The sequence below is a fragment of the Pongo abelii genome, chromosome 19 (genome assembly GCF_028885655.2).
Source record: "Pongo abelii isolate AG06213 chromosome 19, NHGRI_mPonAbe1-v2.0_pri, whole genome shotgun sequence".
Classification (NCBI taxonomy): Eukaryota; Metazoa; Chordata; class Mammalia; order Primates; family Hominidae; genus Pongo; species Pongo abelii.
Window position 1 is genome coordinate 1,466,859 of NC_072004.2, and position 267,349 is coordinate 1,734,207.

General features: G+C 49.3%; 7 protein-coding genes and 1 long non-coding RNA gene across 18 annotated transcripts in view; 4 read left to right on the forward strand and 4 right to left on the reverse strand.

Moving 5' to 3' along the window:
* Window positions 1-19,678, reverse strand: part of PRPF8 (pre-mRNA processing factor 8) — a 34,443-nt gene extending 14,765 nt beyond the window's left edge. The window contains exons 1-24 of the mRNA XM_002826810.4: window positions 19,542-19,678; window positions 19,234-19,344; window positions 18,316-18,484; window positions 16,910-17,074; window positions 16,604-16,822; window positions 16,262-16,474; window positions 15,700-15,825; window positions 15,497-15,602; window positions 14,388-14,578; window positions 14,070-14,189; window positions 13,796-13,985; window positions 13,540-13,659; window positions 13,296-13,430; window positions 12,341-12,470; window positions 11,753-11,949; window positions 11,296-11,502; window positions 11,001-11,164; window positions 10,721-10,847; window positions 10,428-10,620; window positions 9,960-10,147; window positions 9,249-9,487; window positions 8,541-8,687; window positions 8,159-8,369; window positions 7,885-8,001 (exon numbers count right to left, since the gene is read on the reverse strand). Of these exons, the coding sequence (XP_002826856.1) occupies window positions 7,885-8,001; window positions 8,159-8,369; window positions 8,541-8,687; window positions 9,249-9,487; window positions 9,960-10,147; window positions 10,428-10,620; window positions 10,721-10,847; window positions 11,001-11,164; window positions 11,296-11,502; window positions 11,753-11,949; window positions 12,341-12,470; window positions 13,296-13,430; window positions 13,540-13,659; window positions 13,796-13,985; window positions 14,070-14,189; window positions 14,388-14,578; window positions 15,497-15,602; window positions 15,700-15,825; window positions 16,262-16,474; window positions 16,604-16,822; window positions 16,910-17,074; window positions 18,316-18,484; window positions 19,234-19,333 (3,774 nt within the window). The 5' untranslated portion in view covers window positions 19,334-19,344; window positions 19,542-19,678. The remainder of the gene's footprint in view (window positions 1-7,884; window positions 8,002-8,158; window positions 8,370-8,540; window positions 8,688-9,248; window positions 9,488-9,959; window positions 10,148-10,427; window positions 10,621-10,720; window positions 10,848-11,000; window positions 11,165-11,295; window positions 11,503-11,752; window positions 11,950-12,340; window positions 12,471-13,295; window positions 13,431-13,539; window positions 13,660-13,795; window positions 13,986-14,069; window positions 14,190-14,387; window positions 14,579-15,496; window positions 15,603-15,699; window positions 15,826-16,261; window positions 16,475-16,603; window positions 16,823-16,909; window positions 17,075-18,315; window positions 18,485-19,233; window positions 19,345-19,541) is intronic.
* A 20,057-nt stretch (window positions 19,679-39,735) lies between these two features.
* TLCD2 (TLC domain containing 2) lies at window positions 39,736-43,451 on the reverse strand. The gene is made up of 4 exons (XM_002826811.6): window positions 43,181-43,451; window positions 42,917-42,999; window positions 42,613-42,695; window positions 39,736-41,332 (listed from the first exon to the last, which is right to left on the reverse strand). The coding sequence occupies exons 1-4, from the start codon at window positions 43,354-43,356 to the stop codon at window positions 40,880-40,882; spliced, it is 795 nt and encodes a 264-aa protein (XP_002826857.3). The 5' UTR covers window positions 43,357-43,451; the 3' UTR covers window positions 39,736-40,879.
* A 1,169-nt stretch (window positions 43,452-44,620) lies between these two features.
* On the reverse strand, window positions 44,621-52,390 carry LOC100454861 (uncharacterized). Of its 4 annotated transcripts, XR_010137891.1 has the most exons (5): window positions 50,132-52,378; window positions 49,200-49,342; window positions 47,495-47,577; window positions 47,270-47,356; window positions 44,621-47,138 (listed from the first exon to the last, which is right to left on the reverse strand). It is a non-coding gene; the product is annotated as an uncharacterized LOC100454861 (long non-coding RNA). The 4 variants fall into 4 exon arrangements; XR_656950.4 differs by lacking the exon at window positions 47,270-47,356 and having other exon boundaries at window positions 50,132-52,357; XR_010137892.1 differs by lacking the exons at window positions 47,270-47,356; window positions 47,495-47,577 and having other exon boundaries at window positions 50,132-52,390.
* Window positions 52,391-58,975: 6,585 nt separating this feature from the next.
* Window positions 58,976-72,208, forward strand: WDR81 (WD repeat domain 81). Of its 5 annotated transcripts, XM_024235152.3 has the most exons (10): window positions 58,985-62,940; window positions 64,681-64,788; window positions 65,058-65,248; window positions 65,371-65,561; window positions 66,604-66,769; window positions 66,946-67,111; window positions 67,822-68,511; window positions 69,218-69,363; window positions 69,685-69,864; window positions 70,987-72,208. In XM_024235152.3, exons 1-10 carry the CDS (start codon window positions 59,274-59,276, stop codon window positions 71,305-71,307), a joined length of 5,826 nt encoding a protein of 1,941 aa, XP_024090920.3. In that variant the 5' UTR covers window positions 58,985-59,273; the 3' UTR covers window positions 71,308-72,208. The 5 variants fall into 5 exon arrangements, 4 of the variants coding, with proteins under 4 accessions (XP_054391967.2, XP_054391966.2, XP_054391965.2 ...); XR_010137894.1 differs by lacking the exon at window positions 70,987-72,208 and having other exon boundaries at window positions 58,979-62,940; window positions 67,822-68,525; window positions 69,685-69,818; XM_054535990.2 differs by lacking the exon at window positions 66,946-67,111 and having other exon boundaries at window positions 58,984-62,940; window positions 68,247-68,511.
* A 3,340-nt stretch (window positions 72,209-75,548) lies between these two features.
* Window positions 75,549-86,438, forward strand: SERPINF2 (serpin family F member 2). Its single transcript, XM_002826816.4, has 9 exons — window positions 75,549-76,128; window positions 76,244-76,282; window positions 76,403-76,465; window positions 76,742-76,943; window positions 78,047-78,190; window positions 78,337-78,540; window positions 79,779-79,921; window positions 83,768-83,972; window positions 85,300-86,438. The coding sequence occupies exons 1-9, from the start codon at window positions 76,066-76,068 to the stop codon at window positions 85,710-85,712; spliced, it is 1,476 nt and encodes a 491-aa protein (XP_002826862.3). The 5' UTR covers window positions 75,549-76,065; the 3' UTR covers window positions 85,713-86,438.
* Window positions 86,439-93,064: 6,626 nt separating this feature from the next.
* On the forward strand, window positions 93,065-107,563 carry SERPINF1 (serpin family F member 1). 2 transcript variants are annotated; one of them, XM_009251113.4, is made up of 8 exons: window positions 93,065-93,196; window positions 97,980-98,071; window positions 99,939-100,137; window positions 101,180-101,335; window positions 102,027-102,230; window positions 105,055-105,197; window positions 106,537-106,747; window positions 107,183-107,563. In XM_009251113.4, exons 2-8 carry the CDS (start codon window positions 97,988-97,990, stop codon window positions 107,440-107,442), a joined length of 1,257 nt encoding a protein of 418 aa, XP_009249388.2. In that variant the 5' UTR covers window positions 93,065-93,196; window positions 97,980-97,987; the 3' UTR covers window positions 107,443-107,563. The 2 variants fall into 2 exon arrangements, with proteins under 2 accessions (XP_009249388.2, XP_054391968.2); XM_054535993.2 differs by lacking the exon at window positions 93,065-93,196 and adding an exon at window positions 93,824-93,968.
* A 4,885-nt stretch (window positions 107,564-112,448) lies between these two features.
* SMYD4 (SET and MYND domain containing 4) lies at window positions 112,449-162,287 on the reverse strand (the record flags this gene model as incomplete). The annotated part of the gene is given in 11 exon segments (NM_001134122.1): window positions 112,449-113,276; window positions 114,889-115,012; window positions 115,213-115,329; window positions 116,182-116,317; window positions 118,657-118,820; window positions 119,270-119,452; window positions 132,421-133,588; window positions 136,819-136,908; window positions 144,012-144,156; window positions 160,302-160,447; window positions 162,179-162,287. Coding segments are annotated over 10 exon segments (2,415 nt in total). The 3' UTR covers window positions 112,449-113,122.
* Window positions 162,288-162,455: 168 nt separating this feature from the next.
* On the forward strand, window positions 162,456-230,633 carry RPA1 (replication protein A1). 3 transcript variants are annotated; one of them, NM_001132818.1, is given in 17 exon segments: window positions 162,456-162,588; window positions 175,227-175,277; window positions 176,329-176,407; window positions 176,982-177,090; window positions 186,663-186,751; window positions 204,827-204,919; window positions 208,008-208,140; window positions 209,536-209,638; window positions 211,301-211,369; window positions 211,523-211,715; window positions 211,868-212,007; window positions 213,210-213,358; window positions 216,423-216,555; window positions 221,170-221,346; window positions 224,391-224,498; window positions 227,559-227,645; window positions 229,643-230,623. In NM_001132818.1, coding segments are annotated over 17 exon segments (1,851 nt in total). In that variant the 5' UTR covers window positions 162,456-162,555; the 3' UTR covers window positions 229,748-230,623.
* Window positions 230,634-267,349: the final 36,716 nt, after the last annotated feature.

Sequence of the window (267,349 nt, forward strand, 5' to 3'; positions counted from 1 at the left end):
AATGCAGCTAAAGCAATGCTGAGAGGAAAATTTACAGAAGTGAATAATTCTATTAGAAAAAGAGAAAGGTTGGCCAGGCACGGTGGCTCACACATGTAATCCCAGCACTTTGGGAGGCCAAGGCGGGTGGATCATGAGGTTAGGAGATCGAGACCATCCCGGCTAACACGGTGAAACCCCATCTCTACTACAAAAAATTAGCTGGGCATGGTGGCGGGCGCCTGTAGTCCCAGCTACTCAAGAGGCTGAGGCAGGAGAATGACATGAACCCAGGAGGCAGAGGTTGCAGTGAGCCGAGATCACACCGCTGCACTCCAGCCTGGGTGACACAGCAAGACTCCGTCTCAAAAAAAAAAAAAAAGAGAAAGGTCAGCTGGGCACGGTGGCTCACGCCTGTAATCCCAGCACTTTGGGAGGCCACGACAGGTGGATCACAAGGTCAAGAATTCAAGACCAGCCTGTCCAAGATGGTGAAACCCTGTCTCTACTAAAAATACAAAAAAAAATTAGCCGGGCACGGTGGCAGGCACCTGTAATCCTAGCTGCTCGGGAGGCTGAGGCAGGAGAATCGCTTGAACTCAGAGGGCGGAGGTTGCAGTGAGCCGAGATCGCGCCACTGCACTCCAGCCTGGGCGAGAGAGTGAGACTCCATCTCAAAAAAAAAAAAAAGAAAAAGAAAAAGAAAAAGGTCCAGGCCGGGCGCGGTGGCTCACACCTGTAATCCCAACACTTTGGGAGGCCGAGGCAAGCGGATCAGGAAGTGGTCAGGAGATCGAGACCATCCTGGCAAACACAGTGAAACCGTGTCTCTAGTAAAAATACAAAAAAAAAAAAAATTAGCCGGGTGTGGTGGCGGGCACCTGTAGTTCCAGTTTGGGAGCTGAGGCAGGAGTATGGTGTGAACCCGGGAGACGGAGCTTGCAGTGAACCGAGATCGCGCCACTGCACTCCAACCTGAGTGACAGGGTGAGACTCCGTCTCAAAAAAAAAAAAAAAAAAAGAGAAAGGTCCAAAATTGATAATCTAATCTTTTACCTTAACAAACTAGCAAAGGGGATGGCTATGATAAGAGAAGAAATCAATGCAAAAAGGCCAGGTGTGGTGGCTCACACCTACAATCCCAGCACTTTGGGAGCCCAGGGGGGTGGATTACCTGAGCTCAGGAATTCAAGACCAGCCTGGGCAACATGGCGAAACTGTCTGTATCCAAAATACAAAGAAAAATCAGCCAGGCATGGTGGCATGTGCCTATGGTCCCAGCTACTTGGGAGGCTAAGGTGGGAGGGTCTCCTGAGCCTGGGAGGCAGAGGTTACAGTAAGCTGAGATTGCGACACTGCACACCAACCTGGGTCACAGAGACCCCATCTCAAAAAGAAAAGAAAAAAAAATCCACGCAATAAAAAAGAGAAAAACCATAAAAATTAATGAAACCAAAGCTGTTTCTTTGAAAAGCTCAATAAAACAAGATAGCAAACCACAAAATACCAAATGATATAGTCAAGACTTTAAGGTAAAAAATGTCTTCTGAACAATTATTGAGGTGAAAGAGTGCATTGGCTGGAGTTACTATAGTAATCTGCCTTGAGCAAATAGTATTCAGACAAGCAAGGAGAAAAGACTACAGGTGAGATAACAGCTCAAACCCTAATACGAAAGCTAGACTGAGCATCTCGCATATCCACAGGATGAGACAACCAGGCAGATCTACAGAAAGGAGGGGGGCCAGGTGCGGTGGCTCATGCCTGTAATTCCAGCACTTTGGGAGGCCGAGGCAGGCGGATCATGAGGTCAGGAGTTCGAGACCAGCCTGACCAACATGGTGAAACCCTGTCTCTACTAAAAATACAAAAATTGCCCAGGCATGGTGGCGGGCACCTGTAATCCCAGCTAATCAGGAGGCTGAGGCAGGAGAATTACTTAAACCCGGGAGGTGGAGGTTGCAGTGAGCTGAAATTATGCCACTGCACTCCAGCCTGGGCAACAGAGCAAGACTTCGTCTCAAAAAAAAAAAAAAAGGAGGGCCAGGGGCCAGGATGGGCTAGATACTGGGGTAAAGGCAAGTGGACAATTCCCATTAGGTTTAGTAAATTCTCTTGACTGCACTTGGAATTGCTGATGTGTGTAATGGAACACAGTATTTCTGTTGTAGTTAACAGTGCTCTATCCCTGAAGGGGAGGAAGCATAAATTCCTGAGGAGCCCAGTGTTCCTTTACTAAATAGCAGAAATTCCTGGGGGATAAGGGGAGGCAGGAAGGAAAACAATATTTACTCAGGTCTACATGTAGTAGGTACCATGGTAAGAAATTTATATATATTATACCTCTTATGTCTTCATAAAAAAACAAGTTATAGAACTTCCCCATGACATAGCTTTTTTTTTTTTTTGAGATGGAGTCTCACTTTGTCACCCAGGCTGGAGTGCAGTGGTGCAATCTCAGCTCACTGCAACCTCCATCTCCGGGGCTCAAGTGATTCTCTTGCTTCAGCCTCCGGAGTAGCTGGGACTACAGACATGTGCCACCACGCCTGGCTAATTTTTGTATATTTAGTAAAGATGGGGTTTCACCATATTGGCCAGGCTGGTCTTGAACTCCTGACCTCGTAATCCACCTACCTCGGCATCCCAAAGTGCTGGGATTACAGGCGTGAGCCACCGCACCCGGCCTATTTACTTATTTTTAAATATAAACGGGATCTTGCTATGTTGCCTAAGCTGGTCTCGAATTCCTGGACTCAAGCAGTCCTCCCACCTCAGCTTCCAAAAGTGCTGGGATTGCAGGCATAAGCCACCGTGCCCAGCTTTATCAAGCAATTTATCAAGTAATATGGCTTACTAAATACCCCATTTCATTTAATTCTCACAAAAGCTGTCTGAGCTAGGCCACATCAGTATCCCTATTTTACAGATGAGGGAACTGAGGCCCAGCACGGGCAATTTTCCCAAGATCCCAACTAGTGATATGACAAAGGTATGATGTGAACCCCCTCTGACTCCAGAGCCTGTGCTTCTAACCACTAGAGTCAACTGCATCCTTACCCTCTCAGACACTCCTCAACTCCTCAGCCTCTAACTTCTTATATCCAGTTCCCTGATGCCTACAATTCTTTCCCAGGCCAATGGCCTCTTCTGCTCTCTCTCCTCTCCCCTCTTCCAGGATCTCAATGGGGTCCAGCATTCTTTTTTTTTTGAGACAGAGTCTCGCTCTGTTACCCAGGCTGGAGTGCAGTGTCGCGATCTCGGCTCACTGCAAGCTCTGCCTCCCAGGTTCCTGCCATTCTCCTGCCTCAGTCTCCCGACTAGCTGGGACCACAGGTGCCCGCCACCATGCCAGGCTAATTTTTTGTATTTTTAGTAGAGACGGGGTTTCACCGCGTTAGCCAGGATGGTCTCGATCTCCTGAACTCGTGATCCACCTGCCTCAGCCTCCCAAAGTGCTGGGATTATAGGTATGAGCCACCACGCCCGACTACGTCCCGCACTCTTGATTCCCTTGCATTCAATCCCTTACCACTCTACAACTGTCTTCTAATGGAGCTCTGTTCCTTAATCACCAGTGTAATCTATCCACCTTCTCCATCCCTGTCACTGAGTAGCTGGGTGATTCTGGGAAAAACAAATGCTCAGAGTTGTCTTCCCAAAACCCACCTGAGCTCTCAACACAGCTTCTAATCCCTCTCAGTTTCTTCAGCAATCATCATCATACCCTAATACCATCAAATTCACTACGCACAACTCTTTCCCCTAACTCCAGCCCAAGCAAAGCTGAAAAACTCAAAATCCGGTTATAGCTTCCCACTAACCTCATCTATATCCACATCTTTCCAGACGTCTTTCCTGTTAGGTTCAGAGGATTTTTCCTCTGCTTGCTCTTTATTCTATCCCTAGTGAGACCCTCTGCACCTCTGCTCATCAATTACCTACTTTTCTTTTCTTCGAGATGGAGTCTTGCTCTGTCGCCGAGGCTGGAGTGCAGTGGCATGATCTTGGCTCACTGCAACCTCCACCTCCTGGGTTCAAGCAATTCTCCTGCCTCAGCCTCCCGAGTAGCTGAGATTACAGGCACCCACCACCATGCCAGGCTAATTTTTTTATTTTTAGTAGAGACGGCGTTTCACCATGTTGGCCAGGCTGGTCTCAAACTCCTGACTTGGTGATTCGCCCACCTTGGCCTCCCAAAGTGTTGGGATTACGGGCGTGAGCCACTGCGTCTGGCCAATTCCACACTTTTCTATTGTGCACTCAACTGCTACTGGGCTCCTTAATTAAAACATACTCAAGTCACTGTCATTCAAAAACACCTGCACTGACTTACAGCTCCCTCTAGGTGGCATCTGATGTCCTTCCTTCTCTTCAACTGGCAAACAGATTGTCCTTGCTGTCTCCACTCACTCACTTCCCATGAAGCCTCACCCACTGCCATCTGGCTTCCATCCCTACTATTTCTGTAACAGCTCCTGCTAAGGTCACCAATGACGTCCTAACTGCCAAATCCAATGGATACTTTTCAGTCCTTATCTAACCAAAATGCTCTTAGGCAACTGACACTGCTAAGCATCACCCCAATTCTGGACACCTGTTCCTGAAAGCCTTGGTTCCAAGACCCAGCCCTCTCCCACAGGTTCTGGCCACACTTAATCTTAGTATTCCCCACAGTTCCAAATTCTTCCCTCTCCTCTTCTCACTCTACATTGTCCCCGGGTGATGTCACTCATTCTTGAGCTTTTGACCTTTTGTGGATAGGCTCCTAAATCTACATCTTTAATCCAGACCTGTTCCCCATGCTTCTTCAGATTGCTACTCACCTAGGAACCTCTAAGCTATCCCTGACTGCTCTTACCTTTCTAGTTTCATTTCTCTCCCTGGAATGTCACACTCATACTTTTTAAATCAAATCTAACAGATCATCAATTAAAGAGGCACCACTAAGGGAGCAGAAGGAATAGGGAATCTATACACGTGTATTTATGTACTTAAATATGTATCTTGGAACTGAAGAAATAAGGTATAAATAAATACCTGGGGAAATCACCATCTGAATGTTCTCAGGAACTTCAAACTTCATATATCCTAAACTAGATTTATCTTCCATCCTAAACCTGCTCTTGTTCATGTAGTCTTCCAGTTGGTGGCACTAACATCCACCTAGTCACCTATGCCAAAATCTGCACATCATTTTTGACTTTTCTTTGAGCATCCCAGGACCACAAAGTTCTGCTGATTTTATCTGCTAACTTCTTATCAAATCTGCTCCCCTCTTCCGACCTCTACTTTCAGTGCTCTCATCATTTTTATTGATTTATGTATTTTTTTGGAGACAGAGTCTCACCCTGTTGCCAGGCTGGAGTGCACTGGTGGGATCTCGGCTCACTGCAACCTCTGCCTCCCGGGTTCAAGCGATTCTCCTGCCTCAGCCTCCTGTGTAGCTGGGATTACAGGTGTGCGCCACCACGCCCAGCTAATTTTCATATTTTAAGTAGAGATAGGGTTTCCCCATGTTGGTCAGGCTGGTCTCAAACTCCTGACCTCAGGTGATGCACCTGCCTGGGCCTCCCAAAGTGCTGGGATTACAGGTGAGAGCCCCCGTGCCCGGCCTGCTCTCATCATTTTTATCTGGACTTCAGTGGTCCCCAAACCTGGTCTCCCATCCTATCCTTTCAGGTCCATCTTTCTCACAGCTGCAAGAGTGAATCATCTAACACAGAAATTTGACAAAGTCTACATCTGTAGTGTGGGAAGTTAAAAAAAAAAAAAAAAAAAAAGAAAGAAAAACAAATCTGACAAAGTCCCTCTGTGCTTAAGACCCTTACATAATTCTTCCTAAGGTGTGCGATGCCCTCCGTGATATGGCTCTCCACTATTTATCCAGCCTCATCTCTTAACATTCCCAATTCCACAATTTACTCCAGCAAACCTTGAACTTTCCATGATCCCATGTACACCAAGCTAGTTACCATCGCCACACTTCTGGCTAAAGGAATGCTCTCCCTCACCTGTCTCATCACATGCTACTTCTTTCAGGAATCCTTTCCTCTTCCACTTCCAGACTGGGCTAGAGCAATCACTAACTCTAGTGCTCTCACAGATTCCCAGATACAGGTTAATCTAAAACCCAGAATGCTCAAAAAGCTGAAACTTTCTGAGTCCCAACATTCTGAGCACCAACATGATGCTCAAAGGAAATGCTCATTGGGGCATTTCAAATTTTGGATTAGGGATGCTGAATCTGTAAGTATAATGAAAATATTTCAAGGCTGGGCACGGTGGCTCACACCTATAATCCAGCACTATGAGAGGCTAAGGCAGGAGGACTGCTTGAACCCAAAGAATCCGAGACCTGCCTGGACAAGAGAGTGAGATCCCAGCTCTACAAAAAATTTAAAAATTAGGCCGGGCGTGGTGGCTCACACCTGTAATCCCAGTACTCTGGGAGGCTGAGGCAGGCGGATCATGAGGTCAGGAGTTCGAGACCATCCTGGCTAACACGGTGAAACCCCTTCTCTACTAAAAACACAAAAAATTAGCCGGGCGTGGTGGCAGGCGCCTGTAGTCCCAGCTACTCAGGAGGCTGAGGCAGGAGAATGGGGTGAACCTGGGAGGCGGAGCTTGCGGTGAGGCGAGACTGCGCCACTGCACTCCAGCCCGGGAGACAGAGCAAGACTACGTCTCAAAAAAAAATAATAATAATAAAAATTAGCCAGGCATGGTGGCGTACGCACCTGTGGTCCCAGATACTCGGGAGGCTGAGGTGTGAGGATCACTCGAGCTGCAGTGAGCTATGATAGCACCACTGCACTTCAGCCTAAGTGACAGTGAGACCCTGTCTCTAATAAAAATAATGAAAATATTAAAAAAGAAAATCTGAAATCCAAAACATTTCTGGTCCCAAGAATTTTGGATAAAGGAAACTCAACCGTAATGCAATAGTTCTAAAACATAATAGAACGTATCCTTAACAGACTTAACTAAAAAAGAGAAAACATTTCTGTGCACGCAAATGCCGCACATTTAGAGATATGAAGGTCGGAATGCAAGAAAAATGTTATAGCTAAGAGTTACTCTAATGGAAACCAGAGTAAGGTAACTTTTTTTTTTTTTTTTTTGAGATAGAGTTTTTGCTCTGTCGCCCAGGCTGGAGTGCAATGGTACAATCTCGACTCACAGCAACCTCCGCCTCCCAGGTTCAAGCAATTCTCCTGCCTCAGCCTCCCAAGTAGCTGGGATTACAGGAGTCTGCCACCAGGCCCGGTTCATTTTTGTATTTTTAGCAGAGACAAGGGTTCAGAACCACATTGGCCAGGCTGGTCTCAAACTCTTGACGTCAGGTGATCCACCAGCCTTGGCCTCCCAAAGTGCTGGGATTACAGGTGTGAGCCACCGCGCCTGGCCGAGGTAACTTTTTAAATTTTGGGAAAACTTAAATATACGTAGTTCAAAATTCCTCAGCTTTTTCTTTCTCAATTCCAGTTGCCTTCACTGGGCCTCCGAAGGTAAGTAAAGGGGAAACGAACCCTGAGATGCCTACGAGAGCTGCTTTTTCACAGGTTCTCTACGCCACTGGTTAACATGACTTAGATAAGCCCCCGAGAAAATGCAAAAATAATGCTTTTCTGTTCAAAATAATAAATCCAACTTTTATTCTTGCCTTAATTTAGAATCATCACAACTCCACAAGAAGGAGACTACAGAATTTCTACAAGGAATGCTCAGAAAATAACTAGGAAGTGACCTGACATACTATAAGCCACTATTGCACAGAGCATGGAAACTGGCACACTAAGCAGAGGAGAAGGAAGAAGCCAGCAGGGGAAGAAGTGAAAGGGATGTGAAATGAGCAGAGGACAGCAGAGGACAAGAGGGAAGCCGGGGATGACGGCCTTGTACCTTGGTGAAGGTGGTGGAGCCAGAGGCCATGAGAATCTGACGCACACGGTTGTGGAAGCGCTGCATTGACTCATCATCCACACGCAGGAAACACTGAGCTGTGCGCTCCTTAGTAACCTAAACCACAAAGTCAAGGTTAACTTGTCTGAGGAACTCCCATAGAAGCAAGAGCCAACTGTGCCCACACTCAGCCTTTCCACCCAACAAGGCTCCGGTGACTGACCCAAGAAGTGCAGGCGCGCTCATGTCACTCCCAGCCCCTCCCAGGCTGTACCTCATTCTGCAGGTTCCAGACCCCGTCCTTGTGGGTGAACTCCTCATAGCTGGTGCGGCACTTAGGCAGGATGCGGCACTCGAAGCCACACATGTTGAATAGCAGGTTGGGGTTGTCCTTACTGTACACAGACACGAAGCTGTTCTCCCACTGAACTGTAGTCACTGACCGTGGCAAGCGGTTCTTGATGTCCCAGAATACTGCCCGGCCTCTGCCCACAGAGAACACACGGTCACATCAGTTTCTTGGAAGGAACTTCCCTTCAAAGGCCAACTGATAATATCCTGACACAGCCACGCCTCTCCCACCCAGGACACAGCCTCAGGTATGCCCTCTCTGGGCTCTTAGCCTTCCAGCTCACACAGCCCCAACCTAGACTCACAAGTTAACATCATGTTTCATGAGGCGCATGCGGGCATCTCGGGGCCAGCACTTCTTGTTATTATAGCCAACGATGTTTTCATTGTTGGGGTCAGGGTGCTCTGTCAGGTAACGCTGAATCAGGTCCCGAGCCTCATCTGCTGTGAACCTACACCAGACCAAGTACATTGCTGAGGCCCCAATACACTGAGATTTGGGACACCCACGAGTCTTCCAGCTCCATAGACGGAGACCCCACCCCATCCTACCCCCACCCTCCCCGGACTTCATTCCATTTCATTTATTTTTATTTTTATTTATTTATTTTTTGAGACGGAGTCTCGCTCTGTCCCCAGGATGGAGCGCAGTGGCGCAATCTCGGCTCACTGCAAGCTCCACCTCCCAGGTTCACACCCTTCTCCAGCCTCAGCCTCCTAAGTAGCTGGGACTACAGGCGCCTGCCACCACGCCCGGCTAATTTTTTGTATTTTTAGTAGAGACGGGGTTTCACTGTGTTAGCCAGGATGGTCTCGATGTCCTGCCCTCGTGATCTGCCTGCCTTGGCCTCCCAAAGTGCTGGGATTACAGGCGTGAGCCACCGCGCCCAGCTGCTTCATTCCATTTTAAAGCCCCAACAGCAGTTAAGTCAACTCAGGTACAATAGCTGATTTCAGAGGCAAAGCATATGCCTCAGTACCCTGCAGGGCTAGGAATCCAGGAAAGCCCTCACCTGAAAAAAATATGGATGCGATCAATGTATCTGCAGAAGAGACGGATGGGGTGGGCAGCCTCAGTGGCTATGTCCTGGAAACTGAGAAAGTCATTTGGCATCTGAGGGGGCCCAGCCATCTCACTGGCCCGGTGCAATCCCAATACAAGCAAATCCATCACCAGGCCATAATACTGCACGATGAATGAGGCAAACTGCAGGCCTCTGATGATCCCATATGAATTTGTATGGTTCATGTCCTAGAAAGAAAGAACTATAATTCTTAACAACCTGAGCCATGTCCCAGGATTCTCCAGGGTCAACATCTTTTGTTCTCCCCTCAGCAAATTCTGTTTCCCCGCTCCTCGCCGAGGCAGAGTTGTGCTCAGTCACCCAGGCTGGAGTGCAATGGCGCAATATCAGCTCACTGCAACCTCCACTTCCTGGGTTCAAGTGATTCTCCTGCCTCAGCCTCCCGAGTAGCTGAGATTACAGGTGCCCACCACCACACACAACTAATTTTTGTATTTTTTTAAGTAGAGACGGGGTTTCACCATGTTGGCCAGACTGGTCTCGAACTCCTGACCTCGTGATCCGCCCGTCTCAGCCTCCCAACGTGCTGGGATTACAGGCGTGAGCCACCGCACTCAGCCTCCTCCTCAGCAAATTCTGAGTCAGTGGGCCAGACAACCACTCCACACACGATTCCGTGCTACTGCGCCTGAGACACACCTTATAGTTGATGACAACGTTGTTCTTGGCTGTCATGTAGTCGGCTATGTTGTGGTCCACGATGAGGCGCAGCAGCCTATTGAGCAGGGTCAAGTCGATCTTCTCATACATCTTCTCAAAGCGGGATTCTAGCATGACATTGCACTCGCCTTCACTTGTCTCCCACACGTCCTGCAGGTTATTGATGCCTGAGGAATAGCAAGGCAGGTCTCCAGCAGGTTAGAAATCCTCTTTCAAGACTAGCCCCACAGTAACTATCATTACCTTCCATAACCAATCCCACTACGATTCCACGTATTCATCTGGATTGCTTTGACTATGGGCTTTTCCTCAGTTTAACATGAACACTACTTCCCTTTACTACCACACATCAAGAGAGTAAACCAATCATGCTGCCCAGATGAGAATTGTGACGTAGAACTAAATTCCTCCCCCGTTCCTCACAGGGCAATCTCAGGAAAGTTCTACCTTGACACCACTTGTAAACAAGCAGCGGAGGCGGTTCTGTGTCAGCAGGCTTAATCCAGGGTGGGAACAGGCGGCGCTTGTCGGCTTCATACCACAGGTACTGGTCCAGGTAGGCATCAGTTATCTTCTCCAGGGGCTCAACGTCATATACCGGAACGAGGTGGCTATAGAGATCCATGAACTCAATGCCCACCTGTGGGACAAGGAGGCTGGTTCACACCAATCCACCAATCACCTGAGGCAACTGCTACCTTTGGTAGAACCAAAAAGAAAACTTGGGAGGCCTCACTCACCTCTTTGAAGGCTCTCTGTGTGAGGAGGTGACGCTTGATGCGGGACAGCGCCTCGTGGGGGTTATCATAGGCCTGCTCGATCAGACCTAGCTCCTCCCTCTGAGACTGGTTCAACCGAGACTTCACACTGACAAAAGCAATGGGAAGGGTGAATGGGAAAACTAGGAGGAAATAAAACCAGAAAAGACTGGGGCTACACCTTCTTTCTTTGGACTCTGAGGATGATGCCATTCCCTGCTGTCACCTTCCCAAGCAGGAACCTATCTACCCTACTACTCACCTATAAGCTTCCTTGAGCCGCTCCAATGCCAAGATGAGCAACTTGGTGTCATGCTTATAGGAGAGTGGGGGGAATGGGATGGGTGAGAACCTGCGGCTTTCCAACCAATGCACCGTGGTGGTATATACTGCCACTGCTTCCTCCGCTGTGATGTAAGGCCCATCCTGCAAGGTGGACATGCAATTAGCCTCCCGCTACAGCCCGATCCCCCCACAAGGTTCAGTCACAACTCTACAGCCCTCCCTCCGGCCCACTCCCCCACCACTCACACCCAGCCCAGCCCACTTTGCCCAACCTTCAGGTAGTTGTGCTGCCGCTCCTGTTCTGCCTTCAGATAGAGCCGGGTGAGGCGGCCCAGATTCTTTTTACAAACAGTCTTGTCCACAGTGGCCCCTCGGCGGATCCGTTCTCGGTTGTAGTGGGCAGTGTTGGTCCACCAGTCAGCCTTGGCCTTCACATATCGAAGGATCATATTCTCTATGGGCGTCGGCAGCCCAGGGACCTAAAAGTCCAAAAAGCACAATCAAGCCAGGATCAAGCCAGGTACTGTGGCGCACACCTGTAGTCCCGGCTACTCAGGAGGCTAAGGAGGATCGGTTGAGCTCAGGAGCTTGAGGCCAGCCTAAGCAACACGGTGAGCCCACTCTCTAAAAGTGAAAAGAAAAGAGATGGGAGCCAGATAGCCCCCTAATGATTCCCGAGTGGTAATCCTAACCTAAAGACGGATGTTTACGCCTCCAAGAGACACGCACCTTCCAGGGAATGTTGGCTTTCCAGCAGCGCCAGGCTTCACTGAGGTGCTGCAGGATTGTCCGGGCCTTGTTCTGCTTGATCCCCTCAGGCATCATGTCCAGAATATCATGCATCACAGCTGCCCGCAGCTCAAGGTCAAAATGTGATTCCACTCGCTGCTTTGTTACTGTCTTTGCCACCCCCTTTGAGTGTCGACCTGGAAGTAGAGTGTCCCAAGGGGATTACAAGGAAGATTCCTTGCTTTCAGTAAGAGTCTCTACCTTCATGCTCCTTACTCATTATGGTTATTAATAAAATTAGGTATTAATAAAGCGTCCCTGTGCCCAGCATACGCAAAAAGACGAGCTACTTTAAACATTCACAACTATGCTTCTGAGGAATTTCCACTCCTGCAAATGCATGACTGCCTCTCAAGGCCCCAGAAGGAAGCCCAAGAAATAGAATACTAGGTCAGACTCATTTGAGAACTGGACCTAAAGGCAATCCGGTAGGAAGAGTGCTCATAGAAGAGCAGGGAACAGACTCAAACGGGGCAGGTACCTTTAAAGCAATAACAGGAGAAGCTGGACACAAAGAAAACCACTCACCTTCAAACTGCCGGGCCAGGAGGTTGCCCAGCCATCGCTCCAACAAAGGGGTAATGCCACGCATGAAAAACAGCCAGACTCGCCAACCGGCAGCCCAGAAGCCACAGCCAGGACCCTTCCCTACAGGGCCCTATGATCCCAAGCAGAAATTAACAACACAAGTTAGCAATGCATTTAAACAACAAGAGAAACCTGGGCAGAGGTGGGACACGTATGTATAATATACATATAGAGGAATATATGTATGGCAGTAAAGGGGTAAAAAGAAAAAAAACTCTGGGGCCTCAACATCTAAAACAAAAGGGTAAATGAGAAACCTTAAGGCAAAAACCAGGAACTAAGATCGCCCATGTGAATTTAAAGGAGCAGCAAGGACACACTCATAGCTGCTCTCCAAATAGGTCCCTGGAAAGAGCCCTGTCTAAATGTATAAATGAAAAAAGATCCAAGAAAGTTAAGTCCAGTGAGGCTGGGTACGGTGGCTCACGCTGGTAATCCCAGTACTTTGGGAGGCCGAGGAGTGTGGATCACCTGAGGTCAGGAGTTCAAGACCAGCCTGGCCAATACAGTGAAACCCTGTCTCTACTGAAAATTCAAAAACTAGCCAGGCATGGTGGTGCACGCCTGTAGTCTCAGCTACTTGGGAGGCTGAAGCAGGAGAATCACTTCAACCCGGGAGGCGGAGGCTGTGGTGAGCCAAGATCGTGCCATTCTACTCCAGCTGGGGCAACAGAGCAAGACTCAGTCTCAAAAAAAAAAAAAAAAAAAAAAAATAGCCGGGCATGGTGGCGGGCACCTGTAATCCCTGCTACTGGGGAGGCTGAGGCAGGAGAATTGCTTGAACTCAGGAGGCGGAGATTGCAGTGAGCCGAGATCATGCCGTTGCACTCCAGCCCAAGAGACAAGAGTAAGATTCTGTCTCAAAAAAAAAAAGTCAGTAAAGTCAGGGTCTCACCGTGTTGAAACGATAATAGATGAGATGCTTCAGGTCCTTGCACATGCGAATCTGTCGCATCAGCTTGTATTTGTATCGATACATGCCCGTCAACTGCCCAACATGGGCAAATATATACTGCAATCCATCTGCCAGCTGCAATACAATTGCCCCATCAGACCTGGAGCTTAAACCAGCTCCGCGGTTAGCACAGGCTTCCTCCAGCCTCCCCACCCAGGCAGGGGTTGGGAATACCTAACCTCACCTGGAAGGCATCCACATTGCCCAGCCGATACTGCACGTGACTATCCACCACCAGCTTAGTCAAACGCAGCACTTCCCGACATAGGTGGAAAGCATTCCCAAAACGAGATTTCTTTCTTTCCTGGAGAAGATGCAAAAAACAGAAAGAACATGAATGAGCAATGGACCCAACTGGATGTATGCCTTCATCAGTAGCCAGAGCAAAACAGCTGTCTGTCCTTAAAGCCCAGGAGGCCCCTAGGGTCCAATGCAGGCACCTTGGTGGTGAGCGTTTTCACAGGCTTGAGGTTGAAGTTGTAGTCCAGGTGCAGGTAGTTGAGGTTTTTGCGGTGAATGAGAAGGTTGAGCATGTTGTAGCCCTGGCGGCAAACCTGGAGCCCAACCTCCACCCAGTCCAGCTTTGTGGACTGAAAGAATTTGGTGGCTTTGAAGGAGCGGAACAGATACCTGAGGTGGGAACATGGAGAGTAAGAGTCAGCCTACTGATATCTCTGAAACAGAAGTCTGCGCAGGGGCCCTGGGGCACCTTACCTCTTCTTTTGAGCCTTAGGGGGCCGATGCTTCAGGGCATTCAGCACATAGTACTTAAGCAGTTTCTGGTAGGAGACCCTCACTTTCACAGGCTGCCCGGCAGGACAATGCTCCCGATACCTGGAAAAATAAGCCCACCAGAGTTTGGCCATCTCTTCTTCCAGCCACTCTGCTAAACGCTGCAAGCCTTGGGTTGTCTACCATTTTTATGCAAAAAAAAAAAAAAGAATTTAAAAAAAAGGCTACATGCCCACCTAGTTGGAGTCTTTTCTCCTATACATCTACTACCATTCCCCCTGCCACAGGGAAAAACCTTACCAGTTCTTGACAAGGGGTATGTCCAGGGCCCGACGGGTGCGACCAGAGCGTAGGTTGAAGGGCCGCGGGGCCCAGAGCAGGGCAATGCCATTGGCTGTATTGTCTGTATAGAGGGGTGTGTCCTTCAGGAAGGGCTCCACAAACTCCGGGAGCTCAAATTCCTCATCATCATCCGGCAATGGTTCCTGGCTCTGAAAAAGGAATCCCTCTAAGGGTTTAGCTCCTGCTGAACTAGGCACAGACTTAAGATGAGGGAAATTCTCTGGGGCCAAGCACAAAGCCTGTATCTGCTATGCAAACCGGGCTGTCTGACAAAAGCAGCCCTGAAGTGCCAGCACAAAGCAAACCAAGACAGCAAAGAACAAGACAGGGAAAGCAAGCGTCACTTCTCACACCTCAACTGGCTCACCACCAGAAAGCCTCCCAACGGAGCCCCAACATCACAGGAAGTCAACATTGCAATCATCTCCCACCCAAGCTCCAAACACTGGGCTTGGACACAACGGAACACAGATGAGCATCAAAAACATTATGGTAAGCTTAAGAAGCCAGTCACTGAAGACTACATAGTGTACAATTCTATTTCATTCTATTATATGAAATGTGTAAAATAGCCAAATCTATAGACAGAAAGTAGATTAGTGGTTGCGTAAGGAAGTTGGGGAGAAATGGCGAATAATTGCTAACGGTTTCTTTCTCAAGTAATAAAAATATTCTCAAATTGCATGTCGTGACAATTGGGATGACTCTGAGAATAAGCTAAAAACCATCAAATTACACACTTTAAATGGGTAACTTGTATGGTATGTTAACTACATCTCAATATAAAGACTAAAACAAACAAACACAATAGGGACAGACCAGGACAGATTATCTAGAGCACCCAAGAAGAGAACCATAAAGTCCAGAAGGATAATCACAGAAACCAGGATTATAGCAATGACATGTTTTAAGGCAAATGCTGAATTCTCATATTTGCTTATAGCTCAAGGGGAACACTTAGCAAGACGGAAAACACATCTCCCTCCACCTGAGTGTTTAGTAACATCAGCCAACCTCAGACATTTCTCCTAGAAGAGCTGAGGGAAGGTGTCCCTTCCCTTCCTCACCTTGACTGAGTGCCTATGGGAGATTGGGTTGATCAAAGGGTCAAAGTAGAAAGCTGGCAAATCAGGATCCTCAGTTTTGATGAATACAACATTGGGAGTATGATACCTAAAATGAAAGTAAGAGTCAGCCAAAGTTTTCCCGCCCTGGCCCAATCTAAACAGCAGCCTTCTCCTCTCCAAACTTTCTGTTCCAGGTCTCTTACCAGGTGAGGTGGACATGGTGTGGAAGATTGTTGTACAAGTAAGGAAAAGCAATCTTGTATTCAGTGCGGATAGGCTGCCGGATGATAATCTTGTTAATATCGTTGAATTCATTCCAGTCTTCATCCCTAGAGTACAACATCAAGAATAAGCAGACTTTTCTTTTTTTTTTTTTTTTTTTTTGAGACAGGGTCTTACTCTACCACCCAAGCTGGAATGCAATGGCATGATCATCGTTCACTGCAGCTGCGACCTCCTGGGCTCAAACAATCCTCCCACAGCTCAGCTTCCCAAGTAACTGAGACTACAATAAGCTGCGAGTGTCACCACACCCAGCTAAATTTTTTGGTAAAGATAGGGTTTTGCCATTTTGCCCAGGTTGGTCTCAAACTTCTGGGCTCAAGCAATCCTCCTGCCTCAGCTTCCCAATGTGCTGAGATTACAGTGTGAGCCACTGCACCTGGCGCAAACAGACTAATTTGGAAGTTATATCAGGACTTTAAGGATCAAGATTACATTTTATTCAACTCAAAATGTCTAAAATCCCTAATCTCTCCAACTCACTGTAGGTTGATGTCTCGAACAAGAGGTTCAAATTTGGGGCCTCCAGGAATGGCCATATTGAGTGCCTTGGACGTAAAGAAAGCCTTCAAATCAAACAGGTAGAAGTAGTTGTCATCCACCAAGTCTGTCAGGAGCTGATTAGCCAGGCGGTAGAGAGTCGACATCATCGGTAGTGTGAACTGCCAGCGCTGGTAAGTGGAGCCATTCACATACCTAGGTAAAAAATGAAAGGCCCACTTCAAGTAAGCAGCTAGACAAACCCATACCACCTACTGATCTCCCAGGACTCCTTCTGCGTTTCCAGAACTCCTCCCAGGAGTAGTATCTCCATCTATCACTCACTTCCTGCTGTCCCTCAATGGCTGGTGGTCATAGAACCAATCCAACACAGGGGCATCCTCCTCAGGGTCCAGCTCTAGCTGAATGGCCTCCAGTGGCTCAACATCTAGGATGTTGTCAGCATAGTCCAAGGGCGGCTCCTCATCATCGAAAGGGGGAAAACGCATCCTCTTGAAATGCCTCCTATCTCTTTTTTCTCGGCGCATCATAATCCACATTGACCTGGAAGAGAAGAACATCACACAAGCATTTCTACCCACTGCCTCCCAACCACCACCACTGCTCCCACCACATTTCAGCCTTTCTCACCCCCACTGGGAGATGTAGACAGGTTCAATGACCCAGGGAATCTCATTGACGAAGGAAATGGCTCCAGTGATGTGGTACAGCACAGGCACATCCCGAATCTGCTCCCAAGGCATAGGCATGTTCTCCAGGAGTTTGAGGACTGCGTGGGGCATGTACTTTAGGGCACTGGCACATTAGAAAAAGAGAAGGCTATTAGAAATGACGAGGTGTTCTGCTACCTGTCCCATGCAGAGAAGCCACATGTTCATGTTCCACAGTAAATCCTACCTTACAATCCAAACTCCCAAACTTAGCCCACAGGCCCTTCCTAACCAGAAACCCTGCCTCTCCCTCTCCAACTTCACCTTGCACCACTCTTCTTAAACGTCATAATCCCACAATGCTGGTATCAGCTCTTCTAAATCAACAGCTATCCCTCTGGAGACAGCTTTGCGGCTGTCTCACATCCTATTCCCTCCACATCTTCTCATAAATCATAATAAAGTATTCACCATACTTCACTGTCACCAGTTGTCTCATGTCTGTCAGGCCACTAGACTGCACACTGTAGAAAAGCGGAGATTGTTACCCTCTGCTCACTACTATATCCCTAGCAGCCAGCACAGTTCTCAAAGTATTTTTTGAAATAAACAAAACTTCCAGTTCATTACATAGCAAACATTTTTATGTCCAAATAGAACAGGAATCTGCTAAGACATCTGTACCTGTACTCGCCCAGTTTAGAGCCACAGAAAAAACAGGAGTACGGAAACCTCTGAAATTAAATACCCCAAACACAGAATTCAGGTCCCTGAGGAGTGACAGGCTGCCACTATGCACAGTATCCCACTCTGGACTTCAACCAGCTCAACCACAGGGACATCTTATTTTTTATTTTTTATTTTTTTGAGACGGTGTCTCGTACTTTCGCCCAGGCCAGAGTGCAGTGGCGTGATCTCGGCTGACTGCAAGCTCCGTCTCCCAGGTTCACGCCATTCTCCTGCCTCAGCCTCCCGAGTAGCTGGGACTACAGGCGCCCGCCACCACGCCTGGCTAATTTTTTGTATTTTTAGTAGAGACGGGGTTTCACCGTGTTAGCCAGGATGGTCTCGATCTCCTGACCTCATGATCCACCCGCCTCAGCCTCCCAAAGTGCTGGGATTACAGGCGTGAGCCACCACACCTGGCCAGGGACATCTTATATACCATCAACAGGACAAATTAAAGCACCAGTCTTAGATCGGGAAGAGAGGGGAAACAGACTGCATAAGTGGAAGATGTAGAAATTACCAGAGACTCCTACCGGTTTTCTTCTTTCTCTTATATCCACCAACATGAGCTGTGAAAAGCATCAATCCAAGACTGTGGGACAGGGAGAAGGGAAAAGGGCCAAATTCCAAATGAAATTATTTCACCATGTTCCTTACCCCAAGTAAACCCTTTTGTCATGGCGGAACTTCCTGTTGGTCATGTCTCCATGGTCTCGAATGATCTTCCTGACATGTTCTGGGGGCATGTCTTCCTTCTGGGCATCCACAAACCCAAACTTCCGCTTTTCTGCATAGCGCTTGGCCTGCAATTGCTGCCATTTTCGAGCTGCAAAGGCACCTCAGTTTAAATGCCTGCACACCCTCAGCCTAATCCTCTTCACCTCTTGTCCTAGTGTAAGCTCCTGTCAGTGAGTGTGAGGGAGGAGCAGGCAACCAGCAGGAAGAAGCACCCCTTGCCAATTCCCTTACCATTTTACTCTATTTTTCCCTTCATCACATTTATCACTAACTGACTTTTTTTTTTCTTTGAGACGTTGTTTCGCTGTGTCTCCCAGGCTGGAGTGCAATGGTGTGATGTCGGCTCACTGCAACCTCCGCCTCCCGGGTTCAAGCCATTCTCCGGCCTCAGCCTCCCCAGTAGCTGGGATTACAGACAGGCGCCACCACACAAGACTCATTTTTGTATTTTTCGTAGAGACGAGGTTTCACTGTGTTGGCCAGGCTGGTCTCGAACTCCTGACCTCAGGTGATCCGCCCGCCTGGGCCTCCCAAAGTGCTGGGATTACAAGCGTGAGCCACCGCGCCTGGCCTGACATTTCTATTACAGAGCCTCAAGGTTTTGTTATTGTCTATCTCTCCCGCTGTAATTTAAACCCCGTAAGGACAGGAATTTTGTCTCCATCACTACTGTACCCCCGCTGGATCAGCGCTTGCAAATAATACGCGCTTAAAATGACTTGATGAAAAATTAAATGGGGATAACAAGGGAGCTGACACCTCAGGAGCTGCCCAAACGGGGAGGGTCCCCACCCGCCCCGCCTCCGGCCCGCGCGCCGCTCCACACTCTCGCCTCACCTTTCTCCTGCAGCTTCTCTTCCGACATATAGTCCGGTAGCGGGGCTAGAGGGCCAGGCACCGGGTTACCCGGCCCTCGATAAGGAAATACTCCGGCCATATCCGGAGAATCTGGGGAGCGGCGGGATAGAAAAATTCACTAACCACAGGCCCGGGCCCACAAGAAGCGCAGCAGAAAGGCGTCCGGGGACCCCGGCCTGCAGTGCCGCCACACAGTGCCTCCAGCCCCGCCCGGCCTAACCCCTTCGGTCACTCGGCCCGACCCGACCACGCCTCCCGCAGCCCGGCCTTAAACGCCTGCCACGCACCCCACAGCCCCTCACACAGGAGGCAGCTTTCACCGCAGCGCAATGGCGGCCAGCCTCCGTCCGCTTCGCGTTCCCAGCGCCGGGAAGTGCGCAACCCGAGTTCAGCAGTTGATCCAATCGGCGCCGAGGTGCTCAGATAGATTAGTGAGAGGACCAATTAGAGTTGCACACTGCGCCGAGGAGGCGGGCCCATAGGCGGAAAGGCTTTGAACTCAAGGGGGTGTGGTCTGGGTGAAGCCCCGCCTCCTCCGTTTCCGAGGCTGTTTCTGGGGCCTCTGACAGACCTCAGCGTGTGATGGGCTCTCACATCACTGTGAGAGACCGAAGTCTGCAGGGTTTGAATAAATTTGCCAAGATTGCGCATTGTACGATGTCTGTTGTCATCAATGGGTACATGCAATGCAATGCAGTACTAGCTCCAGGACAGTCATTTGTTCATGCATTCATTCATTTAACCATCATTGTCTACCGAGGACGAGGGATAAAGCAGGAAAAAAGACAACCAGTAGCGTTCACAGGGGAGCAGAAAGGCAGACAAGAATCAAGACCTTGGCCGGGCGCGGTGGCTCACGCCTGGGATCGCAGCACTTTGGGAGGCCGAGGCCGGCGGATCACTTCAAGCCAGGAGTTCGAGGCCAGCCTGGCCAACATGGTGAAACCCCGTCTCTACTAAAAATACAAAAATTAGCTGGGCGTGGTGGCGCGCACCTGTAGTCCCAGCTACTCGGGAGGCTGAGTCAGCAGAATCGCTTGAACCCGGGAGGGGGAGTTTGCAGTGAGCCGAGATCGCGCCACTGCACTCCAGCCTGGGCGACAGAGCAAGACTCTGTCTCGGGGGAAAAAAAAAGTCTGAAATTCCCACCAAGTTTATTGTGGAGGATGCAGAGGAATTGTAACCCATACAGCCCCTGAATCTAGTTGAGAATTTACAAATCAAAGTGAAATAATTAGGAAAAAATTCAAAGGATGTCAATGTGCTTTCAGAACGGTAAAAATTTAAAAACAATTCCTTTTGTTTTTTTGAGACAGGGTCTCACTCTGTTGCCCAGACTGGAGTGCAATGGCGCGATCTCAATTCACCACAACCTCCACCTCCCAGGCTCAAGCAATTCTCCTGCCTCATCCTCCAGAGTAGCTGGATTACAGGCATTTGCCACTACTGCCGGCTAATTTTTGTATTTTTAGTAGAGACAGGGTTTCACTATGTTGGCCAGGCTGGTCTCAAACTCCTGACCTTACGAAATCCTCCTGCCTCAGCCCTCCCAAAGTGCTGGGATTACAGGCGTGAGCCACCATGCCCGGCCTAAAATCTATTTTTTAATGCAATGGGGAGTTTCGGCAAGGGCTGGGTGTTCTAAAGGTCCCTACAGTCAAAAAAGACAGAGGAGAATTGTTAAAGATTTGATGGAGATGGATGGATGTGAAGATTTCATTAAGGTAAATGGAGAGGAAGGAAAAAGGTCATCCCAGGTGGTGGAACTACTAGAAAGAGTTAAGAAAGAAGCTAGGCACCATGACTCATACCAGTAATCCTAGCACGTTGGGAGGCAGAGGCAAGAGGATTGGTTAAGTCCATGAGTTTAAGACCTGCCTGGGCAACATACTGAGACCCTCATCTCTACAAATAATAAAAATATTAACTAGGCATAGTGGTACGTGCCTGTAGTCCCAGCTACTCAGGAGGCTGAGGTGAGAGGATCATGATGGCACCACTGCGCTCCAGCCTGGGTGACAGAGCGAGGCTTGTTTCAAAGAAAAAAAGTGGGGGTTTTGGTTTGTTTTTTGTTTTTTGAGGCAGAGTCTCGCTCTGTTGCCCAGGCTGGAGTGCGGTGTCACAATCTCGGCTCACTGCAACCTCTGCCTCCAGGATTCAAGCAATTCTCCTGCCTCAGCCTACTGAGTAGCTGGGATTACAGGTATGCGCCACAACACCCGGCTAATTTTGTATTTTTAGTAGAGATGGCGTTTCTCCATGTTGGTCAGGCTGGTCTCGAACTCCCGACCTTAGGTGATCAGCCTGCTTCGGCCTCCGAAAGTCCTGGGATTACAGGTGTGAGCCACCGTGCCCAGTCTATTTTTGTATTTTTAATAGAGATGTGTTCTCACCATGTTGGCCAGGATGATCTTGAACTACTGAGCTCAAGTAATCTGCCCACCTCAGCCTCCCAAATTGCTGGGATTTCAGGCGTGAGCCACCGTGCCAGGCCAAAAAAGGTTTAGAAATAGAAACTAACATGGCATGCTCTGAAAATAGGCATCAGATCAATCTGGCTGTGCTAGAAGGTCCAACATCATCATTATCATCTTCATCATCATCATCATCATGGTAGTGAAGTCATTATCACCTGTGTAAGGTTTACTATGTGCCAGACATTGCTCTAAGCCCTGGTGAAATCCTACTATGGTCTGTAGTTTCATTAAGAGTATTGTGGCTGGGCGCGGTGGCTCACGCCTGTAATCCCAGCACTTTGGGAGGCCGAGGGGGGTGGATCACGAGGTCAGGAGATCGAGACCACCCTGGCTAACACGGTGAAACCCTGTCTCTACTAAAAATACAAAAAATTAGCCGGGCATGGTGGCACGCACCTGTGCTTCAAGCTACTTGAGAGGCTAAGGCAGGAGAATCGCTTGAACCCGGGGGTGGAGGTTGCAGTGAGCTGAGGTAGAGCCACTGCACTCCAGCCTGGGCAACAGAGCAAGACTTCGTCTCAAAAAAGAAAAAAAGAGTATGGTACCAATGTCAATTTCCTGGTCTGATTGTTGCACTATGGTTGTATAAGAAGTTCTGGGGGGTGGCCGGGTGCAGTGGTTCACACCTGTAATCCCAGCACTTTGGGAGGCCGAGGCGGGTGGATCACGAGGTCAGGAGATCGAAACCATCCTGGCTAACACGGTGAAACACCATCTCTACTAAACATACAAAAAAATTAGCCGGGCGTGGTGGCGGGCGCCTGTAGTCCCAGCTACTCGGGAGGCTGAGGCAGGAGAATGGCGTGAACCTGGGAGGCAGAGGTTGCAGTGAGCTGAGATCGGGCCACTGCACTCCAGTCTGGGTGACAGAGCAAGAGACTCTGTCTCAAAAAAAAAAAAAAAAAAAAAAAGTTCTGGGGGATGGGCAGGGGGCGGGTGTGGTGGCTCACACCTGTAATCCCAGCACTTTGAGAGGCTGAGGCAGGTGGATCATCTGAGGTCAGGAATTCGAGACCAGCCTAGCCAACATGGTGAAAGCCTGTCTCTATTAAAATACAAAAATTAGTGGGGCATGGTGGCACATGCCTATAATCCTAGTTACTTGAGAGGCTGAGACATAAGAATCGCTTGCACCTGGAGGTGGAGGTTGCAGTGAGCCGAGATCATGCTATTGCACTCCAGCCTGGGTGACCGAGTGAGACTCTTGCTCAAAAATAAAATAAAATAAAAAGTTCTCAAGCTACGTGAAGGGTACACAAGAACTCTCTGTACTATTTTCAAAACAGCATTATTGAGATAGAATTTGCACTCCATGGCCGCCATGCTGGCTGATGCCTGTCATCCCAGCACATTGGGAAGTCGAGGTGGGCAGATCACCTGAGCTCAGGAGTTCGAGACCAGCCAAGCAACATGGTGAAACTCCGTCTCTACTAAAAATACAAAAATTAGCGGGGCATGGTGGCACATGCCTGTAATCCCAGCTACTTTGGAGGCTGAGACATAAGAATCGCTTGCACCTGGAGGTGGAGGGTGCAGTGAGCTGAGATTGCGCCATTGCACTCCAGCCTGGGCAACAAGAGCAAAACTCTGCCTCAAAAAAAAAAAAAAAAAATTGCAATCCATAAAGTTCACTTGTTTTCATGTGTATAATTCAATGATTGTTAATTAATTTTAATTTTAATGATTCAAAATTAGTATATTTACAGACTTGTGCAGTTACCACTATTTAGTTCCAGAACATTCCCAGCATCCCCCAAAGAAATCTTTTACACATTCACTCCCCCATTTCCTCCTACCTCCTATACCTCAGCCCTAGGCAACTACTATTCTGTTTTCCATCTCTATAGATTCACCTGTTCTCAACATTTTATATAAACGGTATGATAGAATAATGATTTTTTTTGTATGTGGTTGTCTGCTTTTACTTGGCATAATGGTTTTGTTGTTGATGTTGTTGTTGTTATTTGTTTTTTAGAGATGAAGGTCTCACTCTGTCATCCAGGCTCAAGTACATTGGTGCTATCATAGCTCACTATAACCTCAAACTCCTGGGCTCAAAGGGTCCTCCCACTTCAGCCTCTAGAATAGCTAGGACTGCAGGTGCACGTCACTAAGCCCGGCCAGCATGATGTTTTATGATGTTTTTGAGGTTCATACTTGTTATATTGTTATAGCATGTGTATCGTCTTTGGATAAACATGTATTCAGATCCTTTACCCATTCTTTTTTTTTTTTTTTTTTTTGAGATGGAGTCTCGCCCTGTCGCCTAGGCTGGAGTGCAGTGGCGTGATCTCAGCTCACTGCAAGCTCCACCTCCCAGGTTCACGCCATTCTTCTGCTTCAGCCTCCGGAGTAGCTGGGACTACAGGCGCCCACCACCATGCCCGGCTAAATTTTTTTTGTATTTTTAGTAGAGACGGGGTTTCACCGTGTTAGCCAGGATGGTCTCGATCTCCTGACCTCATGATCTGCCCGCCTAGGCCTCCCAAAGTGCTGGGATTACAGGCATGAGCCACCGCGTGTGGTCTTTTTTTTTTTTTTTGAAATGGAGTTTCGCCCTGTCGCCCAGGCTGGAGTGAGTGCATGGAGTGCAATGGCACAATCTCGGCTCACTGCAACCTCCGCCTTCTGGGTTCAAGCGATTCTCCTGCCTCAGCCTCCCAAGCAGCTGGGATTACAGGTTCCTGCCATCACGAGCCCAGCTATTTTTTGTCTTTTTAATAGAAATTGGGTTTCACCATGTTGGCCAGGCTGGTCTCGAACTCCTGACGTTGTGATTTGTCCGCCTTGGCCTCCCAAAGTGCTGGAATTACAGATGTGGGCCACGGCGCCTGGACTTTTTTTTTTTTTTTTTGAGATGGAGTCTCGCTCTGTTGCCCAGGCTGGAGTGCAATGGCGCGATCTGGGTTCACTGCAACCTCTGCCTCTGGGGTTCAAGTGCTTCTTCTACCTCAGCCTCCTGAGAGTAGCTGGGATCGTGCAATTGCAATCCAGCCTGGGCAACAAGAGTGAAACTCTATCTCAGGAAAAAAAAAAAAAGAGAGAGAAGCTTGATAAGTTGGACTTTATTCTCCTGCCTCAGCCTCCCGAGTGGCTGGGATTACAGGCGCATGCCACCACACCCGGCCATATCTCATTCTTTAATTGATGATTTTCATTTTTTTCTTTTCTCAGTTTTCTCTTTCTGGATCTCCCGTTATTTTGATGTTGGGTCTTTTGGACTGGTTCCACAATTGTCTCATGTTTTCTAATTCTATCGCCATCATTACTCTTCTTTCTGGGAGACTTTCTTCCAACTCCTCCATGAACTTTTCATTTCCATCAAGTGTCACACTTCTCATTTCCAAATACTAAGTACTCTTTCTTAGTTTTTTTTTTTTAAAAAAACGGAGTCTTGCTCTGTCACCCAGGCTGGAGTGCAGTGGCGCAATCTCGGCTCACTGCAACCTCTGCCTCCCGGGTTCAACCGATTCTCCTGCCTCAGCCTCCCGAGTAGCTGGAGTTACAGGCGCCCACCACCATGTCCAGCTATTGTTTGTATTTTTAGTAGAGACGGGGTTTCACCATGTTGGCCAGGCGGGTCTTGAACTCCTGACCTCGTGATCCACCCGCCTCGGCCTCCTGAAGTGCTGGGATGACAGACGTGAGCCACCGCGCCCGGCTCTTTTTAGTTCTTCTTTTGTAGGATCATGTTTTTATTTCCTGGCTATGACATACGCTCTTGTCTCTATAAGGCAAATAGCTTTTCTGAAGTTTTATTCTCCAGGCATGCTCTTTGCTTTATCCGTGTTTTTCTTTTTCTTCATCTTTTTTCTAAAAAGTTTATTTCATGTTAGGGGCTTCCTTTAAATGTCCATAATTGGCTCTTCAATTAAAGTTATAGTAAGTGCTTCCAGTGAGAAGTCCAGAGATCTCACCTGATTTTATGGAAAGAGTCATAGACGTTTATTTGGGAAAAGAGATGTTGCCGTGGGTCACTCCTGTAATTCCCAGCACTTTGGAAGACGAAGGCAGGAGGATCACTTGAGGTCAAGAGTTCAAGACCAGCCTGGGCAACATGACGAAACCTCAACACAAAAAAATACAAAAATTTGCCAGGTATGGTGTCTCATGCCTGTAGTCCCCGCTACTCAGGCCTGAGGTGGAAGGATGGCTTGAGCCCAGCAAGTGGAGGCTGCAGTGACCCAAGATTGTACTGGAGGCTATACTCCAGCCTGGGCAACAGAATGAGATCCTGTCTCAATTTGAAAAAAAAAAAAAAACAAAACAAAAACAAAAAGACTGGACGCAGTGGCTCATGCCTGTAATCCCAGCACTTTAGGAGGCCGAGGTGGGCAGATCAACAGGTCAGGATTTCGAGACCATCCCGGCCAACGTGGTGAAACCCTCGTCTCTACTAAAAATACTAAATTAGCCGGGCATGGTGGCGGGTGCCTGTAATCCCAGCTACTAGGGAGGCTGAGGCAGTAAATCGCGTGAACCCAGGAGGAGGAGGTTGCAGTGAGCTAAGATCGCACCACTGCGCTCCAGCCTGGTGACAGAGTGAGACTTTGTCTCAAAACAAACAAACAAACAAACAAAAAAGAGGAGATGTTGTAAATAAGCACTACAAAATGAGAATGTGTAAGACGAAGGGAGTGAGGAGGGAAGATGGACGTGAGGGAGAAGGAAAGCCTACCAGGCGCTGGGCAGTGAAATAGGAATAGATTTCTGAGTAAGGAAGGGGCATATGGTGTATTTAATAAATGAACTAAGTCCACAGAGACTGAAACAGGGGCTGGGTGTGGTGGCTCACCCCCGTAATCCCAACACATTGGGAGGCCAAGGTGGGCAGATCACTTGAGTCCCAGAGTTGAAGACCAGCTGGGTCAGCATGGCAGAACCCCATCTTTACTAAAAATACAAAGAAAAAAAAATTAGCTGGGCATGTGGTGTGCACTTGTAGTTCCAGTTACCCGGGAGGCTGAGGTAGGAAGATCGCTTGAAACTGAGAGGCAGAGGTTGCAGTGAGCCGAGATCGCACCACTGCAATTCAGCCTGAGTGACAGAGCACAACCCCTGTCCCAAAAAACAAGAGTGGGCCGGACCCAGTGGCTCATGCCTGTAATCCCAGCACTTTGGGAGGCAGAGGTGGGCAGATCACCTGAGTTCAGGAGTTCGAGACCAGCCCAGCCAACATGGTGAAACCCCATCTCTACTAAGAATACAAAAATTAGCAAGGTGTGGTGGCAGGTGCCTGTAATCCCAGCTACCCAGGAGGCTGAGGCAGGAGAATTGCTTGAAACCAGGAGGCAGAGGTTGCAGTGAGCTGAGATCACACCATGCACTACAGCCTGGATAACAGAGTAAGACTCCGTCTCAAAAAAAAAAAAAAAAAATGTGAAATAGGAAGTACCCTGAGTCTGGTGAGTGGACAAGAAGGGAGCCCTTGGAAGGCCACAGACCATGTGATGAGTTATGCTTCTTTCTTAAGAAGAAGGAAGAGCCATCGGGAATGACATGATCAGATTTGCATCATAACAATCACAGACTGGCTGTTCTGTGGAGAATAGTTACGAGGCCATTATCTTTATTATTATTATTATTTTATTTATTTATTTATTTATTTTGAAACGGCGTCTCGCTCTGTCGCTCAGGTTGGAGTGCAGTGGCGCGATCTCGACTCACTGCAAGCTCCGCCTCCTGGGTTCATGCCATTCTCCTGCCTCAGCCTCCCGAGTAGCTGGGACTGCAGGCACCCGCCGTCACGCCCGGCTAATAGAGACACGGTTTCACCATGTTAGCCAGGATGGTCTCGATCTCTTGACCTCGTGATCCGCCCGCCTTGGCCTCCTAAAGGGCTGGGATTACAGGTGTGAGCCACCCTGCCCGGCCGGCCATTATTAATTATGTCGCTTAGACTGGAGATGATGGTGACTCGGACCAGATGGGACAGCGGAGATGGAAAGGATGGGTGGGTGGGAAAGCCGTCCTGAATTAACTGGATGTGTGCATCTGTGGTGGGAGGTGGGTGGCATTGTTCAGGGACGACTCCTCAGTTCCCGATTTGCGCAGTGCGTCGATGGCAGGGTCACGCGCAGACTGAGTGCACTGGATGCAGTTTTGGAAGGAAAGTGCCTGAGTCGGCTTCTGGAGAACCCTTTGGATGTCAGAATGCAACCATCCCATCCTTTAGATTCATCTGCTCATTCTCAGGCTACAGGTACTTGAATGACCTGTTTGTTCAGTTTCTTTTTATTTCCCTTTCTTTTGAGAGACAGGGTCTCACTCTGTCACCCAGGCTGGAGTGCAGTGGTGCAATCTTGGCTCACTGCAACCTCCGCCTCCTGGGTTCAAACGATTCTCCCACCTCAGCCTCCTGAGTAGCTGGGATTACAGGTGCACACCAACACACCTGCCTAATTTTTGTAATTTTAGTAGAGACGGGGTTTCCCCATGTTGACCAGGCTGGTCTTGAACCTCTGACCTCAAGTGATCTGTCTGCCTTGGCCTCCCAAAGTGCTAGGATTATAGGTGTGAGCCAATGCGCCCGGCCAAGGATGACCTGTTTCTGTATCTGTCACCCCTGGTTTCCCTCTGCCGAATGACTCCTACTTTCTCAGTTCCCCACTCTCTAACACAGTCCTGAGTGTAGGCTCTCTGATGCCAGGGCTCTGGTTCATTGACTCACTATTATACCTCATAGTTTGTGCTTGGCATGTAGTAGGCCCTTTATAAATATTTGTTATAAAGAGAATAAAGCCGGCTGGGCAAGGTGGCTCACGCCTGTAATCCCAGCACTCTGGAAGACTGAGGTGGGCGCATCACCTGAGGTTAGAAGTTCAAGACCAGCCTGGCCATGGTGAAACCCCATCTCTACTAAAAATACAAAAAATTAGCCGGGCATGGTGGTGTGGGCCTGTAATCCCAACTACTTGGAAAGCTGAGGCAGGAGAATCGCTTGAACCTGGGAGGCAGAGGTTGCAGTGAGCCAAGATAGCGCCATTGTGCTCCAGCCTGGGCAACAAGAGCGAAACTTCGTCTCAAAAAAAAAAAAAAAAAAAAAAAAAGAGAATAAAATCTGGGTGCAGTGGCTCACGCCTGTAATCCCAGCAATTTAGGAGGCCAAGGCGGGCAGATCACTTGAGACCAGTTCAAGACCTGCCTGGTCAATATGGTGAAACCTAGTCTGTACTAAAAATATAAAAAACAGCCGGGCATGGTGGCATGTGCCTGTAATCCCAGCTACTCAGGAGGCTGAGGCAGGAGAATCGCTTGAACACAGGAGGCAGAGGTTGTAGTCAGCCAAGATCGCACCATTGCACTCCAGCCTGGGCAACAAGAGCAAAACTCCGTCTTAAAAAAACAAACAAACAAAAGACAGAGAATAAAGAAAAATGAACTGTCCCAGTGATACTTGGAGCCACAATAAATTGGCACATCTTCCTTAAATCATAAAATTGGGCAGGGCGCGGTGGCTCACGCCTGTAATCCCAGCACTTTCGGAGGCCGAGGCGCGCACATCACGAGGTCAGGAGATCGAGACTATCCTGGTTAACGCGGTGAAACCCCGTCTCTACTAAAAATACAAAAAAAATTAGCCGGGCGTGTTGGCGGGCGCCTGTAGTCCCAGCTACTCAAGAGGCTGAGGCAGGAGAATGGCGTGAACCTGGGGGGCGGAGCTTGCAGTGAGCTGAGATGGTGCCACTGCACTCCAGCCTGGGCGACAGAGCGAGACTCTGTCTCAAAAAAAAAAAAAAAAAATCGACAGTTTCACTTGTCATTTTGTAAAATTTTTTTAAAAAACAAGTATTGTAATTTTATTTCAAATGGTATTTTATTTTATCTTTTTAATTTTTTTTAGGGACAGACTCCAGACTCCACTGTTGCCCAGGCTGGAGTGCAGGACACAATCTTGACTTACTGTAGCCTCCAACTCCAGGAGGCTGAGTGACCTCCCACCTGAGCTTCCTGAGTAGCTAGGACTGTAGATGTGTACCACTGTGCCTGACTTTTTTTTTTTTTTTTGAGATGGAGTCTCATTCTGTCGCCCAGGCTGGAGTGCAGTGGCACGATCTCGGCTCACTGCAACCTCTGCCTCCCAGGTTCAAGCAATTATCCTGCCTCAGCCTCCTGAGTAGCTGGGACTACAGGCGCATACCGCCATGCCCAGCTAATTTTTTTTTTTTTTTTTTTGTATTTTAGTAGAGACGAGGTTTTACCATGTTGCCCAGGCTGGTCTCGAACTCCTGAGCTCAGGCAATCCACCCGCCTCGGCCTCCCAAAAGTGCTAGGATTATAGGCGTGAGCCACTGCGCCCGGCCGCCTGGCTAATATTTTTATTAGTTGTAGAGATGGGGCTCTCACTATATTGCCCAGGCTGGTCTCAAACTTCTGGACTCAAGTCATCTTCCCGCCTTGGCCTCCCAAACTGCTGGGATTACAGGTGTGAGCCACTGTGCCTGACCAGTATTTTATTTTAAAACAGATATCGATTTTGAAGCAGAATGCAAAGTTCATATGAATTTTTTTTTTTTTTTGAGATGGAGTCTCACTCTGTTGCCCAGGCTGAAGTGCAATGGTGTGATCTCGGCTCACTGCAACCTCCACCTCCTGGGTTCAAGTGATTCTGCTGCCTCAGCCTCCTGAATAGCTGGAATTACAGGCACCTGGCACCATGCCCAGCTAATTTTTGTATTTTTGGTAGAGACATGGTTTTGCCATGTTGACCCGGTTGGTCTTGAACTCCTGACCTCAGGTGACCCATCTGCCTCGGCCTCCCAAAGTGCTGGGATTACAGGCATGAGCCACCGCAGCCTGCCTTATATGAATTGTTAGGTTCAATCTATTTCAAGGAAGTGCTGCTGCAGTGGCCCTAGACTGTTCCCGTTTCCCTCCCCCATCTCCTCCATCTCCCCAGCCCCCCATTCCTGTTTGCTGTTGAGGTGGAAATATTTGGATTCCACACAGTTAGGGTTGGGGAAGGAAGGGCAGGAGTTTGAAGAAAACGATGTTTGGACAAGCTGCTAAGGAGAGCAAGTGAATAGCTAGGTAGCAGGGCTGGCCTGCGTCAGTGCAGCAGGAATTTGCGGCCCTCCAGTTTTGCAGGCTTCTCTATCCTCTTCTAGCAGTGCCCTGACCTGGGATCTGAGGCAGAGAGAGCTGCCATGCCAGCCTCTCAGGCCCCAGGATTAGCAATGCCAACTGGTGAAGGTTTAGGAGATGAGGGAGTGCTCTTCAGGGCACAGACTGGCAGGCCAGAGTGAGGGGCAAAGCTTCAGCCAAATAAATTATTTACTATCGGCCGGGCGCAGTGGCTCGCACCTGTGATCCGAGCACTTTGGGGGGCCAAGTCGGGCGGATCATGAGGTCAGAGGATGGAGACCATCCTGGCTAACACGTTGAAACCCCATCTCCGGCCGGGTGCGGTGGCTCATGCCTATAATCCTAGCACTTTTGGAGGCCGAGGCGGGCAGATCACGAGGTCAGGAGATCGAGACCAGCCTGGCTAACACAGTGAAACCCCGTCTCTACTAAAAATACAAAAAATTAGCCGGGTGTGGTGGGCGCCTAGAGTCCCAGATACTAGGGAGGCTGAGGCAGGAGAATGGAACCCGGCAGGCAGAGCCTGCAGTGAGCCAAGATCTCACTACTGCACTCCAGCCTGGGCTTCAGACTCCATCTCCAAAAAAAAAAAACAAAGAAATCCCATCTCTACTAAAAATACAAAAAATTAGCTGGGCGTGGTGGCATATGCCTGTAGTCCCAGCTACTCGGGAGGCTGAGGCAGGAGAATCACTTGAACCAGGGAGGTGGAGTTTGCACAGAGCTGAGATTATGCCACTGCACTCCAGCCTGGGTGACAGAGTGAGACTCCGTCTCAAAAAAAAAAAAAAAAGAATATGTTCCACAGTACCAAGCTAAGTGATGTTCATGTCTACAGACGAAAGCTGAAATGAACCTCTGCCCTCCACAATTACTGTGTTCCTGAAAAGTGCAGAAATCAATATTTGACCACAGGAGTCTGCCTTTTTTTTTTTTTTTTTTTTTTTTTTGAGACAGAGTCTTGCTCTGTCGCCCAGGCTGGAGTGCAGTGGCGCGATCTCGGCTCACTGCAAGCTCTGCCTCCCGGGTTCACGCCATTCTCCTGACTCAGCCTCCCGAGTAGCCGGGACTACAGGCGCCTGCCACCACGCCCAGCTAATTTTTTGTATTTTTATTAGAGACAGGGTTTCACTGGGTTAGCGAGGATGGTCTCGATCTCCTGACCCCGTGATCTGCCCGCCTTGGCCTCCCAAAGTGCTGGGATTACAGGCGTGAGCCACCAAGCCTAGCCTAGAGTCTGCCTTTCAAACTGAAACACCCTGACTTATAAATATCACTTCAGAGGCAATTTATCTGACTTGATGGATGTTTTGTTGTCAGCTGACTCTACCTTTCTACCTTGAAATTTCTCCACTCTGTGGCCTTTCTATAAAGAAAGAGGCAAAATAGTGTATAGGAAAGAGCCCTGAACCAAACCAAAGACCTCGATTCTGATTCTGGCTGTGCTACAGACTAGCTGAGTATGCTTGGATAAGTCACTTAACCTCTCTAGGCTTCAGTTCCTTCAGTTCTCTGCAAAATGAAAAGATGAGACTGGATAATCTTTTTTTTTTTTTTTTTTTTTTTGAGATGGAGTCTTGTTCTGTTGCCCAGGCTGGAGTGCAGTGGCACGATCTTGGCTCACTGCAACCTCCACCTCTGGGGTTCAAGCTATTCTCCTGCCTCAGCCTCCCAAGTAGGTGGTACTACAGGGACCTGCCACCACACCTAGCTAATTTTTTTTTTTTTGAGACAGACTCTCGCTCTGTTGTCCAGGCTGGAGTGCAGTGGCACGATCTCAGCTCACTGCAAGTTCCGCCTCCCAGGTTCACGCCATTCCCCTGCCTCAGCTGTAGCTGGAACCACAGGCGCCCGCCAACACGCCCAGCTAATTTTTTGTATTTTTAGTAGATATGGGGTTTCACTGTGTTAGCCAGGATGGTCTCGATCTCCTGACCTTGTGATCCGCCCGCCTTGGCCTCCCAAAGTGCTGGGATTACAGGCGTGAGCTACCGCGCCCAGACTCACCTAGCTAATTTTTGTATTTTTAGTAGAGACGGGATTTCACCATGTTGGCCAGGCTGGTCTCAAACTCCTGGCCTCAAGTGATCTGCCTGCCTCGGCCTCCCAAAGCACCGGGATTACAGGCATGAGCCACCGCGCCCGGCCTGTTTGTTTTTTCATCTGAAAGCTAGAATGAGAACAGGTGCAGTGACTCATGCCTGTATCCCAGCACTTTGGGAGGCCAAGGCAAGAGGATCCTTTGAGCCCAGGGGTTCCAGACCAGCCTGGGAAACATGGTGAGACCCCATCTCTGGAAAAATAAAAAAAGATTTTTTAAATTAGCCAGGCGTGGTGGCACACACCTGTGGTCTCAGCTACTCAGGAGGCTGAGGTGGGAGAATCGCTTGAGCCCAGGAGGTCAAGGCTGCAGTGAGCCATGTTCGTGCAACTGCACTCCAACCTGGGTGACAGAGTGAGACCCTATCTCAACTAAAAAAAAAAAAAAAAATGGCTGGGCGCAATGGCTCATGCCTGTAATCCTACCACTTTGGGAGGCTGAGGTGGGTGGATTGCTTGAGCCCGGGAATTTGAGACCAGCCTGGGGAACATGGTGAAACCCTGTCTCTATTAAAAAAAAAAAATTTATCTGGGTGTAGTGATGCATGTCTGTAATCCCACCTACTCAGGAGGCTAAGGCAGGAGAATCGCCTGAGCCCAGGAGCCAGGAGTTGGAGGCTGTAGTGAGCTATGATTGCACCACTGTACTCCAGCCTGGGTGACAGGGTGAGACCCCGTCTCAAAAAATAAAAATAAAAACAAAAGATGAGATGAAGCTCTGTTGTGTGAGATTAAATGGGATAATGTATAAAAGGTGCGGTGGCTCACGCCTGTAATCTCAGCACTTTGGGAGGCAGAGGCGGGTGGATCACGAGATCAGGAGTTCGAGACCAGCCTGGCCAACCTGGCCAGCCTGGTGAAACCCTGTCTCTACTAAAAATACAAAAAATTAGCTGGGTGTGGTGGCGGGTGCCTGTAATCCCAGCTACTCAGGAGGCTGAGGCAGGAGAATCACTTGAAATCGTCAGGCAGAGGTTGCAGTGAGCTGAGATCACACCACTGCACTCCAGCCTGGGCAGCAAGAGCAAAATTCCGTCTCAAAAATAAATAAATAAAATAAATAAATAAATAAATAAATAAATAAAAGGTGCCTGACATGGGGAAGGGGCACAACAAATGTTCAGCCAGGGATGCTCCTAAATAAATATTTCATTTCAACACAAGAGCTCCTCTCTAAAGAGTAACTTCCCTTACATAGTTTTTTGCAAAATGAGGACTTCTAATTTTCAGCCCAACAAAATCCAGATATTATGTGATAAAGTTTTGACAGTTCAGTTATGAAGTTTTCTGTTTAATTTTCTTGTTGACTCAGGATTAATTTGGCTACAGGATTCTTTTGGTTTCAACCCTTGGCACTGAAAATCATTCTGCATGCCCGGCACAGTCGCTCACGCCTGTAATCCCAGCACTTTGGGAGGCCGAGGCGGGCAGATCACGAGGTCAGGAGATCGAGACCATCCTGGCTAACATGGTGAAACCCCATCTCTACTAAAAATACAAAATATTAGCCGGGTGTGGTGGCAGGCGCCTGTAGTCCCAGCTACTCAGGAGGCTGAGGCAGGAGAATGGCGTGAACCCGGGAGGCGGAGCTTGCAGTGAGCCGAGATCTCGCGGCTGTACTCTAGCCTGGGTGACAGAGCGAGACTCCGTCTCAAAAAAAAAAAAAAAAAAAGAAAAAGAAAAAGAAAAGAAAATCATTCTAAACTCTCTGAATCGGCTGGGTGTGATGGCTCACGCCTGTAATCCCAGCATTTTGGGAGGCCAAGGTGGGCGGATCACTTGAGGTCAGGAGTTCGAGACCAGCCTGGCCAACATGGTGAAACCCCGTCTCTACTAAAAATACAAAACTTAGCCAGGTGTGCTGGTGCACGCCTGTAGTCCCAGCTACTCGGGAGGCTGAGGCATGAGAATCGTTTGAACCCAGGAGGTGGAGGCTGCAGCGAGCCAAGATCGAGCCACTGCACTCCAGCCTGGGCGACACAGTGAGACTCTGTCTCAGAAAGAAAAAAAAAAAAAAAAGATGAGGTTTTGCTATGTTACCCAGGCCAGTCTTGAACTCCTGGGCCCAAGCCTTAGCCTCCCAAAGTGCTGGAATTACAGGAATCAACCAACTCGCCTGACACTGGATTTGCTTTTTTTGTTTTTTCGAAACAGAGTCTTGCTCTGTCGCCCAGGCTAGAGTGCAGTGGTGCGATCTCAGCTCACTGTAACCTCCACCTCCTGAGTTCAAACGATTCTCCTGCCTCAGGCTCCCGAGTAGCTGGCGTTACAGGCGCCCGCCACCACGCCCAGCTAATTTTTATATTTTTAGTAGAGATGAGGTTTCACCATGTTGGCCAGGCTGGTCTCAAACCCCTGACCTCAAGTGATCCACCAGCCTCGGCCTCCCAAAGTGCTGGGATTATAGGCATGAGCCACTGCACCCAGCCAGGATTTGCTTTTTGATTATAGAGGGTATCAGGACACGCCAGGGTGGAAACCTTCCCAAGGCAAAGCCTCCACAATCTAGCATTGAATTATAAATCAGGACACCATTGGAGCCAAAAAGTAGCTCAAAGTAACCACGCTCATAAGAGACTGATGCAACTAATGCCATTATTTGCATAGCAATTTATTAATATATAATCAGGATAGTGTTTCAAGGACATAAAATATCAATGTATCCCATCCAGAAAAGCCCCTTCCCCATCCTGGAGGACAAAGAAATCATTAGCAAGTAGCTTGGTAATCATGGAGTCCGTCTTGAGGACCATTTCCCTGGGCCACGGTAAGGTCTGACAAAGCACCACTCTGCTAAGTAGACTCCTACCAAATGGAGCATCTGGCAACCTCTGCTTTTTTTTTTTTTTTTTTTAACCTCTGCATTTTTGAACGTCCTTTTTTTAGGGTCTTCATTGACCATTCTTCTTTGATTCACATCATTTTTATGTCGCCCACACTCCAATTCTCTGTCTACTTACTCAGTTGTAATCACAATCCAGTCCTGCGTTCCTCAAGTTTCACTGGCTCACCATGGTAGCAATTTGTGTGTGGTCCCAAATTCTTCCAAGCGTCCACTACATCCTGCCCCACCTGGGAGCTGATCTCACTCTTCCTGTATGGGCTTGACTCGTTAATCCACAGAAACAGCCATGTTTCCCTAATGGTCAAGTTCTTGGGCACGCTTCACAGACACTATATCTATCTATCTATCTATCTATCTATCTATCTATTTATTTTTTAAGATGGAATCTTGCTCTGTCACCCAGGCTGGAGTGCAGTGGCGCGATCTTGGCTCACTGCAAGCTCCGCCTCCCGGGTTCACGCCATTCTCCTGCCTCAGCCTCCTGAGTAGCTGGGACTACAGGCGCCCGCCACCACGCCCGGCTAATTTTTTGTATTTTTAGTAGAGACGGGGTTTCACCGTGTTGGCCAGGATGGTCTCGATCTCCTGACCTTGTGATCCACCTGCCTCGGCCTCCCAAAGTGCTGGGATTACAGGCATGAGCCACCGCGCCCGGCCTCATAGACACTATCAAGTATTACCAAAAGGGACACTCACTCAAACCATCATGAATGTATACCAATGGCCAAAGAAAAGGTGTATGACTTAGAATCAATTCATATCAACCTCAACAGGTATTTAAGGAATAGATTCCTCACGTGAGTTTGTCATATTTCTTTTTCTTTAAAAACTCAAGGCAGACAACATTTTTGTTAATCAAGGCATTCAGTTAAGATGGCAAATTGAGTTTTGCAGATATGACTTTTTTTTTTTAATTGAAAAGTTTTTTTTGGCCGGGTGTGTTGGCTCACACATATAATCCCAGCAGTTTGGGAGCCCAAGGTGGGCGGATCACCTGAGGTCAGGAGTTTGAGACCAGCCTGGCCAATATGGTGAAATCCTGTCTCTACTAAAAACACAAAAATTAGCCGAGTGTGGTGGTGGGTACCTGTAATCCCAGCTACTAGGGAGGCTGAGGCAGGAGAATTGCTTGAGTCCAGGAGGCGGAGGTTGCAGTGAGCCAAGATTGTGCCACTGCATTGCAGCCTGGGCAGCAAGAATGAAACTCTGTCTCAATAAAAAAAAAAAAAAAGAAGAAGAAGAAGAAAGAACAAAGAAATTTTTTTTTTTTTTTGTAGAGAGGAGGTCTCAATATGTTGCCCAGACTGGTCTTGAACTCCTGAGCTCAACCACTCCTCCTACCTCAGTCTCCCAAAGTGCTGGGATTACAGGCGTGAGCCACCATGCCCAGCCAGCAAACATATGACTTCTAGAAGTACAGACTCTGACAAAATTCTACATTATTTCTCTAGCTCACTATCTATACCTTTGCCTCTTGGGTTTTTATCTAATTACATTTAAATGCTCTGCTCTTATTTTCTGCTTGTGTTTAGCTCCTTCCAACTGTGTTTTCCTCAGTCTCGATTGGTTTTCATCCTTTGCGCCTGTTTTTATGACTATATGGTGGAGACTTCTCACAATCCCTCTCATTTTTTTTTTTCACACCTGTATTTCTTTTTCTCCTCTTTTCATTTCTGGGTTCCTGCCTCTTCTTTGTTCTTTGGGTATTCTTTTTTTTTTTTTTGAGACAGAGTCTCACTCTGTTACCCCCACTGGAGTGCAGTGGCACGATCTCAGCTCACTATAACAACCTCGGCCTCCCAGGTTCAAACAATTCTCCTGCCTCAGCCTCCTCAGTAGCTGGGATTACAGGCGCCTGCCACCACGCCCGGCTAATTTTTTGTATTTTTAGTAGAGACGAGGTTTCACCATGTTAGCCAGGATGGTCTCAATCTCCTGACCTCATGATCCGCCCGCCTCAGCCTCCCAAAGTGCTGGGATGAATTTTTGTACTTTTAGTAGAGACGAGGTTTCACCATGTTGGCCGGGCTGGTCTTGAACTCCTGACCTCAGGTGATCCGCCTGCCTCGGCCTCCCAAAGTGCTGGGATTACAGGCGTGACCCACCACGCCCAGCCTGGATATTTAAATTGTTCTGCGCTCTCCTTTTTCTCTTGTGATTCTCTTTGTCAGCTCCTTTGCCTATATTTGCATCTCAGTTGACACCCCTGATTCTGACTTGTCCGCATCTTCCTATCAGTCTCTGCCGACCGGTTACTGTCAGCCTCTGTCTTTAGGTTTTGCACTGCAGCTGTTTGTCCTTTGTCTTTCTGCCTGCCTCCAAGTCCCCATATCTCCCAGTCTCTTCTGTCGGTGAATCTTCCCACTGACTGCCTCCTCTGCCTTCTGCTTCTCAGCTTCCCGGACTCGTCCCCCCTCTTCTCTGTTCCCACCTCTCCTCTTGCTCTTCTGATCTCTCTATCTGCCAGTATTTCCTCCATCGCTCCTGAGCCTGGGTGTTTCTCCTTGTCACTCATTCTATTTCACTGTCTAGACTCTCTGTGCCTTTCAGCCTTGGGGTTGCTTCTTGCCGGCCTTTATTTCTATTTTTCTGGTCCTTTTTGTTTATAACCATTTTATCAGTTCTGTGACTTTGGTGTCTCTCAGGATCTAAGACAGCCTTTCTCCATATTTCTGCTAAGGCCTGTCTCTTTTGCCCTCCATCCTTCTTTGCCTCTGTCACCTCTATGTGAATAATCCTTCTCTCTTTCTACCTATCACTCGGTCTATGTATGTCTGTCTCTGTCATTCTTTGTGTCTTTCTGGACCTCCGCTTCTTAGCAAGGTTTTTTTTTGAAGACAATCTTCCTGTCTCTTGCTTTTGCTCACGTAGCTTTTCTGTGGATGGCTAAGGGTTGCCTCTCTCGGTTCATTGTTTAGTAGAACAGCAGCCTTAATTTGCTCGGCACTTCCCATCACCTGGATGTTCTGGGAAGGAAGGGGTCTTGTTCAACAGAAAAAAATGCAGCAGAAGCAGCAGGGAGGAAGAAGACCTTATGAATGAATCTCTGAAAAGTCCCAGCTCTTCCTTTTTTTCTTTTGAGACGGAGTCTCGCTCTGTTGCCCAGGCTGGAGTTCTGTGGCACAATCTCGGCTCACTGCAACCTCTGCCTCCTGGGTTCAAGCGATTCTCCTGCCTCAGCCTCCTGAGTAGCTGGGATTACAGGCACCTGGCTAATTTTTGTATTTTTAGTAGAGACGGGGTTTCACCATGTTGACCAGGCTGGTCTTGAACTCCTGATCTCAGGTGATCCTCCCGCCTCGGCCTCCCAAAGTGCTGGGATTACAGGCGTGAGCTGCTGCGCCCGGCCAGAGGGCCAGCTATTCCTTTATCCTCCTGTAGCCTTCTCTCACACACTCTGCCTCTGCCCTCGTTCTTCCATAAACGCCTGGGCCTGGGAAAACTCTGTACTGGGCACCCTTCCTTCTGTAATTCTGGACTTCAGTGCCGTCCTAAGAAGACAGACCAACCCTGTGTTCACTCCTCTAAGAATCCGAATTGTCTTTGAAAAGTCAAAATAGGCCAGGTACGGTGGCTCACGTCTGTAATCCCAGCACTTTGGGAGGCTGAGGTGGGCGGATCACTTGAGTGCAAAAGTTTGAGACCAGCCTGGGCAACATGGCAAAACCTGGTCTCTACAAAAAAATACAAAAATTAGGCCGGGCGCGGTGGCTCACGCCTGTAATCCCAGCACTTTGGGAGGCCGAGGTGGGTGGATCACGAGGTCAGGAGATCAAGACCAGCCTGGCCAACACGGTGAAACCCCGTCTCTACTAAAAATACAAAAAAATTAGCCGGGCGTGCTGGCGGGTGCCTGTAGTCCCAGCTACTTGGGAGGCTGAGGCAGAAGAATGGTGTGAACCTGGGAGGTGGAGCTTGTAGTGAGCCAAGATCGCGCCACTGCACTCCAGCCTGGGTGACAGAGTGAGACTCCATCTCAAAAAAAAAAAAACAAAAACAAAAATTAGCCTGGTGCAGTGGCATGCACCTGTAGTCCCAGCTACTCGGGAGGCTGAGGCAGGAGAATTGCTTGAGCCTGGGAGGCAGAGATTGCAGTGAGCCAAGATCAAGCCAGTGCACTCCATCCTGGGCAACGGAGCAAGAACTTGTCTCAAAAAAAAAAAGAAAAAGAAAAGAAAAGTCAGAAGATACTAAAAATAAAAATAAAAGGCTAGACACAGCAGGACCAGGGTTAAGTAGAAAAACAGGAGTGTACGCCAGGCATAGTGGCTCACGTCTGTAATCCCAGCACTCTGGGAGGCCGAGGCGGGTGGATCACTTGAGGTCAGGAGTTCCAGACCAGCCTGGGCAACATGGTGAAACCTCCTCTCCACCAAAAAATACAAAAATTAGCTGGGCTTGGTGGTGCATGCCTGAAGTCACAGCTACTCGGGAGGCTAAGGCAGGAGAATCACTTGAACCCAGGAGGCTGAGGTTGCAGTGAGCCGAAATCGTGCCACTACACTCCAGCATGGGTGACAGAGTGAGATTCCGTCTCATAAAAACAGGAGTGTGGCTTTGAGAACCAAAAACATCAGCAGCAATTGCTGTGGTCCAGGTTCTGTCTCTTGGCAACTATCACGTCCATCTCTGCTGCCACAGACAGCACCTCCTCTACCTTCCTCCCACTGCCAGAATTTGGTTATAGGTGAGATCTCTTTTCTCTCTGTCCCTACCCGCCCCATACCAGATCTCTCTGATCCTAGTGGGACTTCACCTTCCCCCATCTGTCCCTGGGTTAAAGCAAAGAGCTTCTGTCTCCACTGGCAGTTTCTTCCAGCTGCATGCCTCCTGCCACTCTTTACTGATAGCTCTGGCTGTACCTCTTGAGTTTATTTGCTGGAAAGGACACTCATCTGATGACGGATTTCAGTGAACAGAAACCCAGGTTCCCACCCATCCAACATCAGCATTTCTTCTTAAGATCCTAGAAAGGGGAAGGGATGTGAGTTAGCTGGAAGAGAAACTGAGATGCTGATGAGCCAGTCTGGCCCTCACCCCGATGGGGGACTGTGCATGGAAGACCCTCATCTCCTTGTCCTGGCCCCACCTCCCCCAGCGAGGGGCCCATGGCTTCTCTCTAGTCTTTCAGGCTGAGAGTCGAACTGTCCCTGGTGACAGGTCCATCGTCACGACATGTCCTGGTCCCCCTGGTTTTCTCGTGCCCAGGGCTGGGTGGATGGGGTCGAGACTTCAGGACATCATTGACCAGAATGCGGATCCCCAATATGATGCTCAGGACGCCCACAGTGACCAGCCCAATTCCACCCAGGGTGACCAGAGCAAGAGGAACCTGGTGGTGCTGCCGGAACAGCCACAGACTCATCCACCCCAGCGGGACCAGGCGGAAGATGGCCAGGGTGGCCAGGGAGGCCCAGCTGGTCACACTGAAGGCCAGGGATGGGGCCTGGCGAGAAAGCAGCAGCAGCTTCCGCAGGTGCAAGCAGGCAGAGTTCAGCTCCAGGAGCAGAGACACCATGGCGAAGCCCACGTAGTGGTCAGACAGAACAGCGGTGCTGAAGCAGCTCACCACCTGGGAGCCAGGGTCACAGGTCAGAGGACTCCCATGACCTGCCGGCCATCATGTCCTAATAACCTAGGCCTGAAGAAAGAGGCTTCCACGCAGTCTGTGGGGCTCCCCAAACACCTGAACTTTATGCTTTTACCTTTATCCTGGGGCCCTGAGCAGCCTTGAAACAACCCTTCCATAGATGGAACCAGGCTTGCCCCAGGGAGGGGCTGTCTCACCCTCTAATACCCCCTTAACTTCCCATTCCTGGGCTTTCTTTTTTTTTTTTGAGACAGAGTCTCACTCTGTCACCAGGCTGGAGTGCAGTGGTGTGATCTCAGCTCACTGCAACCTCTGCCTCCCGGGTTCAAGCGATTCTCCTGCCTCAGCTTCCCGAGTAGCTGGGACTACAGGCGCGCACCACCACACCCAGGTAATTTTTGTATTTTTAGTAGAGACGGGGTTTCACCGTGTTAGTCAGGATGGTCTTGATCTCCTGACCTTGTGATTCACCCACCTCGGCCTCCCAAAGTGCTGGGATTACAGGCATGAGCCACTGCGCCCAGCCTAGGGCTTTCATGCCCCATACCCACACCCTATACCAGGACACCCCCTTCTCAGAAAAGCTCCATATTCCACATTTCTGTGATCAGCTGGACACCCGTGGGGGAACCCGAACTCCTTAGGCTCACATGGTGGGTGCCCTGGTGTGGTGGGTGTCCTGGCCTGGTGGGTGCCCTGGTATGGTGGGTGCCCTTGTATGGTGGGTGCCCTGGCATGGCGGGTGCCCTGCCCTGGTGGGTGTCTGGACTCCCCAGCTGTGGCCAGCAGCCACCTCCTCCCCCTAACTCAGCCTAAGACTGGGAGCCAAGCACCAGCTGGGGGCAGAGACTCTGTGGGAAATTATAGGACAGAAAAATGAAGAGAGGGCCGGGGGTGGTGGCTCATGCTTGTAATCCCAGCACTTTGGGAGGCTGAAGTGGGTGGATCACCTGAAGTCAGAAGTTCGAGACCAGCCTGGCCAACATGGAGAAACCCGGTCTTTACTAAAAATACAAAAAATTACTTGGGCGTGGTGGCGGGTGCCTGTAATCCCCGCTACGTGGGAGGCTGAGGCAGGAGAATTGCTTGAACCCAGGAAGCGAAGGTTGCAGTGAGCAGAGGCCGAACCACTGGACTCCAGCCTGGGTGACAGAGTGAGACTCCGTCTCAAAAAAAAAAAAAGAATGAGGAGAGACTGGGAACCTCAGGCTGGGCAGGGCTCCCCTCCTCCCCTCCTGTCTGGCTTCTCCCCTCAGTCTCACCACCAAATGATGACAGAGAAGATCCCAGGTCTTGCCCAAGGTCCTGTTCCACAGCAAGTCAGCTCCGTCTGCCAGGAAGTAGCCTTTGGGCATGGGGGTAGGGGTTAGGCTGCTCCAGAGCCCGGGCAGCTTACAGAGGATTTCCAGCCCCCCCACCCCGCCCCTCTCCCAGTTCTTAGTTTTCCCTCGGTAAAGCCTTCAGGAACGTTAACCCCCATGGGGGAGGCGAACGGACCTCGAAGGACAGCAGATGCTGCCCCCCGCCCCATCCCCCCCACCGGCCCAGCTTTCCCTGCAGACTCACCCACAGACACAGCCACCAGCACCAGAGCCCAGCGCGGGTGGCCATGGATGGGGTCGGCGGCCATCTGAGGGTACAGTGACAGGCTGGGGGCATGGGGTGGGGACATGGGGGGGGGGCATGGTCAGCCTCTCGAGGCCCCGGCCGCACTCTCCCTGTGCGCGCCCCCACCCCAGTCTCAGCTCTGGAGACGCCCGCCGGGTCTCCCAGCCTCAGCCTCCCACCCCTCGCCCTCGCCCGGTGCGCCTCGAGCCCCCAAGCCCGCACCCGAGCAGCGCCCCGGTCCCCGAGAGCAGGCTGTGCGCCAGGGAGACGCAGAGGTTCCGCCACTGCCAGCGGTCCCGAGCGGCCGATTCCAGCGTGGGCAGCCGCCGCAGCCCCCAGTGCAGCCCCCGGAACGCGAGGAAGGAGGCGCCAGCCACCAGGAGCCCCGGGGGCGCCATGGCCCGGCGGTGGGGGGCGTGGGGGGTCCGGGTCGGTCCCCTCGGCGCCCGTGCTCTCGGCCGGGACTGGGAACCCGCTCCCTGGCAGGGCCGGGGCCCCGGCTCCCCTCCCCGCCCCGCCCCGCCTTCGGGATCAGCAGGAACTTTTCCCGGCTCGTCCACGCCCCGTCCCTCGGCTGTGCGGTGATTGGAGCAGCCGCGGGGCCACCGCCCCCGGAACCTTGGCCGCCGATCGCGTCCCGCTCCAGCCGGGGGAGCGGTTCGGGGGCTCAGGGCAGCAGACCATGCCCTGGAGCTCGGGGGGCCTCCGGGATGTTCGCCAACAGGGGTCCTCCCCAGCTCCAAGCGTCCTGAAGCGCTGGAGTTGCAGACCTGGGTCTCCAGTCTAACCTCACCTGACACTCCCGGGCCCCACCCACGAACCTTGACTTCCTCTTCCCGGCTCCCGCGACTTTCACCTGCTGAGCGTCATCACCACCCACCGCCACACCCTGCAAGGCAGAGGCCAGCGCAGCTCACTCGTACCTGCCCGACCCTGGCCGCCGCCCCTACTTCCCTCCCCGCGTCCGTAGTGGGGAGGGGGTGCCCCGCTTTCTTGGAGCCACCCCTTCTGCCTCCTGAGGTTTCCAGGCCTTTACCATATCCCGTCAAACCTGTAATTCCAGCAGTTCTGCTCCCCCTCCCCCACAACCCCCAGGAGACCCCATGTTGGAGAAGAGACCCACTGGGCCCCGCCCCGACCCCCAGCATTGTTTTCGGCCCTACGGAGGAGCCTCATTAGGAAGAGGACGCAAAAGGGAATCGCTGGCCCCGTCTTGAAAAGCATTTCCTTCCCCAAGGGCTTGGTACCCGTTGGTGGGTAGAATATCTTCAATCCGAGGGCAAGGAAAGGTAACACAGGGTCCCTTCAAGGCTGGGACAGAGTCAGAAGAGAAAAACAGACCTGTCCTGCTCTCAGTAGCAGGGCGGTTAGGATTCTGGAACCCTCCAGCCTTAAGAGGAAAAGCCTCCCCCAGCCCCTCACCACCTGAAGAGCCCCAGGTTTGCACTGCTTTCCTTCCACCTTACTCCACTCCACCTCTTCAGCTGGCAGACAGTCAGCAATTCAGAGCTGTTTCCTGCAGGCCGAGAGGGAGGATTCCAGCTACTTCAAAGAATTAAGTTCATAAACCAAGAGGTGCCCCAACCAAACCTTCTCACCAAAAAGCTGAGGTCTTCCCTTCATTCTTCTACCCCCACTTCTCTAAAGGTTTAATAACACCAATCTCTTAAATTATATTTATTATATGAAATACACAATGTAGAAAATTTGGAAATTACAGAAAAACCAGATGAAAATTACAGTGACTTTGTTCCACCATACAAAGATAACCACTAAACATTTTTTTTTAGCATGCCTTCCATCTTTTTTATCTGCTCTACGTATACAAGGATACACCCATATTTTAAAAAACAAAATTGAAATCACATAATATGCACTATTTTTACAACCTTTTAATATTCAAGGAGCATTTTTCTTTCAGTCAGATGTTCTTTTACATGACTTTTAATGTCTGCGCGGTACTCCACCATCTGGATGGAGATACAATAATTTACTTAAGCAATCCCCTATTGCAAACTTTCGTTACAGCAGAAAAGGAATAAATTCCCAACCAAACCATTGCTTCCCATTTTTCTCCATTGCAATGCTGGGATGAACATCTTATCACTAACTAAATCCTTAAGTATTTTCCTAGGATAAATTCTCAAAGATAGAATTCGTATGTCAAATGACATGGAGGCTTCTAGGCCACATGACACATATCACCCAACTGTCATCCAGGAAGCCTGCACCGATGTATACTCCCACACGCAATGTATGGGAATGTTTTTTCAGTAGTCTCTTTGCCAATATTGGGTCTTATTTTTTTCTGTCATGGCTTGCTAAGGGAAAAATGCTTTCAGCTCTATTTGCCTTTCTTTAATTACTAATGAAGCATACATTTTTTTCATGGTTTTATCCATTCAGATTTCTTTTATGAATTTCCTGTGTGTGTCCTTTCGCAGATGGTTCTTGGTCCTTGAGGCTGCTTTTATAAACATTACAGGCTGGGCGGAGGTGGAAGTAGGGCGGTGAAGCCACAGGGCACTGCACTATGGTGCCACATCTCGGAGGCAGAAAGCCTGGAGAGAAATGGTGATCAAAGTAGGAGAGGGCTGGAGGCTCGCCGTCGATGGAGGCTGGCTGTCCTCCCTCCTCTTGGGTTGCTCCTGGCCTTTAGGGGCTCCTCTGCTGGATGCCCAGGTAGGACCCTGTGCTTTCCAGGCCTGGTCCTTCACTGGTCTCCACATTCCCAGGCTGCCTTTCCTCACCTCTGCTCCATGATGGGTGAAGATGGCAGAGGCACATAGTGAGGGCTGGAGGGAGATGCTGTGGCCAGTGAAGCAAGAAGGAGAAAGTACGGAGGCAGTGTCCAGGGACAGAGTGACCTTTGTTGCAGCCTATGCGTCTATCCCCTGCTTCTCTACCACTGTCCCATACGCATCCTGCCCCTCAGCTTGGTTGCAGAAGGGCAGGGTTCCACGGTCTACTCTTCTCCACATCCTTGAGTTTTTCACAAGCGGAGGATAAGATACAGCTCCCTGCACATCTCCTCCCACCAAATCGAACAGACACAGCTTCCTGTAGCCGCTAGGTGAGAATGGATCAGGGCTGGAGGTGGCAGGTTTACACTCACCGCCTGATATCCAGAAGGAGGTCACATCCCACAACCCACCTCCCCTACTTGCTGCAGCGGAGAATTTCCTGTCTGCACAGGCCTGAGCTGGGGATCACATACCACCTTGGAAAGCAAAGTGAGGAAAGAAACAGAGCAGCAGCAGTTAGAATCCCACCAAGGGGCTGCTGTCCTGCTTTGGATATCAAGGGAAGCCTTGGGCCACCCTTGCATAGGGGGAAGTCACAGAGAGGCAAGCTCTTATTAGCTCCTTGCATTGGTCTAACTCTAACCCCCTCCTCCAGCTTCCCATTCCCCCGCCCAGCTCCTGGGTGATGGTATCAGGGATGGGGGAGGGACAACAGCTTATGTGAAAAGGTGTTTTGTTTCCACCCACAGCAGGGGGAGAGCCCAGGTTCTGAGTCGACACAGATGGGCTTCTGATTCCCTCAGCACACTCATCTGTGTGACTGCCCATCTCACAGGTGGAGAAACTGAGACAGGAAGTCTAAGGGTCTCAGATAATAGGTAAGTGCCCAGGAATCTAGAGTCTGGGCCAGCCTAAGGAAATGCAGGGAAAAGTAAGAGCAGAAGGATGACTCCTCACACCCGGGTTTAGAATCACTTTTCCCTGAAGAGTGAGCTTACTTTTGGACCTCATCTGGAAAGGCCGGTGGGGAAGAATGAAAGATAAGGAAGGAGGGTCTAGAAGGAAGTTGGGGAGACAGAGTGTTCTCCCCACTTCTTCCCATTGTCACACAAAGACCAACTAACCTTGGGTTGTTTGAGCCTTCTACTCCTCAATTCAGCCAGTGTCTCTAATCTAAAACCGCTCCTTGCTGGGCCAATCTGGGCAAAGGCTCTACAACTTTCCCAAAACGTATCATCAACCCTGCTGTTCGGACCTTCCCAGCCCATTTCTGTCACCTTCCAGATGATGGGGAAAGCAGCTCCTCCTCCTCCTCGAAGCCAGGGGCAGAGGGCAACAGTTCTTCAACTGGCAGCTTTAGCTGGGTCAGGACATAAAGCTTGCCACTGAAGAACTACTGCGGCTCAGCCAGGTGAGGGTGTGAGAGGAACAGGCTCCTAAGGGAAAGGGAGGGAAAATGGGAAAGATCTGAGCAGGGCATGTTGCTGCAATGCTGACCCACTCACTGGCCATCAGGGTCCTGCCCCAGTAGACCTCTGAGATTCTAATGAAGGGTTGCAGCTCTGACCTGGGCTTGCAGAAGCTGTTAACTTCACTGAGCGGCAAGAGGCGACTGTAAACAGACTTCCCTTGCTCTTCTTTCCAGAACTGGAGTCTAGAGAAACCCAGTCCTGCTGTCACCCTCCCCTGCCCTAGCGGCCCGCGGGGGCCCAGCCTCCTCAGCATTCAGACAGGGCAGGGCCCGGGACCCTGAACACACCCCACCAGCACGCAGGTACTAGAAGTGTGGTACCTCAGGTCCAGAAATGTGAGTTCAGTGATCAGCCCAACTGACTTGTTCTCAGAGAGTTCAGCTGGAAGGAGAGTTCTGGGGGCCTGGATTGGGGAAGAGTGAGGAAGGGAGGAGGCCTAGCGTTTGAAAGAAGGTCAGCAGAGGCTCCCGGGGCTGTGAGGGGCGGGCAGGGGACCACAGGCTGGAGGGGAGGGAGGAATGGGCAGGGTGGCTGGGCAGCTTCCCCAGGACTCTCAGATGCCAGGCATTCCGCTTGCGCATTCCGGGTACATCTGGTATGAATTCCAGGCTGTCTGCCGGCCCCTCCATGTCTGAACTTTGTTCCAAGTTCCAAGCCCCGCCCCCACAGTTCCAACGCATGAATCAGCAGGAAAAGCCGGGCCCTGCAGCATGGCCCAGGGAGGGGGCTGGGGGCGTGGCAGGCTCGGGGGATGTGAGCTGGGGAGGGCGGGTCTGGGCTGACACTCAGTCCAAGGGCATGGCTCACGCCAGGCTGAGGGGCCAAGGAGGTCTTGCCTTGGAATTTCTATAGTCAGAGGATAAGAAAGATTGGGGGATACGGGGTGCGGTTCAAATTCCGAAACCCTCTTGGGAGGCATGAACTTTATATATCTTGCTTCCCCTGGGTGACCAGTCCAACTCCGTCCGACCTTCCTCTGTCTGAGATAGCTCTGTTCAACCCAGAGGACTCAGCAGCTGCTGAGAGTCTGTGCCAAGCAGGTGCCCTTGGCTGCAGGGCGGGTGGATCCAGGGCACTGACCCTCTGACCAGCTGCTCCATCAACCCTCTGGCACTCTGACAGCTCCTAGCCCAGTCTGACAGCCAAGATGACAGGCCAAAGGAGTTGGAGGCTGGAACCAGGACCGAAGGGAGGTGGGGGCGACAGCCTCGCCGGAGGCCATGGGGAGGGGCCAAGAGTTGGCCGGGAGGTGGGGAGAGAGGCAGCCCAGTGATGACTAACCCAGGCGCCCCACCCAGCCAGCCGGCTTCCCAGGCAGTCAGGGCCAGGCCTGGGCTAGGGGCCTCACAACCGGACAGGCTGGGGGGAGGTGCAGAGGTGACCTTCTCTCGGCCCAAGACGGCCAGTTAGTCTGGGGAGGGGGGGTTAGAGTTTCCAGGCCCTCCTCTTGCCCTCTTCCTCCCGCCCAACCGCGGTGAAACCCTAACCTTTGGGTTGCATAAGGCCCCGGCACCGCCGCCCCCTACTCCTCTCCCCTCCCCCCTTACATAACATCCCCTGGAGGGAACGAGAGGAGGGGCCGGCCCGCCCAGCGACCCCTTCCCTGCCAGGGCGCTGAACTGGCGCTGAACTGGCCCTGACCCACTGAACGCCGGCAGAGGCAAAGCACCTCCTCGCCGCCCGCTCGGGGGGTCCAGACCCTCCCCAAGCTAGATGGCCGGCCCCTGTATCCTCAGACCGGGGGCCGCCGGGTGAGCCGCCCCCAGCCCTCCGGCCCCTCGGCTCTTCCCCCGCCCCCCGCCACTCCGCCAGCCCTTCCGCCACGACTCCCGTCCCAGACTCTTTCCTCAGAGCTCCTGACACACTAACCCGGCCAGTCCAGGCCCCTCTCCCCGAGGCGCCCCTGCCCCCGCCGCCCCCTCTCCTCCCGGAAGGGCTGGGTGTGGCCGCCCGGACCCCACTTTCACCCTCCATCCCGTTACCGCGGCTCCCCGCTGCGTGACCGGGTCGCCAGCTCACACCCACCTGGTGCTGGGTGTGGGGGTTGCTGCGCGAAGGGGAGCAAATCGCTGCGTCCGCTCCCCACGGCCGGCGGCGCTGTCTCTTCTCGGTACCCAGCACACACCGGCTCCAGGCTCCGATCAGCTGGCGGCGTCGTGACGCACGAGCTGCGAAGGCACCGCCCGGGGCCAATCACCGCCCACTGCTGGGCAACGTGGCCACGCCCACCAGGGGGCCGACGGGGCCTCGCCCTGGTCCCGCCTCTCCGGGCGCCCTGGCTCTGATTGGCAAGGAGGCCACCCTTTTGCCGGGCGGAATTGCACGAAGCCACGCCCACCCGCTGACGAGCCGGCCAATAGACGGACAGGTGTGGCCCAGCCCTTCGCGTCAGCGACCCGCTTAGAAAAGCGCTACGTCAAACGAGAGTCCTAAAGAGCAGGCGAAAGTCACGGCGTCTGCGTTTGCAATGCATGCTGGTCCGTGTAGTTCTCAGCCCGACACCGTCGTTCCCAGAACCCAGCGCGCTCTGTGAGTTGGCATTTTTAAACTGAGCTCGGAATCCAGCCCAGGGAAGTCCTTAAAGGGCGACAGCCCCTCCTTGTTGGAGCCGTGAGTGCTTCTTTTAGACATTCCCCAAACTGACTCGCCAGCCTCTGCGGGACGCTATAGCTCTTTAAGGAAAGGTGGAGCGGACTAAGGAGCAGGAGTGGGCAGAGCATCAGCCCCCAGGGCAGCAGAGACTACCGTTGGAGAGCTCTCCAGGGCTTTTGGAGGAGGGAGGGTGCTCACCTCGCCCAGCCCAGCTTTCACTGGAGAGACCCAGCCCACTCCTCCTGGGGGCTCTTCCTAACCACAGGAGGCTTTTTTTCTTGGATGTCTCTTCCCAGTCCCAGAAGAGCCCCCAGAGCCTCCCAAGAGGTAGCTTTCTAACAAAAGATTCATAGCACAGTCCTCACCTTAGGGTAGAGGGAGGGCTTCTGGTCAGAAATTAGGGGATGGGTCATGCCAAAGTGCAAACGGTCAGCAATCGCATCCTCTGATTAACCCCCATGCAGTCCCGCCCTCCAAAGCTCTTCAGTGACTCAGGCCTACTTAGGGAAGAGATTCGAAGGTGGAGACCAATGAGCAGGCTGCTCCTTCCCCAGGGGCCAATCAGAGTCTAGATGAGCGGGGGATGGGCAAAAACTGAAATGAACCCAGTGACTTGGCAAAAGCTGCTGGTCGGCTTTTTTAAAGGGGCAAGCCGGAGACCTGCCCTACCTTATCACTCCCCGCAAGTCCCCCAAAGAGGAACGTGTGGACTGAAATCCATGCCTTTTCCTTCAGCTCCAAATAGGGGCTGAGAGTAACTGAGCAGGAGAGATGAGCCTGGAGTGTGAGATCCTTCCCTCTGTTAAATACGCGCTCCATCAGGTAATTGATAAGGTTCACTTGGAGCTCCAGAATTCTGAGCCTGCGTTCAGGACATTGCGCCTTTAAGGAAACTTCCTGCCTTGCGCCCCAGTAACAGCTGATTGTTGGAAAGTGTGACCTCTGGGGACGAATCAGCTGTTACCACATCCTCCTCCTTGCTTACCCTCCTCCATCCCCTTATCCACCCCCATGGGTGGTGGAGGAAAGAACATGGGGGATGTGATTGTATGATCTTTCTTTTCCCCCATCACTCCAAGACTGTCTCCCCCAACCCCAACCCCGCTCTGCTCCTTAGTTCTTCAGAGGCTCTGGGCTTGGAAAGAGAGATATTTCCTGTTAGCACAGTAAATTCAGACTCTCTGGTCTGGACCCTCCCTGGTCTAGGGGAAGGCCAGTATTGGGGAGGTCCAGAATGGTGGCTGGCGCCAGGGAGGGTACAGTGAACCCGAGGACCAAGCCTGGGGAGGAGGAATGGCTATGGGAAGCAAACTTGGGGTTCAGAACGCTGCTTCCCATGCCAGCTGCCCCCTACTTCCTACTCAAGTTGCCCTAGTCCTCCGTGGACAGGTGTCTGCGGATGGGATCCTCCTGGTTTGGCCCATTTACTCCACCTCCTTTCTTTTTTTTTCTTTTTTTTTAGACATAGTCTCGCTGTGTTGCCCAGGCTGGAGTGCAGTGGTGCGATCTTGGCTCACTGCAACCTCCACCTCCCAGGTTCAAGCGATTCTCCTCCTTCAGCCTCCTAAGTAGCTGGGATTACAGGCGTGCACTACCACTCCCAGCTTATTTTTGTATTTTTAGTAGAGACAGGGTTTTGCCATGTGGGCCAGGCTGGTCTCGAACTCCTCACCTCAGGTGATCCACCCGCCTCGGTCTCCCAAAGTGCTAGGATTACAGGCGTGAGCCACCGCGCCCGGCCGCATTCACTCCACTTCTAACTGTTCTCAGCTGCCACCTGGTCCCTGGGCCGCTCCGTTTTTGGCTTTCGGCGGTGCCCTGCCCACATGGCCACCCCCCATAGCAAGGGTCCTAATTACTCAAGGACTGCAGGTGGAACACGTTGGCCCCAGAAGCCAGCGTCTTTGGCTGGGAAGTGCTGGGAAGACCCAGACAAATATTTTGCCTCGATCCTGAGTTGGGAGTCAGGGTCACTCCAGGACAAGCTTAGTGTGAAGTCCTAGGACTGACTTGGCAAGGCGGGGAGAAATTGAGCAGGGCCCTGGCCAAGCGTGGAAGGAAGCGAAGCCTCACCAGTGGCCCCTATTCTCCATTATCCTGAGCATAGAAATCCCATCCCTTTCCTGCTCACGGCCCTTGGGGTGACCCTTTTCCATTTTGTTCTGAACACTGACCCCACCCCCTAGGTCAAAAGCACAGGCTTCGAGTCCAGGGTTTCGCCACCTCAGCACCCACTGGCATTTTAAGTAGAATAATTTCTTGTGGGAGGGCTACCGGGTGCACAATAGGACATCCACGTGGTCCCTGGCCTCTGCCCTAGATGTCAGTGGCAACATCCACCCACCCCCAGCTCCCAGTTTTGACAACCAAAAGTATCTCCAGACGTTACCAAATGTCTCCTAGGGGACAAAATCTCCTCCAACTGAGAACTACTGTGTTAGGCACACTTAGATTCAAATTCCAGCTCTTACTAGCTGTGAACTTGTTACCGATAATTCCCCTCATCTACAACATATGGTGAATAAGGAATTCAAGGCTTGTTATAGGGATTTCAACATTTAAAAATTTTTTAAAAGTTAAAAATGTGGCCGGGTGCGGTGGCTCACGCCTGTAATCCCAGCACTTTGGGAGGCTGAGGCAGGCGGATCACGAGGTCAGGAGATCGAGACCATCCTGGCTAACAGGGTGAAACCCTGTCTCTACTAAACATACAAAAAATTAGCTGGGCGTGCTGACGGGTGCCTGTAGCGCCCAGCTACTCGGGAGGCTGAGGCAGGAGAATGGCGTGAACCCAGGAGGCGGAGCTTTGCAGTTAGCCGAGATCGGGTCACTGCACTCCAGCCTGGGTGACAGAGCAAGACTCCGTCTCAAAAAAAAAAAAAAAAATTAAAAATGTGGCCAGGCACAATGGCTCATACCTGTAATCCCAGCACTTTGGAAGGCCGAAGCAGGTGGATCACTTTGAGCCCAGGAGTTCAAGACCAGCCTGGGCAACATGGCAAGACTCTCTTTAAAAAAAAAAAAAAAAAAAATTAAAAAATGGCCCGGCGAGGTGGCTCACACCTGTAACTGTAGCACTTTCGGAGGCTGAGGCAGGCAGATTGCTTGAGCTCAGGAGTTCGAGACCAGCCTGGGCAACATGATGAAACTCTAGCTCTATCCAAAATACAAAACATTAGCCAGGTGTGGTGGTGCACATCTGTGGTCCCAGCTACTCAGGAGGCCGAGGCAGAGGTTGCAGTGAGCTAAGATGGCGCCACTGCACTCCAGGCTAGGTGACAGAATGTGACTCCATCTCAGAAAAAAAAAACAAATGAAAAACAAATTTAATTAGAAAACACCTAGCATAGTACCTGCCACGCTGGTCCGCAGGCAGCTGGTGCACTACTTTTCTCCCTGCCGGATTAGCAAGAGCTGACCCCGCTCAACATGGGCTGACTGCTGGGGCAGCTGCAGCCTCTGTCCCTGACTATCCAAGATATGACCTCCTGGAAACCCAATACTGAGGCTGGCCAAGGGGAGCGGCTAATTTGGTCTGAGATTCCCCAGAGCCCAAAGGTGCTTGCATTGGGAGTCCGGGAAAACGCTTACTGGGGGCAGTGAGAGGGAAATTCCGGAAGAGAGCTGTTACAGACCTTACTTCTCAAGATGTAGCCTGAAGGTTGCTGCATCAGAATTACCTGGCGTACTTGTTAAAAATGTAGATGCATCTCACTCCAGATTCCTGAATTAGAATTATGCCCTAAAGGGCCGGGCATGGTGGCTCACGCCTGTAATTCCAGCACTTTGGGAGGCCAAAGCGGGCGGATCATCTGAGGTCAGGAATTTGAGACCAGCCTAGTCAACATGGTGAAACCCCATCTCTACTAAAAATACAAAAGTTAGCCAGGCGCCTGTAATCCCAGGTACTCGGGAGGCTGAGGCAGGAGAATTGCTTGAACCTGGGAGGTGGAGGTTGCAGTGAGTTGAGATCGTGCCACAGCACTCCAGCCTGGGCGACAGAGTGAGACTCCTCAAGAAAAAAAAAAAAGAAGAATTATGCCCTAAATTTTGAAAACTACTGCCCTAGGGCTCAGATTGGGCCAGGGTTTGATGCCCCAGGAATCCCAGTGCGCCAGTTCCCAATATTGCTAGGACATCTCTATTCTAGTGAGGAAAGGAGAATTTCAAGAGGTAAAATTAGGTACACCCAAGGTCACTGCTGCAGTGTAACCCCAGTACCACTAGAGGGCAGGGCACACACAGACTTGCAGACAGAAAAAGTAGTACCTGCTCAATCTAGGTAAACTGAGACCAGCGCAAAGAACAGGTGGACCCAGCCAGCTCTATTGATACTAAGAAGCAAGCACTACCTTCTAACCATCAAAACATATCCTCTGATTTCAGGTATTTATATCAAAGTTGGGGCTGGGCATTGTGGCTCACGACTGTAATCCCAGCTCTACTAAAAATATAAAACTTAGCTGGGCGTGGTGGCAGGCACCTATAATCCCAGCTACTCGGGAGGCTGAGGCAGGAGAATCACTTGAACCCAGGAGGCGGAGGTTGCAGTGAGCCGAGATCATGCCACTGCACTCTGCTCTGCTGGCCAGGCTGGAGTGCAATGGTGCAATCTCAGCTCAAAGAAAAAGAAAACTAGGCCTGATAGCCGCAACCTCCGCCTCCCAGGTTCAAGCAGCTCTCCTGACTCAGACTCCCGAGTAGCTGGGATTACAGGCATCCACTATCATGCCTGGCTAATTTTTGTATTTTTGTAGAGATGGGGTTTCACCATGTTGTCCAGGTTGGTCTTGAACTCCTAACCTCAGGTGATCTGCCCACCTCAGACTCCCAAAGTGCTGGGATTACAGACATGAGCCATCACGCCCAGCTGAGAACACTGGTTTTAGAATCAGACAGGCTTGGATGCGAATCCTGGCTCTATTGCTTCTTAGCTTCTTACATGACCTTGAGCAAGTTACCTAAGGTAGTCAGTTAGCTTCCTTATCCTAAAATGGGCATAAAAATATCTTCTTAAAGCCGGGCGCGGTGGCTCACGCCTGTAATCCCAACACTTTGGGAGGCCGAGGCGGGTGGATCACGAGGTCAGGAGATCAAGACCATCCTGACTAACGTGGTGAAACCCTGTCTCTACTAAAAATACCAAAAAAATTAGCTGGACGTGGTGGTGGGTGCCTGTAGCGCGCAGCTACTCGGGAGGCTGAGGCAGGAGAATGGCGTGAACCCGGGAGGCGGAGCTTGCAGTGAGCTGAGATCATGCCACTGCACTCCAGCCTGGGTGACAGAGTAAGACTCCGTCTCAAAAAAAAAAAAAAAAAAAAAATCTTCTTAAGCTGGGCACGATGGCTCATCACTTTGGGAGGCTGAGGCGGGTGGATCACCTGAGGTCGGGAATTCGAGACTAGCCTGACCAACATGGAGAAACCCCGTCTCTACTAAAAAAAAATACAAACAAATTAGCCGGGCATGGTGGAGCATACCTGTAATCTCAGCTACTCAGGAGGTTGAGGCAGGAGAATCGCTTGAACCCGGGAGGCAGAGGTTGTGGTGAGTCAAGATGGCGCCATTGCACTCCAGCCTGGGCAACAAGAGCGAAACTTTGTCTCGAAAAAAAAAAAAAAATTAGCTGGGCATGGTGACACTGCCTGTAGTCTCAACTACTTGGGAGGCTGAGGTGGGAGGATCACCTGAGCCTGAGGAGGTCGAGGCTGCAGTCAGCTGTGACAAATCACTGCAGCCTGGGTGACAGAGTGAGACCCTGTGTCAAAAAAAATAATAAAAAATCGCCCGGGCACCGTGGCTCACACCTGTAATCCCAGCACTTTGAGAGGCTGAGATGGGCGGATTGCTTGAGCCCAGGAGTTCAAGACCAGCCTGGGAAACATGGCAAAACCTGGTTACTACAAAAATACAAAATATTAGCTGGATGTGGTGGCACATTCCTGTAGTCCCAGCTACTCAGGAGGCTGAGGTGGGAAGTTCACCTGAGCCTGGAAGGTCAGTCGAGGCTGCAGGGAGCCAAGATCACACTACTGCACTCTGGCCTGGGCAACAGAGTGAGACTCTGTCTTAAAAAAAAAAAAAAAAAAAAAAAAAAAATCAAAATCAGGCCAGGCACGGTGGCTCATGCCTGTAATCCCAGCACTTCGGGAGGCCGAGGCGGGCAGATCACCTGAGGTCGGGAGTTCGAGACCAGCCTGACCAACATGGAGAAACCCCGTCTCTACTAAAATACAAAAATTAGCCGGGCGTGGTGGCACATGCCTGTAATCCCAGCTACTAGGGAGGCTGAGGCAGAAGAATCGCTTGAACCCGGGAGGCAGAGGTTGCGGTGAGCCGAGATGACGCCATTGCACTCCAGCCTGGGCAACAAGAACAAAACTCTGTCTTAAAAAAAAAAAAATCTTCTTAAAAGGGGTGGTGAGGATTACACAAAACAGGGTATGCAAAATGCTTAACAGATGACTAGCTCCTGGTAATGCTCCGTACATGTTAGTTTTAAGTTATTACTGCCCAGGGTCATGTGACCAAGCACATGAGAGGCTCCAGCTACCCTTCAAGGAAGAGGAGACAGATGAAATCAGATCATGGCTGAGACATTCCTGTTTTCTCTCTCTCTCTTTTTTTTTTTTTTTTTGAGATGGAGTCTCACTCTGTCGCCCAGGCTGGAGTGCATTGGCGCTATCTTGGCTCACTGCAACCTCTGCCTCCTGGGTTCAAGCGATTCTCCTGCCTCAGCCTCCCAAGTAGCTGGAATTATAGGTGCCCGCCACCACACCTGGCTAATTTTTGTATTTTGGTAGAGATGGGGTTTCTCCATGTTGGTCAGGCTGGTCTTGAACTCCTGACCTCAGGTGATCTGCCCACCTTGGCCTCCCAAAGTGCTGGGTTACAGGCATGAGCCACCGCACCTGGCCCTCCTATTTTCTCTCCTATCAGGCTTAGTTTTCTTTTCTTTTTCTTTTTCTTTCTTTATTTTTTTTTTTGAGACGGAGTCTTGCTCTGTCACCCAGGCTGGAGTGCAGTGGCGTGATCTCAGCTCACTGCAACCTCCACCTCCCAGGTTCAAGCAATTCTCCTGCCTCAGCCTCCTAAGTAGCTGGGATTACAGGTGCCCGCTGCCACACCCGGCTAATTTTTTTGTATTTTTAGTAGAGACGGAGTTTCTCCAAGTTGGCTGGTCTGGTCTTGAACTCCTGACCTCGTGATCGCCCACCTCGGCCTCCCAAAGTGCTGGGATTACAGGCGTGAACCACTGTGACCAGCCAAGGCCTAGTTTTCCTAAATGCCTTTATGGGACCCTCACACCTGTACACCAAACTCCTTCAAGAGGCAAACTGTCTCCTAAGAGGGAGACAAAAGAAACAGGGCCAGTGGTTTCACTGTAGACAATGGTCTATCTGTCGTGCAGATGAGTCAGAACTAAGACCCCTTGAAGGAATCATGTTGTTTTGGTGCCGGCTGTCTGGTTTCTATTCCATATCCTGTGCCGCACCCTTCCCCCAGCCACAGTGACAGCTGGCAGGCTCTGACCACCACTGGCAGGCTCTGTGGTACCGCAGAGGACGATCTTCAACAGGAAGTCTTGGGGGAATATTTCTTCCCCCAAAACACCAGTCCTCTGGGCCTGGGCCACTTCTCTCCCTCAGACGGCCCAGGGTTTGGTTTCATTTTTATTTTATTTATTTATTTATTTATTTTTATGTATTTATTCTTTTTGACGGAGTCTGGTTCTGTTGCCCAGGCTGGAGTACAGTGGCGCGATCTCGGCTCACTGCAAGCTCTGCCTCCTGGGTTCACGCCATTCTCCTGCCTCAGCTTCCCAAGTAGCTGGGACTACAGGCGCCCCCCCACCACGGCCAGGTAATTTTTTGTGTTTTTAGTAGAGACGGGGTTTCACCGTGTTAGCCGGGATGGTCTCAAACTCCTGACCTCATGATCCGCCCGCCTCGGCCTCCCCAAGTGCTGGGATTACAGGCGTGAGCCACCGCACCCGGCCTATTTATTTATTTATTTATTTTTTGAGACGGAGTTTTGTTCTTCTTGCCCTGACTGGAGTGCAATGGTGCGATCTCAGCTCACTGCAACCTCCGCCTCTTGGATTCAAGCGATCCTCCTGCCTCAGCCTCTCGAGTAGCTGGGATTACAGACGCCCACCACCACACCCGGCTAATTTTTGTATTTTTAGTAGAGATGGGTTTCTCCATGTTGGCCAGGCTGGTCTCGAACTCCTGACCTCAGGGAATACGCCCACCTTGGCCTCCCGAAGTGCTGGGATTACAGGCATGAGCCACTGGACCCGGCCAGTTTTGTTTTTTAAAAAGCCGTGAGAGGGCTGTCAGGAGGGAGTGCTCCTGGGCAGAAAGAAGTCTGGCACCAGTTTCTAAGTCTCCATTCCGCCAGGCGGACAAGCCTCTCTCGGGGTTCTTGGTTCATCACTTGTAAAATATAAACAGTAATAACTGTCTTCCCTACCTCACAGAGTGTGTTGTGAGGGCCAAATGGAATGTGACTGTTGAAGTACTTAGGAAAATTAAAAAGCTTCTTCCTATGGAAGGCGGCATGGAGGCGCCGGGGGGATTCCATGTCAAAAGTCCCAGTTCTGGCCGGGCGCGGTGGCTCACGCCTGTCATCCCAGCACCTTGGGAGGCCGAGACGGGTGGATCACGAGGCCAAGAGTTCGAGATCAGCCTGGCCAACAAGGCGAAACCCCATCTCTAGTAAAAAATACAAAAATTAGCCGGGCGTGGTGGCGCGCGCCTGACGTCGCAGCTACTCAGGAGGCCGAGGCAGGAGAATCGCTTGGACCCGGGAGGCAGAGGTTGCGGTGAGCCGAGATGGCGCCACTGCACTCCAGCCTGGGCGACAGAACAAGACTCCGTCTCAAAAATAGACACAACAGAAGTCCCAGTTCTGCCCCTGGTTGTGCGGCCGGCACTTAACTTAGAGTCCGGCATCTCTGGGAACACCCTCCCGGATCCGCGCGCTGGTGCGTGCTGGAGGGAGCAGGGAGGGGCGGGGAGGTCGGCATCGCCCTCAGCCGGGCCCGGCTGGAGCTGACCGGAGACCCTTCCAGCCCCGGGAGGAAGCGGAGCCCGGACCGAGCCAGAGCGGAGCAGCGGGAGGGAGGGAGAGCGGGGAGGCCGCCGGGCAGGAAGCGGGGTGTCGCCGGGCAGGAAGCGGGGTCCCGCCCGGGCCTCTGGAGCCACGTGCGCTTGTTTCCGTGCTGGGGCGATCACGTGACCCGCGTCAGCTGACCCGTCACGGTGGAGCCCGGTGCTCGCGCCCGGCAGCCTCTGCCCCGCCGCGCCCGGAGCGCAGGACCCGCGGAGGGGTAAGCGCGCCCCCCGCCCGCCCCTTCTCCGCCGCCGGCTTCCTGCGGCCACCTCCGCCCCGGCCCCTGTCCCGCGCCCATCCCAGCCCTGCCGGCCTGGCGCCCCGGAAGTCGTCGCCAGCAGGGCCGTGGCTGGGCTCAGCCCCGCGCTGCCCCCGGGCGGCCTGGAGGAGATGGCCCAGGGCAGCGGGGGGCGGGAAGGCGCTCTCGGAACCCCGGCCGGGGGCTGGCATTCCCCGCCAAGCCCAGACATGCTGGAGCTGCTCCGGAGCGTGGAGAGGGACCTGAGCATTGATCCCAGGCAGCTGGCTCCGGCCCCGGGGGGCACCCACGTGGTGGCCCTAGTGCCTGCGCGCTGGCTGGCCAGCCTCCGCGATCGCCGGCTGCCCCTGGGACCCTGTCCCCGCGCAGAGGGCCTGGGAGAAGCGGAAGTCAGGACTCTCCTGCAGCGCTCTGTGCAAAGGCTGCCTGCCGGCTGGACGCGCGTGGAGGTGCATGGGCTGCGGAAGCGGAGACTGTCCTACCCTCTGGGCGGGGGCCTGCCCTTTGAGGACGGATCCTGCGGCCCTGAGACCCTCACTCGCTTCATGCAGGAGGTTGCCGCCCAGAATTATCGCAACCTGTGGCGCCATGCATACCACACTTACGGCCAGCCGTACAGTCACAGCCCTGCCCCCTCAGCTGTCCCTGCCTTGGACTCAGTACGGCAGGCTCTGCAGAGGGTCTATGGTTGTTCCTTCCTGCCAGTGGGTGAAACTACCCAATGCCCATCATATGCCAGAGAAGGCCCCTGTCCCCCTCGGGGCAGCCTTGCTTGTCCTAGTCTGTTACGGGCTGAGGCCTTGCTGGAGTCGCCAGAGATGCTGTATGTGGTACACCCTTACGTGCAGTTCTCCCTACATGACGTGGTCACCTTCAGCCCTGCCAAGCTGACCAACAGCCAGGCCAAGGTGCTGTTCATTCTCTTCCGCGTACTGAGGGCTATGGACGCCTGTCATCGCCAGGGGCTGGCGTGTGGGGCCCTGTCTTTGCATCACATCGCGGTGGATGAGAAGCTTTGCAGCGAGCTGCGACTGGACCTGAGCGCTTATGAGAGGCCCGAGGAGGACGAGAATGAGGAGGCCCCTGTGGCAAGGGATGAGGCGGGCATTACGTCTCAAGAGGAGCAGGGAGGGCGACCTGGGCAACCCACTGGCCAGGAGGGACTTCGGAGCCTCGTGCTAGATTGGGTCCACGGCCGCATCAGCAACTTCCACTACCTCATGCAGCTGAATCGGTTGGCAGGTCGGCGGCAGGGGGACCCCAACTACCACCCCGTGCTGCCCTGGGTGGTGGATTTCACCACGCCCCATGGGCGCTTCCGAGACCTGCGCAAGTCCAAGTTCCGCCTCAACAAGGGGGATAAGCAACTGGACTTCACGTACGAGATGACGCGGCAGGCATTCGTAGCAGGCGGGGCGGGCGGCGGGGAACCCCCTCACGTTCCCCACCACATCTCAGACGTGCTCTCCGACATCACCTACTACGTGTACAAGGCTCGGCGCACGCCTCGGTCGGTGCTCTGTGGACACGTCCGCGCGCAGTGGGAGCCCCATGAGTATCCGGCCAGCATGGAGCGGATGCAGAACTGGACCCCGGATGAGTGCATTCCGGAGTTCTACACCGATCCCTCTATCTTCCGCTCCATCCACCCCGACATGCCTGACCTGGATGTGCCAGCCTGGTGCAGCTCCAGCCAGGAGTTCGTGGCTGCCCACCGAGCCCTGCTGGAGAGCCGCGAGGTGTCCCGGGACCTGCACCATTGGATCGACCTCACGTTTGGCTATAAACTCCAGGGCAAGGAGGCTGTCAAGGAAAAGAATGTGTGTCTGCACCTGGTGGATGCCCACACTCACCTGGCCAGCTATGGGGTGGTGCAGCTCTTCGATCAGCCACACCCCCAGCGCCTGGCTGGGGCTCCTGCCCTTGCCCCCGAGCCTCCCCTCATCCCCAAGCTGTTGGTCCAGACCATCCAGGAGACCACAGGCCGGGAGGACTTCACAGAAAACCTGGGACAGCTTCCAAATGGAGTGGGCCGGCCAGTTTTAGAGGCCACTCCCTGTGAGGCTAGCTGGACCAGAGACAGGCCGGTGGCAGGAGAAGACGACTTGGAACAGGCCACAGAAGCTCTGGATTCCATTTCCCTTGCTGGGAAAGCAGGTGACCAGCTGGGCTCCTCCAGTCAAGCGTCTCCTGGCCTTCTCTCTTTCTCAGTGTCCTCAGCCTCCCGTCCAGGCCGCAGGAATAAAGCTGCTGGGGCAGACCCTGGGGAGGGCGAGGAGGGGAGGATTCTTCTTCCTGAGGGCTTCAATCCCGTGCAGGCCCTGGAGGAGCTGGAGAAAACGGGCAACTTCTTGGCCAAAGGCCTAGGGGGCCTGTTGGAGATGCCTGAGCAGCCCCGGGTCCAGCCGGCTGTGCCACTGCAGTGCCTACTCCACAGGGACATGCAGGCGCTGGGTGTCCTGTTGGCGGAGATGGTGTTTGCCACCAGGGTGCGGACGCTGCAGCCCGATGCACCTTTGTGGGTACGCTTCCAGGCTGTCCGAGGGCTCTGCACACGCCACCCCAAGGAGGTCCCTGTGTCTTTGCAGCCCGTGCTGGACACACTCCTGGAGCTGAGTGGCCCCAAAGTCCCCATGGGAGCAGAGAGGGGCAAGCTGGACCAACTGTTTGAGTACAGGCCTGTCTCCCAGGGCCTGCCCCCACCCTGCCCAAGCCAGCTTCTCAGCCCCTTCAGCTCCGTGGTTCCCTTCCCGCCCTACTTCCCGGCACTGCACAGATTCATCCTTCTGTACCAGGCAAGGCGCGTGGAGGACGAGGCCCAGGGGCGCGAGCTGGTATTTGCTCTGTGGCAGCAGCTGGGCGCGGTGCTGAAGGACATCACCCCTGAGGGCCTGGAGATCCTGCTGCCCTTCGTGCTCTCACTCATGGCCGAGGAGCATACGGCTGTGTACACGGCCTGGTATCTGTTTGAACCTGTTGCCAAGGCACTGGGCCCCAAAAATGCCAATAAGTACCTCCTGAAGCCGCTCATTGGTGCCTACGAGAGCCCCTGCCAGCTACACGGCCGCTTCTACCTGTACACGGACTGCTTTGTGGCCCAACTGATGGTGCGGCTGGGCCTGCAGGCATTTCTCACTCACCTGCTGCCTCACGTCCTGCAGGTGCTGGCGGGCGCAGAGGCCTCCCAGGAGGAGAGCAAGGACCTGGCAGGGGCTGCTGAGGAGGAGGAGAGTGGGCTGCCCGGGGCCGGGCCTGGCTCCTGTGCTTTTGGGGAGGAGATTCCCATGGATGGGGAGCCTCCTGCCTCCTCGGGCCTGGGGCTCCCAGACTACACGTCTGGTGTCAGCTTCCATGACCAGGCTGACCTGCCTGAGACAGAGGACTTCCAAGCCGGGCTCTATGTGACTGAGTCTCCCCAGCCCCAGGAGGCTGAAGCTGTGAGCCTGGGCCGGCTGAGTGACAAGAGCAGCACCAGCGAGACCTCCCTGGGTGAGGAGCGGGCTCCAGATGAGGGGGGTGCCCCCGTGGACAAGAGCAGCCTTCAATCAGGCGACAGCAGCCAGGACTTGAAGCAAAGCGAGGGCTCTGAGGAGGAAGAGGAGGAGGAGGACAGCTGCATGGTGCTAGAGGAGGAGGAGGGGGAGCAGGAGGAGGTCACTGGGGCATCTGAGCTCACTCTGTCTGACACGGTGCTGTCCATGGAGACGGTTGTGGCCGGCGGCAGTGGGGGAGATGGGGAAGAGGAGGAGGAGCCACTGCCTGAGCAGTCAGAAGGCAAAGAACAGAAGATCCTCCTTGGTAAGTTCTCAGGTCTGGGAGGTGTTGGTCAAAAACACCTCCTGCTGGCCAGGCGCGGTGGCTCACGCCTGTAATCCCAGCACTTTGGGAGGCTGAGGTGGGTGGATCACAAGGTCAGGAGATTGAGACCATCCTGGATAACACGGTGAAACCCCGTCTCTACTAAAAATATTAAAAAATAGCCGGGCGTGGTGGCGGGCGCCGGTAGTCCCAGCTACTCAGGAGACTGAGGCAGGAGAATGGCATGAACCCAGGAGGCGGAGTTTGCAGTGAGCCGAGATCGCACCACTGCACTCCAGCCTGGGCAACAGAGCGAGACACCATCTCAAAAAAACAAAAAACAAAAAAAACACCTCCTGCTTCTCCCTGCACACTGGCAGAGCACCTACTCTGTGCCAAGCAGTGGATCGAGCCAGGGCCACCTGCAACACAAATGTAGGCCTGCACAGAGCGCACACCCAGCAGATGAGATGCCACAGCGTAGACAGTCTTAAGCAAGTGTGTTATGTTAGTGCGATAAAGAACATGGCTGCATTCCTAGGAGGGGAGTGGAACATGGAGCTTTTCGGCCGGGCGCCGTGACTCATGCCTCTAATCCCAGCACTTTGGGAGGCTGAGTCAGGAGGATCACTTGAGGTTAGGAGTTCGAGACCAGCCTGGCCAACATGGTGAAACCCCGTCTCAACTAAAAATACAAAAATTAGCCAGGTGTGGTGGCAGGCACCTGTAATCCCAGCTATTCGGGAGGCTGAGGCAGGAGAATTACTTGAACCCAAGAGGCGGAGGTTGCAGTGAGCTGAGATCACACCACTGCACTGCAGCCTGGGCAACAGAGCGGGACTCCGTCTCAAAAAACAAACAAAAAAAAGGTGCTTTTACATCTAGTTTTCAAGGGTCAGAGCAGGCTTCCTTAAAAGCAGAGACAGTTGAGGTTTAAGTAGGAGTAGGAAGAAGGTAGACAAAAATGGGCAAAAAGAAAGTCTGAAGGCTGAGGGAACAGCGTGTGTGAGGCTCTGAGGCTGTCATGTTCCATTAAAGAAGAGAAGCAGGGGGCCGGGTGCTGTGGCTCACACCTGTAATCCCAGCACTTTGGGAGGCTGAGGCGGATGGATCACGAGGTCAGGAGATTGAGACCATCCTGGCCAATATGGTGAAACCCCGTCTCTACTAAAAATACAAAAAATTAGCTGGGCATGGTGGCGGGCGCCTGTAATCTTAGCTATTTGGGAGGCTGAGGCAGGAGTATTGCTTGAACCTGGAGGCTCAAGGAGGAGAGTCAGGGCGGTGGAAGGTGGAGGTTGCAGTGAGCTGAGATTGTGCCACCGCACTCCAGCCTGGGCAACAGAGCGAGACTCTGTCTCAAAAAAAAAAAAAGAAGAAGAGATGCAGGGAAAGGCCATTATGGCGAGACCGCGGGAGTGGAGGGAAGAGAGGCCAGACGGAAGGTGGCCAGGGCCGGGTCAGGCCTCGTTAAGGAGCTTCAGAAGACCCACGGGCAGGCTAACTTCCTGCAGGTCGTGCCTGTGGAGAGGAGCCTGGAGCAGCCAGAGTCCCATAGGCCAGGGCCTGGGCGCCTCTGCCACTGTTACGTGGAGGGGGGTGGTGTGGGACAGCCGGCCTGCGCTGGGCTCTTGGCAGAGCTGCAGCCAGAGGTGTTTGAGTGGGGTGCCGTGGGGTTGGGTGGGAGGGGTGATGAGCCCCTGTTATCTGAGGAGCTCAGGGCCTGCTCCCACCCCACAGATACAGCCTGCAAGATGGTCCGCTGGCTGTCTGCCAAGCTCGGCCCCACAGTGGCCTCTCGCCACGTGGCCCGGAACCTGCTCCGCCTGCTGACGTCTTGTTATGTTGGTAAGGAGGCCTGCGGTCAGTGCTGGAGATGAGGCTTTCTCCCAGGCCCTCTGCGTAGCTTCAGCCCTCTCCGGCGGAGATCCTTCCCACCCCTCCCTCAAACCACCCCCCGGCCAGGTGCTGGGTCCCAGTCTGTAAATGCCAGCCTTGGGTAGGGCCGGGCTGGGCCCCCGGCTAGAGTGAGCTCAAGTGGCCAGCACAGCCCTGCAGGGCCAGGCTCCCCCAGGCCCTCCACTGGCGACTCAGGGCTGCTGGCCCTTCCGTGGCAGGACCCACTCGGCAGCAGTTCACGGTGAGCAGTGGCGAGAGCCCTCCGCTAAGCGCCGGCAACATCTACCAGAAGAGGCCGGTCCTGGGTGACATCGTGTCAGGGCCCGTGCTCAGCTGCCTCCTCCACATTGCCCGCCTGTATGGGGAGCCTGTCCTCACCTACCAGTACCTGCCCTACATCAGCTACCTGGTCAGTCGCTGGTTTGGCAGGCCCGGGGCTGGGAAGGCTGAGGAACTGAGGGCCGGCCCGGGGTCTCTGGGTGCCAGGGGATCTGTGGGGCTGCCCGGCCCTCATCTGCTCGGTGGCTCTAGGTGGCCCCAGGGAGTGCCTCAGGCCCCAGCCGACTGAACAGCCGTAAGGAGGCAGGGCTGCTGGCTGCGGTGACGCTGACTCAGAAGATCATCGTGTACCTCTCAGACACCACACTCATGGACATCCTGCCCCGGATCAGCCATGAGGTCCTGCTGCCCGTGCTCAGCTTCCTCACCTCCCTCGTCACGGGGTAGGCCTCTGCCCCAGCTGATGTAGGGGGACCGGCCCAGCGGAGGGGCTGCCCAGGAGGGGCTGGGAAGCTCAGGGGAGAGGACGTAACACTGGGCTGGGTGTCAAAGAGTTCTGGTTTTGATTCCAGCTGTGTGACCTTGAGCAAGCCACACCCTTTTCCTGTGCCTCAGTTTCCTCATCTGGTTTGGACCAGTTGGTCTTGGAGCTCCTTTCATTTAAAACTTTTGATATGTCTGGGCGCGGTGGCTCATGCCTGTAATCCCAGCACTTTGAGAGGCTGAGGTGGGAAGATTGCTTGAGCCCAGGAGTTCAAGACCAGCCTGGGCAACAAAATGAGACCTCCTCTCTAAAAATAGATATAAAGGCTGGGCATGGTGTCTCACCCCTGTAATCCCAGCACTTTGGGAGGCTGAGGCGGGCGGATCACGAGGTCAGGAGTTTGAGACCCGCCTGGCCAACATGGTGAAACCCCGTCTCTACTAAAAATACAAAATATTCGCTGGGCATGGCAGCAGGTGCCTGTAATCCCAGGTACTCGGGAGGCTGAGGCGGGAGAATTGCTTGAACCCTGGAGGCAGAGGTTGCAGTGAGCTGAGATCACGCCATTGTACTGCAGCCTAGGCGACAGTGCAAGACTCCGTCTCAAAAAAAAAAAGTATATATATATGCTGGGTGCTGTGGCTCATGCCTGTAATCCCAGCACTTTGGGAGGCCAAGGTGGGTGGATCGCTTGAGGTCAGGAGTTCGAGACCGGCCCGGCCAATATGGCAAAACCCCGTCTCTACTAAAAATACAAAAAAAAATTAGCCGGGTGTGGTGGCTGATGTCTGTAGTCCCAGCTACCCAGGAGACTGAGGCAGGATAATCACTTGAACCCAAGAGGAGGAGGTCGCAGTGAGCCGAGATCGCACCACTGCACTCCAGCCTGGGTGACAGAGCAAGACTCCATCTCAATAAAAATAAAAATAAATAAAGCTTTTGCTAGATTCTGGTCAAGTCCTGCAGAACGGGGGGCTGGAGCTCATGAGCTCTGTTTCCAGGTTCCCAAGTGGGGCCCAGGCCCGGACCATCCTGTGTGTGAAAACCATCAGCCTCATCGCCCTCATCTGCCTGCGCATCGGACAGGAGATGGTCCAGCAGCACCTGAGCGAGCCCGTGGCCACCTTCTTCCAGGTCTTCTCTCAGCTGCATGAGCTTCGGCAACAGGTGGGCAGATCTGCTGGGCCAGGGCGGGCTGGGGCGGGGGCTGTGGACCTGGCTGACCCCCTGGGCGTCTTGCTCATAGGATCCGAAGCTGGACCCCGCGGGCCGTGGCGAGGGCCAGGGTGGGCCAGGGCGGGGGCTGTGGACCTGGCTGACCCCCCTGGGCGTCTTGCTCATAGGATCTGAAGCTGGACGCCACGGGCCGTGGCGAGGGCCAGCTGCCACAGGTGGTCTTCTCTGATGGGCAGCAGCGGACCGTGGACCCCGCCCTGCTGGACGAGCTGCAGAAGGTGTTCACCCTGGAGATGGCATACACAATCTACGTGCCCTTCTCCTGCCTGTTGGGTACTGCCCCGTGACGTTCCCCATCACAGCCTTCGTGGCTGTCTCCTCCCTTGGGAGGCCCCATTCTCTGCCCTTGCCCCGGAGTCAGCAGTGGGTTCTAAGCAGTGGGTTCTAAGCGCCAGCAGGATGGGTGAGAGCAAAGGGATTTGGCCTCAGACCCCTACCTCCAAGGTGACATACAAACAGGGACTGAGCAGTAGCCAGCAAGAGAGGCCCAGAAGCTGGCCTGTAGTGTCCCTGGGGAAGGCAGGAGAGTCAGGGCGGTGGACTGGCGGTCTGCAGGAGCTGGCGAGAGGGAAGGAGTGGCCTCCTGTTTACGAAGCTTCCCCTCTGGGCCCTGCACGGTGCTGTGCAGATCGTTTCAGCGTGTCATCTCCCTGGAGAGGACAAACAGCCCTGTGGTTACACATGTTATCATCCTGCCACTGAAATCTAAGCTTTGGGAGGCCAGGGCACCACCTGTCTTGTTCCGTATTCTATTCCTAGTGCCCAGCACAGCACAGCACATATAGAAGACGCTCATGTGTACATCACAACGGAATCAATCCACATTTCACTGAGGAGGAAACTGAGGCTCAGAGACAGAGTTACTTGCCCAGAGTTGCAGAGCCAGTTCCTGCCCCATCTTCTGTGTCTCCCAAGTCCTTGGATGGGTGATAGCAGCCGCCTGCCATCTTCCCTGTCTCAGGACCTCTCCCACTCCCATCCAGGTGACATCATCCGGAAAATCATCCCCAACCACGAGCTGGTTGGGGAGCTGGCGGGGCTGTACTTGGAGAGCATCAGCCCGAGCAGTCGCAACCCTGCCAGCGTGGAGCCCACCGTGCCCAGCACCGGCCCCGAGTGGGACCCCCAGGGTGGGGGCTGCCCTCAGGATGATGGCCACTCAGGGACCTTTGGGAGCGTCCTGGTGGGGAATCGAATTCAGATCCCCAATGACTTTCGGCCTGAGAACTCCGGACCGCTGGGCCCCATCTCGGGGGTGGGTGGTGGGGGCCTGGGCAGCGGGAGCGACGACAACGCCCTGAAGCAGGAGCTGCCGCGGAGCGTCCACGGGCTGAGTGGAAACTGGCTGGCGTACTGGCAGTACGAGATCGGCGTGAGCCAGCAGGATGCCCACTTTCATTTCCACCAGATCCGCCTGCAGAGCTTCCCGGGACACTCGGGGGCCGTCAAGTGTGTGGCACCCCTGAGCAGCGAGGACTTCTTCCTGAGCGGCAGCAAGGATCGTACCGTGCGCCTCTGGCCGCTGTACAACTACGGCGATGGGACCAGCGAGACGGCCCCACGCCTCGTCTACACCCAGCACCGCAAGAGCGTCTTCTTCGTGGGCCAGCTCGAGGCCCCGCAGCACGCGGTGAGCTGTGACGGGGCTGTGCACGTCTGGGACCCCTTCACAGGTGAGCGGGCCCAGGTGAGGCCTGTTCTCTTCCTGCTCCAGCGCCCCACCAGACCTCCGGAAAGGGGGCCCGAGGGTGGGGCTGTAATGCTGCGGAGTTTGGGGAGACCCAGCGAGGCCGCCTAGGAGAGCAGTTAGGGCTTCGAATCTGTTAGACTTGAGTCTGAATTGGCTCCACCAGCTTACTTGCTGAGTGACCTTGAGCAAGTTCCTGCTGCTGGAAGCATCTGTTTTCCCATCTATAAACTGAGAATCAGAAAAACTGGCTGAGAAGATAACACACAGCCGGGCGCGGTGGCTCACGCCTATAATCCCAGCACTTTGGAAGGGTGAGGTGGGTGGATCACGAGGTCAGGAGATCGACATCATCCTGGCTAACATGGTGAAACCCTGTCTCTACCAAAAATACAAAAAATTAGCCGGGCGTCGTGGTGGACGCCTGTAGTCCCAACTATTCGGGAGGCTGAGGCAGGAGAATTGCTTGAACCTGGGAGGTGGAGGTTGCAGTGAGCTGAGATTGCACCACTGCACTCCAGCCTGGGTGACAGAGCAAGACTCCATCTCAAAAGAAAAGAAACATCTTTAGCATTTTCTAAGGATCCCTGGGGGACGGGAGGCAGGTGTGCGGTGAGTTGGGGGATTAGAAGCTCCCAGGGCTCTTCTGTCAGCTGCTGGGACCCCAGATCCACTGTGACTTTCCTTCCCAGGGAAGACCCTTCGCACAGTGGAGCCGCTGGACAGCCGGGTGCCCCTGACTGCAGTGGCTGTCATGCCCGCCCCCCACACCAGCATCACCATGGCCAGCTCTGACTCTACCCTGCGCTTTGTGGACTGCAGGAAGCCTGGTCTGCAGGTCAGGGGGGTCCAGTTCCCTGAGCACTCGCCTGGTTCTCTGGGGACCTGGCAGGGAGGAGAGACTCCCCAAAAACAGAAAGCCAGGATGTTGTTCTGGGGCCCTAGTTAGTTTCTCTTTGGTGCTAGATCACTCACAGCCGCACACCCTGTGGGGCAGGACTCTGGCCTGTGATGGGAGTGGGGTTCTGGGCTTTTCATGCCCCCTGATGAGGGTCAGAGGCTCAGGCCTTCCTGCCGTGTGGGCTTGGGTGGTGGGCAGGGCCTTGGGGAGTGTGGGATGGGAAGGCGGTGCCTCAGCTCAGCTGCCCTGTCCCTGCAGCACGAGTTCCGACTGGGCGGTGGGCTGAACCCTGGGCTTGTCCGTGCCCTGGCCGTCAGCCCCAGTGGCCGTAGCGTCGTGGCCGGCTTCTCCTCGGGCTTCATGGTGCTCCTGGACACCCGCACGGGCCTGGTTCTGCGAGGCTGGCCAGCCCACGAGGGGGACATTCTGCAGATCAAGGTGATGGGCTGGGTCCCCCTCCCCTTGCTGCCCGGCCCCTGCCCCTGTCCAGCCATCACCCCTGCTTAGGGCCTGCCTGCCCGGGGACAGGCTCAAACTGGTCTGTCTTATATACCTGGTCCAGGACTAATGGGCAGGGAGGGTAGTCCTCTCGGGCCAACTTGGGAGCCAGTCGCACTGCAGGGGCCTCAGCAGGAGGCAGGCCATGGGGGCGGGAGCTATGGGGCAGGGCTGACCCTGTTGCTCATGGAGATGTTCTAATGAGTAACCCTTGTCCATATTTGTCTTGCTTGGAGGATCAGGGGTCAGGCCCTGTCCATGACCCAGTTCAGGTTAAATAAAGCTCAGCTGGGAGGCTGTTTACTGCCCGTAGACCACTGAGCAGAGTCCATGGCCCTGCTGGGCTGCCCTGGCGGGGGCAGGAGCAAACCTGGGCATGGGGATCCTGCCCCCCTCTCCTTCCCCTCCCCCTCCCTCCATTCTCAGTCACAGGCCTCGGGGAGCTGCTCAGGGAGGCCCAGGAGGGGAGGAACAGGGCTTCGTGTGGGAGGATTTCTGCAGGCAGCTGGGACTTTCTTCCCCAGCTTGGCTGGAGGCCAGGAGTCTTGCATTGCCCTGCTGAGAGCAGACTGTCGCTAGCTCCCTCCAGAGCCCCAGGGAACCCTCAGCTTGAGGTGCCCCCAAATTCTAACTTTCCAAGAAAGTGTCGGGAGGGCTCTGGGGTCAGCCTGGGTGTTAATCCCGGCTCTGCTGCTTGCTGGCCCCATGACCTTGGTATGGTTACTTCACTTCTCTGAGCCTCACTTTTCCTGTCTGTGAAATGGGGACAATGGCAGCATCCACCCCATGGGGTTGTTACGAAGGTCAAGGTCGTCACGTGCACGCCTGGCAGCATGCCTGTGCATAGTTCTCAAGTTAGAGTGACGACTGGGTTACGGATGCTGAGTGTATTAAAATGAACCAACGTGAATATGGTGTGTGTGGGAGGGTGGCAGCCTGTCACCCACCCAGGACGGCCTGTCTCCCTGGAGAGCGACTGCGGAGGGAACTGGGAAGGCCTTGGGGCTCAAGGGTATGCAGAGGGACCCAGGCTCCTGCTGAGGCTCTCCTCTCCCGGGACAGGCGGTGGAGGGCAGCGTCCTGGTCAGCTCCTCCTCTGACCATTCCTTGACCGTCTGGAAGGAGCTGGAGCAGAAGCCCACCCATCACTACAAGTCAGCATCCGACCCCATCCACACCTTTGACCTGTACGGCAGCGAGGTGGTCACCGGCACCGTGTCCAACAAGATTGGCGTCTGCTCCCTGCTCGAGCCACCCTCACAGGCCACCACGAAGCTCAGCTCTGAGAATTTCCGCGGCACGCTCACCAGCCTGGCCTTGCTGCCCACTAAACGCCACCTCCTGCTGGGCTCAGACAACGGGGTTATCCGCCTTTTGGCATAGACTGAGGCAGGAGCTGGCCGGGCAAGGGTGGGAAGACATCTGCAGGCACGTGTCCGCTCACCCTGTTCCCCGAGCAGCAGCTCCCTCCAGGGAGGCCCTGGGTCCCATGCTCTGGGTGCCCACGTGGCCTGCCAACTAGGGCCTCCAACTGGAGTGGGGGAGTCCTGGCCCCTGAATCACCAGAGCCACCAAGCCTGCCAGAGGGGTCTCCTTCATGGCTTGGGGACACACTGCTCCTAGCAAGCAGAAAGTAAGAGCAGGAGGAAGCGTTGCTACCTTCACTTCTCCCCAGCTCTGCCCTCTGGGTCCACATGAGGACAGGGAAGCTCGGGAAGGGGAAGGGAGACTGGCCCTGCCCAGCCAGTCTCTAGCCCATCAGCCCCTGCTGGGCACTCTCTGCCCCATCCCTCTAGGACAGGGAAGGTGGCCTGGTCCAGGGCACTGATGGTGCTTGGATTCCAGCCTAAGGAAGGCTGGCCGTGGTCCAGGAGTTAAGGGCCTGGGTCTGGGGTTTAAGTGGCCACCCATCCAGGCCCTGGCCAGTGTGGGACCAGGAGGGGAAGGAAGAAGGAGGCTAGGAGCAGGGGAGAGAAGATGCACTTGGCCAGTGGTGCCTGCCAGGAGTGAGTCCATGCGTTGCCTACCCACCCCTAACCACAGTGTTTGTGCCTTGAGCTGAGGGGGCAGCCTCTGGGCCCTGAATCCCTGCTGGGGCTCCACGACCCTGAGCGAAGGTGTGAGAAGAATCATCTCTGCACCTCGGGTCTCTGCCAGAGGAAGACTTAAGCATCCCTGCGGCCTCACATTCTAGATGGAGATGAGGTCCAGGGGTTGGCCCCTGCTGCCTCCTCACAATTTGCAATAGATGTAAATAGGACCAATAAATCCTTTGGAAGAGCCATGGGGGGAACTGAGGCTTGTCTTTTTTTCAATAGAGATGGAGTCTGACTATGTTGCAACTCCTGGGCTCAAGCGATCCTCCTGCCTCGGCCTCCCAAAGTGTTGGGATTACAGGCATGAGCCACCACACCCAGCCTGAGACTTATCTTGCTGGTGGTGTCAGGGTGGGGAAAGTCGAGACCCAGCAGTTTCCAGGACAGTGAGGGCGGGAAGTGGCCTGATGCAGGGAGTGAGGAGCAGGACAGTGAGGGTGGGAAGGAGCCTGATGCAGGGAGTGAGGAGCAGGTGTGAGGGTGGGAAGGAGCCTGATGCAGGGAGTGAGGAGCAGGTGTGAGGGTGGGAAGGAGCCTGATGCAGGGAGTGAGGAGCAGGACAGTGAGGGTGGGAAGGAGCCTGATGCAGGGAGTGAGGAGCAGGCGTGAGGGTGGGAAGGAGCCTGATGCAGGGAGTGAGGAGCAGGCGTGAGGGTGGGAAGGAGCCTGATGCAGGGAGTGAGGAGCAGGCGTGAGGGTGGGAAGGAGCCTGATGCAGGGAGTGAGGAGCAGGCGTGAGGGTGGGAAGGAGCCTGATGCAGGGAGTGAGGAGCAGGCGTGAGGGTGGGAAGCGGCCTGATGCAGGGAGTGAGGAGCAGGTGTGAGGGCGGGAAGGAGCCTGATGCAGGGAGTGAGGAGCAGGACAGTGAGGGTGGGAAGGAGCCTGATGCAGGGAGTGAGGAGCAGGACAGTGAGGGTGGGAAGGAGCCTGATGCAGGGAGTGAGGAGCAGGTGTGAGGGTGGGAAGGAGCCTGATGCAGGGAGTTAGGAGCAGGACAGTGAGGGCGGGAAGGAGCCTGATGCAGGGAGTGAGGAGCAGGCGTGAGGGTGGGAAGGAGCCTGATGCAGGGAGTTAGGAGCAGGCGTGAGGGTGGGAAGTGGCCTGATGCAGGGAGTGAGGCACAGGTGTGAGGGTGGGAGGCAGCCTGATCTTTGCACGGGCTGCCAGGCTTCTGGTTCACACAGCCCCAGACCAGTTTCCAGAACCCTCGCTCTTGGGTAGGGCAAAGAGACATTGCTCCGGAGCGGCAGGACGGTGGGAGAGGTCGAGTCCCTCTCATCTCTCCTCCCTCACCTCCTGCCTTCCGGGCCCAGTCTGAAGGCAGCCACCCCTGATCCCGGGCTTGTAAAGTTGGGGGTGGGCTTCCTATCCCGGGCTCTCTGCACAGGCTCTTGTGGCTTCCCCTTTCCTCCCCTCAGGAGCGGGAGGCAGCTCTCAGGGAGAAGAAAGGACATTGGGAGTGAGAATCTGGATGTGACTCAGCCCAGCTCTGTGTCCTCGGGCAGGTCCCATGGCCTCTCTGAGCCTGGCTGAACCAGGAATAATCCACACCTCGTGGGGTCTCTGGAAGGCTTAACACAGTGCTAGGTTCCCGTGCTTTCTGGATCCGCCCTCTTGGCTAGCCAGCTCCAGTCTCTTCAACAGTCTCCTCCTGAACTTCCTCTTTCCAGGCTTAGCGGGGGACCCAAATATAGGGGGCTCTGCATGGCTGCCTCAGGATTAGATGCCCTGGTGGGAAAGGGGCTTCTGGCTTCAAGATCAATGTTTAACCGGATGTGCAAGTCAATATTTACCAGAAGAGAAAGCAATCTGAACAGGGCTTGGCTGAGAGTAAAGGTCCTGGTGGGAGGGGAGGGGTGGGCTGGGCTGGCTGGAGCCTGGACAGAGAGTGGGGAGCACCAAAGAGGGGCCGGCCAGAGGAACGTCGCGTGCGGCAGCGAGGAGCCCGCAGAGGTACGAGGGGAGGGGCGGCTCGGCCTGCTCCTTGGGTGGGAGAGGAGGAGGGAGCTGCCTCCCTAGCTGAGGGGTCTGGGATTTATTCAGGAAGCCTGTCACTCCCCAGCCTCATCTGGGACTTGAAAAACTGAAGCCTGTTCTTGGCAAGAAGATTCTAATGCCCAGGTCGGAGTCAGGGCCCTGGCCAAGGGCTCTTGTGTGGGATGGGGGTGGGGCCAAGGTGACCAAAGGATCCTCCAGAAGGGTTGGCCCTGAGACGGGGGTGGGCTGGAGGTAGACTGTGAGACCTGCTCTGACTTATCCTCCTGAGACCGACACCGGCCCTTCCCAGAGCCAGCCTGGGGCAGAGGCCTGTGATTCTCCTGAGCGCAGAGGTGGCTCTGGCCAGAGTCATTCACTGGGCTCCGCTGCTGTGTCAAAAGGCAGCTCTCTGGCCGCCTTGCCACCCCTGCTGAGACCTCAGGGCCTTACAGGTATGTCCAGCCTTGTGGGCAAGACCTGACCAGCCTGAGAAAGACAGGTTAGGGCCGGGCGTAGTGGCTCATGCCTGTCATCCCAGCACTTTGGGAGGCCAAGGCGGGCAGATCACCTGAGGTCAGGAGTTCGAGACCAGCCTGACCAACATGGAGAAACCCCGTCTCTACTAAAAATACAAAATTAGCCGGGCGTGGTGGCACATGCCTGTAATCCCAGCTACTCGGGAGGCTGAGGCAGGAGAATCGCTTTAGCCCAGGAGGCGGAGGTTGCAGTGAGCCGAGATTGTGCCATTGCACTCCAGCCTTTACGATAAGAGTGAAACTCCGTCTCAAAAAAAAAAAAAAAAAAAGACAGGCTAAATGGATGCAGCAGGCTGGGTAGGAGCTCTGGGCTGGGAGCCCTGTGGTGGAGGCTTCAGGGCAGGCTTCCCAGAAGAGGTGGCCTTGAGCCAAGCTGACCCCAGCCATTGGGGGAGTGCCAAGCATTGTACTCAGGGTTTACAAAGATGGTCTTATTTATTTATTTTTTTGAGACAGAGTCTTGCTCTGTCGCCCAGGCTGGAGTGCAGTGGCGTGATCTCGGCTCACTGCAACCTCCACCTCCTGGGTTCAAGCAGTTCTCTGCCTCAGCGTCCCAAGTAGCTGGAATTACAGGCGCCCACCACCACGCCCGGCTAATTTTTGTATTTTTAGTAGAGACGGGGTTTCACCGTGTTGGCCAGGCTGGTCTTGAACTCCCGACCTCAGGTGATCCACCTGCCCCCGGCCTCCCAAAGTGCTGGGATTACAGGCTTGAGCCACCATGCCTGGCCACAAAGATGGTCTTATGCCGGGCGCAGTGGCTCTCACCTGTAATCCCAGCACTTTGGGAGGCCGAGGCAGGCGGATCACCTGAGGTCGGGAGTTCAAGACCAGCCTGACTAACACAGAGAAACCCCGTTTCTACTAAGAAATACAGAATTAGCCGGGCGTGGTGGTGCATGCCTGTAATCCCGGCTATTCGGGAGGCTGAAGCAGGAGAATCGCTTGAACCTGGGAGGCGGAGGTTACGGTGAGCCGAGATCGTGCCACTGCACTCCAGCCTGGGCACCGAGAGTGAAACTCCATCTCAAAAAACAAACAAACAAGAAATCCCAAAAAGACGGTCTTATTTTGGTCCTCACCATGCATGTGAGAGGAGTGAGGGACTTGTGCCACCGTTTTACAAGGTAAGGCCAAGCCTGGTGGAGTTACGGGAAGTGCCAAGGTCCTTTGGCAAGAGGCAGCCTGGATTCAGACGCAGATCTGATTCACAGCACAGGGCCTTGAAGAAGGAGAATATTTTTGTTTTGGTATTTCTCTCCTATTCACCAAAACACCCTCAGTGCGTGAAATGCATGAAATATGAAACACCAGAAACTAAAAAGGGGGAGAAGCCAGGGCGGATGTCCCAGACGCAGGAGTGGGAGCCGCTGCTTGTGTGTTTGGGGTCTGCTCTGATTCTGGAACCTGCTTCTTCCCCTTGGCAATCATGACCCGGACTTGGCGGTATCTGTGATCGTGTGGGTAGGACTCCCTGGCGGGCGTGGGGACGTGAGATGGGAACAGAGCTTTCTGTCCCTGCCACAGGAACATGGCGCTGCTCTGGGGGCTCCTGGTGCTCAGCTGGTCCTGCCTGCAAGGCCCCTGCTCCGTGGTGAGGCTGGGCTGAAGTCAAGGTGGGGTAGGGTGGAGGGGAAGAAGAGGGGTGTTGGCGTGGAGGGAGGGCTTGGCTCCGAGGGGCCCTCCTATCCTCACCCCTTTCTCCACAGTTCTCCCCTGTGAGTGCCATGGAGCCCTTGGGCCGGCAGGTACTGGGGAGTGAGGAGCCTGTGACGGGGGGATGGTCCTGGGGATCTCACCAGTGGCTTGGGCAGGGTGGGGGGGCCTGTGGGAAGGGTCGCTCTCCATCCGCTTGCTCCTTTCTGCAGCTAACTAGCGGGCCGACCCAGGAGCAGGTGCCCCCACTTACCCTCCTCAAGTTGGGCAACCAGGTACAACCAGGTGGGGCTGGGGAAGAGTGGGCGGGGCCAGAGGGAGGGGGGCCCATCGGCAGGGGTGGGGGGGCGGGGCGCGTGCCGAGGCTGAGGCTCTGGAGTCCAGAGGCCAGAAGGGAGAGAGGGCGGGGAGGACCAAAGATGGGCGCCAGGCCCCAGAACGCCAGTGCCCTCTGTCTGACGCTCCCTCTTCCCTGGGGCTGGGACAAGGCCTTCAACACAGAACCTGGAGCTGACCCCTTGACCTCCCTGACCCCTGATCTGTCCCTGCAGGAGCCTGGTGGCCCGACTGCCCTGAAGAGTTCCCCCGGAGTCTGCAGCAGAGACCCCACCCCAGAGCAGACCCGCAGGCTGGCCCAGGCCATGATGGCCTTCACTGCCGACCTGTTCTCCCTGGTAGCCCAAACATCCACCTGCCCCAACCTCATCCTGTCACCCCTGAGTGTGGCCCTGGCACTGTCTCACCTGGCACTAGGTACCTTGGCACCACTTGTCCAGACCGAGAGAGCTGGGAGGCCAGTGGGAACTCAGTACTCCAGTGGTTCTCCGCGGGCGGTTCCTCCACCAGGGTCACGTGGCTGTTTGGTAAAAATGCAGATTCCTAGGCCGGGGCGGTGGCTCACGCCTGTAATCCCAGCACTTTGGGAGGCTGAGGCGGGTGGATCACGAGGTCAGGAGTTCAAGACCAGCCTGGCCAACGTGGTGAAACCCCATCTCTACTAAAAATACAAAAAAATTAGCCGGGCGTGGTGGTGCACACCTGTAATTCCAGCTACTCAGGAGGCTGAGGCAGAGAATTGTTTGAACCTGGGAGTTGGAGGTTACAGTGAGCCGAGATGGCGCCACTGCACTCCAGCCTGGGCAACAGAGCAAGATTCCGTCTCAAACAACAACAAATTCAGATTCCTGGGCCCCCACCCGTCCGTCTGTGTGAATCAGATCTCAGGGACTGGGCCGGGGAATCTGCTTATTTACAAGTCCTCCTGGTGATTTTTTTTTTTTTGAGACAGAGTCTTGCTCTGTCGCCCAGGCTAGAGTGCAGTGGTGTGATCTCGGCTCACTGCAACCTCTGTCTCCCGGGTTCAAGCAATTTTCCTGCCTCAGTCTCCCAAATAGCTGGGATCACAGGCACCAGCCACCATGCCCAGCTAATTTTTATATTTTTAGTAGAGACGGGGTTTCACCATGTTGGCCAGGATGGTCTCGAACTCTTGATCTAAGGTGATCAACCTGCCTCAGCCTCCCAAAGTGCTGGGATTACAGGCGTGAGCCACCGCGCCCGGTCCCTCCTGGTGATTCTTATGCAAGAGTTTGCTAGCTACACTCTTTCCCACTGTGCTGGAGGGTCTCACTCTGGGAAACGGAAGCCCAGAGAGGGAAGGTAACCTGCGGGGGGTGAGGTCACCCAGCCTGTCAGCCACAGGGGTGAGAGTCACGCAGAGCAGATCCGTGGCTGTGGAAGGACGGTGTGTGGTGCCGTGGACGTGCTCGTCACGGGTATCCAGGAGGGACTGGAGTGGGCAGTGGGGGGTGAGAAAGGACCCGCCGCCAGGCCTCAGCCTGTGCGGTGCCCTCCAGGTGCTCAGAACCACACGCTACAGAGGCTGCAACAGGTGCTGCACGCAGGCTCAGGGCCCTGCCTCCCCCATCTGCTGAGCCGCCTCTGCCAGAACCTGGGCCCTGGTGCGTTCCGACTGGCTGCCAGGATGTACCTGCAGAAAGGTAGGCGCTGATGGCAGGGAGCTCCCTCAGTCCTGCCCTGGGTGGAGGAGGGTGAGAGTGAGGGGCTGGGCCTCTGGTAGCCAGTAGGAGCGTGTCTGGCTGTGGAGCCTTGAGCCCTGGGAACAGCTTGTGCTCCCTCCGTGCAGGATTTCCCATCAAAGAAGATTTCCTGGAACAATCCCAACGGCTATTTGGGGCAAAGCCCGTGAGACTGACGGGAAAGCAGGAAGATGACCTGGCAAACATCAACCAATGGGTGAAGGAAGCCACGGAGGGGAAGATTCAGGAATTCCTCTCTGAGCTGCCGGAAGACGCCGTGTTGCTTCTCCTCAACGCCATCCACTTCCAGGGTGCGCTCCTCCTCCTCTCAGATCCCCCACCCTGTAGGCTGAGCTGGGATGCGCAGGCTTTTTTGTTTTTTTGAGACAAGTCTCGCTCTGTCGCCCAGGGTGGAGCGCAGTGGCATGATCTTGTCTCCCTGCAACCTCTGCCTCCCAGGTTGAAGCGATTCTCCTGGCTCAGCCTCCCGAGTAGCTGGGACTACAGGCATCCGCCACCACGCCCGGCTAATTTTTGTATTTTAGTAGAGACAGGGTTTCACCATGTTGGCCAGGCTGGCCTTGAACTCCTGACCTCAGGTGATCTGCCCACCTCGGCCTCCCAAAGTGCTGGGATTACAAGCATGAGCCACCGTGCCCGGCCATGCAGGCTTTGTTCTGAAGGTCTCCTTTCTTCCTCAGTCTGGGCCATGAGGCAGGAGGCTATCTGGGTGTGGTGGGGATGGGTGCCCAGGAGCCAGATGAGTTGTTCTAGAGAGAATACCCTGGGAACAAATGGTCTGAAAATATCCAGGAGGGGCTGGGTGCGGTGGCTCACGCCTGTAATCACAGCACTTTGGGAGGGCCGAGGCGGGCAGATCACGAGGTCAGGAGATCGAGACCATCCTGGCTAACACGGTGAAACCCCCGTCTCTGCTAAAAATACAAAAAAATTAGCCAGGCGTGGTGGCGGGCGCCTGTAGTCCCAGCTACTCGGGAGGCTGAGGCAGGAGAATGGCGTGAACGCTGGAGGCGGTGGAGCTAGCAGTGAGCGGAGATCGCACCACTGCACTCCAGCCTGGGCGACAGAGCGAGACTCCATCTCAAAAAAAAAGATCCAGGAGGAGTTTCCTAGGAGAATTGCAGGGGTTGGGGAAAACACAAGCCCAGATTTCAAAAATGCTATGGGAAAGAGACCTTAGATCAATTGGATGTCAGCTAGTATTCCCTGGGGTCTTGGCCTCCACTGCTCTCTCATCCTTGAATGGATTCTGGGTGGGATGGGCAACGGGCTGGGGGTGCAGAGCCCAAGCTGGTCCCCGTCGATGTGACCCCTGCCCTCTGTCCCAAGCTGGTCCCCGTCGACATGACCCCTGCCCTCTGCCCCAAGCTGGTCCCCGTTGATGTGACCCCTGTCTTCTGCCCCAAGCTGGTCCCCATCAATGTGACCCCTGCCCTCTGCCCCAAGCTGGTCCCCGTCGACATGACCCCTGCCCTCTGCCCCAAGCTGGTCCCCATCGACGTGACCCCTGCCCTCTCCTGGGTTTCAGGTTTCTGGAGGAACAAGTTTGACCCGAGCCTCACCCAGAGAGACTCCTTCCACCTGGACGAGCAGTTCACGGTGCCCGTGGAAATGATGCAAGCCCGCACGTACCCGCTGCGCTGGTTCTTGCTGGAGCAGCCTGAGATCCAGGTCACCCTTGGTTGTCCAGCAGGCTGGGCCTGAGGCTGGGAGGTGGGGAAGGGAGCAGACAGGCTGTGGAGCAGGCACAGGGATGGGTGGAGGCTGTGTCGCCTTCCTTGCCTCCATGTCCCCTAGGCAGGCATCTGCAAAAGGTCCCATGGTCCCCCATCCTATCCGGCAGGAGGACTGAGGCTCCAGGCTCTTTGAGGTTCAGTAATTCAGTGAAAATATATTGGGCATTTGCTGTGTTCCAGATACTGTTCTAAACACTAGGGTTTTTGTGGAGCACGAGGGAGGCCAGGTCTCTGCTCTTAGGAAGGAGGATACACAGTGCAACAGTGAATGGACATCAACACAGGAATTCCAGACGGTGGGAAGTGCTGTGGAGGGAAAGCTGAAAAAGAAGATGATGTAGGCCGGGCGCGGTGGCTCACGCCTGTAATCCCAGCACTTTGGGAGGCCCAGGCAGGTGGATCATAAGGTCAGGAGTTCAAGACCAGCCTGGCCAAGATTTGAAACCCTGTTTCTACTAAAAATACAAAATTAGCCAGGCGTGGAGGCAGGTGCCTATAATCCCAGCTACTCCGGAGGCTGAGGCAGGAGAATCACTTGAACCCAGGAGGCAAAGGTTGCAGTGAGCTGTGATTTTGAGGTCAGGAGTTCGAGACCAGCCTGACCAACATAGCAAAGCCCCGTCTCTATTAAAAATACAAAAATTAGCCAGCCATGGTGGTGGGCGCCTGTAATCCGATACTCTGGAGGCTGAGGCAGGAGAATCACTTGAACCCGGGAGATGGAGGCTGCAGTGGGCTGAGATCGCACCACTGCACTCCAGCCTGGGAGACAGATTGAGACTCCGACTCAGAAAAAACAAAAGCTGGCCTTGAACTCCTGACCTCGGGTGATCTGCCTACCTCGGCCTCCCTAAGTGCTGGGATTACAGGCATGAGCCACCAGGCCTGGCCTTATTTAGGCATTTTAGAGTGGTAAGGGAGAATTCTGTGAGGAGGGGGCCCTGAATTGAGACTCAGGTGACCATTGTTGATAAGGGTTTATTACAAGGGCCCATGGACTTTGAGGCAGCACAGGGACCACCCCACGGCCATGTAGCCACTCAGGGTCTCTGCAGCCCCCAGCCTGGGAGATTCCACGGGGCGCTCACACAGTGCTCTTTAGAAAGGAGGATCTGATTGGATTGGATTTCTCAGCATCTTGCGTGGAACATTCTGATTGGATAAACTTCTTCTTTTTTTTTTTTTTTTTGAGACAGAGTCTTGCTCTGTCACCCAGGCTGGAGTGCAGTGGCTTGATCTCGGCTCACTGCAGCCTCTGCCTCCTGGGTTCAAGCCACTCTCCTGCCTCAACCTCTTGAGTAGCTGGTACTACAGGCATGCACCACCACGCCTGGCTAATTTTGTTCGTTTGTTTGTTTTTGAGATGGAGTTTCGCTCTATCGCCCACACTGGAGTGCGGTGGCGCGATCTCTGTCCACTGCAATCTCCCCCTCCAGGGTTCAAGCGATTCTCCTGCCTCAGCCTCCTGAGTAGCTGGGATGACAGGCACCCGCCACCACGCCCGGCTAATTTTTGTATTTTTAGTAGAGACGGGGTTTCACCATATTGGCTAGGATGGTCTCAATCTCCTGACCTCGTGATCCGCCCGCCTCAGCCTCCCAAAGTGCTGGGATTACAGGTGTGAGCCACCGCGCCCGGCCAATTTTTTTTTTTTTTTTAGTAGAGACAGGTTTCACCATGTTGGCCAGGCTGATCTCAAACTCCTGACCCCAAGTGATCCGCCCCCTCAGGCCTCCCAAAGTGCTGGGATTACAGGCACGAACCACTGCGCCCAGCTCTGATTGGATAAAATTCCGTGCCAGGCTCTCTCAGGTGCAGCCTCTCTTGCTTCTAGCCTAAATGTGGTCCCCTTGGCCTGGGTATTGATCCCCGGGCCAGACAGCTGTGGCTGAGAGGCTGTATTTGTTAGCTTCCCAAGGCAAGTGTGACACAGACCACAGTCACTTCTGCAGGGAGGAGCCAGAAGCCACTTGGGCAGCCCTCCTGGGAGGGGGCTGTGGGCGAGGCTGGCCCGGGAACGTGTCCTGGCTTCCCGGCAGCTCATTCTGATCCACCTCCCCGAGGCTCCCCTTTCCTGCTTCCCCTTCCCTCCAGGCTGTGTCCTGCGCACTCTTCCTTCATCCTTTGTCTCCTTTCCTTAGGCCCCCTCAGCCTTTCTTGTCCTCAGGCCCTCTGCAGACAGGCCCAAACAGCCAGAACCCAGGGCTTATCCTCCCACAAGCAGGGGTTCTCCACACAGGCACTCTGCCTGGAACCCAAGGAGTCACAGCTGCAGGAGGCCCTCGAGCCCTGTGGTGTCCACCCTGCTTTTGCTGCAGAATCCCTTCAAATCAAATCTTAATGGCTGGGCGCAGTGGCTCACACCTGTAATCCCAGCACTGTGGGAGGCCGAGACAGGTGGATCACCTGAAGTCTGGAGTTTGAGACCAGCCTGGCCAACATGGTGAAACCGCGTCTCTACTAAAAATACAACAATTGGCCAGGTGAAATGGTGAGCGCCTGTAGTCCCAGCTACTCGGGAGGCTGAGGCAGGAGAATCACCTGAACCTGGGTTGCAGAGGTTGCACTGAGCCAAGATCATGCCACTGCACTCCAGCCTGGACAATAAGAGTGAAACTTTGTCTCGGAAAAAAAAAAAAAAAAAAGAGGCTGGGCATGGTTTACAGGATCATGCCTGTAATCCCAGAACTTTGGGAGGCCGAGGCAGGTGGATCACGAGGTCAGGAGATCGAGACCATCCTGGCTAACACGGTGAAACCCCATCTCTTCTAAAAATACAAAAAATTAGCCAGGCGTAGTGGCGGGCGCCTGTAATCCCAGCTACTCAGGAGGCTGAGGCAGGAGAACGGCGTGAATCCAGGAGGCGGAGGTTGCGGTGAGCTGAGATTGCACCACTGTACTCAAGCCTGGGCGACAGAGCAAGACTCCATCTCAAAAGAAAAGAAAAAAAAAGAAATCTTAAGCCAAATCAATATATATACACAGCTGGCAAAGTCACAAGAGGGAGGTGAGGGAGGGTGGGGAGGGCAGCACTCGGCAGTGGCTCACCCACAGAACCCAGGTGTGGTATGACAGCCAGTGACCCTGTCTGTGGTACATCTGGAGAAGCTGAGACAAAGACAGGCGATTCCTTACGCCGGGTCACACGGCCAGCTGGTAGCCGGTGAAGAGAGAAAAACCACCAGGTATTGAGCACTGTCTGTGACAGCGGACACTGCTAGAACGTTGTTTTTTTTGTTTGTTTGTTTGTTTTTTTAAAGACGGATTTTTACTCCTGTCCCCCAGGCTGGAGTGCAGTGGCTTGATCTTGGCTCTTGGCTCACTGCAACCTCCGCCTCCCGGGTTCAAGCAATTCTCCTGCCTCAGCCTCCCGAGTAGCTGCGATTACAAGCACCCGTCACCACAGGAGCCCAGCTCATTTTTGTATTTTTAGTAGAGATGAGGTTTCGCCATGTTGGTCAGGCTGGTCTTGAACTCCTGACCTCAGGTGATCTGCCTTCCTCAGCCTCCCAAAGTGCTGGGATTACAGGCGTGAGCCCCCATGCCCAGCCACACTGCTAGAAACTTTAAAAGCATCTCATTCGGTTACGTGTCTGCCTGCAGCGGGACAGGTAGTGTGACTCCACCTCACAGTGAGGAAGTGGAGGAGCAGTGGGGTCAGTCACAAGCCTGGCAGGATGACCTGGAGCCCCATCATCTGCCTTAGGAGCACCTGCTGGCCCCGCCCCCACTTAGCTTAGGGGCTTTCTGTCCTCATGCTCTTCCCTTGCCTTTTCTGTAGGTGGCTCATTTCCCCTTTAAGAACAACATGAGCTTTGTGGTCCTTGTACCCACCCACTTTGAATGGAATGTGTCCAAGGTACTGGCCAACCTGAGCTGGGACACCCTGCACCCACCTTTGGTGTGGGAGAGGCCCACCAAGGTCCGGCTGCCTAAGCTGTATCTGAAACACCAAATGGACCTGGTGGCCACCCTCAGCCAGCTAGGTAAGGAGGAGGGTGCGGGCCAGCCCCCGAGGTCAGGCTGGGCAGGGCGGGTAAGGAGGAAGCGTCTGGCTGGCAGCGGAGCTGAGTCAGAGCTGCCCTGTGTCCTGCTCTTTTCCAGGGCTTCGGGAGCGGGGAGAGGGTTGAATATGAGCCCCGGACCCTCTGTCCTAGTGCAAGTTGGGGTGGCCCGGGGAATGGGGATCTGCTTTGCTGCCCAAGACCTCGCATTTCAAGGAGAGTCTGGGTAGAGAGCCTGGGGTGGCACGTGAGCTTCTCTGGCTCCCCTGGAAGGCGAAGGAGGAGAAGTTGGGGTGTCTCACTGTTAAAGAAATGCTGGGTAGGGTGGCTCATGCCTGTAATCCCAGCACATTGGGAAGCTGAAGTGGGTGGATTGCTTGAGCCTGGGAGTTCGAGACCAGCCTGTGCAACACAGTGAAACCCCGTCTCTACAAAAAATAAAAAAATTAGCCAGGTGTGGTGCATGCTACTGGGGAGGTTGAGGTGGGAGGCCCTCTTGAACCCAGGTGGCTGAGGCTGCAGTGAGCCGTAATTGTGCCACTGCACTCCAGCCTCAGCAACAGAACTAAGACCTTGTCCCAAAAATAAAAATAAAGGCCAGGCATGGTGGCTCACGCCTGTAATCCTGGCACTTTGGGAGGCCAAAGCGGGTGGAGCACCTGAGGTCAGGAGTTCGAGACCAGCCCGGCCAACATGGCAAAACCCGTCTCCACTAAAAATACAAAAATTAGCCGGGTGTGATGGCAGGCGCCTGTAATCCCAGCTACTCGGGAGGCTGAGGCAGGAGAATCGCTTGAATCTGGGAGGGGGAGGTTGCAGTGAGCCGAGACTGCGCCACTGTACTCCAGCCTGGATGACAGAGTGAGACTCCATCTCAAAAAAAAAATTATAATAACTAAAATAAATAAAGCATCTATCCTTCAGCCATTTGCTAAGCAGCTGCTGTATTCCAGGCACTGTATCAGGCACCGGGAGCCCACCATGTACAAACAGCTGAGTCTAATGGGGTTGGCAGACGAGCAATCACATACTTACTACAGCATAAGCGATAAGACAGAGAGGGCTTCTCTCCAGCTCACCTGGGAGAACATTGAAAATGTACCTTGGTTGGACTTTAGAGCTGGGGATCAAGGAAGGCTTCCTGGAGGAGGTGATGTTTAAGCTGAGACTTGGAAACCAAATAGGAATGAAGCAGGGATCTGTGAGTTCAAGCTGTTCCCTGGCCAGGATCTCAGACACCCTCCCAAGCAGCTCCAGGAGCCTGTGGGGCCAAGGGCAGCTCTGACCAGCCATCTCTGGCCCTGGACAGGCCTGCAGGAGTTGTTCCAGGCCCCAGACTTGCGTGGGATCTCCGAGCAGAGCCTGGTGGTGTCCGGCGTGCAGCATCAGTCCACCCTGGAGCTCAGTGAGGTTGGCGTGGAGGCGGCGGCGGCTACCAGCATTGCCATGTCCCGTATGTCCCTGTCCTCCTTCAGCGTGAACCGCCCCTTCCTCTTCTTCATCTTTGAGGACACCACAGGCCTTCCCCTCTTCGTGGGCAGCGTGAGGAACCCCAACCCCAGTGCACCGCCGGAGCTCAAGGAACAGCAGGATTCCCCGGGCAACAAGGACTTCCTCCAGAGCCTGAAAGGCTTCCCCCGCGGAGACAAGCTTTTCGGCCCTGACTTGAAACTTGCACCCCCCTTGGAGGAGGATTACCCCCAGTTTGGCAGCCCCAAGTGAGGGGCCGTGGCTGTGGCATCCAGAGTCCCTGCCTGGACCAGCCTCTCCACTCATGTGACTCTTTCCAACCTGCTTTGTGGCACTGGGGCAGGGGCCGGGCAGCAGTCTGAGAGGCCATTCTTTCCCAACACCTCTTGGGGAGTGTAGGGTCGGGGGGCGGCTTGGAGGAGGGCAGGCATCGGGGAGCCGGGAGCCTGACCCTCATCTTTCTTCCAAATGGGCTCAGAGGGTGTCCTGCGCCGGGGCCTGGGCAGGAGGGAGGTGCTTCTAGTTCTGCCAGGAGACAGGTTAGCTGCTCCCCACATCAGCTGGGACACCCCGACGTTTGTTTACCAGAGAAAAAGGAGGGGGAGAGGGCTGCCTTTGGACTTGTCCCAGGACACCTAGGCTAGGGCGGGGAGAGACGGGCCCTGGTGGTGGCTCAGGAGGCAGAGCTTTGTCCTCAGCCCCGCGTGGAACTCGTGTCTGGCACAGCCTGGCCGTGGCCTAACCTGCCGAGAGTCCATCAGCCTCCATCCTACCCCCTGCGCCTTGTCACCCCAGGCTTCCCACGGCTCCTCGAGATCCCAACACTGCCAGCATTTCCCTTCCTTCCTCTCTCCTGCCTCCCTCCTCTGCCCGGGAGCTCAGGAACCGAGGCAGGGAAGGATCCCATGAGCCCCTTAAGGCTCTTTTGTAAGGTTTTTGTAGTGATTTTTATGCCACCTGAATAAAGAATGAATGGGCCTGGCTGGTTTGATGTCACCGTTCTGGGCATGGGTGGGGACAAGCGAGGATGGTGGGGAAGGCAGGGAGGCGGCTGCGGGGTGGACTGTGCTGAGGAACCCTGGGCCCAGCAGGGGCGGCAGCCCGCGCAGTGCCACGTTTGGCGTCTGGCCGCTCGCCAGGCATCCTCCACCGCGTGGTCCCGTCTGACCTCGCCAGCCCTCCCCCGGGACACCGCCACGCCAGCCTGCCTGCCTCTGCTCCTGGCCTCTTCTCCCTATGCCTCAGGCAGCCGGCAACAAGGGCGGCTCAGAATAGCGCCAGCCTCCTGGTTTGGGAGAAGAACTGGCAATTAGGGAGTTTGTGGAGCTTCTAATTACACACCAGCCCCTCTGCCAGGAGCTGGCGCCCGCCAGCCGGGGGCAGGCTGCCGGGAGTACCCAGCTCCAGCTGGAGACAGTCAGTGCCTGAGGATTTGGGGGAAGCAGGTGGGGAAACCTCGGCACAGGGCAGACACCTTCCTCTGTGCCAGAGCCCAGGAGCTGGGGCAGCGTGGGTGTCCATGTGGGTGGGCACGCTTCCCTGCTGGGGGTGCAGGGGGTCCACATGGCAGTGGCCACCTGGAGCCCTAATGTGCAGCGGTTAAGAGCAAGTCCCTGGAAGTCAGAGAGGCCTGGCATGGAGTCTTGCTTCTTGCAAACGAGCGGTGTGGAGACAGAGATAGTACATCAGCAAAGAGAAATACACGGTCTGTCCGAGGATGAGCTGCCGGACGGCCATGGTGAAAGTGAAGTGGGGAAGGGGGCAGGGCTGGGAGGAAAAGCCTCGTGAGAAGGTGACACGGGAGCAGGGCCTCGAAGGGGATGAAGGAGGGTACTATGGAGGTCCTGGAGAAGTGTGGCCTGGCCGAGGAACGGCATGTGCAGAGGTCCTGCTGAGGAGCGCAAGACAAGTAGGGGATGGTGGGGCTGGAGTGGAGAGAGTGAGCGAGAGGAGGAGGAGTCAGACAGGAGCTCAGGACAGATCCTTTAGGCTCTAGGGACACGATAAACACTGTGGTTTTTGTCTTGTCAAGTCTGTCCTTTTTATTTTTTTTGAAAGAGTCTCGCTCTGTAGCCCAGGCTGGAGTGCAGCGGTGCGACTTTGGCTCACTGTAACCTCTGCCTCCCGGGTCCAAGCAATTCTCCTGCCTCAGCCTCCCGAGTAGCTGGGATTACAGGCGCCTGCCACCACACCCGGCCAATTTTTGTAATTTAGTAGAGACGGGTTTTTGCCATGTTGGCCAGGCTGGTCTCGAACCCCTGACCTCAGGTGATCCGCCCGCCTCGGCCTCCCAGAGTGGTATGAGCCACTATGCCCTGCAGCACTTGTCAAGTCTTCCTCAGCGTCCCCCTCCTCTCCACTGCAGCTCCCAGTGCCTGGTCTTCACTTCCTGGGATCCCTGACATTGCCTGCTAGGCTCTCCCTGTCTCTGGTCTGGCTGCCTTCACTGTAACCTCCACCCAGCAGGTGCCTCTTCAGCACCTCCCATGAACCCAGCAGCACACCAAGCCCTGGGGATGCAGCAACGAACAGGCAGACGCCGCACTCCAGCCTGGGTGACAGAGCGAGACTCCACCCGCAAAAAAAAAAAAAGGACCAGGCCGGGTGCGGTGGCTCACGCCTGTAATCCCAGCACTTTGGGAGGCCGAGGCGGGTGGATCATGAGGTCAGGAGTTCAAGACCAGCCTGGCCAAAATGGTGAAACCCCGTCTCTACTGAAAAATACAAAAATTAGCTGGGCACAGTGGCGGGCGCCTGTAGTCCCAGCTACTCGGGAGGCTGAGGCAAGAGAATTGCTTGAACCTGGGAGGCGGAAGTTGCAGTGAACTGAGATCGCGCCACTGCACTCCAGCCTGGGCGACAGAGCAAGACTCTGCCTCAAAAAAAAAAAAAAGGACCAGATACAGAAAACAGAAGGAGACGTACTATGAAGGAAATTGGAGAGCTTTTGGGATACTGAGTAACTCAGGGTGGCCTTTCCCAGGGGACATTTAGCTGAGAGATAGACGGTATGAAGCCCTGACCGTTCAGAAACGGGAAGAGGCAGCAGCCCGGGCAAAGGCCTTTGGGGCAGGAAAAGGCTTGGATCACTGGAGAAGCAGAAAGATGGCCAGTGTGACCAGAGTGTGACAAAGTCAGAGAAAACCAGGAAGATGGAGCTGGAGACACAGGCGGGGCCAGATCACGAGGGTCCTCGGAGACCAGAGCAAGGGTTTGGATTTTATTCCAAGTATGAAGGGAAGCTGCTGAAGGGCGTTTTCCTTTACAATTTTTAGTTGAAATATAATATGCAAAGTACACAAGTCTTAAGTATATGTAAGCGTAATGAATGTTTCCATGAACCAAATACCGCTGTGCAACCATCACCAGCTCAAGAGACGAACCCTTCCCCCTCCTCCTGACTGCCGGTAACATTAGTGGTTCAGCTCAAGAAACAGAACTCTTCTGACTTCCCGTAACAGCAGGTTTTCTTTTTTGTTTTTTGTTTGTTTGTTTGTTTGTTTTTTGTTTTAAGAGACAAGGTCTTTTATTTTCTTTTATTTTTTTAAATTTTTGAGACAGAGTCTCACTCTGTTGCCCAGGCTGGAGTGCAGTGGCGCGATCTCGGCTCACTGCAAGCTCCGCCTCCCGGGTTCACACCATTCTCCTGCCTCAGCCTCCCGAGTAGCTGGGACTACAGGCACCCGCCACCTCGCCCGGCTAATTTTTTGTATTTTTAGTACAGACAGGGTTTCGCTGTGTTAGCCAGGATGGTCTCGATCTCCTGACCTCGTGATCCGCCCGCCTCAGCCTCCCAAAGTGCTGGGATTACAGGCGTGAGCCACCGCGCCCGGCCAAGAGACAAGGTCTTGCTCTGTCACCCAGGCTGGATGGAGTGCAGTGGCAGCCTTGACATCCTGGGCTCAAGCAACCTTCCTGCCTTGGCCTCCCAAATGTTGGGATTATAGGCATGAGCCACTGTGCTTGGCATCTATTCATCTTTAATGTCAAGCAGGCAATTGAATATTTGATCAGGGACAGAATTGTCTATTTGGGGGTACGCAGATGTGCTTCATGTCATGGAACTGGGCCGGGCGCGGTGGCTCACGCCTGTAATCCCAGCACTGTGGGAGGCCGAGGCGGGCGGATCATAAGGTCAGGAGTTCGAGACCATCCGGGCCAACATGGTGAACCCCCCCCCGTCTCTACTAAAAATACAAAAATTTAGCCAGGTGTGGTGGTGCGTGCCTGTAGTCCCAGCTACTCAGGGAGACTGAGACAGGAGAATTGATTGAACCTGGGAGGCGGAGGTTGTAGTGAGCCGAGATCACGCCACTGCACTCCAGCCTGGGCGACATGACCGAGACGCCGTCTCAAAAATAAGCAAAAAAGTCATGGAACTGATGGAAATTGCCTAAGGGGAGATGTAGAAGAAAAGGGGTCCCAGGATCAAGCCAGCAGAGGAGGCAGAAAAGGTAAGGTGTGTGAGGTGGCAGAAAAAGGGAAGAGTGTGGACAGTGAGGATTTCAAGGAGGAGGAACTGTCTACTGCCTCCTTCCAAGGACGGAGTTGTCCACTGCCAGTTGACACGAGATCACCCATGAACTTGGTGACAGGAATTTCAGTGGAGAAGAGGGCACAGACACAAGTCTGGGGTTGGGGGAAACAGGAGCCGAGGCAGCGCAGACAAAAGAGGAAACTGCTCCTTCCAGAGCAGCTCTGAGCGAGCACCGAGAAATGGGCAGTGGCTTTAGAGGATGTGGCGTCAAGGAAGTGTCTTTTAAAGAAGTCGGGGGCCGGGCGCGGTGGCTCACGCCTGTAGTCCCGGCACTTTGGGAGGCTGAGGCAGGCAGATCACTTGAGGTCAGGAGTTCGAGACCAGCCTGGCTAACATGATGAAACCCCGTCTCTACTAAAAATACAAAAAATTAGCCAGGCGCGGTGGCTCATGCCTGTAATCCCAGCACTTTGGGAGGCCGAGGTGGGCAGATCACTTGAGGTCAGGAGTTCGAGACCAGCCTGGCCAACATGGTGAAACCCCATCTCTACTAAAACTACAAAAATTAGCCGGGAGTGGTGGCACATGCCTGTAATGCCAGCCAGTCAGGAGGCTGAGGCAGGAGAATCACTTGAATCCGGGAGGTGGAGGTTGCAATGAGCCGAGGTGGAGGTTGCAATGAGCCATGATGGTGCCTCTGCACTCCAGCCTGGGGGACAGAGCGAGACTCTGTCTCAAAAAAAAAAAAAAAAGAAGGTGGGGAATGGAGGATGTTTGAAGGCTGAGGAAGGATCCTTGAGGGCCGGACACACTGACCCTGCAGGAGAGGACACATTCTTCTCACAGGGGTCGGACAAAAGAGAAATCTTCTTTATAATTTCTGATTTTAAGATTTTTATTTATTATTATTTTTTATAGAGACAAGCGTTTTTCACCATGTGGCCCAGGCCGGTCTCCAACTCCTGGGTTCAAGTGTGCTGGGATTATAGGCATGAGTCACCACACCTGGCCCAGATACTTTACTAAGGACTTATTTAAATGATTTGCTTATTTGTGAATAGGTATTTTGTTCACGTGGTTCACAACTCAAAAGCAACAAAAAGCACCCCGTGAAAAGCCTTCCTCTCATTCTGATTTCCAGTCACTGGATTCTACTCTTGGGATGCAGTGTTTTTAATTTCTTTTTTGTATCCTTTTGGAAATAGTATTCTGCTTTAAAAAGCAAATACAGGCCGGGTATAGTGGCTCACCCCTGTAATCCCAGCACTTTGGGAGGCCGAGGCAGGTGATCACCTAAGGTCAGGAGTTCAAGACGAGCCTGGCCAATATGGTGAAACCCTGTCTGTACCAAAAAACAAAACAAACAAAAAACAAAAACAAAAATTAGCCGGGCGTGGTGGCGTGCTCCTGTAATCCCAGCTACTCAGGAGGCTGAGGCAGGAGAATCGCTTGAACCTGGGAGGCAGAGGTTGCAGTGAGCTGAGATTGTGCCACTGTACTCCAGCCTGGGCCACAGAGCAAGGCTCCATCTCAAAAACAAAACAAAACAAAAGCTAATACAAACAAACATATACAATAGGCAAAACTGTAAACATTTTATTTTATTATTTTTATTTTTTTAGTAGAGACAGGGTTTCACCATGTTGGCCAGGCTGGTCTCAAACTCCTGACCTCAGGTGATCCACCTGCCTTGGTCTCCCAATTGTGAGAATTACAGGCATGAGCCACCACACCCGGCCTAAAATTGTAAACATTTTAGAAGAAAGTATAGATGAATCCCTTTGTGATCTTGGGGAAGAAGATATTTTTTTAAAAAAGATACCAAAAGAAGCACAGATTATAAAAGAAAAGATTGAAAATGTTGGCATTAAAATTAAAAACTTGTTTCCCTGAAAAGATACCATAAAACAAATTTGTGTGACCCGCTACCCACAGGCTACATGTGGCCCAGAAAGGCTTTGACTGCAGCCCAACACGAATTCGTAAACTTTCTTAAAACACTATGAGATTTTTTTTGAGATTTTGTTTTGTTTTTTGTTTTTTTAGCTCATTAGGTATCATTAATGTTAGCATATTTTATGTGTGGCCCAAGACAATTCTTCTCCCAGTGTGTCTCAGGGGAGTCAAAAGATTGGACACCCCTGCCATAAAAATGAAAAGACAATGGCCGGGCGCGGTGGCTCACGCCTGTAATCCCAGCACTTTGGGAGGCTGAGGCGGGTGGATCACCTGAGGTCAGGAGTTTGAGACCAGCCTGACCAACATGGTGAAACCCCCATCTCTACAAAAAATACAAAAATTAGCCGGGTGTGCTCGTGCGTGCCTGTGATCCCAGCTACTCGGGAGGCTGAGGCAGTAGAACCTCTTGAACCTGGGAGGCGGAGGTTGCAGTGAGCCGAGATCACGCCACTGCACTCCAGCCTGGGTGACAGAGTGAGACTCCATCTGAAAAAAAAAAAAACAAAAAAAAAAACAGTGTGATACATTGACCTAACGTTTAAGAACATGCAAACTGATAAAACTGATACTATATATCACTTAGGGACAAAAACTTACATGGTAAAGTAAAAAGAAATGTATGAAAATAATAAAAATCAAATTCAAGATGGTGGTTATAGTGATAGGGGAAGAACTGAGGCGGAAATATAAGGTTGTCACTATATTGAGAAATTTTTCTTTTTTTCTCTTTTCTTTGAGACGGAGTCTCGCTCTGTCGCCCAGGCTGGAGTGCAGTGGTGTGATCTCAGCTCACTGCAACCTCCGCCTCCCAGGTTCAAGTGATTCTCTTGCCTCAGCCTCCCGAGTAGCTGGGACTACAGGTGTGCGCCACCACACCTGGGTAATTTTGTTTGTATTTTTAGTAGAGATGGGGTTTCACCGTGTTGGCTAGGCTGGTCTCGAACTCCTGACCTCAGATGATGCACCTGCCTCGGTCTCTCAAAGTGCTGGATTACAGGTGTGAGCCCCTGCGCCCGGCCCCTGAAGGAAAATCTAAAGGAAGAGGAAGGTGTGCAAATGTGTGTGCCTTGGGCGTAATGGATGGCAGTGCAGCAGTGGGTTAAAGTTAACACGAGACAGTGATGCAATCACAGAATCCAAATTGAGTGCAGGTCGCTTTAAGAAAGGAGTAGCTGTAATCTGAAGCCTGCTGGACGCTGGATTAGAAGGCAGCAAAAAAAGCTCTTGTGCTGGCTGGAGCCCCCTCAGTGTGCAGGCTTAGAGGGACTAGGCTGGGTGTGGAGCTGCAGCGTATCCACAGGTAAAGCAGCTCCCTGGCTGCTCGGATGCCAGGGATGATGGGAGAGGCTCCCCTGGGCTGGGGGGACAGGCGAGAGGCAGGGGCACTCCAGGGAGCAGAAAAGAGGGGTGCAAGGGAGAGGAAATGCGGAGACAGCAGCCCCTGCAATTTGGGCACAAGGGTGAGTGGATGAGAGAGGGCAGAGGGAGCTGGGGGGACAAGGCCGAAGGCCAGGACCCAGTGATCCCCAAATCCCACTGCACCGACGGAAGAGACTGGAAAGGCTTTTGAATGAAGTGAGTGGGAAGCAGTGGAGGGGCGATCGTGGGGAGGAAACGGGAGCTAAGCTGCTGGGTCAGGTCTGAGCAGCACCCCAGGACTGGAGCCCAAGGCAAGGAGGCTTGTGGGAGCTGCTTCCACCAAAGGCAGTCAGGAAGGCGGCCATCCTGCAGCCCAGCCCTGGCCCCTGCTCCCTCAGCTCCCTGCTACTTTTTCAAAATCAGCTGGTGCTGACTGCTAAGGCAATTTCCCAGCACCACCAAACCGCTGGCCTCGGCGCCCTGGCTGAGGGCTGGGATGGAGGACAGCTGGGTCCTTCTAGCCAGCCCCCACCCACTCTCTTTGGCTAAATGAGTCAAGCCTGGGAGACCAATGAGGTTGTGGCCTCTGGCAAACAATGGCCACTATTTGGCCTGGCAGGTGTGTAGGGCATGGGGGCCCAGCTGCCGGTGCTGGAGACAAGGGCTGTCCGAGATGCACCGTTTCTGCTGCCTGTGCCAAGCCACCGGGAGGGGTAGGTCTCAGCAGGATTCCCAGAAACCCCGCCCCTGTCCAGCCTAGGCCCCCCACCCGGCGTTAGCTAACCCGTCGTTGGCCCCCAGGTTCCGTGGGGTTGCGGGGAAGGGAGTCCTATTCTTGGGGCTGCTGCTTCTGGGGTGCGGAGAAGTGCAACTCCACAGCACCCTGGGCTGACTCATTCAGCTTCTAAAGCTTCAGGAAACATTGTTTGGGGCTGAATCACCATGGGTGGGCCAGAGAGGACCCCTCAATCTCCTCCAGAGAGCCAGGGGACGGGGAGGTGCCCTTCCCCACGCTATCTCCGAGGCCCACTGCCATGTGGCTGAAGGCTGTGCGGTTCTGGGAAGAGGAGGCGGCGGCCGTGGAGGGTGTTTGTCTCCTAACTGGGCTTAATCTGAAACACATGTACTGGCTTGAGTTGATCCGCCTAACTTGGAGGCAAGATCACAAAAGTTTCCGTGTTTCTTGATGTGGGCAATTGTCAGAAAATAAGGCCTGACCTTGGCCCAGCTGGGAGGGTATCTACCTCTCCCTGAGCCCTCCCCTGCCTGCTAGGACGAGAGTGGGCCTTGGATACTGCCCTTTGGACAGGATGGCATCATTGCCTGTGGCCGCAGCCAGCCAGCCAGCGGTCGCCTGCTCAGCCCATGAGCAACCACTGTGGATAGGGTATTGCGTGTGTGCTGAGGGGCGCCATGCAGACACCCACGCTCTGCCCTCTTACTGCCCTTGTAGGGTTTTCAATCATCTCTCCTCTTCCCTTCTCCAGATGGCTTGAAGTGGAGGATTCAGACTTGCCGTTAATACTCCGGGTCCCTGTGTCTAGCTCGGGGCCACCTTTGGACCCATGTCCCTTCCCTGCCAGGCTCCCTCACCTCACCTCAGCCTACCCACATTGTGACAGTCATCTACCACCTGATCTGGGGTTTGGGCTTAGATTCTGTAGGGACCAAGACTAAAGTCCCTCCTTCAAGTCCATTTGAATTGTGACTTTAGTTTCCTTAAATACTATGCCAGGATAATGGCCAGGGATGGTGGCTCACGCCTGTACTCCTGGCACTTTGGATGCTGGTAGATCACCTGGGATCAGGATTCGAGACCAGCCTGGCCAACATGGTGAAACCCCATCTCTACTAAAACAAAAATTAACCAGGTGTGGTGGCGGGCACCTGTAATCCCAGCTACTCAGGAGACTGAGGCAGGAGAATTGCTTGAACCCGGAGGGTGGAAGTTGCACTGAGCTGAGATCACGCCACTGCACTTCAGCCTGGGTGACAAGAGTGAAACTGTCTCAAAAACAAAAACTCAAAAAACAAAACAAAAAAAACTGCCGGGATGAGCCTGTCTCCTCCCTTAATTTCTTACTTGGGCCAGAGGAACTAGAACTAACAACTTCTCTTCTAGCCTTGCCTCCTGTGTACCTCAATGAATTTTTGGTCTCTAATAAACCAGTCTGCAGAGGCTCAGGGGAGGCAGGCTCCTGGCAGCTGGGTGGGGCTGGCCCCAGCCAGGTGGAGACTGGCTGCAGGCCTGGATGGTGGTGAGGCCTTGATCTTGCGCTGCGGAAGGCTTTTCCTGTTGTCAGCTTTCCCTGCACGTCAGGGCAGCCACGGGCAAGAGCAGCTGGCTGGGAACGCGGAGGTCTGCGGCTCGAGGCGGGGTTTAGAAAGAAAACCAGGCTGCTTCCTGCTGCCCGTCCTGCCTTAAGCTGAGTAAACTCAAAGACAATCTTCTTTCACGCCTCATGATATTGTCCAGTGGATTATCAGTTTTAATTTTAAGGACTAGAGCCAACAATCACACAACGTCCTCCCAAATTTTCTGATCCACTTTGTTCTGGGAAGTCAAAAAGTACATGTGCTGTGTGGGTGGATGTTTGTGTATAAACGGATAACGAAGGATGATGTGTGGCGGGCCAGGGCAGGGGAGATAATGTTCAGATTCTACATTTTTTTTTCTTTTTTATTTTTTGAGATGGAGTCTCACTCTGTCGCCCAGCCTGGAGTGCAGTGGCGCGATCTTGGCTCACTGCAACCTCCACCTCCCGGATTCAAGCAATTCTCCTGCCTTAGACTCCTAAGTAGGTAGGATTACAGGCATGCGCCACCATACCTGGCTAATTTTTGTATTTTTAGTAGAGATGGGGTTTCTCCATGTTGGCCAGGATGGTTTCAAACTCCTGACTTCAGGTGATCTACCCGCCTCGGCCTCTCAAAGTGCTGGGATTACAGGTGTGAGGAGCCGCTGCGCCTGCCTTTTTTTTTTTTTTTTTTTGAGATGGTTTTCACTCTTGTTGCCCAGGCTGGAGTGCAGTGGTGCGATCTTGGCTCACTGCAACCTCCACCTCCCAAGTTCAAGTGATTCTCCAGCCTTAGCCCTCCAAGTAGCTGGGACTACAGGTGTGTGCCACCACGCCTGGCTAATTTATTTTATTTTATTTTATTTATTTATTTTTGAGACTAAGTCTTGCTCTGTCACCCAGGCTCGAGTGCAGTGGCATAATCTGAGCTCCCTGCAACCTCTGCATCCCAGGTTCAAGTGATTCTCCTGCCTCAGCCTCCTGAGTAACTGGGATTACAGGGGCCCACCACCACACCTGGCTACTTTTTGTATTTTTAGTATAGATGAGGTTTCACCATGTTGGCCAGGCTGGTCTTGAACTCCTGACCTCAGGCTATCCGCCTGCCTCAGCATCCCAAAGTGCTGGGATTACAGGCATGAGCCACTGTGCTCGGTAGTTGTTTTATTTTAATAGTAGGTTATTTTATTTTCATTTTATGAGAGAAAAAATGGTGATTTAAAGAGCTACTAAGACACAGCACTGAGACCATGTGTGATGGCATGCGCCTGCGGTCCCAGCTACTCAAGAGGCTGAGGCAGGAGGATCACATGAGGTCAGGAGTTCCAGGCTGTGGAGTGCTATGGTTGTGCCTGTTGAATAGCCACTACACTCCAGCCTGGGCACCACAGCAAGACCTTGTCTCCCCCCCCCAAAAAAGACACAGAATTGAAATGTGAACCCAGGCTCTCTGACTCTAGGCCCTGCACTCCTAACCATGGGAGGAAAAGCTCTTGAAAGGGAACTGTGGGAGAAGGGAATGAGCTGCCTTGTGAGGCCACAGAAGTCCAAAGACAGCTTGAGAATCTGGAGGGACAGCAGGTGCCGGACTGGGTGCCTCTACGCTTGGTATCTGGTGATTCCGTAGAGGAGACCTGGGTTCTGCCTCATTCTCCTGGGAGGGGTTGCCCCAAGTCTTATCACTGGAGTGGGTCAGCTGTCTCCAGGACAAAGCCTTAGCATACACTTGTGCTGGGCCATACTCCACGTGGAGAAGCCCTGCTGGGGCTGGGACCCCACTGCTCTGGATCTTTAAAAGCTATTGGTTCAGGGGCCGGGTGGGATGGTTCACACCTATAACCCTAGCACTTTGGGGGGCTGAGGCGGGTGGATAGTCTGAGGTCAGGAGTTCGAGACAAGCCTGGTGAACGTGGTGAAACCCCATTGCTACTAAAATACAAAAAATTAGCCGGGCATGGTGGCACATGCCTGTAATTCTAGCTACTTGGGAGGTTGAGGCGGGAGAATCGCTTGAACCCAGGAGGCGAAGGTTGCAGTGAGCCAAGATCGCTTCACTGTACTCCAGCCTGGGCAACAGAGCCAGACTCTGTTTCAAAAAATAAAATAAAATATAAATAAATAAATAAAAGCTTTAGGTTTAAAGGAGGGTCCCCTGACGCAGACAGTGGAACAAAAGCACAAGCTTATGGTATGACTGCGGGCCCTGAGGCAGGGGGAGGGCGGGAGAACTTTGCTGGGAGGGACGGGCCATCAAGCTGAGGGTCCGCTTCTGGGGATCTGGAGGGGTGAGGGGTGGTCGCTGCGGGGGGTGGGGGAAGTGACTAGCCCTGCCCAACCCCTTGGTCCTGGCTGGGGTGGCCAGGAAGGGGCAGTGGGGCAGTGCAGTGGGGGAGGAGAGTGGCTTGCTGCCTTGTGCTTTTCTTGCAGGCCCCAGGATGCAGGCCCTGGTGCTACTCCTCTGCATTGGAGCCCTCCTCGGGCATAGCAGCTGCCAGAACCCCGCCAGCCCCCTGGAGGAGGTCAGTAGGCGGGCGGGGACGGCGTGGTCAGCATTCCCAGCCCCTCCTTGGCAGGCAGCACGGGAAATAGGACAGGGAACCCGGACCCAGGTTCCAGGCCAGGCTTGGGCCTTTATTTCTCTAGGGCTGCAGTTTCTCCAGCAGCAAAACAGAGAGAAAATGTCTTGGCTTGCCTTTCAGGGGATGGAGTGGAGACAAGAATAAGATCCCAAAAAAGTAAAAATCTGAAGCACTTTTAACAAGTCCAGGGCAATTCTCCTGCCTCAGCCTCCCAAGCAGCTGGGATTACAGGCATGCACCACCATGCCTGGCTAATTTTGTATTTTTAGTAGAGATGGGGTTTCTCCTTGTTGGTCAGGCTGGTCTCGAACTCCCGACCTCAAGTGATTCTCCTGCCTCGGCCTCCCAAAGTGCTGGGATGACAGGTGTGAGTCACCGCGCCTGGCCAGGATCTTTTCTCGTTACCTTGTCTTCCTAGTGGGGGCTCCGCTGAGCAGTTCATGTTCCTGGACATTTGTTCTGATACTGACCAGGCTGTGGGAGCGAGGGTATGGACTGACCTCTCTCCTGCCCAGAAAGGGGACAGCTGGGTTCCCAAGGCAGATACAGGCACATGGAGGGAAGCCTGGGCCATATGAGTATTACGGGGTGAGTGTTGGCGGTGGCCCACCCTTGAGGGACAAGAGCAGCTGGGCATCTTGGCGAGAGCCCTGGACTTTTGTGAGGTCAGAGTATGAATTCTGCATCTCCCTCCTAGCTTTGTGACCCTAGACAACCCTTACGTCAGTCTTTGCTTCCTTGCCTATGAAATGGGATGAAAACACCCATTCTTCAGGGCCATGTGGCCACTCATTTATTTCTCATCTACCAAACACCTACTCGACAGGTGCTGGCAACGGGCGGAAATAAAAAAGACTCAGTTCTGCCGGGCGCGGTGGCTCACGCCTGTAATCCCAGCAATGTGGGAGGCGGAGCAGGAGGATCGCTTGAATCCAGGAGTTTGAGACCAGCATGGGCAACATAGTGAGACCCCCGTCTCTACAAAAAAGCAAAAATTACCAGGCGTGGTGGCACGTGCTTGTGGTACTTGGGAAGCTGAGGTGGGAGGATCACTTGAACCCAGGAGATTAAGACTGCAGTGAGGGGCCGGGCATGGTGGCTCACGTCTGTAATCCCAGCACTTCGGTAGACCGAGGCGGGTGGATCACAAGGTCAGGAGATCAAGACCATCCTGGCTAACACAGTGAAACCCCGTCTCTACTAAAAATACAAAAAATTAGCCAGGCTTGGTGGCGGGCGCCTGTAGTCCCAGCTGCTAGGGAGGCTGAGGCAGGAGAATGACGTGAACCCGGGAGGCGGAGCTTGCAGTGAGCCGAGATCGCGCCACCGCACTCCAGCCTGGGTGACAGAGCAAGACTCCATCTCAAAAAAAAAAAAAAGGGGGTCATAGGTTTCGGCTTACAGGTCACAAGTGTTTAAACCTGGCCATCAGCCCAGGCGCGGTGGCGCATGCCTGTAATCCCAGCCAATTGGGAGGCTAAGGCAGGAGAATCGCTTGAACCGGGGAGGTGGAGGTTGCGGTGAGCCGAGATTGCCCCACTGCACTCTAGCCTGGGCGACACAGTGAGACTCTGTCTCAAATAAAAAAAAAACCAGCTGATCTCTCTTCTGCACTGTCTCTCCGCAGAGAGCTCAGGCATGATCAGGGAGTAAAACTCATTCCCGTTTTAGGCCAAACACAGAAAAATTAGGAAGGACAGCCCCAAGGGGCCAGAACCATCACCCTACACAAAACCATGAGGAGTCAGTCCCTGTGCATCTCCGTGAGTCCCTGAACTCAAACCCAAGACTTCCTGTCTCCTGCCAGGGCTCCCCAGACCCCGACAGCACAGGGGCGCTGGTGGAGGAGGAGGATCCTTTCTTCAAAGTCCCCGTGAACAAGCTGGCAGCGGCCGTCTCCAACTTTGGCTATGACCTGTACCGGGTGCGATCCAGCATGAGCCCCACGACCAACGTGCTCCTGTCTCCTCTCAGCGTGGCCACGGCCCTCTCGGCCCTCTCGCTGGGTGAGTGCTCAGATGCAGGAAGCCCCAGGCAGAGCTGGAGAGGCCTCCTGTGACCTCTGCATAAATGTGGCTGAGTTTATTGATATTTCAGCTCAGGGAGGGGTGAAGTAGCACTAGGGGCCTGGCCTGGGGGTCCCAGCTGTGTAAGCAGGAGCTCGGGCTGCACACACACGATTCCCCAGCTCCCCCACCCGGGGGGCCCCAGCCGTGCAGGCGGGAGCTCAGGGGCTGCACACACACAATTCCCCAGGTCCCCGAAAGGGGCTGGGCACCACTGACATGGCGCTTAGCCTCAGGGTTCGCTTATTGACACGGTGACTTCAAGGCACATTCTTGCATTCCTTAACCAAGCCGGTGCTAGCCTAAGTTCCCGGGATGTAACTGCAAACAAGCAGGTGTGGGCTTGCCCTCACCGAGGACACAGCTGGGTTCACAGGTGAAGTAATACCAGCTCACTACAGAATAGTCTTTTTTTTTTTTTTTTTCTTTCTGAGACGGAGTCTTGCTCTGTAGCCCAGGCTGGAGTGTAGTGGCGCGATCTTGGCTCACCGCAACCTCTGCCTCCACGGGTTCAAGGAATTCTCCTGCTTCAGCTTCCAGAGTAGCTGGGATTACAGGCACCTGCCATCATGCCCAGCTAATTTTTGTATTTTTAGTAGAGACGGGGTTTCACCATGTTGCTTAGGCTGGTCTCAAACTCCCGAGCTCAAGCGATCCACCCACCTTGGCCTCCCAAAGTGCTGGGATTACAGGCGTGAGCCACCGTGCCCGGCCAGAATAGTCTTAAGGGCTGTGATGGGAGAAGTACAGGGACTGGTACCTCTCACCTCCTCACTCCCACCTTCCAGGCCTGATGCCTTCAACCTACTTCAGGAAAATCTCTAAGGATGAAAATTCCTTGGCCACGTAGATTGTCTTGAAGATCAGCCTACTTGGGCTCTCAGCAGACAAAAGAGATGAGTGTAGTGTCTGTGTTCTGGGAGGGGGCTTGATTTGGGCCCTGGTGTGCAGTTATCAGCATCCACATCCTTGTCTCTGGCAGGAGCGGAGCAGCGAACAGAATCCACCATTCACCGGGCTCTCTACTATGACTTGATCAGCAGCCCAGACATCCATGGTACCTATAAGGAGCTCCTTGACACGGTCACTGCCCCCCAGAAGAACTTCAAGAGTGCCTCCCGCATCGTCTTTGAGAAGAGTGAGTCACCTCTGCAGCCCGAGCTGCCTGAGGCATGTGGGCTCCATGCTGCAGGCTGGGGGTCTTTTTTTTTTTTTTTTTTTTTTTTTGAGACGGAGTCTTGCTCTGTTGCCCAGGCTGGAGTGCAGTGGCGCGATCTCAGCTCACTGCAAGCTCCGCCTCCTGGGTTCACACCATCCTCCTCCCTCAGCCTCCCGAGTAGCTGGGACTACAGGTGCCCGGCTAATCTTTTTTGTATTTTTAGCAGAGACGGGGTTTCACTGTGTTTGCCAGGATGGTCTCGATCTCCTGACCTGGTGATCTGCCCGCCTTGGCCTCCCAAAGTGCTGGGATTACAGGCATGAGCCACCGCGCTTGGCCTGTTTCTAAACAATAGATCATGTGTGCTCAGGCCTGGCCTGGCACTGGTGGGGAGGAAGGGCCCGTGAGCCCAAAGAGGCTTAGAAGAGGAAGTGGGTTGCAGGAGACGGTGGGAGGGGCAGGGAGGGCAGTGGCACGATGTGGGGAATCTCCTCCCCCCCCCCCCGGCCAGTGCCTGGGGATGCCAGCAGAAGTCCTGGCAAGTCACAGGAAGATGCTGGCTGGGAAGTCAGGGCCTCCTGAGCGGTAAACCAGAACCCGAGCCTGGCAGGCTCTCGAAGATGGTTGTCGTTGAGTCTCATACGCTAACCTCTGCCCCGCCTCTTCTCAGAGCTGCGCATAAAATCCAGCTTTGTGGCACCTCTGGAAAAGTCATATGGGACCAGGCCCAGGGTCCTGACGGGCAACCCTCACTTGGACCAGCAGGAGATCAACAACTGGGTGCAGGCCCAGATGAAAGGGAAGCTCGCCAGGTCCACAAAGGAAATTCCCCATGAGATCAGCATCCTCCTTCTCGGTGTGGCGCACTTCAAGGGTGAGTGCGTCTCCACATCTTTTTCATTTATTTTACTGTATTTTATTTAATTAATTAATTTATTTGATGGAGCCTTACTCTGTAGCCCTAGCTGGAGTGCAGTGGCGCGATCTCAGCCCAATGCAACCTCCACCTCCCAGGTTCAAGCAATTCTTTTGCCTCAGCCTCCCGAGTAGCTGGGATTACAGGGATGTACCACCACTCCCGGCTAATTTTTTTGTATTTAATAGAGATGGGGTTTCACCATGTTGGCCAGGCTGGTCTCAAACTCCTGAGCTCACCTCCTGAGGCTCCCATCTCAGCCTCCCAAAGTGCTGGGATTACAGGCTTGAGCCACCAGGCCCAGCCCTTTTTATTTTTAAATTAAGAGACAGGGTGTTACTATGATGCCCAGGCTGGTCTCGAACTCCTGGGCTCAGGTACTCCTCCTGCCTTGGCCTCCCAAAGTGCTGGGATTACAGACATGAGCCACCGTGCCCGGCCCTTTTACATTTATCTACTTATTTTTTGAAACAGAGTCTTGCTCTGTCGCCCAGGCTGGAGTGCAGTGGCACGATCTCGGCTCACTGCAAGCTCTGCCTTCTGGGTTCACACCATTCTCCTGCCTCAGCCTCCCGAGTGGCTGGGACTACAGGCGCCCGCCACTGTGCCCAGCTAATTTTTTTGTGTTTTTAGTAGAGATGTGGTTTCACCGTGGTCTCAATCTCCCGACCTCGTGATCCGCCTGCCTCAGCCTCCCAAAGTGCTGGGATTACAGGTGTGAGCCACCGCGCCCAGCTTACATTTATTTTTAAATTAAGAGACAGGGTGTCGCTATGATGCCCAGGCTGGTCTCCAACTCCTGGGCTTAAGTGATCCTCCTACCTCGGCCTCCCAAAATGCTGGGATTACCATGTCCAACTTTCCACTTCTTTTTTGACCAAGGATGGATGGCAGGCGTCAGAGGGGGCTTGGAAAGGGGAGGTGTCAAAGACCTTGCCCAGCATGGAGTCTGGGGCACAGCTGGGGGAGGATCTGGGAACTGTGCTTGACTGAAGCTTATCTGCTTGTCATCAAATCCAAGGCAAGGCATGAATGTCTATAGAATCAGAGACTTGTGGAGACAGAAGAGCAGAGAGGGAGAAAGAATGAACACTGGGCCTGTTCGGGGCTTTCCTGGCTTTTGAATCAGACAAGATTTATTTTATTTTTTAAAGATGGAGTCTCATTCTGTTGCCCAGGCTGGAGTGCAGTGGTGCGATCTTGGCTCACTACAGCCTCCCCACCTCCCAGGTTCAAGTGCTTCTCCTGCCTCAGCCTCCCGAGTAGCTGGGATTACAGGCGCCTGCCACCACACCCAGCTAATTTTTGTATTTTCAGTAGAGATGGGGTTTTGCCATGCTGGCCAGGCTGGTCTGGAAGACTCTTGACCTAGCTGATCCGCCCGCCTCGGCCTCCCAAAGTGCTGGGATTACAGGTGTGAGCCACTGCGCTGGCCCAATCAGACAAGGTTTAAATCCTCACTCTGCCTGTACTAGCTGAGGAACTCTGCACACGTTTCATAACCTTTCTGGGCCTGTGTTCTCACTTTTAACGTGAGGATAATATACCTACTTCACAGACACCTTTTCATGTTGTCTCCAAGTTTTATAACAGCTCTAGTTCTGTACCCAAGACATGGCAGGTGGCGAACGACATCCTTCTAGGCTGTGGTGATGCGTTGGAGCTCGTTCCACAGGCCTAGTGTGGGGCCAGCCCCGTTCAGATAAGGCCTTGTGGGGTGGCCTGGGGCGGGAGGAGGGGTTGGGCAACCTCTCCCTTAAAATGGTTTGTAACCATCTGAGGCACCAGCAAGAGCGGCCCCCTAGCCTGGAGAAAATCCGAATGCCTTCCTACTTCAAGCACTGATCTCTAGTGAGTGAAAGAACAGCTCTGGATCCAGGCTATTACAGGTCACATTAAACTAAAGGGGCTTGGCCATCAGCTGGCTTCCAGAGCGTCAGCCAGTTACTTCACCTCTTCAGCTACAAGAGGGCATAATCCAGAGGACCCTCCCAGCTCGGACCTTCTTTGACTGTCTCCCAGACACTGCTGTAAGGAGTGCACACCAGTTTACTTTTCTTTCTTTTGTTTTTGAGATGGAGTTTCACCTTTTTTGCCTAGGCTGGAGTGCTGTGGTGTGATCTCGGCTCACTGCAACCTCTGGCTCCCAGGTTCAAGTGATTCTCCTGTCTCAGCCTCCTGAGTTGCTGGGATTACAGGCACCCACCACTGCGCCCGGCTAATTTTTGTATTTTTAGTAGAGACAGGGTTTCGCGATGTTGGCCACGCTGGTCTCAAACTCCTGACCTCAAGTGATCTGCCCACCTTGGCCTCCCAAAGTGCTGGGACTACAGGCATGAGTCACCGTGCCCGGCCATTTTTGTGTTTTTAGGACAGACAGCGTTTTGTCATGTTGGCCAGGCTGGTCTCAAACTCCTGACCTCAAGTGATCTGCCCACCCTGGCCTCCCAATATGCTGGGATTCCAGGTGTGAGTCACCACGCCCAGCTACCACTTTACTTTTCCTGCAGGCTATCACAGAACGTGTACAATCTAGAGAGTCTAATCAACCAAATCAACATCTTGCCACTGGAGTTTGCTAGTGAAGGGCACTCGGGGTCCTGGAAATAACTGTAGGCTCCAAGCCACACACACTGAGATAGACCTATTCCCTGAGGCCTCAGAGCCCCTGACAGCTAAGCTCCCTTGAGTAATTTTCACCAACGTGCTCTGGGGACACAGCATGGCGCCACTGTCTTTCTGGTCTCCTGGGGCTCAGACTATGTCATTCATTTCTTTCCAGGGCAGTGGGTAACAAAGTTTGACTCCAGAAAGACTTCCCTCGAGGATTTCCACTTGGATGAAGACAGGACCGTGAGGATCCCCATGATGTCGGACCCTAAGGCTGTTTTACGCTATGGCTTGGATTCGGATCTCAGCTGCAAGGTCTGTAGGGATAGGGGCAGGGTGGGTGGTGGGTGGAGGGAGAGGATAGAGAAGCAAAACAGGGTAGTGGGAATAAAATGACCTTTGAGATCTGACAGCTGTCTATATTTCACCTGCTGTGTGACTTTGAGCAGGTTAATAACATCTCTGAGCTTTCCTCTTCTGAAGATGGGGCAGGGATTGTTATCAAAACTTACCCTCCCAGGGTTTGTTTTAAGGACGAATAAGGTAATAGGAAACGGGCCCTCAGATTGGGCACCCACATGTTTGTTCTCTTTCTTTTCTTGAGACTCCTATTTCTAGAATTTAAAGTCAAACTTTGAAAAATAATGACAAACTCCAAATCGTTGGCATCTTTTTTTTTTTTTTTGAGACAGAGTCTCGCTCTGTTGGCCAGGCTGGAGTGCAGTGGTGCGATCTCAGCTCACCGCAACCTCCGCCCCGCTGGGTTAAAGTGATTCTCTTGCCTTAGCCTCCTGAGTAGCTGGGACTACAGGCGTGCGCCATCACGTCCGGCTAATTTTGTACAGACGGGGTTTCTCCATGTTGGTCAGGCTGGTCTCGAACTCCCAACCTCAGGTGATCTGCCTGCCTCAGCCTCCCAAAACACTGGGATTCCAGGCGTGAGCCACCACGCTCGGCCAATCGTTGGCATTCTAAGGCTTTCAGTGTACCTGACTTCTTTTAGTTGTAAGTCTGTAACTGTTAACCTTTCTTGGGCCATGGCTATCACACGGATCTCTCTGGGAATCTGACGACAGTGCCTCAAACCCCGGGGGAGCACCGCCAGGGGTGCACACACATTTCTGTCAACGATTTCGGAGACTCTTGGGACCCCTGACACCATCTGTTCCATGGACCGTAGGTTAAGAGCCTCTGCTCAAAGGAGGCTTTTGCTCTTGGTGGGTGGATGGGATGGAGTCTCCAAGCCCTCTTACGGCCCCTTAGGTATTCCTATCCCGGGTTCTCCGTCTTAGTTCAGCACTCTCTATCTAAAAATTAGCAGTAAATATTGGCAGATGGACTTTGGGAGAAAATAAAGACCTGAAATTCAATACTAGCTCCTTAAACCAGAGAAGAACCTTCTTTCAGCAGATAACTTCAGCTGGTATTAGGCCAAGGTAAGAAAGCCCAACAGCATCCTTTCTGAAGAAACCTCAGGAGATGGCTCGCTGCCAGAAAGGTAGAACCTGGAGGGTGAATTGTTAAATAGACGAGGGGCTGGAAGAAGGACGAGGCCAGGGCCCCGCCACGGGAGAGGGAAGGCAGCTCCTGGCTGTGTCTGTCCCCGGCTTTTGGGCTCTGAAGGACTAACCACGTGCTTTCTCACTTGTCTCAGATTGCCCAGCTGCCCTTGACCGGAAGCATGAGTATCATCTTCTTCCTGCCCCTGAAAGTGACCCAGAATTTGACCTTGATAGAGGAGAGCCTCACCTCCGAGTTCATTTATGACATAGACCGAGAACTGAAGACTGTGCAGGCAGTCCTGACCGTCCCCAAGCTGAAGCTGAGTTACGAAGGCGAAGTCACCAAGTCCCTGCAGGAGATGAGTATGTCTGAAGACCCTTTTGCTCTCGGTGGGTGGGTGGGGTAGGGTGGGGTCTTCCACTGTGCTAAGCAGAACTCAAGGGCTCCACGGCCTTGTAGGGGGCCATGGATGATTCCTTAATCCTCATCGTGCCAGAAGGGAAGGCTGAACTGCCCACTCTCATCAGATTCATTCCTCAGCCTCATGAGCAGACCTCCCTAACAGGCGCTCACAACACTGCCTCTCAAGACAAGTCTGTCCGACCTGTTTTCTCATCTTGACCTAACTTGCTAAGTGCTCCTGGGCAAGTCACTCCACCCTTGGCTAGCTCAGAGCTCTTCAGGCCTCACAGAAAGTCAACAGTGGTGCGCCATCCCAGCTTGCTTGCAGTCAGATCCCTTGGTTGGGGTGTTGGGGAAGGCAGGGTTTTAACGGAAATCTCTCTCCATCTCTACAGAGCTGCAATCCTTGTTTGATTCACCAGACTTTAGCAAGATCACAGGCAAACCCATCAAGCTGACTCAGGTGGAACACCGGGCTGGCTTCGAGTGGAACGAGGATGGGGCGGGAACCACCCCCAGCCCGGGGCTGCAGCCTGCCCACCTCACCTTTCCACTGGACTATCACCTTAACCAGCCTTTCATCTTCGTACTGAGGGACACAGACACAGGGGCCCTTCTCTTCATTGGCAAGATTCTGGACCCCAGGGGCACCTAATACCCCAGTTTAATATTCCAATACCCTAGAAGAAAACCCCAGAAGGACAGCAGATTCCACAGGATACGAAGGCTGCCCCCGTAAGGTTTCAACGCATACAATAAAAAAGCTTTATCCTTAACTTCTGTTACTTTGTTCCTCCTATTTTGAGCTATGCTAAATATCATATGAAGAGAAACTACTCTTTAGGAATTTGGTGGTCCGCTACTTCTAGCCTGGTTTTATCTAAACGCTGCAGGAAGTCACCATTTATAAGAACTCTTAGTTATCTGTGTTGGATAATGCAGGGACAGCTTCTCTGCTCTGGGGGTGTTTCTGTACTAGGATCAGCGATCCTCCCGGGAGGACATTTCCTGCCCCCATAATCAGGGAGGCATGCTCGTAAACAACACATGGACAGATAGGAGACAGGCCATCATCTGTAACTTAAGGAAATGAACCCGATATGTAAAGATTCTAAACATATTCTTTGTAAGGAGGTATGCCTATTTTACAAAGTACAGCCGGGTGTGGTGGCTCATGGCTGTAATCCCAGCACTTTGGGAGGCCGAGGTGGGCGGATCACCTGAGGTCAGGAGTTTGAGACCCGCCTTACCAACATGGAGAAACCCTGTCTGTACTAAAAATACAAAATTAGCAGGGTGTGGTGGTGCATGCCTGTAATCCCAGCTACTAGGGAGGCTGAGGAAGGAGAATCACTTGAACCCGGGAGGCAGAGGTTGCAGTGAGCCGAGATCACGCCATTGCACTCCAGTCTAGGCAATTAAGAGCGAAACTCCGTCTCAAAAAAAAACCAAAAAACCAAAGTATAACTGGGCTTTTTGAGGAACATGAAACATGCCCAGTGTCTGAAGTAGAATAACTACTGAACTGTCCACAGGACTAAACATTTTTTTCTTGAAAAAGCTCTACCAAAAAAAGTCACCGGCTACTCCCTTGTCACAGTTATTAGACAGGAGGAGAAATGATAATTCTGCTGCCCTTCATTCTACAAATGTTTTGAGTGCTAATTGTATTCCAGATTCTCAAAAAGCTATTGCCAGGTATCTCTGGGGCTACTGATTTCCTGATCATAATGCAGTGGCAACCAATGGGCACTTCCTGGGCATGGTCAGGGTAGGCAAGCTTTCAAAAGCAGCGTGGATCTGGCATTCTTTTCCATGAATGCACCTGAACTACTTGGCCACCAGTGGTAACACAGCAACCAGGGTTCCGACCTAGAGAATCCCGTAACCTTCTGACTGGAACGGGGTCTGGGCTGTCGCTACACATCCTGGTGGAAGGCAGCCATCATCCCTACCTTCTGTCTCTTAAATCTGAACCACAGACAGCAATGTCCGTACTCTTAACATTGTTAGAATCCCCTGCAGCCCCCAGTTCTCAGACTGTCTGTATTCTACTCGCCAGCTTGGAGAGGTCTGGTGGAGAAAAGGAGTCTCTTTTCAGGCTTGACAACAAATAGAAGAACTCAGGGCCAGGCGCGGTGGCTCACGCCTGTCATCCCAGCACTGTGGGAGGCCGAGGCGGGCGGATCACCTGAGGTTGGGAGCTCAAGACCAGCCTGGCCAACACGGAGAAATCCCGTCTTTACTAAAAATACAAAATTAGCCGGGCATGCTGGCGCATGCCTGTAATCCCAGCTGCTCAGGAGGCTGAGGCAGGAGAATCGCTTGAACCCAGGAGGCGGAGGTTGCAGTGGGCCAAGACTGTGCCACTGTACTCCAGCCTTGGTGACACAGCAAGACTCTGTCTCAAGAAAAAAAAAAAAAAGGGCCAGGCTCACGCCTGTAATCCCAGCACTTTGGGAGGCCAAATCACCTGAGGCCGGGAGTTTGACACCAACCTGACCAACATGGTGAAACCCCGTCTCTACTAAAAATACAAAATCAGTCAGGCGTGGTGGCGGGCGCCTGTAATCCCAGCTACTCGGGAGGCTGAAGCAGGAGAATCACTTGAACCTGGGAGGCGGAGGTTGCCATAAGCCAAGATCGTGCCATTGTGCTCCAGCCTGGGCAACAAGAGAGAAACTCCATCTCAAAACAAAACACTCAGAAGGAGGCATGTGTGTTATGAAGTCTTTACTACAACTTCGATTTTATTGGTGTTTCGTAGTGACTCTGCGAAGAGTATAGAATGAAGGGCAGAGAATAAGGACTGGAAAACTGGCAGGAAACACACTGAGAGCCGTCATCCCTGGAGGAAACTGCTCAATAAAATGGCTCCATATTTACTTCTCTAGTCACAATTTATACTCCACGATTTTAACAAAGGAGTCGAGGAAGCTAGATACTGTAAGCGGAGCGGCGTGTCTCTGGAGGTAAGCAGGCTTGCTGATTTCTTGTTTTATAATTATTTTTCAATTACAATGTAACTACTAAGAGTTTCAGTTCCCACTGGAGTGGTGCACACATCTCATTACTACTAAAACCACAGGAATGTTCCAGGGAAACACACTATCATCATTGAGCGAGGTGGAATCCAGCCAAAACCCCAGGCTAACATCCAGATGCCTGCAGATCAGCTAAAATCCTTTTAAAGGACTTGGAATCTCCAGATACTAGTTTTAAGTCTTTTCTGGGAACTGGCAGTTTGTATTGGAGGCCACTTAACTATTTCAAAAAATAGTCACCAAAATAGGTGTCTCTCTGACTGCAATGGTTCTGAGTCCTCCCCAGCCCTCATATCCTAGGCTTCGGACTGTTGGGAAAGTCTTATCTTCCTGACGAAAGCTCAGCAGCAACAGAACCTGTTATTTTTTTGTTGAGACAGGGTCTTACTCTGTCACCCAGGCTGGAGTGCAGTAGTGAGATCTTGGCTCACTGCAGCCTTAGCCTACCAGGCTCAGGTGATCCTATCTCAACTTCTCGAGCAGGTGGGACTACAGGCATGTGCCACCATGCTTGGTGAATTAAAAAAATTTTTTTGTAGCGATATGGTCTCACTATATTGCCCAGGCTGGTTTTGAACTCCTGGGCTCGAGCGATCCTCCCACCCCAGCGTCTCAAAGCACTGGGATTACAGGCGTGAGCCTCCGCACCTGGCCAACTCACAGTACTGGGATTACAGGCGTGAGCCTCCGCACCTGGCCAACTCACAGTACTGGGATTACAGGCGTGAGCCTCCGCACCTGGCCAACTCACAGTACTGGGATTACAGGCGTGAGCCTCCGCACCTGGCCAACTCACAGTACTGGGATTACAGGTGTGAGCCTCCGCACCTGGCCAACTCACAGCACTGGGATTACAGGCCTGAGCCTCCGCACCTGGCCAACTCACAGCACTGGGATTACAGGCCTGAGCCTCCGCACCTGGCCAACTCACAGCACTGGGATTACAGGCCTGAGCCTCCGCACCTGGCCAACTCACAGCACTGGGATTACAGGCCTGAGCCTCCGCACCTGGCCAACTCACAGCACTGGGATTACAGGCGTGAGCCTCCGCACCTGGCCAACTCACAGCACTGGGATTACAGGCCTGAGCCTCCGCACCTGGCCAACTCACAGCACTGGGATTACAGGCCTGAGCCTCCGCACCTGGCCAACTCACAGCACTGGGATTACAGGCCTGAGCCTCCGCACCTGGCCAACTCACAGCACTGGGATTACAGGCCTGAGCCTCCGCACCTGGCCAACTCACAGCACTGGGATTACAGGCCTGAGCCTCCGCACCTGGCCAACTCACAGCACTGGGATTACAGGCGTGAGCCTCCGCACCTGGCCAACTCACAGCACTGGGATTACAGGCCTGAGCCTCCGCACCTGGCCAACTCACAGCACTGGGATTACAGGCCTGAGCCTCCGCACCTGGCCAACTCACAGCACTGGGATTACAGGCGTGAGCCTCCGCACCTGGCCAACTCACAGCACTGGGATTACAGGCCTGAGCCTCCGCACCTGGCCAACTCACAGCACTGGGATTACAGGCGTGAGCCTCCGCACCTGGCCAACTCACAGCACTGGGATTACAGGCGTGAGCCTCCGCACCTGGCCAACTCACAGCACTGGGATTACAGGCGTGAGCCTCCGCACCTGGCCAACTCACAGCACTGGGATTACAGGCGTGAGCCTCCGCACCTGGCCAACTCACAGCACTGGGATTACAGGCGTGAGCCTCCGCACCTGGCCAACTCACAGCACTGGGATTACAGGCCTGAGCCTCCGCACCTGGCCAACTCACAGCACTGGGATTACAGGCCTGAGCCTCCGCACCTGGCCAACTCACAGCACTGGGATTACAGGCGTGAGCCTCCGCACCTGGCCAACTCACAGCACTGGGATTACAGGCGTGAGCCTCCGCACCTGGCCAACTCACAGTACTGGGATTACAGGTGTGACCTCTACACTGGGCCTGCAGAACCTACACAGAATCCGCACCTGGTCTGCAGAACCCACACCCGACCCACAGAACCCACACCCAACCCACAGAACCCATACCCGACTCACAGAACCTGCACCCGACCCAAAGAACCCATACCCGACCCACAGAACCCGCACCCGACCCAAAGAACCTGCACCCGACCCAAAGAACCCATACCCGACCCACAGAACCCGCACCCGACCCAAAGAACCTGCACCCGACCCAAAGAACCTGCACCCGACCCAAAGAACCCATACCCGACCCACAGAACCCGCACCCAACCCAAAGAACCTACACCCGACCCAAAGAACCCATACCCGACCCACAGAACCCACACCCGACCCACAGAACCCATACCCGACTCACAGAACCTGCACCCGACCCACAGAACCCACACCCGACCCACAGAACCCACACCCAACCCACAGAACCCATACCCGACTCACAGAACCTGCACCCGACCCAAAGAACCCATACCCGACCCACAGAACCCGCACCCGACCCAAAGAACCTGCACCCGACCCAAAGAACCCATACCCGACCCACAGAACCCGCACCCGACCCAAAGAACCTGCACCCGACCCAAAGAACCTGCACCCGACCCACAGAACCTGCACCCAACCCACAGAACCCACAGCCGGCAGCAGAACCTCTTTATATATATATATTTTTTTCTTTGAGATGGAGTCTGGCTCTGTCGCCCAGGCTGGAGTGCAGTGGTACAATTTCAGCTCACTGCAAGCTCTGCCTCCCAGGTTCACGCCATTCTCCTGCCTCAACCTCCCGAGTAGCTGGGACTATAGGCGCCTGCCACCACGCCCAGCTAATTTTTTTTGTATTTTTAGTAGAGACGGAGTTTCACCGTGTTAGCCAGGATGGTCTCGATCTCCTGACCTTGTGATCCGCCCGCCTCGGCCTCCCAAAGTGCTGGGATTACAGGCTTGAGCCACCACACCCGGCCTCTTAATATTTTTTTTGAGATTTTGTCTCACACTATCACCTGGGCTGGAGTGCAGTGGAGCGATCTCGGCTCACCGCAACCTCCGCCTCCTGGGTTCAAGAGATTCTCCCGCCTCAGCCTCCCAAGTAGCTGGGATTACAGGCGCCCACCACCATGCCCGGCTAGTTTTTTATATTTTTAGTAAAGATGGGGTTTCACCATGTTGGCCAGGCTGGTCTCAAACTCCTGACATCAGGTGATCCACCCACCTCAGCCTCCCAAAGTGCTGGGATAACAGGCGTGAGCCACCGCGCCCAGCCAGCAAAACCTCTTTAACTTGTGTTCCATGGGCTCCTTTTCTGTGGATCAAAATCCTCCTGGGACCCTATACTGCAGGCCCTACAGGGGTGGGTGGTAAGTCCAACAAACAGGATTTCATCTTCTGGAGCTCCTGGATTTCATCGTCCCAAGGGCCACAGTGCAGCAACAGAGCCTCCTCAGCTTTCTGTATTGTGCTCAGGGCTTCGGGTACCGCAAACCTGAGCCAAGGGAGGTAAGAAGAGTTAGTTCACTGATTCGTGAGGCAAATGTTAAATGCGGGCCTACTCACACACCGTGAAGAATGTGAGATCATTTCTGTCATCAAGGATCCTACAATCTAGAACAGTAGGTAAGACACTGTCACAAACACGCTGCAAAACAAGAGTGTGAGAAAAAAGTTATAAAAGACAGCATAGAAGCCAGGATCCTGAGAACAAGAGGCAAATCTCAAAGCTTTTTTTTTTTTTTTTTTTTTTTTTTTGAGACAGAGTTTTCACTCTTGTCGCCCAGGTAGTGGTGCGACCTCAGCTCACTGCAACCTCCGCCTCCTGGGTTCAAGTGATTCTCCTGCCTCAACCTCCTGGGTAGCTGGATTACAGGCGTGAGCCACCACACCCGGCCTCAAAGTTTTCATCTGGTATTTACCACAGGTTTACATAGCAATTTTCATTTTAGGGTAACCATCTTAGGGCTGACCTCTGACCTAACTCTGCAGCCCTTTTCTCTCTCTCTGACCAAACAGAATGTCTCCATGTCTTGGGTATCAGGCCCACTCAGCACAGCCTTAGGTTGAAGCTTTAAGCACTTTCTCATAGCCACATACACCAAGGGCAGCTTTACCAGGGTTGGAGGTTCCACCCAGAAATCCTGAAACTGGGCCCTAAATGGTCTCAGTAGCAAAAGTGGATTTGGCATCAGCTCATCAGTGTGCTGTTCTTTCCTTTTAACCTTCAAAGTAGAACAGGGGATTTAAAACAAAAAACAAACAACAACAGCAAAAAAGCAGGGTTTCTCAACCCCGACGCTATTGACACTGTGGGCTGGATCCTTCTTTGCTGGGGCTGGTGGGGTGCACTGTCCTGTACACGGCAGGATGCATAGCAGCACCTCTGGCCTCTTTCCACTAGATGCACTAGATGCAGCAGCACCCCCCTTCCAAGTCATGACAATCCAAAATGTCTCCAGAGATCACTTGAGCCCTGGAGTTGCAGGAAGCAGTGAGCTGTGACCGAGCGACTGTACTCCAGCCGGGGCAAGACAGCAAGATCCCTTCTCCAAAAAAAAAAAAAAAAAAAAAAGTCTCCAGGCAGTGCCACATGTTGTCTGGGGGTAAAATCAGCCCTGGTTCAATCAAATGCTTTAAAAGGAACAGGATGCAGAGTAGGGAGAAGGCAGAGCGCCTGGAGCTGAGAGCGCTGGGAATGAGACAGCCGAGGGGGCCGTGACGAACCAGAGAACAACCGGAAGGAGCGCTATACTGGAGGGTGGGTGGGGCTGCCTGGCCAAATTCTCTCTGGGAAACTCACTTGAGATCTAAAAGCTTTCCCCGTATCTCCCAGGAGGAAATTCTCTTTTTTTTTGAGACGGAGTCTCGCTCTGTCACCCAGGCTACAGTGCAGTGGCGCGATCTTGGCTCACTGCAAGCTCCGCCTCCCAGGAGGAAATTCTAAAGCGTTATGTTTGTTAGCAAAACAGAAGGCAAAGATCTCTCCTAAAGAGGAAATAAAGAAGTTTCAACATGCTTTTAAAAACACCATAGAAAAAAAGTAATACCCAGAAGAGCCTAGGAAAGGAACAGTGTGTGCCCTGTGAAGTGGGAAAGGAACTCACCCATTGAAAAAGATCTGGGCCAGTTTGAAGAGCTCATGGCCCATTTCAACACTGGACGGCCCGTGGCGAACCTCCACCACGCGGAGACTCCTCTGTAGGTGGGTGGCTGCCTTTTGCCAGTCTCCTGTGAGAAGAGAAAAATCTTGTTCCAGAAAAGAACCACTGTCAACTGTGGATGCATATTTTCATGGTGAGGAAATGGAATGAGAGGGGGAGCAGCCTCAGTTACAGAGTGGGGGGTAACCAGGCAGACAAAGCCGGGGCCACGGCGAAGCACCCACGGCAGACTGTTCCTGACGCAGAACGTGAAGACTCATGCTGTACCTAAGGCAGCACAGGCCCGGGCCAGGCCATCCGCGATCTCTCCCACCAAGGCGTGTTCTGCCCACAGGAAGCTCTCGGCGTCACGCTGGCACCCCAACAGCTGCTGAACGGCTCGCTCTGTCAATGCAGAGGAAAGACATCTCACTATAGACAGAAGCCCAGTCCTAGGAATGAGAATCCAGGTCTCAAATCCTCTGAATCAGCTGGGCTGAATGTGGAAATTGCCCCTGGCCTCCCTGGGTTGTCACCAACCCACAATGTCTGTTCCAATAAAGCTGCTGTTTTCTTATGTTTTCTCTGTCAGTGGAGAAAGGCGCTAGGGGAGGCCTCCCCACATTGACCCTGGGTTTTCAACATCAACTTTCCAACTCGACCAACTCTACGTTCCACGTATGGCCGTGATTTCTCTTGACCCTGAAATCTAAGCTAAAGGTCAACTTTCATAAGTAGGGTAAATAAAAATCCCATGACGTCAAGCTCTAAGGCAGGGTTTTCAAGGGCAATGGGGAGCTCCGCAACTCTCTTTCTGACAAAAGCAAGACACTCCTATCAGCTGGGCTCATGCCCCACTGCTCTCTAGCAGAGACTAGCTCTGAGGAGGGAAGAACCGCCCTTCTAGGAAGTTACATCACTAGGCCCTGGAATTAAAATAAATGACACTCAACTTCTGGAACTGCACACAGCTCATGGATGTCAGCAATGACCCGTTAGTTGGCAGGGGTACTTCAACTTAGCAATCAGATGCAGAAGAAAACAACAGCCGAAATCACCTGGCCCCTTTTCAAGGGCTCCACAGTAACAGAGCTGGTCAGGGTTTGGACTCACTGGCCTATATAGCCATCTTGTGGCTGGCATGGGGATAATTACATCTAATTCTCCCATCAGTACTGAGTATCCTTGAGTCCAAAACGGTATCAGAACGAATAAAAGGGAAGGGGCTGGAGGACCAAAGCAGGGAGCCAGTCTCACCTAGTTCACCATCTCTGAGAAGCTTCTGGGCCACTCCGACCTGCTGCTGAAGGTCCTGTAACCGAGAGACCAGGTGGTCCCTGCTGACGGCGGATTCTGCACAAGATCTGCTGCCACAGTGCAACACGTCGTCTCCCTGTGGAAGTCAGTTTTCTCTTTATTCCAATGCCAGGGTCGGTTATCAACACCGCCTGTGCTTACATTACAGGATTGCTCCATAGTTTCTTACCTCACGGGGGAAGAGACTCCTGTAACAATACATTGTGACGAAAGCCTGAGTGAATTTGGTTTGATGGCAGCAATGGCGGCAATTCTAATGAAGTGTATCAGCAGTAGCTGATCCCACCTGAGATTTCGTTTTTGGAACAGAACTGGTATAGTGCACAATTTCTTTCCATTTCTATAGCCCCTCTCGTCGCTTTTTGGGGCTAGGACTTTAGATGACAAACATTTCTATTTTTGAGACAGAGTCTCGCTCTGTTGCCCAGGCTGGAGTGCAGTGGCACAATCTTGGCTCACTGCAAGCTCCGCCTCCTGGGTTCACGCCATTCTCCTGCCTCAGCCTCCCGAGTAGCTGGGACTACAGGCGCCCGCCACCACGCCCGGCTAAATTTTCGTGTTTTTTTTTTTTTTTAGTAGAGATGGGGTTTCACCGTGTAAGCCAGGATAGTCTCAATCTCCTGACCTCATGATCCGCCCGCCTCAGCCTCCCAAAGTGCTGGGATTACAGGCGTGAGCCACCACGCCCAGCCTTGATGACAAACTTTTCTAGTGGTTATGAAAAAGTCCTAAGAAAACCAATAGAAGGCCGGGTGTGGTGGCTCACGCCTGTAATCCCAGCACTTTGGGAGGGTGAGGCGGGTGGATCGTGAGGTCAGGAGATCGAGACCATCCTGGCTAACACGGTGAGACCCCGTCTCTACTAAAAATACAAAAAATTAGCCGGGCATGGTGGTGGCGGGCGCCTGTAGTCCCAGCTACTCAGGAGGCTGAGGCAGGAGAATGGCGAGAACACGGGAGGCGGAGCTTGCAGTGAGCCGAGACTGTACCACTGCACTCCAGCCTGGGTGACATGAGCAAGACTGTCTCACAAAAAAAAAAAAAAAAAAAAAAAAGAAAACCAATAGAAAGGCTGGGCGTGGTGGCTCACGCCTGTAATCCCAGCGCTTTGGGTGGCCGAGGCAGGTGGGTCGCTTGAGGCCAGGAGATCGAGACCAGCCTGGCCAACATGGAGAACATGGCCAACTCGTCTCTACTAAAAATACAAAGATTAGCTGGGCGTGGTGATGCATGCCTGTAATCTCAGCTACTGGGGAGGCTGAGGCAGCAGAATTGCTTGAATCTGGGAGGTTGAGGCTGTGGTAAGTGGAGATTGTGCCACTGCACTCACTCCAGCCTGGGTGATAGGGTGAGACCCCATCCCCCCCCCAAAAAAAAAGAAAAAAGAAAAAAAAAAAAGAAAACCATAGAAAAAGGTGCTAGGTATGATCGTCCTACATTTGACCTCGGGTCTTCAAGTTTAGCTTTCACACAACCAGCTCTGCATTTCACTCATGACTCCCCTCAGAAGAATACGGCACCTGTGGCAGAGGGGAAATCTCCGAGGTGGACATCTGCTGTGTTTCAAAGGCCAGTATCTATTTTCCCATTTGGCAACAGCAACCCAACCCAGTTTCTCATGAAGATCCCTCTCATCCTCAGTCCCATGGCTAGTGCCCTACAGCTGAGGGTGTGGCACGTGGCTCACATATGGCTCCTTCCTCTGGCCCAAATGGCTGGAGGAAAACTATGTCTAATTTTCCTCTAGCCACAGTTCTCAGGTCAATGAAACACAGTGTCATCTCTGCCCAGGCTGCTGTTAAGAGTGGCATGTGCTCTTATCCTCCTTGGCAGGAGATCCGCACGCTGGGCTGCTGGCAGCCATCCTGTAGGGAAGTCTGTCTGAGGATGGGCTAACACAGAGAAAATGAAGCTGAGAGGGGTGGACAGAAAGCCCCTGGATCAAGCTGTATCTTAAGCAGCCTTATCCTGGAATTTTTTTCTTAACATTTTTTTTTGGTAGAGACAGGGTCTTGCTATGTTGCCCAGGCTGGTCTTGAACTCCTGGCCTCCAAGTGATCCGCCCACCTCAGCCTCCCAAAGTGCTGGGATAATAGGCATGTGTCACTGTGCCCAGCCTATCCTGGGACTTTTCAATGACTGACTTGAGCAAATAAATTCCCAGTCTCCCCCAAATCCCAAACCAGTTCAGATGGGATCTTCTGTCCTTTACAAGGGAAACATTACTAAATTGAACCTTTCCCTGTGGTTTCTCTGGAGGGGGAACCAGTGTATGGGGATGACTGGCTAGAATGGAGGTGGTATTACTGGTCTTGGCACTTACAAGTCCCTGATGGCTTCCTCCTAAACACTGATCACCCTCGGGCTGGAAAACTGACCTCCAGGAAAAGTGGAGGAGAGAGAAGAGAAAATTACCTGCATGGGCGCTCCACAACTGTTGCAACAGAATGCTTCCCACCTGGGCTCTGCAGCCATCCTGTGTGCCTCAGTTTGACAAGCTGGACAGGCGCAGTCAAAGAAATACTGAGACCTCAGCTTCTGCTGCCTTTCGGCAACCCCCATCCGGCTCTTGTGAGGCCCTGGAAGGAGATCACCCTCAGCCAATATTGAAAGCAAGAGAGAGTCAAACACTACTTAAAAACCTTCAGCTTAGCAGAGGGTCTGGACAATTACTTATCATGTGACAGCTAACCTTTACTCAAATATTTGTGGAACTGGATACTAAAATAAGCTTCCAAGTTGCTGAGACAGGAAGAAAGATAAGCCAAGTTGTTCCTAGCCCATTTTCAGAATAGGAAGTTTATAGTGATTAAACAGCGAGACATAGTTTAGCCGCAATAGGGCCCTAGTACGAAGGCCCTTCCTTCCTTCCTTCCTCCCTTCCTTGTTTTTGGCCTAAGTGTTCACTGCCTCTTCCAGGAAGCAGACAGGAGACAGGTGAAGTCACATGCCTGGTGGCTTGCTGACTTGCGTCCCCCTGTCCTTTTGTCGGAGAAGGGCAGGACGGCAGTGTGGAGGGATGGCTCACCATAGCAGTGGAGAATCTCTTGCCCCTTTCTAATCCGCTGTGATGCCTGGATGGCGGCGACAGTGCTAATGAAGGACATGCTGGTGTTGGGGCTACAGGAGTGGTTCAGGAGGCTGACAACAGGGAAGATGCCTGTGGCAAGGCGCACCTGCCTGCTGTCGGTAACGATGCTCCCTTTAGATCCTGAAAGGGCAAGAGGAAAGAAGGAAAAAGGTGTCAGGACATGAGCCCCGGCCTCGCCCTCTATTCCTCAGAAGATGAGCTGGGCAGCTAGGCCTGCAGCCCGTGTGAGTCATGGCTCCACAGCCAGATCCAATATAAATCAGATGGAACATGACTCACGGCAAGCTCCGGTCCCCGGGAAGCAAAGTGGATGAACGCACACAAAGTCCACTGGAGTCCTGGAACCTAACGACTGTGTCTCTACACCACGAAATAGCCACAGATAAGAACTTATAAAAAAAGTAATAAAAAAGGGATGATGAGTAGGGAGCGTTCTAGATGGTTTCATAATGTTCTCACATAGAAACCAGAGCCCCTGTTGAGGTGACTTCCTAAAGACTTTTAGAGCCCAAGGGCTTTTGTTTATCTGGTCTTTGGTTGGTTAACAGAACAAGCGACCTAGTTACTACCCCAAACTATATATTTAAGCAGGCCAGGCACCAGGGCTCCTGCCTGAAATCCCGAGGCTCGGGCAGAAGAATTGCTTGAGCCCAGGAGTTCAAGGCCAGCCTGGACAACACAGCTAGATCTGGTCTCTAAAAAAAAAAAAATTAAAAAAATTAGCCAGCTGTGGTGGTGCACACCTGTAGTCCCAGCTACTCAGGAGGCTGAGGTGGGAGGATCAGCTGAGCCCTAGAGTGCGAGGCTGCAGTGAGCCAGGATCGCACCACTGCACTCTAGCCTGGGTGACAGAGCAGACCCTGTCTGAAGAAAAATAAATAAAAATTTAAAAAAAGTTTTACTGTAATTGTAACATTTCTTTATTATTATTTTTTCTTTTTTGGTCTTTTCAGGCCCATAGTTTACTTTAAAATTTTGTTCATTTTGGCCGGGCGCAGTGGGTCACGCCTGTAATCCCAGCACTTTGGGAGGCCGAGGCGGGCGGATCACAAGGGCAGGAGATCGAGACCATCCTGACTAACACGGTGAAACCCTGTCTCTACTAAAAACACAAAAAATCAGCCGGGTGTGGTGGTACATGCCTGTAGTTCCAGCTACTCGGGAGGCTGAGGCAGGAGAATCGCTTGAACCCGTGAGGCGGAGGTTGCAGTGAGCCAAGATCGCACCACTGCACTCCAGCCTGGACGACAAGAGTGAGACCCCGTCTCCCAAAAAAAAAAAAAAAAAAAAAAAAAAAATTTGTTCATTTCAGAAAAGAAAACATGGTGGATAACTAGCATTTTAAAAATCCACCTGTAACATTTCACTTAGCCAGAGGCTCTACCTGTGCTGGTTTTTGTCAAAGCCATCTGTCCTAGGAGTATGTACAGTAAAGATAACCTTGGGCATACAGAAACGCTTAAATTATGTTCAGTAGCCTCAGTTTAAGCATGAGGCAAATTGTGTTTCCAACAAAACAGGTTGGAAGATAAAAGATACCAGTATTTAAAAGGAAACATTCAGTTTTCTGGAAAACTGGAAAAAACCATCAAATGATTGTGATATCACTGAATATAGGCCAGGAATCTCAAAAAAAACACTCACCAGGCTGGGCATGGTGGCTCATGCCTGTAATCCCAGCACTTTGGGAGGCTGAGGCGGGCGGATCACCTGAGGTCAGAAGTTCGAGAGTAGCCTGGCCAAAATGGCAAAACCCTGTCTCTACTAAAAACACAAAAATTAGCTGGGCATGGTGGCATGTGCCTGTAGTCCCAGCTACTCGGGAGGCTGAGGTACGAGAATTGCTTGAATCCAGGAGGCGGAGGTTGCAGTGAGCCAAGATCACACTGCTGCACTCCAGCCTGGGTGACAGAGCAAAACTGTGTCTCGCAAAACAAAAAAAAGCAAATTCACCAAAGAAATAGTCTAGGTACAAATGTAATGGATAAAGAAAATATTAGGAACCATCACGTGAAAATGTTTTATAGGCCAGGCACAGAGGCTCAAGCCTGTAATCCCAGCACTTTGGGAGGCCGAGGCGGGTGGATCACTTGAGGTTAGGAGTTCAAGACCAGCTTGGCCAACATGGTGAACCCTCATCTCTACTAAAAATATAAAAACTTAGCTGAGCGTGGTGGCGTGCACCAGTAATCCCTGCTACTCGGGAGGCTGACGCAGGAGAATCGCTTGAAACTGGGAGGCAAAGGTTGCAGTGAGCCGAGATCGTACCACTGCACTCCAGCCTGAGTGACAGAGTGAGACTCTGTCTCCAAGAAAAAAAAAAAAAAAAAAAAGTTTTATAAAGGAAAACACTGAATACAGGAATAATGTTGTCAATTTTACTATCTGTTGCTAAGGAAAACAAGAATAGAACAAGTAAATACATTTCACAGGGAATCCAAATGACTCAATTCTAGTTAATAATTCTACAAATTGTATTAAAATCCTTCATCAGAGCTCCTCCTAAGTGCTTGTCCCATTCCCACCTTCTGGTATATGTGCTAATGAGCAGTGAAAACGCTAAAATAGGCAGGTGGCAGGAAGGAGCCGTCCAGGGCATGAACAATTTGTAGTCTGAATAATCAGCCTCTGCATAATTAAAAGTGGACTTGCATTGCCAACTACTGATAACTGGCAATCTATATTAGAACCGTTGCTAAAATTTTCCAGAAAAGAATGATCACACTACAGTGAGTAATGTCAGCTTTGTGAATTATTTATAGATTACCCTCTGACAGAAGTAGGCCCAGGAACCGTGTGGGTATTTATGTCAGAGTTGAATAGCTCTCTAATTATTTCTAAAAAATTGAGTATTGATTTTTAAAAATTACTCAGTATTTTGCATTAATCATCTATTAGTAGAGATAATAGAAAGTGAGAATATGTATGTACTTCATCAACCGAATTTAATCTGTGACATTTTGTATTAAAATAAAGAGGGAGTGATTCTATACCAAAAGGGTACCTTGCTAATATCCCTAGTGCGTTTCTTTTTATTTATTTTTGAGACGTAGTCTCGCTCTGTTGCCTAGGCTGGAACGCAGTGGCATGATCTCGTCTCACTGCAATCTCCGCCTCCTGCGTTCAAGCGATTCTCCTGCCTCAGCCTCCTGAGTAGCTGGGATTACAGGCACCCACCACCACACTCAGCTAATTTTTGTATTTTTAGTAGAGACGGGTTTCAGCATGTTAGTCAGGCTGGTCTCGAACTCCTGACCTCGTGATCCACCCACCTTGGCCTCCCAAAGTGCTGGCCAAGCCATGGCCATCCCTAGTGCATTTAAACTGGGATTCAAGTAAAGAAAAAAGATTCATGCCGGGCGCGGTGGCTCACGTCTGTAATCCCAGCACTTTGGGAGGCCCAGGCGGGTGGATCATGAGGTCAGGAGATCGAGACCATCCTGGCTAACACGGTGAAACCCCGTCTCTACTAAAAATACAAAAAAATTAGCTGGGCATGGTGGTGGGCGCCTGTAGTCCCAGCTACTCGGGAGGCTGAGGCAGGAGAATGGAGTGAACCCGGGAGGTGGAGTTTGCATTGAGCCAAGATGGCGCCACTGCACTCCAGCCTGGGCGACGGAACCCTGTCTCAAAGAAAAAAAAAAAAAAAAAAAAAAAAGATAGATTCCTTCATTGCTGAAGAGTGAAAGCAATGGGCAGTGAATTGATGGGAAGTGACAGGACAGAGAACCCCAATAAAACCTTGTCAGGACAGGAATCCCGATAGATCCTAAATGTGCCATTCCCACTGAGACAGAACCACATGTGTCACGGTCTAGAAAATCTTCAGTGGCCAGTTCTGTCCCTTGAGATAAGCCCTAGTGAGAGGTTTCTGGGGAATTTTGATTAAATAGGATTTATGCAAAGATAATAACATACATTTTCATAGGTTTTTGTCAAAGTCTATCCTAGTTAACACTTTAATCCTAGGATACTAATGAAACAGCTGCTAATGAAACTCAATGAGAACACTAAATTGGGAGGCGTTGGAACCCCAAAGAAATAATAAAAAGGGATATAACAAGATTAGAAATATGAGCAGACTAAAACAAAATGAGATGAAATTTAAAAATGAAAGTGAACCTTGCTGGTGGGCGTGTCAGTGGAACTTTCCTGGAGGGCACTTTCGCAAGCTGTATCAAGTGCCTTAAAAATGTTCATAGAAAAGTACTCTTATCATTTGAGTTATCTTTATTATTAAAAAAACTAACTGAGGCCGGGCACAGTGGCTCACACCTGTAATCCCAGCACTTTGGGAGGCAGAGGTGGGAGGATCGCTTGAGCCCAGGAGTTTGAGGTTACAGTGAGCTACGATCGCCCCACTGCACTCCAGCCTAAGTGACAGAGTGAGACCCTGTCTCAAAAACAAACAAAAAACCACTAATTGAAATTACAAAAGGAATATGTGGTAGTCAGAAAAAAATTTAAAAATTGAACATTACAGAGAAAATGACAGTCGCTTGTAATGCCATCAGGCAGATATAACATGTTGTCTTTAAATCCTAACCTAAAATGCAATTTTTTCTTTTTTTGAGACGGGGTCTCACTCTGTCGCCCAGGCTGGAGTGAGTGCACGCGCGTGATCTTGGCTCGGTGCAAGCTCTGCCTCCCGGGTTCACACCATTCTCCTGCCTCAGCCTCCAGAGTAGCTGGGACTACAGGCACCCGCAACCACACCCGGCTAATTTTGTGTATTTTTAGTAGAGACGGGGTTTCACCGTGTTAGCCAGGATGGTCTCGATCTCCTGACCTCGTGATTCGCCCACTTCGGCCTCCTAAAGTGCTGGGATTACAGGCGTGAGCCACCACGCCCGGCCTCAAATGCATTTTAGAATTAAAAATACAGGTCGGGCGTGGTGGCTCACCCCTCTAATCCCAGCACTTTGGGAGGCCGAGGCAGGAGGATCACTTGAGCTCAGGAGTGTGAGACCAGCCGGGGCAATGTGGCAAAACCCTGTCTCTACAAAAAATAGAAAAGTTAGCCCGGTGTGGTGGTGCACACCTGAGCTCAGCTACTTGGGTGCCTGAGGAGGGAGGATCACTTGAACCCTGGAGGTCGAGGCTTCGGTGAGCTGAGATCATGCCACTGCACTCCAGCCTGGGCAACAGACAGAGACCGTCTCAAAAAACAAAAACAAAACCAATAAAACAACTCTGCTGCTGTGACAGACCAACAAGGGTATCTGGTTTTAATTACTAGAGAGAGGTTAGAGAGTGACCGTTTTTATTTATCACTATCTACTTCGATACAGTGCTTGCTCACGTGTGCTTTTAACAGCTGTACTGAGATAGAATCCATCTACCGTAAAATTCACTTAAGTGTACAATTCAGTGCTTTTTTGGGGGGAAATTTACATGACTGGGCAAACATTACCACAACCCGGCTTTAGATTTTCATCATTATGCATGTTTTTATTTTTATCTTGCTATTTTTTAGACAGGGTCTCACTCTGTTGCAATGGGGTGATCTCAGCTCACTGCGGCCTCGTCTTCCTGGGCCCAAGCCGTTGTTCCACCTCAGACTCCCGGGTAGCTGCGACCACAAGCGCGCACCACCATGCTCAGCTAATTTTTGTATTTTTGTAGACACAGAGTTTAGCCATGTTGCCCTGGGTGGTCTCTAACTCCTGGGCTCAAGTAATCCTCCCACCTCAGCCTTCCAAAGTGCTGGGATTACAGGTGTGAGCCACTGTGCCTGGCCGCTATGCATATTTTTAAAAGTTGATTTTAAGAGCTGTATAGTTGCTAGAGATATTCCCTCATTTTGTCCATTTACATCTTAATTTTTGTTTATGAGATTTTTTTGGGGGGATTGTTAAAACAATGACAATTTCATTTGTTCACAACTCTGTACCCCAGCAGTTTTGGCTCAGCTCAGTTGAATATTTTTTTTTTTTTCTGCTGGTTTTGCCTGGGGCTGACTCACATGACTGCATTCCTGGGGCACGTGGTCTTTTATCCTCAAGGAAGCCAGCCCAGGCTTGTTCACAGGGCTAGGCTATCACTCCAAGACAGTGACAGTGGAGGCAATTAAGGCTTACACTCAAAAGTTACATAAGGTCACTTCTGTCTATGGGTCAAAGCAAGTTACAGAGCTAGCCCAAATTCAAGGGGAAGGGAAAAAATCTCCACTTCTTGACAAGAGAAGCAGCAATGTCAAGCTGCAAAGAGGCAACTTATAGGGATGGGAGAAACTGTGGTCATGTTTGCTACCAGCCTTCCGCAGAGGCTCTGAGGTTTATCCAGTCTCATCATGCCCGTGATGACACTGAGATACACAGAGGTTCAGGAGATTAGCTCTTCTGCCTCTCAGCGAAGTGTTTTTTTTTGAGAGGAAGTTTCGCTCTTGTTGCCCAGGCTGGTGTACAGTGGTGCGATCTCAGCTCACTGCAACCTCCACCTCCCAGATTCAAGCGATTCTCCTGCCTTGGCCTCCTGAGTGGCTGGGACTACAGGCGTCCACCACCACGCCTGGCTAATTTTCTTTTTCTTTTTTTTTTTTTTTGATATGGAGTCTCGCTCTGTCACTCAGGCTGGAGTACAGTGGTGCAATCTCGGCTCACTGCAGCCTCTGCCTCCCGGGTTCACGCCAGTCTCCTGCCTCAGCTTCCCAAGTAGCTGGGACTACAGGCACCCACCAACACATCAGGCTATTTTTTTTTTTTTTTTTGTATTTTTAGTAGTGATGGGGTTTCACCCTGTTAGCCAGGATGGACACGATCTCCTGACCTCGTGATCCGCCCGCCTCAGCCTCCCAAAGTGCTGGGATTACAGGCGTGAGCCACCGCGCCCAGCCATCCTTTATCTTCCTAACCAATTATGGTGTTCTTCATATTTGGTACCTAAGTGGTTAAATCTAGCTATCTTTTAATTACCTAAATTTGATATTCTATAGTATTTTAAAAAGCCTCTCCCACCCTGACTACATAAATGTTCACTTACCTTTAACTAGATAATTGATGGTTTAACTCTTTAATATTTAAGTTGTTAATGATTTGGAAAAGACTCTAATCCTTTTGGGGGGGCTGTCATCAGTTTCCAGTTGTTTTTCATTTTGTAGCTTTAATGCTGGTATGAAATCTGACAGTACCAAGACCTTTCAGTTCTCTTTTTTTTTTTTTTTTTTTAAAAAAAGGCTATTCTCACCCATTTATTCAAGATGAATTTAGAACGTTGTCAAGTTCCCAGAAAAACTCAACTGTGATTCTGTTTGAAATGGTATGAAACTGATTAGGTTAATGCAGGAAACTCAAAGTTTTCAGTCTTTCCATTAAGAACATAGCATGTCTGTGTGGTTACCGAGGCCGTCTTTCATATCCCTCCAAATTAAAATACCTTTGCCTTTCTGGGAGAAACTCTTCTTGGTTATGTATTATTATTCCTTCAATAAACTGCTAGATGTGATACCGCAGTGGTTTATCCAGGGTTTCTACATCTACATTCACAAGTGAGACTGGTCTCTAGCTTTTATCACCGGCTTTCTAAAATGACTGGGAGAGTTCTAGGTTACCCCACAGGCTGGAGCAGTTTACACAGTACAGAAATGGGCTGTTCTCTGTTTGTTGTTGTTCCCAGTGGTGGGGTCTTGCTATGTTGCCCAGGCTGGTCTCAAACTCCAGGGCTCAAGTGTTTCTCCTGCCTCAGCCCTTCCTCCCTTCCTCCCTTTCTCTCTTTCCTTCTTTCTTTCTATGTATCTATCTATGTATCTATGTATCTATGTATCTATCTATCTATCTATCTATCTATCTATCTATCTATCTATCTATCTAATCTATCTATCTATCGAGACTTGCTCTGTCGCCCAGGCTGGAGTGCAGCAGCACGATCTCAGCTCACTACAACCTCTACCTTCCAGGTTCAAGCAATTCTCATCCCGTGTAGCTGGGATTACAGGCACCTGCCATCACGCACGGCTAATTTTTGTATTTTTAGTAGAGACGGGTTTCACCATGTTGGCCAGGCTGGTCTCAAACTCCTGACCTCAGGTGATCCACCTGCCTCAGCCTCCCAAAGTGTTGGGATTACAGGCGTGTGCCACCATGCCCAGCTAATTTTTAGAATTTTTTGTAGAGATGGGCTCTTGCTGTGTTGCCCAGACTGGTCTCCAACTCCTGGGCTCAAGCAATTCTCCCACCTTAGCCTCCCAAAGTGCTGGGACTGTAGGCGTGAGTCACTGTGCTTGGCTTTCATCTGTTCTTGAGAAATGTTTTTTTCTTTTTTGAATTATGGTTAAATATGTTCCTTAAATTTTTAAAGAATTCACATGGAAACAAAAGGATCTGGCTTATTTTTATGGAAATATTTCGCATAACTTGACCCTTCTATAATTACTGGTTTTTTGAAGTGTTTTCCTCCTTCTGGGACAATTTAGGCCACTTTTTTTTCTTTTTTTTAAAATTATTATTATTATTTTTAACAGGCAGGGTCTCATTATGTTGCCCAGGCTGGTCTCAAGCTCCTGGACTCATGCAATTCTCTCACTTCGGTCTTCCAAAGTGGTAGGATTACAGGAGTGAGCCCCCATGCCTGGCTCATTTTTTTTTTTTTAAATTTAATCCCAAGAGGGGATCTTGCTCTGACACCCAGGCTGGGGTCCAGCGGCATGGTCATAGCTCACTGCAGCCTTGAACTCGGGCTCAAGCCATCCTCCCGAGCCAACCTCCTGAGTAGCTGGGACTACAGGTGCATACCACCATGACTGGCCTTTTTATTTTACATTTTGTAGAGATGGGGGTCTCTCTCTGTTGCCCAGACTGATCTCAAACTTGTAGCTTCAAGCGGTCCTCCTTCCTCAATTCCTAAACTATTGGGATTACAGGTGTGAGCCACAGTGCCTGGCTTTTTTTTTTTTTTTTTTTTTTTTTTTTTTTTATGAGACGGAGTCTTGCTCTGTCGCCCAGGCAGGATTGCAGTGGCACAATGTCGGCTCACTGCAACCTCTGCTTTCTGGGTTCAAGCGATTCTCCTGCCTCAGCCTCCCGAGTAGCTGGGACTACAGGCGCCCGCCACCACGTCTGGCTAATTTTTGTATTTTTAGTAGAGACGGGGTTTCACCATGTTGCCCAGAGTGGTCTTGAACTCCTGACCTCAGGTGATCCACCTGCCTTAGCCTCCCAAAGTGCTGGGATGACAGGCGTGAGCCACTGTGCCTGGCCTGTGAGCTGTTTTTTTTTTTTTTTTTTTTTTTTTTTAAGTATTTTCCTCTAGAACTATGGGAAAGTTATACAATCATTTTAAAATTTAATAGTATAGTGGTACCACTGTGTGAATAAGTGTTTTTAATGTTAAAAAATCAGAAAAGTTCAAAGAAGAAAGTAGCAATCACCTGTATTTCCACTTTCAGAATTAATCACTGTTAAGATTTTGGTATTTTTGATTCTATTGTTTCTTCTATGTATATATTTTTAAAACATTACATAAACAATAAATTATGCATAAAACATTAGAACCTCATAGATAAAGCCGATGTCTCCAAACCGCTTTCCATGACCCCAAGTAACCAGTATTACGCTATGTATCTATTCTTCCAGTTTTTATTAGCCACAGAATAAGCACGTATTTTTCTTTTTTTCTTTTTGAGACAGGGTCTCTCTCTGTTGCCCAGGCTCTAGTGCAGTGGCGCAACTCATGTCTCACTGAAGCCTCGAACTCCTAGGCTCAAGCAATCCTCCTGCCTCAGCTTCCCAAGTAGCTGGGACCACAGGCACATGCCACCATGCCTGGCTATTTTTTTTTTTTTTTTTGTAGAGATGGGTCTTGCTGTGTTGCCCAGGATGGTCTCAAATTCCTGGACTCAAGCAATCCGCCCACCTCAGCCTCCCAAAGTGCTGAGATTAAAGGTGTGAGCCACTGCTGCTGGCTTCAGGTATTCTTTTTTTTTTTTTGAGATGGAGTCTCCCTCTGTCACCAGGCTGGAGTGCAGTGGCGCGATCTCAGCTCACTGCAACCCCCACCTCCCAGGTTCAAGCAATTCTCCTGCCTCAGCCTCCCGAGTAGCTACGACTACAGGCGCCCGCTGCCATGCCCAGCTAATTTTTGTATTTTTAGTAGAGATGGGATTTCACCACATTGGCCAGGATGGTCTTGATCTCTTGACCTCAAGATCCACCCGCCTTGCCTCCCAAAGTGCTGGGATAATAGGTATGAGCCACCGCGCCTGGCCCTATTAAGTATTTTAAAGGCAAGATATAGAATCAAGAGTTGGTAACTTTCTGCCATTTAATTGGGAAGTCCCATATATTTTTATGTTCAGAAAAACAGAACAAAATAAGTATATTAAAAAATGCAAGTGAATGCACCCAAAGGAAAAGCTAATTCTGGAAAAACACTCAGCAGCTATATTTTAGACGGTAGCAAAGGCTCAAAGAAGCAAAGGAGGGCAGAGGAAAACACAGGCTAACTTGAAATGTGATTTAGTAGTATCATGGGACCAGGCCAGTCCTATTTTTAGATGTTCCACAAGCTTCAGGATGGGGAAGAGAATCTTGGCCAAAACATGTCTACTGAGATACCATATAACTTGCCTGCTGAATTAAAATTAAACATAAACATGCACACCAAAATAGGCTGACAAATTCTAGATGACCTAATGTGAGAAGATCAAATGAGCTAAGCATGTAGAGTTTAGTGAAGCCACATTTAATATTCATCTGTCTATAAAAACTCGGTTTAGCTAACACCTGGTTTCCTCCCTCTCAAGAGAGTTAATTGAAAAAATTAAGAAAAGTATAATGAACGGATTGAGTCAAAAAACATTTTCTGCTAAAATGAAGATAATAAAATAGAAAGACTGCAAATGCCACTTTTCTAATAATAGTTGTATCTGTTGTCAGTACAGTCACACTGGAGATGTCAAGCTGGATCATGACTCTCAGCACATCCAACCTTCCCATCTATCTTAAGTAGTGTTATCTATAGGCTCCAGTTCAGGAAAGCAGGGCTGAGCCAGCTCGTCTGTGTTTAGAGGTGGCCCCTTGAGGTTTGGCCACCTGATCAAAGGACAGGCACCATATAGGCTGGCAGCTTCTGCTGCAGTGTGGGGTGGAAGGCTGCGCTGGGCTGGGTTCCTCTCTTGGAAATTTAGAAGAGTGGGAAATATTTATTAATTGGAAAGAGAAGACAGAGAGTAGCTGAGTGAGTTAAGGGTCTGATACCTGGCTGGGCGCGGTGGCTCACGCCTGTAATCCCAGCACTTTGGGAGGCCGAGGTGGGTGGATCACCTGAGGTCAGGAGTTCGAGACCAGCCTGGCCAACATGGTAAAACCCCATCTCTACTAAAAATACAAAAATTAGCTGGGCGTGGTGGTGCACGCCTGTAATCCCAGCTACTCGGGAGGCTGGGGCAGGAGAATCGCTTGAACCTGGCAGATGGAGGTTGCAGTGAGCCGAGATTGCGCCACTGCACTCCAGCCTGGGTGACAGGGCAACACTCCATCTCAGAAAAAAAAAGAAAAAAAAAGACTGATACCTTACCCAACTACTGGGCCTCTTCTTTCTGCAGTCTGGTTTGACTATTATTTCTGCCCTTCCTAAGGAGAAACTATATAGCTTTCTCTGGAATCTTGTGCATGTATTTTTTTTTTTTCTTGAGACAGGGTTTCACCCAGGCTAGAGTGCAGCGGTGTGATCATGGCTCACTGCAACCTCCTGGGCTGAAGTGATTCTCCTGCCTCAGCCTTCTGGGTTCAAGCGATTCTCCTGCCTCAGCCTCCCAAGTAGCTGGGATTACAGGCGCACACCACTGTACCCGGCTAATTTTTGTATTTTGTCATGTTGCCCAGGCTAGTTTCGAACTCTGGAGCTCAAGTAAGTGATTTGGCCCACCCTGGCCTCCCAAAGTGCTGGGATTACAGGCGTGAGCCACTGCATCAGGCCTTTTGTGTATGTACCTTATAAGAAACTTGCTATTACTATTTATTTAAGACAGTTTTCCTTCATAACCAAAAAAATTCGGGTTGAGTGCAGTGGTTCACACCTGTAATCCCAGCACTTGGGGAGGCTGAGGCGGGAGGATTGCTTGAGCCCAGGAGTTCAAGACCAGCCTGGGCCACATAGCAAATCCTCATCTCTATTAAAAAAATTTAAAAAGGCTGGGTGCAGTAGCTCATGCCTGTAATCTCAGCACTTTGGGAGGCCAAAGCAGGTGGATCACCTGAAGCCAGGAGTTCAAGTCCCACCTGGCCAACATGGCAAAACCCCGTCTCTACTAACAACACAAAAAAATTAGCCAGGTGTGGTGGCACGTGCCTGTAATCTCAGCTACTTGGGAGGCTGAACACAAGAATCATTTGAACCTGGTAGGCGGAGGCTGCAGTGAGCCGAGACTGCGCCACTGCACTCCAGCCTGAGAGAGAGCAAGACTCCGTCTCAAAAAAAAAAAAAATTTTTTTTTTCAGCAATATGGACTTTTTAAAGAATTTTAAAAGAATTTTTACAAACATAGCTTTACACAACTCTGTAAAGTTAGCTGGGATAAAATTACCCATTTTACAGATGAGAAACTGAGGCAGAACGGAATCATATATTTTTCTTTTTTGAGACGGAGTCTCGCTCTGTCGCCAGGCAGGAGTGCAGTGGCATGATCTCAGCTCACTGCAACCTCTGCCTCCCAGGTTCAGGTGATTCTCCTGTCTTAGCCTCCCGAGTAGCTGGGACTACAGGCGTGCACCACCATGCCCAGCTAATTTTTTTATTTTTATTTTTAGTAGAGATGGGGTTTCACCATGTTGGCCAGGATGGTCTTGATCTCTGGACCTTGTGATCTGCCCACCTCGGCCTCCCAAAGTGCTGGGATTATAGGAGTGGGCCACCGCGCCTGGCGGGATCAAATAATTTAAGGTTATATAGCTTCTTAATGGCACTGACAATAAACAAGACAGCTTAGTGATCCCATTAGCTCACTGATTTGTTTGAATCCTATTTTCCTTTGGAATTCTTTCTTCTCAAACACCTGCTCCATCAAGAACAATACTGAAAAGCAGGAACATCAGGTTCCCTCTTACCTGTGTGTTGTACGGTGGTCATCCCCTGAGCGTCAGTTTCCCCCTTACCTGTGTGTTGTATGGTGGTCATTGCCTGAGCATTACACTGAAGCTGTAACATGTGTCTCAGCATTGCCACTCCCCAAATAGTCACGTCAGGACACAACTCAGGTGTCACTGCTGCTTGAAGCTGAGAGGAATTCACACTCCTCTCAGTTGGGATGGCCTGGAAACTGGCTGCTTCTAGCTGTCTGCACAGTGCAGAAACACAGAGAGCACAGAGGAATTTGTGCTCTGGGCTATGGTTTTCAGTGTGGGGCAAAAGGTTGAAGACAGCATTATAATTATTTTCATACTTCCCATTAATATCGCATCCAGGAATTGGGGTCTCAATGATGTTGCCACTTTTCTCACTCTCCCCTAGGCCATAATTAAGTGTCTTGACCTGATTGTTGCTTTCAGGTAAACAGATGTCCTTGTTACTAATCTTATCACAAACCTTCGTTATGATTTTGCGAACATCCTCAAATCCCACCAAAAGAGTCAACCTCAGGGCAATGTGGCAAAAGACACCCAGTGTGAGAAGCAGCCCCCCCAGAGGACATTCTGTCCTGTGGTAGAGCTCCCAGGCCTGCTGCAAACACTCCTGGCTGCAATACTTGGCATAACTGCATCCGTCACACGGAACTGTGGCCAAAGTGTGCTTCAAACATCGGTGACAATAGAGGTCCCCATTGGTGACTCTGGTGTCCCATTTGCTGTCTAGGCCGTGATGCGGCGGTGGCAGTTCTCCTGGGTTGAGAACACTCACAAAAGCATCCTCCTTCACCAGGAGCTCTCCTGGGAGAATATCTTTTGTGGCAACGAGATAGCGACCTTTTAAAGGATCTATGCATAAGCCAACGGATGACGAGGCACTGGAAAGTTGTTCATTCTCCTCCCTTAGCGCTGCATCCTCAAGGGTTTTGGCCAGAGCTGCTGGGAAGGTTTCTGTGAGTTTGTCCTTTTCTTGTACCTTCATTTTCAGATGATGGAGGTTTCTCTGCAGAGTCTGAGGGCGGACATTGGCTAGGGTTGGTGTGGCTGTGAAGTTCCTTTCAAGATCACTGATGGTCTGGCTTGCCTCCTGCAGTCTCCCCAGGGCCACCAGACATTCTGCTTTACGTAACATGATCTTGGGTTGCAACCTTTCTGGATACCCATGCGTCTGTGCTCTGTTAATGTCTTTAAGACATGTCTGAAAACAGAAGGAAAATCCCACAATGACCCTTGGTCCCTATTCTTCAATGTTTACTGAAAACGTTTCCAAAAATCTACGGGAAAGTTAAGGATTATTAAAAATGGAACAATTACAACCATATGCTTATTTAAATCATATAGTTCTGTGTGATCCTTTGAGTGACTAGCAATACTTGTTGAGGATATTGTTATGCTTAATGTTTTTGGATTAAATATTTTTTCTTTTTCTTTTTTTTTTTTTGAGATGGAGTCTCGCTCTGTCGCCCAGGCTGGATTGCAGTGGTGCGACCTTGGCTCACTGCAAGCTCCACCTCCCAGGTTCACGCCATTCTCCTGCCTCAGCCTCCCGAGTAGCTGGGACTACAGGCACCCGCCACCACGCCCAGCTAATTTTTTTTGTATTTTTAGTAGAGATGGGGTTTCACCATGTTAGCCAGTATGGTTTCGATCTCCTGACCTCGTGATCCACCCACCTCAGCCTCCCAAAGTACTGGGAACACAGGCGTGAGCCACTGCGCCCAGCCCCTGGATTAAATATTTCTATTTTTTAAGGAAAAAGAAGTCTTATGAGTAGAAGAATTATAGTATGGTGACTAACAGGCAGGCTTTGGAAAAAAAAAAAAAAAAAAAAAAGAGGCAGGCTTTGAGTCCAAGCAGACCTGCATTCAAATACACTCTGCTGGCCCAGCGTGGTGGCTCATGCCTGTAACCCCAGCACTTTAGGAGGCCGAGGCGAGTGGATCACGACGTCAGGTGATCGAGACCATCCTGGCTAACGTGGTGAAACCCCATCTCTACTAAAAACATAAAAAATTAGCTGGGTTTGGTGGCATGTGCCTGTAGTCCCAGCTACTCAGCAGGCTGAGGCAGAAGAATCGCTTGAACCGCGGAGGCTGAGGTTGCAGTGAGCCGAGATCATGCCACTGAACTCCAGCCTGGGTGACAGAGCAAGACCCTGTCTCAAAAACAAACAAACAAACAAAAAACCAAATACAGTCTGCCTCTTACTAGCCACATGACCTTGTTCAATCGACTTAATTTCTCAGTGTCATAATTTTATCTAAAAAACAGGGATAATAATATCTCCCAGTGTTGTTTTAAGGATAAAAGGAAATAATATATCTAACATGCCAAAAGGAGCACCTGGAACACAGTATGTGCTCAATAAATGATAATCATTATTATAAGAAGGAAAACATTTGGGCATGGTGGCTCACGCCTGTAATCCCAGCATTATGGGAGACCGAGGTGGGCGGATCACTTGAGTCCAGGAGTTCAAGACTAACCTGGACAACACAGATGAGACCCTGGGCTCTATGAAAAAATTAAAAAATTAGCCAGGCCTGGTGGCACACACCTGTAGTCCTAGCTACTCAAGAGACTAAAGCAGGAAGATTGCTTGAGCCCAGGAGTTTGAGGTTACAGTTAGCTATGATCGAGTCACTGCACTTCAGCCTGGGTAACAGAGACCCTGTCTCAAAAAAAATAAAAAAATTAACAAAAAAAAAAAAAAAAAAAAAAGGGAAAACAGAAACAATCAATATAGAAAAGTTATAAAGGGTCCAATGTATTGCAAGTTCTTCTTCCTAATCATTGGCCTCAGTAGTCCAGGACTTTCTTGTTTAGGGTCTAGAGTTAGATTCCTGCTTTTCTCTTTTAGTCTGAAGTGCAGTAAGTGTGGACTTCTTACTATTCCAATAGTTCTGAACTCTAGGGTATACTTTGAATTTTTGTAGAATGCTGAAACAGATGTATCAAAATGGCATTTTAGAGCTTGTCCTTAGACCTCTCTAATACAAATTCCAGATGCCTCAGAGGTATCCTCCTAAAACATTAATCCAATTTTGGTCACTTTCTGTTTTAAAAACTTCACTGACATGGCCGGGAGCAGTGGCTCACGCCTGTAATCCCAGCACTTTGGGAGGCCGAGGCGGGAGGATCACAAGGTCAGGAGTTTGAGACCAGTTTGACCAACATGGTGAAACGCCATCTCTACTAAAAATACAAAAATTAGCCAGGCATGGTGGTGCATGCCTGTAGTCCCAGCTACTCAGAAGCTGAGGCAGGAGAATCGTTGAACCCGGGAGGTGGAGGTTGCAGCGAGCAGAGATCACGCCACTGCACTGCAGCCTGGGCAACAGAGCGAGACAGTGTCTCAAAAAAACAAAACAATACAAAACAAAAACTCCACTGACACAGTCCTCGACTTCTCTGTTGCCACAATTAGGGGATGAGAAGAATGTCATTCACAGAAAGCTGACCCCACAGGCAGACAAGGGCTGTTCAAGGTAGGTTTTCCTTTTGCACTCACGACACTTATGAAGGCTGAGCTATATTACTAGAGGGATAATCTTAAACATACTCTACTTATTTAAAGCAGCAAACAGTATACTTTGCAAACACTTGGAACCTTAAGTAGGTCACCTGTGATCAGTGAAATGACTCAGGAGAAAGAGCAAGTTCAGTTAGATTTTTTTTTTTTTTTTTTTGAGACAGAGTCTTGCTCTGTTGTCAGGCTGGAGTGCAGTGGTGCGATCTGGGCTCACTGCAACCTCTGCTTCCTGGGTTCAAGTGATACTCCTGCCTCAGCCTCCCAAGTAGCTGTGACTACAGGCGCCTGCCACCATGCCCAGTTCATTTTTTGTATTTTTAGTAGAGATGCGGTTTCATCATTTTGGCCAGGATAGTCCGGATGGTCTTGAACTCCAGACCTCGTGATCCGCCCTCCTCAGCCTCCCAAAGTGCTGCGATTACAGGCGTGAGCCACTGTGCCTGGCCTAGTACATTTTTTTGAGATAGAGTCTCACTCTGTCACCCAGGCTGGAGTGCAGTGGCGCAATCTCGGCTCACTGTAACCTCTACCTCCTGAGTTCAAGCGATTCTCCTGCCTCAGCCTCCTGAGTAGCTGGAACTACAGATGCATGCCGCTACACCCGGCTAATTTTTATCCCTGTATTTTTAGTAGAGACAGGGTTTCACCGTGTTGGCCAGACTGGTCTTGAACTCTTGACCTCAGGTGATCCGCCTGCCTGGACCTCCCAAAGTGCTGAGATTACAGGCATGAGCGCCCGGCCCGACTTTATGTAGATATTAATGTGCTTCCAATTCAACCAATAGCAGCATGACCTGATTTTAGTGTTCTATGGAAGAAGCAGAGATGAAGGTCTAAGTCCTCCAGTAAAAGCCCTCCGGATCCTCTCCACTCACACCAGGTATCCTGATACTCACCTCATACTCACCCAGGTGGAAGAGGGCTGCCGAGCGGTTAGCATAACACAGTGACATGTCCTCAGTGTTAGGCCTTGAATGTGACACTCCCTGCAAAACAATGAACTGGTTAAAAGTATAAATGGAAACCAGCATCTCTGAAGAACATTTTTCAGATATTCTGGGCTCTAGTACTGAAGACTGTGTGAAACTGGGAAAGTTACTGAACCTCTTTGTGCTTCAGCTTATCTTTTAACTACCTGAGAGCAAAGCTGTGAAGAGCAAGTGAGGACATCAGTATTAAAAGCACTTTGTCAGATACAGCTTCAACCACAAACAATACTGAAGGTGGATAAAAAACTGAGGGACATACCTGCAAGCATAATATCCTACATCCTGAATATAACAAAGGGTGGGTGGCACAAATAGAAATTCACCAAAGAAAAAACAAATGATTAATTCACATATGGATAGCCAAATAGATGAAAATGAACGCAAAAAAGGGATACTAGGCTGGGCGCAGTGGCTCACGTCTGTAATTCCAGCACTTTGGGAGGCTAAGGCAGGTGGATCACTTGAGGTCAGGAGTTCGAGACCAGCCTGACCAACATGGCAAAACCGTGTCTCTACTAAAAATACAAAAAAATAGCAGGGCATGGTAATGTGCATCTGTAATCCCAGCTACTTGGGAGGCTGACGCATGAGAATGGCTTGAACCTGGGAGGCGGAGATTGCAGTGAGCTGAGATAGTGCCTGAGTGACAGAGTTAGACTGTCACAAACAAACAAACAAACAAAAAAGAATACTTTTTTCTACCATCAAATTGGCAAGGATTAATAATAACCATAAATATGGTACTCAAGTAAATGTAGGAAAGATGGTGATTATTCAATAAAAGTATTGGGATAAGACCGGGCATGGTGGCTCATGCCTGTAATCCCAGCACTTTGGGAGGTCGAGGCAGGTGGATCACTTGAGGTCAGGAGTTTGAGACCTGCCTGGCTAACACGGCAAAACCCCATCTCTACTAAAAATACAAAAATTAGCCGGGCGTGGTGGCGCACACCTGTAATCCCAGTTACTCGGGTGGGTGAGGCAGGAGAATTGCTTGAACTCAGGAGGCAGAGGTTGCAGGGAGCTGAGATCATACCACTGCACTCCAGTCCGGGCAGCAGAGTGAGACTCTGTCTCAAAAAAATAAATAAATTATATATATATATATATATGTATGTATAAGTAGGTAGACACTGAGCAAAATAAAGTGATAAATCTTTCATTGGATAAATTCCAAATACATCAAAATCTTTTTTTTTTTTTTTTTTTTTTTTTTGAGACGGAGTCTCACTCTGTCGCCCAGGCTGGAGTGCAGTGGCGTGATCTCGGCTCACTGCAACCTCCGACTCCCGGGTTCACGCCATTCTCCTGCCTCAGCCTCCTGAGTAGCTGGGACCACAGGCGCCCGCCACCACGCCTGGCTAATTTTTTGTATTTTTTAGTAGACATGGGGTTTCACCGTGTTAGCCAGGATGGTCTCCATCTTCTGATCTCGTGATCTGCTTGCCTCGGCCTCCCAACAAATACATGAAATTCTTTAATGTAAAAACAAAACTACAGAAGGGCTGAAAGAACTGTAGGAAGCATGTAAAGTATTGCTGGACGAATCCCTAACTCTGACACAAAACCCGGAAGTTATCAAAGGTTAATAAACTCGATTGCCTGAAAATAAAAACTATCTTCACACCGAAAACCAATAAAAGCAGAAGGCAAACACTGAACTGGAAAAAATATCTGCAATTCATACTATAGGCAAAGAGCTAATTTCTTTACTTTGTCAAGATTTCCTACAGATCACTAAGATGACAACCAATAAATCAGTAGGAAAATAGGCAACGATATGGATAATTCTCACAGGAAATAAAAATGGCTCTTAAATATGTGAAAAAAATGCTCAGCCTCATACAATCAATAAAATGCAGATTACAACTGTACAGAAATGCCATTTTTTTACCTATCAGGCAAAGCAAAATAAAATTGATGGTACACAAAGTTGGTCAAGAAGCGGGATGATGAGCATCCTCATCATGCTGTTAGTGAGGGTGTACACTGGTTTCATAATTATGGAGGGCAATTTAGCAATATATGTCCAAATTCTATATGCATGTATATCTTATATACATACAAAATATCCATTGACCCGGCAATTCCTCTTCTAGGAATTAATCCTACAGATACAATCATTTATCCTACAGTTATATATGAAAAATGACACACATGCAAGGGTTTTTTTCTTTTTTTTAGACAGAGTCTCTCGTTGTCATCCAGGCTGGAGTACAGTGGGGCGATCTCAGCTCACTGCAACCTCCGCCTCCCGGGTTCAAGTGATTCCCCAGCCTCAGCCTCCCAAGTAGCTAGGGTTACAGGCACACGGCACCATACTCAGCTTATTTTTGTATTTTTAGTAGAGACAGGGTTTCACCACGTTGGCAAGGCTGGTCTTGAACTGCTGACCTCAGGTGATCCACCCGTCTCGGTCTCCCAAAGTGCTGGGATTACAGGTGTGAGCCACTGCGCCCGGCCCTGTGCAAAGTTTCTCATCATAGACTTGTTTGAAATAGCAAAAGATAAGAAACAAGCATCGATCCACAGGACATTGGTTGCATAAATTGATACATCCATTTAATGGAATGCCATGTAGCCATAATAAAGAATGAGGACGCTCTTTTTTTTTTTGAGACAGAGTTACGCTCTTTTGCCCAGGCTGGAGTGAAGTGGCGTGTTCTTGGCTCACTAAAACTTCCACGCACCACCCCCCCGGCCCCCCCCACACTGGCAACCCTGCACCAGGGTTCAAGCTATTCTCCTGTCTCAGCCTCCCGAGTAGCTGGGATTATAGGCGCATGCCTCACCACGCCCAGCTAATTTTTCTACTTTTAGTAGAGACAGGGTTTCACCCTGTTGGCCAGGCTGGTCTTCAGCTCCTGACCTCAGGTGATCCACCTGCCTTGGCCTTCCAAAGTGCTAGGATTACAGGTGTGAGCTACTGCACCCAGCCTGAGGACGCTCTTCATGTACTGAAATGGAATGATCTTTAAATTATTACTGTTAAGTGGAAAAGGCATGGTGCTGAACAATATGTGCAGAATGTTACTGATGTAAAAACACGGTGTGTGTGCAGGAGTGGAAGGCTGTATTTACACACGCCTGGAGTATGCTCTGGAAATATACTCAACAGTGCTAGTTTATGGGAACAGAAAATCACGTGGTCAGGGGACAGGAAAGGCAGATGACACTGTACACTCTTGCACTTTTAAAATCTACGTGAACAGATTCTCTACTCACAAATAAATCGATATAATAATAAAACCGTAATCATCACAACCAGTACTGCTTGGGATATGGAGAAATTAATATTCCCATACTCTGCCAGAGGGGATGTTAACTAGTTCTTTCCTGGAGAACAATTCAGCATCAAGTACCAAAGGCATTAAAAAATACATTCCTTCTACCCCAGCAATTACCCTTCTAGGAATTTATGCTAAGCAAGCAATCAGATATATACAAATATTTACATAGAAAGATGCTCATTGCAGTGTTATGATCCCAAACAATTTGCCAACATTAGGAGATGTGAAATCAAGTACGGTTTTTTCTCTGTCATGGAACACTAAGCCAGCCGTAAAGAATCATGTTCCAGTGGAAAATTTAATAACATGAGAAAATGGACACAATCAATTGTCGAGGGAAAAAAGCAGGTCACAAAACAGAAAGTGCAGCATTATCCCAATTTTGTAAAAGAAAAACGTATTTTCGGAGGAAAAAGTCTGGCTGGATGGACGTAAGCAAAAATGTTAACAGTGCCTATCACTGGTTATGAGATTTTTTTTACTCTTTATGCTTCTCTGTACTTTCCGAAGTAAACATATATTACTTTTACAATCAGACAAAAACAACAAATATTTTTAAAAAGAAAGAAAATGGCAGCTTTCTAGAAAATTGCAGAGTACCATAATCACCAACATACTGGCTTCATGAAACAGGAAGGCTCATCTCCCTCCACATTCAGAGCAAACCTTAACTTTTTCTCTGGCTTCAGTTTTTATTTTCCCTGTTTTCCTTGAAGAACTTCCCATGTGATCACATTTATGATGCACATATGTAAAGTTGAAGAGATTAGCTCTGAAAAAAGAACTATTAAGCCATTTATCACTGGATCATTACACCTAATGGACTTTAATCCCTCAGCAACCACTAAAGCTTACATTATTTAGCTAAATACTTTATTATAACACTACAAAGCAGGGATTTTATCAGCTGTAGAAGCTGCTGTTGTAGCTGTGATCATTTTTGGAAAATTAATCCCAAACTTCAAGCACGTTCAAGCATAAACCTGTTAAAGATTCAGAGTAGGATGTACACCCTTCAAATGAAAAACAAATTTTGTTTTTAACAGAGACAGGGCCTCGCTGTGTTGCCTAGGCCTGTCTTCAACTCCTGGGCTCAGGCGATCCTCCCGCCTCGGTCTCCCAAAGTGTTGGAATTACACGAGGGAGCCACTGTGCCCAGCCTACCCTTCAAATTTAAACTTATTCCTTTAATATCCAAGGTCACAGAACTGGTGCAAGAGATTGACATATTCCTGCTTTAAGCCCATATAAGTCTCTTAAAAGCTACGGAAGTAAGTTGCTCAGGGGATCTTGTTCCAGTTCTTACTATGAAAGCAGGACAATAAGAGTCATTTATACATTATTATTGTTGTCATTATTATTGTTATTATTATTATTTTGAGACAGAGTCTTGCTCTGTCGCCCAGGCTGGAGCGCAGTGGCGCGATCTCGGCTCACTGCAACCTCCGCCTCCCAGGTTCAAGCAGTTCTCCTGCCTCAGCCTCCTGAGTAGCTGAGATTACAGGCGCCCGCCACCACGCACAGCTAATTTTTTTGTATTTTTAGTAGAGATGGGGTTTCACCACGTTGGTCAGGCTGGTCTCAAACCCCTGACCTCGTGATCCACCCGCCTCGGCCTCCCAAAGTGCTGGGATTATAGGCGTGAGCCACCACGCCCGGCCTATTATTATTTTTTTGAGACGGAGTCTCACTCTGTCGCCCAGGCTGGAGTGCAGTGGCGCGATCTTGGCTCACTGCAAGCTCCGCCTCCTGGGTTCACGCCATTCTCCTGCCTCAGCCTCCTGAGTAAGTGGGACTACAGGCACCCGCCACCATGCCCGGCTAATTTTTTGTATTTTTAGTAGAGATGGGGTTTCACCATGTTAGCCAGGACGGTCTCGATCTCCTGATCTGCCCACCTTGGCCTCCCAAAGTGCTGGGATTACAGGTGTGAACCACTGCGCCCGGCCCATTTATACGTTATTTTATAGATGGGGTCTTGCTATGTTGCCTAGGCTGGTCTTGAACTCCTGGGCTTAAGCAATCCTCCTGCCTCAGCTTCCCAAAGGGCTGGGATGACAAGTGTGAGTCACTGTGCCCGGCCAAGAGTAATAGATGACTAATTCTATCAAGCTAACAGTCTCATCAGACATTCAGACAAAAATGGCATGCAGTTCAACAAGGGCTGACAGACATGGGCAAGGCAGGCGAGGGGCCCATAAGCTTACTGCTACAAGGTATCGGAAGGAATATGGAAATAGAAGTTTCTTGAAGAAATTCAGAACATATAAGTTATTTTTTTTTTTTTTGAGGCAGGGTCTCACTCTGTCACCCATGCTAGTGCAGTGGCACGATCACAGCCCACTGAAGCCTGGAACTCCCGGGCTCAGTGACCCTCCTGCCTCAGCCTCCTGAGTAGCTGGGACTGATATGGGAGGGGGGCAGAAAAGTGCTGTGTAGAGAAAGGCGGGTCCCTGGCTAGGGCTTCACCCTTGGGCCTGTGTCCACCGACCTAGGTGAGGACAAGCACTCCCGCCTTCGCGCCCAAATGTTGCATTTTCCAAGACCACCCTGGTCTGCCACGCCCCTAGCCTGGGCTTATAAAAACGCAAGACCCTAGCAGGCAGACACATAAGCAGCTGGATGTTGTCAGGAGTATGCCGGCGGAAGAGCAGCCGACAGGCATCGGCATGCCATCGACCAGTGCAGAACGACACAGACTTTGGCCAGAGCAGCTGGAAAACAGTTGGGCCTCTGAGTGGCCTGACTCCAGGGGAAAACCATCTCCCTTCTGGCTCCCAACCTGCTGAGAGCTACTTCTACTCAATAAAACCTTGCGCTCATTCTCCAAGCCCACGCGTGATCCGATTCTTCCAGTACACCAAGAACCCGGGATACAGGAAGCCCTCTGTCCTTGCGACAAGGTAGAGAGTCTAACTGAGCTGGTTAACACAAGCCGCGTACAGACAGCAAACTAAAAGAGCACCCTGTAACACACGCCCACTGGGGCTTCAACTGTAAACATTCATCCCTAGACACTGCCCTGGGGTCGGAGCCCCACAGCCTGCCCATCTATATGCTCCCCTAGAGGTTTGAGTAGCAGGGCACTGAAGAAGCGAGCCACACCTCCATCGCACGCCCTGCGGGAACAAGGGAACTTTTTCCGTTTCAGGACCACAGATGCATGCCACCACTAGTCAGGCTAATTAAAAAAAATTTTTTGTGTGTGGAGAAGGGGTCTCCCTATATTGTCCAGGCTGGTCTTGAACTCCTGGCCTCAAGTGATCCTCCCGACTCAGCCTCCCAAAGTGCTGGGATTATGGGTGTGAATCACTGCGCTGGGCCTATAAACTACCTTTTGTTTTAGACTATAACCACAGCAGAATTCCGCCAGGTTTCTTTTTCAAATCCATTCAATAAATTATAGACAAAGATAACACTAGCTATAAAATGGAGCAATATGGCTCTATCTCCTGAAGAAATACACAGTTAAATTGCTGAGCTGGGCAGGGCATGGTGGCTCATGCCTGTAATCCCAGCACTTTGGGAGGCTGAGGCGGGCGGAACACCTGAGGTCAGGAGTTTGAGACCAGCCTGGCCAACATGGCGAAAACCCATCTCTAGCAAAAATACAAAAATTAGCTGGGCGTGATGCCGCATGCCTGTAATCCCACCTACTCAGGAGACTAAGGTGGGAGGATCGCTTGAACCCGGGAGGCGAATGTTGCAGTGAGCTGAGATCACACCACTGCACTCCAGCCTGGGCAACAGAGCAAGATTCTGTCTCAGAGAAAAATAAATAATAAATTGCTTGAGCTGGGAGTGTTTTACCTTAGAGTACAGCACTGCAGCTCCTGTGTAATCTTTCTCCTGAAATTTTTTGTTTCCTTCTTCTCTGTAGAAAAGGGGAGCATCCAAGTCCTTTCCCACCAAGTAACCTTTAGAAAGTCTTTTTAGAAACAGCTCATCCTCAGGTCTGCATGAAGAAAGGAGGAAACAAAATAAGCAGAAATGTGTTATTTCAAGGAAAGCTCCAAACCATTGCCCTCAAAACAAGAAAGTGGGCCCGCAAAACATTTCACACACGAGGATATGTATATTGTGCAATGTGATTAGAGGAAAGAAATCTCAATAGTCTCAGAGACACAGGGACCAGAATTTTTTGAGACAGGGTCTCACTCTGTCACCCAGGCTGGAGTGCAGTGGTGCCATCTCCACTCACTGCAGCCTCGACTTTCCAGGCTCAGATGATTCTCCCACCTCAGCCTCCTGAGTAGCTGGCACTAATTGGGAGGATGTGTGCCACCAGGCCTGGTTAATGTTTGTACTTTTTGTAGAGGTGGGGTTTTGCCATGTTGCCCAGGCTGGTCTTGAACTCCTGGGCTCAAATGATCAGCAGAATTTCTTTTTTTTTTTTTGAGATGGAGTCTCACTGTCACCCAGGCTGGAGTGCAGTATCATGATCTCGGCTTGCTGCAACCTCCGCCTCCCTGGTTCAAGTGATTCTCCTGCCTCAGCCTCCTGAGTAGGTGGGATTACAGGCGCCCATTACCAGGCCCAGCTAATTTTTGTATTTTTAGTAGAGAAAGCATTTCACCATGTTAGCCAGGCTGGTCTTGAACTCCTGACCTCAAATGGTCCACCTGCCTCAGCCTCCCAAAGTGCTGGGAATACAGGTGTGAGCCACCGCACCTGGCCAGAATTTCTATTTAGAGGACTGAAGGCTAATTTTTTTATTCTTTATCTCGTAATTATTGGCCAATGAACCATCCCTCGGATCATACATCATAAAGATTTTTTTTTTTTTTTTTGAGACAGAGTTTTGCTCTGTCACCCAGGCTGGAGTGCAGTGGTGCAATCTCAGCTCACTGCAAACTCTGTCTCCTGGGTTCAAGTGATTCTCCTACCTCAGCCTCCCGAGTAGCGGGGATTACATGCATGCACCACCATGCTCAGCTAATTTTTGTATTTTCAGTACAGGCAGGGTTTCACCATTTTGGCCAGGTTTGTTTTGAACTCCTGACCTCAAGTGATCCGCCTGCCTGGGCCTCCCAAAGTGTTGGGATTACAGGCATGAGCTACTGGGCCCAGCCAGGATGTTGAGTCTGGAGAATGAGATTAATATATGGTGTCTTTTGAATCAAGGAGTATTCTCCACTTCAACTGCGGAAAATACTTGAGTGGCTGACAGAAGAGAAGAGACATAATGAGAATCAATCATAAGGTAAATGTAGTAAAACGTTAACACTTGTGAAATTTGGAAGACTTCACCAATTCTTTGTACTTTTTTTTTTGGAGACAGAGTCTCACTTTGTCACCCAGGCTGTAGCGCAGCAGCGGCACGATCTCGGCTCACTGCAACCTCTGCCTCCTGGGTTCTTGTGCCTCAGCCTCGGGAGTAGCTAGGAGTGTGAGCCACCACGCCCAGCTAATTTTTTGTATATTTAGTAGAGATGGGGTCTCATCGTGTCGCCCAAGCTGGTCTTGAACTTCTGAGTTCAGGCAATCTGCCCACTTTGGCCTCCCAAAGTGCTAGGATCACAGGTGTGAACCACTGTGCCCAGCCTGATTGTATTATTTTTGCGAGTAAGTCTGAAATTATTTCAAACTAAAAAGTTTAAGAAATAAATATATAAATGCTCTACATAATAAAATTAATAAAGCTGAGCTAATACATAGAGACATACACACATACTAACAAAACATATACTATTTTCCAATAAAAAGAAATAATATAGAATAACCTAGACTATTCTCTTTGCCAATAAAAAGAAATAATATAGAATAACCTAGACTATTCTCTTTGACTATAATGCCATAAAGTAAAATACGAATAACAAAAGTAGAAACACAAATGACATGGAAACTAAAAATTCACTTAAGTAACTCTTGAATTAAAGAAGAAATCACAGAGCTGCAGAATGGCCAGGTGCGGTGGCTCACGCCTGTAATTCCAGCACTTTCGGAGGCCAAAGAGGGAAGATTGCCTGAGCTCAGGAGTAGGCTAGCCTGGGCAACATGGGAAGACCCTGTCTCTACAAAAAATACAAAAATTAGCTGGGTGTGGTGGCATATGCCTGTAGTCCCAGCTACTTGGGAGGCTGAGGTGGGAGGACTGCCTGAGCCCAGGAGGTTGAGGCTGCAGTGAGCCATGATGGCCCCGCTGCATTCAAGCCTGGGTGACAGGGCGAGGCCCTTTCTCAAAAAAACAAAAAACAAGAACAAAAAGCCCTGGAGAAGGTTTACAAGTATTTTTAAAATTTTTGTTTATGAAGACCCACAATAAGAAATACCTTTTACATTATGACTCAGTATAATGCTTTTGTGTTTGAATATATTAAAATTTTATAAGACATTATTTATCTTTGCTATGTATGAGGTAAAAACAAAGTTAGTATCAAATATGATTTTATTAATATTTAAATACAACATAGAAAAGTCACAAATCAGGCTGGGCGCGGTGGTTCATACCTGTAATCCCAGCACTCTGGGAGGCCAAGGTGGGCAGATCACCTGGTCCAGGAGTTTGAGACCAGCCTGGGCAACATAGTGGAACCCACCTCTACAAAAAATACAAAAATTAGCCGGGCGTGGTGGCAAGCACTTGTAGTCTCAGCTATTGGGAGGCTGAGGCACGAGAATCGCTTGAGCGTGGGATGCGAAGGTTGCAGTGAGCTGGGATTGCACCACCACACTCCAAGCCTGGGTCAAATAATACAAAAAAGAAAAACTAGGAAAGATTTTATTTAATTTAAGAGGTGTGCTTGCCTGTTCTGCATTTACTCCAGTCCAGAAAACATGAAGGCAATACCCTATGCCTGTCTGGTACACCTCAGAGCTTGTTCTTTTTTCTGTTTTTGTTTTAAATTAGGTTAAACCTAAAAATCCTAGTTCAAACAAAAGGTTTGTGGTAAACAGTAACAATAGCAAAATTCTTCTTGCCTAACAATACATGATGAACTCAATGACTTTTTTTTTTTTTTTTGAGATGGAATCTCGCTCTGTCACCCAGGCTGGAGTGCAGTGGTGCGATCTCGGCTCACTGCAACCTCTGCCTTCCGGGTTCAAGCGATTCTCCTGCCTCAGCCTCCTGAGTAGCTGGGATTACAGGCGCCAGCCACCACACCCAGCTAATTTTTGTCTTTTTAGTAGAGACGGGGTTCCACCATGTTGATCAGGCAGGTCTCCAACTCCTAACCTCATGATCCACCCGCCTTGGCCTCCCAAAGTGCTAGGATTACAGGTGTGAGCCATCACGCCCGGTCAACTCAATGGTTTTTAATTACACTTCAGTGTAATGAGGAACTAAGCTGCAACAATTCATTCTTTTCTCCAGGTACCAGGTTAACTCAGTCATTGACTTGGACTTTTGAAAAGCAAATGGATGTTCTATTTTCTTTTCTTTTTTTTTTTGAGCCATGGTCTCACTCTGTCACCCTGGGTGGAATACAGTGGCTCCATCATAGTTCAGTGCAGCCTTAACCTGCTGGGCTCAAGCAGTCCTCTCACCTCAGCTTCCTCAGTAGTGACGACCACAGGTATGCACCACCATGCCTGGCTAATTTTTTGATTTTTGTTTTTAAGAGATGGGGTCGCCTGTGCTGCCCAGGCTGGTCTCGAACTCCTGGGCTCAGGTGATCCTCCTGCCTCGCCTGGCCTCCCAAAGTGCTGGGATTACATGTGTGAGTCACTGTGCCCAGACTACTTTTTGGTTTTTTAGTAGAGATGATGTCTCAATACGTTGCCCAGGCTGGTCTCAAACTCCTGAGCTCAAGTGATCTTCCTGCCTTGGCCTCCCAAAGTGTTAGGATTACAGGTGTGAAGTCACTGCATCCAGCCGATTCTCTTTTTTTTTTTAATTTCTTCTGGAATATTATGATAAAAAAATTGAGGCTGAGGTGGGAGGATCGCTTGAGCCCGGAAGGTCAGGGCTGCAGCAAGCTATGATCACACCACTGCACTCCAGCCCAGTCAGCACAGCAAGACCCTGCCTCAAAAAAAAAATAAAAAATAAAAAAAAATAAAATTGAGGTAGTAAGATGGAACAAGCAATCTATTTTTTTTTTTTTGGAGACGAAGTCTCACTCTGTCATCCAGGCTGGAGTGCAATGGTGCGATCTTGGCTCACTGCAATTTCCGCCTCCTGGGTTCAAGCGATTCTCCTGCCTCAGCCTCCCGAGTAGCTGGGATTACAGGCACCTGCCACCACACCCGGCTAATTTTTGTCTTTTTAGGAGAGATGGGGTTTTGCCATGTTGGCCACACTGGTCTTGAACTCCTGACCTCAGGTGATCCGCCAGCCTCGGCCTCCCAAAGTGCTGGAATGACAGGTGTGAGCCACCACGCCCGGCCTATTTAAACCATTTTTTAAGTGTACAGTTCACTGGCATTAAGTACATTCATATTGTCCAACCATCAGCACTATTCATTTCCAGAAGTTTCTCACCATCCTGTGCTGAAACTCTACCCATTAAACCATAACTCCTCATTCCTCCCTCTCCACATCCCCTGGCAACCTCCATTCTGCTTTCTGCCTCTGTGAATTTACTTATTCTAGGTATTTCATGTAAATGTAATCTTATATTACTTTTCCTTTTGTGTCTAAACTTATTTCTCTTAGCAAAAAGTTTTCAAGGTACATCATGTTGTAGTATAAAGCAGAATTTCACTTTTTAAAAAAATTTTTTTTTGGCCAGGCGCGGTGGCTCACGCCTGTAATCCCAGCACTTTGGGAGGTGGAGGCGGGTGGATCACGAGGTCAGGAGATCGAGACCGTCTTGGCTAACAAGGTGAAACCCCGTCTCTACCAAAAATACAAAAAATTAGCCAGGTGTGGTGGTGCGTGTGTGTAATCCCAGCTACTCGGGGGGCTGAGGCAAGAGAATCATCTGAACCCAGGAGGCGGAGGTTGCAGTGAGCCCAGAGCATGCCACTGTACTCCAGCCTGGGTGACAGAGTGAGACTCTGTCTCAAAAAAAAACAAAAAACTTTAAGAGATGGAGTATCCCTTTGTCGCCCAGGCTGGAGGACAGTAGCTATTCTGCACTCTAACCTGGGCAACAGGCACAGTCTAGCTACGGGCACAATGATCGCACACTATTGCCTTTTTGTAGGTGTGTGAAGTGATCTCTCACTGTGGTTTTGGTGTGTGTTTCTCTGATTATGAATGATGTTGAACGTCTTTTCGTGTGTTTACTGGCTGTTTGTGTATCTTTGGAGAAATGAGTCAAGTCCTTTGCCTATTTTTTAATCCGATTTTTTTGTTATTGAGTTGTAGGAGTTCTTTATATATTCCAGATATTAATTTCTTATCTATGATTTGCAAATAGTTTCTCCCATTCTGTGGGTTATCTTTTCACTCTCTTGATACTGTCCTTTGGTGCACAAAACCTTTTTTTTTTTTTTTTTAAGACAGAGTCTCGCTCTGTTGCCCAGGCTGGAGTGCAGTTTCTTGGCCACTGCAACCTCCGCCTCCCGGGTTCAAGCGATTCTCCCGCCTCAGCCTCCCGAGTAGCTGGGATTACAGGCATGCACCACCACGCATGGCTAATTTTTGTATTTTTAGTAGAGACAGGGTTTCACCATGTTGGCCAGGCTGGTCTCCAACTCCAGACCTCAACTGATTTGCCTACCTCGGCCTCCCAAAGTGCTGGGATGACAGGCGTGAGCCACCGCGCCTGGCCTAAAACTTTTTCAGGCTGGAGTGTAGTCGGCTTGGTCATGGCTCACTCCAGCCTTGACTGACCTCTCAGGCTCAAGTAATCCTCCACCTCAGCTTCCTGAGTAGCTGGGGCTCCAGGCATGCGCCACCATGCCTGGCTATATTATTTGTAGAGACGGGGTCTCACTTGTTGCACCCAGGCTGGTCTCAAACTCCTGGGCTCAAGTGACCCTTCTGCCTTGGCCTCTCAAAAAAGTGGTGGGATGACAGCTGTGAGCCACCATGCCCAGCCTAGAAGTTTTTAATTTTGATGAAGTACAGTTTTTCTTTTGTTGCCTGTACTTTTGGTGTCATATGCAAGAAGTAACTGCTAAATCCAATGTCAAGATTTTCCCCTATGTTTTCTTTTAAGAAGTTTACAATTGGCCGGGCACGGTGGATCATGCCTCAGCACTTTGGGAGGCCGAGGCGGGCGATCATGAGGTCAGGAGATCGAGACCATCCTGGCTAACACGGTGACACTCTGTCTCTACTAAAAATACAAAAAATTAGCTGGGCGTGGTGGCAAGCACCTGTAATCCCAGCTACTCGGGAGGCTGCGGCAGGAGACTGGCATGAACCCAGGAGGCGGAGCTTGCAGTGAGCCGAGATCCTGCCACTGCACTCCAGCCTGGGTGACATGAGTGAGACTGTCTCACAAAAAAAAAAAAAAAAAAGAAGTTTACAATCTTAGCTCTTAACTCTACGTCTATGATCCATTTTGAGTTAATTTGTGTATATGAAGGCCCAACTTCAGCCTTTTGCATGTAGATTGTGATTAGGATACAGACAGAAAAAAGCACATTTTTTCTTTCTCCAGTCTTGCCCTCTCTCTCTAGAACCCTGGGGATGTAAAGCCTTTCATGGAGCTAACTGGCGAAGCAGAAAGTCCCAGCTCTGGCCCCAAAGTAGAGTGCAGATTACTGAGATTGGACATAATAGCTTAATAACTGGGACACATCCACATATGCACCATTTTTTCTCTAAGCCATTTGAAAGTAAGTACAGGCATCATGGATGTTCACCTCTAAATATTCGTAGGCCTCTGCTTTAAAAATAAGGACATTCTCCTATATTACCATAATATCATTATCACTAAAAAATTAGCAGTAATTCAAATATTTAAATTTAAATGTTATCAATTATTCCTAAAATGTCGGTTGTATCTTTTTTCACCCTAACCAATCCAAGATCAACGTTCTCATGTATTGAATTTAGTTATTTCTTTTTAGCCTCTTTTTAGATAGTGCTATAATTTTTAAATTTATTTTAAATTTTTTTTTTGAGACAGGGTCTCACTTCCATTGCTCAGGCTGGAGTGCAATGATATGACTTCTGCTCACTGCAACCTCTACCTCCTGCCTCAGCCCCCCGAGTAGCTGGGACTATAGGCACATACTACCACGCCCGGCTAAATTACTTTTTATTTTTATAAAATAGAGATGGGGTCTCGCTGTGTTGCCCAGGCTGGCCTCAAACTCCTGGGCTCAAAGGATCCACCTGCTTCAGCCTCCCAAAGTGCTGGGATTATAGGTGTGAGCCATTGCACCTGGCCAATTACAATTTTTTTTTTAATGAGTAATTTTTTTTAAAAGATTCAACACCAGAAAAATGTTTCACATTCTGGTTTCACCTCATTGTTTCCTCATGGTTAGATTCACATTAAACAATTTTTATTAAGAATACGCTGGGTGTGGTGGCTCACACCTGTAATCCCAGCACTTTGGGAGGCCGAGGCAGGCGAATCACCTGAGGTCAGAAGTTCGAGACCACTCTAGGCAACGTGGTGAAACCCTGTCTCTACTAAAAATACAAAAATAAGCCAGGCACAGTGGCACATGCCTGTAATCCCAGCTACCCAGGAGGCTGAGGCAGGAGAATCACTTGAATCTGGGAAGCAGAGGTTGCAGTGAGCAGAGATCGTGCCACTGCACTCCAGCCTGGGAGACAGAGCGAGATTACGTCTCAAAACAAACAAACAAAAATGACTATATAGTTAAATCTATATACTTCTTGTTGCCTCAAATCAGGAGACATATAATGTCTCCCCAGTATTGTGGAAGCTAAGTTTGGTCACTTACTTAAGGTGGCAATTGCTGAATCTTTGCAATGTAAAGACACCTTTCCCTTGTACTTAAATACTCTATAGGGCCATACTTTGAGATCATGTGAAAAGCCTGTTTCCCAGTGATGGTATTTCTAAAGGTTTGAGCATCCACTGATAATTGCCAGAATCACTCATCACACTAGGAGTTACAAAACGGTGATTTTTCTAATTCTACCATTATTTCTAAATTTATTAGTTGGCAATCTTTTGTAAAGACAAACTTTCTCCTTTTCCTTGTTTTGTGTGAGCAATATTTACACAGACATAATATGTATTTACTTATTTTTGTTTGTTTTGAGACAGTCTCACTCTGTTTCCCAGGCTGGAGTGCAGTGGCGTGATCCTGGCTCACTGCTACCTTCGCCTCTGGGGTTCAAGCAATTCTTCTGCCTCTGCCTCCCAAGTACCTGGGATTACAGGCACCTGACACCACGCCCAGCTGATTTTTGCATTTTTAGTAGACATGGGGTTTCGCCATGTTGGCCAGGCTGATCTCAAACTCCTGAGCTCAGGTGATCCGCCCGCTTTGGCTTCCCAAAGTGCTGGGATTACAGGCATGAGCCACCGTGCCTGGCCAAAAGTCAATTAAGAAAGTAAACTCAGATATTAGAGTACCACTATGGACTTAAACAATTTATTATCATAAACTATTCTCATCATTACACTTTTTCATGGTCAAATTATGCTAATATTTGACTGGTTCCTATGTTCTTTTTTGTTGTTTTTGATCCAGGGTCTTGCTCTATTGCCCAGGCTAGAGGACAGTAGTACCATCACAGCTCACTACAGCCTCGACATCCTGGGCTTAAGCAATTTTCCCACCTCAGCCTCCCAAGTAGCTATGACTACAGGCATGTGACACCATGCCCAGCTAACTTTTTATTTTTTTGTGGAGACACAGTCTCACTATGTTGCCCAGGCTGGTCTCAAACTCCTGGGCTCCAGCGATCCTCTTGCCTGAGCCTCCCAAAGTGTTGGGATTACAGGTGTGAGTGGTGTCACCATACCTGGCCTACGCTCTTTTTTATATAAATCTATTAGTCTTCGAGCACTTCCTTGTTTTCTGACACAGGTTATTCCAGTTGAATCAGCACAAAATAAAAACAAACAATAAGGCTGTGAACGTGGATAGTGAAGCTATTAAGAATTTCCTACGACACTCTGGGAGATTCTTAATTGCCGGAGTGGGGAGGTAGGGGTGGACAGTGGGAGGTCTTCTGTCTCAAAAGGTTTTCAATAGATGAAAGGCATCTCTTGTGGGAAAACATTCCTCAAAGAATGTCCATTGGCAAGAAAGAAAAGTGTGTGCTTGGCTTTAAACTTTAAAGGGCCAGTTCCTATTTTTACCTAACAGGCATGCATGTGGAGATCAGAAGTTTAAATCTTTTTTGGTTACTTTAGATTGTGATTGAACAGACTTACAAATAGCTCTTTGAGCTAACTTGTTTTTAAGGAGAGAGATGTGGGTATGAATTAGTGAGAGACATACAGAGCAAACAAAAATGGAGGTGATTTATTAACCCCAGGGGAAACGAGAGCACAAGAAAGGAAATGTAATTCAAAGCATCCTTCGCAGTTCATGTGAGCAAGATTCACACAGACATAAGAACGTATGCGTTGAATGTTGGTTCAATCTATTTAATACTCTATAGGTTATATTATAACAGTTATCATGAGGGAATGAGGGAAAAACAAAGTATAGGCCGGGCACGGTGGTTCACGCCTGTCATCCCAGCACTTTGGGAGGCCGAGGAGGGTGGATCACCTGAGGTCAGGAGTTTGAGAGCAGCCTGACCAATGTGGAGAAATCCTGTCTCTACAAAAAATACAAAATTAGCTGGGCGTGGTGGTGCACGCCTGTAATCCCAGCTACTCGGGAGGTGGAGGCAGAATTGCTTCAACCCAGGAGGCGGAGGTTGCTGTGAGCCAAGACGGCGCTATTGCACTCCGGGCTGGGCGACAAGAGCGAAACTCCGTCTCAAAAAAACAAAAACAAAAAACAAAGTATACACCTGTGAGTTGGGAATAAGAGAGCAAAATTACATCTAAAATTATACAAACTCAAGAAAGAGAAGTATTTGCAATGTTTAGAAATATAAATTAAGTGTCAGAAGGCTGGACACAGTGGTTCACGCCTGTAATCCCAGCACTTTGGGAGAACAAGGTGGACAGATCACCTGAGGTTGGGAGTTTGAGACCAGCCTGGCCAACATGGTGAAACCCCATCTCTACTAAATATACAAAAATTAGCTGAGTGTGATGGCGCACACCTGTAATCCTAGCTACTTGGGTGGCTGAGGCGTGAGAATCGCTTGAACCTGGGAGGCAGAGGTTGCAGTGAGCTGAGATCGCGCCATTGCACTCCAGCCTGGGCAGCAGGGTGAGATCCTGTCTCAAAAAAAAAAAAAAAAAAAAAAAAGGTCTGGTGTGGTGGCTCATGCCTGTACCCCAGCACTTTGGGAGGCTGAGGTGGGTGGATCACTTGAGGTCAGGAGTTTGAGACCAGCCTGGCCAACATGGTGAAACTCCGTCTCTACTAAAAATATAAAAATTAGCTGGGCATAGTAGTGCATGCCTGTAATCCCAGCTACTCGGGAAGCTGAGGCAAGATAATCACTGGAACCTGGGAGGCAGAGGTTGCAGTGAACGGAGATCACGCCACTGCACTCCAGCCTGGGTAACAGAGTGAGACTCTGACTCACAAAAAAAAAAAAAAAAAAATTAAATGCCAGAAGAAACAGTTAAAGTAGCTGTCTCTGGGGAATAAGAATCAGGAATGGGGAAGAGTGGACAGGGAGTTGCTGTTTTTCCTGATAAGTTTTGAAGCACTATTTGATTTCTTAAAGTATGTATGCATATTATTCTGATAAAAAATTAAACTAAGGAAGGAAAATATTTTCACTAAGGCATCCTGTCTACATAGTTTTACAGGATTTTTCTACTAGCGTTTAAGAACCACGTAATTCCTATATTATATAAGCTATTTCAGAGCATAGAAAAAGGCGGGAAGCTCTCCAATTCATTCTGAGGCTACCATAACCCGCCATGGTATCAGCTGGGATTACAGGTGCCCGCCACCATGGCCAGCTAATTTTTTGTATTTTTAGTAGAGACAGGGTTTCATTCACCACGTTGCCCAGGCTGGTCTTGAACTCCTGACCTCAGGTGATCCACCTGCCTTGGGCTCCCAACATGCTGGGATTACAGGTGTGAGCCACCGCACCCGGCCAGATGATTTTAAAACTCTTACCTTTTATTTACACCACCAATTACCAATTAGAGAATGTAACCGGGGGGGAAAGGCTTATTCACAATAACAACAAAAACCTTACAACAAGAATAAGTCGAACACGAAATGTGTAAGGCCTATATAAAGAAAACTATAAAACTTTACTTAAGGACGTAAAACAAGCCTTAAATAAATGGGAAGACGTACCCTTTATTTGGATTAGGAAATTCCATATTGTAAAGATGTCAGTTCTCCTTAAATGAATCTATAAATCCAACACATTCCCAATCAAAAGCCCAACAACATTTTTTACAGAACTTGACAAGCTGGCCAGGCGCGGTGGCTCACGCCTGTAATCCCAGCACTTTGGGAGGCTGAGGCAGGTGGATCATGAGGTCAGGAGATCAAGACCATCCTGGCTAACACGGTGAAACCCCATCTCTACTAAAAATACCAAAAAAAAAAAAAAAAAAAAAAAAATTACCCGGGCGTGGTGGCGGGCGCCTGTAGTCCCAGCTACTCGGGAGGCTGAGGCAGGAGAATGGCCAGGAGGTGGAGCTTGCAGTGAGCCCAGATCGCGCCACTGCACTCTAGCCTGGGCAACAGAGTGAGAGTCCGTCTCAAAAAATAAAATAAAATAGAACTTGACTAGCCAATTCTAAAGTTCACATGGGGGAAATGCACACAAAATACCCAAGATATTCTGAATAAGAACAATGACTGTGTGTGTGCGAGCAGGAAGCTGGCCTCTGGGCCACTTCCTGGAAGCCACTTGGGTACTGAGACTTCTCTGCTTTCAAGTACCCCTTCTCTCTACTTCCGGTAAATCTGAGTGGGGAATCCATTTCTTGAGGGTGAGGTAGGGCAGACCCCATTTCACAGCAGGGTTGGGCACATGACGTAGGCCTGGCCAATCAGAGGAGTCTCATACCTCTGGTTGAAGGGATGTGCATATGATCAAAGTTCAGTTGACCTGAGCCCAACCCAGAAGTTTTCTGCTGAAACTTCAGAAAGATAGCCTCTTCCCCTGGGGTGTTATTACACTATCAGGGTGTGCCCAGGGCTGTGAATGGTTATAGCGCCCACTAGATGGAGAGAATCTGTATGACACATGAAGAAATACACATTCTGATGACATCCTTTGAGCCCCTGAATACAACCTAGCCTGAAAATAGATCTCCCTTCAGATAGCCTAGTTTCATAGCTAAAAATTTCATACTTTGAGGTGGGTTTCTGTTACTTGAACTTGAAGAGTTCTAGAGTTTCTAAAATGATACTATAGGCCAGGCGGGGTGGCTCACACCTGTAATTCCAGGACTTTGGGAGGCCAAGGTGGGTGGGTCACCTGAGGTCAGGAGTTTGAGACCAGCCTGGACAACATGGTGAAACCCCGTCTCTACTAAAAATACAAACATTAGCCGGGCATGGTGGCAAGCACCTGTAATCCCAGCTACTCGGGAGGCTGAGGCAGGAGAATCGCTTGAACCTGGGAGGCAGAGGTTGCAGTGAGCTGAGATTGCGCCACTGCCCTCCAGCCTGGGTGACAGAGCGAGACTCAGTCTCAAAAGAAAAATAATAATAATAAAATGACACTATAAAGTCATAGTAATTAAAACCCTTTTGTTTCGGCACAGACCTAGAGCCTAGAAACAAATCTGTGGATAAGCAGTGATATGGCTTGTCTGTGTCCCCACCCAAATCTCATCTTGAACTGTATTTCCCAGAAGCCTGTGTTGTCGTAGGGACCCGATGGGAGGTAATAGAATCGTGGGAGTGGTTTCCCCATGCTGTTCTCGTGATAGTGAGTTCTCACGAAGTCTGATTATTTTATTTTTATTTGATTTTTACTTTTTGAGATGGAGTCTTGCTCTGTCGCCCAGGCTGGGGTGCAGTGGCACAATCTCAGCTCACTGCAACCTCCGCCTCCCAGGTTCAAGCAATTCTCCTGCCTTAGCCTCCTGAGTAGGTGGGGTTACAGGCACACGCCACAATGCCTGGCTAAATTTTTTTTTTTGCATTTTTAGTAGAGATGGGGTTTCATCATGTTGGCTGGGCTGGTCCTCAACTCCTGACCTCAAGTGATCCTCCTGCCCCAGTCTCCCAAAGTGCTGCGATTACAGGCGTGAGCCACCGCGCCCAGTGAAATCTGATGATTTTATAAGGGGCTTTCCCCCTTTGCTCAGCACTTCTCCTTCCTGCCACCCTGTGAGGGCTGTGCCTTTTTCCCCTTCGTCTTCCACCATGATTGTAAGTTTCCTGAGGCCTTCCCAGCCGTGTGTGAGTCAATTAAACCTCTTTTCTTTATAAATTACCCAGTCTTGGGTATTTCTTGATAGCAACGTGAGAATGGAGTAACATGAGTAGGAATTTAATTTTTAATAAGTGTGGCATTTGCAAGCACTGGGGAAAGGATGCGTCATGCATTAAATGCTATAGAAAACTTGTCCACCTGGAAAAAAAGTGAGAATACTCCTTCACATAGTACACAAAATCAACTGGAGATGTATACATACATCATAACATCATGTTGTACACCTTAAACGTCTATTTTGTCAATTATACCTCAATAAAGCTGGAGGAAAAAGTGCAGAAGGATTAGAGAGCTAAAGGTAAACAAATGTTAGCAGAAAACAAAGAACATTTTTATCAACTCCCAAGTAGTTGGAATTACAGGCACATGTCACCTTGTCTGGCTTCATTTTTATACAGACCTGTCATTTTCCTTTTTGGTTGTTGTTGTTGTTGAGAAATAGTATTGTTCTGTCACCCAGGCTGGAGTACAGTGGCATAATCACGGCTCGCTGTTGCCTTGGCCTCCCAGGTTCAAGTGATCCTCCCACCTCAGCCTCCTGAGTAGCTGGGACGACAGGCACATGCCACCATGCTTGGCTAATTTTTAAAATTTGTTTATAGAGATGGAATCTCACTATGTTGCCCAGGCTCCTGGGCTCAAGCAATCCTCCCAGCTCTGACTCCCAAAGTGCTAGGTTTACAGGTATGAGCCACTGCACCCAACCTCATCTTCTTTTATAGCTTCTGGGTTGTGTGTCTTGCTTAGGATGGTTTACTCCACCATCCTAAGCAAGACAGGAGGATCGTTTGAGCCCAGGAGCTCGAGGTCAACTTGAGCAACATACTGAGAGACCTTGTCTCTAAAAAAATTTTAAAGGAAATTTAAAAATTTAAAACATATATACACAATTTATATACAATGTAAATGTAAAAAATTTACATTGTAAATAGGGTAAAAAAGATAAACAGATTGGGAATAATTTATATAGCGAATAATAACTTATATAGCAAAGAATTATACAGCTAGATTTATGAAGATCTCCTACAAATGAACAAGAGAAAGAAAGACAACCTGCTAGAAAATGGGCAAGGAACACAAATAGGCAAGACACATGAGAAATAAAAAAGCACCAGGGGGCCAGGCGCAGTGGCTCATGCCTGCAATCCCAGCACTTTGGGAGGCCAAGGCAGGTGGATCAGCTGAGGCCAGGAGTTGGAGACCAGCCTGCCCAACATGGCGAAACTCCATCTCTATTAAAAATACAAAATTAGCCGGGTATGGTGGCATGCAATCCCAGCTACTCGGGAGGCTGAGGCAGGAGAATCACTTGAACTCGGGAGGCAGAGGTTGCAGTGAGCCGAGACTGCGCCACAGCACTCCAGCCTGGGCAACAAGAGCAAAACTCTGTCTGGAAAAAAAAAAAAAAAAAAAAAAGAAAGGAAAAGAAAAGAAAAGAAGAATAACAAAAAAAGTATAACCCTAATTGTACCAAGTATCTGAACTGGCAAGCCTCAAAACTGAACTCATTATTTCATTCAATTAATATATGAGCACCTACTAACTGCCAGGCACTATGCCAGTTCCTGGCACAAAGATAAAGATGTCAACCTTGAACTTGAAAGGTGTGTGTTTGTGGATCTGCAAATATATAAGGTTCTGCTTTATATGTCATATTAAGCACTAATAAGAGCCAGTCACTAAACTAAGAACTTTATATACATTACCAAGTTGTCATTCAATTAATGTTTACTGAGCACTTATTTTTTGACATTGCACTATTTTTGTCTATAGAAAGACAAACAGGCCAGGCACAGTGGCTCATGCCTGTAATCCCAGTACTTTGGGAGGCTGAGGTGGGCGGATCATTTGAGGGCAGGAGTTCGAGACCAGCCTGGCCAACATGGTGAAACCCTGTCTCTACTAAAAATACAAAAATATGAGCCAGGCAATGATGGCGTGCGCCTGTAATCCTAGCTATTCAGGACGCTGAGGCATGAGAATCGCTTGAACCCAGGAGGTGGGAGGTTGCAGTGAGCTGAGATCGTGCCACTGCACTCCAGCCTGGGTGACAGAGTGAGACCCTGTCTCAAAAAATTAAAAAAAAAAAAAAATAAATAAATAAATTAGCTGGGCATGGTGGTGTGCGACTGCAATCACAAATACTCGGGAAGCTGAGACACGAGAATCGCTTGAACCCAGGAGGTGGAGGCAGTGGGCTGAGATTGCGCCACTGCACTCTAGCCTGGGCGACAGAGCGAGACCCTGTCTCGAAAAAAAAAAAAAAAAAAGAAAGACACACAAATACAAACATGATCCCTTCCCTCATGAAGTTCACAATCTAGCGGCAAAGGCAGGCATTAGTCAAAAGAGCCCACACATATATAAAGGAAAATCACATGGTGTTGTAAATGTACAAAGAGTGAAGATGGCCCAGTTGAGGCTCAGGGAGAGCTTTCCTGAGGAAAGATCTAACTAATCCTGTAAGACGACAGAAGTGAATTAGTTCACAGGACATGCTGAGATAGAAACGAACCAGGAAAAGTACTTCAGGCATTTTCCATCAAAAAGAGATATTACCGGGCCAGACATGGTGGCTCACGCCTGTACTCCCAGCACCTCGGGAGGCCAAGGTTGGAGGACTGCTTGAGCCCAGAAATTTGAGACCAGCCTGGGGCAACATAGCAAGACTCAATCTTTATTTAAGAAAAAGAGACACAGATTACTTCAGAGCAAATGACAAAATAGAACATTTTTCAGCTCACAATTCCCTTGTTAAAGCTTGATTTACTTACTGAAGAAGTGAAGAGGAGTGAAGAAAGATATCCCTCAAGGTCTCTGCTGTAGAAATTGTGACCTGAACAGACGTCGGGAGTGAAGCCCACTTTTGAAGCAGATATGATTTCCACTCATCCACAGGCAGATCCATGCTGCTTTTGATCTATAAAATGAGTAAGAAAACAGGAATCTTACAAATGCACAATTTTAGAAAATCAAGAGTTCAGCCAGGTGCGGTGGCTCACGCCTGTAACCCCAGCACTTTGGGAGGCCGAGGCGGGTGGATCACGAGGTCAGGAGATGGAGACCATCCTGGCTAACACAGTGAAACCCCATCTCTACTAAAAATACAAAAACATTAGCCGGGTGTGGTGGCGCACACCTGTAGTCCCAGCTACTCGGGAGGCTGAGGCAAGAGAACTGCGTGAACTGGGGAGGCAGAGGTTACAGTGAGCTGAGATCGTGCCATTGCACTCCAGCCTGGGCGACAGAGCAAGACTCTGTCTCGAAAAAAAAAAAAAAATCAAGATTTCATTCAAGGAAGCCTGAAGCAATAAAACCAATTCTTGTGGTCTTTTCCTCTAGTTTATATGCTAAGGAAGTATCTATATTCTCTTACAGCAATTCACTCAACATCCTTCCATTCAGAAGTATTTACTGAAAGACTACTTTGTCACAGGCACCATGCAGGTGATGGTTATACAAAGACGAAGCTGACTAGATAGCTACCATCCGTGTCCTCTTAGATCCTCTAGTGTCTTTTTTTTTTTTTTTTTGTGAGGCAGAGTCTTGCTCTGCTGCCCAGGCTGGAGTGCAGTGGCACGATCTCGGCTCACTGCACCCTCCGCCTCTCAGGTTCAAGCAATTCTCCTGCCTCAGCCTCCTGAGTAGCTGGGATTACAGATGCGTGCCACTACGCCCAGCTAATTTTTGTATTTTTAGTAGAGACGGGGTATCACCATGTTGGCCAGGCTGGTCTCGAACTCCTGACCTCAGGTGATCCGCCAGCCCGGCCTCCCAAAGCGCTGGGATTACAGGCGTGAGCCACCGTGCCCGGCCTGATCCCTCTCTAGTTTCTCAAGTCTGAAACCTGAGACACATCCCAGATTTTTCTTTCTCACCCACCCCAGCAACTATTCAATTAACAAGGTATTTCTCTCTCTTACATAGTTCAGCATTCGGATTAAGTCCTCACCATCTCGTCTGGCATTCTTCCTAGAGTGTCATAATTAGTGTCCATGCCATTGGCACCACTCCCCACTTTCAATCCAGCCTCCAACACTGAGACAGAAGTCAGTGCTCTGCCTTAAATTCATCGACGCTACTCCAAGCATACCGGGAAGCCCAGGACAAAACCGTCCTTACTTGACCCTTGGCTGACTTTCTAATTCTCAGGTGTCACTTACTCCTCTGCACCCTTGCATACTGAACTACTCATTGCTATCCCTGGCTTGCCAAGCTATTTCATCTCTCCAATGTTTTGGCATAGGCTAGTCATGCTTTCCGGACCAACCCTACCCTGGCTTATGGAGTCCACCTGGAAAATTCCCACACGTTCTTCGACTCGGCTCAAATGGCACCTCCTCCGGGAAGGCGTCCCTGATTTCCCAGCTGTGATTCCAACACCCGTGGGGCCTGTACCACGTCTACCTGGCGGTGGGGTTACTCACGGCATAAAGTGCCCCCACACACTGTCCTCTTCTCCAAGGACGGGGGCCGGGTCTGATTCCCTTTCGGAGACACCCCCGACCCCCTACCGCCACGGTGCCAAGCTCAGGGCTTGGCTCGGGCGGGAAGTCAGCCCCGCGTTGCTGGAGGAACCGGGTCACTGCTGCGACCCTATTTAGCAGCTGAGGTCTCAAGGAACAGCTTTAACCTCCTCTGGGATACCAACCCGTGCACTCGCCAGAGACCGAGGCGAGAACGCCTCGAGAGCCGCTCAGAGGCGCCGGGAACTGGGCCCCGGACTCCCTCCCAGCGCCCGCGCAGCTCCTGGCGCGCCCCTTGACGCCCCGCTCCGCCCCGCACCGCCCCGCACCGCGTCCGACGACCAGCGCCAGGCCTCGCTTGGGACCACGGGTGGGTCACGTGGGCCGCGCCTCGGCCAATGCGGCGGCTGCGCAGCGCCCGGGCCCGCCCCTGAGCCGCGCGCACGTCGGGGCGGGAGCGGCGCGCGCAACTTCTCGGGCCAATAACTGCGCAGCGCGCGGGACCCGGGAGGGGAAGCTCGAGCTGTTGCGGGGTCCGCGCGGAAGTCTGGCCGGTGGAGCCATGGTCGGCCAACTGAGCGAGGGGGCCATTGCGGTGAGGAGGTGCCGGGGGCCGGGCCGGCGGTCTGGGGTGGCTGCGGCCCCGAGCCTCGCGGAGTGGAGAGGGGGAGGGGAGCCCGGGGCGACGGGGAATGAACGCGAGGGGAGGAGATGGCGGGGGGCGGTGGGGACCCGCCGAGCTTCCTTCTAGTGTCATCACCCCCTCTTCAAAGCATTCTTTCGATCGTCTTTAAAACATGCTCACATTATTCCTACTTAAGAACAAACTAAATAAGCGCTTCCCTTTCTCTACATCTTCCACCTGCGGACACTTTCTGTCTCTTCTCCTTTCCCCACCCACAGCCAAACTTCTTGTCTGGTTTCAGCCACTTCCTTTCCTCGCCTCTCATCAACTCTTTAACCCACTCCAGTCATCCCCTTGATCGCTGTAGAAAACGCTGGCTGAAGGTACCAGTGGACTCCAAGTTGCTAAATCCAGCCCTTTTCTGTTTTCAGCTTACCTGAGTTCTCAGCAGCGTTTGCGCTGGAGCCCTGCTTGCTTCTGGTCACACCCTTTTCCTTGGGTTTTAGTGGCTCAGCTTGGCAGGTCTATCCCCGTCTTATTTGCAGGCCCCTCTTTGTAAATTTTTGTTGAATCAAGGCTCCCTCTAGGCCCTCTTGACTCCCGAGGCAATTTTTTTTTTTTCCTCCAGCCTGGGCGACAGTGAGTGTCGCTCAGGCTGGAGTGCAGAGGCGCGATCTCGGCTCACTGCAACCTCCGTCTCTCGGGTTCAAGCGAGTCTCCTGTTTCAGCCTCCCGAGTAGCTGGGACTACATGTGTGCGCCACCACACTCGACTACTTTTTGTGTTTTTATTAGAGACTGGTTTCATCGTGTTGGCCAGGCTGATCTCGAACACCAGACCTCAAGTGATCCGCCCGCCTCGGCCTCCCAAAATGCTGGAATTACAGGCGTAAACCACCGCGCCCGTCCCCAAGGCAATTCCATTGCCATCTATTAATGTATGTCAGTTGCTCACAAATTTCTTTGTACTGAGCCACCTTTACTCTAAAAGACAAACTTCTGTCATCTGTCTGCTTCTTCCATGCTTCAGAGGGTTTTAAGTTCATTATACATATCCCAAAGCAAATTCTTTATCTTTCTAAGTCTGGGCCTCTTGATCTCTCTCTCCACGGATGGCACCATTATCTGTTCAGTTCAGTGCTAACCAGAAATTGAGAAATCATTCCTCCTACATTGTCCATCACCTGGGCGTCCAGTCCCTCACCAAGTGAAGTGTATTTTACCTCCGCGTAGATCTATCAAGCCCACCGGCTTCTCTCCATCCATACTGGCACCATCATTTTTTTTGCCTGAGCTGCTGACTTCCACTCAGCATACCTTCCTGCCACTATTCCCATCCATGGCATACTCTCAGCCTACCTCTCCAGTCACCCCCACATTTTTTTTAAAATTTAGATTTCTGGTGTGTTCCATACTCCTAACTTCTTCCACAGGGCCTTTGAACTTTTTTTTTTTTTTTTTTTGAGATGGAATCTCGCTCTGTCACCCAGGCTGGAGTGCAGTGGCGCCATCTCGGCTCACTGCAAGCTCTGCCTCCCGGGTTCACGCCATTCTTCTGCCTCAGCCTCCCCAATAGCTGGGCCTACAGGCACCCGCCACCACGCCCGGCTAATTTTTTGTATTTTTTAGTAGAGATGGGGTTTCACCGTGTTAGCCAGGATGTTCTCGATCTCCTAACCTTGTGATCCTCCCGCCTCGGCCTCCCAAGGTGCTGGGGTTACAGGCGTGAGCCACTGCGCCCGGCCTTTTTTTTTTTTCTTTTTTTTTGAGGCGGAGTCTCGCTCTTTCTCCCCATACCCCCCCACTACCGCCCCAGGCTGGAGTGCAGTGGCACAATCTCGGCTCACTGCAACCTCTGCCTCCCGGGTTCAGGCAATTCTCGTGCCTCTGCCTCCAGAGTAGCTGGGATTACAGGCATGTACCACCACACCCGGGTAATTTTTTGTATTTTTAGTAGACACGGGGGTTTCACCATGTTGCCCAGGCTGGTCTCGAACTCCCAACCTCAGGTGATCCACCCGCCTCAGCCTCCCAAAGTGCTGGGATTACAGGCGTGAGCCACCGTGCCCGGCCCTGAACATTCTTTTCCTTCTTCCCATCGCCTGGGTGGTTCTTCACTCTTCCCCACACTGGCAAACAGTATCTTCATATCTCAGCTCATTTGTGACTTCCCTTACTAGGCTAAATCCCTTTGAGACCCCAATTCCTGTTCATTCACTTATTGATTGATTTATTTTTTTTCTTTTTGAGATGGAGTCTCGCTCTGTTGCCCAGGCTGGAGTGCAGTGGCACGATCTTGGCTCACTGCAACCTCTGCCTCCTGGGTTCAAGCAGTTCTCCTCCCTCAGCCTCCCAGGTAGCTGAGATTACAGGAGACTGCCATGATGCCTGGCTAATTTTTGTATTTTTAGTAGAGATGGGGTTTCACCATGTTGGCCAGGCTGGTCTCGAACTCCTGACCTCAAGCAATCCACCTGCTTCGGCCTCCCAGAGTGCTGGGATTACAGGCGTGAGCCACCGCGCACGACCCCATTCACTTAGTAGATGCATGTCTTGAGGCAAGATACTAAACTGTTTCTTTTCTGTAAAATGAGGGCAATGATATCTATTGCATAAGGTTAGTAGGAGGATGGAGTGAGTTATTAAATTTAAAGTGCTTAGCACACTGATGCATAGTAAATGCTCAGTATTTATGTTACTTATTAATAATTACAGATACAGTTTTATGTTTGATTTATCAGTTTCTTTCTAACATTTTAAAATTATTTTTGTGTGTGTTTGTTTGTTTGTTTTGAGACAGAGTCTTGCTCTGTTGCCCATGCTGGAGTGCAGTGGCACATTCTCAGCTCACTGCAACCTCTGCCTCCGGGGTTCAAGCGATTCTCCTGTCTTAGCCTCCCTAGTAGCTGGGATTACAGGTGCCCACCACCACACCCTGCTAATTTCTGTATTTTTAGTAGAGACAGGGTTTCGCCATGTAGGCCAGGGTGGTCTTGAACGCCTGGCCTCAAGAGATCCGCCCACTTGACCAGGCGCGGTGGCTCATGCCTGTAATCCCAGCACTCTGGGAGGCCAAGACGGCTGGATCACGAGGACAGAAGATCGAGACCATTCTGGCTAACACGGTGAAACCCCGTCTCTACTAAAAATACAAAAAAATAGCCGGGCATGGTGGCGGGCGCCTGTAGTCCCAGCTAGTTGGGAGGCTGAGGCAGGAGAATGGCGTGAACCTGGGAGGCGGAGCTTGCAGTGAGCCGAGATCGCGCCACTGCACTCCAGCCTGGGGCAACAGAGCAATATTCCGTCTCAAAAAAAAAAAAAAAAGAGAGATCCACCCACCTTGGCCCACCAGTATGCTGGGATCACAGGCTTGAGCCACCGTGCCTGGCCTAATACTTTCTGTAAATTCCATGAGGCCTGCAATCATGTCTGGGTTATTTTACTTTGCGTCGTATCCCCAGTACCTCGAGAAGTGCTGGCAAGTTTTAGGTGCTGAATAAATGCTAGTTCCATGAATAAATGAGGCAGTGGGAAGAAAGGGACAGGTGAATGGGGAAGAAAGGCAGCTTGGAGGAAAAACAGGAACGGGAAGAATTGTTGGACTCAATTGAATAACGAAATAAATTAGGAATGTGTGAATGTTGAAACTGGGGAAGTGATTTTAAATTGTCACCTTCATTTACTTTATAGCTGCTACCTTGTGTCTTTAAGACAAATTAAGAATGTTTCTAGGCCAGACGCAGTGGCTCGTGCCTATAATCCCAGCATTTTGGGAGGCTGAGGCGGGCAGATCACCTGAGATTGGGAGTTTGAGACCAGCTTGACAAACATGGAGAGACTCTGTCTCTATTAGAAATACAAAATTAGCCAGGTGTGGTGGCGCATGCCTGTAATCCCAGCTACTTGGGAGGCTGAGGCAGGAGAATCTCTTGAACCCGGGAGGTAGATCTAGGTTGCGGTGAGCCAAGATCGCACCATTGCACTCCAGCAACAAGAGCAAAACTCCATGTCAAAAGAAAAAAAAAAAAGAATGGTTCTTCACTTTTAAAAAGACTGATCATGGGCCAGGCGCAGTGGCTCATGCCAGTAATCTAAGCACTTTAGGAGGCCAAGACAGGTGGATCACTTGAGGTCAGGAGTTCGAGATCAGCCTGGTCAACATGGAGAAACCCTGGTCTACTAAAAATACAAAATTAGCTGGGTGTGGTGGCATGTGCCTGTAATCCCTGCTGCTTGAGAGCCTGAGGCAGGATAATTGCTTGAACCCGTGAGGCGGAGGTTGCAGTGAGCCGAGATTGCACCAGTGCATTCCAGACTGGGTGACAGAGTGAGACTCTGTCTCAAAAAAAAAATAAAGAATGATCATGGAGATATTAAATAATTTGATAAGTTCTTTTTTTATTTTTTAGAGATGGGGTCTGACTCTGTTGCCCATTCTAGTCTCAAACTCCTGGGCTTAAGCGATCCTCCCGCCTCAGCTTCCCAAAGTGCTGTGATTACAGGTGTGAGCCACTGCACCTGGCCATGTTTTTAATACTCAAAATTTTATAAACCTATTTACAGTGTAGGTGAAGTATGTTGTTCATAAATGAAGAATGAAAGTTTCACACGTGTTTGTGATGATGGAATGAGTTGGAGAACCTTTGTTGACTTTGATTATCAGCTAAAGCAGGTATCATTTTCGTTCAAAAGACGCAGGCCACAAAGGGTACGCAAATACCACACAAATGTGGAGGCATTTGGGCGAGAGTCACATGGTAAAATGAGAGATGATGCGTGGAACTCTTGTGGTAAACAGAATAAATAGCATTTGTGTCTTAATTATAGAACGAAAGGGGAAGGGAACTAATGTTTTTGACTATTTCTAATGTGACAGATGCTTTAATAGTCAGTACTTAAGTAACCCTGGAAGATAACTATTTATTATACTCCCATTTTACAGAGGAAGGAAGTACAGAGAGGTTAAATAATGTGTCCATGGGGTAAAGATTTGAACACGTGTGCCCTTGAGTATTAAATTTGTTGCTTTATATACTTACTAGGGATTTTTTTTTAAAGGGTCTCACTCTGTTGCCCAGGCTGGGGTGCAGAGGCGCGATCTCACTCACTGCAACCTTCACCTCCCAGGTTCAAACGATTATTTTGCTTCAGTCTACTGATTACAGATGTGTGCCACCATGCCCAGCTAATTTTTGTATTTTTAGTAGAGATGAGGTTTCATCATGTTGGCCAGGCTGGTCTTGAACCCCTGGCCTCAAGTGATCTGCCTCGGCTTCCCCAAATCCTGGGATTATAGACTTGAGCCATTGCACCTGGTCATAATTTTTTTTAAACGACAGAGTCTTGTCCTTTGTCTCTCAGGCTGGAGTGTAGTGGCATGATCATAGCTCACTGCAACCTCCAACTCCTGGGCTCAAGTGATCCTTCCACCTCAACCTCTTGAGTAGCTGGGAGTACAGGTGCATGCCACCATGCCCAGCTCATTTTTTTTTTTTAATTTTGTGTAGAGATGGGGTTTCGCCATCTTGCCTAAGCTGGTCTCGAACTCTTGGTCTCCAAACAGTTCTCCTGCCTTGCCTACCAAGTCTTTGGGATTATAGGCATGAGCCACTGTGCCGGCCTTGTCCCTTAAAATGAGTTATCCATTTGTAAACAGCTGATTTCCTTGGAGCATTGTCCCCATATACTTTTCTTTCATAAGTGATCTCATCCTTCTTCCACCCAAGCTTCCCCTTGAATTTGTTGTTTGTTGTTGCTTCCATTGTAGCAGAATTCATGTTGCTCTGATAGGGGCTCTTTTCAAATTGATGTCTTATCCTTCTTAGTACCTCAAACTAGGTCTTGTTCAGACATAACAAGTTAGTATGAGTTTATTTTAGTGCAAAAAATTTTTAGAATGCATGCATAGTTTTTTCATAGTGCATATTTTTCATGTACTTTTTGAATTCCCCTCATACATGCACGTGGTTTTAAAATCAAATGGAATAGAAAGGTGTTTATGGCCGGGCATGGTGGCTCACATGTGTAATCTCAGCACTTGGGGAGGCTAAGGCAGGAGGATCCCTTGAGGCCAAGAAAGAGTTTGATACCAGGCTGGGCAACATAGCAACATCCTGTCTCTATTTCATTTAAAAATAAGAAAGAAAGAGGTGTTTAATGTAATTACTGACCTTCTGCCCTACCTTGTCCAGTACTGTTCTCCAGAATAACTGCTTTTTAGAAAAATAACTGTCATTGACATTTCACTTACGTATAGTAAATTGCACCTTTTTTTTTTTTTTTGAGACAGTTTCCTTTTGTTGCCCAGGCTGGAGTGCAGTGGCGTGATCTCAGCTCACTGCAACCTCTGCCTCCCAGGTTCAAGCAGTTCTCATGCCTCAGTCTCCTTAGTAATTGGGGTTACAGGTGCACGCCACCACGCCCGGCTAATTTTTGTATTTTTAATAGTGATGGGGTTTCACCATGTTGGCCAGGATGGTCTCGAACTCCTGACCTCAGACGATCCGCCTGCCTTGGCCTCCCACAGTGCTGGGATTACAGGCATAAGCCACCATGCCCGGCCAAATTGCACCTATTTTAAGTGTACAGCTTGATGAACTTTGACAAATGTGCGCACCCCTGTAACCACATTGCCCCGGTGGAGATATAGAATACTTCCATCAATGCACAGCTCCTCCTGCTTCTTCCCCACCTCCGTCCTCACCCTAGGCAACCAGTGTTCTGGTTTCTACCTTTGTAGGTTAGTTTTGCCTTTCCTAAGACTTCATATAAATGGAATCAAATAATATCTATCCTTTTGTGTCTGGCTTCTTTCAGCAATTTTTTTTTTTACCCCCAGAGGTAGGGTCTCTGTCACCCAGGCTGGAGTGCAGCGACACAGTCATGGCTCACTCCAGCCTTGACCTCCTGACCTCAAGAGATCCTCGCACCTCAGCCTCCTGAGTAGCTGGGACTACAGGTGCATGCCACCACTCTTGGCTAATTAAAAAAAAATTTTTTTTTTTTGAGACACAGTCTTGCTCTGTTGCCAGGCTGGAGTGCAGTGGCGCAATCTCAGCTCACTGCAACCTCTGCCTCCTGGGTTCAAGCGATTCTCTTGCCTCAGCCTCCCGAGTAGCTGGGATTACAGCCGCGCGCCACCATCCCCAGCTAATTTTTGTATTTTTAGTAGAGACGGGGCTTCACCACGGTGGTCAGGATGGTCTCGATCTCTTGACCTCGTGATCCACCCACCTCAGCCTCCCAAGGTGCTGGGATTACAGGCGTGAGTCACCACGCCCGGCCTCAAAATATTTTTTGTAGAGGAGGAGTCTTGGTGTGTTGTCCAGGATGATCTTGAACTCCTGGGCTCAAGTGATCCTCCCACCTTGGCCTCCCACAGTGTTGGGATTACAGGCACAAGCCACCACTGTGGACCAAAATGGTTTTTGAGATTTACCCATGTCAATTCAGTAATTTGTACCTTTTTATTGCTCAGTAGTATTCCATTGCATGAGTATAACAAAATTTGTTTATTTACTTATTATTGCACATTTGGGTTATTTTCCTCTTTTGGCTATTATAAATGAAGATGCTATGACCATTTAAGTACAAATCTTTTTGTGGAAATATGTTTTCATTTCTCTGGGATAAATATCTAGGAGTGTAATTGCTGGGTCATAGGTAATTGAATGTTTAAAAGAAAGTGCCAAACTTTTCCAGTGTGATTATGAGAATTCTAGTTGCTCCATATCCTTGCCAGTCATCAGTCTTTGATTTCGAGTATTCTAGTGAACGCGTAATGGTATCTCACTGTGGTTTTATTTGTATTTCTCTGGTGACTAATGACATTGAGCATCTTCGTGGGCTTACTAGCCATTTGTATATCTTCACAAAAGAAGTGTCTGTTCACTTCTTTTGTTCACCTAAAAATTGGGTTTTGTGCTTATTAATGAGTTGTAAGAATTCTTTATTCTTGGTAGTCTTTTGTTAAATATAAATATTATATGTATTTTCTCCCCATCTGTGACTTGCCTTTTCTTTTTTGAAATTTTGTTTTTTTGAAGTGCACTTTTAAATTTTGACAAAGTCCAAGTTATCAGGTTGTGTTTTTTTGTTTGTTTTTGTTTTGTTTTTTTTGCAGAGTTGTGTTTGTGTGTCCTAAGAAATCTTTGCTAGGGTGGGTGCGGTGGCTCATGCCTGTAATCCCAGCGCTTTGGGAGGCTGAGGCAGGCGGATCACCTGAGGTCGGGAGTTCGAGACCAACCTGGCCAACATGGAGAAATCTCGTCTCTAAAAATACAAAATTAGTCCGGCGTGGTGGCGCATGCCTGTAACCTCAGCTACTCAGGAGGCTGAGTCAGGAGAATTGCTTGAACCCAGGAGATGGAGGTTGTGGTGAGCCAAGATCGCGCCATTGCACTTTAGCTTGGGCAACAAGAGTGAAACTCGGTCTCAAAAAAAAAAAAAAGAAATCTTTGCCTATCCGACCCAAGGTCACAAATCTTTTATACTGTGTTTTCTTCCAGAAGTGTTAATAGTTTTAGCTTTGCCTTGTGGTCTGTGATGCATTTCAAGTTTACTATTTTATCTGTGATATATAGATCTTTTTTTAATATAGATATTCAGTTGTTCCAGCCCTGTTTATTGAAAACACTATCCCGTTCCGTTGAGTTACTTAGTCACTTTATTTATTTATTTTTTTAATTTTTTTTTTTTTTTTTTGAGACGAAGCCTCGCTCTGTCGCCCAGGCTAGGGTGCAGTGGCGTGATCTCGGCTCACTGCAAGCTCCGCCTCCCAGGTTCACACCATTCTCCTGCCTCAGCCTCCCGAGTAGCTGCGACTACAGGCGCCTGCCACCACGCCTGGCTAATTTTTTTTTTGTATTTTTAGTAGAGACGGGGTTTCACCGTGTTAGCCAGGATGGTCCCAATCTCCTGACCTCGTGATCCGCCTGCCTCGGCCTCCCAAAGTGCTGGGATTACAGGCGTGAGCCACTGTGCCCGGCCCCTTAGTCACTTTAGATAAAATCAATGGACTGTATATGTGTATCTGTTTCTGGAATGTCAATTGATTTCTATGTTGGTGCTTATGTCAATACCACATCGTCATAAACATTGCAGATTTATAGTAAATCTTGAAATCTGGCATCATAAATTCTCCAGCTTCATTTTTATTTATTTTTATTTTTTTTGAGATGGAGTCTTGCTCTGTCGCCAGGCTGGAGTGCAGTGGTGCGATCTCGGCTCACCGCAACCTCCACCTCTCGGGTTCAAGCGATTCTCCTTCCTCAGCCTCCTGAATAGCTGGAATTACAGGTGCCCGCCACCACACCCAGTCAATTTTTGTATTTTTAGTAGAGACAGGGTTTCACTATGCTGGCCGGGCTAGTCTTGATCTCCCAACCTCATGTGATCCACCTGCCTCGGCCTCCCAAAATGCTGGGAGTACAAGGGTGAGCCACCGTGCCTGGCCTCCAGCTTCATTTCTATTTTTATTTATTTATTTATTTATTTATTTATTTTGAGACAGGATCTCACTTAGTCACCCAGGCTGGAGTGCGGTGACATACACGATCATAGTTTACTGCAGCTTTATCTCCCTGGCTCAAGTGATCCTCCCTCCTCACCCTCTGAGTAGCTGGGACCACTGCACCCAGCTAGTTTTTTTTTTTTGAGACAGAGCTTTACTGTCACTCAGGTAGAGTACAGTGGTGCCATCTCACCTTACTGCAGCCTCTGCTTCCCAGATGCAAACAATCCTCCTGCCTCAGCCTCTCGAGTAGCTGGGACTATAGGCGTGTGCCACCACACCCAGCTACTTTCTGTATTTTTTGTAGAGACGGGGTTTTGCCATGTTGGCCAGGTTGGTCTCGAACTCCTGACCTCTAGCGATCCTCCTGTCTCAGCCTCCCTAAGTGCTGATCCCTTTGCATACACTGAAGTATAGAGAAACAAAGTACCATAAAAAAAGAAAAAGAAAATGAAAACAGATGTTTGTTTGTTTTGAGACAGGGTCTTGCTTTGTCACCCAGGCTGGAGTGCAGTGGTGCAATCACAGCTCACTACAGCCTAGACCTCCTGGGCTCGAGTGATTCTTCCTCAGCTTTGTGAGTAGCTGAGACTACAGGTGTGCACCACATACCTGGCTAATTTTTTTTGAGATGGATTCTTTCTCTGCTGCCCAGGCTGGAGTGCAGTGGCACGATCTCAGCTCATTGCAACCTCCACCTCCCAGGTTCAAGCAATTCTCCTGCCTCAGCCTCCCAAATAGCTGGGATTACAGGCGCGTCCCACCACGCCCGGTTAATTTTTTATATTTTTAGTAGAGACAGGGTTTCACCGTGTTAGCCAGGGTGGTCTCAATCTCCTGACCTCGTGATCCTCCCACCTTGGCCTCCCAAAGTGCTGGGATTACAGGCATGAGCCACCACCTGGCTGATTTTTTATAGAGACGGGTCTCCTTATGTTGCCCAGACTGGTCTCGAACTCCTGGGCTCAAGCGATCCTCCTGCTTCCGTCTCCGAAATGCTGGGATTATAGGCAAGAGCCGCCATATGCAGCCTTGTTGGTAATTTTCAGTGTGCAGTTCTTACATATGTACTGTTAAATATATCCCTAAATAATTTACTTTTGAAGCCCGGCACGGTGGCTCATGCCTGTAATCCCAGCACTTTGGGAGGCTGAGGCGGGCAGATCACCAGAGGTCAGGAGTTTGAGACCAGCCTGGCCAATGTGGTGAAACCTTGTCTCTACTAAAAATACAAAAATTAGCCAGGTGTGGTGGTGCATGCCTGTAACCCCAGCTACTCGGGAGGCTGCAGCAGGAGAATTGCTTGAACCCGGGCATTAGAGGTTGCAGTGAGCTGAGATTGCGCCACCGCGCTCTAGCACGACAGAGCGAGACTCCGTCTCAAAAAAAAAAGAAAGTTCTTTTGATGGTGTTTAAGTGGCATTTTTGAAAATTTCATTCTTCAGTTGTTTATTGCTAGTATATTGAAATACAAGTGATTTTTCCACACTAGCCTTGTGTCCTGCAAACTTGCTAAATCAACTTACTAGTTTTTATAGCTACCTTAGGATTTTCTATGTAAACGATCATATTTTCTACAAATAAAGGAAGTTTTATCTGTTCCTTTTTAATCTTTTTATTTTTTATTTTGAGAGGGAGCCTCACTCTGTCACCCAGGCTGGAGTGTAGTGGTGCGGTCTCAGCTCCCTGCAACCTCCGCCTCCTGGGTTCAGGCGATTCTCCTGTCTCAGCCTCCCCAGCAGCTGGGATTACAGGCATGCGCCACCACGCCCAGCTAATTTTTTATTTTTTGGTAGAAACAGGGTTTCACCATGTTGGCCAGGCTGGTCTCAAACTCCTGAGCTCAAGTGATTTGCCCGCCTCGGCCTCCCAAAGTGCTGGGATTACAAGCCACCTTGCCCAGCCAGTTCCTTTTTAATCTTTATGCCTTTTTTTCCCTTGCCTTATTGCATTAGTTAGAACCTCTCATACCACATTGAATAAAGGTGTTAAGAGGTATATCCTTGCCTTATTCCCGATGTTAGTAGCATATTATTGTGTTTTACTGTTAAGTGTGATGGTAACCGTAGATTTTTTTTGTAGATGTCAGCTATCAGTTTAAGCATTACTTCTATGCCTAGTTTGCTGAGACTTTATAATGAATAAGTGTTGCCTTTTCTGTATCTATTCAGTTGATAATGATTTTTCTCTATTCTGTGAATGTGACAAATTACATTGATTTTTCAGATGTTGCGTAAACCTTGCCTTCCTTGGATAAATCACACTTGGTCATGACATATTATCCATTTTAGATAGTGCTGGATTTGATTTGCTATTATTTTGTGGAAGATTTTTTTTTAAACAGAGTCTCGCTATGTTGCCTAGGCTGGTCTTGAACTCTTGGGCTCAAAGCAGTCCTCCCACCTCGGCCTCCCAAAGTGCTAGGATTATAGGCATGAACCTCTACATGGGGCAGTCTTTGTTTTTTTTTCTGTCATAGTAAACCTAACATCATAAAATGACTTGGAAAGAAAGTCTTGTCTTTTCTATTTTCTGAAATAATTTATGCAAGTTTTTTGTTTGTTTGTTGTTAAATGTTAGATAGGATTCACCAATAAAGCCATCTGGACCTAGAGTGTTCTCTTTTGGAATATTTAGAATTATAAATTCAATTTCTTTAATAGATATAGAGCTATATAGATTTTCTTTTGTATCAGTTTTGATAATTTGTATTTTTTGAGGGACTTATCCACTTTATCTTGGTTGTTTAATAAAGTTGTTCCTAATACTCCCTTATTATCTCTTTAATGTATATAGGATTTATTTATCTAATTCCCTGTTAATGAGCACTAGAGGGAAATGAATGGCTGTTATGAATAACGAGTACATATGGGTTACTGGTGTTAGAGATGTACTGTTTCCTTGTTGTAAAACACGTATCTCCCTCTTATCATTTTATGATTTGTCCAGAGTGATAAACTAGACGCTTCAGCTGACAGGCTCTGAATAGGCTCTTTTAACAATCTTATCTGTATATTCCAAATACCAACTATAAAAACATGTCATTTTCATCATGATTTGAGTGCCTATCTCACACAAACCTGTTTTTACTCCCTCAGGCCATCATGCAGAAGGGGGATACAAACATAAAGCCCATCCTCCAAGTCATCGTAAGTACCTGCGTGTGTTATGTTCCATGTCAACTTCTTTAGAGTCATCGAATTACAAGTTACGTTTGATGAAGGACAGACAGATTTGTCCACTTTCGGAAACTCCCCCCCAGTCACAAAAAATAGGCCAGTCTACATCGTAACCCTGAGAGAGCAGCCAGGCTTTTTGAAAATGTTACTATGTGAGCTGCTGAGTTCTACTGTCTTTGGAGGTTCAGACTGAAGGCTTTGCCTCTCTCTGCCTCCCCACTGTTGATAGATGACTGTGGTGCTACTTGCCTTTCCTGCCCTTAGGTTTGTCTTGTTCACATTGGCCTTTCATATGACCTCCAGAAATATATCTAGTATGAACTTGTCTCCTTAACATTCTTCAGTTAACACATCATTTATTTAAAGGGTTCTCAAACTTCAGTGGGAGTTTTGAAAAATAGAAGCAGAATGACGGGCTCACGCCTGCAGGTTTTCAGTCGGCCGGTCTGATGGGTCTCTCTGCTGCACCACATGAGCTGTGGGTCAGCTTGGGGCTCTGGGTACAAGTTTCACTTCCTTTGGAAACCTGCCTCTGCTCTCTCTCAGGTGGGGATAAAGGTCTCGGCTCTGCCACCTGATCACGGACACATGTCACTTACGTCTCTCTGCCTCCATCTCCACCCCAGTTGTTAGCCCCTTCAGGACAAGGATTCTTTTTATTCATTTTGTATTTTTGGCATGTTTGCTACACAGCACCTTGTGTATATTGGGTGCTTCATTATTATTATTATTATTTTGGTAATTGATTTTTAACCAAATTTGAGTCAGGGGTGAGAACACAAGAGTATGGGCAGCTTGTTTTACTTCCCTCTCTGTTGTGTTTAATAATGTTAGTCGAGGGAGGTTAGTGGGAAAATCATCAAATCCAATTTTCTTTTACTTGGATTTAAGTGTCAAGAGAATGGGCAGACAGTTAGTTTGTGTTGAACTAATGGCAAACCCGCTCTCCTGCCACTTCGGTTTATGTATCCCTGGGGATGGGGCTGACAACCTGGCTAATGAATCAAGTTTTCTGTCCTAGAACATCCGTCCCATTACTACGGGGAATAGTCCGCCGCGTTATCGACTGCTCATGAGTGATGGATTGAACACTCTATCCTGTGAGTATGGTGTATCCATCTAGAAATGTGTAAGTATTTAAATAGTAGAAGCACACCCAGCCCTTTGGTTGCCATAATTTGGGGGCATTCGTGAAGTCCATACTTGCTATGTACTTCCTTCCGACAGAATTGCAGCTGTCAGAGAGCATTCTAGCAATAGACTGGAGGCAGTGGAAAGCTGCCACGTGGCTTAATTAATTTTCTGTAACTGGTATTCTGTGTTTTCTCTGATTAATTTCCCTAAGGATGATATTGACATTGAGTGAGTGCGATGGGTCAGCTGCCCTATACTTTCCTTTTCTGGGGTTTTATTTCTGTGTTGGAAGCTGTAAAGGGGAGAAAGGAGAGAATTTTTAAATGATTTTGGCCACTTTAACAAATTCACACATTTAAGAGTAGCAGCAAATGTTTAACAGGCAGCAAAATACATAGTTTTTCACTCTGCAGAGTCTGACTAGTTTTAATTTCAGGAGCATATTTAAGGCATTTTTCTTTTTTAGCACAGGTATGAGTAGCTTTCAGAGTCTTAAGACTGCAGGATTTTGGAGGCTAAAGAAATCTCTGTGCTTTTCAGCTTTCATGTTGGCAACACAGTTGAACCCTCTTGTGGAGCAAGAACAATTGTCCAGCAACTGTGTTTGCCAGATTAACAGATTTATTGTGAACACTCTGAAAGATGGAAGGTATGTGGTGTGTTTTTTTCTGTCTTATTGTATTGTAGAATGGGAACGAATTTAGGAATAAAAAAGGCAATAGTGAGTTTTCAGCTAAGAATTTGCAGCTATTCGGTTAAGAACTCAGGTGTAGCTAACACATGGCACCCAAGGAGGAGAAACATGGAAACAAGTTGGAAATTTCAGAGCAGAAGATTAAAGTAGAATGCAGAAATCTTGTTATTTCTAATTTCTTCAGAAGCGGCGTTTTTAGGATTTCCTCCAAAAGGATCTTATCTTTTTTGTTTGTTTTCGGTAGAAACGGGGTTTTGCGATGTTGCCCAGGCTGGTCTCAAACTCCTGAGATCAGGCAATCTGCCCACCTCAGCCTCCCGAAGTGCTGGGATTACAGGTGCGAGCCACCACGCCCAGCCTCAAAAGTATCTTTTAATGAAAAGAGGTACTTTATTTTACAGCTGAAAACGATAATTATTTTGTAATGCTGCTTTGTGTATGTGTGTGTGCAATCTTGAATCTTTTGTGTTAAATGCTGTATTTAGCCAATATAGAATACATTGAACCACATGTGGTGACTCATGCCTGTAATCTCAGCACTTTTTGGGGCTAGGGTGGGAGGATTGCTTGAGGCCAGAAGTTTGAGACCAGCCTGGGTGACATAGCCAGGCCCTGTCTCTACAAAAAAAAATTAAATTAGTGAGGTGTGGTGGCACACACTACAGTCCTAGCTACATGGGAGGCTGAAGTGGGAGGATTCCCTAACCCCAGGAGTTTGAGACTGCAGTGAGCTGTGATTGCACCACCGCACTCCAGCCTGGGCAGCACAGAAAGAGGTCATCTCTAAAAAAAAAAAATTTTAAAAAAAGAATGTGTCGTACATGGACAAGTTACAGCATGCTAGAGGTACAATGATGAACAGAACTGTTACTCTCATTTCTAAAAAATGACTTATTTTAGGCAAGATGCAGTGGCTCTCACCTGTCATGCCAACACTTTGGGAGACCAGGTAGGGAGGATCACTTGAGCCCAGGAGTTTGCGACCAGCCTGGACAATATGGTGAGACTTTGTCTCTATGAAAAAAAAGAAAAGTTAGCCGGGCTTCGTGGCACGTGCCTGTGGTCCCAGCTACTCGGAAGGCTGAGGAGAGACTGGCCTGAGCCCTGAGCCGTGAAGGCTGCAGTGAGCTGAGATCACGCCACTGCACTCCAGACTGGGCAATAGAGTAAGACCCTGTCTCAGAAAAGACCAAAACAACAAAAACAAAAACCAAGATGAAAAACGATCAACAATACTAAAAGGTTTAAGTAATTGGTTTTTAAAAATTCTGTTACACTGATTTTAGGACTCTTACGTTTTCTCCAGGTGTTCTTTTTTCCTACCTCTTTATCTCTATGTTGGTTGGATTTCACTCAAGAACTTTTTTTGGACTGGCTCTTTAGTGCCGTATTCCCCATTATCAGCCTGTTGGTCTTTATACTAAAATGATAGCTTGCCTGGCTGTCTATTCTTAGGTTATGTGGCTTTACCCTCAGAATTTTGTCTTCTGGCATTGAATGTGGATCTGGAGAAGTTTTTTTGTTTGTTTGTTTGTTTGTTTGTTTTTTGAGACAGAGTCTTGCTCTGTTGCCCAGGCTGGAGTGCAGTGGCATGATTTTGGCTCACTGCAACCTCCGCCTCCTGGGTTCAAGTGATTCTCCTGCCTCAGCCTGCTGAGTAGCTGGCATTACAGACGTGCTCCACCACCATGCCCAGCTAATTTTTGTATTTTTAGTAGAGACGGGGTTTCACCATGTTGGTCAGGCTGGTGTCGAACTCCTGACCTCATGATCCACCTGCCTCAGCCTCCCAAAGTTGGGATTACAGGCGTGAGCCACCCCACCTGGCTGATTTGGAAAAGTCTTAAGGCCAGCCTGGTTTGATTTCTTCCCTTGTAGAAAGCTTTGCTTTTTTTTTTTTTTATTTTTACCCCCGAGACCTCACTCTGATTGCCCAGGCAGGAGTGCAGTGGCACCATCAGGGCTCACTGCAGCCTTGACCTCCCAGGCTCAGGTGATTCTCCCACCTCAGCCTCCTGAGTAGCTGGGACTACAGGCACTCACCACCATGGCCAGCTAATAAGTTTTGCTTTTTCTACCTATATTCCTGAAGATTTTTTTTTCTTTATACCTCAAATTCAGTACTTAACCAGGCTATGCCTCGATGTCAGTTGTCCATATTCTTTTTTTTTCCTGGTATGTGGTATGCTCGTTCAGTCTGCAGATTCAGTTCTTTTCAAGGAAGTTTTTCTGTGTGTTATTCTTTAATGTTGTTTTCTATTTCACTTATTGAGTCCCAGTTTTTACATACGTTGTAGATAACTGATCTCCGTATAGGTCTTTACTTTAACCTTTTTTCTGATGGATGCGTTGCCTCGCCTCGAGGTTTTCCAACATAATAGTACAGTTTTTAGTTTTCTCGCTTCTGCTCCTCAATCTTTATAAATTATTAGATGTATAATAATATTGATTTTGTTCTGTTTTTTTCTTAGCTGTTCAGTCTCCCTTTTCTTCTTAGTCTCTTGTTTTAGCTCATCTTTTGGCCGTTAATTTGTTGGATTTATATAGTCGTACTTATTTTGCCAATCTCTTTTGAGAAGTGTCACTCCTTTTCTTGGCTTGCACTTTCTTCTAGAGTGGGTTCTTTAATCGGCTTTGCCTCCCCGTTCCTTTCCCTTCTACGCATTATTGTGTATTGTATTGTTGCTTTGTCATCATCCCTTTTTTATTTTGTTCATGCTTAACGTGGACAGTCCTGTCCAGACTTGGTATTTGCTCTGACATAGTCTAGGCTAGGTACATGTTGCCAACCTTCTCACTTGGGAGCTTTTATCTTCCACTCCAGGCTACCTTGGAGCGCTTAAGTGGTGCTTTGCAGCCACTTTTCTGTCCTCCAGGGCGTGGTTATGGGAGAGGGTGGAAGCGTTGCTGGGATTGAGTGCAGTCCTTGCTGGGAAACTTCACAGCCCACTCTCTCCAGTCACGGAGAGAGCTCCGCTCCCCTGGGCTTTGCCTGATGGCACTGCCTCAGCTTGGAGGCTTGCCTCGTATTCTTTTGTACCTCTGCTGAGAGCCTGTGTGTGTGGCTGGGTTTATTTACTCCTTGCTTTTTTGGTGACCATTCAGGTTTATTCTAAACAAGACTTGAGTAGTCATTCTTGTACTTTATCTTAATATGTTTATGCTTTTATTTCTGAATAACAGATTATTAGAATTTGTATTGTGGGGTCAAAGAACATCTGTGGAAAGTATACCAATTCTACTCATAGATATTATATAAGAGTATCTGTTGGCCAGGCACAGTGGCTCATGCCTGTAATCGCAGCACTTTGAGAGGCTGAGGTGGGGCAGATCACAAGGTCAGGAGATCGAAACCATCCTGGCCAACATGGTGAAACCCCATCTCTACTAAAAATACACAAATTAGCTGGGCGTGGTGGCAGGTGCCGCCTGTAATCTCAGCTACTCAGGAGGCTGAGGCAGGAGAATCGCTTGAACCCAGGAGGCAGAGGTTGCAGTGAGCCGAGACTCCAGCCTCGGTTACAGAGCAAGACCCCATCTCCAGAAAAAAAAAAAAACAAAAAAAAACAGTGTATCTCTGAATAGACAAATCCATAGAAACAAATTCAATGACTGGTTCTCAGGGGTGGTAGAGTGTGGAGTGACTGTCATTGTACACATGGTTTCTTTTGGCGATGACGACAATGTTCTAAAGTTAGGTAGTGGTGATGCTTGCATAACTGCGAAATGTAAAACCCATAGGATTATCCACTCTGAAAGGGTGAATTCATTATGGTATGTGAATGATATCTCAATAAACATGTTATTTAAAAAGAAGTGTTTGCCATTAAGCTTGTCAACATACTGTGTATTAGTAATATTTTAAAAAATAATTATCAGCCAGGCACGGTGGCTCATGCCTGTAATCCCAGCACTTTGGGAGGCCGAGGCAGGCAGATCACCTGAGGTCAGGAGTTTGAGACCAGCCTGGTCAACATGGTGAAACCCCGTCTCTACTAAAAATACAAAAATTAGCCGGGCATGGTGGTGCACACCTGTAATCCCAGCTACCCAGGAGGCTGAGGCAGAGAATTGCTTGAACCCGGGAGGCAGAGATTGCAGTGAGTCAAGATTGCGCCATGGTACTCCATCCTGGGTGACAAGCTTTTCTTGCCCAGGCTGGAGTGCAATGGTGCCATCTTGGCTCACTGCAACCTCTGCCTCCCGGGTTCAAGCAATTCTCTGCCTCAGCCTCATGGGTAGCTGGGATTACAGATGCGTGCCACCATGCCTGGCTACTTTTTTTGTATTTTTAGTAGAGACGGGGTTTCACCATCTTGGCCAGGCTAGTCTTAAACTCCTGACCTTGTGATCCACCCGCCTCAGCCTCCCAAAGTCCTGGGATTACAGGTGTGAGCCACCGCACCCAGCCTGTTCCTTTTTATGGCAGAATAATCCTCTGTTGTCTAGATACATCACATTTTGTGTATCTATTCGTTAGTTGATGGGCATTCAGATTGTTTCTACCTGCTTGCTATTACTAATAATTCTATGAACATTTGTGTACAAGTTTTTTGTGGACAGATGTTTCCATTTCTTTTATAGATAATCTGTCTAGGAAAGGAATTGCTAGGCTAAATGGTCACTTTACGGTTAACTTTTTGAGGAACTCCCAAGCTATTGTTCAAAGTGTATACACCAGTTTACCTCCCTGCCAACAGCGCGAGTGTGGAGTTTCTCCCCGTTCTTGCCAGTACTTCAAATTATACTCCATAGAGTTTCAGTTAAACTTCTCTGTAGACTATTTAGTAATTTATAGACAATGTCTTTCTTTACTTTTTCCCTCCAAATTTTTGTTGGCTGTTTTGTTTTTTTTTTTTTTTTTCCTTGAGATGGAGTCTCGCTCTGTCGCCCAGGCTGGAGTGCAGTGGTGCGATCTCGGCTCACTGCAAGCTCTGCCTCCCGGGTTCACGCCATTCTCCTGCCTCAGCCTCCCGAGTAGCTGGGACTACAGGCGCCCACCACCACGCCCGGCTAATTTTTTGTATTTTTAGTAGAGACGGGGTTTCACTGTGTTAGCCAGGATGATCTCGATCTCCTGACCTCGTGATCCGCCTGCCTCGGCCTCCCAAAGTGTTGGAATTACAGGCGTGAGCCACTGCGCCCGGCCTGTTGGCTGTTCTTATATTTATTCCTCCATATGAATTTTAGAGTTGCCAAGCCCAAAATACCAAGCAGCCAGGCACAGTAGTTCACACCTGGAATCCCAGCACTTTGGGAGGCTGAGTAGTTCACACCTGTAATCTCAGCACTTTGGGAAGCTGAGGTGGGAGAGCTGCTTGAGCCCAGGAGTTTGAGACCAGCCTGAGCAGCATAGGGAGACCCTGTCTCTACGAAAAATCTGAAAATTAGCCGGGTGCGGTGGTGGATGCCTGTGATGCCAGCTACTTAGGAGGCTGAGGTGGGAAGATTGTTTGAGTCCCACAAGTCAAGGCTGCAGTGAGCTGTGATAGTGCCACTGCATTCTAGCCTGGGCGACAGAGAGCAAGACCTTGTCTCAAAAATAAATAAAAAAGCAAGCAAAAGTCTTGTTGGAATACAAATAACTTTCTTAATTTTAGATAATATTTGATATTAAGTCTTTTCATCCAAGAAAATAGTATGTGTCCATTTGGTTTCAGGTTTTCTAGATACACAATTGCATTATCTCCTTATTCTCTTTTTTTTTTTTGAGATGGAGTTTCACTCTTGTTGCCCAGGCTGGAGTGCAATGGCACAATCTCAGCTCACCGCAACCTCCACCTCCTGGGTTCAAGCGATTCTCCTGCCTCAGCCTCCCGAGTAGCTGGAATTACAGGCATGTGCCACCACACCTGGCTAATTTTTTTGTATTTTTAGTAGAGACGGGGTTTTACCATGTTAGCCAGGATGGTCTCGATCTTCTGACCTCGTGATCTGCCTGCCTCGGCCTCCCAAAGTGCTGAAATTACAGGCGTCAGCCACCGTACCCCGCATTCCTTATTCTCATATTTGTCATTTTGTTGTTTTTTTTAATTTTACTATATGGACAGCACTGTCAAAACTTCGTTGGACGATGGTAACGTCAGCAGTTGCCTGATTTTCATGGAAATGCTTTTGGTTTCACTGTTCAATGCAGTGTTGATCGTGGAAAAACACGCAGTTTACCATGTGCAGGTTTTTTTAAGTCCTCAGGATTTCATCAGAAATGGCTCGTAAATTCTTTCAAAGCTTTTACTACATCTTGATAATGATCATATTTGTTTTTAATCCATTAACATAATGAACTATTTTAATAGATTATCTAGGCTGGACGTGGTGGCTCATGCCTGTAATCTCAACACTTTGGGAGGCCGAGGTGGGTGGATCACTTGAGGTCAGGAGTTCGAGACCAGCCTGGCCAGCGTGGTGAAACCCCGTCTGTACTGAAAATACAAAAATTAGCTAGGCGTGGGGGCGGATGCCTATAGTCCCAGCTACTCGGGAGGCTGAGGCAGGAGAATCACTTGAACCTGGGACATGGAGGTTGCAGTGAGTTGAGATCGCCCCACTGCACTCTAGCCTGGGTAACAGGGCAAGACTCCGTCTCAAAAAAAAAAAAGATTGCCTAATATTCAACTCTTGTTTCATTCTTGTGATAAATCCTGCCTTAAAAAAATAATCCTAGGGTAGGCTGGTGGCTCACGCCTGTAATCCCAGCACCTTGGGAGGCCAAGGCAGGTGGATCACCTGAGGTGAGGAGTTCAAGACCAGCCTGGCTGGCCAACATGGTGAAACACCGTCTCTACTGAAAATACAAAAATTAGCCAGGCATGGTGGCACACGCCTAATAGTCCCAGCTACTCGGGAGGCTGAGTCAGGAGAATCACTTGAAACCAGGAGGTGGAGGTTGCAGTGAGTTGAGATCGCCCCACTGTACTCTAGCCTGGGTGACAGAGCAAGACTCCGTCTCAAAAAAAAAAAAGATTGCCTAATAATTCAACTCTTGTTTCATTCTTTCAATAAATCCTGCCTTAAAAAAAAAAAAAATCCTAGGCAGGGCTGGTGGCTCATGCCTGTAATCCCAGCACTTCGGGAGGCTGAGGCAGGTGGATCACCTGAGGTCGGGAGTTCGAGACCAGCCTGGCCAACATGGTGAAACCCTGTCTCTACTAAAAATACAAAAATTAGCCAGGTGTGCTGGCGGGCGCCTGTAATCCCAGCTACTCAAGAGGCCGAGGCAGGAAAATTGCTTGAACCTGGGAGGCGGAGGTTGCAGTGAGCTGAGACTGTGCCACTGCGCTCCAGCCTGAGTGACAGAGTGAGACTCTCTCAAAAAAAAAAAATTAGAAGAAGAATTCTCTTAGCTTGCTATTTTTCTTTCTCTTTTATTTTTTAAAATCTTTTTTCTGGAAAACTTTAAACATCTACAAACGTAGACAGAATACACAGTAGTCTGATGAGTCCCCATTTAGCCCATCATTCAGCTCCAAATTGTCATCTGTTGTCCAGTTTTGCTCTATCTCCATCCTTTCAACGTCCACCCTCCTCTGTAATTTTGAAGTAAATCTCAGACATCATATTATTTCATCCATAAATATTTTAGTATGTATTTTTGAAAGATAAAAACTTAAAAAGACGCTATCCCATTTCACACCTAAAATAACAAATACCCTGTCAGTGTTGTATTTCCAACTTGTCGTGTGTGTGCGTGTGTATGTGCGTGTGCGTATGTGTGTCCACACAATCTATATGAATCAGAATCCAAAATAAGGTTCTTGTGACAGTAGATTGATGGTCTGTTAAGTCTCTCTGAATCTGTAGGCTCCGCGTCTGCCTTTTTTCTCCTTTACTGTTTATTTGCTGAAGAAACCAGGTCATTTATCCTTCACCTTGCGCAGTTTCCCCCAGTCTGGATTTGGCTGATCGCATCCCTGTAAAGTCACTTAATGTGTCCTTGTCATCTGTATTCTCTGTAAGTGGATATTAGTGTATTCTTTTAATATGCTGCTAGGTTCGTCTTGCTGATATTTAGGATTTATGGGATATTGCAGGATGAAATTAGTTTTGGTTTTGTGTGTGTGTTTTGTCTTAGGTTTTAGTATTAGAGTCGTACTGAATGATTCATAAGCCTTCTATTTTTATATGTTCTGATTTGTATAATTTTGGAAAGTAGTTAAATATCTGCCACTAAGTATCTATCAGATAGTTATTACAGGGAATCTAGATACCATTTTCAGGAACAGATAATTTCAGGCTTATCTGATGTGAAACCTGATAAGGGTAGCACACACCGATTGATTGTATGTAAAAATCCAAATTATAGCAGTCAGACCATTTAAAACAAACGATTGATTGTAAGTAAAAATCCAAAAACAGCAGTCAGACCATTTAAAGTGTAAAATGTTATGAAATTGGGTAGATTATTGCTTAAATATTGCTCTAGGCCCGTTTCTTCAGCTCCCCTGCCACTAACCTCATTCAGGCTTCTGTCATTTTATCTCTTCTCTTGGTCTCCCTGCCTCCAGTCGTGTTCCCATTAAATTCCTTCTTCGTGTTTCAGTTCTTTTTAAAATGCAGACATTGTGATATGCTCATCAAGTATTATTGAGCAACAACTGTGGGCCATTTGCTTCATTAAGCACTGAGGGATACCTGTCTTTATTGACAGTACAGTCTAGTAGGAGAGATAGAGAATAATAAGATAATCACTAATGAACATATAATTAAGATGGAGCAGAGTGTTCTGAAGGAAAGAAATCAAGGCTGTAGGAAAGACTAGAACAAAGCAACTTGATCTCAACTAGAGATTAAGGAAGTGTCTCTTGAAGTGATGTTTGAGATGAGCTAAAAAATGAGTATTAGATGAGGCAAAATGAGAAGGAACACAACACCGCAATCTCAGAGCAGCAGGGACAAAGGCCTTGTGGCAAGAGGGACTGTCGCATGTGGCGGAACTGAAAGAAAACAGGAAGGCCAGAGGGCAGAGGCCAGAGGGCAGAGAGCAGGGCAGCAGCGCGGGAGGGGGGTTAGCAAGGCCAGGCCAGGCAAGCCGTGGCCGGAGTTTTTCTTTGTGGCCTAAGGTCATTGGGAAGTTATCACAAGGTTTTAATCAGAGTTAAAAAGCAAAAGAACTGTAAGTTCTTAAAAATGGGTCATAATTACATTTTTAAAAATATCTATTGTCATAATTGGTTTTCACTGGGAAAAAGTCATTGTTGAGATAAGTATGTGTTTCTGAAAACAGGTCATCTCTTTTTATGCCATATATTCTTGTGTTTAGTAATCTAAATTCTTACCGTGTCGGTTGCTCCTTGAAGATACAGTGCGTAGCGAGAACACTGCATTTTAATTAAGGAACTAGTTGGGAACTGAAAACCCTGCAATCACTTGATAATGATGTGGCGAAAGATGAAGAGAAATATTTATGTAAACAGATGACAAACGGAAAATAGTTCATCACAATGATCATTGGGGAAAGCATTTTGAGTAGCTTATCATTTAAACGGAGTTTGTTTTTCTAACCTGTTTCTGTTTGTCTGCTTTTGCAGGAGAGTAGTTATCTTGATGGAATTGGAAGTTTTGAAGTCAGCTGAAGTAGTTGGAGTGAAGATTGGCAATCCAGTGCCCTATAATGAAGGTAAAATGCTTTGGCGTAGGTTGTAGCACTCAACTGAATACCTCTTTATATATTTGGAGTTCTACCTTTTGGATTCAGTTTGACTTGTTAGTGTTAATAAAATGATAGTGATTCTGAGGTCTAGGAACCAGGCTATTCTGTCAGGCTTTTTCAATTCTAAAGAAATGATGTATGAAGAAAGGGCACAATTAGAAAGCAATGGACAAATGGGCTGGGTGCGTGGTGGCTCACACCTGTAATCCCAGCACTTTGGGAGGCCAAAGCGGGTAGATAACTTGACGTCAGGAGTTCGAGACCAGTCTGGCCAGCATGGCAAAACCCCATCTCTACTAAAAATACAAAAAGTAGCTAGGCATAGAGGCCTGTGCCTGTAATCCCAGCTACTCAGGAGGCTGAGGCAGGGAAATCGCTTGAACCCAGGAGATGGAGGTTTCAGTGAGCCGAGATCGTGCCACTGCACTCTAGCCTGGGCAACAGAGCGAGACTCTGTCTCAAAAAAAGTAAGAAAGTAATGGACAAAGATTCAGTTATACTAGACTAAAAAAAAATCTAGGATATCACAGTGATATAGGATACTATAGGATATCTGTAATATTAATGAGAAACGTGTTTTCCTAAGATTTATCTTATGTACACTTTTGTTTTTTGAAAGCGTGAAGCATGCAGTCTGTACTCCTGTGATAACACTCACCGCACTGGTGGCTTTTAGAATTATCTCTATTTACTGACAAGCCACGAGTAAACTGTGTGAAGGTAGAGATCATGCTTGTTCTAGTGCCTAACTTGAGGCTGGCGTTTAGTAAGTATTTGTTGAAACAAGTTGAATATATAACCTTGTTTTACTGTGATTATCTCTTGATGGTGAAATGACTAATGATTTAATTTTCTCATGAAAATGTATAGAAAAGCACAATGAAATAAAAGTCCATTTTTTCTTTGCATCCTAAAAGAAGCTGAAAAAAAAAATCATTACTTTAGACAATTCTAGAGAAAGGCAAAAAGCATCTTCAAATCACTGGCCCCATTAAAGGAAAGCATTGTTTGCCGTTACACCAAGTCAAAAAATAAAAGCCTCACTTGACACCAAAATAAATTTGAGATGTATTTTTTCAAGTTAGAAAATGAAACCATCAAAAATCAAGAGGAAGAGGCTGCACAAATAGATTGGAATAATTCACAATGAATATTTGATTACATTGAAATTTTAAAATTCATATTAAAAATAGGAAACCAGGCACGGTGCCTCACACCTGTAATCCCTGCACTTCAGGAGGCTGAGGTGGAAGAACTGCTTTGAGTCCAGTAGGACGAGACCAGCCTGGGCAACACAGGAAGACCCCATCTCTGCAATAATTTTTTAAAAACTTAGCCAGGTGTGGTGGCTCACACCTGTAGTCTCAGCTACTTGGGAGGATGAGGTGGGGGGATTACTTGAGCCTGGGAGGTTGAGGCTGCAGTGAGCTGTGATGGCACCACTGCCCTCCAGCCTGGGGACACAGCAAGTGTTCGCTATTCCCCACTGCAAAAAATTAAGTGTGTAAACTTAAACTAGGATAACATATTTGCAACTCATAGGATTGACAAAGGGTTACTATCTTTACTGTTTATTGAATTTTTTACATATTAAGGAATAAAGTACTTCATTAGCAAAGCAGGCATTGGAGAAAAATAGATGGTTCACTATAGAAGGAAAACAAATGGCTAATACATTAGAAAACATCTTCAGCCTTGCCCGTTATCTTTGTCTTGTTCCTGATCTCAGGGAGAAAGCATTCAGACTTTCACCATTAAATGTCATGTTAACTGTAGGGTTTTCTTAGAGTCTTTTTATCAGAAATAAAGAAGTTTATTTCTGTTCCTAGTTGCTGAGGGCTTTCATCAGAAATGGATGGTGAGTTTTGTCAAATGCTTTTTCTGTGCTTGCTGATGATCTGATGATCATGTGGTTTTCTTTGTTAGTTAATGTGGTGAGTTACATGGATTGATTTTTTTTTTTTTTTTTCTTTTTGAGACAGTCTCATTGCATCACCCAGGCTGGAGTGCAGTGGTGCCTTCTCGGCTCACTGCAACTTCCGCCTCCCAGATTCAAGTGATTCTTGTGCCTCAGCCTCAGAGTAGCTGGGATTACAGGTGTATGACACCACACCTGGCTAAAAATTTGTGTGTGTGTATGTTTGTGTGTGTGTTTAGTAGAGACGGGGTTTTGCCATGTTGGCCGGGCTGGTCTCAAACTCCTGACCTCAAGTGGTCCACCCACCTGGGCCTCCCAAAGTGCTGGGATTACATTGCGCTCAGCCACGTTGATTGGTTTTTGAGTGCTAAACCAGTCTGGGATCTCTGGGATAAGTCTACGTCATGATGTATTATTCTTTTTACATATTGTTAGATTTGATTTGCTACATCCATTTGATTTGATTTACTTTGTTTAGAATTTTTGTATCGGTATTCACGAGAGATATTTTTCTTTAGTTTTCTTTTCTTGTTACATCTCTGATTTCGCTATGTGAGTAACCCTGACCTTATGGAATAAGTTGGGAAGTGTTCCGTCTTAAATTTTCTGCAGCAGTTTGTGTAGACTTGGTATTACTTCTTCCTTAGATGTTCAGTTGAATTCACCAGTGAAGCCATCTGGGCCTGATATATATTTTTTTTTTTTACGGAAAAGTCTTAAACTGTAAGTTCAGTTTCTTTAATAGAGAGATACAGGGTTATTCAGGCAACCTTCTTGAGTAGACTTTGGTAGATTATGTGCTTCAAGGAATTTAATTTCATTTAAGTTCTTGAGTTTATTAGTCTATAGAAATATAAATATTCTAAACACCCCAATTATTAGAAATTATCAGATAGATTTAAAAAATATATTTCGAGCCGGGTGTGGTGGCTCACACTTGTAATCCCAACATCTTGGGAGAACGAGGCAAGCCGATTACTTGCGCTCAGGAGTTCAAGACCAGCCTGCGCAACATGATGAAACCCAGTCTCTACCAAAAATACAAAAAATTAGCTGGATGTGGTGGCACTCCTGCACGTGTGGTCCCAGCTACCTGAGCCCGGGAGCTGGAGGTTGCAGTAAGCCGAGATGGCACCAGTGCACTCCAGCCTGGGTGACAGAGCGAGACCCCATTAAAAAAAAAAAAAAAATGCCAGGTGCTGTGGCTCACGCCCGTAATCCCAACGCTTTGGGAGGCTGAGGCGGGCAGATCACGAGGTCAGGAGTTGGAGACCAGCCTGGCCAATATGGTGAAACCCCGTCTCTACTGAAAAAATACAAAGATTATCTAGGCATAGTGGCATGCACCTGCAGTCCCAGCTACTCATGAGGCTGAGGCAGGAGAATCACTTGAACCCGGGAGGCAAAGGTTGCAGTGAGCCAAGATCATGCCAGTGCACTCCAGCTGGGCCGATAGAATGAGACTCTGTCTCAAAAAACAAAACAAAACAAAACTATATATAGTTTTTATTTATTTAATTAATTTAATTTTTATTTTTATTTAATTTTTGTTTTTTAAATTTACTTTTTTTATTTAATTTTTTATATTTTTAGTAGAGACAGGATTTTGCCGTGTTGGCCAGGCTGGTCTCGAACTCCTGCCTTCAAGTGATCTGCCTGCCTCAGCCTCCCAAAGTGCTGGAATTATAGCATATACATGTTATATAACATACATATATGTTTCCTTGTTATCCTTTGAGTGTCTGTAGAATTTGAGAGTTTCATCAATTTTATTGATCTCAAAGGAGCAACTTTTGGTTTTATTGATTTTCTCTTATGTTTTGTATTCTATTGATTTATGCTTTTGATCTTTAATATTTTCTTCTAGTTTGGGTTTTGTATTTTTTTTCTCGTTTCTTAAGGTAGAAGCCGAATTCATTGACTTGAGATATTTTTTTCTAACATAGGCATGTAGCATTATAAATTTGCCCTTAGCTACTGCTTTAATAGTATCCAGCAAATTTGGATATGTTATATTCTCATTCATATTCAATTCATAATACTTTCTTATTTACCTTTCAGTTTCATCTTTAACATTCTGTTATTTAGAAGTGTGTTTAGTTTTTAAATGTGGGGATTTTCTCTTTTTTTCTTTTTCTTTTTTTTTTTTTTTTTTTTTTTTTTTTTGAGACAGAGTCTTGCTCTGTCACCCAGGCTGGAGTGCAGTGGCACAATCTTGGCTCACGGCAGCCTCCGCCTCCCGGGTTCGAGCGATCCTCCCACATCAGCCTCCTGAGTAGCTGGGACTACTGGTGTGCGCCACCACGCCTGGCTAATTTTTTATATTTTTAGTAGAGACGCGGTTTTGCCATGTTTTGGCCAGACTGGTCTCGAACTCCTGCCCTCAAGTGATCTGCCTGCCTCGGCCTCCCAAAGTCCTGGAATTACAGACATGAGCCATCGTGCCAGCCAAATGTGGGTATTTTCTAGAGATCTTGTTCTTGATATCTAATTTAATTCTACTATGATCAAATAACATACTTTGTATGACTTGAATCCTGTTAAATGTATTGAGTCTTATTTTGTTTTATTTTATTTATGTTTTTTTTTTTTTTGAGACAGAGACTCACTCTTTCACCCAGGCTGGAGAGCAGTGGCATGATCTTGGCTCACTGCAATCTCCACCTCCCAGGTTCAAGCGATTCTTCTGTCTCAGCCTCCCAAGTGGCTAGGACTACAGGTGCCCGCCACCACACCTGGCTAATTTTTGTATTTTTAGTAAAGACAGGGTTTTGCCATATTAGCCGGGCTGGTCTCGAACTCCTGACCTCAGATGATCCGCTCGCCTTGGCCTCCCAAAGTGCTGGGATTACAGGAGTGACCCACCATGCCCGGCCTTGAGTCTTATTTTATGTCCAGATTATGGTCTTTTTTGGTAAATTCTGTGTGTACTTGAAAAGAATGTGTATTCTGTTGTTGGGCAGAGTCTTACAAATGTCAATTAAAGTCGAGTCGGTAAATTGTGTTATTCAGTTTTTCTATATCCTTACTGTTTTTCGGTTTACTTGTTCTGTCAGTTACTGAGAGGGATATTGAAATCTCTAACTGTAATAATTGTAAGTTTCTCTATCTCTCTGCAGTTCTATTAGTTTTTGCTTCATGTATTTTGAAGCTGTATTATTAAATATCTATATAATTTAGAATTCTTGTGTCCACTTGATGAATTGACTCTTACTATTATGAAATGATTTTATCCCTGGTGAAATTCTATGCTTTGAAGTCTGCTCTGATATTAGCATAGCCACTTTGGCATTCTTTTTTTTTTTTTTTTTTCTCTCCTAGAGATAACATCTTGCTCTGTTGCCCAGGCTGGAGTACAGTGATACATTCACAGCTCAGTGTAGTCTCAACGCCCTGGGCTCAAGCAATCCTCCCGCCTCCGCCTCCTGAGTAGCTGGGACGACAGGCATGTGCCACCATGCCCAGCTAATTTTATTTTGTTTTTTATTTATTTATTTATATTTGAGACGAAGTCTCACTCTGTTGCCAGGCTGGAGTGCAGAGGCGCTATCTCGGCTCACTGCAACCTCCGCCTCCCAGGTTCAAGCGATTCTCCCGCCTCAGCCTCCCGAGTAGCTGGGGCTACAGGCACGCACCACCACGCCCAGCTAATTTTTGTACTTTTAGTAGAGACGGGGTTTCACCATGTTGCCCAGGATGGTCTCCATCTCTTGATGTCATGATCCGCCCGCCTCGGCCTCCCGAAGTGCTGGGATTACAGGCGTGAGCCACCGCACCTGGCCTAATTTTATTTTTTGTGAACATGGAGTCCTGCCATGTTGCCCACACTGGTTTTGAATTCCTGGCTTCCAGCAATCCTCCTGCCTCAGCTTCCCAAGTAGCTGGGACTGCAGGCTACACCTGTAGTCTGGGAGGTGGAGTACCGGGCCTGCCTGTGGACTGCCTGGACTGGGACTGGGACGGCAGTGCCACCACGCCCGGCTCATTACTTTTCTTTTTATTTGTAGGGACGGGGTCTCACTTTGTTGCCCAGGCTGGTCTCAAACTCTTGACCTCAATCCTCCCGCCTTAGCCTCTCAAAAGGCTAAATTACAGGCATAAGCTACCAAGCCTGGCCATTGTGTATACTTTCTATTGCTAGCCGTTCAAGTTCACTAATGGTTTCTCAGGCAATGCCTAATCTGCTGTTAATCCCATTGAGTGTATTTTTCTTCTCAGATAGTATAGTTTTTATCCCTAGAAGCTTGATTTTGGGTCTTCAAAAATCTCGTCTACATCTCTACTTAATTTTTGGGACACACAGAGCACAATGACAGTATTTGTTGTAAGGTCCTTGTCTGTGGATTCTGATGTCTGTGTTAGGTCCGGGTTTGTTTCTGTCAGTTGATCCCAGCCTCTGCGATTATGGATCATATTTTCCTGCTTCTTTTCATGCCTGGCCCTCGGACTGAATGCCAGACATTGGGATTCGTACCTTGTTGGGTGCTAGAAACTTTTGTAATCCTTTAATTATTCTTGAGCTTTTTTCAGGGATACAGTTAACTTGGAGACAGTTTGATCTTTTGGTGTGTTGCTTTTAAGATTTATTAGAGGATCAGAGAGCTGCATTTAGTCTAGGTGTAGTTATTCCCAATACTGAATCGAGACCTGACAGACTGTTCTACCTCGTGCCCCATGAATGTGAATTTTTCCCATCTGACTGGTAGAAACAGGTACTATTTCAAGCTTGCTATAAACACAGGCATGGTTCCCTCTGGCCTTCTCAGATGATTCTCACCCTGGCCTCAGATAGTGTCCACACACACACGGGCCAACCAGGACTCTGCTGACTACCCAGGAAACCTGCCACCCATCTCTGGAGTTCTCTGCGTACAGCCGTCTCTTCTCTGCTACTCCGTCCGGCCAGCTAGACGGCGATCTCCCCAGACTCTCGGCCCCCATCTCTGCACCTCGGGTTCTGGCAGGCCCCCTAAGCCCTAGAGGCACTGAGCTGGTGCAGACTCACTCACTCACTTTCCTTTGCACAGCAGTCGCTGCCCTTCATTGCTTAGTGTCTAGTGTCTTGAAAACCATGTGTCTCAGATATTTTCTCCCTTTCTGGTGAGGGGAGGGGGTTATTTTAGGTGTTAGGGTGAACCTGGTCTCTGTTGCTCCGTTTGTCCGGTACGTAGTTTTAAAAGTTGAATATTTTTGTGAGGTGTGTCCTTAAAAACAAAACAGCATTCTCCTGCCTCACTTTTCTTTGGCCTCTAACTCCTGTCTAGAGACAGTCTGTTTCAGATCTCACAGCTGTTTCTTCTCTGTTTGTCTCCATATTTCTAAATAACACATTTGTGCTGCTCTTCGTTAATTTTTTCAGTTGAAACATTTGTTTATTAACTTCACACTGTGGGAGATTAGAATGTGGTGCTCTCTCTTTTTTTTTTTCTTTTTTAAGAGTCTGACATTGCTGCCCAGGCTGGAGTCCAGTGGCGTGATCTTGGCTCACTGCAACCTCTGCCTCCTGGACTCAAGCAATCCTCCTTGCCTCAGCCTCCTCAGTAGCTGGGATTACAGGCGTGCACCACCGCACCCTGCTAATTTTTGTTTTTATTTTTTTATTTTTTGAGACAGAGTCTCACTGTGTCGCCCAGGCTGGAGTGTAGTGGCGCGGTCTCGGTTGACTGCAAGCTCCGCCTCCCGGGTTCACGCCATTCTCCTGCCTGAGTAGCTGGCACTACAGGCACCCACCACCACGCCCGGCTGATTTTTTTTGTATTTTCAGTAGAGACGGGGTTTCACTGTGTTAGCCAGGAAGGTCTCGATCTCCTGACCTCGTGATCCGCCCGCCTCGGCCTCCCAAAGTGCTGGGATTACAGGCGTGAGCCACCGCGCCTGACCGTATTTTTTTTTTTTTTTTAGCGACGGAGTCTGTGTTGTCCAGGCTGGTCTTGAACTCCTGGGCTCAAGCAATCCACCCACCTCAGCCTCCCAAAGTGCCAGGATTACAGGTGTGAGCCACGGCGCCCAGCTTAGAATGTAGCTCTCTTATACCTCTCTTGTCCCTGCTGTCCACATGGAAGAAGTAGATGTTAATATCGATTAGATCAATATTTATTTATTTATTTATTTATTTATTTATTTATTTATTTGAGATGGAGTCTCACTTTGTTACCTAGGCTGGAGTGCAGTGGCATGATCTTGGCTCACTGCAACCTCCACCTCCCGGTTCAAGCTATCCTTGTGCCTCAGCCTCACCAGTAGCTGGGATTACAGGCACACACCACCATGCCCAGCTAATTTTTGTATTTTTAGTAGAGATGGGGTTTCACCATGTTGGCCAGGTTGGCCTCAATCCCCTGACCTCAAGTGATCCGCCCACTTTGGCCTCCTAAAGTGCTAAGATTATAGGCGTGAGTCACTGTGCCCGGCCTTTTTTTTTTTTTGAGATGAAGTTTTGCTCTGTTGCCCAGGCTGAAGTGCACTGGAACGATCTCCGCTCACTGCAACCTCCGCCGCCCGGGTTCAAGTGATTCTCCTGCCTCAGGCTCCCAAGTAGCTGGGATTACAAGTGCCCGCCACCACGCCCAGCTAGTTTTTGTATTTTTAGTAGAGACGAAGTTTCACCATGTTGGCCAGGCTAGTCTCAAACTGCTGACCTCAGGTGATCCGCCTGCCTCAGCCTCCCAAAGTGTTGGGATTACAGGTGTGAGCCACCGCACCTGGCCAAGATTTATTTATTTACTTATTTGGAGACAGGTTCTTGCTTTGTCATCCAGGCTGGAGTGCAGTGGCTCAAACAGGGCTTACTGTAGCCTCAACCTCCCAGGCTCGAGTGATCTTCCCACCTCAGCTTTCCCAGTAGCTGGGAGCGTGAACCACCACGCTCAACTAATTTATTTTTATTTTACTTTATTTTATTTTATTTTATTTTATTTTTTTGAGACGAGTCTCACTCTGTCACCCAGGAGTGCAATGGCACGATCTTGGCTCACTGCAACCTCCCCCTCCCAGGCTCAAGCGATTCTCCTGCCTCAGCCTCCCGAGTAGCTGGGATTACAGGTACCCGCCTCCACACTCGGCTAATTTTTTTTATTTTTAGTAGAGACGGCGTTTCACCATGTTGGCCAGGCTGGTCTCGAACTCCTGACCTCAGGTGATCCACCCACCTTGGCCTCCCAAAGTGTTGGGATTACAGGTGTGAGCCACCGTGCCTGGCCCCAACTATTTTTTATATTTTTTTTGTAGAGACAGAGTTTTGCCATGTTGTCCAGGCTGGTCTTGAGCTCCTGAGCTCAGGTAATCCGGTCTCCCAATGTGCTGGGATTACGAACGTGAGCCCCTGCACGGGGCCGACATCAAAATTTAAATGGCCAGTCAGATTTAAGTTTTTCTATGAAACATATCTTGCTTTGTTAAAAATTTAAAGTTTTCCAAACGTACTTGTAGAAGGCAATTTTCAAATGGTTGTTATGTTTTTAGATTGATATTTTTAGTAATCAGAACAACATAATTTTATTGTTTTACTAATCAGCCAATTTTTGAACTAAATCTGAAGTCACTAAGAGATGATGGTCAATCATGAATATTTGGAAAAAAATTTGTGATATAATTTATAGAAAAGAAATGTTCAGAGTGTATTGAATAATTTAATAACTTATATAACTAATTAAGTACATATATTAACTAATTATAACTGTGACATTGAAAATATAAAATCGACCTTAAGCTGGTCAGCATCAACAAGCTGGAAGATGTTCATGTGGCTTATTTGAAATCTTCCACTGTGTATCTCCTCTTTCCCAAATGATTTCTCAGTAGGAAGCTACGTTTGAACTCAGGGAAGGAGCTGTTTCTTAAAAATTAAACTGTCTCTGCTGCTCCCAGCAGACAAAGGTGCTTAGCTGGTTCCCACTGAAGTACACTAATTCACTGTCTTAATTTAAATTTACCAATATATGCGGGGCACCAGTGGCCCACGCCTGTAATCCCAGCACTTTGGGAGGCTGAGGTGGGCGAATCACCTGAGGTCAGGAGTTTGAGACCAGCCTGGCCAACATGGTGAAACCTCGTCTCTACTAAAAATACAAAAAATTAGCCGGGCATGGTGGCACGCGCCTGTAGTCCCAGCTACTAGGGAGGCTGAGGGAGGAGAATCGCTTGAATCTGGGAATCGGAGGTTGCAGTGAGCTGAGATTGCACCATTGTACTCCAGCCTGGGCAACAAGAGTGAAACTCCGTCTCAAAAATAAATAAATAAAAATAACCTTAACAACATAGTTCTTCAATTTGTCCGTAACTAACTTTACTATTCGTAGGGTTTTCACTTAAGGGTGAGTGGAACTGAACCCAGTAATTCTTAGGCTGGACCTTAGGGGGTCACCTGAGGTCAGGAGTTCAAGACCAGCCCAGCCAACGTGGTGAAACACCGTCTCTACTACAAATAAAAAAAATTAGCCGAGTGTGGTGGTGGGCACCTGTAATCCCAGCTACTTGGGAGGCTGAGACAGGAGAATCTCTTGAGTCCGGGAGGTGGAGGTTGCAGTGAGCTGAGATCGTGCCATCGCATTCTAGCCTGGGCGACAGAGTGAGACTCGTCTCAAAAAAATAAAATAAATTAGTTGGGAGTGGTGGTACACGCTCCCAGCTACTGGGAAAGCTGAGGTGGGAAGTAATTCTTGCATCCTGTCTTCGTTTTCCTACCTGGAACTGAGTCTTGGCCTTCGCCTAAGTGAGATAATGGAAAGGAAAGGAAAGTTGGAGAATCTCAGGTCTGGACCTTAGCAGCGAATTCAGCACAATCGCAGAATGTTGAGGTAGAGGAAACTGTTGTAGAGATCAGTTGATCAGTTTTTAATCATTAAATAAAAACGTGAATGAGGCAGTTGAAGTAACTTCCCCAAGGTCACACAGTGGGTTGCTACAAGAAATGAGAATGAGCATTTGTCATTTCCCAGTGAGAACAGTTTCCATTGTGCCCAGACCTTCAAAGATTAACCTTCATACCAAAGTTGTTGCCTACTTGAAAATTGTATTTAAGTACATAGATCGTGTGAGTGAGTCTATTGCGGGAATGTTATATACATAATTAAAATTATCTCTATTTCACATTTATATATTTGTCCATTAAAACTTGCATAATTAAATAAATGTAAAATATAATTGAGATAATCAGACATCTGTTTTCCTTAATAAACATTAATCTTGAATAGATAATATGGTTAAATGATTTCAAAAAGATAATGTAGTTACATGATTTAAAGTCACAGCTACCGAATTGTGTGTTCAGAGAAATCGTACTCCTACCCTTGCCACTCCTGCCCCGACTGCTGCCCTCTAGAGGTAAAGTTTTTGTGGTTTCTTTTTATCCTTGAGACGTTTCTTCATGAGAATGTAACCAAATACAAATATATATTTTCGTTCTGTGCTCCACTTTGCCTACACAAAAGGCAGCATACTGTGTACACTATCTTGTCTTTTTATCTTGCTTTTATTTATTTATTATTATTTTAATAGAGATGAGACCTCACTATGTTGTTCAGGCTGGTCTCAAACTCCTGGGCTCAAGCGATTCTCCCACTTCAGCCTCCCAGAGTGCTACGATTACAGGCATGAGCACTGCGCCCAGCTATATCCTGTTTTTTTAAAGTTTTCTGGCCAGGTGCGGTGGCCCCCGCCTGTAATCCCAACACTTTGGTAGGCCAAGCCCGGCAGATCGCTTGAGCTCAGGAGTTCAAGACCAGCCTGGGCAACATGGCGAAACCCTGTCTCTACCAAAAATATAAAAAATTAGCCAGACGTGGTGGTGCACACCTGCAGTCCCAGCCACCCGGGAGGCTGAGGTGAGAGGATCACTTGAGTCTGGGAGGCAGAGGCTGCAGTGAGCCAGGGTCGTGCTGCTGCACTCCAGCCTGGGTGACAGAGTGGGACTCCATCTCAAAAAACAAAAAAAAATTTTTTTTTTGGCCTAGAGATATTTCCATATACTTGTATATGCTTAGAGATTTTTTTTTTTTTTTTTTTTTGAGACGGAGTCTCTCTGTCACCCAGGGTGGAGTGCAATGGCGCAATCTTGGCTCAGTGCAACCTCTGCTCTGCCTCTTGGGTTCAAGCAGTTCTCCTGTCTCAGCTTGCCTAGTAGCTGGGACCACAGGCGCCCACCACCATGCCCGGCTAATTTTTTTATATTTTTAGTAGAGATGGGGTTTTACCATGTTGGCCAGGCTGGTCTCGAACTCCTGACTTCAGGTGATCTGCCCACCTCTGCCTCCCAAAGTGCTGGGATTACAGGTGTGAGCCACCGTGCCCGGCCCCTGGCTAATTTTTTAATATTTTTAGTAGAGATGGGGTTTTACCATGTTGACCTGGCTGGTCTCGAACTCCTGACTTCAGGTGATCTGCCCACCTCGGCCTCCCGAAGTGCTGGGATTACAGGCGGGGGCCACCGCACCCGGCCACCGTTTTAGTTTTTACACTGAAATTATTCATGCTGCTTCTGTCTTATACTGTGTGGGTTCTTGATTTATGGTGTTTTGGGCTTCATTTTCACACAACTTGGAATGTGCGGGTTTTCTCTGTTCCCTGGTTTCACTGAAGATGTCGTTTGTAATGAGGGATGTGTATACGTCTGTGTGCACGCGCGCGTATGTGTACGCAGTTGGCATTCATTCCTATTGCTCTGTATTGGTTTTTAGAAGTGGGAAGATGTGGGGCTAGGCCATCACTATGCTCTTTCTAGAAATGGAACCTGCTAGATACTAATTTTTATTTACACAAATTGTAATTTGATGCTTTAAATTGGAGAGGGAATCGGGTAAATTATTCGGCTAAATTATTAAATTGACACATCACTTTTGTTTTGCAGTCGTAACGTTTTGTTAAAATGAGCGAATTGGTTATCACATTCTCAGCTTTTAGGAAGGTGAGCTGAGACAAAGCAATGCTTAGCATTTTCCTGAAACCTTTGGATGCAGTCAGGACAAGAGAGAGGTGATTGTGCCCAGCTTTATCACCTCTGGCCAGATTTCTAGTGTTTTTTTTTGTGTGTGGTGTATTTAATTGAATGATTGCTTTGGACATTTTCTGTTTTGGGGGCAAAAGTGTTTATAGTGAAGATGGGCTGGGCTCAGTGGCTCATACCTTGAGTCCCAACACTTTGGGAGGCTGAGGCAGGAGGATCACTGGAGGCCAGGAATTCAAGACCAGCCTGGGCAACATAGTGAGACCCTGTCTCTACAAAAAACAAACAAAGAAATTAGCCAGGCGTGATAGCACACTCCTCTAGTCCTGGCTACTCGGGAAGCCGAGGTGGGAGGATCACTTGAGCCCAGGAGGTCAAGGCTGCAGTGATCTGTAACCACACCAGTACACTCCAGCCTGGGTGACAGATCGAGACCCTGTCTCAAAAAAAAATTAAAAAGAAGACGGAGATGATGAAAGGATTGAAGGATACTTATTGCTTAGTCAGAAATATAGGGCTATGGGCCGGGTGCAGTGGCTGACACCTGTAATCCCAGCACTTTGGGAGGTCGAGGCAGGAGGATCAGTTGAGCCCAGGAGTTAAAGATCAGCCTGGGTAGCTGTAGAGACAAAAGTAGTCGCTACAAAAAAAATACAAAAAATAAGCCAGGCGTGATCTCGTGTAACTGTAGTTCCACCTGCTGGGGATGCTGAGTGGAGGGATTGCTTGAGGCCAGGAGGTCAAGGCCTATAGTGAGCTATGATCATGCCACTGTACTCCAACCTGGGCATCAGAGCAATACCCTGTCTCAAGGGGGAAAAAAAAAGAAAATAAACATAGGGCTATGGAAAAATATTCCTTTATTTCAATACCCAGTTCCACTGGGCCTTTCCTTTCTCCAGTGTCTGTTAAAGCTCAGGGGGATGAGAAGATTGCTGTTCAGGATTACTTACTCTCAAATTTCATCGTAACCAGATCAGTGAGCCAGTGCGGAAATAGCTTTCTTACAGTGACTTCTACCTCACAGGGCATTTCACCGCAGTGCTTTCTCCTCTGTTGGGAAAGGAAGCACACTCTGTGCTAGCGGGTAAAGAACTAAAGTTCATTTTGTATCCTCTCAGCACCTAATCCAGAACTTGTGCCATGTGAGGTGACCAGTACAATTAAGTCCAGCCCACAAATAGGCAGGAATTCCAAAATGTGCATTGAAATTGTCTTGGCCGGGCACGGTGGCTCACTCCTGTAATCCCAGCACTTTGGGAAGCCAAGGCGGGTGGATCATTTGAGATCAGGAGTTCGAGACCAGCCTGGCATACATGGTGAAACCCTATCTCTATTAAAAATACAAAAATTAGCCAGGTGTGATGGTGGGTACCTGTAATCCCAGCTACTTGGGAGGCTGATGTTGCAGTGAGCTGAGATCACGCCACTGCCCTCCAGCTTGGGCAATACAGCGAGACCGCATCTCAGGAAAAGAAAAAAGAAAAAAGAAATTGTCTGATATTTATAGAATTTTCAAAGTGTGAGAAATAAAACTTCAGACATAATTCGTGCTTCGTACTATATTGAATTAGATGATTTTAAAATCTCCCATATTTACTACTGTATTTTTGTCTGCGTATATAAGTTCCATGCCCTTATACTGTGGCTAACAATATTTTACTTTGACTAAAATTTGTTACACAATACTTAGTTATTAGTGTTACTTATTATTGAAAGACACTAGTTGAAATTTCTTTCCGCCTGATTTCATCCATTTTCTGCCAAGAGGCAATTGTAATTATTGGATTGACTCTTCTACATATTGTTTGTAGTTGTTAAGAAAGTACTTACGGGTAGAAGTTGAATTTTTTGTTGCCCTTATTCTCCATTGTCTATTTAGCGAATTTTTCTCTGCGGTGGCTCACTTAACCATTATAATGATAAAAATGATAGGTGTGAGTGCAAGTAATTTGAGGGGCTACGAGTCTGCTCTGAAATATCCTATTTCGGCCGGGCGCGGTGGCTCATGCCTGTAATCCCAGCACTTTGGGAGATTGAGGTGGGCGGATCACCTGAGGTCAGGAGTTTGAGACCAGCCTGGCCAACATGGTGAAACCCTGTCTCTACTAAAAATACAAAAATTAGCCGGGTGTGGTGGCCAGCGCCTGTAATTCCAGCTACTCGGGAGGCTGAGGCAGGAGAATCTCTTGAACCCGGGAGGTGGAGGTTGCAGTGAGCCCAGATCGCGCCGTTGCGCTCCAGCCTGGGTAACAAGAGCGAGACTTCGTCTCAAAAAAAAAAAAAAAAAAAAAAAAAAATCCTATTTTCCCCCTAGGTCAAAGCCAGTGATATGTAAAGCTAGCATAGAGCAGAAGAGTCTAAGAACCATGATGTTGACCTGTCTTATTGGAATGGTTTTATTTGCAGGTGAGACAAAGCAAAAGATGTGTCAGAAGTTAAGTCTCTGCATTACTGCTTTGGGGTGTAATTTAATTTTTAGAAGGATTTTTACTTAGCTGTAGACTGATTTTTCTGGGGTCTCGTGGCCCACTGCCATGTTGCAGTGCATTCGCCGGAAGGTAGTTGTTGCTGTGTAGAATGCACCGGATTCTTGCCGTCCATTTGGCTCCGGGCCGTCTCTCGTCTCTTGTGCCAGATTTGCACATCTGGTCCAGAGCAGGAGTTAAGGATTGCTCTAGTAAGTGGATTAGTAGCTTTTCCTAATTACCAGATCTCATAACTAGAGTTGCGCCTGCCAGAATTGGTTGTTCACAGTTAGCAATTAACTAGATGATGATGAAGTACATGAATCTAGTCATAAAAGCCTTGGTTCGAGATGATGTCCTGCTTCCCAGCTGTGTGATTTGAGCCAGTTACGTGGTTCCTCTAACCCAGTGTTCTCATCTGTTAAAGGGTATGATAATAGTGTCTACATCCTATGGCTAGCAGGCGCTGTAGGAATGCACGTACCTGCATTCTCCTGAATGCAGTACCTGAAGCAGGGTAAGCACTCAAAAAAGGGTAGCTATAATTCATACGTATTACAGGGCTTGATTGTTAAATATGCTGTGCTTCATCGAATCTCAGAATCCAGTGATCACAAGACTGTACCATTATATTATGTACTACTAAAAGGAAGTGATGGTAAGACACTAATTTACATGTTAAAATGTGAAAAAAATGTGGATCTTAGAATAGATAAACTAAGGTAAGTCACATTTTTAAAAATTGTGGTAAAATACTACCTAACATGAAATTTACATTTGACCATTTTTAAGCATACAGTTCAGTGACATTAAGTCCATTAACGTTGTAAGCCATCATCACCATCCATCTTCAGAACTTTTTCATCATCCCAAACCGAAACTCTTGTGCCTGTTAAACACTATTCCCCTCCCCTCCCGCCATTCTCTGGTGAAACCGCTTCTACTTTCTAACCCTGGGAATTTGTCAACGGTAGGAACCTCTTAAGATGTGGCTACATTTTTATACAAATTGAATCTATGTGATCAGCAACATCAGATGACCATGTCCTTTTCAACAAGGTTCTTAAGCAGACATGATCTCAGGAGGGGATTTTCTAGTTTAGAGGTTTTGGAGACGATAGAAGAGAGGGGGGAAGTGGGAGGGAGTGTAGCAGGGGCTTATGTATTTTTATGGTGCTCTTCTGTTTTTGAATGTTTACATCTTTATTCTCTTGAATAATATAATTCATGAAGCAGGTAAAGATACAGCTTTTGTTCTATTTCTTTCTAACCACTTAGCCCCAATACTATTTCCTGAGCAACTCATCTTTTTCTATTGATTTTAAAAAAGGTCCACTGCAGAATTTTAGACTATTCCTTCACAAGATGCATTGTCATAGATGAGCAGTTTTCCTTTGCTATTTTGTGTGACACTTTGTAAATTCAGAGATAATGGAAAAGCCAAAATGTAAACACAAAAATTTCACTGTCAATAGTCTGGCTCTTTTTCTATGTAAATAAGTTCTCTCAATTTTTCTCTCCATAGGAAGAACTAAACAGTTCTATTTAACCTTTTTAATTTTATGCTAAATTTATTTTACTCTAATGGCACAACGACCTCTCATTTAGTTCTGCCAGTTAAGAGTAATATTGGCAGAAGTAAATTAAATCAGGGTGTAATGTGCCCGTTTGAGTTAGGACCTTGGAAAACGCAGCAGGAACGTGAACTCAGCAGTTGGAGAAGGCAGAGACAGGGTGGCAGGTGGGAAGCCCTCCCAGCTATGGGTACCATTTTTGTTCTCAGGGCACTCTAGGAAATTTTTTTGAGTTGCCTTTGTGTGCTGCAAGTACCCTTGGTGAGCTGCCCAGATGAGGTTGACTTCTGCCTTTTAGAGCCAATCACTAAGGCAAAGTCAAATTCCATAAATCTGTTATTTCACAAAATGAGGCATATTTTACAGTTTTAACATTCTTCAACTCCATCAACATTTGTGTAAAGAGTGAAGGGCAAATACATGCTCTTATGGTGGCATTTCTTATTTTCTGCTTGAGACACGCTCATTTCTCCCCCTTTCCTTTTAATCTTCCTGTTTCTTTGACACACCTGCTTCCGAACCCCATTGTCATCTCTCCCTGCTGTGACAGTTCACCAGCACTTCACGGTACCGGAGACTCTTTCAGCTTGCCTTTTCCACCAACTGTCAGTTGCAAAATAAGGTTGCTTTGTTTGGGAGGGAGAGGGTGGAATCCTTTTTGAACGTCTCCTGTTCGTTTGAAGCAGGAGCACTTCAGAGACAATTGAACTGCTTTTAGGTTTTTCTTACCACCCAGCTTTTTCTTCTGATTGATCCTGCCGTGAACACACGGTTCTGTTGATGACATCGATTTGTTGCTATGGAAATAGTGGTAATGTCACAGATTCAACCCAGTGACTTTACTGCAGGTTGTTGCAGGAGAAACGGGCAAGGCTTTAGGGGAGAACCTCATTAACACTGAAGGCTATCAATTCTAAGCAGGTGAAAGGTAGATGGAGCCAACCTTTTGTGTAACGAAAACAAAAAGTGAACCCCTAGCAAATTCACCGAGTGCCGTGGAATGCCTCAGCACGCATTCTAACCCGTGGGGGTCTTTGACAAAATAAAAAATTTACACTTTCCCAGAGCATTCCTTCTACCCAAGTTTAACTCTCTTAACCCAAATCCTTTGCACTAAAACGGGGTTTCCCTTTTGATCTTCAGGACTCGGGCAGCCGCAAGTAGCTCCTCCAGCGCCCGCAGCCAGCCCAGCAGCAAGCAGCAGGCCCCAGCCGCAGAATGGAACCTCGGGAGCGGGTGAGATGCCTCACGGGGCGTGCGTTGACCACGGGTGTCAGACTTCGGAATCATGTTTTGAAGTTGAATCTGGGACTAAAGGGAGTTTTCCAAATGCCATTCATTACAGGGTTGTGTCTTGGAAAGAATAATTCTGATTCATATTTTAGAGTATGTGATTGAAAAAATGATTAAAGACTATCTTTTTTTTTTTCCAAGTAGGGTCTTGCTCTGTCACCCGGGCTGGAGTGCGGTGGAAGCATCACAGCTCGTTGGAGCCTTAACCTCCCAAGTAGCTGGTACTATGGGCACATGCCACCATGCCTGGCTAATTTTTTTTGTAGAAATGGTGTCTTACTATATTGCCCTGGCTGGTCTCAAACTCCTGGCCTCAAGCAGTCCTCTGTCCTTGGCCTCCCAAAATGCTGGGATTATAGGTGTGAGCCAGGGTGTCCAGCCAAAGATAGTCTTTCAAAGATACTTAACCGCCAGACTTTTAAAAAAGATCAGATTGATACATTCTTCTCTGTTAGTAGTTGACCAAGTAGTTTCTTCATTTCCCACATCTTCAGGTTTTACACCCTCTGACTTTGCATTCCTTTTAAGTTCTTGCCTTTTAACTATCCAGGACCCACTTACTAAGTTTGGCTCATCTCTCTCCGAGTTTCCTATTTTGGGCCTCGTGGGTGTTTATCATTTGCTTGAAGACAGTATTGCTTATATTGGTCATAGGTTCTCCTTCTCAGTTTCATGGATGAGAAATGGTTTCTTCATTTACTTTTCTCTGCAGCAGGTCCTAAGAGGCATTAATGGAATCATTTTGTTTACTTTCTGGCCTTTACTTTAGGAACCTCTTGATCTGGGAAGTCATCCGTTGAAAATTTGGATTTGTAGAATGTGGTTGGATTTATTTTTAGAGGTCCTTTTTTCTGTCACGGCTTCACATACACCTCCTCTCCTCCCCTCAACTATTAGTTTCTATTTTTCAGTGCTAAGATTCTGAGAAAAGCAAGGTTAAGACGTCACTAATGTTTCTGTGAAACTCTCAGGACTTTCTCCATTGCTCTTTGTTGTTTTTAATCTACCTTGCACTATCCGTTTACCTCTCTCGCTCTTGCACGTTCTCTCTCTTGCTCTCTCTCTCCTTTTATAAGAGGATCTATTTATGCACAACTCTCAAATTACATGCTGTTGGCCAGGCTTGGTGGCTCACGCTTATAAACCGAGCACTCTGGGAGGCCAAGGTGGACGGATCACTTGAGGTCAGGAGTTCGAGACTAGCCTGGCCAACATGGTGAAAACCCATCTCTACTAAAAATACAAAAATTAATCGGGCATGGTGGTGTGCACCTGTAGTCCCAGCTACTCGAGAGGCTGAGTCATGAGAATCATTTGAACCCAGGAGGCGTACGTTGCGGTGAGCCAAGTTTGCGCCAGTGCCCTCTAGCCTGGACAACAAAGTGAGACTCTGTCTCAAAAAAAATACACACACACACACACACACACACACTTTTGAAGAGAGTGGTGAAATAGACTCTCTAAAGTGGTAAATAATCATTTCCTTAGGCTTATATACAGATAGTATATTATTCCTCTCCCTCCCTCCACAGAATTATTTTTCTGGTTGTCTATCTTTGCCTTATGTTAAAATATATTTTTAAAAATCTGGGCTGGGCACAGTGGCTCACACCTGTAATCCCAGCACTTTGGGAGGCCAGGGCAGGAGGATTGCTTGAGCCCAGGAGTTTGACACCAGGCAAACATAGTGAGACCCTATCTCTAAAAAAATTTTTTTAAGAATCAGCTGGGCATGGTGGTGCACACCTATAGTCCCAGCTACTCAAGAAGCTCAAGTGGGAGGATCGTTTGAGCTCAGGAGTTTGAGGCTGCAGCGAGCTAAGATCGTGCCACTTGCACTCCAGCCTGGGGGACAGAGCAAGACCTTGTCTCAAAAAAATGAAAATCAGTTAATGTTCCCTAAACTATGTAGTGAAAGGAAATGAACTGGATGTGTACTGAGGAGAAGCTACCCAGCATGAAATAAATTGGATGAATGGATGCTTGTATGTGTTTTATAAAGTTATATATTATGTATGGGTATACACGTGTATTCTACAAAGTACATGTGTGTCCTTACACAATCTTGAGGTAATTACTATTGTGTGTGTATTGATCTCTCTTGACTCCCCAGTTAGAATAGAAAATTTTAACACAGGAACACTCCTATGTATATTTTTTACTAATTACTATGATTGCCTAGAAGGGTGTGGCACACGCTGTGGAAACCCAGTGAATAAATACTGGATAGATGGTGTATTGATATTTTTAGCCAAATTCTATTCTGAAGAAATGTTTTGATGTAGAGGGTATGAAATCACTGAACTAAATTATATTTTCTGAATTTGGACGTTGAGTTTTGCAGATACATGGTGCGTATAAAAGAACTCATCTGATTACCTGTTCTTTCCCAGTGCAGGGCAGCTGCTTAGGTTTGGATTAAGGAGGCGGAAGGGTCTTAGTGGTCACCCACTTACATGTCTTGACCAAAAACTGATTCCTGCCCTTTGCACCCGACTAAACTCATTCTTACGGACTTCATTCTAGACTTTCTAGTCCTTCAGACGCATTGAGATCTGGGAGTTGTGTGGGGATTTGGAGGCGATCTATTTGTGATAGGTCCCTTACATCCTGTCTTTCTTCATGTGACTAGTGCCTTGCCGTCAGTTTTACCAGTTACAAAAGTTGATTTTCTTTTTCTCCCCCGTTATCTTGCGCGTTGAGGCAAGAGAAGTGTTTAAGAGGGCGGCCTTCAGAAACAGCAGTGTCTGGATTCATTACCATTATTACCTAGACCTCGGGGCTGACATCAGCAAGCACAGCAGTGAGCTGCTGTGTGCGCAGCCTTCATTCTAGATTGCTTTTGTAGCCTCCAGCCTCAGTCTCTATTTGATCTGCATATCTCTTGCATACTAAAAAGGAAAAGCTTTGCCTCTCATGTTATATGATTTCACTAGTGGCTCCTCCAAAATTTAGAGTTACTGTAAAGCTTACTATAAAAAAGCTAAGTAGAATAGTAATAACTCCTTTTCGTTTGCGTTTGTTTTTAAAGGTTCCACTGTTTCTAAGGCTTATGGTGCTTCAAAGACATTTGGAAAAGCTGCAGGTCCCAGCCTGTCACACAATTCTGGGGGAACACAGTCCAAAGTGGTGCCCATTGCCAGCCTCACTCCTTACCAGTCCAAGTGAGTTGTTGCATAGAATAAGTTCAGAGCGTACTTATGAAATCGTAGAAGCTATATGGACTCTTGAGTTATTTATGCGTGAACTTCAGGGTCACCACCAAATATCACCAAATAGAATGGGTTTACTCTTTTTTTTTTTTTGCTGAGGAGGAAAGGGGTACAAATTGTGGCAAACTTTAACTCTTGTTGGAAAATATAGCAACAATAGCAATCTGCCATAGCCTGTGGGGTTTCACTCATTTTGAAAGAATTTGAAATTAAAAATTCTTAATGCTTAATCAGTTGATAGTCTTATGAGTAAAAATAAATATTTCTGATAATTCAAAAGGCATTTAATCTTCTCCTATAAACAGGTGACTTCGTCTTTGGTTTAGTTGGCTAAAATAATCTGCGCTATTTGTATTAAACACATGAACATACCCTGAACATAAATTTCTTTTATATGACTTTTTTCCACTAAAAATTAATTTGAAGCCAGGCGCGGTGGCTCATGCCTGTAATCCCCGCACTTTAGGAGGCTGAGGCGGGTGGATCACCTGAGGTCAGGAGTTCGAGACCAGCCTGGCCGACATGGTGAAACGCTGTCTCTACTAAAAATACAAAAATTAGCCTGATGTTGTGGAGCATGCCTGTAATCCCTGCTACTCAGGAGGCTGAGGCAGAAGAATCGCCTGAACCCAGGAGGCAGAGGTTGCAGTGAGCCAAGATTGCGTCACTGCCTTCCAGCCTGAGTAACAGAGTGAGATTCCGTCTCTCAAGATAAATAAACAAAGTAATTTGAATAGTTAAAAATTTTTTCAGAATCCTTCCAGATATGTTTATATTTATTCTTCAATACTCTGTAATGTAGGAAAGATATTTTTGCCTGTGAAATTATAAGTGGGGTACCTAATGTGCCCTGTGCCTCCTTTTTCCATGCCTCTCTCTAAGGTCATGCTGCTTTGGTGTGTTCTCCCTGATGGTCCACCAACATCGTGTATTCTATTCAGGGTGCGTTAGGAATGAGACAGAAGTGTAACACCAGTTATATCAGTTCCCATAACTGAAAACTGGCAAAATATAATTGCTGGTGTTACTGTATTTTCCAGCTTAGAACCTTTCATTAAGGGGATATGGTTGCCTTGGTGATGCTTTTTGGAGAAGGGAGAGAGTTTATAAATTTACTTATTTGACAGGAGAATGAGTTAGTATTAAATCACTTTGCATGTTTTACTATTTGCTTATTCTGTAAACTGTCAAACCGATGTGTCATCTTGGGGTTTTAATTAGCTGGATTAAAATACAGGTTGGAAAACGGAATATGCGTAAGACGAGAAAGGCTGTAGGAAGATGATTTCTTACTTGATCTTTTCCAAGGAAGACCCCAAACACTAATATGATCGATTTGGTTTGTAGGTGGACCATTTGTGCTCGTGTTACCAACAAAAGTCAGATCCGTACCTGGAGCAACTCCCGAGGGGAAGGGAAGCTTTTCTCTCTAGAACTGGTTGATGAAAGTGTGAGTATTTGTCATGCTGGGGAGTAAGGGCAGTGGACTCGCTGAGAAACAAAAGGCTCAGCTCTGCGGGCCTATGAGGTGAAGAATAATAGTAGGCCAGAGAGAAGCACGATTGTTATTGTGCTTTTCCCTCTGTCATAGTCTTTTGATGCTGTCTGGAGTAGAGGGTTAAGGTCATAAATAAAATCTTTGATCTTAAATGACAGCGTTTGTAGCAGTAGAAAGTAGTTGTCTAAATATATAAGTAGCCTCATGGGCAGGAGAAGCTGGAGACTGTCTGATTTGCTGGCAGGTGCACTCAAAGCACCGGGAGGTGATGCCTGCTTGCGAGCACCGTGGAGCTTTGGGCCACAGCAGAAGGCACACAGTTGTGACCTCGATATGGGAGTGGTTTTGTGGGAAATGGGTTCTGACTGTGCAGATTCTCTATTTGCTTTATTTAAACTAAACAAAACCATGATGATGAGACAAAATTCTACGCCATGGAAGCACGACAGTCTTGATAGCTGTTAATCTGTCCATTCGTTTTGTTAATAATTCCTGAAATTGCCGGGTGTGGTGGCTCACGCCTGTAATCCCAACACTTTGGGAAGCCAAGGTGCGCAGATCACTTGAGGTCAGGAGTTCGAGACCAGCCTGGCCAACATAGTGAAACCCCCTTTATACTAAAAATACAAAAATTAGCTGGGTGTGGTGGCAGGTGCCTGTAGTCCCAGCTACTTGGGAGGCTGAGGCAGGAGAATCGCTTGAACCTAGGAGGCAGAGGTTGCAGCCAGCCAAGATTGCACCACTGCACTCCAGCCTGGGTGACAGAGCAAGACTCCATCTCAAAAATAATAATAATTCCTAAAATGTACTTCAGCGTTCTTTTCAAACTGCTGCAGATTTCCTGTTTGTTCAAACTCCCAAATAGGGAGAAAAAAATAGACGTGTCTTTTGGAAGTTGATATAACACCCAAAATGTTTGTGTGATGGCAGAATCAATATTAGAACCTAATTTTTTTTACAAATTATTGCTCTAATGTATGGTGGTTGGCTAAAATTTCTTGTCCGCTTGTAAATTTTGGCTGACAGAAAAGCAAAAGTGAAAATCAGATCACAAGCGACTTGCAAACATGACTTATTCTGACATTTTTGGCAATGGCTCCGAATGTGAAGTGGTTTGTCACTGAGAGGGCACCGTGGAGGGAGCCGGTGAATCACCCCGTGCAGCACCTTCCTCGTGGGCTCTGGGCGTGTGCCTCAGTATTCAACTTTTTTTGTTTTATTGTCAGAATAAATTAAACTCATCATTGCCGTTTTGTTCTGTTCTGTTTCTCAGTTGAGGCTAATGCAGCATGATTATAGGATCAGCTAGTTGAAATTCTCATTCTTCAGCGGGGCCAATGACTTGAATGTGTGACTGTAAAATGCGGGTTCCTGGGATGTCCATAGCCCTCTCTGGACCCTGTTTGTGCAAGGGCCACTGCTCTCAAGATGTCACTTTGGTGCTGGGGTGGCCTGTGTTCTATCCCAATGTCACTTGGGTGCTGGGATGGCCTGTGTTCTATCCCAATGTCAGTTTGGTGCTGGGGTGACCTGTGTTCAATCCCAATGTCACTTGGGTGCTGGGGTGGCCTGTGTTCAATCCCACAGCCCTAACCTGCCCACGTGCTTCTGCAGGGTGAAATCAGAGCTACAGCTTTCAATGAGCAAGTGGACAAGTTCTTTCCTCTTATTGAAGTGAACAAGGTATGGCCGTGCTGACTTCAGAACTGACACCGCCTGGGGGTGGAGTGCGGATGAGAAGACGCTGGCCCAGGGGAGGGGTGTGTGGTGGCAGACTAGGGGTTTCTGTCCGATTTGATGGTAGTCTTAGGTTCTGTGGCTTGGCCTCCTTTGCAGGTGTATTATTTCTCAAAAGGCACCCTGAAGATTGCTAACAAGCAGTTCACAGCTGTTAAAAATGACTACGAGATGACCTTCAATAATGAGACTTCCGTCATGCCCTGTGAGGACGACCATCATTTACCTACGGTTCAGTTTGATTTCACGGGGATTGATGACCTCGAGAACAAGTCGAAAGACTCACTTGTAGGTAAGCTCGTGTATGAGAAGGAAGAGCAGGGATGACTAGCTTTCTTTGCAGTGTACGGGGTGGTGTCAGGCTTCAGTGCTTGTCATTCACCCTTTGCTGGCGTCAGAGTGGGAGCCTTGACCGCCTCCTGCTAACACGTGCATGTGTTTTAGACATCATCGGGATCTGCAAGAGCTATGAAGATGCCACTAAAATCACAGTGAGGTCTAACAACAGAGAAGTTGCCAAGAGGAATATCTACTTGATGGACACATCTGGGAAGGTGGTGACTGCTACGCTATGGGGGGAAGATGTAAGTGCTGGGATGGGGTCTTCAACACGCACAGGACCTCCTGGGGTTGGGGTGTGGTCTTGTCCTATAGGATGGAGCCTTCAGCACACACAGGAGGACCTCCTGGAGTTGGGGCGGAGGGGAGGTCTTGTCCTATAGGATGGGCCATCAGCACACATAGGAGCTCCTGGAGTTGGCTGGAGGGGGGTTGGTCTTGTCCTATAGGATGGGGCCATCAGGACACACAGGAGGAGCTCCTGGAGTTGGTGGGGGGGGGGGTCTTGTCCTATAGGATGGAGCCGTCAGCACGCATAGGAGGAGCTCCTGGGGTTGGGCGGGGTCTTGTCGTATAGGATGGAGCCTTCAGCACACACAGGAGGAGCTCCTGGAGTTGGGGGGGGTCTTGTCCTATAGGATGGGGCCTTCAGCACACACAGGAGGACCTCCTGGAGTTGGGGGGGGGATCTTGTCCTATAGGATGGGGCCTTCAGCACACACAGGTGGAGCTCCTGGAGTTGGGGGGATCTTGTCATATAGGATGGGGCCTTCAGCACACACAGGAGGAGCTCCTGGAGTTGGGGGAGGGAGGGGTCTTGTCCTATAGGATGGGACCTTCAGCACACACAGGAGGAGCTCCTGGGGTTGTGGGGGGGTCTTGTCATATAGGATGGGGCTGTCAGCACACACAGGAGGAGCTCCTGGAGTTGGGGGGCATCTTGTCCTATAGGATGGAGCCTTCAGCACACACAGGAGGAGCTCCTGGAGTTGGGGTATGGTCTTGTCCTATAGGATGGGACCTTCAGCACACACAGGAGGAGCTCCTGGGGTTGGGGGGGTCTTGTCCTATAGGATGGGGCTGTTAGCACGCACAGGAGGAGCGCCTTGTGGGGGCGGTTTTGTCCTGTGAGTTGGGGGCTTTCACCTTGTAGATGGGAAGGATTGTGCTGTCTGGTAAATATTTAAAATCCTTTATCTTACTTCTGTGAGATTTGCTGTGATTCAAGCTTTACGCGGGGAAATGCTCTTTCCCCTAACTCTAGGAAAGCAGTGATAGTTTTGATGTGTCTCTGAGTAGATTCTCATGTGTGAGGTCTGTCTTGTATGGATTCCATGTACACTGATTACATTCACTCTACTATTGACTGTTTGCCTTGCTTTCTATAAAAATCTTCTGTGTTCTTCCTGCTAGTGACACTTGTATATGTCTGGTGTTTGTTTTACAGGCTGATAAATTTGATGGTTCTAGACAGCCCGTGTTGGCTATCAAAGGAGCCCGAGTCTCTGATTTCGGTGGACGGAGCCTCTCCGTGCTGTCTTCAAGCACTATCATTGCAAATCCTGACATCCCAGAGGCCTATAAGCTTCGTGGATGGTAGGTTTTGTGGGGCTAAACAAAGGGTTACTTGAGGCTGGGCTTTGAGAAAAGCTGGTTACAGTCAGTATGGGAGCTTTCTGCCAAGCAGAAGGCTTCGTCAATGAATGGTGCAGCTCCTGTGTTTCTTGAAGGCATTATGCCTTCTGTGAGGATGGCTTTAAAGCCCTTAAACTGACAAACCTGTAATCCCAGGACAAACCTAGAGAGTGGGAGGAGGTGATTAGAATGTAAGTGCTGCCTGCTGACCTCGATCCTGCCGAAGGAAGGGACAGCCAGGCTTCGGCAGCGGTGTGCTGAAGGCACCTTTCTTTCCAGGGTTTAGGCTCTGGGCCTCTGTGGCGTCGGGGGGAACACGTTTGCTTTCTCTGTCAAGTCTTTGTTGCAGATCACATCTTCTAGTGTGTATTCACTAGACTCTGATCAAGTGTGGTGAGAACAATGGGCTTTTTGTTAGGATTAGATTGTTATTCCCAAAGCACTCAAGGGATGAGGAGAGCCTGTTAAAATCTCCTCGCTGTATCTAGCTTTTTAGGACGTTCAAACTCTGTCTTAAAAGAATGCTTCAAACTGAGGCACAGGGTGCAGGAATTGCAGGGAAAACACTTTGGCTCAAGCTTCAGTAATTCCCGTAGCTGTAGTCACGGGGGAAGAGTGTCAGTTTCCAGCTGCATCTTAGGATTTAAGCAGCTAAAGAATGAGCTCATTTTACATACTCCTCCTTTGTTTTGAGTCATTTGAACCAATGGCACTGGTGTTTGACCAGTTTCATGAAGCGTCTTCTGGAATGTTCATGTCACTGAGCCATCCTCATGAGTAGTACGGTCCACACATATCTACCGAACTGCAGGGCCCATTCATAGTCTGACCAGAACTAGCCACAGATTTGCTTTGTTCTTATTGCTTGATTTTCTTTTAGGCTCTGGAGTTCGACTCCAGGTTAATTGCATTCCCACACTAATGTCTTCATCTTTTACTTGTCAATAACCATGATCCCAGTCAACATAAAAAGCACGGCTGTCCCCAGAATAAAATAACTTGGCATTGATCAAAGACAAGCTCAGTGCATACATGCTACCTGGACAAGGATTAGAGATGTTTAGATCTTGGCTATAACAATGCAGAGTTTTTATCGTAAGAAGGGCCGCCTCTCTCCTTGCTCTGTTGACTCCTGACGAGTGGTCTTTGGTGGCAAATGTCTCCTTGGAGCTTTTGAAACCATAAACTTGTGTAGCTAGTAGTGGTGAAACAGATGGATGGGCCTTGCTGTGCCCCTGTGAGGGATTTAGCCGCTTGTCTGACAGGAAAAGGCAGCTGTCTGCAGCTCAGGGTAACATCCATTCTGTTAGATGGTCTCTGTTTAAGGAACCTGTTCTTTGTGTGGTTACCCACCTTGGGATGGTGTTTGGCCTTTCATCTCCGGTCAGCTCCTCTCCACCACCGCTGTGTTCCCGAGCCACTTTCTCCTTTGCCCCTTTTCCTTCATATCAATTGATGTGTGATCAAGAAGTACAATCAGTTTTCATAATAATTTAATACAAATTAATTTAACTTCAATATTAGCAAAAGTAAAATTTCACTAAGAAGGTAAATCTACAAGAAAAAAGATAATGCCTTCTGATAAGTTGCTCTGGGTTATAAAATCTTTTGGGCCAGGCACGGTGGCTCACGCCTGTAATTCCAGCACTTTGAGAGGCCGAGGTGGGCAATTGCTTGAGGCTAGGAGATCAAGACCAGCCTGGCCAACACAGTGAAACCTTGTCTCTACAAAAAATACAAAAATCAGCCGGGCATGGTGGCGCGTGCCTATAGTCCCAGCTACTCAGGAGGCTGAGGCACGAGAATCACTTGCCAGGAGGTGGAGGTTGCAGTGAGCCAAGTTGGTACCACCACACTCCATCCTGGGTGACAAAGCAAGACTCTGTCTCAAAACAAAAAAACCACTTTTGGCTTCTGTATCAGGCATAGGAGGCCTTTTATGGACACCCTTTTGCTATCATGGTATATTGACTGTCCCTTTCCACACTGGTACATTTCGGTGATGATCACAATGCAGCTGCTGGCTGAGAATGAGCATTAGCAGCTTAAAGGACTACCCCAGACAGCCACTTTATCGCTTACGGGTTGTTGACTTTCCCAGTTTCTGATTTTAGGCCTGGGGAGGTCCGGCCACTGCCAATATGCAAGGCTAGTTTAAGAAAAGATTCTTTGGTACTTTGGCACTGATTCTCTTCACCACTGGGGGGCATCAAAGCAACTGAGATTCAAAGAAAGGTCATTCCGTTTCTTCAGTAGACTTTGGGCCAGGAGCAGTGCCTCACGCCCTGTAATCCCAGCACTATGGGAGGCCGAGGGAGGAGGATTGCCTGAGTCCAGGAGTTTGAGATCAGTCTGGTCAACATAGCAAGACCGCATCTCTAAATGAGGTGGAGTTTCGCTCTTGTTGCCCAGGCTGGAGTGTAATGAGGTGATCTCAGCTCACCGCAACCTCCGCCTCCTGAGAATTGCCTTCAAGTGATTCTCCTGCCTCAGCCTCCCGAGTAGCTGGGATTACAGGCACCCACCACCACGCCTGGCTAATTTTGTATCTTTAGTGGAGACGGGGTTTCACCATGTTGGCCAGGATGGTCTCGATCTCTTGACCTCGTGATCCGCCTACCTCAGCCTCCCAAAGTGCTGGGATTACAGGCGTGAGCCACCGCGCCTGGCCTAAAAAAGTTTTTTTTAATGGGCCTGGGCATGGTAGTCCCAGTTACTTAGCAGGGCTAAGGTGGGAGGATCACTTGAGCTCAGGAGGTCAAAGCTGCCTTGAGCCATGATTGCATCATTGCACTCCAGCCTGGGTGACAGAGTGAAACTCTGACACAATTTTTTTTTAAATTTAAATATTTTAAAAAATATATAATTACGAAGATACCAACTTCAGCCGACATGACCGTGACCTGTGTGAAAGCTGGGCGGGTGGTGGGAAACCCGTGTCTGGCGCATAGCAACAAGTTGCACGTGGAGAAGCAGAAGCACATCGTATCAAGCGCTCGTCATCATTATTCGTTCATGTTTTCAGGTTTGACGCAGAAGGACAAGCCTTAGATGGTGTTTCCATCTCTGATCTAAAGAGCGGCGGAGTCGGAGGGGGTAACACCAACTGGAAAACCTTGTATGAGGTCAAATCCGAGAACCTGGGCCAAGGCGACAAGGTACCCAGCATCCCTAACCACCTGCACAGAGGGCTGTAAAGTGTGCAGAAGGATGGATTTAGAAACTTGGTTTTCGGCACCAGCTGTCAGAGCTGTAATTCTTACCCAGGGCTGTGACCTGAGCGTGGCGTGGGGGTTGAGCATCACTGGCAGAGGAAAGTAGCCAGGTGTGCTCATGGGAATATGTGTTACCCCTCAGGGGACTGGAGGCAGGAGAGTCTGAAGAACTCTTGGAGTCAATTCGTAGAGGGGTCTTGGAGCAGGGGTGACAGTCAAGCTTCATGGTGTAATATCACCTGCCTTCGGGTCCATGTTTCTTTCCTGTGATCCTTCCTGCAAATTTAAGCACCCACATATCAAAAAGATGTTTTTTGAGATGAGCATGAGTCCGGCTCAGTGTCAGACATGAGGCAGTTTCACAGGTGCTGTTCCTGGCTGTAGAATAGTGTGTTAACCTCATAGGCTGAGAGTTGCCGGCATTCCCTGATGAGGATTGGCCCTGACATTTGACTTTTAGTTGCGGCTTTCCTTTCAGTGTTTGTATTTAAACACCCTCCTCCCATCTTGATCTAAGCCTGTGTTCTGCCAGCAGTTTAGTGTTTAGATAATGTATTTCTCCTTTATGCCTGCTCTTTTATTTTCATCATATACAGTGTAGGTTTCATTCCTACTGTCCCATTTCACTGTATACCCTTATCCATCATTGTCAACAGCAGCTCTTAAGTGCTCTTATAGAACATCTCGAGAATTAAACACTGGACAGATCCTTGTTGTCCTGTCATGGGACACCCACTCTTTCGGTTCTCTCTAATCCCAGCTACCCAGGAGGCTGAGGCAGGTGGATCACATGAGCCCAGGAGTTTGACTGAGCAACATGGAAGACCCCTTCTCTTAAAACAAAAACTTTATTGCTAAAAAATGCTGACAATCATCTGGGCCTTCAGCGAGTTGTAATCTTCTCGCTGGTGGGGGTTTTTTTCAGGGTTGATGGCTGACCAATCACGGCAATGGTTGCTGAACATAGGAGTGTCTTTGGCAGTTTCTTAAAATAAGACAGCAGTGAAGTTTGCCACATTGGTTGACTCTTCCTTTTACAAAAGATTTCTCCATAGCAGGCGATGCTGTTTGACAGCATTTTACCCACAGGAGAACTTTTTCAAACTGGAGTCTCTCCCTCTCAGGTCCTGTCACTGCTTTATCAACCAAGCTTATGCAAATTCTAAATCCTTTGTCGTCATTTCAACAATGCTCACAGTGTTCTCACCACAAGAGATTTCATCTCAAGAAACCACTTTCCTTGCCCATCGTAAGGAGCAGCTCCTCATCCATTCAAGTTTGATCCTGAGATTACAGCAGTTCAGGCCCATTTTCAGCTCCCTTTGTAATTCTAGTTCTCTTGTTGCAGATCCCTCCTCCACCAAAATCTTGAAGCCTCAGTGTCTACCATGAGGGTTGGAATCAACTTGTTCCAAACTCCTGCTGATGTTGGGATTTTGACCTCCTCCCACGAATCCTGAATGTTCCTTTTTTTTTTTTTTTTAACTTGAGACAGGGTCTCATTCTGTCACTCAGGCTGGAGTGCAGTGGCTTGATCACAGCTCACTGCAGTTTCAACCTCCCCAGGCTCCCAAGCTGGGACTACAGGTGCTACCACACCTGGCTAATTGTATTTTTTGTAGAGACTGAGTTTTGTCATGTCGCCCAGGCTGCTCTCAAACTCCTGGGCTCAAGGGATCTCCCTGCCTCAACCTCCCAAAGTGCCAGGAGTTACAGGCGTGAGCGACTGTGCCCAGCCAACTGTTCTTAATAGCATCTAGAATGGTGAATTCTCTTCAGGTTTTCAGGTTTTCAATTTACTTTCCCCAGATCCATCAGAGGAATCACTGTGGCAACTATCGCCTCATGAAATGTGTCTCTTAGGCTTAAAAAGTCAAAATTACTCCTTGATCTGCATGGGCTGCAGAATAGATGTTGTTATCAAGCATGAAAACAATATTAATCTCCTTGTTCTGTGCATCTCCATTGAACCCTCAGGTGAATAGGTGCATTGTCAATATATTAATCTCCTTGTACTGTGTGTCTCCATTGAGCTCTCGGGTGAACAGGTGCATTGTCAATGAGCAGTCATATTTTTAAAGGAGTCTCTCTTTCTGAGTAGTAGGTCTCAACAGTGGGCTTAAAATATTCAATAAACCACACTATAAATAGATATGTTGTCATCCAAGCTTTGATATTCTATTTATAAAGCAGAGGCAAAGTAGATTTAGCATAGTTCTTATGAGCCCTAGGGTTTTTGACATGGTCAGTGAGCACTGGCTTCACGTTATAGTCCCCAGCTGCATTCGCACCTAACAGGAGAGTCAGCCTGTCCTTTGAAGCTTTGAAGCCAGGCATTGATTTCTACTCTCTAGGACGCATGTTCTTGGTGGCATCTTCTTCCAGAAGGCTATTCTGTCTATGTTGAAACTCTGTTGTTGAGTGCAGCCACCTTCATTGGTGGTCCTAGCTAGATCTTCTGGATAACTTGCTGCAGCTTCTCCATCAGCGCTTGCTGCTTCACCTTGCACTTTTGTTATGGAGATGGCTTCTTTCCTTAAACCTCATGAACCAACATCTGCTGGCTGCCATCTTTTCTTCTGCAGCTTTTTTTTTTTTTTTTTTTTTTTTTTTGAGACAGAGTCTCACTCTGTCACCCAGGCTGGAGTGCAGTGATACAATCACAGCTCACCTCAGCCTCTGGAGTAGCTGGGACTACAGGTGCACACCACCGTGCCCTGACAGTTTTCTGCAGAGACTGGGTCTCACTATGTTGCCTGGCTGGTATCGAACTCCTTGGCTTAGGCAATCCTCTCGCCTCTGCCTCCCAAAGTGCTGGGATTACAGGTGTGAGCCACTGCACCTGGCCTCTTCTGCAGCTTTCGACCTCTCTCAGCCTTCACAGAATTGAAGAAAGGTGAGGCCTTGCTCTGGGTTAGGCTTTGGCTTAAGAGAATGTTGTGGCTTGCTTGATCTTCTATGTAGACCACTGCAACTTACTCCATATCAGCAGTAAGGCTGTTGGCTTTCTTATTTGTGTATTCAAAGGAGAGAGACAGGAATAGTTGGAGGATCAGTCAGCATACATGCAACATTTATCAATGTAAGTTCCCCATCTTATATGGGTGCAGTTAGTGGCACCCCAAAACAACTACAGTAGTGACGTTAAAGATCACCATAGGCCGGGCGCGGTGGCTCATTCCTGTAATCCCAGCACTTTGGGAGGCCGAGGCGGGCAGATCACCTGAGGTCAGGAGATTGAGACTAGCCTGACCAATGTGGTTAAAATCCCGTCTCTACTAAAAATACAAAAATTAGCTGGGCGTGGTGGGTGCCTGTAGTACCAGCTACTCGGGAAGCTGAGGCAGGAGAATCGCTTGACCCTGGGAGGTGGAGATTGCAGTGAGCTGAGATCGTGCCACTGCACTCCAGCCTGGTGACAGAGCGAGACTCTGTCTCAGAAAAAAAAAAAAAAAAAAATCACCATAACAGATATGATAATAATGAAAAAGGGCCAGGCATGGTGGCTTACTCCTATAATCCTAGCACTTTGGGAGGCCAAGGTGGGTAGATCACTTGAGGTTTGGAGTTTGAGACCGGCCTACCCAACATGGCAAAACCCCATCTCTACTAAAAAATACAAAAATTCGCCAGGCGTGGTAGTGCACGCCTGTAGTCCCAGCTACTTGGGTGGCTGAGGCAGGAGAATCACTTGAACCTGGGAGGCGGAGGCTGCAGTGATCAGAGATTACACCACTCACTGCACCCTAGCCTGGGCGACAGAATGAGACTCTGTCTCAAAAAATACGTATATAATGAAAAAGTTTGAAATCTTGCAAGAATTACTGTGTCTTCGTGTGACACAGAGACGTAAAGTGAGCACCTGCTATTGGGAAAATAGTGCATTTACTTGACCCAGGGGTGCCACAAGTCTTCAATCTGTAAAAAATGCCGTTATCTGTCAAGTGCAGTAAAGCAAAGCACAATAAAGTAAGGTGTGCTTGTAGTTGCAGCAAAGACTATGACCAAATGGCTGCTAAGGCCTGAAATATTTACTGTTCGGCTTTTTACAGAAGCAGCTTGCTGATCCCTGGCCTAGACAAGGAAAAGGTGAATCTAGGCCTAGACATGACTGCCGTGTTTTGAGCACGGGAGGGATGGTTGATCGTTGCTGCGCTGGATGTTTGTGGTCCGCATTCTGTATTTCCTACATCTGTGGCCTTTGGAGGATCAGAGGATCGGGAGAAACAAATCTTTGTCTTTCATACAGTGTTCAAGCAAACAGGAAAACAATTTCACTTTTAATTAACTCAGTGTAATTTAGGATTAACTCTTTTATTGTGAAGGAATTATCTGCCTCAGAAATTGGCTTATTAGAACTTGGCTTATTACCTTCATGGGTTTTGTACTTGGCACATGTGATTTCTAAAACTACAGAATGAATGATTCCCTGTGATCATGTGTGATCTTGAGGATATAGAGACACTTACCACCTAAACGTAAGGGCAGGCTTTGAGCTGCCTCTCGGTCCGATCCCAGGCGCGGCTCGGTGCCTCACGCTGTTCTTTTCTCCCGAAGCCGGACTACTTTAGTTCTGTGGCCACAGTGGTGTATCTTCGCAAAGAGAACTGCATGTACCAAGCCTGCCCGACTCAGGACTGCAATAAGAAAGTGATCGATCAACAGAATGGATTGTACCGCTGTGAGAAGTGCGACACCGAATTTCCCAATTTCAAGTACCGCATGATCCTGTCAGTAAGTAGCCTCGGTAGATGAGAACCACGGTTGTGTTCACTGAGGCCCTCCCATGTGCCAGGCACTGTGCTCACAACAGTAGAAACAAAGTCATTCCTGGTGGGAAGCCTGCAGATGAGTAGGTGTGGAAGAGCTTATCCATCCTCTTTTTCATGCCAGCAAGTGGTGTTGAGATGCCCCAGCTGATTCAGTCTTTCGTGCATGTCATACAACCATAGCGGCAGTGACACTTGCCTGCTGATAACTGCTGTGAAGTAAATTAATTTGAAAACGGCATTTATAGACAGCACTAATTGTACTTATACAGCCAATGCCCGTATTTAGTCATTTTCATGTGGATAATCTATTCTCTAGCTTTAGTATAGCTGACTTCAGAGGAATGTGATGGTGTGCTGATGTGAGATTGTTGCTTTTTTGCATTTTAAGAATTGTTTCTTTCTGTTTTAAAAACCTTTAAAAAAAGTTGTAAAGTTGGGTTTAAAAAAATTTTTTTTTTTTTTTAAGGAACAGGGGTGTCACTCTGTTGCCCAGAATAGAATGCAGTGGCATCGTCACCACGCACTGTGGCCCCAACCTCCCGGGCTTAAGCAGCAGTGGCATCATCACAGCTCACTGTGGCCCCAACCTCCCGGGCTTAAGCAGTCCTTCCACCTTGGCCTCCCAAGTAGCTGCAACTACAGCTGTGCACCACCACACCCAGCTAATTTTTAAAATTATTTTATTGTACAGACAGGGTCTTGCTCTGCCGTTCAGGTTGGTCTCAAATTCCTGGCCTCATGTCATCCTCCCACCTCAGCCCTCCAAAGTGCTGTCATTACAAGCCTGAGCCACTGCACCCAGCCTTAAGGTTTTTATTTTGTTTTGTTTTGTTTTCAATGATAGAACTAGGTGATAATAGCAGTTTAAGAAAACAGTTTAAGGCCAGGCACAGTGGCTCACACCTGTAATCCCAACACTTTGGGAGGCCGAGGCGGGTGCATCACCTGAGATCAGGAGTTTGAGACCAGCCTGGCCAACATGGTGAAACCCTGTCTCTACTAAAAATACAAAAATTAGCCCGGCGTGGTGGCGGGTGCCTGTAGTCCCAGCTACTCAGGAGGCTGAGGCGGGAGAATCACTTGAACCCGGGAGGCAGAGGTTGCAGTGAGCCGAGATCGCACCATTGCACTCCATCCCAGGCGACAAGAGCAAAACTCCGTCTCAAAAAAAAGAGAAAAAGAAAACAGTTTCACATTTTTCCAGAAGATGATTTGGCAGTAATATATCAGAAGCCTGAAAAATGTTCATGTTGGCCAGGTGCGGTGACCCGTGCCTATAACCCCAGCACTTTGGAAGGCTGAGGCAGGATGATTGCTTGAGGCCAGGAGTTCGATATCAGCCTGGGCAACATGGCAAGACCCTGTCTCTACAAAAAGTAAAATTAGCTGGCTGTGTTGGTATGCACTTGTCCCAGCTACTCATGAGGCTGAGGTGGGAGGATCACTTGAGCCTGAGAGGTCAAGGCTGCAGTGAGCCGTGATCGTGGCACTGCACTCCAGCCTGGATGACAGTCAGACCCTGTCTTTAAAAAATAAATAAATAGGCTGGGCGCGGTGGCTCACGCCTGTAATCCCAGCACTTTGGGAGGCTGAGGCGGGCGGGTCACGAGGTCAGGAGATCGAGACCATCTTGGCTAACACAGTGAAACCCGGTCTCTACTAAAAGTACAAAAAAATTAGCCGGGCGTGGTGGTGGGCACCTGCAGTCCCAGCTACTCGGGAGGCTGAGGCCGGGGAATGGCATGAACCCGGGAGGCGGAGCTTGCAGTGAGCCAAGATCGCGCCACTGCACTCCAGCCTGGGCGACAGAGCGAGACTCCGTCTCAAAAATAAATAAATAAATTAAATAAATAAATAAATAAATAAATAAAATGAAATGTTAGCTTAGCAGGAAAGTTCTACGTTTAGGCTCATTTTTTGTAAACTATAAACTTTTCATTGAACTAAGATGAAGAAAATTTGTTTTAGTTTATGGAAACATCAGCCTTTCTGTTAAACTCCTCCACAGCGCAATCTCCCGCACACTTGTTTGATTTGATATTTATCACACGTCTGCGTCATTGTAGTTCTTGCCCTATGTAATGAGATGCTCTTTGCTTCTTAGAAGGATAGCGCAGGGTAAAGGAAGTGTGAGCCCAGGATGTGATACTGTTGCTGTGTATTGAGAGTGCTTTTCACTTTTAACTGGTTTCGTCACCTTATTTTTCATCATAACATTCTCTATATTAAAAGCCTTGTACACATGCAAAATGAAGATGTAAAATCGTCAAAATGATGCCTTAAAGAAAAACTACTTGTATTTCTACAAAGGCTTTTACTTTAGCAAGTGGATTCTTTGAGATCTGCTTTCTTCCTTGACTTTCTCCTATTTAATTTTACACCACAGCCCAATGGGAGACATTTGATTGCTCATTTCTTTTGCCAGGTCAATTTGGTGACTGACAGAGGCCCACGGGCAGGCTCTTCAGTTGTCTGGGTGCCCAGCAGCGACAGAGCTGTCTCACGGAACTCCTCCTAGGGACTGCAGAGTGGGCAATTGAAAATGCAGAGAACTCCCCCAATTCACTCAAAACCCTTCATCCAAAGCCAGCTGCACCTGGACAGGAACTAATCTGATGAGCCTCTCTCTGTCACCCAGGCTGGAGTGCAGTGGCGCGATCTCAGCTCACTGCAACCTCCGCCTCCCGGGTTCAAGTGATTCTCCCGCCTCAGCCTCCTGAGTAGCTGGGATTACAGGCACCTGCCACCATGCCTGGCTAATTTTTGTATTTTTAGTAGAGACGGAGTTTCACCATGTTGGCCAGGCTGGTTTCAAACTCCTGACCTCGAGTGTTCCGCCCGCCTTGGCCTCCCAAAGTGCTGGGATTACAGGCATGAGCCCACTGCACCTGGCCCTCTCTGGAAATTATTTTAATAAGTGGAAAAAGAACATTAACCTCTCCCCATCTTCTCAGTGTGTCTTTTTATTATTTCTTTGCTGAAATAATGTAGAATTGTGTTTTTTAGGTAAATATTGCAGATTTTCAAGAGAATCAGTGGGTGACTTGTTTCCAGGAGTCTGCTGAAGCTATCCTTGGACAAAATGCTGCTTATCTTGGGGAATTAAAAGACAAGGTCAGCCACATATTTTATTATAACTTCTATAACTTTTAATGGTTCTCATTCTATAACACTGACCCCACACACTTTTTTTTTTTTGAGATAGAGTCTTGCTCTGTTTCCCAGGCTAGAGTGCAGTGGCGCGATCTCAGCTCACCGCAGCCTCCGCCTCCCGGGTTCAAGTGATTCTCCTGCCCCAGCCTCCTGAGTAGCTGGGATTACAGGCACCCGCCACCATGCCCGGCTAGTTTTTGTATTTTTAGTAGAGACAGGGTTTTACCATGTTGGCCAGGCTGGTCTCAAACTCCTGACCTCATGATCTGCCCGCTTCAGCTGCCCAAAATGCTGGGATTACAGGTGTGAGCCAGCCTTGCCCAACACTGACTCTCTTTTTGCTGTTTTATATTTTTTAGTTTGTTTCTTTGTGGTGTTGTATACAGTTTCTCAGCCTGGTAATTATTTAAGAGTTCATCTGATGTTATCTAATTTTGTCCATTTTGGATGTGCTTAACAATGAAATAATGTATATAAAAGTACTTTAAAACCAAAGCACTTTCTAAATCTAAGCCACTTGTTTCTCCTGTTCCTATTAGCACATCAGAGCTAGTGTGCCTGAGATGACTTAGGTCGGGAGGTGTCCCTGAAACAACCTGAATTATTACAGGCATGCTTTTTTAACATAGTAAATACCTTCCAGAAAAGTTGAGTCAGATCCTGGTTAAAATGCACATATATCAAGTTCCTGGGTCTGTCCTATAAAACAATAATAATAAATGCACATATAAGGTGCCTGCCATTTGCCATTTCAGCCCATCAGATGCAATTCTTATGCAGTGACTTTCTTCCGTAAGATAGCTTTGTCCATTTCATTTTTATAAGTTTGCATTTTCACATATTAGGTTTATTTAATGCACAGAATAGATGGCTAATAATGCTGAATTTAGGAAAAGTAGTTGCTTAGATAAAACATAAGGAAGACCAATAAAAGCTATGTTTTCTGGGCCACATAAATGGGCACCTGTCTGTAGATGGCTTTTTCCCCCGATTTCCTCCACATTGGTTGGAATACTTGTAAAGGCCACAAAGACGAAAGGCTTTGCCGTTTGTTCTGGTGTGTTTTTCTTTTTCTTCCTGTCCCCAGTTCTGTCTGTTTGGGCTCTGCCCCTGACTCTTTTTTTAAATTGTCCATGAGAGCTCTCAAAATAGTCTCAACAAATCCTGTTACAGAAATAACTAGAATTGACTTTAAAGTGTGATAGTATCTTTTGTCTGTTTTTACCTGGTCCTCAATTTTTGTATCAGATTTTAAGGCCCAAGTCAGCCTTTCAGGATTTTTATGAGCTTATTATATTTGACTGTTTTTACTGCCGGTGAATGAGGACACATAGAAACTTCCCCGAGGAACCGTGAGATCTTGGAGTTCGCACTCCACGCCCCTCGTCTTGGAAGCATAATTGCAGCCGTGTGATTTTCTCAAGCTTTAACCCATTGTTTTATTTTCATATCTGAGGTTTGGGTTTTAATCAAGTAACCTTTACAGAAAAGAGTTATGTATAGCAAAGCTGCTTTCACGCTCTGCGTGACTTGCAAAAAATACTAGGTTGGTGTGAACTATTAATTTTTTTTTTTTTGTCAAAGTTCTCAATCAACTCTGTTAATATAGTTATTACACATTTATTTATGCATCTTTATACAAAGTATATTCTCTAATTCCTGTCTGTTTACCAGACTCTTTTTTTTTTTTTTTTTAATAAAGAAACTTAAATTGCATTTGAGGAGTGAGAGAGGGAAAAGGATTGTTTTTAGGCCTTCCCTAGCCTTTGCCCACCTCAACAGCCTTCTCTGCTTGCACGCCAAATCAGTAGCTATAAATACAGAGGCTGAAATCATGAATGATATTGAACTTTCTTCTGAGTGTTTTTCCTTTTTTTTTTTTGAGACAAGGTCTTGCCTCGTCCCCACGTTGGAGTGCCGTGGTGTGTGATCATGGCTCACTGCAGCTTCAAACTCTTGGGCTCAGACAGTCCTCCCACCTCAGTCTCCTGTGTAGCTGGGACTACTGGTACACGCCACCATACCTGGCTTAAATTTTTTTTTTTTTGGTAGAGATGGGGTCTTGCTATATTCCTCAGGCTATTCTTGAACTCCTGGCCTCAAGCAGTCCTCCCACCTTGGTCTCCCAAAACATTGGGATTATAGTCACGCGCCACCATACCTGACCTCCTCTTATTTTTATTTATTTATTTATTTTTTTTGAGAGTCTCGCTCTGTAGCCCATGCTGGAATGCGGTAGTTCAGTCTCAGCTCACTATAGCCTCCGCCTCCCAGGTTGAAGCAATTCTTCTGCTTCAGCCTCCCTAGTAGCTGGGATTACAGACACCTGCCACTATGCCCAGCTAATTTTTGTGTTTTTAGTAGTGATGGGGTTTCACCATGTTGGCCAGGCTGGTCTTGAACTCCCAGCCTCAAGTGATCCACCCGCTTCCGCCTCCCAAAGCACTGGGATTACAGGTGTGAGCCACCGTGCCCAGCCTTAAAGCTTTAGAAACTTCCTAAGAACGTTTTTAATTTTTTGTGTCTAGTAAAACACACATAACCAAATTTGCTTTTGTAACCATTTTTACGTGTACAGTTTAGTGGCGTTGGGTACATTCCCATTACTGTGCCCCCGTCACCACCATCCTTTTCCAGTACTTTCTTTAATAGGCAAATTCATAGAGACAGACGACAGACTTGTGTTTTCCAAGGATGGAGGGACGGGGAGAATGGAGACACACTGTTTATGGGTGGCGATTTGAAACTCTGCACATTAAGCAATAGCTCCTTTTCCAAAACCGTGTTCTCCCTGGCCCTGACAGCTGCCATTCTACCTTCTATGAATGTGATGAGTGTTTTAATCTTCAATAAGATTCTACTTAAAACAGTTTTATGTAATGTTACCTGTAGATGAGTCATTCCTAAGTGATTTCAAACTACACAGGAGATGCATTTTCAGAAGTCTTTTTAAAAGTCTTATCAGTATTTGCAAGTTGTCCAGTGGTTTCCATATGTCAAGTTTTATATTTGTTTTTGCAGAATGAACAGGCATTTGAAGAAGTTTTCCAGAATGCCAACTTCCGATCTTTCATATTCAGAGTCAGGGTCAAAGTGGAGACCTACAATGTAAGTAAGGGCCCGGGCAGCAGGGTTAGTGGTGGGGAGGTGCTGTTTGTCACCCACGGCAGTGTCGCGACACTCACTGGCAGGGAGTTACGGTGCTCACTGTGTGCCAGACCCCGGTGCTGACTTTGCCCAACACAGGTGCTGTTATGATCCCTATTTTCAGATGAGGAAGGAGAGAGAGCTTAAGTGTCTTGTCGAAACAACGGTGGGGGGTGGGGAATACTATATGGGTTTTTTTGTTTGTTTGTTTATTTATTTATGTATTTATTTATTTATTTCAGTTAAATCCTAGGATTTTTTCGTCTGTGTTCTGACAAAAAAATTATAACGCATGCAGTAGAGTCACATCTTTGACAAATTTAGATTGTAGAGAAGTATATTAAGTATATGAGCCAGGCGTGGTGGTGTGTGCCTGTGGTCCCAGCTACTCAGGAGACTGAGGCAGGAGTTCAAGGCCAGCCTGGGTAACATAGTGAGACCCCGTTTCTAAATCAGTCAGTATATGAAACAAAGACCACATGTAGTTAAAACTACCTTGAAAATTCCTTAAATTGCCCATAATACCATATATTGATTGATTATTTATTTATTTATTTATTTATTTATTTATTTATTTATTTATTTATTTGAGACAGAGTCTCTGTTGCCCAGGCTGGAGTGCAATGGGATGATCTTGGCTCACCACAACCTCCGCCTCCCGGGTTCAAGTGATTCTCCTGCCTCAGCCCCTCGAGTAGCTTGGATTGCAGGCACCTGCCACCACGCCCGGCTAATTTTTGTATTTTTAGTAGAGACGGAGTTTCACCATGTTGGCCAGGCTGGTCTCGAACTCTTGACCTCAGATGATCCACCCGCCTCGGCCTCCCAAAGTGCCGGGATTACAGGCATGAGCCACCGTGCCCAGCTTAGTTATAGTTATAATCAAACAGTATTTATTGAGCATGGTCTGCCAGATACTGTTCTACATCCTTTATGTGGAACATCTCACTTGAGCCTAGTAACCCTATATGTAGAAACTATGGTTACTCCATTTTGCCACTGAAGGAATTACGTGCAGAGAGACACGGGCATTCAGAGAACAAGTCACTTGCCTAAGTCGCATGCTAGCAAGTGGCCGAGCTAAAGTCCAACCCAGGCAGCCTGACTTCAGAGCTTTGCTCTTGATCGTGCTTATGAATATCACGGGATTTAGTACCGACCAAGCACACAGCAGTGTGACAGCCCTGGGCTCGCCTGTGCAGCCTTCCTGGGTATCACTCCGTTCTGCCCGGAAAGGCACCATTCAGGCCGTGAGTGTAAACGTACGAGTGGGAAGGGGGAGTGGTAGAAACGCCCCTGCTTATTGCAGGGTTTACTCATGTATTTACCTTAATGCCTGTTCTTAGGCGGCTCCTATAAACATTAAATGAGATAGGGGATCAGATATCACTGTGAAACAATGTCAGGGAGTGGGGTGGGGCTGGGGGGGATTTTTGGGGTCGTTCAGCCCCATCGTGTCTGGACAGGGAAGGTGAAGTGAAGAGATGCTGCCTCCCCAGAGCTGAGACACAACAGACTCGGTCCTCTTCCTCTGCTGCAGGTGCTCTTTCTTTCACCACTCAGCTTTTCTTGAAATGGAAGTTTGAAAGTTTAGCTTTCAGAACTAGCTGTGTGGCTTTGCGCAAGTCACTTGTCCTCTCTGGGCTGTATCCCCTGCAGTAGGGAGAATAAATGAAACTAGAGAAACCCTCTAAAGTCCATGTCACTAGGATTCTAGGCTTCTGAGTGTTTGGGAGCTTGGGTAAAGAATCAGAAGGGCCTGTGCTAGAGAAAGGACCTGTTCACTCGCCCAGCCCCAGACATTCAGGACGAGGCCGTCACTCACTGGAATGACTGAACTCTGAACCCGGTGTGTCCGTTCCCTCCCGCTGGGCTCATTGAAACCACTGAAGCAAAAGGGGTTTCACTGCTCCACGCCACGCTTCCACCGCTCACAAACTGCTTCTCTGTTTTTGAAGGACGAGTCTCGAATTAAGGCCACTGTGATGGACGTGAAGCCCGTGGACTACAGAGAGTATGGCCGAAGGCTGGTCATGAGTATCAGGAGAAGCGCATTGATGTGAGGGGAGCAGTGCCGATCGGGCAGAAGTTTGCAAATAAAGAGCCAGAATGGAATGGATTTCTTTCCACCTCCGTGTGATAATCCCGTGTTAGCTTCACAGCACAGAGGCCCTTTATGGCGGACTAAGCAGTTTCCTCTCTTACGTGCATCTCAGAACCCATTGGTAGGCAAAGGAAAATACGCTCAGGTGGCTGTGGTGTAGACCGCGTCAGGCCTAGGGAGTCAGCCAGTGGTTAGTGTAAGACCAGTCACTCCCTCTGTCTTCAGGCTTCTGTCAATTTCATTATCATCAAGCAGGAATTATGTCGTAAGTCACTGACCCTAACTTCAGACCGTGAAGTAAATTATGTAACTAGGTTTTTGCTTCTCCGGCGGTGACCGCCCCTCACAACCTGGGTTCTTCTCAGCATGGGGACCTGAGAAGCGGTTGTGGGCACCTGGGTATTTTAGTAAGTGTGTCTTCCTAGAATTCAAAGGCTCTCTCTTTCTAGAGGTGCTACGTAGTTGTTAATGCTTGGAATGGCAATAGGGTAGAATTATTAATCAAAGGCATATCTTTTATATCTGAAGAGTATCCTTCCTTCAGGGTTTAATAGACTGAGTCAGATGGGTCTGATATTAATCAAAATTGTCTCTTCTGAGGACCGCTGATAAGCATTGACTTGCTGTCCTCTAAGGAAATCCAAGCGGCTACAAAGCGTTTCTTTACTTTTCACTTCAATTAATGCCGCGCTTCGCTTGGTGAATGCGTACTTTTTCTACCTGTACACATTCCTGTATTCGTGTATTTTGTTTTTTTGACTAAAGCTATGTTACATGGAAAGCATTTTGAAGGCTTTTGTTTCCCTTGCTTTGTTTTAATAAACAATATATTCTTTGCTTGTGAATCCTACTTTCTTTGAATGCAAAGAGTTCCTATAACTGGAAAGCAATTAATTAGCCTTCATAATAAATGTTCACTTGGGGGAGATGTTAACTCATTATCAACCCGAAGATTAGTCCAAGGCATGGAGATCCTTCTTCCTAGTGTTTGCAGCCCTGAAATGCATCTTTAAAAGCACGAAAACACTAAAAACAAAAAGCCATTTTGCCTGAGGATGCTGATGATCTGGCACTTGGGATTTTATTGATGTTTATGCAGCAGTCTAACACCAACCAGGCTTTGAAATGTGTACAGACAGTGAGCTGGTAAGAAAACAGTAATTATGCTAGTGGGCCTTTCAGTCAGCAAAAGCATGCTCGCTCTGTGTGTTCTTAATCATATTAATTATCTATCTGGTGGCTGCAACACACCGCCTGCCATTGGCTGCACATCTCGCCCTCGTACCCCGGCAGTGCGGCGGTCACTCTGCAGCCAGAGGACCTGCTGCTCATCGCTGCACATGCCGCCTGTGGAGGCTTTGGGAGATGGGGAGTGATGGTGTCCTGTCCGTCTACCCCGTCGCTGTCTGCTGTTGACATAGGAGCCAGCCAGCCCTAGACGGGATGACTTCCGTTCCTGAGGACAGACACAGAGGGACTCCTGCTCAACCTCGCTAATTGTTTAGACACATTCCTTCCTACCCTTCTCTAGTCTCAGGAGATGGTAACTGGGTCGCATTTCAGTCTCTGACTGAGGCCTCAGCCATTTTTATGGAAGTTCTTTTCTGTCTGACCTTGCTTATAAAGCATCGACGAGAAAATAACAGTCTTCAACCCTCTTCTGGATTGACAAATTGTGGGTGGGAAGTGGCGATCTAGCTTTCAGCCCAGTAACCAGTCTTTTATGCCTACTAGTCCCAGCACTCCCTCCTCTCCCCACGTGTCTGTCCACACAGTGAAGAGGCCTGACCAGCCGTGGCACCAGGACAGGACGTGTCCAGGGAACACTAACACCTGCCCTCGTGCCTTCTCAGTGGCCAGCGTGATGAAGCCAGCACGTCTCCGTGGATGTGATTGGAAACCCAGGGGCAGTGCCAGGGGGAGGGCTCCCTCGAGGAGGCTGTTTCTAACATTTCTCCACTCAAAGATCAGATCACCAGCAGAGGAAACTGGCTCCACTGTTGGGCTTTTCAGAGATTTTGGTCCCTGAGGGTTGCCTAAATAGATTCTGGCCCACAGTTTGTAGAATTCTCTGGGATATAGTTTACCTCGAAAGGCCGTTCATGTTGTTCTATTTCTGCTCTTTGACTTAGAGATCAATGTTGATTTTGCGTATACCGTGACATCAGCGTTAAGCAATTAGGAGAAAAAAATCTAATCATTTCGCCTTTATTTAAAGTGGTTCTTGAATTCCCTCCAGTCTCATTGTGAAAGGGGCAGGGAAAAAAATAAAAGGGTAATAATCTGATTTCTGTCCATATTTCCAGTGTTTTATGCTTTCCATTGAAACCTTGCTAATCTCTCGCGTGCTGTTCCTTTTTTGAACCGCAGGGTCAAAAATGTTCCCCTCCCCCACTTCTGTTTCCTGAGTGGGCTGTCTTCAAAAAGTATAAATACTATTGATCGTGGTATCTAATACACTAACGAAACCCATGGTTATTGACTACGTAATTAATATACTGTCTAAAAGTGAAGTTTGGCCGCCCAGTATGTAAAGGTTTATATTGGCTCGTGTTTCTTTGGCAATATGCCGCCCAAGGTTTTATTTACAGAGGATGAAACAGGTTGTTTGGTCTCCTTTTCTTCTTTTCACCTGTTAGAAGGCCACTATGCCCCTAGTAAATTGATTGTTTCCTTGTCTCAAAGAGAAGATTCCCCCCACTCCCCGGCCACCTTTTATGTGGTTTGTTAATTCTTAGTCTTATATCCACTCTGCTGGTAGAGTTCTGGCTTTTATAAACACCTTTGGAAATCACCGGTTCCTCAAAAAGAGAGCTTAGATGTTTAATTTTCACTTATTAAAAAAAAAACCTGGTATTTTTGTTATTAAGACATTAAATGTTTAAGAAAAAAAGGATTATTTGGACTATTGACTGTTTCTTAGGCAAGTAATCATGTTTGTTTGTTTGTTTATTTATTTTGAGATGGAGTCTTGCTCTGTCATCCAGGCTGGAGTGCAGTGGCGCAATCTCCACTCACTGCAACCTCCGCCTCCCGGGTTCACGCCATTCTCCTGCCTCAGCCTCCCGTGTAGCTGGGACTTCAGGCGCCTGCCACCACGCCCGGCTAATTTTTTGTATTTTTAGTAGAGACGGGGTTTCACCGTGTTAGCCAGGATGGTCGCAAACTCCTGACCTCGTGATCCACCCGCCTCGGCCTCCCAAAGTGCTGGGATTACAAGCTTGAGCCACCGCGCCCGGCCTCCATGTTTATTTTAGAAAAATAATCTGCAGTTAAGAAAAACAAAATTGGCCTGGCACAGTGGCTCATGCCTATAATCCCAGCACTTTGGGAGGCTGAGGCGGACAAATCATTTGAGCCAAGGAGTTCGAGACCAGCCTAGGCAACATAAGGAGACCCCTCGTCCCTACAAAAAAATAAAAATTAGCTGGGCGTGGTGGCACGTGCCTGTAGTCCCAGCTACCTGGGAGGCTGAGGTGGGAGAATCACCTGAGCCCTGGGAGATCGAGGCTGCAGTGAGCCATGATTGCACCACTGCACTCCAGCCTGGGCGACAGAGCAAGACCCTATCTCAAAAAAAGAGGGAAAAAAGGGTGGGTGCGGTGGCTCTCCCCTGTAATCCCAGCACTTTGGGAGGCCAAGGCAGATGGATCACCTGAGGTTAGGAGTTTGAGACTAGCCTGGCCAACATAGTGAAGCCCTACCTCTACTAAAAATACAAAAATTAGCCAGGTGTGGTGGTGGGCTCCTGTAATCCCAGCTACTCGGGCAGCTGAGGCAGGAGAATCGCTTGAACCTGGGAGGCAGAGGGAAGGCAGAGGCTGCAGTGAGCTGAGATGGCACCACTGCACTCTAGCCTGGGCGACTGAGTGAGACTCCATCTCAAAAAAAAGGGCAGAAGAAAAATAAAATTACTTAGGATTTCATCAACCAGTAATAAACACTTGTGTAGCTGGCTACTTTTTTCTTTGTTTTCTTTTTTTTTTTTTTTTTGAGACAGAGTCTTGCTCTGTGGCCAGGCTGGAGTGCAGTGGCGCGATCTCAGCTCACTGCAACCTTCACCTCCCGGGTTCAAGCAATTCCCCTGCCTTGGCCTCCCGAGTAGCTGGGACTACAGTCATGTGCCACCACACCCAGCTAATTTTTTGTATTTTTAGTAGAGACGGGGTTTCACTGTGTTAGTCAGGATGGTCTCTATCTCCTGACCTTGTGATCCGCCCGCCTCGGCCTCCCAAAGTGCTGGGATTACAGGTGTGAGCCACCGTGCCTGGCTCTGGCTAGTTTTTTCTATGTATCTGTGTGTATAGAGTTTAAATTAAAAATGGTAGCATAGTACGCATATCATTCTGTAATGCTTTTCTCCTAGGATGGACATCTTTATTTTGATAAAAATTGCATTAAAACCACCATCAGGCCAGGTGCAGTGGCTCACACCTATAATCCCGCACTTTGAGAGGCCAAGGCAGGTGGATCCCTTGTGATCAGGAGTTCAAGACCAGCCTGGCCAACATGGTGAAACCACATCTCTACTAAAAACACAAAAATTAGCCGGGTGTGGCGGCTCACGCCTGTAATCCCAGCTGCCCGGGAGGCTGAAGCAAGAGACTCCCTCCCCGAGAGGCAGAGGCTGCAGTGAGCCAAGATCGCACCATGGCACTCCAGCCTGAGCGACTGAGGGAGACTCCATCTCAAAACAAACAAAAAAATCACAAACATAATTAAAAGATTTACTAATCATTAATAGCTTTAGATAAATAATTTTAAGTGGTGTTTGGTTCTTTGGATGTGTTTTCAGCCAATTCACTCTTGCAGGATGCTTATACTTTTCTAATTGTTATAAATTCAAGATTTCACGAGCAGAAGCGTTTATGCTTTGTGGCACTGAAAATCTGTGCCTTCTCTTGTTCTGTTAGGCTCTCTGATTGATTTTTCTTTGCCTAAGTCCAGGGATAACTCCTCTAACCCCGTGTACCATCAAGGGCTGGCAGGTAATTTGAGCAGGCCCTTCCTTGGAAGCAGGTAGATTAATGTAGGGAGGGGAGGGGGAAGGAAGGCTTTGGAGCCCTGGTTTCATCCTGCCTACTACACAGATGGGGGTTGTGCCTATGAAGAGGCTAAACTCTTGTTTTCCACCACCCTGGCAAAAAAGGCCTCTTGAGAATACATTTGACTTGCCTATAAATCAACCTGATTATCTAAAGCTATTAATGATTATTAAGTCTTGTAATTATATTTGTAATGGTGGTTTTGAAAAGTCATTGAGAAAAGTAGTCGCTCATCTTCATGGTTCCAACCTCTCAGTATGTGACTTTATTTTTTGAGATGGAGTCTCTGTCAGCCAGGCTGGAGTGCAGTGGTGCGATCTTGGCTCACCGCAACCACCACCTCCCGGGTTTAAGTGATTCTCCTGCCTCAGCCTCTTGAGTAGCTGGAACTACTGCACACCCAGCTGATTTTTTTGTTTGTTTATTTGTTTTTAGACAGAGTCTCACTCTTGCCCAGGCTGGAGTGCAGTGGCACAATCTCGGCTCACTGCAACCTCCGCCTCCCAAGTTCAAGCAGTTCTCCTGTCTCAGCCTCCCAAGTAGCTGGGACTACAGGCGCCCGCCACCACGCCCAGCTAATTTTTTGTATTTTTAGTAGAGACGGGGTTTCACTGTGTTAGCCAGGATGGTCTCAATCTCCTGACCTCGTGATCTGCCCGCCTCTGCCTCCCAAAGTGCTAGGATTACAGGTGTGAGCCACTGGGCCTGGCCAATTTTTTTGTATTTTTAATAGAGATGAGGTTTCACTATGTTCGCCAGGCTGGTCTCAAACTCCTGACCTCAGGTGATCTGCCCACCTCAGCCTCCCAAAGTGCTGGGATTACAGGTGTGAGCCACCACGCCCAGCCTTAGTATGTGACTTTTTTTTTTTTTTTTTTTGGAGACAGAGTTTCGCTCTTGTTGCCCAAGCTGGAGTGCAATGGCGCGATCTTGGCTCACTGCAACCTCCACCTCCCAGGTTCAAGCGATTCTCCTGCCTCAGCCTCCGGAGTAGCTGGTATTACAAGTATATGCCACCGCGCCCAGCTAAGTTTGTATTTTTAGTAGAGATAGGGTTTCTCCGTGTTGGTCAGGCTGGTCTCAAACTCTCGACCTCAGGTGATCTGCCCACCTTGGCCTCCCAAGGTGCTGGGATTACAGGCGTGAGCCACCGCGCCTGGCCAGTGTGTGATTTTAAATCAAGATACCTGTCCCTGAGAACTATGGACTATTTAGAGCAAGGCTTGGGGGCTAAGTAGTCATATCACAGTGAAATTAGAATGCAGTTGAGGGGGAAATTGCTGGAAGACTGGAGTCAATCAGGAAAGACTTCACAAAGAACTGGGTGATTTGAGACACAGATTAGAGGCTTCATTTAGGTTGGGGCTATCCGGTCTGTACGAGGAAGACCGAGGCATGCGCTGTGTTCGTCACTGACATGAAGCCACGCGGTGCCACGGAGGCTGGTTAGAAGCACTGAACGGAAATGGGTTCCTGGTGCAAATAGGATAGTGTTTGACTATGGGCTGAGTGAAAGGTTCTTTTTTTTTTTATTTTTTATTTTTTTGAGATGGAGTCTCTCTGTTGCCCAGGCTGGAGTGCAATGGCACGATCTTGGCTCACTGCAACCTCCACCTCCCCGGTTCAAGTGATTCTCCTGCCTCAGCCTCCTGAGTAGCTGGGATTTCAGGCATGTGTCACCACATCCGGCTAATTTCTGTATTTTTAGTAGAGACAGGGTTTCACCATGTTGGCCAGGCTGATCTCGAACTGCCGACCTCAGGTGATCCGCTCACCTCGGCCTCCCAAAGTGCTGGGATTACAGGCTGAGACACTGTGCCTGGCCAGTAAGAGGTTGTTGTGTTATCCATTGCCATACCCCTAACCTGCAATGGGTTTGTCGTGACAGTGTCTGACTTGCCAGTGAGCTCGTGGGTGTTTGTGAGAGGCTTTGAACCAGCCACCTGGCTGCATTTGCAGCTTCTCAGGCTCTTAGGAGCTGTCGCTTTACACCCTCTCCTTAGCTGTTGATGAGTCTCAAAATGTATACTTTTCAATAAAACAAATCATTTTTTTCAGCCTTGAATAGACCCTGTGAAAAACTGAATCCCACCTGCCTTGTGAGAAATATTTATACAGCCAACTCAAAAGTGATCATGTAAACTTTTAATAATTGCGAGCCGTTCTTATAAAGTTATGCCCGTTCCCTAGTGCATTACCCAGTTGGTAATTGGAAGTTTGTGCTGTCATTAAAAATGACAGCTTCCTCAGATAACATTCTTGGTGCTTGTAAAATGCAAATAACCAAACCTATATTTAACTAGTGTGTGGTGCAGCTTCCTTTCAACGGCCAGGTAACCTAGGGGCTGGTGCCTGTTATGGAGGAGGGCTTTCCGCAGGGAGCTGCCGCTTTGTGCTCTTCGATGCCCTGTCCTGAAATGGAGTCAGAACAGCCAGGACTTTTTAAAAATAAGCCCCAATTGGACTCTCATCTCCTCTCACCGTTGACACTGCTGTTCATGTTGAAGTTTATTTATATCTTCAGTCAGCCATGGTACAGAGGTCATTTCTATTGGCCTAAAATTTCAGAGGCTTATATGTTTGCCTGGGAAAGCTGATCTCCTCAGCACTTAGGCTTGTAATGCAAAGCCTGTCTCTTGCAGAAGCTTTTCTGCTTCCATAACACCACGACTCCCACCGTCACCACCACCACCAATTTCCTGCTCCACGATTTATTCAAAATCTGAATAGCTGTATAAGGTGCATCCGTGCAAATGAGCTCTCCTCCTCTAATGGGCTCTTTCCAGGCAGCAAACCTTCCACAAAGGAGCCACTAATTAAGCAAAAAACAGTTTGTCTTGCTTAGCCACATTTCAGGAATCCAGCAGTCAGTTTAGAAGATGGCAACATCCTTTATAGCCGTGATGGTAATAATATTCTTTCGTCTCATACCAGGGTCTCTAACTGGCAATTTGGGTGTCTGGGTGTGCATGTGTCCCTGTTCTGTCTTGCTCTCCATCTTGAAGAGGAAGATTTGTTTCCGTAGACTTTTATTTTTTTGGAAATCCTTGTTGAATTTACTCAGTAAGGATCAAATCCATACTAAGCCTTCCCAGTTGGAAAGAGGTGCTGCCCGAGTGTCGATTTGCAGTGGGGGCACGCACAGCCTCTCCAGGAAGACGCCTGTCAGTCAAAGCAGCTCTCTCGTGAGAGGGTCTGACTGCTCGGTTCCCTTCCATCTCCATCTGCTGGAGAATTGAAGGTGTTAGCAGGCTCACCGGGCAGCAACGCTCAGACCAATGTGCAGGCCACCGCCACGTGCTGCACGTGCCTCCTGATAGAACCTTGAGCTCCTGCAACCAAGCCTCATTTTGTGTGTGCGTTATTAAGGTGCCGGTGACTAGGAAAAGCAGAGCCCTCTTAATTAGAGAGCGACATCCTTGCATAGTGGTAGTGTTCCGTTTGTGGCATAATTGTCACAGCAAATTACCAGTTAGGTTAAATATTGAGCTGGTAGTTCTCAGCGCTTCCATTCTTGGCTCCACCCTGTCCCGCCTACCCTCTCCCACCCTCACCATCACCTGCTAGCCTGCACGTCTGACTTGATCTTCTGCCAAGTGACAGCTTTTAAGTGAGGCTTAGAGCAGATACACTTTACAGCAGGAGCAATAAATCTAGCTTTGGGCAAGTTACACGATGCCAGGAACATCTGAATGAGGGGGGCAATTTTTGCTGTGTGTATGGGGGTGTGCTGGGTCATCTCGTGGGGCTCGGCTATAAAACTGGGTCCTCCGTATATCTGACATGGTGTCTGTCCCGTGAGAAGATACTTGAGATGACACAAGAAATGCGAAGGAAATAGAAGACCTGGTCCCTTCTCAATTTCCGTCCATGGCGGGGCGAGGGAGCCTCTCAAAATGGAAAAGCACTTTCTATAAGCAAAACCAGAGTGACACAGAGGATGCTGAGTACATGGTGTGCGAAGGGAGTCCAGTGAAGGAGAGGGGACAATCTGGTGGAGGGAGACACAAAACCTATGAGTTGTCATCGTGAAGGTGCAAAAAAGGGATTGGCTGGCCGGGCATGGTGACTCACGCCTGTAATCCCAGCACTTTGGGAGGCCAAGGCGGGTGGATTACCTGAGGTCGGGAGTTCAAGACTAGCCTGGCCAACATGGAGAAACCCCGTCTCTGCTAAAAATACAAAATTAGCCGGGGTGGTAGTGCATGCCTGTAATCCCAGCTACTCGAGAGGCTGAGGCAGGAGAATCGCTTGAACCCAGGAGACGGAGGTTGCGGTAAGCCGAGATTGCGCCATTGCACTCCAGCCTGGGCAACAAGAGCGAAACTCCGTCTCAAAAAAAAAAAAAAAAAAAATCGGCTGGAAGAAAAGTCCATTTCAAACTGAAGTACCGGCATGCTGAGCAGGAGCCAGTAAACCAGGTGCAGGTGATACCAAGAAAATTAGCTTGGTTTGAGTGGTGAGTCTTTGTAGAAAAATAAATGAGATTGCTGCACACTGGGAGGGCGGCCTGGATCTTCATTTCCTTGGAGCTTAAGACTTAAGCCCTGTGGAATGTAGGTCCTAGGAGTGTCCTTTGTCGCTAATTGATCTTTCAGCTGCTCACAGAGCTGGCATTCTCGCAGGCCAGGTACACGGGAAGATAGCGCCGGAGCAGCCTGCCTCCGCTTAGCCAACTGCATAGCTGAGGAAATCCTGCCGGGCATGTTATTGGAGGGTTGTGCACTCTATTCCTCACGAGCTTCGTGCTGGGATGCTCATTTTCTCTGGACAAAGATAGACTGGCTCCCTCTCTTGTTGATGGAATGGAAATTCCCTCTTGCATTATGGCCCATGTGATAACTTTGGTGGCGGTGGTGTGGGGATAATGAAGAGTCTCTTAATGGCTCTAGTTAAACCTGGTAACATCACTCTATCACACTGCAGCCGGCTGTGGGAATCTAACCCACTTTTGTATTCCTAAATGCCTAAAACCTGCCACCGGCATCTTTGCAGCATTAATAAGGAACCAGTCATCGCTCGTCTGTGTCCTGGAACATATTTATAAGCCTGTGTTAATTTCTGGACTCCAGAATGGCGCCTCTTCCAATCCCAGCCCTCGGTCAGTCTCCCCGGATAGACTTGGGAAGTCAGGTCATTTCGGCCACACATCACCATTCTCGGTCCCTGAGCCGGGCATGCTGGTTTAGTGCCCTCAAAGGAAGAGAACTCATTTTATTCTGGAAATTGGGAAAGTGAATTTGCTTCAGGACCTGCCTAGGTCTAATTAGTCCAGTCCCTAAGCAGGCCTGGCTCCGTGTCTGAGGCATGCGTGCACGTGGATGGGGTGTGTGCACACGTGTGTGTGGCATGTGCACGTGTGTGCCCTGGCAGCCACTATAACGTGCCCGGCAGTGGCCGCTGTTCGCCCAGGTTGGCCTGGTTCAGTCCTGCTTCTCAGGGTGGCTGGTGGACGTGGCCACCTTACAACCCCCAAAAGCCTTCCGTGTGCACCCCCAAATGGAGAAGGGGCCGGGTGGGGTGTGATTAGGAAATGGGGGCCACGTGCCAAGACAGAGGAAGGGGAAATGGGGAGAAAACAACAAGAAAAGGAATAGGTGGGGAGAGAGGTCATTTTAACCTAAATTAAATAATGGAAATGACCATTATGAACACAACGAGGGCAGGGATTCCGCAGTCAGAGCTGCGAGACCGTGACAAATGGCTCTCCAGGGAAACGGGGCGCAGCCTCCTCTCCTGGAAGTCAGGAAAGGGGTCTCTCCACCAACCAGGGGCGGGAGGCAGAGCCTGCGCTGCCGGATTTAGCCTGGAAGTTAAAATCGCTGAAGCAGTTTATAGAAACAGCAGAGTGAGCCGCCGCGCACAATCAGTAGGCAGGATCCAGAGACGATGGCATAAATGTTTCAAATGTGCTCAGGGTAATTAGTTTTGAATTACCATGTGCATATTTTAAACATTTAAATGATCATCCCAGGTTTTCGAAAACAGTTGCACGCGGCTTGATGTCACCTCTCCTCCCGGGAGGCCTCCCCAAGGGGACGCAGCCAGGTGGGGGCCTGGGCGTCCCGCGGCCTCAGCCGGGGAGGGGCGCGCGCTAAGCCCGGGGATCAGCGCGGATTAGGCCGCAGCCGCAAGTCCTGGAGCAGCCGCTCGCCCGGGACTTCCCTTCCTCCAAGCCTGCGTCGGCTGTGCCAGGTTTTCAAAACGATCTGCTCAGCGTTTAAGTTTCCCATTATGCCTGAAAATGCTGTTCCACGCGGGCAGTTTTTCTCCCCCGTTTGATTTCCTGGAGACCCGGGTGGCTGGGAAACTTGAAAGGTGACTGGCCAGGTGGGAACCGCGTTTGGTGTTTGAAGCCAGCGACCTTGTCCGCCAGGCTTTCGAGGCGACCTGCCTTCCAGCAACTCCATTCTCCTTGGGGTTCGACTCAGAATGCAAAAGACGATTTCCAAATTTCCTAATTCCGGAGGCGCTGGGAGGGGCGAAGGTTTCAGGCCTGGACCCACCCCCCGCCCGCGCCTTCCCTGCCGGCTGCAGGGGCGGATCCAGGCTGCGCCCTGGGGTGTCTCACAGAGGCCCTGTCGGCGGGGCGCAGCGCGTCGGGGTGTCTAAAGTCAGATCCCTAACTTCAGGCACCCGAATTTAGCATCGTGGCTTAGAAACGCTGCCCTGCGTCCCCTTCCTCCCGGTTACAAGCTGTTTCTCCAGCAGGTGGAGCTGGGAGAATAAAAACTATGAGCCTGTGCCTGGGACCTTGCAGAGGGAGCTATCTGTGCTGAAATCCTGGTTGAATGAAAATTGTTCATTATGCAAACTGTCTGGTTCAGTACACAGAGGCAGCCCCCAGGCGCAAACCCCAAGTAGCTGCTTCTTCTCTCCCCAGATTAAAACATATGAACTGCTTTGATGTAATCTTATAACAAAGCCTAATAGAAATTTTATTTCTTTGAAGTTGCCTGTCATTTCTTATTGCCCCCCTTCTCCCGTCCTATGAATACCCGCACAGTCTGGGATATGCAGCCGAGTTTAGACTGTATTTGACGATGGGAACAGTGTGTTTTCCTCGGCAGTGGTCTGAGTTATTTAAATGCAGTTACATTGCTTGCAACATGTTTAATCCCTTGGGCTTTTTCCCCCCACTATTTATCATGTTAATAGAATGCTACAGAATATCACATTACGCAGTGTGTTTAAATTGATAAATTATATTAGAAATATATTGGATAGGAGTGTTAATGGTAAGTGGGTTTTTGTAGAAATCGTTTCTCATTAGTAGATCAGCTGCTCACAGGGTAGAAATTGTAAGGATTTGGGAATACGCTAAATTTATGACCTATTTGGCTAATTAAAATTAAGGCATAATTTTAGCATGAAGTTACTGCAAGACTTTGCAGAGAGGGTGGAGAAAGAAACTTGCCCAAATCCAGTTACTTTTAAATGTCAGTTGCCATAACAACTTCACATGAGCCATATTTTTACTTGAAAATTCCTTTTAGGATTCGGTTGCTATAATAATTTGCCTCAGCTCTTTTTAGGAGACATATTTTCCAATTTTCCTTCTGTGATCATTTCAAGACTTTCATTACTGTAATGAAAAATGACCATGGAAACCTCAACTCTTCCTTTCTCCGTGTGCAGGAGCAGAGTGGTCCCCCGAAATAGAAATATAGGTTTCCAGGAGGTGTTCTGTAGGAAGGCACCCCCAGGCCATGGGGGAAGGGGCCAAGCTCTGGGGATCCATTGTTGCAGGAGCCAGTTCCCTTCTGGGTGGGAATTATGAAGCCCACAGAATTTTTTGAGGTGTGGCTGTTAAGCTTTTCTATGTCCTGGGAGTTTTGCATGAGGCAAAGGCCAGCCTGACCATCTCAAGGAAGAATGAGTCTACTCATGTATTATGAAGGTCCACTGGGGGCCGTCAGCTTGTCATTCAGTGGAACTGCTGGTATTTGATGAGCGAGTGAGGCAATCCCCAAAGTATTTACTTAGAAGCAAAGTGGTAGCAGAGTAAAGTTCAGTGCCCTTTCTTTCGGTGTTTAGCTGCTAACCTTAATTCATTAGCCAATATGACCTCCAAGAAGCACCTGCAGCTATGCTGTGTTCTGGCCACAGACACACAAGAGGGGACTAGTTTCTGCCAGACTTCCAGATCTCTCTGGGCCAACACCGTCGTTGCTGAGGGCAAGCTCGGGGTCCCGAGGAAAAGGTCCTGCAAGCGGGAAGAACATTACATTTCAAAAGACTTCTGGTTCCTCCTTCTGGGGGGAGCATGGCTGCTCTTGCTGACTGGTGTCCCTGGCAGAAGCTGTAATCGGGTCTCTGGCTTTAGGGATACCATAGCTCCTCTCTTGGGAATTGCCATGGTTCTTCCTCTCTGTTTTCCATCTTCTCTTTCTACATCAACTCTTTGGTGGGATCTCCAATGGCCACATCTTTTTTTTTTTTTTTTTTTTTTAGAGGGAGTTTCGCTCTTGTTGCCCAGGCTGGAGTGCAATAGCACGATCTCAGCTCACTGCAACCTCCGCCTCCCGGGTTCAAGCAATTCTCCAGCCTCTGCCTCCGGAGCAGCTGGGATTACAGGTGCTCACAACCATGCCCGGCTAATTTTTGTATTTTTAGTAGAGACGGTTTCACCATGTTGGCCAGGCTGGTCTCGAACTTCTGACCTCAGGTGATCCACCCACCTTGGCCTCCCAAAGTGCTGGGATTACAGGGGTGAGCCACCATGCCCGCAATGGCCACAACTTTTTTGGGGGGACTCTAAAGCTCGAAAGGGGACAGCGGGGCTGGGCACGGTGGCTCATGCCTGTAATCTCAGCACTTTGGGAGGCCAAGGAGGACGGATCACCTGAGGTCAGGAGTTCGAGACCAGCCTGGCCAACATGGTGAAACCCCATCTGTACTAAAAATACAAAAATTAGCTGGGTGTGATGACACATGCCTGTAATCCCACCTGCTCGCGAGGCTAAGCCATGAGAATCCCTTGAACCCGGGAGGCGGAGGTTGCGGTGAGCCGAGATCACACCACTGCACTCCAGCCTGGGCAACAGAGCCAGATCCATCTCAAAAAAAAAAAAAAAAAAAGGAAAGGGGACAATGGGCCTCCTGCAAGGAGCAGAGCAGAGGAAAGAGGATACCTGCTTACCTCCTGCCCTCCCCCAGGAACTCCTGCACCTCCTGATGTCTTCACATGTGCAGCGAGGGGGACAGTTGTCTCTCTCACCTCACAGGGAGGAAGTGAGGATCAAATGCAGTAATTTGTGAGAAAGAAAAAACATAAAACAGTCCATAAATGTGCAAGGAATCATAATTATTATATTTTCTCCTCTGGGTGAACCAGAGTTTGGATGTATGAAGCTCACACACGAGGAAAATCAACCGGGCCCGATCCATGAGCTGCTCTTTTCAAATCTCAGTGACGTGCCTCTGGAAGAGACTTTGGTGAAGGTTTGCATCTGTTTGGGGATGTCCAACGTTTTGATTGTTCTGTACACGTCCGCTGAAATGTAATACTTGACATTTCTCAAGAACCCGTTGTATTTTTTTTTTTTAAACCGTGTAACTGAACTATATGTTCAGGGAAATGGAAATAAAACATGATTGCTTAGTTTAGATATGAAAGTGGAGTTTCTGCTTTATTCTCACCCTCCTTTGAGGACACTCATTCTTTCCCCACTTTCCGGCCCCCAGGCGTAGAAAATAGACTGTTCCTTTGCACATGAGGGAGGCAGCGTGGGGAGAAAGACAACGTGAGGACTGTGGTCAGGCAGATCTGGGTTCAAATCCCCCATCTTCCATTTACCTGACCTCAGAATTTATTCCCTCGTGTGTAAAGCAAGGGTGATATTAACGCATGCCTTCCGGGACAGTTGTAAGGATTAGAAATATCATATACAAAACACCTAGCGTATCGTGGGCTAACATGTTTTTTTCTTTTATGCATCTAATTCTGGGAGACGTGGGCTATGTTTTTTAAAATGCAGTGATGCTTGCTATCCACGCTGAAAGAAAAATGGAAATTCCTTTGGTCAGTCTGGCCCAGCTGCTGGCGCCCTGGGACCTCTGGGGGGATATTTGCACGCCCTCGGGTGATTAGCATGAGGCAGTTTCTGGAGTCTGGGGGTGACCGTCATTTCTTAGAGCTCCTGAAGGCAAATTTGGGACAGTGGGTGAACAGCATTGCAAGCAGGTTGGTTTTGACTCAACCAAAAAAAGTGCTTTCTAATGATCAGAACCAACCTGCGACATAATAGGTTGCTCTAGAGGAGAATGAGCTTCCATCCCTTTCCCATCGACAAAAGGTTGGTAAACGTCTGCAAAGCCCCCTGTAGGAGCAGAGCCCTGTGCTTGGCCCTGGTGACTGCGGGCTTCCGGTGAGGACACGTGAGGAGGAGCATCCCTGGTTCCCGTGCTTGGCTCAGACTTCCCTTTTGGCTCCGTTCCTCCCTGAGGGTGCCTTGTGGGCAAGATGCTCTGCTGTGGTCTCCCACTTTAGAAACCGCCTCAACGAGAAGGGACTCAGGGCTGAGTGACCCTCTGAGACAGGGACATGGTTTAGGCAGGTGTGTGGCCTGTCTTTGGGAAAGGTCCAATGTCCCTGTGGCTTTGTTATGGATCCAAAATTACAGTTACTCGGCTAGGCACAGTGGCTCACGCCTGTAATCCCAGCATGTTGGGAGGCTGAGGTGGGCGGATCACTGGAGGTCAGGAGTTCGAGACCAGCCTGGCCAGCATGGCGAAACCCCGTCTCTACCAAAAATACGAAAATTAGCCGGGCGTGGTGGCAGGCGCCTGTAATCCCAGCTACTCGGGAGGCTGAGGCAGGAGAATTGCTTGAACCCGGGAGGCAGAGGTTACAGTGAGCCAAGATCGCGCCATTGCACTCCAGCCTGGCCAACAGAGCGAGACTCTGTCTCAAGAAAATAAAACAAACAAACAAAAAACCAAAATTATGGTAACCCAAGAGGCGGCTGGGAAATTCCCATTCACAGCAGAGGATCCAGTGGGGGCCAAGAGAGAAGGCTTTGTCCTGGGAGCAGTTCTCTGGGTTGCTGTAGCTATCACAGTAGATTGAATGGTGGCCGTCCACAAGATACGTCCACCTGGAAACAGTGAATGAAACCTCAATGGGAAGAAGGGTCCTTGCAGATGTGTTTATGTTAAAGACTGCAAGACGAGGTCATCCTGGCTAGGGTGGGCCCTAAATCCAATGACAAGCATCCTTCTAGGACAACAGAAGGAGAAGAAGACAGGATGCTCAGAAAAGGGGACATGAAGACAGAGGCAGAGAGGCTGGAGAGGTGTTTCCTACAGACCCAGGAACACCAAAGATTGTGTGCAGCCACCAGAGGCCAAGAGAAAGGCACAGAACACAGCCTGGACAACACGGCGAGACCCCAGCTCTAAAAAAAAAAAAAAAAAAAAAAGTAGTCATGGTGTCACATGCCTGTAGTCCCAGCTACTCAGGAGGGAGGCTGGGGAGGGAGGATGGCTTGAGCCCCAGGAGGCAGAGCCTCCAGAGCCATGATTATGCCACGGCACACCAGCCTGGTGACAGAGTGAGACCCTATCTCAAAAAAAAAAAAAAAAAAAAACAGAGAAAGAAAAAAAAAGAAAGACATGGAACAGATTCTCCCTGAGAGCCTCCAGAAGGAACCAACCCAGCCAACACCTTGATTTCAGACTTCTGGCCTCCAGAGCTGGAGAGAAAGAGTTTCTCTTGTTTCCAGCCACCCAGTTTGCAGTCGTCTGTTTCGGCAGCCCCGGGAACACAGGCAGCCCATTGTGTCTGCCATCTTGAATTATCCTGTGTCCTTTCGGCAGGGTCAGTGGAGAAGCCGTGGGTTCACTCAGGTCTCCATCATATTCATTCGTAACTGGGATCCCTCACTCCGGGGCTGTCCGGTTCGAATCTTTATGTCCCGGCTCACCTTCTTTCATGCCCCAATGCCTCCTGGTGTCTGCCTTCTTCTGCGTCAGGTATGGCTGCATCCTTAGTGACTGGGGTTCTTATCACTTACCGGTATCTGAGCCAGCTCCGAGGAGCACGGGGCCCTGGGCACAGGCTCCCATCCCACGCAAAAAAAAAAAAAAAAGGCACATCAGCAACTGGAAGAACAACCTTTTCAAAAATCACCTTTTGAAAATAGTGGCACAGGCGCGGTGGCTCACGCCTGTAATCCCAGCACTTTGGGAGGCTGAGGCGGGTGGATCACGAGGTCAGGAGATCGAGACCAACCTGGCTAACGTGGTGAAACCCCGTCTCTACTAAAATTACAAAAAATTAGCCGGGAATGGTGGCGGGCGCCTGTAGTCCCGGCTACTCGGGAGGCTGAGGCAGGAGAATGGCCTGAACCTGGGAGGTGGAGCTTGCAGTGAGCCGAGATCGCGCCACTGCACTCCAGCCTGGGCGACAGAGCGAGACTCTGTCTCAAAAAAAAAAAAGAAAGAAAGAAAATAGTGGCACCAAGCATGCAGCAAATAGCTTTCAGCCACATTCCGCCAGCCATAAATTTGATCTGTTTTGACCTGGACACAGTTGTTTCCTCTCCTCCCTTCAGCCTCTGACTCTGAAATGGCAGCGGCCAAGTACCCATTGTCATCAGCAGTGAGTTCTCGTGGTGAAAGGCGCTTTAATGAGAGAGTTGGCACCACATCCTGCACCTCGGCTTGTATTGTTCCCTCAGCAAACTTTTTAGTTAACGAGTTTGGGGGTTTTGATCTGGAGAGCACTGGAGAGAGAAGCTGGAAGGCCCAGCAGTGACATCCCTTTGGAGCCGGCGCTGTCTTCCAGGAGCTGAAGATCAGCCTGCAGGGGGTCTAGAGGCGGGCCGTGCATGTGGCGTGCTGGGCAGTCCCATCCCATCCACCGCTGCCCCCTGCTTTCTCCTAGGAGAACAGCAGAACTCCTGGGTGTGGTTCTTTGAGCTTCGATGGGCCTGCCCTGCTTTTCAGACAGAAGCGTCTCTTAGTGCAACCCAGGATTAGTATGGAAATAGAGACATCATTTTTTAGGAGGCCTCTGCTAATATCCCCTTTACCGTCAGTGCGGGAAAGTCAGCCCCTGGGCTTTGCTCTGGGGAGTGAGGGTCCATCTTTCCTGTTGCCTGGCAGGTGGTACCTAAAATGCTCTTGTATGGGGCCCTGGGACCATGTCGCTCCAGAACATCCATCGAGATTCTCCCAGCCAGGCTCGATGTCCGAAGAGCAGCAGCCTTTCTAATTCTCAGAACCAAGAATAACCTTTTTTTTTTTTTTTTTTTTTTTGAGAGGGAATCTTGCTCTGTTGCCCAGGCTGGAGTGCAGCAGCACAATCTCAGCTCACTGCAATCTCCACCTCCTGAGTTCAAGCAATTCTCCTGTCTCAGCCTCCCAAGTAGCTGGGATTACCGGTACACACCACCATGCCTGGCTAGTTTTGTATTTTTAGTAGAGACGGGGTTTCACCATATTGGCCAGGCTGGTCTCCAACTCCTGACCTTGTGATCCGCCCGCCATGGCCTCCCAGAGTGCTGGGATTACAGGTGTGAGCCACCGTGCCCGGCCTAGCAGAACCTTTTAAACCTTTTCATCTCATTCTTTCTTTCTTCTTTTTTTCTTGTAGTATTATTTACTGCGTGAGAGCACCAAGGACGGAACGCTGCTGAAAATGAGGAGGCTGTCAAAAACCAGAAAGAAGGGAAGTCAAATGCTGCCCCCAGCAGCAATCACTGGCAGGTGTGCCGCGATCCCCCACTTCTCAGTGGGGTGGTCCTACCTGTGCCAGCCTAATTGCTACCAATCTGCAGCCCTGCGTGGTAATGAGGGACCCGGGTGCTAGGGCACTCTTTAAATGATGCAACATTTAAATGACTTCCATTTACCTTTCATGCACCTCTGCTTCGCTTCTTAATTACTGGCAGCATTTGACTTCCTCTTTTGCTACGGAATCCATTTCCTCATCCTCCTGGGGAGAGGCTGTGACCTCCTGTGTACCATGGGGCGGCATGTTTTGTGGCAACAGATTGTGATTTGGGGAAGAAGGCTGTGACCCTCAGGACAAGAGAGAGATGCTGGGAGAGGGGACGTCTCTTCCGTGGAAAAGCAGCATCTTTAATGGAGTCCTCAGCAATTGCAGAGGGAGGGGTGCTGTGGGGAAATGCACAAAGCTGCAGCATGAAGTGTAAATATGATGACTGTTGTCTCTTTCTTGGGAGGTAAATAAATCAGCTCGATGTAGATTCGAGAGGTGGCTGGTGATGCTGTGTACTCACACGGCGCCCCGAACTCGGCCTCTTCAGAGTGCTTCAGATGTTGATTCATTACACCTTCCACCAGCTCAGGGAGGAGGGAGGTGGGGAGAATTATTTATCCCAGCTCTAAACCCAGGAACTGGGCGAGGTTAAGAGGCAGTAAGTTGGGAGGAAAAGGTGGTGGCTCCGGCAACCCAGCCAACGCTTCCGCCGCTAGAAACGTCTGCTCCACTTAGAAACAAGTCATTGTCAGGTAACCTATTTTTCGGGGTGTAATTTCAGCATATGAGGGCTTTGTCTCCTCTGTATATTTCTTTGCTTGAAAAATGTATGAGCTTATGGAGCCAGAGAGAGTGACTTTAATCCTGTGCCAAGCTTGTTTGGGGGCTGAAGCATCCGAGAGGGAAAGAGGAGAAGCTGACACACTCCAGGTCCCAGCCCCACTGGAACGGAGTCCCTTTGGTACATGGATAAAAAAAAAAAAAAACCTGGGCTGGGGGGCTGTGTTATATAGGTAGAATCACAAGGCTTATAGCCTTGAGTTTCAGGAGAGTGTGGATCTGAAATGGTTTGATCATGAAGAAACTGTCGGCCAAGTGTCCGGAGGAAGGGTTCAGCTTGAGGTTGCGGCCGTGGTTCTGTGCAGCAGCCGGTGCGGGGACGGTGGAGTAGCAGCTGGGCTCTGCGAATGGGTGGAAAGGGCAGAGTCACCCCAGGGCCAGAGTTCAACCCCAACTATAGCATGAGAAAGCCAGGCAGTGAGGGAAGGGCGATGTTCAGACCCCAGAGGGGTGGGCAGTACGTGGAACCCTCCTCCGCAGTGTGCTGCTGGGCATTTGGGGCAGTCTTGGCCTCATCTCGCCCCAAACCCTGCCGCTCTCCTGGGGCACCTGCCAACGGGAGGTGTGAGCAGGCAAGTTGCCGGCGGAGCTCTGTCATGTGGGTTACCAAGGAGCAAGAGAATAGAGGAAGCTGCCTTCAGAATCCCCAAAGACCAATTTCTTCCAGCCCCAGCAAGTGTAGGGAGCCTCCACCGAGTCCCAGCCGTCAGGGTGGCTGCGGCTCGGCATCTTCCGATGGTGTGACAGATGGAGGTGCACCCGACACTTCCAGGCACCTGGGGAGAGCGCGGGGAGGTGCCCGACGTGCCTGGCTACTTCTCTGAGGGAAGGCACCTCTGGGCATGCCTGCCTGGCCAGCACATCCTGCCCCTTGTGTGTCGAAAGGGGGAAGAAGCCTCTTCCCTGTTTACTCAGCCCAAAGCCACAGGGCCAGGCTGCTCCCAGACCCACTGGGCAGGCCCTGTAGGGACAGTGGCAGTAGGAGGTTAGCCCTGTTGCAGAGAACCTGCCACCACCATCCCTATCTGGCGCTCTCCCTCCCCTTCGTTCTTTCCCTTCTTCTCTCTCTACCCCCCTCTCTTTTCTTTTCTCACTCAGCTTCTCTGCTGAATTCTGCATTGACATCAGCACTTCCAAAAACAACAACAAAGGAAAGTAGGTCACCAGCGTACCAGATCGGAGCTGGGCCCTGGTGCCAGCTGAGTCCGGGGCTGCGCCCCATCTCATGGAGAGCCGGGGGCACCCCAAACTCTGCGCCACAGCCTCACACATGCAGCTTGGTTCCTGCCCTGTGTTCTTAGGGAGAAGGTGTAGGTATGCGTGCATGGCCTGTGTGTTGGCGTGCTGGCTCATGGACGGGGCAGCGTTGGGGTTTCTGCACCGAGGGCAACACCACGTACACTCCATACGTTCCTTCTGGTCCAGGTATGATAGAACTGGGGGTCAAGAAACCCAGGGTGCACACGCCTGCTCTTGGGACTGGGATCCAGCCTGCAAATGCACATTGATTGACATACGTGATTGACATACGTGTGTGCACGGGCCTGACAGCGCTGCCTTCTTGGCCCTGTCCCTCCAGAGCTTCACACGTAACATTTCCTCGGCTCTCTATGGTCACAGAGCTCCCAGTTCTACTTGAAAGATTACCCAACACGCTAATTGGGACTCCTGCTATGATTAAAAAGAAATTCCAGATTACAGCCGCCATGCCATAGAGCTCAGGAGGAAAACAGCTCTTTATAAACCCAGCAGGAGCAGACTTTCGTTTATTTATTTTTTTTCTAACTTTGAAAGAAATTGCATCTTGAGGTTGTTTGGCCCACAGTGAGTGACTCAAGTACAAACAGTCACCAGGTAAGGCCCAAACCGTAAAGAGAGGGGCACTCGGGAAGAGATAAAATTACAGCCTCTTCCCCCACCCCCGGCTTTTTAATACCTAACCGAGTTATTTCTGTAAGCCTAGATCCTGCCTCGGCCGGCACCTTTGGCCCCCTAACCCGGGAGATAGATGCTACTGTTCCGTCCGGGTCAGCCTTCGCCCACGATAAAGCTTTTATGAGCAGCTGAGGGTGCTTCATTTCAATGAAGCTCCCTGAAGCAATTAGCTCTGGAGGTCCCCAGAGGTGGCTGCAGGGAGGGAGGATTTAAGCCTTGGTCAGTAAGAGGCAGGCACAGCTATGAGAGCAGCACTTCTGAATGATTTCACTTGTAGGGCTGAGCTCATCGCATTGATACTTTTAGAGCTCATTAGCTTGGGGAGGGGGCTGGCACGCCGTACCGGGTCCCCTGGGCATCTGACCTCTCAAAGCAACTCCTCTTGGATCAACAGGGAAGAAGTCCTCCTAACTCTTTTTCCACTTTCACCATCAGCACCAAACACCCATCCCCTCGTTAAGGCTTTGAAACATTAATATGGAACCCAAATCCTCTTAAAAGGCAGCCGTTTGACTTTATGAAAATAAAACATCTCCCTAATGTCAGCTTCATTAAAAGATGTAAGAAAAGAACATCAGTGTTTGCTGATAGAAGAGTATAATTGTCAGCCAGGCGTGGTGGCTCACGCCTGTAATCCCAGCACTTTGGGAGGCCAAGGCGGGAGGATCACCTGAGGTTGGGAGTTCAAGGCCGGCCTGGCCAGCATGGTGAAACCCTGTCTCTACTGAAAATACAAAATTAGCTGGGCATAGTGGCAGGAGCCTGTAATCCCAGCTACTCGGGAAGCTGAGGTAGAGAATCACTAGAACCCAGGAGGCAGAGGTTGTGGTGAGCCGGGATCACGCCATTGCACTCCAGCCTGGACAATAGAGTGAGGCTCTGTCTCAAAAAAAATAAAAAGAGAATATAATTGTCTTTAAGGGTAACTGGCTGGTTATTGCAGATAATTATCTGCAAATAATGGAAGGCAGGTGATAAGGAGGAAGGAGGCCGTGCACACGGAGCTGACATAGAGGAGCAAAGCCGTTGGCCCAAGTGGGGTTAGGTCGGGGCCGGGAACAGCATAAGGCAAGGGCCACACTGCCAGGCTCCTCCAAAACCACCCTTCCCAGAGTTTTTGCATGCACAGAGCAGTAGGGTTCCAGAAAGAATTTGGAGGGCTTGCCTTGGGTTGCCAGCATTTTGTTTGGCCAGTGAGAGACCCCAAGACACAGAAGCTGCTATGTACCAGTCCCGTTGGTTCAGAAAAGAAAGATTATTTTTATTTTTATTTTTTAGACAGAGTCTCACTCTGTCATCCAGGCTGGAGTGCAATGGTGCGATCTTGGCTCACTGCAAGCTCTGCCTCCCGGGTTCAAGCAATTCTTCTGCCTCAGCCTCCCGAGTAGCTGGGATTACAGGCACCCGCCACCAGGCCTGGCTAATTTTTTTGTATTTTTAGTAGAGACGGGATTTCACCATGTTGGCCAGGCTGGTCTCGAACGCCCAATCTCAGGTGATCCACCCACCTTGGCCTCCCAAAGTGCTGGGATTATAGGCGTGAGCCACCGCGCCCGGCCAAAGAAAGATCTTTTTAGAACACCCTTCTCCCTCCCCAAACCAAAGGAAAAAAAAAAAATAAGGACATGATTTCAGAATAAAGGATTATCTTTAGATGGAATAAATTTGGCTTAGCAAAAAACTCACTACATTAATGTTTCGTTGCAAATCGGTAAAATCGCAATCACAGGCTCCCCTTGTCTCCAAACTAGCATTTGGAAGCCAGTGTTCCCAGGGAGCTTGGAGCCTGCCAGTTGCCACAGCTTTTAGGATGACAAGGAAGCAGATTGCCTGGGTTTAAAATTCTGTTGCCGGAGTCTTCTGGAACCAGCCGCTCCATCCTTTTCCCCCACCCCCCGTTTTCCTTGTGTGACAGAGTGGAGGAGTAGACGATTGGGTCGAAACCAAATTGGTTAAAAGGACAAACTGGTCAAGAGCGACAATTTCTGCCGCAGCCTTGGCTGTCCCACAAGCCAGTTCTGCCAAGGACTCGTCATCCCCAGGCGGAGCGCCATCTACATGCCACCTGGGAGGCGGCGCTGCGGAGGAGCCGCTGAGGGTGAAATGAAGGAGTCTGGGCCAGTTCTTAGCCTTTTTCAGATCTGATGAAAAGGCCGTGCTGGCCTGCACCTGTGGGCCCAGCTACTCAGGAGGCTAAGGCAGGAGTTTCGCTTGAGCCCAGGAGTTTGAGACCAGCCTGGGCAACAGAGGAAGACCCTGTCCCAAAAATATAAAATTAATTAATTAATTAATTAAAAGAAAAAAAAAGGCCGGGCGCGGTGGCTCATGCCTGTAATCCCAGCACTTTGGGAGGTCGAGGCGGGTGGATTACCTGAGGTCAGGAGTTTGAGACCAGCTTGGCCAACATGGTGAAAGCCTGTCTCTACTAAAAATACAAAAATTAGCCAGGTGTGGTGATGGGCGCCTATAATCCCAGCTACTCGGGAGGCTGAGGCAGGAGAATCAGTTGAACCTGGGAGGTGGAGGTTGCAGTGAGCCGAGATGGCGCCATTGCACTCTAGCCTGGGCAACAGAGTGAGACTCCATCTGCTTTCGGCCAGGCACGGTGGCTCACGCCTGTAATCTCAGCATTTTGGAGGCCGAGGGGTGGATCACGAGGTCAAGAGATCGAGACCATCCTGGCTAACACGGTGAAACCCCGTCTCTACTAAAAATACAAAAAATTAGCCGGGCGTGGTAGTGGGCCTGTAGTCCCAGCTACTCGGGAGGCTGAGGCAGGAGAATCACTTGAACCCAGGAGGTGGAGGTTGCAGTGAGCCGAGATCGTGGCACTGCACTCCAGCCTGGGTGACAGAGCAAGACTCTGTCTCAAAAAAAAAAAAAAAAAAGAAAAGAAAAGAAAAGAAAAGAAAAAGAAAAAGAAAAAAAAAGAAAGCTCTCTCTGGCCGGGCACGGTGGCTCACGGCTGTAATCCCAGCACTTTGGGAGGCCTAGGCGGATCACGAGGTCAGGAGATCGAGACCACCCTGGCTAACACGGTGAAACCCCGTCTCTACTAAAAATATAAAAAAATTAGCCGGGCATGGTGGCAGGCGCCTGTAGTCCCAGCTACTCGGGAGGCTGAGACAGGAGAATGGTGTGAACCCAGGAGGCAGAGCTCGCAGTGAGCCGAGATCGGGCCACTGCACTCCAGCCTGGGTGACAGAGTGAGACTCCCTCTCAAAAAAAAAAAAAAAAAAACAGAAAGAGAAAGAAAGCTCTCTCTGGAAACCTGCACATTCCAGGGGCCCTGCATTGAATTCCAGGAGGTTTGTGGACACCTCCTTCATCTCCTTAACCTTGTTAGGGGGACTCTGGCCAATAACCCTGCATCTGGACAAACACTTCTCATTTTCCACTTCTCAGTTCAATGATATAATGACATTTAAAATCCTAAAATTTCATTCAGAAATATCCAAGAAAAAAAGAAAAGGACTATTCCTTCCTTGTCCTTGTTGGAAGCTTTATTTTTTTCCTTATCAAAGTTGTTTGAATATATGAAAACTTAACCTAAATAGGTAAAATTAATATCACTAACTGAAAACTATATATATATATATATATATTTGGAGCAGAGGTTTAATAGGCAAAAGAAAGAGAAAGGAGAAAAGTAAACAGCTCTCTCTCTAGTGAGAGAGGGAACTTCTGAGAGGAAAAGGCCTAGTTTTTTTTTTTTTAGACGGAGTCTCACTCTGTCACCCAGGCTGGAGTGCAGTGGCGCAATCTTGGCTCACTGCAAGCTCCGCCTCCAGGGTTCAAGCCATTCTCCTGCCTCAACCTCCCGAGTAGCTGGGATTAGAGGCACCCGCCATCACGCCAGGCTCTAATTTTTGTATTTTTGTATTTTTAGTAGAGACGGGGTTTCACCGTGTTAGCTAGGATGGTCTCCATCTCTTGATCTCGTGATCTGCCCGCCTCAGCCGCCCAACGTGCTAGGATTACAGGCCTGAGCCGTCGCACCCAGCCCAAAATATTTTTTTTTATGGCGAATTAACAGGGAGTTACACAAGATATTACCATTGAGGGAAACTGGGTGAAAGGGCTCCAGGACCTCCCTGCTGCTTTCTTTTTTTCAGCTTCCTGTGAACCTATAATTATTTCCAAATAAAAAGAAAAAAACTAAGACACATGGTAAAATGTTATAGTATCACCTAGGATAAATTGATACATGAATTAATGGTTGCCTGTTCAATTTTTAAGTCAATTTGTTATTAGACCATTTAAAATTGGAAACACAATATTAAAATCCATGAAAATATTCCAAATAAGAAAAGTAGACATATTTGATTGAAATTAACATGAAAATTTTGAGACAATTTTTCAAATGAGCAAAAACAGTGAAAAGAAAATAGAAATTCCAAGGACAGTCCCGGGATTCACAAAAGCTCTTGAGAAGAGGCCCAAAGCTGCCACCAGGCCCAGCTAATTTTTTTTTGTTTTTGAGACAGGACCTAACGCAGTCACTCAGGCTGGAGTACAGCAGCACAATCATAGTTCACTGTACCCTTGAACCCCTGGGCTCAAGCGGTTCTCCCACCTCAGTCTCCTGAGTACCTGGGACCACAGGCACATGCCACCGTGCCTGGCTAATTTTTTATTTTATTTTATTATTATTTTTTTGAGACGGAGTTTCGCTTTTTGTTGACCAGGCTGGGGTGCAATGGCACAATCTTGGCTCACCGCAACCTCTGCCTCCCAGGTTCAAGTGATTCTCCTGCCTCAGCCTCCTGAGTAGCTGGGATGACAGGCATGCGCCACCACGCCCGGCTGAATTTTTTTTTTTTTTTTTTTTGTATTTTTAGTAGAGACAGGGTTTCTCCATGTTGGTTAGGCTGGTCTCGAACTCCTGACCTCACGTGATCCACCTGCCTTGGCCTCCCAAAGTGCTGGGATTACAGGCGTGAGCCATTGTGCCTGGCCTATTTTTTTTTTTTTTGGTAGCTGGGCCGTCTGTGTTGTTCAGGCTGGTCACAAACTTACGGACTCAAGTCATCTTCCTGCCTCAGCCTCCTAACGTACTTGAATTACAGGCGTGAGCCACCGCACCCGGCCCTGTGTTTTTTTTTTTTTTTTTTGGTTTGTTTGTTTGTTTGTTTGTAGCTGGGCTGTCTATGTTGCTCAGGCTGGTCACAAACATATGGGTTCAAGTCATCTTCCTGCCTCAGCTTCCTAAAGTACTTGAATTACAGGAGTGAGCCACCACGCCCAGCCTGCCCAGCTAATTAAAACAATTTTTTTTGTAGAGCCAGGCATGGTGGCTCTACAGCCAGTCAGGCTGCGCAGGCTGGTCTTGAACTCCTGGGCTTAAAACCAAGGCCAACATGGGAGGCTAAGGCAGGAGAATCACTTGAACCCAGGAGGCAGAGGTTGCAGTGAGCCAAGATCATGCCACTGCACTCCAGCCTGGGCAACAGAGCGAGACTCCATCTAAAAAAAAAAAAAAAAAAAAGGCCGGGCGCAGTGGCTCACGCCTGTAATCCCAGCACTTCAGGAAGCCAAGGCGGGCAAATCACGAGGTCAGAAGATCGAGACCATCCTGGCTAACACGGTGAAACCCTGTCTCTACTAAAAATACAAAAAATTAGCCGGGTGTGATGGCGGGCGCCTGTAGTCCCAGCTACTCTGGAGGCTGAGGCAGGAGAATTGCTTGAACCCAGAAGGCAGAGGTTGCAGTGAGCTGAGATCACACCATTGCACTCCAGCCTGGGCGACAAGAGCAAGGCTCTGTCTCAAAAAAAAAAAAAAATTTTTTTTGTAGAGATGGGTCTCACTATGTTACCCAGGCTGTTCTTGAACTCCTGGTCTAAAGTGTCCTTCCTCCTTGGCCTCCCAAGGCATTGGGATTACAGGTGTCAGCCACCACACCCAGCCCAGAATGTACCTATTTTTATTTATTTTTATTTTTAGGTTTTTTTTTTGAGACAGAGTTTCACTCTGTCGCCCAGGCTGGAGTGCAGTGGCACGATCTCAGCTCACTGCAACCTCCACCCTCCGGGTTCAAACAATTCTCCTTCCTCAGCCTCCTGAGTAGCTGGGACTACAGGCGCCTGCCACCGCGCCCAGCTAATTTTTTGTATTTTTAGTAGAGAGGGGGTTTCACCATCTTGGCCTGGCTGGTCCTGAACTCCTGACCTCGTGATCCACCCACCTTGGCCTCCCAAAGTGCTGGGATTACAGGCATGAGCCACTGTGCCCGGCCGAGAATGTACCTATTTTATGTCTGAGCGTAGAAGGCCCTATGTGGTTCTTGCAAGCCTGATTGTCAACCTTTTTTTTTAGAGTAAAGATTCTTCTCAATGATTGGCAACTTTGAGTCACCTTGTGCCCGTTGTCTTCCAGTGGTCTGCGGGCTGGAGGCTCCATCATGGGTTACTGCAGCCTGGACCTCCCAGGCTCAAGTGATCTGCCTGCCTCAGCCTCCTGAGCAGCTGGAACTACAAACGTGCGCCACCGCACCAGCTAATTTTTTAATATTTTTATTTATTTGTTTTTTATTTTTAAATTGAGATGGGGTCTCTCTGTGCTGCCCAGGCTGGCTGGTCTTGGACTCCTGGGCTCAAGCGATTCTCCCACCTCGGCCTCCCAAAGTGTTGGGATTACAGGCATGAACCACCACACCCAGCCATTTTTTGTATTTTTTGTAGAGACGGAGTCTTGCTATGTTGTCCAGGCTGGTCTCGAGCTCCTGACTCCAAGAGATCCTCTTGCCTTGGCGTCTCAAAGTGCTGGGATTCCAGGCGTCCACTATCTTCTTTTACATGGTGGAAGGAATTCCCTGTGGCAGGCTCGTGGTACCCTGTGGGAAGAAGGATGATGGGGCCAGGTCTTCTTTCTCTGCCCAGACTACAGGAGTCGGTCACACTTAACATGGGGTCTTTTCAGAAATGAGGATTCAAGAAACTGGGGCCACCACCTTGGCCAGTTTGGGAGTTTTCTTTTTTTTTTTTTTTTGAGACACAGTCTCACTCTGTCGCCCAGGCTGGAGTGTGGTGGCGCGATCTCGGCTCACTGTAAGCTCCGCCTCCTGGGTTCAAGCCATTCTCCTCCCTCAGCCTCCCAAGTAGCTGGGGCTACAGGCGCCCGCCACCACGCCCTGCTAATTTTTTGTATTTTTAGTAGAGATGGGGTTTCACCGTATTAGCCAGGATGGGCTCGATCTCCTGACCTTGTGATCCGTCCGCCTCGGCCTCCCAAAGTGCTGGGATTACAGGCATGAGCCACCGCGCCCAGCCCAGTTTGGGAGTTTTCTGCAACTGCCCCCTTTTCGTGGTGGGAAGGAAGGCAGACATGAGGGAGCTCTCGGCACCTCCCTCAGTGACCGGGTGGGCAATCCCAGTCGCCTGGTTTGGGATGAGGGGTCAGTATAGTAGAAAGATCTAGGAAAAGCAGGAAGACGGATCTTCTGACTTTCTCTCCAAGGCTTTTGCACATCAGCTCTTCTGAGCTTGAAGTTCCTGGGAATGAAAAGGAAGATTCCCCCAGACTGGTCCCATCTTAGCCTTAAGCCACGCAGGACGGGCTCTCCGCTGCTCGGATTTCTTCCTCTTGGGCAAAAGGAAGAACAGGGCTGAACTGAGGAAGAGCTCTGCTCTTGGACTCAGAAGCACAGGTCTGAATAACTGGAAGGACCATTTCTTTCTCTGTAAAGTGGGGATTATAATTGTATCGCCACACAGGGGGCACTTCTCAGTTGTGTCTGGGAGGGGACTTTAAAAATCTGAAATACGGGCTGGGCGCAGTGGCTTATGCCTGTGATCGCAGCACTTTGGGAGGCCGAGGTGGGCGGATCACCTGAGGTCAGGAGTTCGAGACCAGCCTGGACAACATGGTGAAACCCCATCTCTACTAAAAATACAGAAATTAGACGGGCGTGGTTGTGCACACCTGTAATCCCAACTAGTCGGGAGGCTGAGGCAGGAGAATTTTGCTAGAACCTGGGAGCCGGAGGTTGCAGTGAGCTGAGATCATGCCACTGCACTCCAGCCTGGGCAACAGAACGAGACTCCATTTCAAAAAAGAAAGAAGGAAAGAAATGAAGCGACTTTGAGCGAGAAGGGGGAGTGGGCAAAAGGAGGCAGCTTCCATGGTCGCATCTGGGGAGCCTGAGACCAAGCACTGGGCCCAGCATGAGGTTGGCTGGGGAGGAAAGAGGAGCTCGTGCTGCAGCGGAAGGGGTCACAGGAAGATCCCTCCCCGAGGGGTCCCTGTGAGGCCGGAGGGATGCTCATTTTTGGGGTGGTGTGAAGTGAGTGAGGAAGGAGGGAGGCAGATCAAGTTTGAGGTTGGGGGCAGCCGGCAGATTTGGAGGTCCCAGCAGCTGTACCCTGGCAGTTTGCAGCCCGGACGCCTCTAAGGCACCTTCTAACTAGAATCCCCAGCCTCTGCCCGGTCTCCCGTCAGTGGGCATGATGCTAAGTGGGACCCGCCCAAGATGGGTTTCAGCCTCTTTTCTTTTTCTTTTCTTTGTTTTTTACTTTGTTTTAATATTTTTAGTCTGTTTGCTAAGGAACTTTTTTTTTTTTTTGAGATGGAGTCTTGCTCTGTTGCCCAGGCTGGAGTGCAATGGCATGATCTCAGCTCACTGCAACCTCCGCCTCCTGAGTTCAAATGATTCTCCTGCCTCCGCCTCCCAAGTAGCTGGGATTACAGGCACACAGCACCACATCCGGCTAATTTTTGTATTTTTAGTAGAGACAGGGTTTCACCATGTTGGCCAGGCTGGTCTCGAACCGCTGACCTTGTGATCCGCCTGCCTCAGCCTCCCAAAGTGCTGGGATTACAGGCATGAGCCACAGTGCCTGGCCAATGAGCTTTTTTTTTTTTTTTGAGACAGGGTTTTGCTGTGTCACCCAGGCTGGTGTGCAGTGGTGTGATCACGACTCTCTGCAGCCTCAAAGTCCTGGGCTCCAGCCATCCTCCTGCCTCAGCCTCCTGAGTAGCCGGGACTACAAGCACGTGTCACCACGCCCACCTAATTTTTATATTTTTCATAGAGATGGCATCTCACTATGTTGTCCAGGCTGGTCTTGAACTTCTGGCCTCAAGCAATCCTCCCACCTTGGTCTCCCAAAGTGTTGGGATTACGGGCGTTAGCCACTGTGCCAGTCCTGAGCCTCCTTTCTGAGTGCTCTGGTCACAGGCGAGGAGGCCAGCCCGGGAGTAGCTCCTGGAAAGGGGGCTGGTGCGGAAATTCAGAAGAGCCTGTACCTTAGACTTGCAAAGTGCCAGACACCCGGTGGCACTTTAAATGCCGCAGATAAAACAGTGAGAGACTCTCCTGGCAGCAAGTGAGATGAGGGACCAGGGACCTAGGGCCTCTGAGGCTCAGATTTGAGATAAAGAATAAAAGCATCACAGGACGCCGTGGCTCACGCCTGTAATCCCAGAACTTTGGGAGGCCGAGGTGGGCGGATCACAAGGTCAGGAGTTTGAGACCATCCTGGCCGACACCGCGAAACCCCGTCTCTAATGAAAATACAAAAATTAGCCGGGCGTGGTGGTGGGCGCCTGTAGTCCCAGCTACTCGGGAGGTTGAGGCAGGAGAATCGCTTGAACCCGGGAGGTGGAGGTTCAGTGATCCGAGATCACGCCACTGCACTCCAGCCTGGGTAACAAGAGCGAAACTCCGTCTCAAAAACAAACAAACAAACAAAAAATAAAAACACCTTGGGGACCCCGTGGTCCCTGGTACAGGGGAGAACGTCAGTACACCCCAGCCCGTCGGGGGAGTACGGACCCTCCAAGCTCACACTGGACAGGCGAGGCATTGGGTGGGACTAGGGACTCCCTGCTCTCGACGCCTCCACCCGCTGCGAGTCAGATAAACTCCTTTAGGGCCGGGGCTCAGTGGGAAATGCCGCCACTCAGGGCTCAGCCCAGAATCTGCCCACTTATCACACAAGCGCCTGTGTCCCTGACAGATGGCCACCAGTGTGCATGGAGGGCGGGGCTCAGCCCCACCCTTCACTCTTCCTGAGTGACAGCTGAGTGACAGACTCTGCTGCCCCTCTCCTGACAACTACCATGGCAATTAGATAAAGAGGGATTTGGTTTCCTGCCACTGCCTCCTTGGCTGGTATGTCAGCTGCACATGGGGAGGCCCTTGTGTTCACCCTGCAGTCCTGGGGCTGGCCAGGGCCTTGCACATGGCCAGGGCTCAAATCTGTTTTGTTTTGTTTCTTTTCTTTTCTTTTCTTTTTTTTTTTTTTGAGACAGAGTCTCACTCTGTCGCCCAGGCTGGAGTGCAGTGGCGCGATCTCGGCTCACTGCAAGCTCCGCCTCCCGTGTTCACGACATTCTCCTGCCTCAGCCTCCTGAGTAGCTGGGACTACAAGCGCCCGCCACCACGCCCGGCTAATGTTTGCATTTTTAGTAAAGACAGGGTTTCACCATGTTGTCCAGGATGGTCTCAATTTCTTGACCTCGTGATCCGCCCGCCTTGGCCTGCCAAAGTGCTGGGATTACAGGCGTGAGCCACCACGCCCGGCCCGAATCTATTGACTATGTGAACGTCCCACACTAGGCTGCATGAGACTGCACAAAGGAGAGAGGCAGGACGCCGTGCCGGAGAGGCGTGTGCGCGTGTGTGTGCAAAAGCCTCTCCCTAACGCGGAGCCCGTCTGCATCTTTTCCTCCTTCTGCCTCTGGCTACACGGCTGTCCCGGGGAGCTGTGCCCTATCTCTCCAAGTGCGACTGTACATGTGCATCCTTTGGGGTCTTGCTTAGAGACCACCTTCCCTTGCCCGTCCAGTCCATGCTATTGTTTCCTCTGTGGGTTTGTCCCCCCAGCCTCTCATCACTGAGCAAGTCTTACGTGGCAATTATCCCTCCAATCTCTCTGGCTGGAGTGGCGCGTGGCTGCCTGGATGCTGCCACTCAGAGGGCATTCTTGTCTTGCCAGTGACTGTCCCCAAAGCAGTGCCGGGGGTAGGGAGAGGAGACACGAAGCCCGTTGCCTCCTCCCAACCTCTACCTGTGTAGGCCTCCAGCACTTGTGTTTCCTTCTTTCTTAGAGTCGGTCTCCTGGGAAATGGTGCTTACAGAGATGGAAGAGTTTAATACATCTCTTGCTTCCTCTCTCTTTTCCGAGGCCCTCAGAGGGAGCTGCAGAAGCAATGGCTGGCTGGGACTCCGAGGCCCCTGGGTGAGGGAGGAGGGGGGTGCCGTGGAGCCTCAGCCAATTTGGAAAGCACCGTGACCCAAGCACATCTTGCAGCAGCAATGTCAAATTCTGCCGTTCAGGCATGCCATTAGTGTGCACGCTGCCACACAGGAATCGGTGACACAAAGGCACATCCTTCCCCACCCTCCTGGAGCTTAGAAACTAACGGCTCTAATGAGAAATGAGGGCAGAGAGGAGAGAGATGGGGGCGGGCCCCCTCCGTGCAGGCTGGCGCTGGTGTCAGAGGAGGCTGACCCACTTCTTGTGGTGGTGAGGGGCCTTGGCAGCCAGCCCACTGAAATGCCGCTTAAACCAGCCGCTGCTCCCTGCACGAGGGTCTCCTTTGTCCAAACCCCTCACTCGGTGCTCTTGGAGAGAGCCCTGTCTCCCTGGCAGCACAGCTACTCTCTCTGCCTCGCTTCCTTTTCTCCCCCAGGGCCCCCAGGGTCCCTTCACCCCATGGGCTCTTCAGGGCCTGGACTCCCTTGCCTTCAGCAGCCCTCTCTGGAGAGACAGGCAGGAACGCGAGGGAGGGTGCTCAGGTGGCCATGCAACGCGCCGAGCCTCTCTTCTTTTCCCAGCTTTTTGATTGTGCCGTGAGTTATTCAGCCAACAATAGATGTTTATGTATTTTTTTAGAGCTCATATTTATTAACAGCCTGGGAAGGACGAGACCGGGAGATTTATACGGAAAGCACGGTGAGTTAAAAGGGACAATTAGAGGAGCAGAAAGATACCGAGCATAGAATTGTAAAGGATATTTTAACGCACAATCAAAGGTTCTTGAGATATTTTCCAAGTAGACAGAAGGTAAAAGAAAATTGGCCCATTACGAGCTGATAGTGGGGGATTGGTGACGGGGATGGAGTCGCGGCTGACGGCTGAACTCCTGCTTAGAGGAAAGTGAAGTTAGAGGGCAAGGTGGGGAGCTGAACTGGGTCAGGAGGCTTCAGAACCGGGGCTGGAAGGGACTCCATCAAAGCGTGCACCCACCCCTCCTCAAAGAATGAACACCAGCCAGGTGCGCTGGCCCAGCCTGTAATCCCAGCACTTTGGGTGGCTGAGGTGGGCGGATCTCTTGAGGCCAGGAGTTCGAGACCAGCCTGGCCAACATGGTGAAACCCCATCTCTACTAAAAAGTCAAAAAATTAGCTGGGCGTGGTGGCTTGCACCTACAATCTCAGCACTTTGAGAGGCCGAGGCAAGTGGATTCCGTGAGGTCAGTAGTTCAAGACTAGCCTGGCCTATGTAGAGAAACCCCGTCTCTATTAAAAATACAAAAATTAGCTGTGCATGATGGCTTGCTCCTGTAATCCCAGGTTCTTGGGAGGCTGAGACAGGAGAATTGCTTGAACCCGGGAGGTGGAGGTTGCAGTGAGCTGAGATCACGCCACTGCACTCCATCCTGGGCGACAGAGCAAGACTCTGTCTCAAAAAATAAATAAATAATAAAACAATTAGCCTGGTATGGTGGTGTGTCCCTGTAGTCCCAGCTAATCAGGAGGCTGAGGCAGGAGGATTGTTTGAGCCTCAGGAGGCTACAAATAAACCTAGAGAAAGACTGCCTCCCTAGGTCAGCGTAGAGTAGGGCCTGGAGGAGCTGGGTCCCTGGCAGAGAGGTGGGTCTGCTCAGAGGCTGGTGGGGCCTGCCTAGGAAGCGGGTGTACATGTAAAGGGGAATTTGCTGAGGGCTCGGTGGCTCCAGGGAGCCTCTGCAGCAAACTCCTTCTCTCTGACCCCCGTCCCTGCAGCTTGCCCTCCACGAGGCCTCCCGGGCTCTCCCGCTCCCCCGAACCTGCTCACAGGCCTTCCTGGAGCCCATTCACCGCAGCGGCAGAGCGCTGGTGATTAGCTGGGTGATGAGTAAACATTTGCTAAATGGGATTCTTGGCTCTTGGAAAGAACAGCCCCGGCAGGAGAGGAGGGGGTGCGGTTGGTGGGAGGGCTCTGGGGTTGGCTGATGGTCAGAGCCGGCAAAGGCAGAAGCACTGGGGGGATCTAACAGGCTGCTCCGAAGTCAGGAGGGGCTGAGGGCGGCCGCGGCCGGGAAGCAGGGAGCGCGGGCAGTGGAATGCTTCCCGAGCTCGGAAGCAGCAGGTGTCTGGGAATGGGCCTGTGGCCCAGGCAGACTTCCAGCGAGCGCTCCAGCTTGCTGGCATCAGGGGAAGATCTGGCTGAGCCCAGGAGGCAAGTTTCCACCATGAAACCCACTGTTGAAGAACCGCGGCAAGGGTGCCACGGTCGGAAACCACGTGCCTATAGACAGGCTTTAGGGGGGCGGGCGGGAGGACGACCCCAGGTCGGGAGGACCACACAGCCCCTCCACTTCCACGGCAGAGTCGAGTCCCTGAGCAGAGTCCCCTGGGCCGCTCCCGTACTGGGCGCGTCTCCCATGCCCTCAGGTGGGAGTGGTTTGTGGATACCCCAGACAGTGCTGTTACCACCTCTAGCCCACACTCTTCTCTGGACGGCTCCTCATCCTCCAAGACTCATTGGAGTGTCACCTCCACCTGGAAGCCCTCTCTGACTGCCCTCACCCAGCTGAGCTCCTCATTTAGGGGGCTGAGGGGTGCTAACACGAGCACCAACTCCATACCAGTTGCGAATACTTGTTTCTACATCTAGGCTCTGAGCTTCTTTTGCCCAAGCCATGTCTTCTCACGTTTATGTCCCCAGAGCCTGGCCAGTGACTGGACACGGAGGCCCCTGATCAGCCCTTGTTGAATGAACCATGCAGAGCCAGCCAAGCTCTGGGGTCAGGGGAGGAGCTTGTGTGAAAGGCCTTAGAGACCACCAGTGGCCACCCAGCTCCTCCGACAGGGGTGGCTCTGTCCCCGCCAGTCCACAGTGGAGGTCTGCGTGGCAGGAGGGCGGGGAGGGAGAAGAGATGACTCCCTCCGGGGGTCCAGGGAAAGTGGTGGGGGAAGACGGCAGCGGAGGGGTGGCCCCCGCCTCTGGGAAGACCACATGAATCTGCATCTCCCTGCCCTGAACCAGACGCAAGGGGCTGGGGCTGGCGAATAGAGAAGCTTTTGCCTCGCCCCTGACGCGTCCAGTTGCTTTGATGTTTGGGGCGATGGTGTCATCATAACTGCGTAGCATGAGCCGCTGAGTGACAAGTGATGTCGTCTGCAACAGAGCTGCCTTGATTCCCCCTACCTCTTAGAGGAGAAAGCTGCTAAAAATACCTGGCGTCCTGGGCCCCCACTGCCTTGCCTCTAATAACAGTCGGCAACCAGAGACTGTGCTGTGCTTGACAGAAGCGGATCATTTATAAAACATCAGCAGTTCTCGTACTGACATTTCACTTCCATATTACAGGACTTCCTAAGTCTTTTAAAAAAAAAATTTAATAAAGTGCTTAGACTCTTGATTTTCCCACTGAGGGCCTTGCTGTCTGAAGTTGGAAACGAAATCAACAACATAACAACATCCTTGGGTTCTAAGGGACAGCCAGGCCCTGGCACCTCAGCCTGGGTGAGAGCCTGCAAGGCCACAGGGGAGCAGCTGCAGGCTGAGGATTCTTTGGTCTGCAGTCACTGGGCTCCCTGTAGTGAACGCCCCAAGCCTCATACTGAGGAGGATTTGTCCAGCCAGGCCTGAAAACACAGCCTTCCTCCCTCTATCCGGGGAACCGTCTCCAGAGAGACGTGTGCAGTCTCCAAGCCCACCCACAGCTGTCCGGGTGGGTCCCTGGCCTCCTGGAAAACCCCTTGGGCCCCAGGAACTGACTGTTCCCTTGCAGCCACCCTGCCCCACCAGCCGCCTGCCCGGCCCCCTGCGGATCAGTCACTCAACAGTTGCTCCTGAGGCTCCCAGGAATAGGCCAGGAAGGACCCAGGACCAGCCTCCTCCGGGGAGAGCCTCGGAGATGGTGCCGACCCGGGGCAGTCAGAATGTGGAAAGTGAATCATGATCTGTGCGGGCGAGGGAAGTGCCATGAAACGGAGCACTAGGGTGTGCGTGCTCTCGTGTGTCCCGTGAGTCAGTGTGCTCCTGCCCCCTGTGGATCCTCCCGCCAACAAATGTGCTGTGTTCCCAGAGCTGTGCCCGGCTAGGCTCGCCCACCCACAGAAGCCCAGGATCTGCCACCTGTCAGGAATGCGGGGTTAGGAAATGAAAAACAGGGTTCTTGTCCAAGATCATTTATTGTTATTATTATTTTCTCTCTTAATTGGATTCAGCGTTTCTGGCTCCTCACACACATCCTCTCTGGCGGGGGATTCAGGTTTGTGCAAAGCGCAAAGGAGCTTGTACCCACCTGGGCCCCCGGCCAGCAGCACAGCCGTCTTTGATCGGAGCACTTTTTCCCTGTCTGGGCTCGCCTGCCCCAGTCCCTGCTTCTGACCCCTGAGTCCGGCCTCCCGAGCCTCTGCCTGCACCCTGAGCATCCCCAGGACGGCTAGGAGGGCCGGGTCTTCTGTGATGCAGAAGTGCCTGAGATGGTTCATGAAATGCCCTCATTGTTCCTCTTCTGCTAAGGCCCCCCGATGCCTCCCTCCTGCTGTCCTACACAGGGCCCTTACTGGGTCACACACCAAACAGCCTCAAGGAAAAATTCAGCAGCTGAGCCATGCAGGAGGCCTGGGCTCAAGCCCAAAGTCTCCTTAGCCCGTCCAGACCGTCACTGACCAAACACTAGGCTGACGACACCGTCTGACCCTTTGGACTAACACTGTGGATGCTGCCTGGCCTGCTGGCTTAAAGATCCCAAAGCTCCTTCCCCTTCTCCGTCTCACTCACCCTCGAGGCCTGGCTCCCTGACATACAATAAGCTGTTTCTCACTTCTCACCCTGAAGCCAACAGCTAC

Coding starts and splice junctions, on each gene's coding strand:
- SERPINF1 (XM_054535993.2), top strand. CDS start 93,827: ATGAGGTTGTGGCCTCTGGCAAACAATGGCCACTATTTGGCCTGGCAG. Junction 101,336..102,026: donor CCGCATCGTCTTTGAGAAGA/GTGAGTCACCTC, acceptor GCCTCTTCTCAG/AGCTGCGCATAAAATCCAGC. Junction 102,231..105,054: donor CGGTGTGGCGCACTTCAAGG/GTGAGTGCGTCT, acceptor ATTTCTTTCCAG/GGCAGTGGGTAACAAAGTTT.
- WDR81 (XM_024235152.3), top strand. CDS start 59,274: ATGGCCCAGGGCAGCGGGGGGCGGGAAGGCGCTCTCGGAACCCCGGCC. Junction 65,562..66,603: donor CTCACCTCCCTCGTCACGGG/GTAGGCCTCTGC, acceptor CTCTGTTTCCAG/GTTCCCAAGTGGGGCCCAGG. Junction 68,512..69,217: donor CGTCTGGGACCCCTTCACAG/GTGAGCGGGCCC, acceptor TTTCCTTCCCAG/GGAAGACCCTTCGCACAGTG.
- RPA1 (XM_063717886.1), top strand. CDS start 186,679: ATGGAATTGGAAGTTTTGAAGTCAGCTGAAGTAGTTGGAGTGAAGATT. Junction 211,370..211,522: donor CTCTTATTGAAGTGAACAAG/GTATGGCCGTGC, acceptor CCTCCTTTGCAG/GTGTATTATTTCTCAAAAGG. Junction 213,359..216,422: donor GCCTATAAGCTTCGTGGATG/GTAGGTTTTGTG, acceptor TCATGTTTTCAG/GTTTGACGCAGAAGGACAAG.
- SERPINF2 (XM_002826816.4), top strand. CDS start 76,066: ATGGCGCTGCTCTGGGGGCTCCTGGTGCTCAGCTGGTCCTGCCTGCAA. Junction 76,129..76,243: donor TGCAAGGCCCCTGCTCCGTG/GTGAGGCTGGGC, acceptor CTTTCTCCACAG/TTCTCCCCTGTGAGTGCCAT. Junction 76,283..76,402: donor TGGAGCCCTTGGGCCGGCAG/GTACTGGGGAGT, acceptor TCCTTTCTGCAG/CTAACTAGCGGGCCGACCCA.
- TLCD2 (XM_002826811.6), bottom strand. CDS start 43,356: ATGGCGCCCCCGGGGCTCCTGGTGGCTGGCGCCTCCTTCCTCGCGTTC. Junction 43,000..43,180: donor GGGACCGGGGCGCTGCTCGG/GTGCGGGCTTGG, acceptor CCATGCCCCCAG/CCTGTCACTGTACCCTCAGA. Junction 42,696..42,916: donor GCTGGTGGCTGTGTCTGTGG/GTGAGTCTGCAG, acceptor CCATGCCCAAAG/GCTACTTCCTGGCAGACGGA.